Source organism: Pollachius pollachius, assembly GCF_949987615.1.
Source record: "Pollachius pollachius genome assembly, chromosome: 3".
Lineage (NCBI taxonomy): Eukaryota > Metazoa > Chordata > Actinopteri > Gadiformes > Gadidae > Pollachius > Pollachius pollachius.
The window spans coordinates 15,450,896-15,684,145 of NC_136936.1; the positions used below are offsets into that span (position 1 = coordinate 15,450,896).

A 233,250-nucleotide genomic window follows, 5' to 3' on the forward strand; every position below is an offset into this window, starting at 1 on the left:
AGACAAGTGGGGAGTGGTTTTCCATCCAATTTTGTTGGCAGAGGCTCCTTGTTTCTAAAGTTTTTTTTTAAAGTTTACTTTACGTATTATGTTTTTTCTAGCTATAAGCACATTTCTAAAAAGTAGAAAACAAACATGAACACTTGCAAATGCACACACACAGATACGATACATTAAGCTGAAATGTGATTGGGCGTCCAACCCTATGGTCGGTTGCATCATCCCTGTAGAGGGGGAAAACCAGTCATTCCTCGGAGAGACTCGCAGGAGGGAACAGTGGCTCTTCTATGTCGTCTGTAAATTGAGCCTTTCTTCCTGTGTGCGAGTGTGAAACTGGAATGCAACATATTAATGTGGACATGGGTGGGCTTTTCATTCCTACCATAGCATCCCTCTCTCTTCCTCTATCTCCCTTTCACGTTCATTACCAGTCCCTTCATCTTCCCCTTCTCCTTTTATTCTCTCCTCCTCTTCCTCCATGTCCCCCTGGCCTGCCTCACGTCGGGGGTGTGTGTCAAGGGGGCCGCCAGGGGCTGGAGGATGTCCGCTCAGAGCACGTGTTTATGCGCCACATTCCAAACCAGGATCACCCGCCACCCACCATTGAAGGAGATCCGGGTTATGTGGCTGTGGGAATTGATGTTTCCAAAAAACATTGATTAAATAGACTGAGGTTCTGTTTGTGTGTGTGTGTGTGTGTATCTCTGTGTCCATGGCTAGTCAAGGCCCAGGTGAAGGTGCACATGGAGGATCGCGTGGAAGGCACACTGGGCACAGCCGTGGAGATCCCCTGTCTCTACACCACAGACGTCGGCATCGGCGGCTTGATCATAGAGTGGTTTTATGTGAGTTTCAGATTCAAACCTTTTATCCTTTTTTTTAAAGTGGACTCAACTTAGAAAGCAGAAACCGTGTTGACATTATACATTAATTAATAAAGGAAAATATTATTAAAATAACACTTTGATCACTCTTTAAGCTTGAAAACTTAACCTAACACTAACCCTAACCCTAAACAGAAACACACTTGTTACATCAATGGTGAATTTATTTATTGTAGATTCTGTGCAACCAATCACACAAACGCATACACATGCACATACACACAGACACTAAGTAACAATAGCCTGTACAGATTGTATTTTATCAAAGTGTTAAAGTTATAATAGGGTTAGCACGGCAAACCAACAGCAAGAAAGTTACAACAGGTCAGAACAGCGAGCTAACAGCAGGAATGTTACAACAGGTCAAAAGGGCAAACTAACAGTAAGAAAGACAGCCTTTAAGAAATCAAAACAGTTTGTCACAGTGGTCCATCAGCCAAATATATCATATCAGGTCCGCCATACTTTAGTTCCATAGGACAGGGACAGGGCCTGTTCCCGTGGCTCCCCCAGCCCTGGGTCCATGTCGGGCTGCACCCCCTTTACTCACGCCCGTGTTTAACATGTCTCTCTGCTCTTCCATCCCTTCATTGGATTCTTCTGTGCACGATAACAGCTGGATCCAGCTGGCAAGCGACACAGGATCTACGTCCAGGACCCCACGATGCGCATCGAGGAAACCAACAGCCAGTTCACCGGCCGCATCAAGGTGGACGTCACGCCGTCCCAAGGGTCGGGCCAGGTCTTCCTGCGAGTCATGGAGACCCGGCCGGGGGACGAGGTGGACTTCATCTGCCTCGTCAAGAGCCTGACAGACGGCAACGACGAGGGCAAGACGCAGCTGAGGGTGTTCGGTAAGGGCCGGGTTCAACCCGCGTGTTGGATTAGGTGTTTTATAGAGAGGATGGAGAACAAACAATGTTTTTGTTGTTGTTGTTGTTTTGTGGCCACAGAGAAGCCAGCCCAACCAACCATCGAGGGAGTGGACAAAGAAATCTGGTTCGTCAACATGGAACCAGTCAAGGCAAGGTCCCCTCCCCTCCCCTCCTCTCCTCTCCTCTCCTCTCCTCTCCCCTCCTCTCCTCTCCTCTCCCGTCCTCTCCTCTCCCCTCCCCTCCCCTCCTCTCCCCTCCCCTCCTGTCCCCTCCTCTCCTCTGCCCTCCTCTCCTCTCCCCTCCTCTCCTCTCCTCTCCTCTCCTCTCCTATCCTCTCCCCTCCTCTCCTCTCCCGTCCTCTCCTCTCCCCTTCCCTCCCATCCTCTCCCCTCCCCTCCTGTCCCCTCCTCTCCTCTGCCCTCCTCTCCTCTCCCCTCCTCTCCTGTCCTTTCCTCTCCTCTCCTCTCCTCTCCTCTCCTCTCCTCTCCTCTCCTCTCCCCTCCTCTCCTCTCCTCTCCCCTCCCCTCCCCTCCTCTCCTCTCCTCTCCTCCTCTCCTCTCCTCTCCTCTCACCTCCTCTTCGCTCTCCTGTACAGATTGGAAGCTGTGAGACGAGGAATGGTTATCCCAGACCAAACATCACCTGGTATAAAGACAACACACCACTGTTCAACGTTCCTAATGGTGAGAACATATGTGCACTTCGGTGCTGCGTCACCCGTTTAGTTTCTATGTTTGGTTGCAGGCCGCTCCAATCGCGTCCAGAGGCATTTTGGTCTGTGCCCGTTGCTGAAGCCCCTTGGAGGTCCACTTATGGGGTTCTGAAGGGGACACTGAACCAGTGGCCTTCCTTTGTTTATATTCCTCTTTCCTGATCTTTGGAGCTGTTTACATATTTTTATCTTAACTCATGGTCAAGTTCAAGTTATTATTCGTCCCATGCCCATACAAGTATGCAGCGTGAGTCCCTTTCTGACCCTTTGTGTGTGTGTGTGTGTGTGTGTGTGTGTGTGTGTGTGTGTGTGTGTGTGTGTGTGTGTGTTTGTGTGTGTGTGTGTGTGTTTGTGTGTGTGTGTGTCTGCCAGAGGTGTCTGTCGTGCCCCAAGTGCTCATGGATTCCAGCGGGTTGTTTTCGGTGAGGAGCGAGCTGAGCCTGAAAGTGGTGAAGGAGGACAAAGACTCTGAGTTCTACTGTGAGGTCAACTACCGGATCGTAGGGGGATCCGGCATGTTGGAGTCTAACAGAATCAAGATCCTGGTCAGCTGTGAGTACTCTTCATGCAGATATCAGACCCTTCTTTTCCTCCTGTAAATATACCCGTTGGTCTCTTATTTAAGGGGCAGCGAAAGCAAAATTACATTTTCTTTTTGATAATGTGGAAATCAGTCTTAAATTGTCTTCAACATAATGTTATACTGAAAACAAGTATCACAAAGTTGACGTGGGTCGTAACCATGGGGATGACACGTCAAAAGAGGGAGGATTAGAACTTCTACAACTCTCTAGAACGCCCTAGAATATATATTTCAAATCTCATAGAGTTGTAATTCCATCTGAAACAAGGGGTTCCTAAACTTCTCCTACATAGACATTGATGTTGATGTTGCAGGCCCCTTATGAAGCCGTACTCTCCCCTTTGAAGTGATTCACAACAATCTCTGAGACTAAATGCATTTTAAGTCATGAATGACTTCATGACGATTGAACGTGCCTTCAATGATAACGTTTGAACCTCTCCTCTGTATCTCAGACCCCACAGATGAGGTCAACCTGTGGGTGAAGTCCCCCAAGAGGGACATCAAAGAGGGTGACACAGTGGAGTTGGAGTGTCTGGGCAACGGAAATCCTCAGCCACCCTTCACCTTCCGCTTCAGAGAGGTACCCCGTTATAGAGAGCCCTGTTATGTCATGTTTCGTTTCTGCCCCGGACCCCTGTTACGTTGATCGATTATCTGTGGTTATCGATACATTTTGATTGAAAAACAGATCAAGTTATGCAAAAGCATCTAAGAAGCATTAACCAACCATTCAATATGTATATATTGTATATATATGTAATGAACACAGTGAATGGATCCATTTATCCGTTATCCATTCACATATATACACATTGGAAACAGGTGGTCAGGATGGTCCATGAATAGATGAACACGCTCTGAAACACGTTCAAACCCCATTGTACCAATGATGCATCGGTGATCACGTGCTCATGATTCCTGTGAGCACTCATCTTCATATGATAATATCATAAGATACCTGGGAGTTGTTTTCTGTAAAATGACAACCGCACCACTGCATCACTGTCTGCAAATCTGGGTCCGTCCAATCTGCCTGTCATCCGCCTGTAAAGGCTACCTTGAATACACTTGAACACAGCAGCAATAGCGAGCAAGCGTACTCCGTGGTCACAAGCCTATCACTCGAGAGACCCCGTCTGTACTAAACGACAACAGGTCAGCACCGGGTCTGTATGCCCTCCTCCGTAGGATGTGTGTGCTTGGTTACATTGTGTTTTCTGTGTTGGTGGATTTGAAGGAGTTTATCACTATCAACAACGTGTTGGAGCTGAGGAACGTGAGCCGCCTTGACAGTGGGCTGTACGAGTGCTTCACTACGCATATAGAGACCTTTAATGAGGTGGTGGGGAACACCACGCTGTTCGTAAACTGTAAGGATCGCACTCACACCCGCATACACACACACACACACAATCACATACACATACAAACACACACACACACACACACACACACACACACACACACACACACACACAAACACACAAACACAGACTGTATACTACTGTTGACTATACTATGATACTTCTCTAGGATACAAGCGATCAAACAACAAAAACTGTCCCATGTTAATCGTGTTCTGGAGCATCTCTACCACTGGGCCAATATCTTTCTTGGTTTGTGTTTTTGTGAATGTGTGTGTTTGTGTGCGTGCGTGTGTGTGCATTTGTGTGCACGTGCGTTTGTCTGTGTATGTCCCTGTGTTTGTGTGTGTGTGTACGTGCGTGTGTGTGTGTGTTTGTGCGTGCGTAGATCTAGAGCCTGCGGTAGTGTTTCCTGAAGAAACCCTCACGCTGTCCCAGGGAGCTGATCTGAATCAGAGCTGCAACGCCCTCTCTTCCCTCAAAACACACACCGTCTGGATGAAGGTCCTTCCGCAGAAATACGTCTTTCTTCTGTATTGTTTCATGTTCTATGCCATATCAGCCATCTTTGAATAAACTGCTGCTGGGCAAAAGTCTGCCAAATATATATGAAATACTATTTACTATTCAGCAGACTCTTTTACCAGCTTTTATAAGACATGGCATTAATGAGCTGGTAGGGGGTAGGCATCTTGCTCCAGGAGGCATAAAGGTTGAGCGCAGACATTGGGGTATGAACCCAAAGCCGGTGCTTAGGAGGGAAGCATCCTCACCACCGGAATAGGAGAGACTCAAACCATGATGTTGTTCTATTTCAGCTGACCATGGCTTTATGTGTTTGTGTGTGTGTGTGTGTGTGTGTGTGTGTGTGTGTGTGTGTGTGTGTGTGTGTGTGTGTGTGTGTGTGTGTGTGTGTGTGTGTGTGTAGAACGGAGTGAAGGTGGCCACGGGCAACATACTGTCACTGAGGGACGTTGTTTACGACATGGCTGGAACCTATGAGTGCATGGTGACGGTTCCCCAGCTGGTCGGCATGGAAACCAGCGCCGCGTTTCAGCTGATCGTCGAGGGTAAGTTCCATCACGTGTGGAAGGGATTTCAAAGCTTTATTTTCACTAATGAACATCCTTCTGGTCTTAGCTCGGCTGCAATTGATTTCCATATATGGGCGCAGCCAATTTGTTTACTTATTTGTTTACGCCACATAGTGGCACTTATTATTTCATCATGAACTTAAACTCCTCCCCCGTTCGATGATCTGTCCTATCATTTGAAGATGTGGGAAGATGCATTCAACGACAGAGAAACATATTGTGAACTTGCATGATCAGGACGGTCTTACAAAGCAAATTCGGACACGTTCTTTATCATTGACGTCAAATGCAAAAACAGGCTATTAATGATTTTAACGTAGCTAAACATACGACAACATGTGAAATAGTGAACGAACGATATATCAGGCCGATATTTGCGTTTTTTATTTGCGTTTGCCGATTATATATATATATTTATTTATTTATCTTTCTGCATGATTTACAGACAGACAGTTCAATAGATGTTCCTTTTTTAAATTGAGACTTGTGACATATGTCATCATCATTGTGTCATTTTTATGATTTTTTTTTTAATTGAGGGAGCAAAAGCATCGGCTCCAAATATCGGCTCAAGAAAATCAGCAGCCCGTATCGTCATCGGCTAAGGCCCTAAAAAATCCATGTACACAAAGGTTCACCGGAGATCAGTGAGCCGCAGAGCACCAGCCTGGAGCAGGCTCTGGAGAGCACGGTGGTCCTGACCTGCAGGGCCAGGGGGAACCCCACGCCGACCATCACCTGGAGGTCCGCAGGGAGTCTGGTAGGCCTTCACCTCCCGCCCGGGGCTTCATCTCCTGAGGACCCCAGCAGTTTTCTCAATCAATACAGAAATATGCATCAGAAATTTCCTGAGAAGTTCAACCCTATGAACCCGAATTAGTCAGCCCTATCTCTAAAAAGAACGGGTCACCTTAAAGCGATGAAGTAACCGTTTCTCTGTGTTTTTTTCGAATGTCAGGTCGACTCTCATTCCAATGTGACGGAAGGTTGGGTTCTGAGCTGGGTCAACGTCAAGGTCAGCTCAGACATGAACGTGTCCTGCCACGCCTCCAATGCAAACGGCAACGTAGGGACGCTGTACTCCATCAAAGCCAGTGAGTTCCTGCACGCTCTACTTCTCCGTTCATGTGTTTATGTGTGTGTAGGTGCATTTTAGTGTTTGTGCAAATGTGTCACAAGTGTCAACGTGCGCATGTTAAGTGTCTCCGTGCTGCCTATGTATGTGTCTATGTATGTTTCTGTGTAGCCGTGTGCGAGGTGTGATTCTACCTCACACCTCTGACCCCTTTACTCTCCCGTTGCCCCACGGCCCAGCCCTATCCTGTGTCATGTGTGTCATCTTGTTGTGTATATCTGTACCGTGTTAACATGTCAGTCATGTTGTATAAGTTTGAGTGTGCAACTCCTCCCTCCCTAAGTGTTGACCCCCCCTGTGCCCCTAACTATGTCCAGTCATCCCACCCACCGCTTCACCCACCACCACCCTAGCTACAGGTAAGACCCAGAGTCCTCGCTCCACTCAACCCACAACCAGTACCACTTTATTTACCTTTTACAATAACCTTAGATTTTTTGGTCAAAGGTTCACGCTTGGCTGTGGTTGTGGGTATTTTTGTTGCTGCGTCTTTGTCTTTGTCTGTTCATGGGTCAAATAAGATGCAAAGCAGGAAAAAGAAACCACAGCAGCCAGTCCTCTCATGTATATCTTTACCATGTTCACATATGGGTGATGTTGTATAAGTTTGAGTGTGCAACCCCTCCCTCCCTAAGTGTTGACCCCCCTGTGCCCCTAACTATGTCCAGTCATCCCACCCACCGATCCGCCCGCCAGCACCCTAGCCACAGGTAAGACCTGAGTCCCAGGTCCACGCTTGGCTGGAGGCCTGGGTCTTTTGTTTTTGTGTCTTTGTCTAACTCTATTAATCGGTTGAATAAGATGCAAAACAACAGCAGGCTGGGGTTGTTATTAAGTAAAATGACTACTTTCTATTAAAAAATTATAATTTCTTTGCCTGGGATTAACATGAATCAAGTATTGAATTGGTGCAGCATCTAGGTGTTGTTTTTCACATGCTAATGGAGTCGTGTCACGGCATGAATTATATACCTTCTAGAATTACAGTTTGTGTGCACTTCCTGACATACCGACATACTGTACATCACTGACACACAAACACACACACACACACACACACACACACACACACACACACACACACACACAAACTCACACACACAAACACTTACACACGAACAAACACACACTGACACACACACACACACAACCACACACACTGACACACAATAATTGCGCACGCACACATATGCAGAGAACACCACACAGAAACATATTAGTGGAACTCAAGAAGGCAGCTGATATTCAAAATGCACTTACGGCAAGTCTCCTGACTCCCATTATGACTGCTGCTTTATGTGCTCTCTCTCTCTCTCTCTCGCTCTCTCTCTCTCTCTCTCTCTCTCTCCCCATATCTTTCCATCTCTCTCTCGCTCTCTCTCCCTCAATCCCCACATCTATCCATCTCTCTTTCCATCTTTCTCCCTCCTTCCTTCTCACTGTCTATCCATCTCTCTCTCTCTCTCTCTCTCTCTCTCTTGCTCTCTTTTTCTCTGTCCTACGTCTGATGTCAGATTCTCAGAGGAAATCTCTGTCTGCCTTGTTGTTGTGTCCTGCTAAACTCCAGTCAAATGAGATTAAATAGGCCTGCAAGGCCTTCTCTGGTCCTCCACATAACTCACTCTGCTTGTAGCTAGCAGAATAATTAGCATGTAGTGCAGATATGAATCTCTTAAATCAGAAATTGATCAGCTTTATTGAGGCTTTGGTTGAAGGCACCTGTTTGAATTAGGTCCAGCCAACCCAGGGTCGGTTGATAACTGTATGTATGGTTTTTCACAGTCCAAACAGACAGCGCAGAGAAAATCACAAGCGGTTTGTATGGGGCGCACCTAAATCTGCTCCTTCTTGCTCTTGTGAATGGCAACAGCACCTCACTACCCCTTCCTGTTTATTTTCTGTTGACTGCAGGAATCCTTTCTATCATCTGCCTCCTCCGGGCTACAGTGTTGTTGATGCACGTTGCTATGGATTGTGCATTACCTGCTTCATCAATTCATCACTGTGCATGTTGATATATTTGCGACTAGGCTGTTGGGAATGTCAGGCCTCCCTGCAGCAGAGTCTATATACCTGTGCTGTATTGCATAGGAAATGCAATGCAATGATCTATTGGTCAACGGATCACTAGATCACCGGAATGATGCTTGCTCCACACTCTTTCCATCAGCCACGCTCTCCACGCTCAGTCACACGTCTGCCTTCAAAAACCACAACATCCTGTACCTTCCTTTCAGACCGCTATGTCTTCTCCATCCTCCTTAAGCTTCCTATTTCCCCAGCTTCTTTCCCAACACAGTGAATAACCCTCCTTGGCTTTGATATGCTTTCCCTCCACCAGGGACCAGTGGTGTGATCATTGCGGTTCTCATCCTCTGCCTGCTGCTGCTGGCCGTCCTGGGCAGCGTGCTCTACTTCCTCTACAAGAAGGGAAAGATCTGCGGCCGCTCCGGCAAGCAGGACCTGTAAGTCTCACAGGGTGGAGGATACATATAGTGGTTCACGGTGATTCTTGTTAGAGTCCCACACCCACGCACACACATATGTCTTCATGGAAAAAACACTGTTTTCTTTCTCTTTTCCTAATGTGCCGAGGAGAGATATTTTCAAGAATCATATCATTTATCCATGTCTGTTGAGGATACGGTATTGAGCTGTGTATGTGTGTGTGTGTGTGTGTGTGTGTGTGTGTGTGTGTGTGTGTGTGTGTGTGTGTGTGTGTGTGTGTGTGTGTGTGTGTGCCCCTGCAGCACCAAGGAGAAGACGAGCAGGGACAACATCGTGGTGGAGATGAAGAGCGACAACACAGAGGAGGCTGTGCTGCTGGCGGTGAACGGGGACAAGAAGCCTGGCGAGCAGGTAAAGACTCCCACCCACCCACCCACCTGGTCCCCCTAAACCACCTGATCCACCTCCTACACGTTACCTATCTATGTACCGCAGCAACTTTGAATGCTGGATCCTGATTGGTCGATATGCCAAAAGCCCTGTGGAAAAATATTCGAATTTCAGCTGATGAAGTCAATAAAACACAATAATATTATAGATGAAAGTAACTAATATCTTATTATTATAGATAACTTTGTTATGAGTGGAAAAAGCCACATTGTGTTTTTTTTATGACATTATTTACATATGAACTTGGAATGTTTATTTACCGCCTTTCATGAAACGTGGGACTACACTACCCACGGCGGTCAGACAGCTACGGCTAGCACTACACTAGCCTGTACAGTCTACGGTAACCCTCCCCTAAGCACATGTTCGATTTTTTATGAAAATGATCCTGACTCCTTGTTTTTCCTGTGATTGCAATAGGGACCAAAACCTTACAGCATTATTACATTATAATTCAGTAAGCACTAAAATGCTGACTGCAACTTTGTGTTGTTTGAATGTGCAGCTGCCTGAATATAAGAAAAATCTGATTTTAGTCCATAGACTCCATACAATCTTTTGGAATATGTTGAACCAGCTCTTCATCATCACAGGGGGCAGGACTACCTAGGTCTATACCAGGGCAGCACACGATTAATGCATAGTCAAACGAGCCGGCCTTACTCTCTAACACATCCTTCCCTCTCTCTTTACAGTAACATGTATATGGAATATCTGGAGGTGCAGCAGTGAGGAAGACCACGGGGAGGGGATTTGCTGCCCCTCCCCACACTCCCAGCTTTTCTCTCCCTCCTCTACATCCCATCTTGCGCTCAGAGATCCTATCTTCATCAAGTCTAATGGAGGAGAAAAGGCTTATTTTTTTTTGGATACCAGTTAATATTCCCCGAAGAGGTGCGACAAGAACAGAGACACTAAATTGTGGAACTCCAAAAAAGCATCCCGTTGGCTCGGATACTTTTCTGAAGTGCCACTTTAGCGCTCGGGCGTAATTCTACCAAAGACAAAACAAAGCACTGCCATTACTTTCAACCAGGACAAACCCATGTCTTCACTCCTCGTTCACACCAGAGCCCAGAGGAAGATTGACTATCACCTAGCTTACCAGGAGGTCAGGGGTTAGGGTTAGGGTTCTCTTCTATAAAAAAAACGAATGCCACCTCAGGCAAATCACAAACAATAAGGAACAGGCTGAAAAACTGCTCTTTGTTGAGTGTATATATTATGGGCTTTGTATGTACATATTTCTTTATTTAAAGAAAATAACCCAATAAGAACAGTCAGAGTGTTATTATTTTAATTTTATGTTTAGTTATTTGTAGCCCCTTCGTCTTTATTGCTAAATTCTTGCGATGGATGTGTGCTGTGCTTCGAGTCTGTACACTGAATATCATGGGTTGTATAATGTGATAGCGCTTTCAGCCGCATTTATCACACCAAAGAAAAATCCCTGCAATTTGACTCTGAAAAGTGCCCTCATGGATCCTTACATTTCTTTTCCGTGTCATTCATTATTTTATTTTCCTTGTCTATCACAATCGCAAATCAATCTGCACAATGGCTAACTCTGATCCGTCTCTTAATGACACATTGAGGGGTTCCTGTGTGTTCGTTTCATGTCATGGACGGCTTCATATCTATAGCCTATTTTTACATGGTTTATCATTCTTTTTTTATATTTGTGTAGATTTGATAATGCCGAGTTTGAAGATTGTCTTTAATTGAATGTGTTTCTTATCTTTGGAGTTTTAGGCTTACCCAGTTAACATCGAACACCTTGTTTTATCATATTAGTTAGAGGAACAAATGTAACATTCACTGTCCAGTGCACTGATCTAGAGTTTGTTTTTGTTTTCTGATTGTGTTATTCAATTTTAATGTGAAACTTGTTTGGTCCTTATAGTGAAATGTTTGAAGTGAATTTAAAGCAGTAGATCGTAGTCATTTTTAAGGGTGATGTATGTATATGAGATCATTGGTCAATTTTATATTATAGTTCAATTAATTCGTTGATTGACTGAAAAATGTAATTTTCTATGCTTTGATCTGATCTTTTCAGAAGTGCATAATGATTATACCTAGTATTTTTGTTATGGTGAGAGCTGAAATTACGATGGAATGAATTTTGGCATGTGGACACGTATTTGTGACTGCTGTCACTGACTATCACTAGTAACAAGTTATCTATATGTAGGCTAGCAATATAGCCATCAGGAATAATCTGAGCAGTCAAACTCAGATTAGAAAAAGTGCCTCACATTCCACCAAAGGAATAATAACACAATTAGAACTTTCTCAAATAAATGTCATGTATTACTTAAGACTTCTTTTGTGTCCGATTTGTTAAGTAAAAAAAATGACTGTATAATCAATTCTGAACATAAATACAAATAAACACTTAATTTAAAGCAACAAGTGACTTTCCCAAAATTAAATAACATACAGCTACTTGTTGTAAACTCAGTATGCAAGACTGTGCCAAATAAGTACTACTTTACAAAGAAACTACCAGACTGACTTAAGACAGTCACACATGTCCGGTTGTTTTATTGTTCTGTATCCTGTTGTGTTATCTACTGTACTGCATTGGTGTAGTTAATAAATTCATGAGTTGAATTTTCATTCTCCATCAATCATATGCTTTCTATCATAACTCAACAGCAAAAAAAATGCTTATATTATTTTGCATATAATTTTATTCACAGCACTGTGCATACTTCCAAGGTGAGCATTTAAAAAAAACATCAGAAAGTGAATACTGTTGACAGGAAACATGGCAACGTGGACCAATAGCGCCCTCTTTTGGTGAAAGGTTTCCATCGACCTCAATTGCAAGGGCGGCTGCTGCATGAAAACCCAACATATGCACAGAAAAGCAGACGGAGGGTGTTACCCTTGAGCTCCCGCGAGTTTTTACAGCCATGTGACATGTCGCATAGGGAAGTTATGGCGCGTTCACATCGCTGGGAATTATGGGGAAAACATTTTCGCGACGTCGGAAAGTTCTCGTGAACGACACCTCATGACGCTCTTATGATTCTACTTCCGTGCGGCAACTGGGGCCAGATTTTGATAACAGAGTTGCCCAGTTGGTGGCTATGGTTTACTAGTGACGGGCATGAACATGGCGGAACATGAACGTTTTACTCAATATAAAAGAATCAACCATCATATCACATACTTTACTATTGATCTACGTTGTATTCGTCTGTTGGCATCGACTTTGCACAGTTTTAAAAGTTGTGTAGGCCTGCCGGTAAACCAGCTCTAGATAAGGGCAAATGTAGCCTTCCATGCAGTGGCATTACAATGTGCTTCTCATAAATAAAAGCAAAAGGATAGTGATAGGCTACAAGGAAATGAAAGCGTTCGAATTTAAAACTGATTTTACTAACTTCTGTTTAGTTCTGACTGATTTTTATCGGATTAAAACCCCCTGCTGTGAAGAACTTTTAGATTCCCAACGCAGTGCACATGAACGGTCGCTGTCGGGAACACGCGGAAGCGTGAGCGTCATCACTGGCGAGCCGTTTCGTTATCACCAGGACAGTGAACGGCTCTTTAGTTCTGCAGTTTGAATAAGCATCGTTTAGGGGATGGCACGCCTCTTTAAAAGGAGTTTTAGGCGCGTTCACTCTCCTGGTGATAACGAGACGGCTCGCCAGTGATGACGCTCACGCTTACGCGTGTTCCCGCAGTGACCGTTCATGTGCAATAGGAAGCAGCCGGTTGGAAATCTGAAAGTTCTTCACAGCAGGGTTTTTTAATCCGATAAAAACCAGTCAGAACTAAACAGAACTTAGTAGGATCAGTTTCATAAACAACTCTGTTATCAACATTTGGTCCGAGTTACCGAACGGAAGTAGAATCATAACAGTGTCATTAGGTGTCGTTCACGCGAACTTTCCGACTTCGCGAAAGTCGTTTTTCGTATGGGTTTTCCCCATAATTTTCAGCGATATGAACGCACCACATGTCATTTCCCAAGTGGAAAATTCCACGTGGTTATTCCAACCAACTAGGGCAGGGGTCTCAAACTCGCGGCCCGCGGGATGATATTTTGTGGCCCCCTACTTGACAAAGTTTAGTATTAGTGCGGCCCCTGCGTTGTTAAACGCATCTTTTTGCTGAGTGGCTTGACACGCTTTTTTTTATCACTTGTGATAGGGTGAACAGACAAAAGCCAAAGGACGCTAAAATGTCCCGGGTTCCACCAACCACTATGAAATGTCCCCTGTTGTCAGCGATTACATAGCCAACGTTATCTAATTATAGCCAGATCATTAACTTAGATTGGGTCAGTTGTGCGCCTTTTTTCTGTGGAATATTTGACGCGACCCAGACTCTACCTCCGGTGCGCCCCAGGTAAGTTGAGTTTGAGAACCCTGAACTAGGGCAAACATTTGATATGTTGAGGGGAGTGTCTTATATCCGCATTTATTTGAGACCATGGCCGTTTCTCAATTCACGTTATTTTCTGTACTTGCGTTCTTTTGAAACGTCATCAGTCGTAGCCCAAGTACTGTTCACATGTCCGGTTGTTTTTGTTGTACTGTATGATATTGTGTTATTGTGTGCTACTGTACTGCATTGGTGAACTTAATAAATTCATGAGTAGACTTTTCGTTCTCCAATCATATGCTTCCTATTATAACTCAACTCAACAAAATGCTTCTTGTTCTTTTTGCATATCATTTTATTAACAGCACTGTGCATACTTCCAAGGTGATATGAGCATTTAAAAAACATCAAAAAGTTAATTAAATGCCGTATACTTTTGACAACATGGCAACGTGGACCAATAGCGCCCTCTTTTGGTGAGTTTTCCATTGACCTAAATTGAAAGGGCGGCTGCTGCATAAAAACACAGCCCTTCAGCCCTAGCCCCTCAGGAGCGCTTGGTTCCCGCTTCCAATTTCGTTTTTAAATTGATTATGATCACTAAGGGTTCCTGAGGGCTGTCCGGGTTATAGTGCTGCAGTTAGCAGAGTAGCCATTAGCAGAGAAGCTGGCAGATGGTGGCCTTGATGGCTCAACAGGTGACGTGGAATGGGAATTTTACTGAAAGGGTGGACGGGACCCCGTCTACCAAGTCTGAACATATGGCACTGCTCACATCATTATGTACAGGAGTAAACAAAACCTTTGGATCAAAATAATTAGATTTCTTCGACAGGAATGCAAAAAACAACAATAAAAACAGCCACTTCTTTCATCTCAGTAACTTTATAAATTTTTTCCCCTCTTTAGAGTGACAGTATGACCGCACAAAGGTGCACTGTTTGAAAAAAAAAAAAAAAAAAAAAAGGTAGATCTATCAATGTTTTATCAGAAAATCAAAACATCGGTACAGTAATCATGATCCCAGGAGTTCTCCCTTCCCACTCATCCATCACTCATTCAGCTCTACCGCTCCTCTCGCTTCGTTTCTCAAGGCAACTATGAACAGAAGGACCACACAAAGAGGTACGTTCCAGTCAGAAGACAGAAGTACAGTTAAAAATATACATATCGTAATGAAAACCATGGCCTGATGAGACATCATTCACACTGACAACATTCTTCATATGCTGGGAGAGGTGCGGCCAATACCTCTTTTCATTCATTCATAGTACCTGTCTCCAGTCCTGCCCTGGACAATGGAAATAAGTAAAATGTGCAAGTCGCAATGTGACAAATAAACAAAAACAAAGATAAAAGATGCCCTTAAACTCAATAAAAGCATGAAGGTTGCTTGGGTAACTTCATCAACGGGATATTGTTTGCCTGGGAGCCAGCGGTTGTGCGGGGATGACTGGGAAGGTTTGAGCAAGGAGGGCCGAGAACACACGTTGACTCATCCAACGTCACCCGGAGACGGGGGTCAGGTCTCCGTTAACGCAGACGGGGTGCAAAAAGACACTTGTTTGGATATAGATAATCCCTGAGTTAGTTCTTACAGTTGGCCCGAAATACTGATTTTCCGTGTCGCCTAGAGAGGTGGGGCGGGGCCAGCAAACCCATTAGCTCACTTGAGAAGAAACTCCCACCACCGCTCTGGTCACCGTCCCTCGAGCAGAGGGATGTTTCACAGAAGACGCGCTACACCGGAACAGACATCACAAAAATAAACTTTCGGTATTTTCAGTTTCCATCTGGTTTATGATTTCTATATGCAGGTGCTAGACACAAAGCCCAAAAAAAGAAATAATAAGGCAAAAAGGAGCTACTGAAGAGTTCATCAGCTTGCGAGGACTGCAGCTTCACAAGATGTTTGTAAGTTCAAGTAGGATGTAACTACTGTAATGTAATGCTACATTACAGACTAGAGCACTAGCATCGATACTGTCACTTTAAAGAGCAGAGAGACCGTTCAACATCTATTCACAAATGTACATTTAAGGCTTAATTGTTTAGCACTAACAATCGTAGCAGCAGTGAAGCACTTCTGAATTCATTAAAATAATATAATATTTATGATTACAGTAATATATTATCAAAGTAAATCAAAGACATTGTTTGTTGGTTTCACAAATATTTAGACTGGGCCACGGTTACAGATTCTCAACACGGTCGACCAATCAGAAGTTAAAGAGATGGGAGTGTTTCAGCCAATGCCGTCAACAGAAAGTAAACCAAGCAGGTCCCAACGGCTGGCAGGTCTTCTAAGTAGATTCGCCTCTTCCATAGGAGTCAATGAAGATTTCAAAAGAAGAACAGAACACTATGTTCTACTGCACAGTGAATACACAATCATGTCAAGTCAACGTTAGTTTGAGAACAGGTATTCAGGTCGGGCAACTGACCAAATTCCTCCTCTGCCAAGTACACAGGCGCACACACACACACACAGACAAACGCGCACACACACACACACACACACACAGACAAACGCGCACACACACACACACACAGACAAACGCGCGCACACACACACACACACACACACACACACACACACACACACACACACACACACACACAAAAGACTAAGGCTGCCAGAAAACAATACAGAACCCCAAACGAACAATCCTGACGGGGGAGAAACAAAATGATGCGGGGAAAAAGCAAAACTAGAATGATTTCCTTCAGAACAATGCACCAAAGCAACATTGTGAAGTGAAGGCCATATTACACTTGGAAGTCATTCAGCAGAGCCTCTCGGCAGAACGTTGTGCCTCAGGCTGCTGCCGCTTGGACGACGGTCAGACAGCGTGCCCCGCCAACCCTCCTGCTCCCAGGTACTGTCACCTCTCTGAACAGGCACCTTTCAACCTGCACGCCCCACAGAGGATCACCTGGCCGCACCACAGCCTCGCTCACACTGTATATGCACGTATAAATTACACACGTTCAATATATATTTACTCATATATTAAATTCTCATATAGATACATACATTGTGTTTTTTAATTTTTTTGTCGTTTGTAAAATTCGTTGGTGATATCCTTCCCCCCCCCGGGGAGGATCTCAACAGGGAACGCATGGATCCGTCTTGTGACGCGCTGCACGTGTGGACACACACACACACACACACACACACACACACACACACACACACACACACACACACACACACACACACACACACACACACACACACACACACACACACACACACAGCTGCGGAGCGTGGGGGTGGGGGGCGTTTCAAGCTAGCCTCAGAGCAGGCGGCAGGGTCTGAGGGTTAGGGGCCGAGCCAGGACCCACCCTCAACCTCCCCTTCCCCAAAAGCTGAGCCAAGCGAAGGACTGGACCGGGAGTCTTCAGGAGCCTCCAGCGGTCGGGGGAGGAGGTGGGGGGGGGCGCTATGTGAGCACGTGCGCGTTGGCGGGGATGGAGACAAACTCCCGCAAGATGTTCCTGGCCATCTCCACGTTGTTCTGGGCGATCATCAGCGCCTTCTGGATGTCCTGGGAGGAGTAGCCCTGGCTGATCAGGTGTTCGATCTCACCGCTCATCACCGGGTCCTCCCCTGCCCCTCCACCTCCTGCTCCTCCTCCTCCACCTCCTGCTCCTCCTCCACCTCCTGCTGCTGCTCCTCCCCCCATGGCCCCGGCCGCGAGGGGCCCGGGGGCCCGCCGGACCGGGCTGGCTCGGCGCTCTGAGTTCAAGCGTCTAGGCAGGGGCTTGGGTGGTCTCTCAGGGGCCTCCGCTGGGTCGCTTAAGGCTAAGGAACAGAAGACCGCTGGTTAGTTCCGGTTCTCCTGTCAAACAACACACTGCTCTAATTCTGGGTTCAGGTTAATCTGTGTGTGAATGAACCAAACAAACAGTTTCCAAAATAATTAAGTAGTGTCTTATAGCTGCCCTCAGGTTGTTCATTCATCAACATGTTGTTATGAGGTCGTTTGACTCCCTGTTGTGCAGTGGCAAAAGGATTTCCCCCTGTGGGATAACCAAGGTTAGCCGTCTACAACGAAAAGGTAGAAATGAGGGCTGACACCTTCTGGTTGGATGGATGGTCGGTATGCTCTTGTCTGGTGTTACTTTCATACGGCGCTAGCTCAGAAAACACATTATTTAAGCCAATCAGATCGCTCGAGAAAAAAAAGTTACATGCACAAATTTGTCCAATGAAATCGCCTTTGTAATACAACCCGGGAAAACACATGGATACGTCTAAAAGCCCCCAACCGTCGACAGACGCATGTAGTGTGAACAAAGCGTAACTGCTCCTGAAGAGCTGGCTGTCGCCTTGTATGGTTGACACCGTCGCAGTTTGAATCAACCGATCGATTGGTAGAAGAGTAGGTTGAATATCAGCCGAGAAAGATACTTTTCTACTCAAAAAAAATAAAAAATGAGGGTAGGGTTACCCTACCCTCAGAGTGACTCAATACAAGACTGCTATTCTCCCACGGAAACAATACATCAACAAATAAATGAATAAGTAAATGAATGAATGAAGAGAAAACAGCATGAACTTACGTGTGGCTGCCCGAGCCTCGATGTCCAAGGACAGGTCGCTGAACACCAGCCTGGATGAGGAGCCCGCGGTAGAGGACGCCGAGGTGGATGAAGCGGCCCCCTTCTCCGCGGGGGGCTGTCGAGGGGTGGCCGCCGACCGGGGGATATCGTACAGCCCCTCCTCCTCCTCCACCTCCCCCGTCTCCTGGCCGTTGGCCACCGTCAGGACCTGGGCGCTCTGGCTCAGCGCCAGGGCAGGCAGCTCAGAGTAGTCTTCATGAGGGCGCGGACGAACGTGGTCAAACAGGATTAGCACCACAGACCCGCTAGCACAGAGACCATTAGGTGTTGAAACATCGATCGTGGCAGGATGGTGGTTAGAGTGTGAGCCCAACCTTTCCTTAAGCACTTAATGACTTTCCCTGAGTTGATTGGGATAAAAGCAGGTTAAGAGACTACATTAAAATTTAGGTTATTTAGCAGGCGCTTTTATCCAAAGCAACTTACAATAAGTACATTTGTCGGAAAAAAGAGAAACAATATATCACTGTCAGCACAGTAAAGATATTCATAGAAACAAGTGCCGAGCACTTGCAATTGCTAGGCTATCCTATTCCCCGTACACAACAAAAATAGCTAGGATAAGAACCTACACAATGGCAAGTACTATTTTTAAGTGACAGGATGTACAACACAAATTACTTGCCAGGATGTACAGCATGACTCACTACATAGTAAGACCATTGTATTTCAAAGTGAACACGACATTTCCCCATCAACTGGAGGGCAGTGTACCTGAGACTCTGGCCAGCTGAGGCAGGGAGGCTGTGAGCGCCTGGGCGTGGACGTCATACATGGCCGGGTACATCTGGGGTCGGTCCTGGACGTCGTCACTGAGCGCGTTCCTGGCATTCGACAGAGAACACGTCGGTCAATACACCAGTGGGTCCGATCCACCCGCACCATGGCACAACGTTGTCCCGGTAGGACGGCCTGAGACGACAGGACCTGGTAGAGGGACGGGTCTCACCGTGGGTTGAAGGAGTAGGTCGTAGGGGCGGTCTGCAGGGGGCCCGCGGGCTTCGGGGCCCTGGTCGTGGGGGGCGTTTTCGCCGCCGCAGGCAGGGCCGGAACGGCGGAGGGGAGGTGGACGGGCCGAGAGGACGGTACCATGTAGGCCGACTCCTCGTCGCTCTCGCAGGGCAGCGCTCGCGGCAGCGTCGACGGTCTGCAGGGAGTAGTACAGCGATATGTTCTCCGGACGCAAAACAGTGTTTCATTTTCAATAGAACCTTGTCAGCGTTGCCCAAGTCGATTCATAGGAATGGGGCTACACATGTAAAGTCTCCGTCATTGCCATCCATTAGCACAGCCTTCCAGACATCAATTTGTTCTGCCTACGTAAATGTTGCTCTCGGATGGCTCACGGTTCCCCATTTCTGTGACATTTGTCATGCAGAATTACCATAGCTAGCCACTGCCAGACAGATCCTCTACGACACAAGATATTCAGCGTGCCAGTGTTTCGTTCTTGCTGAATGCTTTAGTAATCATCCTTGTGATTATATGCAACAAAAAATTGAGATTGCGACAGGGTGGCAATCTCCGAAAAAACAGGCAACTTGTGCTTTATTTGGCCACGGTACAATAGATAAATCAACTGGTTTCCAAGGTCCACCAGTGGGGTATATACTAATGAGAGAAAACTGCGGGGGCATGGTGTCATTTTAGAGGAAAACAAATTTGAGAGGAAGGGAAGGCAAAGCAATGCTCAATATTCCTAGAATATGTAAATAAGATGTAATCAAAAGAATGTACTGGATAGCCCACTAAAAGTCAGAGTATCTACATTTGCTCTTTATTTCTCGTTGCTTTATTATTGATCAAGCACTGTGCCTCCTTCACACGCACCATGTTCAACAGCTGGAGGGTGAAAGTGAAACCATGAGGGAGAGGAAGAGAAAGAGGAAAGGCGGGAGACGGGGGAAGTACCTGATGGCGAGGGAGTAGATGGCGTTGGCAGAGGCCGAGGGCTTCACCTTAGAGCTGTCCCCCGCTGCATGGACAAACGCCTGAGGACACAACAGAGACCCTCGGATATCAGACACATGAAGACCATCAACCAACCAACCAAAAGCCCAAAGTGTTCAGAGCAGATTAGCTTAACGTGTGTGCATGCACGCGTGTATATGGCCTCATTCAACCAACAAACCAACCATCACAAACATAAAAACACCTTCAGTTCCTTGTCTTTTCTTACTTACATAGCCATTGAACAAGTGTTTTTTTAGTGGGTTTCCTCTGTGTAAGATATGAGCAAAACCACAGTCAAGAACACAAGTCTGTCAACATTTTGAGGCTTCAGTGAGGTATGGAGACATGTTAGAATGCTCCCCCACCCCCGAACTGAACACCCATTCTGAAGGAGAAACGGGGTGATGGTTTTGACACTCAAACTATAGCCTTACTATAACTCTGTCCCTTTAACCAAATTATATTTTGTATTTAGAGGATTCAAGTATAATGGAGTTACACCTTTTTAATTCAAGTTTAAAATAGTGTAGCGAATAGCAGATCTGCGGATGAGGAACTCTGGGTTTAGTTCCCCTGTTACCCTGCTGCTCTACACCACGCAGTGTAACACTGCCTTGTCATTTGTTGAGGGAGAAAGTAGGAGCGATTCTTCTGGAGCGGCTGATGTACCTTATAACAATACAGCAGAAGCGTTGAGAAATGAGGCCGCACAGATCTTTGAATCGAGATCACGCTTTTAATATGATTAATCATACAGCCCTACATAGAATCTAAACTTTTCAATTCTGAGACAGACCACATTTATATACGGTCCTGACTCAGATCCAGGTCATGCTTCTTGCGTATTATGACCTCCGTGTGACCGATGAGAATTCATGAAACTTTGATGCCACAGTCTGGCGTCCTGTCACCTACAATAGCGCTGGTGTGTTTTCTCTTGTATACTGCAAGTCCTGCGGTGCGATATCGCTTTGCACAACGGTCAAACCACATGAGTTAGTTATTAGTTGTAATCTCATACTATGGAGGCTGGGGTTTCTTCGGAAACATTGACACAGTGCCGTTACCGAGTTAGATGATGAGTGGATCCAAAAGCCACTGCATCAGTGCTGCATCAACTTATAAATTAAACCGTAAACGCAGTCATCTGTGGCTTCCATTCTTACTTCCTGCGGTTGACTTATTCTGTGTTTTCTTTTGCACATGAGGGTCAGGTCAGACTGACAGGTTCACACTGGAATCTGATATTGGCCTCATTGAATGAAAACCCAATGTGAACAGCCAAAACAAAAAAAATTGGATCCCAACAATTTAGCATTAAGACTTGAACGAAGCCCATGTTTGCATGTGGGTGCATGTGTGCATGCAATTTGTGTGAGTGTGTGTGTGTGCGTATGTCATACCAGCTGGTGGTCCAGGCTGAGGGTGCTGGTGTTCCTCAATGGGGTGCTGCTGGCTGCGTTGGCGTCCAGGGTGGAAGGCAAGGCCAGGGGGAGGGAGTGCCTGTTGGAGAGCTCCCGGATCCCACCCCCTCGGACCTCCCCTCCGAGACCTGAGGCCTGGCTGGAGGAGGAGGAAGAGGAGGAGGAGGAAGAGGAGGAAGTGGAGGACGAAGATGAGGAGGAGGAGGCGGACGAGGAAGAGGCGGAGGCCGGGGGCTTGGGGACCGACCGGGAGCCCCAGTCGGCAAGCGGACGGTTGGGGGGCGTCGGGGGATGCTTGTCCCGGGACGCTGGGTCCCCCGGGGTGTGGGGTAAGGGCCTCCTCCCGAGACGGCCGTCGGCGGCCGCCCCGGCGGAGTGGGGGCGGTCCGGGGGAGGCGGAGGGGGGAGGTCCCTCAGCGCTGGGGGTGGGGGGAGGGGCTTGTCCTTGTGGTGGGTCGTGGCCTGCAGGGGGGGAGGGGGGAGAAAGAGCAGCCAGACGAGTGCTTGAGTAGAACCTATTGCAGAATAATGATACGATATTGAATATGGGGAAGCGAGAAAGTGGGGTCCGTACTTTGGTGGAGACCACCGGGCTGGAGGCTCCAGAGGCGTTGGCCGGCCGGTGCTGCAGCAGGTCCAGCCTGGGGGGCACGGGGGGCAGCGAGGCCTGGGGGGTGAGGGACATGGGGGAGGGAGGACGCTCCACCTGCAAGCATAAAGACACAAACAGACACAAGCTATAAGACACACCTCATCTCTGTGAAGTGAGGCTTACAAAAACGTCACGGCCAGCTCCTAACAAATGTAATCAACTGAATTGAATGTCGTCCAAACTCCCGACGTCAGACTCGTACGCTGCTAAACAGACGGACTTTTTAGGACCTTAAAATAGAGTAGTGGTGTGTGAGTGAGAAGCGCCCAGAGGTGGTCTTCCTCTTTCAGTTCAGTTCGACCGAGCTATACGGTCACACGCCGTTGAGCCGTCCTGCACCCAACTGCTGAGCAGGCCACAGCGGAGCACCTGGGGCCTTGGCCAAGACAATTCTAGGAAGAGTACATATAAATAGCTTTCCCTTCCTTTCCATCGTATACATGTGTTATAGGGTTGAGGGGCATGCCTGTGAGAGTCACAACGCAGCATAAAAGAGATTGCAGTGCACCCATCCAAGGCTCACACCTCCAGGGAGCTGAGGAAGCCGCCTTGAAAGACAAGAGATGAAAGACTGTGTGATGATGTGTGAGAGATGTCAAGTTTGCAGCCAAGCCGGGCCGAGAGCCTGAGGCAGGGGAAGAGAAGGGGCTCTAGAGTAGGAAGACAGACAGACAGACAGACAGACAGACAGACAGACAGACAGACAGACAGACAGACAGACAGACAGACAGACAGACAGACAGACAGACAGACAGACAGACAGACAGACAGACAGACAGACAGACAGACAGACAGACAGACAGACAGACAGACAGACAGACAGACAGACAGACAGACAGACAGACAGACAGACAGACAGACAGACAGACAGACAGACAGACAGACAGACAGACAGACAGACAGACAGACAGACAGACAGACAGACAGACAGACAGACAGACAGACAGACAGACAGACAGACAGACAGACAGACAGACAGACAGACAGACAGACAGACAGACAGACAGACAGACAGACAGACAGACAGACAGACAGACAGACAGACAGACAGACAGACAGACAGACAGACAGACGAAGAGAGGAAGAGAAAGAGACAGAGTACAGGGAGAGAGTAACAGCTGCCCCGTTCCCAGAGGTAAGGCCTGCTCTGAGAGGTGTTCATCTCAGAAAGCAGACTAAGCAAGTGTTGTGGCCGTTTACCCATAGTACTCTCCTTATACCTAGAAGTCTGACTCATACTTCTACACAAACCGCCATATATACCTCTGTGATCTAGTAGACACACACACACACACACACACACACACACACACACACACACACACACACACACACACACACACACACACACACACACACACACACACTAAAGAGGAGGGTCTCCTCACCTTGGAGCAGGCCAGTTTGCTCATCATGAGGTGGGGGTCCTCGAGCCGGTCGTCGTCGTCGTCGTCGTAGCAGGGCGAGGGCGCCCCCTCAGCCCCGAACATGCCCCTGCAGCCCCCGTAGGAGATCCCGTAGCCCGCGCCGTTGTCCTTGGGGTCGAAGGGGTCCACCACGATGGGCTCCGTGCCTTTGATTTCGCAGCGGCAAAAAGGGCAGCCCGTCCCTTGGCCCTCTGACTCCTGGGGGGACAGGCAGGGGGAAACATCAGCCGTCCAAGCGGCCTAACGTAGGGCACGGCCATCCATCGAATTTCAATCTCGGTTTCAATTTTAGCAACAAACGATCACAAAACTAAAGTCATCGAGTTTTAGATTTTATTTTTTATATGAAATGTTTTATAGAACCTGCAGAACAGCTGGATACATATCTGTACATTATTTTAGATTTGAGCATTTTCTTTTGGACCATTTTGTGTATTTTTTTTAAAAAAGTGTAAAAAGTGCAAAGTGTTTTTGAGAGAGACATGCTGAATAAATACATCATGTTTTCAAACCAGAGATGGAAATTAACTTTTTTGCCCACCAGCCACTGTGGCAGGTAGATTTAAATATCCACCAGCCACTCATCTTTTTTACCAGCCACTTTTTATAAGCTATATATTTTTTTAATATATGCGGACATTTTAAACAATATAATAGTAACAATAGATAGGAAAAGTGTTTTTCATACACATCATTTTTTCCATCAGAAGTGATTTTTACTGTAAGTAGGCGCTACCAAGGAACTGAGTTGAAAATGTTACACTCTTACCGCATATGATAAACAATACACAGGTATCTGCCATGTTAAGCCATGTTTATTTCAAAGGTGTTACGATGAAAGTTTTGGGGATAATTGATCTATACAAAGTATTTTCAATAAAGAACAAATTGACATATTAACAATAAAACAACATGCATGGCTACACCATCATAAGTCAATAGGAACATTTGTTTTTTCAGTGCACTGGCCTTTTAATTTCTTCAATTCAACCAGATGTATAATGAAATCTGCCCCTATAATGCAACAGATGTATCCTCTTGGTATAGGAAGACTCATGCTCTGCCTATGCATTCAAAATTAAACATTTGAAACAGACCATGAAGAAACAAGAACAAGAAACAATGACCTTAGTGCAAGACACATTGAAAAACGTCAAAAAACATTAATCTATCTATCTATCTATCTATCTATCTATCTATCTATATATAAGAACTCGTTAGTGTATCTGTTTGTGTACATTCGCTATGCACGTTCGCTATGCAGCCCTGCTATTGTGCAACAGCAAAGTAAGGAACTTCGACTTTTTTACTGTTCAATTATTAATGTTGTTTTTGAACGAGTATTGGAATACTCGCTCGGAATATCCAACTAGAGTATTCAAAGCCTTTAAAATGGTATTCGGGACAGCCCTACGGCTTAGCACACACACTTGACATCTGTTTTGACCAGACTGACAGAAAGCAGCTGTTTGCCAAACAAGTGAGCAGAACTCTAAGGTTACCCGACATGCTAGTTTTTCGACAGCAACAAACTATTGCATTAGGCCTAATAGAAAATAAAAAAATAACTTACGTGTAGTGCCATTCGAAGTCTTGAAATGGCCTTCCCTTTTTGGAAATTGCTATCAAAATTCTATCAAGCTGGGCTGTTTTGAGGCTAACGAGCGTCCTCATCGCTGTCGTGGTTTCGGGCGCTGATTTTCCCTTGGCAATTTTCAAAACGTGAAGGTGACTTTTTGAGGACTCGTGGTCCTTCACGACTTCCAATTTTAGGTTTTGTGTCCCACTCACAAAACTATTGGACCTGTGGCCATCCGAAGCATGTTTACGACAGGGAGCACAGAACATTGTCTGGCTCGTCCCGTCAAACACCAGCCAGTCACGGTGTTTGCTTCTTTTTGGGGATGACAGCCGTACTATCATCCGCCACCTGTACCTGGCCTACAATCTCCTCAGCTGTTCTCTTTCCTCCGGTGAGGAAACGCAACATTGCTTTCTCTAGTAGTTCTTTTCTTTATATGTCAATAATTAGCCTAGCATACTATACCGAATGTTGATACCGGCATATTATCTCTATGGTTACCGGTATATTATCCCGGATGTTGATAGTCGCAGTTCAGCAAGAGGCGTAGAAGAAGAAGGGGGCCGGATGTTAACAGTAATGGTTGTGGAACTGTGCAGCGCCGTATGACGAATGTATTAAATATGCAAATTTGAACGGACCTGACTGGAAAGTATTACCCGACACAGTGGCGGGTGAAGTGACACAATTCACCCGCCACCATACAAATCCACCCGCTAATGGCGTGTGGCGCGTGTTAATTTCCATCCCTGTTTCAAACTCAAAAATAAATTAAATTAAATATATTAAAAATAAATGATTTCAATATTGACTAAAATAATCGTGGTTATGATTTTTTCCATAATCGAGCAGCCCTAGCCTAACGTCATCGCTGGACCGCCAGGACATGGACGCATGTAAATTGTGTCCTCATGAGCCGTTGTATTTCCATGCCTGTATTTACTGTGCATCTCGGTTTAATGAAACTTAGGCTGGGCGAAGCCACTTCAGGTCATTTGTTATGGAGGGAAAATGCAAATGTGCAGCAGGACAGCATTCAAGCCAGCGGTTTGCAAGGTAGTTGGCAAGCCTGTGAAAAAAATGATTTATATTCGCCGCGGTTTAACATTTGAGAGCCGGCGGGAATAAGATGAGACTATGCATTCCCAGCCCTTCTGGTCGCACTGTTGGTACGCACATGCAACGGGCATAGGTCATCTCTGACATTTTGAAGTGAGCTGCGGGGTGGGGAACGGCTCGTCAAGTGAGGGGACGATCAGCGAGGCCGAGGGAAACCCTTACCTGCCAGGCGGTGAGGCAGGAGGTGCACATGAGGTGTCCACACGGCTCTATCTTCACGTCCTTGTCGTTCTCCGCACAGATCTTACACAGCTGGAAGGTGGAACCCATCTCACAGTAGAGCTCGTATTGCTCCTGAGGGGGGGGGGGGGAGATAGGGGACACACACACAAAGGCTTTCAGTACCTCCATGCAGAGAAACACTACAATCTATTAAGACAAGATGTGGTTGCTCTAGACCAGCGTTTCTCAACTGGTGGGTCGCGACCCAAAAGTGGGTCGCAGACTCATTTTGAATGGGTCGCGGAGTGTAGGAGAAGAAATAAAATAGCTAAAAATAGTTCCAGTGATAAGGCCATCTGATAAGAGATGAGATTTTAGGTTATTTTTAGTGAGCCGGATAATTTGGATCAGCTCACCAACAAGAGCCGGCTCTTTCGGCTCCCAAACAGCTCTTCAAATGACCACTTATACCTTTTATAATTCAGCCAAATGTAGCCCGTTTTGACATATGATTCCTATGTGTCGGCCTATATATCACTTCAATTACTAAGTTCAGCACTACCTATCTCTGCGAAAGTGGCTTCTCAACTTTGGTCCAGCTCAAGTCCAAGCAGAGGAAGGTTGGACGCTGGACATGACCTGAGAGTAACTCTGTCAAACATCACCCCAGACTTTGAAACTCTTATCAGGAAAAAAGCACATCCCCAACTATCTCATAAGCTTCACTGAATGCTTGTTGAGTAAAAACAATTCGTTTACTAAGCCTACTTGAAGATTATATTTGTGTGATCAGTTATGTATTAGTATTGATTGACCAGTTTCTCATTGCTAGAGAGCTCTGTATGCGGGGATGAAAAAGGTTTTGTTTTTAAGTAAAAAAACATGATGACATTGTGTATGTGTGATAGTGTTTTAGAGAAATAAATTTGCTTGGTTTTAATAAAAATGGGTCGCGACATAATGACCATGAAAAATGTGGGTCCCAAGGCCAGATCAGTTGAGAACCACTGCTCTAGACAAAGACGTTGCTGAAGTTCGGGGTCAGACCCAGTGTGAGAAGCCTTTTTGATGAATGTGGTAACAGGATGACTCAATTAATTGCTTCCTTTTTAGAATAATGAGTCAACTAACACAGAGCCTAACAGTCAACACAGATAAGATCTTGTTCTATTAAAGTATTCAGTCAATGACGCCAACCGCTGAATCATGAATACCTGAAGATCAGAAATGATTCATTGGCAAATAAATGCAAATGTGCCATGGGCAATTTAATAATAACTTTAACATGACCTAGAAACCCTACAAATGCAGTCTTGAGTCATTTCAAAAATTAGCAGTCACGCTCCAGAGCATAATGATGAATGATTTTAATTGGCACTCTTCTGACCTGGGTGACCTTGATGTGGTCCTGAGGGGAAGGCTCGCACAACCCTGTTAGATCTGGGTTTTGGGTCCGTCCATCAGGGAACAAATAGCTACACACACACACACACACACACACACAAACAAACACAAATGTGTGGACGTGATTAAAACAACCATTAGTCTGACAACATCAGACAATGTGTTGCAATACGTCACCATATGGTGCGCACACGCAGGAATAGACAGGAATATAAACAGATCAGAGGGACATGATAGGACCATTTGATGAATGCTTTGTAGATGGAGGCCATGCAGTGTATAAATTAGCATTTGATCAGAGGTTTAGCTGGGCCAACAATAAGGTCAATCAAATGCCGGGCTCAGAGCTGGCCTCCAACTGACCAGCATTACATGGAGATCAATGCAACGCTGGTCTTTTTGACGCAAATTGAAATCGAATGCAAGGCAAAGCGCCTGCGCTCTGCTCAGGGTAATGGCACGGCCACGGTAACCAGCAACATGATACGTCTGGCTCGGTTAGCAACCGACGAGCAGTCTGCACTTAGATACCCCAGACAGAGAGCTGCCTGGTTTAAATAAACAGGACATTTCAGCAAGTGAGCGTGAGGAGTAAAGAAGAGGAAAGCGAGAAGAGGGGAAGTTGGGGGGTTGACGAAGGGAGGCGTTTACAAAAGGGAGAAGATTGCAGTGCGACGCGGTGGTCGCCGTGGTGCGGAGGCGCTGCATTAGACTCACAATCCTTCCCTGAAGCCGTCGATGAGGGCCTGGAAGAGGGGCTTGTTGTGGGGGATGGTCTGCAGGATGTTGCCGTCCGCCGTCACGTACCCGATGGCCCACTGGCCGAGCCGCGTGCAGCTCAGCCGGAAGATGTAACTGTGGGATGAAGACGCAGAGTTCCATGATGTAGACGCTGTATTATACATGACAACCGCGTCACTCACTGAATTTCCACTAAAGCATCCGACCAATTTAACCAAATATTTAAAACCCTGTAAGAGGTGCAGTTTGTATGGTTCAGTTATCGTGCATGTTCTTGATAAAGTATAAGTAGGAGAAGTTGCTGTGACACAGTGCAGGCCAGCTAAACTGGGAAAAACATCAGTGTGTGGGGGTAAATGTGAATGTCATTGAGGGGCACTGGTTTCCACGTGGGAGTATGTCGGGAAACACTAAGAAATGACATCAGCGCCTGGTGCACAATAAAGCCATTGATGCTAGGTGCCAGTACCATGCTGCCCTGGGACACACACACACACACACACACACACACACACACACACACACACACACACACACACACACACACACACACACACACACACACACACACACACACACACACACACACACACACACACACACACACACACACACACCTGGCCCATGAAAGTGGTTTCAAGACCCAACTAGTGCAGTCGGTTACGGAAATTAAATAAAACAAATGTATGTCCGGGTGAGTTGTGTGTGCACTGTTGGTTTTGTTTTCATCCAAATGATAACATTTACACACGGACGTCCGAGTCAACCAAGCAAGGGGACAGTCAGCTCGGGATCAAACTAGCTACCTTTGGGTTACAAGTCAATATTCTCTACAGGGTATGCCGCAGATTGCCGTCTGCCGGGGGGGGGGGGGGGCGCAGACGGCAAACTGCGGGCTTCTTGTATCTAGAATCTTTTACAAGATTCTAGATACAAGAAGAAATTATTTTAAGATCTCTTTTTTGGACAACGACGTAGTTAAGGTGGCAGATGTCGATTGCTTAGGCGGCCGCCTAAGATGTAAAGTGCTATGGTAACAAGGTAAGCTATGGGACACACAGAGTCACTCGCATCGACAGCACTGGTCATCGGGAGGTCATGAAATATCAGGACCAGTGTTGTGACAATACGCTAATCTGGTTTGCCATGTGGGTTATGTGTGTGTGCGCGTCTGTGTGTCATTTGAGTCTGACCTGCCGGGCTTGTGGATGAACTTCTGCAGCCGCGCTTTGACCTCGTCGTAGGTGAGGAAGGCCATGTACCCCGGGTGAGTCACCGCCAAGCTGTTCCAGTTCCGTAGCAGGGAAGACCACGGCTGTACACACACACACACACACACACACACACACACACACACACACACACACACACACACACACACACACACACACACACACACACACACACACACACACACACACACAAACACACACAATCAGAGTGGTTGAGTACTCATGGCTATGGCAGTGAAATCAGATTGTTGAGAAACTGAATCATGGATGACGGTTAAAACAACCGCCAGTAGCATTTATTATCCAACATGTGAGCAAGCTTGACTGGGTGATGTTGGTGGCAGGAGGAGGGGGTCAAACCAAGCAGAACTAAAATCACTTTCAAGGCCTCATTATTTATACAGACACTACTAGAACCATGTCATACAAAATGAGCCAATTGTAATCACCCCTCCCTCCCAAGAGGCTATTGGTTCTAATTTTGTATTTAAGTAGGTTCCTGATGCTTTCGTAATGTGTAATGCGTCTTAAAACAGCATTTAACCTTTCAGCACAAGTCAAGTGTTTCCCTGGGGATCGCTTTTTAAAAAGCACTTTCTGGGAATGCATTAGTGTCAATAATAAAAGTCCTGATTCTCAAGGCGAACGACGAAAGACTCCACCGCCGCAGACAGCGCTGCGCTCTGGTTGGGTTACAAAGAGGAAATAACACCCACAGGCTAGCCCTGTAAACCAAGTGCCGAGGCCACCCGAATCAAGTGAGAAGTTTTAAATACACACGTTAATGGGACCAGGACACGTTGATGCATGAGCCCGAGTCCTCATATATCGGTCCTGATTGACAGTCACTTCATACCGAGGATTAACGAAGGACTCAATTCAGACAGAGATGACAAAAACAGGGCATGTCTAGGACTTTGAGGAAAGATAGACCAAAATAGGGCTGTCGAGCATCATTTCATTCAGTGGGGGACGGATGTGTAAGAAACATTACTGTGGACCTATCATCTGTGTAACCTACAATAAGCCCATATTCTGACAATGGCTTCATCGTCATTATCACAGTATCATGACATTACAGTCTTCATTATGGAACAAGGAAAAAAGGGCTAATACAAAAGACATTTCACAATTACCAGTGCTATAGCCTGCAGTGGAAGAGGAGAGATGGTGGCTGATAAACATTCACCCTAATCTAGCTTTCCTCTCTATCTGTCCTATCCTCTCCCCTTCCGTTTCCCACTTCCTCTGCATGCTGATCATTATAGTGACCTTGATAGAGAATGCCTTGCTGCATATGCACACTGATAAACACTTTCCCCCTTAGCACACACACACACACACACACACACACACACACACCTCGTGTGTAACATATTCATGATATGAATATGTAAATCATCGTTAGTTATAAAATACTGAAAACTGAGCCTAACACGCTTTGCAAAATCAATATACAGGTATTGAGAAGCTATTCCGGTAATTGTGACTGTGACAAAGATGACTGGTTGTTGTCGAAAGAAATTACATTTCAAAAACCGAGCCAACTTCCTCCAAAAATTGCAAGCAAAAAAAAATAACGAAAGACTGATACTTTTACATCATCCTCCCCGCTGACAATGCAAGTCATTGAACTTCCTCTTGACGAGTTCACAGTGAGCCCACAGAAGATGAGGGTGATAAGCTGAACTTCATGACATGTAGCTCAAATTTAATCTCTCTTTCGCTCAGGTGCCTACCTGAAACAGTCTGGTGAAAATGTCAAACTCGAAGACAGAGATGTAGTCGTTGCAGGTGAGGTCTATGGTGGACTTGAGGGCCATGGCCTCCAGGCCTGAGCTGATGGGATGGAACTCGTGGAGCGACTGGCGGAACACCTTCCAGGGCACTATGGTCCTACAAAACACACACACACACACACACACACACACACACACACACACACACACACACACACACACACACACACACACACACACACACACACACACACACACACACACACACACACAGTAGTAAAGACGAAGCACAATAGACACATACTATAGAACACTATTAGAATGTTAGCTTACAGAATGATTATTGAAAACAAAATAAAACTATGAAGGTAACAAGCTACGCGTTGACATGGTTCTACACACTGCGACGCACAATGTTGTCGCTGATGATTCATTTTTGCGTTGATAAATGTGCAAAGTGAAGATTGAAGAAAAACACAGAAAAACCAAGATGTTGGTGTGCAGGATGAGGTATTGTGTCATCCAAGTCTTTGCTCTGTGTTTTTTTTATCTCTTTACCTATAACATTGTTGTTCCTTCACACCGGTCCTATCGTCTCGTGAAAACACACACAAGTCGTATCGCGTTTTGCTCCAGACCGACTCTGCGTATTTTGTCTTACTTGTCTCCGAAGGCTTGCCTCCAGAACTCAGCGGCGTCGGCCTTGGTGATGCGGAAGTTGTCGCCCTGAAACAGGCCGTTGGGGAAGATGGCCTTCAGCTCGGCCAGCATGTGGCTGAAGATCAGCGACAGTTTCGTCAGATTCCGCCTGTGGACAGGAAATGAGGTGCAGGGGGGTAGAGCGTGAGAATCACACGTCGATACTATCCTGTGGTTTTTCCTGTTGAAAACCACCATGATAACTAGTATGTGTCCATTATCTGTGCTCTACCCCATGAAGCTAAGGCCATTAACTAACCTCATTATAATCAAGGCAGTTTGGACACCATCAATTCTTGCTGTTATTAATTTACTAACGAATTTATGTGGGAAATTGGTCTTTTTAAGTTGGAGAGAAGGACCTTTTACTGGTTTTCACCCACATACGGAGTCAGACCACTTTTAAGCTGCTTCCATAAGGCAGATATTTATATGTCCACACACACACACACACACACACACACACACGATGGGGACCATTTTAGAGGTTGATAATTAGGGGTGGAAACTTTCTGTCAAGGCAGACAGAAAAGAGGATGAGGATAATTAACAACAGAGCGAGACTTGTTTTACAGGTATGTTGGCACAAACACTAACTAGTATTCGTATGGCTATGTTGAGCATCTAGCATCTGAAAAAAGAGAAAATAAAAAGGCAAGCATGTGAAAGAGGAAAGGAAGTCCAAATGGGGAGAGGAGTGTGAAGTCAACACAGAGAGAGCGAGGAGGGGAGAAGCATAGGGAATGAGTCAAGGCGAACGGGGAGGGGGATAGGAAATAGCACCGTGCCACAAAGCCGCCTCGCCATCCCAGCAGAGCACTAGGAAGTGGTATGTAAAGAAAGGCGTGATTTACGAGGCAACACAGAGGGGAATTGTACTTGGCTCAGAAGGAGGGGAGCATTGACATGCGAGAGAGAGAGCCGTGGGGGCGGCAGAGTGCATCGCAGCTACCCCCACATCGCACCACGCTAGGCTAACACCGAGCGGACGCTTATGTCCGGCTAAAACCCATCTCACGCGAATGCCGCGCTAACGCTTTCACCAAGCTAACACTAACATCTTGCTATTGCTTACACCAAGCCATCACAAGGCTAGTTCTGAACTAATGGGGAACACTTTGTAATCGATGGGGTGTGGACAGGAGAAGGCAACGTTTTTATTCTCTTATTTTCTACTTTGTGCGTCTCACTGACCTAAATATGTGGGCATTACAGGGCAGATATAAGATAATTAAGGGTCGACACGATGGCGAAATGTTGAAAGGGTTTGTACTGACAGGACTGTGAAAAGACCACTGGCAAGGTCTACATGCAGCAGACGGGTCGCCTTCCATGTGTCATTAAGTTAAAGATGGTTCATAACTCAAAAGCCACTAATCTTAAAAATGGGCGGTTAATTGAATTCATCAATATTCATGACTTAATTTCCCAATCAATTACTAGATCTCTTAACCCTGTTGCCTTGCGGGGCTTCGATCTCCAAGCGAATGCTTGTGCTCCATCAACGGTGTCATATCTGCACAGATCAATGAGCAGTAAGCCACGTGTCTGCTGCAGCATGTCCCCTCCCCACAGGGGGTCCTACTCCCATTTCCTTTGCCAGGCTGCTTTGAAGCTGCCCCCCATCCATCCACCGTCCGCCTCTGTGGCCGTCCCTCCTCAAATCTGTGCTCTACCCCCTTAACCCCCTCTGTGTGCTTGGCGCTCCACCTTCATCTGCTGGTATCCGTTATAGCCATTTACCCCGACACTCAAGGCACTGCGTTCAACCGGACCTCTGATCTGCTCCACTCTCAATGCTGACGTTTCCTCATCTAGAACAGTTCAAACCCCAGATGAGAAATAGATTAAGATCGTTTTTGGTCAGATTTGGGCACAAATTGACTGTACACAAACAATGATTATGAGAAGGAGCAACGTTTTATAAAAGAGAGCCAAAAGTAATGGATATGTGTCGCACTTTTACCAATATTTAATCTCAAAATTCTTGACACAATTTCAATTATAAACCATGCAGTCAAATGTCTTAATATGACGTGTAAGAATCAGACAGCCAAAAAGAGAGAGGCAGTGAGTGTAAGCCAATATCTTTTTGAGTATCATCATCTTTTCATGCCCCCTTTGTCTCTTTCTATTTATGCACAACTCTGCCTCTGTCTCTTCCTCCCATCCTCAGGGGCTGTTGGTTAGCACAATGTCCACTCTGTAGTTTGTGTGTCTGCTGAGTGGAAGCCAGAGCTCTGATAGCTTAGCCCTAGAACTGCTTCTGCCATTTCAGTGGCCGCTGTGCCAAGGAGGATGTGAAGTCAGTGGGCCATGGCGGTAAAAGAGCGCAGCGCTTCTTGCACACCCACAAGTGGATCATCGCAAGCCTGTAATATTCTCTCCACTCCACAACTCATGGCCATTACCATGGAACCAAACAGGCTTTTGGACAGAATATAGCATTTTTTTTGTATGTAGCTCACAATCCCTTCCCCCTTATGCGATAGCTTGACCTCCGACCCTGCAACTGACTGCTCCTTTCCCGTTTCCTGCTGGCTGTGATAAGGCAGTAGTCAGCCAGGCGGCTCTGCATCAATGCACTAGTGCACCAATGCATCAATGCACTAGTACACCAATGCAGTAATGCACTAGTGCACCAATGCACAGTGGGACGGGTCAGCCATGGAGCACAAGATGTAACAGATAGTCCAAGGCTATTAATTGCAGTCAAAAAACCCACAAGGAAAGTAAAGCAATACCAATCGACAAAATCTAGGCACTGGTTAGGGTGAAGGGGATACAACATTGCCCTGCATTTGTGTGCATGTACAAGTTTATATGGTGTATAGAGCAATTTCACCATGGGACGGAAATTTGTCCTTCCCCTTTTTTCGTGAAATGTCAGAAATGTTAGCTGCTGGAAGGGGAAATGTAACCTTATCCACTCTAGAAACCAGACAACACCAGTAACCGCACAGCAGCCTATTTTAAAGTAATCTGAAGTCCTGCATTAACCTTTGTAGTAGTGCTGTACAATTAATCGAATCGTAATCGCAATCGCGATATCAGCGTCTGTGATCATATAACCGCAGAAGGCTGAAGAAACAAGTTTGCGCTGCAGAAATGCCTTTATTTTGAAAATATATTTTTTATTATTTATTTAATTTTGTAAAATATTGTTATTTTGAAAGAAGTACTGTACATATTTTTTAGTTTTTGTATTTTTTTATGCTATTTTAAGTTTGTATGTTTGAGTAGAGAAATAAACATTTTAAAATTATCAGCAATCTGTGTGCATTTTCCTTGATAACCAAGCAAGTAGACTCATGACACCATTTGTTTATTATATCGCAAGTCGCAATATTGTTCACAATAATCGCAATATGACTTTTTCACCAAATCTTGCAGCACTACCTTGTAGTTTATTGCCAAAAGGACACAGGCATGCATATTAAAATGTAATTTCCCTCTCAAATGTGAAACTGGCACCTTTCCAGGCTTTAACAATAAAAGCTGGTTTGATAGACAAACTATCAATTCCAAAACAAAGTGCCATTGCACTACCAAACAGGCAAAAGCATGACATGGTCTAAGGTAGCCAAGATTGTCTTGTTGAGCTCAGCTCAACATTGACAATGACAGAGACACAGCACTGTTTGATGTGCTAGGACCTGTCTGACCTGTCTGGTTTTTATTATTCTCATTTCAAGAAGAGGAAGAGGGGAATTATTTTAATGTTGTAACCAAAGCGGACGTATCAAGTTGAACTCAATTTTTGTTAGGCTTATGCTTAGGGCAGGCTATCTTGCAATTTGCCAATTGTGTAGAAATATTGACCAAATGATGTCTCTGTATGGCTTGGAGATTGTGATGTCACATTACAATGACCGCCTCTATTTTACAAAGCCTGGGAGCATTGGAATGTTATTGTGGTAGTTTTGTTGTCATGGCTTAGTAATCGTCAAATTATGTCATTATGGGAAGACATTGCCGTGTTTGAAACTGTCAAAGAATTTCTCACACGAGATATAGCAAAAAACATTTTTATTAACCTAGGTTGCGATATATTGTTGGTGTGTTATGTTTTAATGTACTACAATCCTCGAGGCCTCTGAATATGGCGGCGTATGGCCAACAGAAGCTCCCATGATGCATTCTGATGTACGGTCCCTAGAGTGCTGCTGCTCGTTGGTCACGTCTTTAGTTCCTTTTGTCACATCCCTAATTCCGTGCAGAGACTGCTATTTAGATGTACGATTTTAAATGCACCATAACAGCAGCAACATGCTGTTATACATTTCACTTTCAGATTTGGTGTCAGACGTTTATTATTGTAAAACTTGAACGTAAAAATGCAGCGAGACCTCTGTATACACACCGTCCACACACACACGGCTGGTATTTTCCCCTATATACCTGGTGTATCCAAGCAACACCAATAACCGCTTGCCACACGTGCACAATTTGTCCTTAGCACCCGCTAATAATCCTTACACTAGGCGTGGATTATTAGGTTAACACCAGTCACCATAGGTGACCATGGGTAGATGGTGTTCAGATGTTTGGCAGAACTTAAAGAGTGAAATTATGTATGAGTATGATGGAAGTTCTCCATGATGACTAAGAAGGGCAGTAGTTTAACTGACTCATGAATCTTGGAAAGTTAACAAGCATCATCAACGCTTTAGAAATATACAATACCAAATTCCCTTCAATAACCTTAAACAATTAATATGGCTTTTGTCATTTACTAGATATTAGGTTGTGGTAAAAAGATTGGCGAGGGATTGATCAATGTTTTGATGATTGTGAAAGATCATTGACAGTGTTTTATTTGCAATAACAGGAGTAATATATAAAACACACCAACAGAGCATGAATATTACTTGTCAGCAAGCAGTTGAACTTGCCGTCCGAATTACCCATTAACTACATATCATAAAGATACCAAAATACAATTGTCGTTGCATGTTGGCATTAAAAATAGTGCAGGTTAACAGGTAACGGATACTTTTACGTGTTGAATTAAAACGGAATGAACCGTGTTCCTCTAACCATGTTCTAAATTGGATTTTTTTTTACACAAATGAATGCCAATGTGTGTTGGCTATCATCACACGTATAAAATAGACACCCAACTCAGAAGTATGAACTGGGTTATTCCATTTCCAGTGTAACACTTGAGACACTTGCCATTACATGTATTGTAAACCACTAAAACATCTATTCTTGCACCTCCATCAATGTCACTTCAAACCACATTAACTGCCAAGATCCTGTCAGGGGCAGTGCAAAAACCTAGACACTAGTGTGTCGTCTTTCATAAATCTCAGTGTTCAAAATACATCAGGTGAAACTAAATGACAATCCTTGCTAGGAGAGAGAAATTAGAGATTCTGACAAACAGTCCCCCCCTTAAATCATGAGAGGAGAGGAGAGGACGTGTTCTGTACACACATAGTACAGTTACGCACTGCCAACGTGACTGAACATACAAATAATGTATAAACTTATCAATGATCTGTGTGGACCCCATTTCTCGTGGGCTCGCTAATTAGCATCCTTTCTGGAAGGCTGGGGAAACCAAGTGCCTGGGTAACTGGGTTGAGTACCACTCTTGGTTAACCAGTGGGTTGAGTTAGTACACCTAGTGGTTAAACACTGGGTTGAGTACACCTCGAGGTTAACCAGTGGGTTGAGTACACATCTTGGTTAAACAATGGGTTGAGTACCCCTCTTGGTTAACCACTGAGTTGAGTTAGTACACCTAGTGGTTAAACACTGGGCTAAGTACACCTGGAGGTTAACCACTGGGTTGAGTACCCCTCGAGGTTAACCAGTGGGTTGAGTTAGTACACCTAGTGGTTAAACACTGGGTTGAGTACACCTGGAGGTTAACCACTGGGTTGAGTACCCCTCGAGGTTAACCAGTGGGTTGAGTACCCCTCGAGGTTAAACACTGGGTTGAGTACACCTGGAGGTTAACCATTGGGTTGAGTACACCTGAAGGTTAACCATTGAGTTGAGTACACCTGGAGGTTAACCAGTGGGTTGAGTACACCTCGAGGTTAAACACTGGGTTGAGTACACCTGGAGGTTAACCATTGGGTTGAGTACACCTCGAGGTTAACCAGTGGGTTGAGTACCCCTCGAAGTTAAACAGTGGGTTGAGTACAGCTCAAGGTTAACCAGTGGGTTGAGTACAACTTATGGTTAAACACTGGGTTGAGTACACCTGGAGGTTAACCAGTGGGTTGAGTTAGTACACCTCTTGGTTAAACACTGGGTTGAGTACACCTCTTGGTTAAACACTGGGTTGAGTACACCTCGTGGTTAAACACTGGGTTGAGTACACCTCGTGGTTAAACACTGGGTTGAGTACACCTCGTGGTTAACCACTGGGTTGAGTACACCTGGAGGTTAACCATTGGGTTGAGTACCCCTCGAGGTTAAACACTGGGTTGAGTACACCTCTTGGTTAAACACTGGGTTGAGTACACCTCTTGGTTAAACACTGGGTTGAGTACACCTCTTGGTTAAACACTGGGTTGAGTACACCTCGTGGTTAAACACTGGGTTGAGTACATCTTGTGGTTAACCACTGGAGTTGAGTTTAGGGATCGACGATATGGATTTTTTAGGGCCGATACCGATATTTTTTTCATCAGCCTTAGCCGATAACCGATACGCCGATACCGATTTTCTTGAGACGATATTTGGAGCCGATAATACCCTGCAAAGTCAGAGTTCTCGCGAGAGCACAATTTGAATTTGCTCAGCGAGTCACTCTGGGAACGAGCAATATACTTGTGTATATTCTGGGCCTCCCCTGGCCCAGAACATTAATCAATCAAATCGATGTATCAATATAGGCGGGCCAAAAACGTTGCTGTTTTACCGACCGATACGGCAAGAGTCTTATCTATTGGTTGGCTCCACTGGTCTGGATACGTCACCCCTTGTATTCTTCTGATATTTTCAAATGCATGCTTGGTGCGGCCCCTCGAGTTGGGCCATTTTCATTACTCGTTGCCAGACCCTACAGTTTTCTAGATGTGGGTCTGGATTTCCAGGCTAAGCCTCCCTCAATTAACATCATAAAAATGACACAATGATGATAACAAATGTTACAATATCTAAATTTTAAAAAAAATTAACTGTTTATTGAACCATCTGTAAATCATGTAATCAATAAAATAAATGGCCGACGCTGAAAAAAAAACTGGCCGATACGATACACGTAAAAAACGCAAAAATCGGCCGATAATATCGGCCGGCCGATATATCGGTCGATCACTAGTTGAGTTACACCTCTTGGTTAACAACTGGGTTGAGAACATCTCTTGATTAAAGCCCCTTTGTTTTGCATGTACGCAAGGTTATTGAAATAGAAAATTGGAAGAAAGACACTTTAGCATGCGTAAAAACAACAGCGGACAGATTTGATTTGCAAATATCAATGAAAAACTATGTTATTCTCTGCTTGCATTAGCTTGGCTGCATCAATCACAAAGGCACCAAGGCCATAGGTACAAAATGGAATTAATTTATCCATGTTAAAGATTGTTTCTGCAATATACCATCCAGCCCAAGCAGCAGGTAGACCAACAATTTTCCGTCAAAAAATGAAAGATAGTAGTCCAGGTGTTGGAAGAGCAAAGAAAGTCAAGAAGAAAACGTGAAATGGGAGCAAGGAGGTGCATCTGGGCTAGACACCTGGTATGGTGGTCAGGCACAGCAGCATTTTACTAGCATTACTGAGAGCATGGAAAACATAACGTTTAAATCCACAATCAAATACACATGACTATCAACAAAAGTTGAATATCGATTCAGTATGTGATACATACAAACTTGAGTTTAACACTTAAATGCTAACATGGATTAGCTTGATTGCCCATATACCTCTAGCTGAATGCAAATAAAAAAGAGAAGACCAGGGTGGTATAAAAAAATCTGTAGCAACATTTGGATGAGTACATGTGGACTCATTGCTATTTTTGTTCTCAAACTTGGCTAGAATTCCAACGTGGACATCTATGTCCAACAGGGGGGGAACAGATTTCCCTGTGACTAACTTGGGAAGAACCCCATTTAGAAGGTGATGGCTATGACTACTTTTGCTGGAGTTGTTTTTTTTTTTTTACAAAAGTTTATCGGTTGTGTTGCTTCAAGAGCATGGTCCAGTTTCCTCTTTTGAGAAAGAAAATCCTCCAAGTAGTTTTTTTAGAAGAAAGAATATTGTTTGGATGAATCCAATTTTCATGAAGGAGGTCCAACAGAGATCTGGTGGCATAAGCAGGTAGCATAGCAAAAAAAGCTTCTAAAAATAGATCAGAAATTGAAAAATTAATGCTATGCCAGAGCAGGTGGTGTTATTTGGCACTACTGTATTGTTTATCCTGTCCATATGTTTCATGTTCCTGTCTACATTTCTAAAGGAATCGCTGAAAATATAAAATCACAGATTAGAAATATTTACAGTAGTAACACATTCAATGTTTGATATCAAATTGAAATATGGAATGAAAAAGCTGACCCATTATTACTACATAGTAAAATGCCTTGGCTCAATCACATGCCAGGAAGAATGCATTGGTTGGGCAGGCCAATGAGCTGTATTTGAAGGCAGTGCATAACTTGCCATACTAACTACTTCTCAAACCAAAGTTTCATCACGTAACTTATGCTTGTGTGGTGTGTGGCTTCCTCATTGTCAACAGACACGCATTGTAAAAGCAAGAGGTTTTTCATTGTCACCTATAATATGAATGCAAAACCAGAAAACAATACGGCTGGCTTCCTCTTTAGCTCATATGGTGCCAGTTCCTGAGAGTAAAATGTAGGATACAACGGTAGCATAGCACAGGAAGACATATCAGGCAGTCTCTCAGTGAGGTCAAAACAATTCAGATTCAGTGGTGGATGTGGTGTACTTTTCAGTACGTATTTTTACGAGATCTGCTTCTAAAAAGGGTGCCAAAGTGAAGAGATATTCTGATATAATGTAGTGAGTGCAACACAATTTACTAGTGGTTGGGTAGATAAGTCAATCAACCAGCAACACAATTTAGTAGCGTTTGGGAGGTTGATTTGATATTTCAACCATCCACGTTCGATTTGGCCTTCTGATAGAACATAGACAGAAAATCCTCTTTGTTGCATGATAGACACAGGGGAAGGAGTTATAACATTTACATTTACATTTAGGGCATTTAGCAGACGCTTTTATCCAAAGCGACTTACAATAAGTGCATTTGTTACAATAAGTACATTTGTCATAAGAAGTGATAAGAAGTGAGAAATTATAAAAACCGGAAGTGCTTTGTGTGAATCTTGTGTTGCACCGTGTCAGATCTGACAGAGTATGGGTTGTCAGTCTTTATTGTTTACCCTCTAAAAAAAGAAATGGCATAGAATACATTGCTTCTCCCCCCCCCCCCCCCGTCGTCTACACAGTTTAGCTTACGTCAATGAACATCATGTCTCCAGGGGAATCTAGCAGAGGCTGTGAAACTCAATTTAAGTGAGTCTGTGAATAAAACGGTAGATAAGCAAGGGGATCAGAAGCGGTCACGGATGTGATTGTGGAGAAATGTGCAGGACATCACAACACAGTATATCCTCCCACGCTGCACTCCATTTTCAACACTAGGATATTTTACCGTGATGTGCATGATCTAAGGCAGATGGGGTGTAGTGTCAACCAACAACAAATAGGAGGTGAACATTAAAGAAAGGAATAGCTCTGCGCAACCAAACTCCTCTCAAATCAATTGCAATTGTTTCCCATAACACAGGCTTTGACAAAGCTAACATCTAATGTGCTAACATCTGTTGCAGTTTAAACCCCACGCTAGGCTCCCTCCAGGCTTAAAGGCATTGGTTGATTCCCAAGCATTGCCTGTGGGCTAAAATCCATTGAGCAGAGTCAGTGCCACTGCCTTCTTGCACAGACAGTAGACGTCTTTGTATGCTGCACTGTGAGCTGTGCATGTGCTCGCTTTTGCTTTTAGAACTCTTCTGACCAGGATGTATTTTCTGCTGCAACTGTGTGTTCCGCTGGTTTAATGGAATAATAATAATGAATAAATTGAATTAAATCGCACCGAAAAATGCCTCTTGTAGTCCTTTGATAATTAAACCAAGGGGAAGCTTGTGCTACAGGCTTCCTTTTATTTTCAAACCTGTTGAATTCTGCCATTGTAGATTAAAAACAAAGCCCCTCCATAGAGCAACAGACGAGGATGTGTCCCAAAAGGCGTAGATAAAACTATCGCAGTGCACCACAGTACAATGATAGTTTTTATCTCATTGACTAGACCCTATTCAATTGCTGATCCAGTAGAACAATGTAATGGGTTGAGAATACTGTGCATTAAGCATAAAAAATAGTTAGTCCTTAAAACCACAAGCATTTTGAAGTGTGTCAATTAAAATTTAAGCTAGGGGAACTGCTTTAAAAGACAAACGCTCATGCATCCCATCATAGATACAGCCTTATTAATTCATATTTCCCATAGGCGATCCATAATGTAATCTAACCTGCCAGTGAATTATAATAAGGCGTTTAAACCCACCAATGTATTTAAGGATTCCATCATCGTTCCAGTCAGTTCATTTTCCAGTGAATGTATAGTGAAAGCTAAGCTATTATGTTTTTTATTTTGTGGTTGAAATATATTGTGGTCTCTTCATATACTTACGCTTACAGTCTCTGCATCTCAAAACATGTTCATATTTCAAATGTAACAATAATGTCCACCTCCCAGTCATGTCTTACTGATGTTTATGACGGGACATCATTATCAATAATAATGCAAAATGTGCAGTTTCTAAACAGAGAACGATGCAGCACAGCTAAATCCCTGTTTCTACTGCTCACAATCAAGACTCTTTGAGGAAGCTAAAGGGAAAACATGATTGACAGGCCTAATATATCTGTTGTCCGATGAAGAAGGTCAGAATGCAAACCACAAGCCTTCTGTGTTTGTGTCTGAGTCTTGATAATTTTTTTTGTATCTTTCACGCTGTATGCTAGGCCTAACCGGACTATCCTTTACTTGGTTTAAAAGTCGCTTTTCAACAACATGCTTGGTCCTTATTCCTTCAGACCTGGAAATTAAAACTTCACTGTAGAACAGGTCCTCTGTTTTCTCGTAGGACACACTAAAGTAGGGTCCATTAAGAGTTGAGTTACCACGTTGACGTTTATTGTTCAAGGTCTTGACATAATGAGCATAACAGATGTCTTCAAGGTCTAAAATTGCATTTAACTTTGAGAAATGTTACGCAATATACAGTACGCACGTGAGTTAGCCACACATTGTCAGATTCAACTGAAACTAAATTGTAAATCCGTTATAACGCAATTTGTTTGTTTCCATAAAGAGCTAAAGCTTTGCCAAGAACGAAGCTTTTGTAAGAAAAGCAAACATCGCAAGATACCAGGAAGGAAAGCTTGACTGTAAGCCAGTGGATGGTGACAGATTAAAAAAATAACTTCAGGGGCAAGTCCTAGTAGGATGACATCTAGAGCCACAAACAGTCACAAACAACATGAAAGTGATGCAGCTGAAAGTTATGTCGACTTTCTGAACACAAACCACATTGTCGTTCCACATGAGACACGGGTAAAACCATCCTGCCTTTGAATGCAACTGACAAATTGTTTTGTACTTGCATCTGTGCAGTCATGCACATTTCCCTCACAGCACTCAAATCCTGAGAACATCTGCAGGTCCATTCTGCCAAGCTCTTTTACGACTGCTACTTCTACTACCACTACCATTGTACAACCAAGCATGCGTTTGCTCACCGGGGCTGCGAGTTCTCCTCGTACATCCGCTCCTTGCCGTCTTTAAACAGGCTGATGGTCTGCTTGGTTTTCTTGGTCAGGTTCTCCATGAAGACTCGGAAGTACTCATTGTCCCCCAGCGTCTCCATCTTGCCCTCATAGCGGGAAAGGATGGTGCGGAGGTGCTGGTAGGTGTCTGGCAGCAGGTCCAGGATATAGGGCGGGCTGTTCTTCAGAGCCAGCTTTGGGTTCTGGCACAGGCGTACCACCTGCAGGGAAGGAGAAGGGGTTCAAGAGATAGGCAGATGTATGCCAGGTATGGAATAGAGAGGTGTGAAAGGGTAGAATAAAAGAAAATGGATGTTTGATTATATTGTATGCTGGGCTTTATTTATTTAATACACAAGTTGCAATGGTAACATAGCTCTATCCAATAGGACACTTAGATATACAAGCTACTGGCTAGCTTCAGTTGTTCAAAATAACCACTGAAGGCTACCTGAAGAAGGACAACTTATGAACTCTAACCCTCTCTTGCTTAACCCTAGTCTGGCTATTGCCAGTCCAAGATCAATCGTAGATTGCACGTCGGTCTCGAGAAGCTGCTGTCATTTTCTTCAGCACAAGAGGCTTGATCAACAGGCCTAGTTCATATGACTCTGTACGCGATTGGCTGATTTCCGTCGCTTCCCTGTCGTCATTGAGTTAGACCAGCCAATAGCGCACCAAGGGGAAAAGCCAGCTTGGTGATTGGCTCCCGCAAAAATGTATCAGAAGCAGAAAGGAATGCATTGCTCTTCTCCAGACCCTTGTGCAGGGAAAACTCAAATCGCCAGCAGAATGGGCGGGGCTACCCAGTCTAGCTTAACCCTACAAGCTACAAGGCATTTCTAACCCCATACATAACCACCTCACACAGAGACAGAGAGAGAGCGAAACGGAGGGAAACCTAGTTCTGAACATCTGCCTTTAAAAAGAATAAAATCCACAACGGTGTAAAATAGGACGACTTGCATCAATCATCAACATCAGAAGGGGAACATTTCATAATAAGTGAACAAGGGTGGACCATCCTGTCAGGGAGCAAAAAAAAAACATTGACGCTTAAGCATTTTTCACACTTCTATGTAGTTTAACCAAATTCACAACAAAAAAAAATCATCCACTTCCAAACGTCCACTGTCATAGAACTGTTATACTGTAATTGAGTTTATGCAAAATTGTCACTGGACCATAACTTAAAACTCTCATATTGTGTATGAAAGAAATGTTCTCTACCAAATCGTAAATAGGGATAGGACAGAGATTAAGGAAACATGCTAGGTAGAAATTCCGGCTTCTCCAACAACAATGCTACAGTCAGTATGCTGTCCTTCTAAAATGTTTAATTAGCAACCTTCCGGTTACCAGTCAACCCACTCTACCTCCTGAGCCACATGCCGCCACTGATCAACTTGCTTTGCCCATATATAATAATTACAATCGTCTTCAAATATAATGTGCCTTTGTCTTGCGCTGGTTCAATATCCTAAACCTGGTAAACCAGAGGAGCTTCGAGTCTGATGAAGAGGTGGCGGGGGATACAACTCTCTACAATATTCTGAGTTTGGAGCAACAAGTTCTAAACACTTGGGTGTCATGTTAGATATTTTATGGCAAGAATAGAAGCGATCAGGTTGAATTTCCTACCTTAGCTTCTAAATTCCCTTTGAGGGTGGGATCGCAATACCACCTTACAGGAAAATGAAAATACTTTGCATGACCCCAATTCATAAGGCTCAAAGTAACTTGGCCACAATTCACTTTTTCATTCAGGTAATTCATTTTGTTTACACAACTAGAAGAAGCAGGAGAATGTTTGATATGTGAGGAGCTTGTTCAAAGCTCATAAACCTATAGTATTATTACAGTTCCTCCACCCCTCGGTTCTAATCCAAATTCGTACTAGCCTGGCCCTGCAAACCTAGACTCATTATAAAAAAGAACAGAAAAGTTGTTTGCAAAGGGGTAGTTAACACCAAGAGCCAAGTATACTTTAATACACTTTTAGTCTACATGCATAATTAAGTCTGTGCATAATTATGCACTTTTAACCAGAGTTTGAGTTTGTTCTCTCACATCACTCAAGGTGGCATGAATGTTGTTAAATGTTTGCCTTCAAGCTATGCTGCATTCCTATCCTGTCTGCTGCTGTTGTTCTGTGAAACATTACTCATAAAAATACATATTGTGAACAAACCACATTCCACTAGTCTTCCCATACTACAAGAGAATGACAGCGACTAGATTAGTACTAGTATCATTGAAGTTTATTCCACCATTATTGTTTTATTATTATTTCCCTCATACACCAACAAGATGCTAAAATATATAGTAAGTTAGTTGTAAAGGTGGGGTGCAGTAGGCTGAAGTTTTTAAACTTTCACAATAAAATACAGGGTTTTCAAATACTGTCACAACAGTAGGCATCTGTTCATGCATTGTTGTTTAAAGGTTTGATGATACGTCATTATTTGTTCTTGTTACTCTTCCCAACTTCCCAATTCATAATGTAACTGCAAAAAAGCCAGCGTAAAAAAAACACAGGAGATAAAATCGAATAACTAAAGATGCCTCAACAATCAAAACATTGTGCCAACAATAATACAATTGCCAATCACATCCTGAAGAAGCCATACACATCCAGTCCAAATGTATGATGGTCAGATTATAAAACCACATCTTCGTAATATTAATAATTCATTAATGAATACTCAAATGATCTGAATGAATTGCTGTACATCAATGAAATGTAGGTGGTAGAAAGCTGTGATTGAATTCTGAGATGGATCCAGTTTGTATACTGTGGCAAATAAATGGTGTCCCTTCCATTAACAGGGGATTAGGAGACTCCCATATGTTCTTGAAGGGACCATGAATCAATCTTATTACTTTTCTTATGATTTAACTAAACACTATAATTGCCAAAGATGTTTGACATTGACGACCTATTATAAATCAATACATATGTCGATGACACCTTCCCACTGAAGTCACAAGAATCAATCAATAATACCGATAGATGTTAATAGTGCAAAAATGTAAAAAAGAAAAAACTACTTTGATAGACGGTTGTCACTATAAGCTAATTCTACTAAAAGACCTCGACTGGAACTTGGAGAAACAAAATGCTGTCTTGTCCTCTTATTGTTCTGATGATGATGTGGGAATCACACAGGAAACGGGGGTCAAAGCTTCGGACTTTTCCGAAAAGTTGAAGGGTGAAACGAGAAGTCTCCGTATCACTATAAACCACCCTCAACGGTCACGTTATCGTGTGCGTGTGCGTGTGTGTGTGACACAAAGGTATGTTAAAGCCTCGTTTCTGATGGTAGACAGTGGTCATGTCAATTATGTAGGCTACTGGAGATCATTCCTTGTGAGCCACTCCAGGAACCTCACTGAATTAAGCTCAACTCGCACAGTGTGGTGCGGGTCTTTAACCAAACCTCACCTATATAGTTGACAGGATCTCGATGGTTATTATGAACAAATGTGTGCAGAAGGACCAGAGCTGTTAAGACCAAAACATAGCCCTCGTACCGAACAACAGATCATTTAGCGGCTGTGTCTCTGGCCCAATATGAAGAAACACATCATTATACGTATTTTTATTTTACTTGGCCTTTAATAGTTTGTTCCCGAATAGAAGGTCCAACGTGTATCGACTTATCAGAGATGCATGTCCTTCTACTGCCTAGCTAGCCTGCTTCCTCTTGCTGCAGCAGATTAGCTTGCAAATAGCTACTCAGCTAAGCTAACTAGCCATGTCGCTAACACCTATAGCAGCGCAAACAGCTGGCTAAGAAGACCACAAACCTTGTCCATCAGTTTCCAACATTTCTCCACCGTCTTTTTGTCCACGGCGCCCGGCTGATGGTGGGCATGGAGGTGGTGGTGGTGTGGCTGGAACGCATCCTTCATCATACCAATGAGCCCCCCACCTTTCTTCAGATTCCCTGCCATGGTCGGGCTGGGTTCGGGTCGGCCAGAGCGACAGATAGGCAGGGAAGGGGCCAGGGATACAAACGTAAGACTCCCGCAACTGCTTCGATCCGGGGGTTGGTTTGCACCCCCCGGCGAGGACAGCGCCCGAGGGTCGTGTCCGAGCAAAGGTCCGAGGGGGGAGGGGGGAGGGGAGGTGTACTCGGGTGGATTTATCCAGGCAAGGTTTCCATGATAGTCAAACTGACAGGATGGTTGCTATACAGCTGGCCAGGTTGCTGGTGGTCAACGCATATCCCTCATTCAGCCGTCCGCGGCTCTCTGCTGCAGCTGGAGCGGTGTTGCACCCTCACCCTCTCGCACTGCAGTAAAGAAGCGAGGCAATGTCCGAGAAAAGAATGTCTCTTCTTCACCAAGCAGGGGGCAATGGCCACGACTCTGTCAAGCTGCCTTAGCGTTAAAGCCCTGGACTAAAGCCAAACGTCGTCGTTGCCTTTTAGCCTCTATCAGTCTGACGGGAAGTTCAGTGTCTCCAACCAGTCACATTGTCTCTCATTCTTAGTGGGCGACTGGTCGCTGGATCTTTTTGTTGTTCCCCGAACGAATGATTTCCAACGGGTCTCAGGATATCAAGAACACACGTGGGAAAATGTATCAATAAATAGACATAGACATGAAATAGTACCTAGCGCCTGCTAATTTATATTTCCCCGTGACGTGTGTACGCAGCCCTTCCCCTTCCCTCCGATACGTCCTCTTCCGTTCACCTCGCCCTTCCTCGCTCTCCGTGTACGCATGCGCGTACGTGTTCGCGCTGAATATAGCAGCGCGCGCGGCCGATCACACACAACAGGGGCCATTGAGAAGATTCAGGCGCTCCCGCCAGCTTGCAGTGGTTCAATGGTCCCCAAAATAACAAGACTGGTTTTCAACAGTCATCCACATATCAATCAATGGTTGTTGGATACTTGTCGATGATCATTTGATTGAAACGAGTCGTGACAACTTCAGTGCTCTGAAATCTGCCCATAAATCTGGACTAAGACCGTTTAGTTTGTACTGGTTTAAGAAACACAGTGGTAAATGATTTGAAGAAGGCCAAGGCAGATTTCTTTGTTACTATTATAAATTAAGACAAAGGGTACAAACAAAATGTGGAACATAATTAACCGTCTGGCAAATAAATCGCGTAGGTCCAAATGGAAAAGGTTTGGAACATATATCAGCTTCGCTCAGGAGGTAGAGCAGGTTGCTTTGTAACCGGAAGGTTGCTAGTTTGATGGTGAGTGTCGAGGTGTCCCTGAGCAAGACACCTAATCCTAACTACTCCCGGATAGCTGGCTATCCCCTTGAATGTTTGCCTCTGCCCTCGATGTGTTAATGTGTGTTTGAACCGTTGGAAGTTGCTTTGGATAAAAGTGTCAGTGTTGACTAACAGAACATGACACATAGCTTTGTGCCAATAAAAGAGATAACCAACCCCAGTTTTACTATTACAGAAGTCCTTGAAGAGAATATCCACAAGAAAATAAGAACTTCTGAAAACTGCTAAGGCCCCACACATTAATGGATGGGCCTCTTTTGAAAAAAAAATATAGGTGCATCTCAATAAATTTGAATATTGTGGAAAATATGCTTAATTTCAATAGTTCAATTTAAAAAGTGAAACTCGTTTTATATAGATTAATTACACCCAAAGTGAAATATTTCAAGCCTTGATTTGTATTAATCTTGATGATTATGGCTTTCAGCTCATGAAAACCCCAAATTCAGTAGCTCTAAAATTATGAAAAAGTTCAATATTGCAGACTCAAGCTGTCATGCTCTAATCAGCTAATAACCTTAAAATACCGGTCTTTTAATGCTCTCTCAGTCTGGTTCAGGAGGCTTCACAATCTTTGTCATACCTTTTATAAGTTACCAAGCACGCACGCACGCACGCGCGCGCACACACACACACACACACACACACAGTATCACATTAGCTATTTGTTGAACTCGTCACTTTATTTGTTTGACACCATTTTAATTTTTTTAAATAGTGTGCATGTTTACATTGTTAACTCCATTCATACTCAAATCCCTTCACTTGATTTAAGCCATTTAACATTCTTTACATCTTAAACTATGTGAAACCTTTTTTCAACCTCACTTTTCACTACAGCACTCACCATATTTTCTGCAGGAAAAGCATTTGCTAGTTTAATTTGGCATCATTACTTTTTGTCAAATATTGATGAGGTAATGAAAGTGAAACTTAATTATAACGAGGTTATCCAGCATTAAAATGAATTGGTTGTTTCATTGCATAAATAAAATAGCATCAAACATGCATGTTTGTTGATTCAATAATACATAATTTATAGGTATATGAACATGTGTGTGTGTGTGTGCCTGCAAATGTTCACCCACCCACCGGCACACACACACACACACACACACACACACACACACACACACACACACACACACACACACACACACACACACACACACACACACACACACACACACACACACACACACACACACACACAGTCTTCAATGTCTTTCCCAGCTCAACTGACTGATGGTAAAGCCTACCTCCATGAATCTCGGGACACAGCTGAAGGGTTATAACTAATTAGCTATGACATTCTAGAATGCCCAGTAAATACCATGGAAACAGACCGGAGCACCAAGGTAAAGAGGAGGTGGTCCAGCTACAGGTAAACACTTGGCAACGACTCTGCGTTACATAGCTGTAAGTTCACGACTCCTAGGAACAGTATAAACCACTCAGTTAAATATATCACGGTTTATAATTAGGTTTTCCTAAAGGCGTGTATGTCCAGTTCAATCCTTGGAGGAATAGAGCATGTTGAAATGAGTGAAGAAAGGGGCGTTGATGGAGAAAGATGCCGCCATAGCTGCAGACCTCCAGCACAAGCTGGACAATAATGAGACATCTATATGATAAGTCCAGGCCATTGTAGAGGTAGAGCCCTTAATCACAGTTACAAAGGGTCTCAAAGGGCTTTGCATGCCATATATTTATGACACCCCCTGACTCTAGCCCATAAAAGGGCTAGAAAAAATCCCTTAATACCCAAGGATGAAACTTTGAGAAGGAACGCAAAGTCAGGGAATCCTCTTTCCAGGCATGGTTAGGAGTGCAATGGGTGTCATAATTAAGAAACATAGATTTTGAAGTACAATAGCTGGCTGGTGAGCAAACTTGTATCCGTGAGGTGGGGTGGCCAGGCGCCCGGTCACGATCACTGCAACACACTAAAACAGAGACAGCATTATGATTAGATGGAGCAGGATGGATGAGGGCCATGTGTAAGACCTCTTATCTAGTATCACCGGCAAGTTAGTTCTGGCTAACAGGTCGATTTACCTGTAATGAGAGCTGGTTGAGGAGCCAAATGAGAGAGAGTAAAGAGGTAGGTTTTAAGTTTGGATTTTAATTTATCTTCAGAGCCAGCTTCCCTGGTTACAGGTGCCAGTCTGCTCCACGGATAGTCAGCTCTCCTGGTTACAGGTGCCAGTCTGCTCCACGGATAGTCAGCGCTCCTGGTTACAGGTGCCAGTCTGCTCCACGGATAGTCAGCGCTCCTGGTTACAGGTGCCAGTCTGCTCCACGGATAGTCAGCGCTCCTGGTTACAGGTGCCAGTCTGCTCCAAAGATAAGGCGCTCAATAAGAGAACACTCTGTTACCTGCTGATTTCTTTGAAACCTTTGGAATTGATAAAAAGCTCCTGAAGTCTGGAGGAGCCTCAATAGGGAATAATAAGGCCCTTCAGGTAGGAGGAAGCTAAGATGTGCAGGATTAAGAGGTAAGTACTATCACTATTAAATCTGACCTGGCATTCATTGGAAGCCAGTGGAAGGAGGAGAGAATAGGAGTTATATGGCAAAATGATCTGGTTCCAGTAAGGAGTAACATAGATCGATGACATGTGCATTTATCTCAGCCACCATCAATGTGAAGACCAGATTGTCCTCTTTGTTATGATGGTGTGTCCAATATTGTATCACCCTTTTTTTTTAATCAATTAATATATTAAATACAGCTTCATACAATGACTGTAATGTTCTGCAGTGACCACTAGATGTAGCAAGTGACCCTCCTGCTATGATATGTTGGCATTCTATCGATCGAGCTATCTCTCTGTATGTATGTATGTATGTGTGTGTGTGTGTGTGTGTGCGTGCGTGCGTGCGTGCGTATGTTTGTATGTATGCATGTATGCATGTATGCATGCATGCACGCACGCACGCATGTTTGTTTTTACCATTAGACCCTAAAATGATTATTGCCACTGCTTGAATAAAATCCACACTTATAAACTCAAATTAACCAACAATAGATTGAAATAATAAAACCACTGATTGTAACTAAAAAAGATGACATTATGAAATAATGTATGAATCAATGCAGTCAAGACAAATGGTGCAAGAAATTTGGTTCAATCATTTCTTGCGCAGAAGATTTAATTTTTCTATTGGGAGATGGAACAAACATAAAAAAAAGAGAAAAAATATTTTATGAGCAAAGTCATTTTGGGGTCTTCTTCATGGACTGGTGGATTTTTACAGCATCATCCAGCTAATAAATCACTTACACATGGATAATTGCCTCACATTTGTACAATAAATTTGAATCTGTTGTCTCTAAATTAATGGTTTATTTTGGTTGGCATCTTGGGAATAGGTAAAATGTTTCTGAAGAAAAATTGTTTAATGTTAAATTGGTAATATAATCATGGTTCCCAAAGGGTAACTTGATATAAATTAAATGTCAAATGCACTTCTGTTTTTTAAGTGTGACATTATTATGACAATGCAGCAAAATAGGTTGAGTGTTAGCAATAGGGTTAATGTTAGAAATATGGTTAGTGTTAGTAGGGTTAGACAGGGTTAAGGACAATATACTTCTTGAATACTAACTACTAACCCTGACCCTATAAAACTAAACGATACAAACACGCACACAAACATACACACACAAAATGGTAATCAATGCTTCACTATCGATCGCGACAGGAATGAAACACCACGTGAATGAAGCCTTGTTTTATTTCTCTGAAAGACAAGCAATGTCAAGATGTTTTGGTCAATATGTTCAACAACTGTCTGTGAACAAAGGGCTGTGTACAGGCCTTGACAGCATCTCACCGTGAGGAGAATCCTAACACCAAGATTGTCGTCACCTTAAGCACGCAACAATAGTCCCCTGGCAACCAGATTCCATTAAATCTATCGGTAAGCATTCTTTGAAAAATATATCCAATCTAATAAGGTCTAGGGTAGTAACTATTGATGGTCTGTAAGACTGTAACTGTCGGTCATAGATTTGAAGCTCATTACAGACTGTTATGGGAAGCAAACAAGCAAACTCATTCAACCTTGGAAAATCAAATCACTGCAGACTGAGAGAGGCACTTTTTTGCCTTGGATATGAAATGAATATCAACTCAATAGCTTCAAAGCCACACTACGTGGGCGCCAAGGTAGAGAACATGTCCAAAAATATTCCTTGAAGAATCGTGTCGGTCTAACAGTTTTACAGAGAGTATATATGTGGATGTGTATAAAGTACATGACAAAATGCACACAAAGAAAATAAGAAAATAAATCAGTGTCGATATAATTGGATGAGCCTGCACCATTAACTTGCACATGACCATCAGCTCACATCATGGCCTCCATATATCCAACAGCTGGTACTTGATGCCAGGTAGGGATGTGCTATATTTATGCAGGAGAAAATAAACTTGCAAAACAGACATACAGCTGGTATGTGTGTGGGTGTGAGTGTGTGTGTTTGGGCGTAGGTGTGTGTGTGTGTGGGTGTAGGTGTGTTTGTGTGTGTGTGTGTGTGTGTGTGTGTCATAAATATGATGTAGCGGGACACACAGGTGGTGACGTGCCACCAGGCAGCCGTGTCTAATGCCACATTATGCTGAGGATGCATAAACAGGTGCTCAGAGAAGAAAGATTTCACCCTCGTGCGTTGAGGATATACAGTGTGCATGGTGCTCTCTTGACAGCTCTAATGAGAGAACGTTCCAGAGCCGTTAGAAGAGTTTTAAGTGGCTACTGTAAGAGCTTGGGCTGGGAGACTTCTCACATTCTCATTAACTTAAGATTTTCCACAAAGGGGAAGAAGAGCGGTATGAGCTGACGAGATTCTCTTTACCTATGAAACCAGAAGAAGAATATAAAGAATACGTTCCAAGCTAAATTTTTCTTTTTTTTAGGAGACAATAAAGTCAACAGTATTAAATAAAGGACATAAATAGCCCACTATCGGCCCACAGGTCTGCCCATGGCCGCTTCTTGTTCTGCTCTTGTCTTTAAGGTAATTGGCAATCCCCTTCCAACCATGCTTGACTTAACACCTCTGTAAATGTTTTCCGTGCTTAAAAAAAATAGATGGAGAAATTTCTCCTCCTGGGAGTTTCGGAAGTGCCACCCAGCAGTTTCTTGGCATGTCTTTTGTACAGCTGTTAATTATGTGGGAATATAGATCGCTGATTTTTGCTTGAAATAATACACTGAAACAAACCATTAAGTCATTAAAATCTGAACGGAAAGAATAAATGATAGATTGCGTACACAATGTGTGCATCTGTGTTGATTTACATCCACAAAGTACAAGGATATGAATATATGTCTGTTATAAGTAACATATAACTATGCAACATTTTGGACGGTAGAATCAATTTAATTTTGTTACTTTTCTTATGCAACCATCCACTCCTGCAGCATATCTTTCACCTATGGAAAGCTGAACATATTAAGTGCCAATCACAAATGTGTTGGGTTGAGAACCAAAATAGAGACACAGGTCAAACCTCGGTAGAAATTCCTCCCAGAGCATAGAAGTGGTGTGTACTCAATATGGAATGAGACGGCCCACTCAGAATCCCAAACAAAACCGATGAATGCATCATTTTAATGCAAAACGATTACACAGCAAACAGTATTACCATTTAAGTATGACCCGGAGCTATGGGAAGAGACCAGCACCGCATGGCAGGTTTACCATCTTCCTGACCACCCTCAGTGCCCATCAGCACCTACATTAAACTCTCTCACACACACACACACACACACACACACACCTACACACACACACGCACACATGCACACTCACACACACAAACGGATGGCTGCTGGCTCCCCCCATAGGCAGTATGCACGCTGACCTGTCAGAAATTCCAAAATTCTTGGCACTGGATTTGAATTCCTAAGGCATCCTTTGACCTTTGTTATTCTAACCACAGGTAAAATGTGGCGTCACCAGACCATGCTATCATTTATATGATGGGTATCTTTTTAGAATTTTACTGGCCCCTTAAGGCCCTCGTTCATTTCTGACCCGGCGCCATAAAAAGATATTTGGAGATGGTTTCTACCGGCGCTTTCTTCTCAATACCTCATGAAAGACTCTGAAGAAGTATACAAGTAAAACAAATGTAAAACATTTTACTTTCCTGTATTATGATTTCAAGATCTCTCTAGAAGTTAATACTTGAATCATTCCTTTAATTCTAAATAATAATGCAATAACAGTGACACTCTGTAGAAGATCAGATTGTAATCCTGTGAAAATTGGTTCTTTGCTTTGCAACAGTAAAACGTTTGCAGAGTGGCGTCCCACCACTAATCTGTGACAGGGACTGTAGCGTGACTTTCCATCAAGGTTTAACTGCCTTGACATTTCGAAACAATCAAGAAAAGTGCTTCTTATGTCCACAATTGACCAGAAGTTTAATGTTTCCCTTTTAAAAATATGAATAGTATTAAAAAGCAACATCAGGGATGGAGTGGTCTGGTTTAAGAAGACTTATTTTTGTGATAAAGTAAATAAACCAAACAAGAATAACCCATAGAACCACGGAACATAAAGGCCTTCAACATTGTATGCAGTATGAATGTATGTACAGTATGTGTGTGTATGTTTGTGTGAGCGTGTGTACACAAAGAATGCGCATAACAAAGAAAACCTTCCCCACGGTTAGGAATACTAATACTCATACTTTGACCACCCTCGAAAATAGAAATCACTCTTTGAGCTACTGCCAAGACCTCTGACATGCATCGCTGTCTTTCAGAGATGATTACAATTAAACTTTTTTTTTGTCCATAGAATAGTCCCTACTATAAAACAAGTCCATGTCTATTCGCTTCAGCGTTCTCGTTGCTGTTTTAACAAGGCTGTGAGGCCCCTTCCTGATATCCACATGGTTTTTGGCACTTTCAAAGTAAAAGTATCTAAAGAAGGACCTTGGGTTTTTTCATTATTTGTTTATTCAACGTATTCTTTTGCAGCTCCCCAGAGGCAAATACACCTTCTAAGTCTCTAGATTAAAAAGTTTTTTTGAAGAGTCTATTGAAGAGCAATAGAAGAACAATCATCAGTACGGTAACAACAGAGGAGGGGCAAGAATACAAAAAGAAAACAAAACGGCACAATGAAACATGGCTGAAAAATACTGCATAGTACAAATACCCAACAGTCTGTTTTCTGCCAAGTCGATGTAAGAGAGACGGCCAACAGACGGTCCACATGGATACACACGCTTCAGTGTCTTTTCTCTATCCGACAGGGATGAATGATACATCTTGTCGAAGGTATAAATACCCCAAGTTCGCCCCCCCACCCTCCATTCTCGACCAAAAGGAGGAGGAAAACGGCAAGAATATTCCAGGGTTCATTACCGGACGATGCCTTCATGAGCCAGATATCCCCGCAGGAAGGTCCTTGTCTGTGAAATCAATCTCAGAGACAGCTGTGTACCAGGTGATGTTTTAATCCCTGTAAAGTTGACAACTGGATGGGCGGGGGTCGGGTGTTGGGGGGGGGGGGGGGGGGGGTGAACTAGAGTCCAGGACATGTGTCGTTGTGTGGTTACGCCAGCAGCACACAGTGTTTGGTGTGGCTCATTCGGGTTCACTGCTATTGGTGGTTTTGTCCCACTCTATGCTTTCGTCGCTGTGTGTCGGGGAGGGCAGGGAGCCCGTGGCCCCCGGGGGCCTCATCCTGAGGCCCTGAAAGCGTCGGCACTCGGGACAGATGCGGATGTGGCTGCAGCCCCGGGCCACCAGCGCCGCCTCTTGGGCCAGTCTGTGGGAGAGGGGGGGCTCGGCCAGCCCGGTGCCCCCGCACAGCTTGCCGTTGCTGAGGCTGGCGGCGGCGGCGGCGGCGGCGGTCCGTGCCCGGCGCTCCTCCAGGGGGAGGGCCCGCGGCCGCAGGATGGACGCGCCCCGCCGGCGCCTCACCTGCAGGCTGTCACGACACAGGACGATGCCCTGGAGCTCCCGCAGCATCTCCTCACACATGGACTGCTGCAAACGCACACACGCACACACACACACACACACACACACACACACACACACACACACACACACAGGGAGAGAGAGGTAGATAGGTGGGGAAGAGAGAGGGAGAGAGAGGCCGGCTGAAGTGAGATGGGTGGTTTGATCAAATTGATGTCAAATAAGAGTTTTATACATGTGGGAAAAGGATAAGGAAATGAAGGGTTCATTTAGTAAATTGGATGAATACATAGATGCACTACAGAATGAAGAGTATCTTCTATACAGTAAAAATGTATGCATATAGTATTGCATTGCAGAAGTAGTATTCAAAAAATTGCTGAGTGCGTAAAAATTTACACAGACCTACAGACACAAACACACACACACACTTACACACAAATCAGGCTGACATTTGAAACATTGAAACAGACAACATAAGCCACATAATGTGGTACTTAGAACGTTTTATTGAGTAGAAATGACATTGGTCCAATAGTAAAGACAATTATATATTTTTAATAAATTGCTCCAATAACATGAGCAGCAAGAAACCCCCGGGACACCATTAAGCCATGACAACAACTATTAAAGTAAGACTTTGACATCAGCACCTTTTACTTATTCATGTACGACTGCAGCCCAGATCTTATTACTACTACTAAGACGTTTTATATGCTCCATAAACCAGAATCCAGAATTTGAAACTAGAGACCAGTTCCCACATGTAAATCGAGGAATACGCATTGGTTTTCTGCTAGTTCTCCTTTCTCTGAAGTCTGTTGAGGCTGGCCATGGGCAAAACGTTTGGCAACACTCCAGCCCCACTATATTTTCTGCCAGAACATTTACAAGCAAGTTACCGCGTGTGGGGCTGGACCCCAGTGCAGAGAGAGAGAGAGAGAAAGCAGAAGCATGTTATATAGTCCTCCCTCACCTCCGTCACGGGCGTCTGCCTCATCATCCACATAAACTCCAGCACCGCCATGAAGATGGCCACCAGCAGACCACAGACCAGCACCACGAAGATGCCACCAATGTTCTCCATGCCCAACCCTAGAAGAGAGAGAAAAGAGAGAGAACAGAGAGAGAGAGAGAACAAAGAGAGAGAGAGAGAGAGAGAGAGAGAGAGAGAGAGAGAGAGAGAGAGAGAGAGAGAGAGAGAGAGGATGTGCTGGGGTTAGCCGCCATGTTATATAAAGAAAACATACTCTTGGTTAGGAATATTGAGAGAGAGAGAGAGAGAGAGAGAGAGAGAGAGAGAGAGAGAGACATTACAGTAACCAGATATAACGCAAAGATTCATGAATGGGAGCAGTACTGGAGCAGGATAGGGTAGCGACAAGGGTGTTTCACCACCAAGCTAAAAGGCCCTGGTTTCCATGCCCCCAATGTTTGGAATCTACTAGTCCTTGAGTAAGATTCCTTACCACTGCATGCTGCTGACTGATATTGTATTTGGATTCAGTGCAAGTGGATTAAAAGCATCTGCTAATTAATCATAGTAAATCAGCAAAGGAACAAGAGGTTGGGTCTCACCTTTAGCGCGATGGTCCCCCTCCTTTGGGCACTTGCCGCCTTCCCACCATTTCCTCTTGAGGATTTCGAGACGGTTGTCTTCCTGCATCTTCAGAATGGCCAGGTCAAACTCGTCCCGGTACACTGAGCCTGGGGGGGAGAGGGAGGAGAACAGGCTTAAAGCTGCTTCCTGAAAGAAGCTGCACTTCCAAAACCACTTTGCATTTGATCCCAGAGCCTCTCTGTCAAATGATTCAACGACTGCCAATAAAGTGTCTGAAATGAATGAAAATGTGCTTCAAGAGTATTGAATCAACTATGAATTGTAATAGCCGCCCCCCCTGCTATGGATATGCAGAAGATCACGTAAAACAAAGCCCTACAAGGACAGCTATACCTGCACAACCACATCAAAACCCGCTGATAAACAATGAGCGTTTCAGTTGTTTTGTTCTTGTTTCACAATAAGTACCGACAGTGTTCTGGAAAGGTCTTCATTTGTACTGGATGCAAGTTCTTTATCCGCCACTGGGTAAATGTGAGCTAGAATCTCTGACTATTGACTCTCTCCTGCCGTCTGTCTTAAACAAATCTCTGTCTCTCTTTGTTTAACTGCGTCTCTCTTCGCCGTCAACCCCCCCCCCCCCCCCCCCCCCCCCAGAGACATGGGCTATTAGCTGTCTCCCTTCTCTTGTCTGTCACTCCGACAGTTACACAACCACCCCCCCCCACCCCAAATGGACCGTCCCGCTCCACGGACCTGGGGGCATCCCGATGCCGTAGCCCTTGGTGTCCAGCAGACCTCCTATCTGCGTCAGGTTGCAGTTCCTCTGGCGGTAGTACTCGTTCATGGTGCTCTCCAGCAGGAAGGCGTAGTTGGAGTTGAGCACGCGGGCGATGCCCTCCTCGGTGCTCTTGACGAACACGCTGGGCTGCTTGGAGTGCATGAAGTTCCACATGCGCTGGTACGTCTGGTAGCGGGAGTTCTGCGAGGGAGAGAGGTGGGAGTGGTGGGGAGAGAGAGACATGATATAGGACTTGTAAGACCGACAGATAAGGGCAGAACAAAGAGGAAATGGGAAAGGAAGCAAACTTGACGACACCGTACACCAAAGGGCCATCGGATGACTCATCCACCTCATCATGAGTTTGAGAAGCCTGTTGTTGTGTTCTGATGTATTTATTCTTCACTTCCATTCATGTTGCCTACATCATGCATATTGATTTATTCCAATGCTAATTTGTTGCATCACATTTCAAATCCCTTTGTTTAGCCTCATGTTGTCCTGAAATTTCTGTTTATTTTTCCAAGTCTTTGTTCATTGCTCAGTAGCAAATTTTAATTTAAGGTCCCCGGAACATCGACGACAACGACAACAACAACAACAACAACAACCATGAAGTGGATACGGTAACAAGTCTTGCTCTTCCAGTCTCACGCTTCGGTCACTCCCTCATTGGTTTTGTTCCGATGAACAGAGGAATTAGAACGGGTGAATGGAACAGAGTGTAATTCTCTACCAGAGCCCCGTAGTTCAACTTCATCTGTCTGAAGTGTATTGGATTGTGGTACTGAGGAGCAGACAGGAAGCTGATAAGAACTGTCGCAGTTTGAGGACGGGCTGCACGGGAAGGTGACACGGAGGATAACATCGCTGATGGGAACCGGTGTGGGTCTGTTTGACTGTTTGACTTGACTTGTATGTATGTGTATGTGTTGGTGTGTGTATGTGTGTGTGTGTGTGTGTGTGTGTGTGTGTGTGTGTGTGTGTGTGTGTGTGTGTGTGTGTTAGTTAGTGGTCCTGGTCTCTGTGTGTATGTGGATTTGTGTGTATATACTTGTGTGTTTGGGATGATTCATCAAGTCCAAGAGCACGTGACCTTGGGTATAACAACACATGTCTATGTCTGTGTTTGTGTGTGTTTGTGTGTGTGTGATGACACACGTCCATCTTCATATTTACTCCCTCTCTCTTCCACCACATGCGTGTTATCATTACAGCGCATGTTATCATCATTATCACCCAGATATACATATATACACAACGCTGGGCGCCGACCTGGAAAAAGGTCATGGTGGAGCCGCCGTGCATGGTGCCGTACTCGATGGCCGTCTGGTCGGCCAGGTCGTCCACGGACTCAATGGGCACTTCCATCCTCTGCACCGTCAGGAAGGCCGCCAGGTTGGCGGTGTACGAGGAGATGATGATCAGGGTGAAGGCCCACCTGAGGAGCGGAAGAGAGACCTTAGGTTCCCCCCTTGTGAACGGGTTAGGTGGTGTGGCCCCAAACTGCGTTTATACCACAGCATTGTGGAATGCTTGATTGAGATTGGTCGGCGACGTTCCGAGGTTTGTGGGTTATTTTGTAATAGTGGGACACCTCAGCCTTTTAACAGTTCTGAATCCACGATCTATGAATCCAACAACAGTGAAGAGTGGGTGTTTCACATGATGTTGTGCGCATTCCAGACCACGATCTTGGTATTTCTTCACCAGGATACTAACAATAACAGCTGGTTGATGGGTCTATACATTTCCCCCAGAATAATTATCATGATGGTGGCTTGGAATGTACTTTGGGACTTCTGATCTCACGATTGAAACCCTCCTATAGATCCAAATAGAACCAGGTGAGCCATACAAGCAGGGAGAATAGAAACATAAATAGGTCAAACCTGATGTACAGAACGCTGCAGGATTGTTCGATGGCAGGATGGAATGGATAGATAGCAAGATGGGTATGTGGAAACAATGCTGTATTGGAAAAGATATCAAATTATGCGTGAAGGTTTTTAGCACACACAGACGGATAAGGACACGCATAAAGCAGCAAATATGTTGAAGAAAGTAACATGAATCATATATTACATAATACATAAGTAGTACTTCAGCAATGTCAATGAGCATGGGTTGACTGTTTGAGTGGATACGTATGGATACGTTCTTTATGTATTCAGTATGCATTTGTCTCTCATGCAAGCTTCGGCAGGCGTTTGTGTTTCTGTACTCCTGTGTACTCCTTGCTTGTGCAGGGTCCAATATGACAACAACATGGCAAAAGGATTTGACAATTTTTGCACAAAACAAAATGTATATTAATACTATATTTTACGACTCTTTCCTCTTTGGACTCTGTGTGTATGTGGGTCTATATGTGTGTGTCATTCTGTGTATATGCGTCATTCTGTGTGTGTGTCTGTATGTAGGCGTGTACGTGTCAATACATTTCTCTGAACATGTTTTGTCCAGTGGGTGTTACATCCTGTATTTTTGTGTTTGTGTTGGGGTGTGTGTGAGATGTTTGTGTCGGGGTGTGTGAGTGTGTGTGTGTGTGCATGTCAACGTGCGTCCATACTGACCACACTCCGCTGACGCAGCGCGTGGACAGGGCCCGCGGCGCGATGGTGGAGCCCTGCTGCATGAAGCCGCCCACGGGGAACCAGAAGCTGTTCCCCAGGGAGTACTGGTTGATCAGCAGGTTACAGCGGCCCTTCAGACACGGGTGGGGGTTGTACCACTCATACGGCGTCAGCCTGAGCAAGGGAGCACCGCGACACGGGGGGGTAGACATGGGAGGAAGAGAGAAGCATTTTATTTTTGGGGGGATTGAGTACACTGAGAGTGTGAGGGGTAAGTTCAGAGGAAAGCAAAACTCAGTTCGGGTGAGACGGAAGTGTGACACGGATTGTGCAAAAAATGAAAGGGAGAGGAACTCGAGGGACGGAGAGAGCGAGGGAGAGCAAGAGAGAGAGAGAGAGGGAGAGGGAGAGAGAGACAGGGAGGGGAAACAAGGAGGACACAAGGAGACTCTAACTGAGCACGGAGACAGCAGAAAGTCACCTTGGCTCTCGAGGGAGGCTGCTCCTCAGTCCCAGTGTGCAATCTACATACACAGTGTGAGTGAAGGCAGACTAATTGGGACATGGAACACAACTATCAGGCATATGAGCCATTCTAGGCACATGTGGGGGAAGGCTGTACTCCTTCGAATTTACAATTATTCCATCCACTTATGTCAAAATAGTGAGCATGGGCGAATGACTTGCACCCAGCAGTGTTCAATCAGTACTGTAACCAATATAAACAAATCAACCTCTGCTGTTGGTCACAATTTTAACAACATAAAGGCTATCAAAGCGGAGGTGCGTGGTTGTTTCTGGAATTAGTTTCTGGTTACTTAAACACTTAAAAAATTGTAATACAGTATGGTGGTTACGTATGGCTTGGTTAACTGATAGAGATCTGCATTGGCTGTTCTGTTGTGTTCAGTCTGACCAGAAGGTGTCAGTATAGTGCTGGAGAGAGAGGAATATGATAAACACAGTTTGAGATGGATTAGACCAGTTTGAGAGTGGTTTCATTTTTCTTTATCTAGCCATAACTCAGAACATGGTCTTCTTTCTTACTTTTATCTTTTTGTCTTTATAATCTTTCTTACCTCACACTCTCTTTCTCTCTCGCCTTCACTTCTCAGTAAATCTATCTCCCTGTCTTTACCCCTCATTTCTTTTATTCATATTTTAGTTATTTAACCTTTGTTTTTCCAAGTACAGAACACATTTCAATTTATAATCTCTACACATCTGTTTCAATGCATGTGCGCGTGTGTGTACATGTATGTGTATGTGTGTGTTTGTGTGTGTAAGAATGCATGCGTGTGCACATGCGTGTGTCGCTGTTTCTTAGCCGCTACCTGGCAACCAAGAAGAGGACGCAGCTGACGGCGAGGTAGGCCAGCAGCATGAAGAGCCACACCCCCGGGGAGAAGGGGTCCAGGAAGGAGAAGTAGCCGGGCCTGCGACCCTGCAGCACGGAAACACACAGCAACATGCATTCACACACCGAGACATTGTGTTGTGGGGACGTCGAACACGGCATGGATGTAGAGCCTCTGCTGCAGCGAAGCCGTATATAAATGGAGAGGCACAGCTTTCGCAGGTGGGGATGGAGAGGGACTCATTATCCAGCTAGGTATCGTTTAACAGCGCCTGCCTGGGTGAAGAGGGAGGGAGGTTAATTAAAAACAGAACAGCGCTTGAACGTGCGGCCGCACGCCCCCCTAAGCTCTGATATACCGACTATATTGGTCCATATTCTTCTTTTAACACGGTGCAAATGGTCAAGAGGAGTAATTAAAATTACAGGAGAGTAAATGTGCTCAACATAATTTAGAAAATGCTCATATAAATCTAGTTTGCATGCAAATGCACGATAGACTTTGTCTGAGTGGAATATGGGGGTGTTGAAGGTTTTGGTCGTTCCATAATATAAGCTATTTTTTATATTTTTGCTTTCTTACACAATATAACCCCGCGGGAAGAGCATCACTAGTCCAAGCGTGTTCGGAGAAGGCGGTGATCAATTGAGGGACCGTATTTGCGTTCTGTACAAGGTTGCCTGTACTAACCAAGGAGAGTGGGGACAAATAACACTGTAACCTTGATGCTCAAATGTTCTGCCTTTTCTGTGGCCCACGGTTGATTTATTTCTCTAAATCAAAGACCATCGGTTGTCCACACAGAATGGAATAAGAGGAAAGAGATTAATATGTTTGTGCCGCACTGGAAGGAGAAAGCAGGGATGGGAAAGGGCAGTAATTTGTATGGTTGGATTCGTAACCCAGGTTAGTGTGGGCAAAGTGGCCTAAACAGGGTTGGCAGCCAGCAGGCCAGTGGGGACATAGGGGGAAATGCCTAATGTTTCATTATCCTGCACCAACAGCCATTATCCTCTAAATGAAACCAATTACTGATGAAATAGAACCAGGCACTAAGGAGATTGTACTGTGTGTGTATGGGCATGTGTGTGTGTTTGTCTGTGTGTGTGTTGCCATTGTTGAATATCTGTATTATTGCACTATGGTATTTGGCCTCATCAAAAAATCTATATTAGGGAAAAATATACATCACAATGTCCTACAGCATGGCCGGTAGCTTGGTAAACCAAAAGACAATTAAATGGCTGTGGCTGATAGCACACAAAGACATTTAATTTAAGTAAACAAAATGAACGTCGTTGGTTACATTTTTGGAGCAAGAGAAAGGCACGCTTTTTATCAAGATAATTCTGATGTAGCAAGGATTATATGCCAGAATGATATACTACTCTGCAATGCAGAAACAATGTCTATATTTCAAAAGAAATGTGTACAAGAAGATCAGAACAATTTTCTGCAAATGAGCAAAATGATCATGTGCAGGCCTTTTATTCTGATAAATGAAGCCACAATGGGCTTGATGTAGAGATGAAAGTCCATGAATAGCTCTGTAATAAGTTCCATATTAGCCTAAGTGAGTAAAATAGGATCTGTGGCGAAACGAGGACTGAACGACCGTCAGACCCCTTATTACCGGGATCCAAACCCGGTCTGCTTATCTGAATGCTGCTGGGATTATACGAAGGAATTATGCAAACAGATGACGATAACTATCAGAAAATCCATCTGGAGCACTGCGGACATGCAATGCATATCCAATCGTTTCAGGGGAACCAATAGGACGGTAAATGACTTGCAGTGCTCCCCGGGACAAGACAGGGTAAAGCATAGGAGCCAATGGTGTTATGTGCTGACATGTGTTGTGCCATCTACTGCCGCTGCTCTGTGCTGAACAAGCATTTTGCTAAATGGTTGGCCAAGCCTGCCCTATCCCTAAGTTGTCGCCAAGGTGCCATTACGGAACACAGCGTGCCACCATCACGCCAAACACAACAGATGGCAGAGTAGAAAAGCTGATCTGATGGGAAGAGAGACAGAAAGACAGAGAGACAGCGAGAGAGAGAAGGCGTGAGAGAGAGCGAAATAGAGATGGAGAAACTTTACATTAACAACAACTACAAATTACAGAGCAAACCTTTCATAGGTCTGTATTATATAAGTCTTGTGGAATGTAGAATTTGAAATGGTGTTATAATTCCCTTCTTCACACAGGATTCAAAAATAATATTAACCTCTTAGGTAAGCATGAGATCTCCTCAAAGTTAGAAGGTTGTACTTCTTTACTGTCACAATATATACTCTCAGTTAGCAGCTGAGTCAGGTTGAAACATTATAAGTGCATCCTTGGATTGTCACAGAGGATTACGGCTATTCACTGTCGTTTTGAAAACTGAATGCGAAGGAAGCTCACGCACCTGAGGTTAAAAGACTGACTAATATCTTAATTAGTATCTTATAATAATCTGCTAAATGTAGACTCTGCTTAAATTCATAACGGACATAAAACACATCAAACAACATCAATTTAATTCAACAGAACAAACAAGCAGAATGAAGCACTTTTGTGTACCAACACAGCTGCAGGTATTTAAGTACCTGTGTTATAAACTGCCTGCACACTGAACACAATGAATCACACACTGTCTTACCCAAGTTTTTGGAAACTCAAGGTGTTGTAAGTTAAATGAAGAAAGGGTTTAAGATGAGCCTGCCTTTGGGCCAGGAGGTTATCTCTACTTAATGCGGCATGCAGCAGATTATGTGTGCAGAGCATCCGCTGCAATAGATAACACAGCGGTCTTCCTTCAGCTTTATGCATGTCTGACATAGCAATAGTCTTACAGTCGTTCAAATATACCGGAGAATTGAACTATGTCGTGCACTCCACAATATTCCACTCAGGGCTTGCCTTGAATGAGCTTTTTCTAAATCAGTGTTAGCTCAGCTTTCGATTTGGACACAAGCAAGTGTTTCTCACACACATAAAAAAATAACCCGGGAAAGAATTGTGGTGTTATGGATTTTTGGAGGAGTGAATGGAGTGCGGGTGTAACAACACCGGGATAAACACAAACTCTCATCACATTGTGACAGTGTTTCTGTGAGTAGCCCGAAATGGATATAATGACGTGAGAAGGGTCAGGCTCAATAATGACTATAACTCTCAGACGGTGAGCCCAGATTGTAAGCGTCTACATGTGCAGGCACACACACACACACACACACACACATGCACACACACACACACACACACACACACACACACACACACGCACACACACACACACACACACACACACACACACCAAAAAATGGACTTAAGGATGGACAGGCCGTTGCGTGTCTGTATGCATGTACCTCTCTACATGTTTGTTATGGATCAGATGTTATGCATCACATTTCCCTCAGCCTGTCAGCAGATGTCTGCCTCCTGTGCGTCTTTGTCTACAGAAGGGCAGAGACGTGTCTTGGCGTGATGCTGCACAAGAGTCATGGCAGCAGGCAGATGCCCTCTAGGGAGCCTGGGGGGGGGTGAAGGAGGCGTAGGGACTAGCGGGGGACTGGTGGCTCTCTGGAGGAGATACTATAAGTAGGTGTCAGGAGAACAAGCTGAGAATGGGACATAGCCCCTTGACCTAATTTCTAAGTGAATATTGCTCAAGTACAAACGCAGAAAGAAGAAAAGTGCACATCTTTTCTTTCCATGCAATTAGTAAAGCTGGATGGAGGGTGAAGGGATCGAACGGCCGTGTCTGTGGTGGGACAATGATCAGTGTGTCAGGTTGGAAGGTCGCGTTGGCATGAATGAAAAGGCTTTGAGGGCTGAGCGCTGTGGCTGGCTGGTATATGGACACCAGCATAAGAGAATCTCACAGGTCGCTCTCCACGGTCTGTCCCATCTGCTGCTCTGTGTGTGTTTAAATGATCTTTATTGCACCAGGGCCGCTGTTTTATGGACGTGAGTCACAGTTACAAGATGCCAAAGGTGGGCTCTCTATGTGACGGACGGATGGATGGATGGAGGATCAGGGGGAAGACCAGAACCACCGTTCAGCACAGGGGTCTGCTTTATGAGGCAATCTCAACAAATGTAATGACAGCGAAACACTGGCTATAAAACGAATCCCCCGCCCCCTACCTCTTAGAGCAGTGATGGACAAACCCCCCTGCAGTGCCGGATTCAGTCAAAGACCAGCAGCATCCATGTTGTTTAGTGTGTGGATCAGAGGGCTCTGTACAGTTATCCAGTCAAGGATGCTAGGCAGTCATGCCGTTCCTTGGCATTCACACCACACCACCTAGTAATCCACCCCCCCCCCCACACACACACACACAAACACACACCCACACACTCCCCCGGGAGAGATCTCTTGCTTCAACACACTCCCGACTGACGGACAGCCTGACACACCAGGACAACCCGTCGTCTTTCCAATTCTCACCTCTCCCCGTTTGTCTTTTTCCGCCGCCTCCCTCTTCCATATCTTCTCCTCTGGTTCTTTTTCCTTGATCCCTTTTGATGTCTTCCACTTCTTTCTCGCCGTAGCCTCGACCACCCCCCCTTCGCAACCTCCAATGCTTCTTTTGTCGCTCGCTCGTACCCTAACAGAGGGTTTTCTCCCTTCTGAAGATAATCGTGTCGGAGCAGATGGGTGCACTGCGATGGCAGTTGGAGGTGTCTGAGGAGTGACTACCCAGGATTATTTTGTCTGTGTTTCATACTATCGGCGTCTCTCTGTTCATTTTGGGCGGGACTTTATATCACTGTGTGTGTTTGTGTGTGTGCGCGCGTCTCACACTGTTACAACATACAATCACGCACTTCCTAATGTGTTTGCATTTCCTCGATGTGTGCAAGTGTCTGAAAGCTGCCGGGAGAGGATTTGAGATGGGGAAGCGAAGAGATGAGAGAGCCAGAACAAGAGTCACGGGGAGACTGAGAACAAGAGTCACAGGGAGAGCACAGGATGGAGAGAAGGGAAAGGTAATGCTTGGTATGGGTTCGGTGTTCAAGTTTCCCTGGCAGCGCAGTTTTGCACAATTGCTTATGCACGTACAGGGACACGTTTGTCTTTGAGCGGATATTGTGCTGAGGTTCATGTGAGGCCAGGCAGTCAATAAGGCTGATTCTAACTCTCAGCCCTCAGGGCAGCTTCCGACGTCGACGCGGCTTCGGCGCAGCCCTCATTATCTCCTCTTCTAATTAGGAACACACACAGACACACACACACACACATGCACACAGGCACGGACACACACAGGCATGCACACAGGCACTAACCAGTGCGCACACACACAAGCACACACACACAGACACACACTTGGGCACACACCACACACACAAAGACACACACACACACGCATACGCAGACATTCATACACACAAACGCATGAACACAGCCATGCAGACAGCCATGCACACAGGCTCTAACCAATGCACACACACACACACACACACACACACACACACTCACAATCTGCTACCAACAGACTCACAGGAAAAATTGTGAATGCCGCAGCTACAATACACTGATATAAAATGGACGTAATAGATGTAAAACATTATACAATGTTTTCGCAGTGTTTTTGCATTTGGTTTGTCTAGTTCATAGACTGATTCATGGAATCCCACTGCTGTGTGCTTGGATAACACCGGCAGCCTTTGTGGGTTATTTTTTATTCGCTCACACAGAGAAAGAGTGGTACCGCAAATAGAGCCTGTTTATTCACAGCAGTGCTTCCAGGATCCTGAAGGTGAAAACACACGGCCGTATAACAGCTGTTGTAATCTCGTCACTCTGGCTTTCTGTCTCGTCCTCACACACAAACACATGCACCCACTGAAAAATCCATTGATAGACATGCACTAGCTAATCTAACAGAGCATAAAACAGCACAAAAGTCACTTCTGTCACTTCAGAAATTGGGTTCCAACATTCTTTTGACCTCTGGAGCTAAAGTTTTTGGGTGGCATGTGTTCCTCAGGATATAAACTCTGAATAGATTTTCCTTTATGTGCAATTCGATGCTCATTGTGCGTTGCAAGAGCATGTCTCACAAAAATAATAAAATGAAAAGAAAGAGTGCATGAGAAAGCAGAATTCAAGGTAAGAGATTTGGGAGGGGGGATAAGGGAGGAGTTGAGATGAGAAGAAAGAAGAAAGTAGGGAGAAGAGAGGAATAAATAGACAGCGTTTGCAGGTAGTTAATACCCAAAAGGCGGCTTAGTTTCATTGCATTCGGCCTTCTTATTGATCAGACTGAAATTTTAATTTAAAGTTTGAAATAAACAGCGGGGCCGCTTGTAGAATGAGCTGCGCCTCGGATCAATAGCTGCTGGATTAGAACTAAACAAGGCAAGTCACACGGATTCCAATGCTGAATCGGTGAGGCATGCTGAGCGACAGCCTTGACTGAGACCTGAGCAATTGCCAAATAGCAATGAAATTGTCTGAAAGGGGACAAAAAAAGAACAATGATGCTGCAATAGAGGGAAAGAACGCTTGACTTTGCGGCTCACCCTCTCCCCGTTCACGGTGTTCTAAAGCGCCCTACTTTCGGTGCTGGAGTTGTTCCCACTATTCTTAACTGCTCTATAAAAGAAACAACCAAACGTTGCTAATTTCGCTGCGTGACTGCGCACCTTCCTCGTGGGACCACAGTAAGCACATTGTGCCACGTCAACCCTCCACACCTGCCCAGCCACTTCCCTCCCCGTCGTGACAACCGCGGGGAGCCTGCCAGGAATCCTACCTCCTAACACGCCTCCTTGCTTGCCTCCTAGCTTGCGAGGGAGCCTGCCTCCTAACTCGCGAGAATCCAGCCTCCTCACTTGCGAGGTGATCCGTGAGGGCAGCGGGCCCATTTAGCTTAGCACCTACTGCTCCCTTCCATCGATCCTCCTCTCACTGTTGGCACCTGCCCCGGTCCCTTGCTACTGCCGGTGGAGCTCGCTGCCGCTGATGCTGCTCCACCTATTAGTCCCGCCTGTAGCCCTATAGAGAGAAGAGGGAGCGTTTCCCCAGGAGCGGCAGGGATAGGGAGGAGGGTGGGGAGGTCAACCATAAGTAAACGACCCCCCGGGAGTCCGGGACGCTAACTGCTTATGTTAGCCCTTGAGCTAGTACAGTTCCATGGGCGGGTCCTCCGTCGTTAAACACAGAGCGCCTCTTCCCCCCTCGGGTATATGTTAGGAGACGCTATTAATTGTAGAGATCATTGGTGAGCCACGTTTTCCTCAGAGGTTTCGCCACTGGCTGCTAGTGCTCTCTGGCGCCCCCTGCCTGTGAGCCACAGAAGGGGCGCCACAGGAGGGTCAAACCCAATCAGAAGGTCCAGTACTGTGGGCGACATGCTGTCGAAGAGAATGTCCTGGATTCATCAAAGAGAGAGATGATGTAATAAATAATAAAAATGACACAGTGGCCATCTGGTGCTGTCAAGACCAGGGATTCGATTTAAGCACGAAATGCTGAAAAAGGATAGGAAACGCATGGGGCAGTTTAAAAGATAATGGAGACTGCTGGGAAGACGAGGGGAGGAGACGAAGGAATGATGAAAGAAGAACAGGGATACCTGGAGGAAGGGGAGGGAGGGAGGGAGGGAGGGAGGAGGGAGGGAGGAGGGAGGGACACGAAGATTAAATCAAGAGGGAGGGGACGGATAGCGACTGAAAGCTAGAGATGAGAGGAGAGTTTACAGTAGGATTAAAATAAACTCTTCCCACGTAAACTCCAGGGCAAAAACGTAGACAGAATGCATCTTTTGATCTGGCCAGGCTGCCAGAGGCTCAGTTTGGGCATCAGGTAAGAGTGCCTGTGTGGTGGTTGTGTGATTATAACTCACCAGGTGGACACGGTACATGATGCTGATGCCCAGGGTCATGAAGGGCTTGGAGAAGTCGATGACCTTTTCCCGCTCCGCCGTGATGGTCAGACCGGCCACGGCAAGGTCGGCTTTCTGCAATCACATGCAGAGAAGAAGGGACCGGAAGGAAGAAGAAGGAGAGCATTGGAAGCTGAGAATATTGAGAGGACTGACATGATACTCAAATAGAGATGTAATTACATGTTCTGCTGTGTGTCTCTCACACAAATCCACTCTTTCTTAAAAAGACACCGGATATAAGTGAGGTGACATTTAAACATAACCTGATACTTTGTAGTCGATGAATATCTTATAATTGTACCTCATCACCACTCTTTCTGAAAACACTATTTGTAAGGGGAAGAGAGGGAGAGAGCGAGAGAGAGAGAGAGAGAAAGAGACAGAGAGCGAGAGAGAGAGAGAGAGAGAGAGAGACAGAGACAGAGAGAGCAAGATAGCGTGAGAGAGAGAGAGAGAGAGAGAGAGAGAAAGAGCATCCAAAAGCTAGCATTGTGCTAGGCCAAGGGCACACTGTGAAGACAAATCACTTGACAAAGCAGCTAGTCACACGCTGAAACACAAACACACACACACACACACACACACACACACACACACACACACACACACACACACACACACACACACACACACACACACACACACACACTCACGGGAACAGTCAACGTATCCCGAATACTGGATTGTTCCCCACTAATCATACAGGGCAACAAAGTGCATTTGCAAGGGATTTTCATCTCCCAGCGGAGCGACGATGGGAAGGCAACAACACATTGCTCTTTGTCCTCTGCCGGAAAACTAAGAGGATTGGAAACACACAAACACACACACAGTTACACACCCACATTTGTGTGTATTTGTGTGTGTGTGTGTGTGTGTTTTTGTGTGTGGCTGGGGTTTGGGGGGGGGTAACTGGTGCAGCAATGCAGAAGTCACAATATCTCACAATCGGTCTGTCCTAATGCTGTCAATCCATCTCCACAAACAAGGACAGGAAGAGAGAGGGAGAGAGAGAGGGGGGGGGGGGCTTGGTGGTGGGGGCAGACAGATAGAGGCAGACAGATGGAGAGGCAGACAGGCTGATAGAGAGACAGACTCAGGGAGAGTAAGACAGAGACACAAGATAGAAGGGCGTACATGGAAACAAACACAACGTTGGAATCGAATAATGGAGGAAGGAGGGTGTGGTGAATAGTTTGGCTCTCAGACGAAAGGTACCGAGTATGAATCCCTACGTCTACCTCGGGTCACGTGTACCTGTAAGCCTCCTTGAGCAAGACGCCCTGTCCCACACCTGCTCATCAATGACGTGTCTTCATTCACTTTAATACATTTGTAAATGGTGTTAATGTGTTATAAAATAGAACCAAGTCCTAGATTCTCAAGAAACAATATTCATTAAGCTCCAATGTAATGATTTTTTCTTGTCCAGTCAACTGCAAAATATGTGGCAGTTGTAGGATTTGAGTAAGACTGTAGTCCAAACGTAGGTGTAGATGTCAAACAAAGCCATTCGACAGATAAAGTGTTCCAGGTTCAATTGCTTTCATTTTCATTTTCATGTTTTGGACATATGAGTGTTATGCCAATACATTTACATTTATAACTACATTTATCCAGATAGCAGATGCTGAGCACTCTTGCTCACATTACCTTGATTCACCTAATTGATTCATAACATAGGTGGATGTCTTCAGTTACCTAATTGGATGTTTTCTGCCCACAAGCACATATAAAACACACATAATATAATACAGCCTACTGTTTTATAATCACACACTTATGAGGAACTAGCCTGGCTCCGCCTGCCTAAGTACTTCCGCTCAATTTTCATTTCCCTTCAGTACTACGTCTGGGTCTGCGGTATGTTAGTGGGTTTTCTCTGTCTAAATTTTCTGCGTACAATCAGCGATTAGAGGGAGTGGCTGAGATCAATGACGTTAAAGTCAGCTCTCGTTGACGGACATCTTCACGCACGGTGATTGGTTTGTGTACAGCCTGCGTACAACGTGATTCCCGGCCAAACGTAAGCGATTGGTTATGGCAGATCCAGAGTGGCACTGGGCAGATCCAATAGTTTTAAACTTCAACAGACACCCGCCTTCAAGTGAGTTAACGTTTGTCAATTGAGTAGGTCCAGACTCTCTGTACAAATGAAATGAAGTACGAGGGTCTGGTAGGACCAGGCTAATGAGGAACTAGGCCTCTACTGAAAATCATTATGCAACATGTGAGGACAGAGGTTTAGATGGATGGTTTACGAGTTCATATGTCCAAACACACCTTCAACATCTTTATTTTTACTTAGGTAAAAGTCAAAAGCACCTGACTGAACAAAGACAGCTATTTCTGAAGAAGGTCGTCACAGTGTTTCATTTATAAAATTGAGTTACAAGGAAGACTTGGAGGCAGCAAGGCTAAACTGGTTTGTGCTGGCATACATGTTTCTGCACACAAACTAGGTTTTCTATTTTTGTAATGTTGTGTGTGTGTATTTGTGTCTGTGTGTGTGTTTCTGTGTTTCTTTACATGTGTATTGGTTTCTGAGTGCAGACATGTGTGGGTATCTATTAATATGTTGTTGTGTGTGTATGTTGTGTATGTGTGTCTGTGTGTGTGTGTCTGTGTGTGTGTTTGTGTGTGTGTGCCTGTTTGTGTGTGTGTGTGCCTGTTTGTGTGTGTGTGTGTGTGTGTGTGTGTGTGTGTGTGTGTGTATGCGTGGGTGGTACATGTGTACGTGTATGGGGTCACTCATACGGCAATGAATCCAGAACGGGGGCTGCGCACCACTGATCTCTGGCGTTCTGCCGCATGGTGAAGGCCCTTATAGGGCAGGTGGTGTCGGAGACACAACTGTGGGATGGATGACTAAAATGAGGCATTTAGCCTTCACCCAGCCCTAGCCCCTCGAGGTGTCTCCCAGCCTCAACCAAGGACAGGTCATTATAGCAAGGCTACAGGTACAGGATCAGATATGATCACAATAATTATAATAATCATGATTACGCTCGCCTCGTTTTATAGCATGGGGGCTAGAAAAAATAACCATTGATGTGGAATATTGAAAATAAAAATAATAATCAAGATCATTAAAAGGATCATGTGAAATATGAGGTGTGTAAGCCCTTGCGTCAAAGTCCAAAGCATTCATTGTACAGCGAAATGCAGTGAGCTGACCCTGAACTCATCCTTTTTTAACAACGACTATTTACGATACACCGCAGACCCTTTGCTCCTCGTCAGGGGTGAGGTATCAATTATTCCCCAACGCTCAATTATTCCCACCGTTTACGAATTCATAAGATTTGCATTTAACACTGGCAGCTTTATGAAGCGGCCCTCAGTTCACACTCCCAGAGTCCCCCCCCTCTGTCTCTGCTTCCATCGGACCGCCGCTTCCTGAGCGTCTAACGTCTGCACCTTCGCCAGCAAATTCTCACTCTCAGAATGAACATCACACCGCCCCCCCCCCCCCCCATCCACGTCCAGCCCCGGGCTCAATCGGCCGGTCCACCTGTAGTCCCCTCCCGTTTCCCTTCCCTCCGTCTCCGTAGTGCGATACTGCGATTCGCTGAGCTCCTTCCGATGCCGCCGAGCGACCCCCGGGAAGGAGAACAAATACGTCGGCACTTTTCTCTCCTCTTCTCCGCCAAAGAGGAAGCCACTGGTCCCCTTGAAAGAGGACTCGTAATAACCATCTGAAATATTTATCCGGCGCTGGAATATTAATATTGACTACCGGACGGATTCTTCTTTTTTTTCTTGTGCCTTATACTTATAGTACAATTCAAAAGGGCAATGTAGAAAGTTCAGCTATTCAATAATGTACCACCGCAAGCCTCCCCCTCGCCACCACCGCCGGTTCACTTACTCATATAATGTGAAATCCATAGCCACTTCCCAAACCCAATACAAGCAGCACGGAATAAAACATGAGCAGGGAAAGTTTTGGCTTTCTGTCTTTTCTATTCTTTACAATATGTGACATTATCGTGAGGGTACGCCGCTGTATGCCTCCGCCGGTCCTTTGGAGATAAGGCTTCAGCGCTGGATCCCCACCGCCTCCAGGGGGGCGGGAGGAGCGAGGCCTGGACGTGGCCTTGCGTCGCCGCTGCTTTAGCATTTCCTGCATGCGTCTCGGCAATCAACCTTCAATAATATCACACAAAAACAAAAAAAAGGGGGGATCAAAGGCAGCGGGGGCTGCCCGGCCCCTCTGCCTGCCTCCACTGCTAAGTCTGGAACATCCGTTCCCGGGAACTTTCACAAATGATCAAATGCAAGCCGGCTATCCTCACCAAGGCTGCCTCCTGTGTCCTCTTTTAACATTCACTCAAACCATCTTTAGTCACTGCCTCTGTCCACGGACCGGGCATCCAGATGAGATATCATCCTTCGCAGCCACTATTCCCTCTTCATTTCCTACCCTGCTTTCCCTCACCTCTCACGCCCCCGCCTGCCCTCCCACCCACTACTGTGTCAAGCCATATTTTTAATGGCCGCTGGCAGGGACACGTGTACACGAGCACCCTGGCTCTCCTGAAGGTCAGCCCGGTCACACGGAGGCCTCTTTCTTCCACGAGAGGGTGGGGGTGAGTGGGGCTGGGGGTAGGGGGATCGGGGGGTGGGGGGAAGGGGGCAGACAGTCACCGAAAGCAGCCGCTCCTTGGGTTTAGTATCGGTAATGGCTCTGCCCTCCATTAGCCCGTACAATTAAGACAGATGACTGAGGAATATTCGCTCCATCCGTTTTTCGCCATTGGTCCCCTTGCCTCCGCAGTGCTCCATTTGATTCCTTCTTGTCCTCCTGCTAATACGTGACACGCTCTCCTTCCTCCCTGCCCTCCCCGCTTCCTCTTCTCCCTTCCCGTCCCCCTGGTTCCCTGCTTCCTGCGCGCCCACAGAGCTCTGAGATTTAGTCTCAACAAAACGTGACTAGTAGATTGTTGTTGACTAAAAAGAAAAAGAAAAAAAGAAAACGGGAAGGAAAGAGAAAACAAACAGCAAACGAGCTGTTCAATAACACAGCGCCCCGGGACTCTCTGGGAAATAACGTCGATTGGCGATGGAAAGGTTCCTCATGTGGACGACTAGGGAAACCGGCAAACAGCTTTGTTTATGTTCCCGTATATGAACAGGAGCGCACCGTACACATTATTTACCCCGTAGCCTAAAGAGATGCGGACGTGGTTATTTCAAGGAGGAAAATATCGATTTAATATAAAAACCAAAAAACAATGTTTTTCTAAGTGGCAGACAACACCACGACTTCCTCGTAGATCTGTGGCTTTTTTCTTTTCTTTATTCTTTTTTTTCCCCCTTCGACTTGACATAAAGAACGAAAGCGGCGCACTTACTCTGGAAATGAGCTCCCCCACCATGCCGGTCCAGGTGCCGTTGGCCCCGGGGACCCCGTAGTGGCCGTCCCCCACCAGCCGGATGCGGTACTTGAACTTGAGGATGTCGCCCAGCTCCTTCAGCATGTCCACGCAGAAGCCCTGGTAGCGCTCGTTGCCCTCCAGCGCCTGGTGGTTGGGCCGCAGCATCACGTACGGGTTCTCCTGAAGCAACACGAGCAGGAACACGGTTCACGCACGCATCGCGGAGGGACCTTTAAATGTTTCAACTCCAAAAACTCTTCAGGTTTACAGGCTTGCTGGCTTATATTTTATTTGAGGGAGCGCGAAAGTCATTCAAGGGGTACAATTATGGTGAATTTCTCATCGACGGGGGGCGTTTCGTTTCTGAGTTATAAAAAGCCTATGGCAGGCGGCCCTTGTATATTATTCTGCGTTTAATTCACAAAATATTTTACAGGAGGAACTGCGGACACATTCCATTTTCTAGCCATGGATCATTTTAATCTGTGTTTCAATTTATAATAACACCCGGGCTGTAACGCTATTGAAAAGCAGCCAAGCAGATTTGGAAATCACCTTCAAACAAGTACGTGCTAATCCATTATATCAAACGAAAGGGGAGGGGAGGCAAATTCTCCTGCTGTGACCTACCAAGCTGCGTATCCATGGGAAAGGGCAGACATGCAGGCAGTCACTCTGTCACTCACACACAAACACACACACACACGCTAGCATGCACGTAAGCACGCACACACACACACACACACCCAACGCAAACACTTTTATGTCTTGTTTTGTGATAAGGTGATTCACGGGGTTGGTTGTGATTTAGAGAGCATCCCTATAATGAATCTCAGAGGCCAATGTCACAGGGCTGCTTCTCAAAACAGCAGCACCGTGTCGGAGTCACAGAGACACCTCTGGTTCATCGATGCTGTCTGCCTCCCCTCTTTCATCCCTCTTTGACCTCAGCTTGTATTACTTCGGTGCCTTAACTATGACAGGGAGACGTTGCACAGTCATAAAGACTCTCAATTCCTCCCTGAAAAAAGAAAAATGGCTGTTAATACAAACAATGTGATGACGTGTATCCTCTTGCTAATTACTAATGCAAACGATGAATGCTTACAGAAACGTGAAGACCAGCATGAATTATATACAGTTTGAGGTAGCCAGGGTTTAGTCATTAATCGCTAAAAACTAGAAAATGCTGTGGGTACTGTAGTGAAAAGTGAGGCTTATAATATTTGTAATAGGTGTCCAATAGTGTCAAATAGAATTTGGAGAATAATGATTGTTAAATTTGTTTTCGAGCAATCTAGAGCAAAAAATTAAATAAAAAAATGTATATATTTGTCATATTTATTTAATAATAAATAATAAAAAATAAATATATCGAAATAAATTGACATTTTCGACCAATTTGATCGCTCCAAATAAATTAGAATTTTCGACCAAGGAGATTGCTCGAAATAATTAGAAATTTTCGACCAATGACATTGCTCAAAATAAATTGGATTTGTCAACCAATTTTCGAAATTTCAACCAATTAGAAAATGTGTGCATTGTCCGACTAATGAGATCGCTCAAAATAAATTGCATTTTTTCCGACCAATGAGATCCCTCAAAATATATATATTTTTGTTTATTATTTTTACGCCATTATTATTTATATTATTTATTTTTAATTATTAAATATTATCTTTTCGAGCCATCTCATTGGTTGAAAAAATGTTATTTTACGAGCAATCTGAAGGTTGAAAAATATTTAGTTTTTCGAGCAATCTCATTGGTCTATATATTTTTTTGCCATATCATTGGTCAAAAAAGATGATATGGCTAGCCTCTAGCCATATAAGTGGGCTCCCCATTTACAAACCCAGATATATAACTATCATATTTTATATTGATTAATCATTTCAGCGTCAGTGAAACAAGAAATTCGCTAAGCATTTAAGCTTATTGTGTTTCTTGACGTTGTAGGCTCCGCAACATCCGAAATGGTTAGCTTTTGTGATAGCCACCTTGGGCTAGAGCGGGTTGAATTCTCACACTTTAGCCTCGATGGAAGTCAATGAGTCCAACTGTTGATTCTAAAAAAAGTATAAAAGATATGATATATGTTGAGATATATTTGAAGATCGTAGTGTGGTGTTAAATATTTGAATGAAGGTTAACTGTTAAAAATGTACCAAGTTTTGAAGTCTGAAGTAGTGAAGTGTCGGACAATGGGCGAACGGTTTCGCCCTCCTCTCATTGACTTTGATTACAAAAAATATTTTAAAAGTGGAATATTTTAAATAGTTAGGAGAATACGATTTTCTCTTTCTCTCTAGCTTTCTCTCTCTTTATTGTCGATGCTCTTGTTCTTTGTTTTTTTCTATGTTCTAATATAAAACATAGAGTCATTTCCTTACATACCGCTGATGCCTGAATAAGGGGGGAATTTTACATTTTTGGTCTTAGCTCATTGACTCACATTTAGCTATTGTTTAAGAAAGACATTCATTAGCTAGTTGACATCATTTGTGAGTGATAATCGAGTTCGTTTGAAAATATGCCAAATCACCTAAATAAACCAGGTCTAAACATTCTAGTGACATCACAGGCAAGCATCGTTTGGTACCAACAGACTAACATTTCAAACTGAAATAATCCAGAATGAATTAAGTTTTTAAGTCCTTCACAACATTTTGCACTTACAGTGGCCTGAAGGTGAGTGGACCTTCACTGTTACACTGTTGTGTGGCCAGCATACCACACAGAATAAAAGTCCTCTAAAACCAGTCAACTCAAGGTTGATCATGTACAATGGCTCCTTCTTCTTCTCCTTACAGCTACTAAAGACTACAAGTGCTATAAATATATGATCCATTTCATTGCTAAACTGTGTAACTGCAAAGCACACATAAAACTTTGCCGATAGACTGGACATATTACACCAGCACAATTGCCATTTATGATACAGTCATGTGTGAAATTAATTCAAAATTAAATGTATTAATTTTAAATTAAATAATAAATCCTCATCATTTCTTTAATTTAATATTATTTTCTGTGGCAGCTAGTTAACCGTATTATGGTTTGCGTCACAGAATAATCCAAACCCAATCTCCACACTTTCTATATGCACTTATGAATATAAGAAGAATATATGAATATAGCACGAAACAGGGACCATGGACCATGACAGGGACCATGACTATCATTGCATCTTCCCCTGATTGGTCAGCCTGTCCCTCCCTTTCTTACCTTGGTTAATTGTGATGGAACTCAACATTGGCCCTTAGGGAATCACATAATACAACCCACTACGAGGTATAATACATTTCCCTGGAATGTGGAGCGGATTTATTCCTTTCTCTCACTGCAGTTGTACATTTACCACAATTCAACTGCAGTAAGAGACTCCACAGCAATGGCATTCAGTTTTCCCTGACATGCATGTAGTGTGCAGTCCAAACAGACCAGCGGAGAGAAGAGAGCGACAAACAGGGAGCTTTCTGTCTGTCTGCATAGTCACAAAGAAAACCAGGCAGATTCAGAAGACGAGCTCTTAAAGTCAGTCAGCAAGGCAGACTGATGACATAGATTGCCTTCACCATCGTATTGCCTTTATAGTGTGTACTACTCTATAAATGTCAATCTGTTCATCTGTCCATTAGCTCATTTAACCAGCCAGCCATTATACCTTCCTGGTCTGATGTGACTCGTCTGCAATGCTCATGGTTCGGCATGCGCACAACATAATATAAATGCTAATTTCATAGCTGGCAGACTGATGTAGCTCTCGAAAGCATTGCACCCCAGCCACACTGAGCTGGACTCTGTCCACTGTCATAAGTTATATAGCAGAAATGTGCCTATTAAGGTCACTTGGCATTCATCGCTGAGCTCAAGTATTTCCACTGCGTGACATCAGAGAGCAAATACTTACAAATACTAACAAAAAAAAATAACTCACTGGCTAGAAACAATTAAAGGTTATTCAATTCAGCCACGCAGACCAGCTTCCTTGTAGAACACTTAATATGCTCCCAAGTCTAATTAGCTGCTAGGCCACTTGTAGATGGATGTGTTTGAGGTGCTGAAAGTGCTCTGTGACTGTAACGAATGGCTTTATCCATTACGTGACCAAACCTCTATTAGAAAAACAGAACAAAAAATATATAGAATACAGCCCTCCACCAATGTTGATCTGGTTAAGTACAGACAAATAAAATAAGACCTCACACACAGCCATCAATCCTACCGATAGCAACCAGCAATCGATAACACAGCGACAGCCCAACATATTGCCCCCCCCCCCCCCCCATCTCTCTCTCCCACTCTCCTTTTATATATTGTTCATTGTAAAAGTCTCTAACTGTCTGTGTCCCCCATTTTTCTCCCGCTGTCCCCCCTCTACTTTTCTCTCCTTCCAGCAAGCCTTAAGGTATTCTATAAAAATGTAATATCTGAGGAAGCAGATCAATCGTGGTATTACCCAGATATTGGTTGGTGGGAGTAGGGAGAGTTACAGCGGCTAATAAAAGTGGATCGTTTTGGCCGTTAGTACGACATTCAGTCCTTGAATGTCCGAATGCATTTGCCAATAACTCCCACCTACACCTGCCCACACCACTCTTGAAACACCACTGTGTCTACATAATGGGAGAGACTGAGCGAGAGAGAGTAAAAAGAAGGATGGCATTCATGTCTACAATAACCACTTGAAATGGGGAACTTCCTTGAAGGTGAACTCACAAAGAATTTGTATCTACCTTCTTTTGCACACGAAAGCAAACCTGGAATAAAGTTAGCAACTTGGAGAAATGAAGAGAAGTAGTTATTTTTCACCCAAGTATTACCATGCGGCACTGGAAGACGAGTCTGGGACACAAGGATTTTACTAAAGAACACACACACATACACACACACACACACACACACACACACACACACACACACACACACACACACACACACACACACACACACACACACACACACACACACGCACACACACGGTGGTAAACTCGGTACGGATCCCTTTAATATTTGGCTGAAGAGAACAAACAAGAGTAGTTCAAGATGTCTTCACAGGTCTTCTTCCAGGCGTCTCTCTGTTCTCCCACTTCCTTCCGTTTTCTCAAAGCAATTGTGTTCCCCCCGAGTCGCACAACCCGTAGTAAACCAGCTGTTGACACATAAAAAACCCTTTGCCTCCCTCAGCAGTCCTTTGTAACAACCAACCGGAGAAGTCCAACAAATATTTGATGAGGTTTTTCTGTTTGTGGAGGAAAGACCAAGATGATGTCAAGACTGCTATGTCTTGTTTTACAAGGGCATTTTTTGTAAACGTATGTGTGCTCTACAGAATGGAGTAACAAGAAGTAACTGTGATAATAATAAACTCCTGTAAACAAAATCACAAACTCTTTGAGTGAGCCCTGCTAGACTGATGGCGGGAGGCGGTCAGAAAGAGGCATATTCCTGCTGAATAGAAGCCGTACTCCTGCGAGCAGAGCTTGTTGCTCATAAGGATGACAATGAGTCACAACTACGGTGCAGCAGAAAGTTTATGGGCGGTCATAAAATCTGACATATATTAAGGGTACAACACTGTGCGACACTATGCGCGGGTACGAAGTGTTTTTTTTTTACCATAATTCATGGATTTACAAAGGTCCATACATTACAGGTGACAGGCAAGTGAATCAAGGGCGTTTATCTGTCTTTGGAATTATAGCGCTTTCATTAATTTTAACCTTCAAGTGGGGCTTAGGGTGACCAGGACAGGACAAGGTTCTGGTTTACTGGTATACTACGACGGAGATTAGTATAAAATATGATAAAGAGAACAAATTTTGATGTGGCCTTGTTGCTTTGTGTCGATTTCCGCACAAACAATCGTTAAATGTTTATCGGAGTTGAAACAATGCAAGTAAGAGGCAAACCTAGGAACTCTGCATTACAGTCAATCTTAAAACTATTTATCACCAGGTTGTTAGCAACACCGTGACTCCCACTCTGGAGGGGTTACTCTGCTAACAAGCATCGGGGAAAAGATAGCGCTTGCACAGAGCAGAATAAACGTAAAAGTAGGAAACAGTAAATTGGAGGGCGCCTTTAGAATACAGCAGGGGATGTTAGCTCAGAATGATAGAAGGAACAGTGATGCAATTATAGCCTCTGCCCTGTGCCTGCGTGCATGTGTGTGCACTGCCGAGTGTAACGACCTAGCACAGTAACCTATAGGAATCAACGTCAGATTGATGTTGAGAGAAGAGAGAAAAGACCACTTCTCGTTTGAAGAATCGAGAGATTGTCTCATGCATTTAATGTGCAACATGGACGACCAAAGACTGCACACTTCTGTTTTAGAAGCCATACTGACATTTACCACATGATCCACTGCTATTATCCACAATGGAAAAAAAACGAAGTGAGCAAACACCATCCTTGTTAAGACATTACTGTTATCCAGCGTTAAGCCGGTGACCTGCAATCGCGGGGTTCCGTCTTTGAAATGCGCGCAAATATTACTTTGAGAACGAGGAAGCTGAGATAATGTTATCTAAAGAGCAGTGGGTTCCCTTTTCATTACCTAAGTGGACGAATAAAGACATTACATTCCCAAGATCCTCACCACCACAATTGCCTGGAACAATCTTCACCAGTGATTATAAGCACATAGCTCGTGGCCTTCCAGTCAAGTGATAATCAATTCTATGGTCGCTTTCTACAGGGGCTGTTTCGTAAATTGAAGTGGTGAAGAGATAGCCACGTACAGGTATAATAAAACTGCTCTCCAAAGAGCAGTACCTATCTGCTTTCCCACTCACTCTCACGGACTCTCTATCCCGGATGTACACAAGGACACACAAACACACACACACTGTATATATGCCCATAATGACCCACAAAATAATACACATTTGACACACACATACCAACACACACAGTATATATATTAAGCAGCAGGGGAAAGTGCCTGTTGAAAAAGAATAATCAGCCCAGCCGCATTGGCACAGGCTCATGGCCTCTCTTTTTTCATGCCTGCTATGTGCCATATTTATATTTTCTATATACCGTAGGCCCTAAAAAGTGAATAGAAATGAACTAACCCTCAACCGCGTTATTGTTTCTTACGCGGCTCTCCAGCACCAATGATATAAAAATCAATATGCGCTGATATTATGTCTCGCCGATTTCCCCGCACGCTTTTTCAGTTGGCAAATGATAAATCTATTAACTATCTTTACTATTGTCTATTCATCATACCGTATCCATCAGTAATAAAATGTTTTACTTTAATGACATAATTAATTTGCATCTAAAAAAACACATAAAGCTTTCTTTTATGTTACCCTCCAGGGTGACCGAGTGGGGGACGAGTGCGTTTTCGTAATCCGATTCAGTGACTGTTGTGTGAATATTTTCTCAAATTAAATATAGATTATTTATTGTATGGCAGACCACGGTTATCTATGAATGATATAAATGTACCATGAGGTTTATTATTGAACATTATAAATCTACCTTTATCCTAGTAAAGTCTTCACGGTAAATACCTTGCATGTGACGGAAACCGATGACCATAACTAAATGGATCATTTAAACTTGTTCCATTTCTCCCAAATTGCTTAAAAAGGTCAAAATACTTTTTCTCCTTTGACTAGACCCCCAGCTCTGGAGCCCACCCCTAAGGACGGGCAAAAGGTCATGACACACCACGCCAAAAAACAGCAGAGTCATTCCTCTGCTCTACCCCTGTACCAACACACACACACACACACACACACACACACACACACACACACACACACACACACACACACACACACACACGCAGACACAGACACACACACACTCTGTACCATGTGTAGTGTGCAAACATATGCATGATATGTTTGTATATGCATATTCATGAGTGTAAATGCATACATTCGTACATAAGTCAACCCTGCTACAGGTCTGAGGCCTGAGGTCTCCAGTGGTGTGTGTCCTTCCTGCAGCCTCGTGGAGCACCAGGCGGGACCGGGCCCTGATGAATGAGCCCTGAGGCCGGGGAAAATTGGCCCTCATTGCTTCGAAGGAGACCCACCCCTCCAACACACGCATGCACGCACGCACACACACACACACACGCACACACACACACACACACACACACACACACACACACAGTCCTGCCTCCTCACTTTCACCACCCCAGTCCCACCTTGCTCCACCCCGCTGCCACGAGTCTCTCTCTCTGGACCCTTACTGAGTGAAGAGAGCCGCTCCATCAGTCTCAATAAGACCGGCGGTTCATCTCTGGTACGTGGTGTGGCAACTCACTGCCCTCCCAGCCCCCACCCCCATCCCCCTCACGCCCCTCCGGGCCCCACAGCCGATAAGCCGGCCACTTTAGTACATCACGTCAGGCAATTCAGCTCTGCCTACATGCTGCTTTACATCGTATCACTTAGAAGGATCAGCCACTTGTGTGTGTGTGTGTGTGTGTGTGTGTGTGTGTGTGTGTGTGTGTGTGTGTGTGTGTGTTTGTGTGTGTGTGTGTGTTTGTGCTTCAGTGAATCCCGTAAGACAAGCAAAGTCTGCTGACAGCATCTATACACATCTTTAGGCATTGTTCAATCAGGTAGGCTTTTCCACATTAGGAGATTTGAATCTCACGCGGCTCTTATCTCTCAGCCAATGAGCGATGTCCACCGCTGTGGGGACTGACTATCAGGACTCCTCGCTGCTTTTCACATTTTGTGTGTGAGCTCAGAAGCTGTGTACCCAATTTCCACCCATGTTAAGGTTCCCTGTAAGAAACCTCTCACTCCCAACAGGGAATGGCTTCTCTGGTTTCGGATATTCAGTATAAAGCCTGGTAAAATAGATCTAAAAGCAGTGCTAATGGCAGCATTTGTTTCTTAGATGTAATCTCTTGGGTAAGACTAGCATACAGCGTCCTCGTCTCTTTGTTCGAGATAAATCAAGATGCTGATCTGTTTTGGGCTGCCCTTTCTAAACACGCTTACAAAATAATAGTAGTAAAATTCTCCGCAGTGCTGCTGTTTTTTTTTGCATTTGTGCATGCACATTTTGTGGATTGATTCCTCAATATATTTGACATTGGGCAGATATGTAGGGTCAAACTGCAGTCGGCCCTGCAGTCGGCCCTATAAGTATACCAGCACCACTACCATCACCACCACCACTACCATAAGTACTGCCTCCCATATCCTGAGGGATGTGCCATTGCACCTTGCTGAATGTCTGTGTGAATGTGTGTGTCCTTGAATTTGTGCTTATATATATTCATAGATAAAGCTTTGTTTGTACCCAAAATGAAGCAAAGAAGTTTTTGTTGTCATGAAAACATTATTATTATTTTAGTATTATTTCTCCTCAAATTAACAAATAATCGAGTCGTTGTCCGAAATAGCGAAGATGTGCCTAGCCTAGTTCTATGTGGATTTGAAGCCTGCAGCTATGAGCTAGAATAGCTCTAGCTCGACTCGACTGCGGAGATAAGTTCTGTAATCATGCAGATAACAGCACGTCACAGTCACTATAATGAGTTATTTTTGCATGATTAAGTGGATCTATGTAATCAAGTTATCTCTGCTAAAGGGGTTTAAATGAGGAACCTGGGACGTTCGGATGTCTGGAATGATTAGCTTCTATTGAGGCCACACTTCTTGTCCAATGGCAAAACTCGGTGATGGCAAAACCATTCTTCATTTGCTCATCAACCGCTCTGATTATACAAACCTCAGAGTTTGGACACAGGGCTTGACTTTCTCACCCTCCGTGTCTCTTAATGACATGGCGGTGAAAGATGCATTGTGGGACGAGAAAACACAACTCACCAATATGGTGGTTATGGTTAGGGTGGTGTTGAAGAGGGTCTCCGTCACGTTGATGGAGGGAAGCTTTCTCTCCATGGAGAGTCCATCTTCAGAGTGCCACTGGCCAATCTGCAAAGGTAGTAAGCACACACACACACACACACACACACACACATGCACACACACACACACATACATAGAGACACACACACACACACATAAGTAACTGAGTTTATGAGGATGGTCAGATTGGAATAGGGAGATCGAGACTATCTAGTGTCTTTTTTCGTAACCCCTTAATCCCAAGGACAATTAACATGACCTTCAATGAGAAAAAGAGGAATCAAAAGACAGAAAGAATGGAGAGCATGTCGATGGATAAAAACAACCCAAAAACAACAACAACACACGACAGATCACAAAGCCGATATTGGTTCAGAGACAAACGGAGGCAAAGCAGGGCCCGAGACAAAGGGACAAAGACAACCTGTCTGGAGGCGTGACTCCTTGAAGAGTTAACACAGGGCCATGTGCCTCATCAGAGGTAACAGAATTCATTCATTAAGCCAATTAACAGCCTATCACGTGGCGCCGAGACACATTTCATTCTCATTAGAGCTCCACCGGCACCTCTAACCGCCGGCATCCCATGGGCCGCCCGTCTCCGTCTCCCCCTCGTTCACGTCTCGTCTTTCCCGTATCCTTCGTTTACATCTCACCTCTACGCTGTCTTTCCTCCACTGCTGCATTATCACTGCAGCCAGACGGGCATGTGTTGACGAGCAGGGCTGTAAACACATGCCTTTTTATTCATGGCCTTTTCTTCTTCTTTTTTTTATGAGCTTTTTCCAGATAGGAATCAAGACCTCAGCCCTAGATCACTTTGTCTCTTCATTTCCGAGACAAACTGTTTTAGTTTGCTTTCTAGGAAATGTTTTCTGACAGGTTTTGGGTATTGTCTGTGTAAAGTTGGTCTTCCGTTTAGATTTAGACGATGCCATTGAAGTCATACCCACCTTCACGTTTGTATGATGCACTGTGGAACCCTTCAAAGACGTGGGTTTGATTCCTCTCTTAGGTCATTGCTGGGACATTTTGGAATATAACATTTGGTTATTATCTCTCTCTAAGGTTTTAAAGGGGCTTTGTGAATTTTTTTATTTCAGGGGGATGAGCTTATTTTGGCTTATGAATGGGTGAATCTAAAGCACTTTCAGGGACCAGAGGTCAGAGAAGTGCTAGATTAATGCAGTCCTCTTACCATTTGAACATTGAAGCATTTAAAATAGCATTTGCTTTTCATAGAAATCCCGGATGTACTGCCTTCCAACTGATCTAGAAGTATATCTCGTTTAAAGAATTTGAACTACACTCCCTGAACATAAACTACTATATTCCAATGCATGGAAACCATTTCAATTAAATAAAATGACATGTCAGGCGTGCTTTTATAAAGTAGGAATCATAAAAAAAGAATAAATTAACTGAACCGTGGTGATTTTCTAGTGCGGATGAGCCGCTCAAAAATAGACTTTAATGAATCTGTATGCTACAGACATTTTCATCCATCTATTTCCTCCAAAGGCACCTTGGGTCAGCAATATGAGCGAGGACCACAGCTGGACTCCACTTAAAGGACTTCTTGCCATGGTAGACAAAAGGACGACTCCCTGCAGGCTGACATCACACTCATCCAGAGCAATTAAGCCAATCCTCTCCCCCTTCCCACCCAGGTGACACTTGTCATTCATCTCCAGGGTTGTCATGGGGGCACCACAAGCTACATTTTTCTCTGCCCAGAACCTGTTGGCTAGGCTTCACACTTTCCCTGCTGCAATTCAAACAAATACGGGGCCACGCTGGTGCCGACTTCGGTCGGTGTTGAACGCTGTAGAAAGAACAGCCCTGAAACCTGTACTTTAGGATTTGGATGGCTACTTTGCTAAAAGTAGTGACCCAAGTATCAGGAAGCATCCTTGAGTTTGCACCAGACACGGTGCTAAGAGGGCTGATATTCAGTGATGTTGAGTACATATTTTAGAGAGACGGATTCAACAGGACTGGATTTCATTTGGAATGCCTTTTTGTAGTTTTCTGGAGAGAATTCAGAAATGCATGCACAAACACACACACACACACACACACACACACACACACACACACACACACACAAACACACACACACACACACAAGCACTCACGCATGCAGGCACACAAGCACACAGTCACACACAGACAGCACACAAAGCAAACAGAGCACTCGTATGCCCTACTGTGACTAGTATTAGTATTACTGAACAGCCTCCATGTAGTCATGGGCTTTAAGTACATTAATATCCCCAAAAACACCCACGCGTGCATGTGATGTAACGTGGCCACACAAGTTTGGGAATATGCTCGGTTAAGTCAAAGTAGAGAGCTGGCAGGCAGGAGGTGCCAAGGTGTGCTGGAAGACACGTCTCATGTGAAAATAGGGTAGGAAAAGAAAAAAAATGCCGCTCACAGAAAGTTCTACACAAAATAGTTGAGGATTTGCTATTTGTTTCAAGGTTAATCCGACAGAAGCTCGTGAGATCCAATCCGTGTCCCGGTGCCGTCTAGAGGCTGCTTGGCCCTCTTTTTCATTCACCGTGCGACAAGAGGTAAATAAAAAGATAATTGAACACCGGAAATGAAATAAATAAAGTAGAAGGGAAAAAATCAAAGAAGTCCTCGGAGAAAATGATCAAAAAGAGTTTGGCTTTCCATTTCCCCTGGTGTAATGGGAGAGACAGCACCTAAGGACACACATTAACCTATACATTACAGTCATGACTATTCCTTTAACACTTACACCACCACCATTATCACTACGACCACCACCACCACCATCGCTAGCCTACTACGACCTCCACCATCACTACCACCACTACCACCACCACCATCACTACTACCACCGCCACCACCACTACTACTATCACCACCATCACTACTATTACCACTACCACCACCTCGATCACTTCTACCAACACCACCACGATCACTACTACCACCATCATGACCACCACCACTACCATCATCTACGCTACCACCACCACCACCATCACTACTATTACCACCACCACCACCACCATCACTACTATTACCACCACCACCACCATCACTACTATTACCACCATAACCACCATCACTACTATTACCACAACCACCACCACCACCACCACTACTATTACCACCACCACCACCGTCACTACTATTACCACCACCACCACCACCATCACTACTATTACCACCACCACCACCATCACTACTATTACCACCACCACCACCATCACTACTATTACCACCACCACCACCACCATCACTACTATTACCACCACCACCACCATCACTACTATTACCACCACAACCACCGTCACTACTATTACCACCACCACCACCATCACTACTATTACCACCACCACCACCATCACTACTATTACCACCACCACCACCGTCACTACTATTACCACCACCACCACCATCACTACTATTACCACCACCACCACCGTCACTACTATTACCACCACCACCACCGTCACTACTATTACCACCACCACCACCACCATCACTACTATTACCACCACCACCACCATCACTACTATTACCACCACCACTACCATCATCTACGCTACCACCACCACCACCATCACTACTATTACCACCACCACCACCATCACTACTATTACCACCACCACCACCATCACTACTATTACCACCACCACCATCACTACTATTACCACCACCACCACCATCACTACTATTACCACCACCACCACCATCACTACTATTACCACCACCAGCACCATCACTACTATTACCACCACCACCACCATCACTACTATTACCACCACCACCACCATCACTACTATTGCCACTACTATTACCACCACCAGCAACAGCACCTCTACATTGCTACTACCAACACCACCACCATCACTATCCCACCACTACCACCACCACCATCACTACTACCACCTCAACCATCATAACCACCTCCACCACCACCACCACCAGCACCACCACCACTACTATTACCAACACCAGCACCACCACCTCCGGTTCAGTTCAGTTAAACTTTATTGTCCCAAAAGGGAAACTTGTCTTGCAGTCAAGTACACATAAAAAGCACATGATACACAAGGACACACAACATCTCTACCACCACCACCACCACCACCACCATCACTACTACTACCAGCACCACCTCCATCACCTCCATCCCAGCACTGCAGATGACCGAACAGGAACGAGAAGAAGAAAGTGCACACGGCATCATTCAGCGGACGGCCGCTATGGGAAATACAGCATGACATTGATTGGGTGATACTGTGAACCGGCCAATCGGTATTCACATCAGGGGTCCGGCGGGTGTCAAGTAGCGCTGAAGAAAAGGGAGGGGGGAGGAGAGACACTGTGTGATGCTTTCGCCTTGGGGCTGCAGTGGCAGTAGGAGGGGAGGGGTATGTGTGTGTGTGTGAGAGTGCGTGTGTGCGTGTGTGTGGGTGTGTGCATATATGTGTGTGTGTGTGTGTGTGTGTGAGTTGGGCGGGGGGTGGGGGTGAGGGGTAAAGGAATGATCCTCTGCCAGGAGGGGGTTGAAGGGGAGGGGGACCGGGCCTAAACCGGCCCTGTCATCAGGCCCCTCTGCCGTTCCGGCGGGGCCGAACATAAAGAGTGCTCTACTCTTCTCTCCATCCTGGAGAGGATGGGGCGCTCAGAAGAAGCTGCTGTAAGCATTATCATCAGGACAACAAGTGCAGAGTGAGCGAAAGATTAAGAGAGAGACACACACACACACACACACAGAGTTGTGCACGCACACGCGTGCTAGTGGGCGCGCACAGGGCCTTTGCAGCAACTGGCACGCACAACTTCTCCAAATAAAACTTTGATGGTCCCTGTAGTGATTATAATTCGGACACATTACGTGACAACATTTTTTGTCGCTCACTGACATGATGAAGTTCCCTGAGTCTTATTGGCCGCGGTACACAGCTTCTTCACTTGATGAGTGACTAATCAGAAGCAACAAATAAAATGGCCACCGGTCAGAGAAGCTCATGTGTATAAATGCAGTCCATTTACCTTTTAAGTATTTTCAAAAATTGTCATCCTAAAGGCATGGCGGCCATGCTGGCTCGTGCCACCAGTCCTGAGGTCTTATTCCTGGGGGAGATTAAAAGTTGTATACAGGCTTGGTTTAGAATGTTAATGAAGCAGGAGAGCTAATTACATTCATCACCTACCGTTGCATGCCACAGCACATCCAATCACATCTGTTGTGCACGTGTTTTGGACGCAACGTGACAACGTTTTCACGTCCACTACGAGGTGATTTACAGTCGTTCCATTAGCGCAATGATTATTTTATGTTTCGCTGCTAGAATAAAAAATAGACATCAACGCATTTGCATACACATGAAAGCAAGGAATCCGACGTCTTGAATTCTCTATTGTCTGGAGGAATGGAGCGATGCGAGGCGGCGGCGGTGGGGGGAGAAATCGGCCAACAACAGACACCGTGATGGGAAAAGGGGAGAGCAAGAGGAAATAAGCGATACACTGTTGATGCCTATTGTCAGTTATTTACTGGGGAGCTGGGCTGAGGGGGCAAAACGGAAAGGTAATCAATCCTCAGGTACCAGGAACAGGCAGCAAGAGAGAAAGAACACAGTGTACCAGCAGCAGTCAGCCTGTGTATCTGTGTGTGTGTGTGTGTGTGAGTGAGTATTTGTCGGGCTGCTACAGAATAAGTATGACATAGAGAGATTGTGCGCCTGCATGTGTGTGCATGTATGTGTGTGTGTATATATGCATGTGTTTATGTGTTTGTATATATGTGCGTGTGTGTGTGTGTGTGTGTTGATTCATATGTATGTGTGTGTGCGTATATGCGTGTGTATATGCGTGTGTATGTGTATGTGTGCATGTGTACGTGTGTGTATATGTGTGTGTGTGTGTGTGTGTGTGTGTGAGAGAGGGTTGTGAGGGGGCGGCGGCTACAAAAGAAGTGGAGCGTCGCCCCCGCTGAGAGATTACCCAGGGTTCCCTTCTGAAACCTGGAATCGCAGTCTGAGGGGGGGATTAGGCTCGCTGCTCACCGGAGCGTCGGGAGTGGCTGATTCTCCTGTCAGGAGTGGCACGTTCAATAGGGTTTGGCGGGAGGACGCCGTGGCACAGGCATCCATCATCGTGCGAGGGAGGGAATAAGTACTAATGTGGAGATAATGTCGTCGGGCACACATGCATTAAGCCCACCGCAGTAAGGTGTCATGGCGACACGGCAGCAGTGTGTGTCTATTTCTGTGTAACTTGTGGGTGTGTGTTTGTGTGAAAGACGCTTTTTTTTGTGATGATATGGCGTTTTTGCCGTAAAAGTTATTTGTGTCAGCTGAATTGGATCCGCGGCGGATTACAGGTTGATGTTCACCACTTTTGGTGTAGAACGGTAAACAATTGAAGATTGTTCACATAATAATAATAATAATAATGGATTGAATTGATATAGCGTTTTTCTAGACACTCAAAGACGCTTTACAGTGAAGGGGGGACCTCACTAACCACCACCACCACCACGTGTAGAACATCCTCTTCCCACTCACTATGAGTGACTTTTCTGAAATACGACCCTTGTAGATTCTATTCACACTTATTTCAATTACTGGTTGTGTTCTTGTATGTGTGTATATGTGTGTGTGTGTGTTTGTGTGTACGTTTGTGTGTTTGTGAGTGTGTGTGTCTGTGTGTGTGCGTTTGGGCATTTATCGAGGGTAAAGTATGTGTGTCTTCAGGTTTTCTGTGTGTTTGTATCTTTGTCTCCGTATGTGTGCAAATTAATGTTTGTTTTTCTCTGTGTGATTGAGTGTGTGTTGCCTTACGTGTGCGCATGTGTGTGTGTGTGTCCCTGTTTGTTTGCATGTGTGTGTGTGTCTCTGCGGGTGTGCATGTGTGTGTGTGTGTGTTTGCGCGCCTCCGTTTTTTGTGTTTGTCTCCGTATGCGTGCACATGTGTTTGTGTGTGTGTATGTGTGTGTGTGTGGACATGCCATGCCTTTATCCTCTCTTCAAAGCGGGGGCTGCAGAGCGACAGACCTCAACGGGCCTTGAGCAGAAGGAGTGTGGGGCGGTGTGTGAACTCATCAGCGGCCCAGATGAGGCTCCTCAGTACCGGGTCATGGGAAAAGGACGTAAAGGAGCCTTCCAGACACTCTGTGCCTCAGAGGGAGGCAGACTGCTGCTGTTCTCCGCAGCACAGAAACATTACTTTGAGATCATGCGCCGATCCTTGCTGCTCGCCTGAAGCCGTCGGGCTAGCAAGGAATAGGGAAACTCGGCTTATAAGCTTTCGCAAACCTTCTATTTCATTGTTGGCTCGTTTTGTTGTCACACACACACGCACATTCATGCCTGCACACACAAAGGGCATGCACGGACACACCCACACCCACACGGAAACACACGCAGATTAATGCATGCACACACACGGGCATGCACGGACACACACAGACACCCACACACATGTATACACACACACATTCATCCATGCACACACACGGGTATGCATGGACACACACACACACACACACACACACACACACGCATTCAATCTCAAGTTTCACCTCAAATTTACTCCAAAGCTACTCTGTAACAGTCGTTATTTGGCGCTATTTGGAATCAAGCCACGGTCCTTTTAGTCCTTTTAGCGATGAGACACGAGTGTGGGGTGGATGATAATGGTCGTGCCTCGTGGTTGGTTGAGCATCACTTCAAAGGAGCGCAGCCTGCAGCACAGCCCCCCCCCCCCTCCACCCAGGGAGAAGCCAGGGCAAACAATGTCCTCCCTGGCAGCCGGGGAGGACATTGTTTCCCCTGGCTTCTCCCTGGGTGGAGGGGGGGCCCACAGGGACCCTGTGGGCCCGTGGACAGCAGCCGCCGCAGCGCTGATTGTGTACATGTCTCAATCCTCGGCGGGGGGGGAAGAGGTCATACTGTCACTGTCGGGGGACGGGGGCCTTTCAAAGGAGAGCTCCAGCACCGCCGCATTTTTTATTTCCCATTTCTTCCTTCATTCCCTCTCTGTCCCTCTCGCTCCGTCTCACTCCCACTCACTATCTCCATGCTTTCGCTCCTCTCGCCTACGCAACCCCACTGCTTCTCATTCTCTTCCCCCTCCCCCACACCCCCCCCAGACAGAGCTTTGAAACGTTCAGAGGCCGGGGTCATCGCGGTGTCATTCAATGTGAATCCAGTAACGGATCCGACGAGAGGGACAGGTTGGAGGCTGGAAGACCGAGGGGGCGGGGGCCAAACATGGAAACAAATTCTTCAGGGGTTTTCCAAAGGAGGGTCTTTTGAATGGAGGACAGTAGATAGAGGGGTCATGATGCCGCTCAAACACTGTCCTTGGTGACTAAATCATTGTGGCAGGGACAGTGTGGAATCCGAGAAAGCATGAGCTAAAGGGAAAAAGGCAGCAGACACAAGCAGGCATGCAGACTTTACAAGCATTTGTAAAGCAAAGAGGCGCTTGGATGTACACACGCACACACATGGATTTGCATGTAAAAGCGAACACACATACATGCTCTTTTACTCTCTCTCACACACATCCATACACACACACACACACGCGTGTTCCCTCAAAACCCCCACAAACGGGCCTAAGCCAAGCTTGAAATCCGTTAAGGCTGGGGGATCTTGCAAAACAGCTCATCCATCCTGCTTTTGATCTATTCCCCGTCTCCAGCCTGCAAAGTGCAAGGCGAGAAAAACAAAAGAGGAAGCGGGACCGCTCTTTGTCTCCTGGAGACCAAAAATGAGGCGAAATGAAAGGCAGCAGGCCAGACGAAACGCAGTGTGTATGCATGTTTTCGCTTGCTTTGTCTTTGTTTGTGTGTTTGCATATGTTTGTGTGTGTGTCCCTGTGATTGTGTGTGTTTGTGTTTGATGTGTGATGTGTATGAGACAGGTGATTTAACGAATAAGAGATACATGGATGCAGTATTTTTTCTGAAGGAGGGCCATGGTCTCACCAAAGCACTTGTGAGGCCATCCATTGCACGGAAATCATGCAAAGGTAGCTTGCTAGCGCTTTGTCTGCTCTGTCCTCTTTTACCAATGAAATACAGCACACTTAATGATATTCAATCTTCATTCAGGTTTTTATCAAAATAACTTCTTATGGTACCCTTTTTCGATCTTATTTACATTTTCAGTTTACCAAAATAAATATAGGGAGAATCTAAACAGAAAGCTGGAAGTAGAATATCCCTGAGTAGCAAACAATTAATGTCCGCATTTATTGTATGATGACGGTCCATGCACTGAAAATAGCACTTAGAATCATGTAGCATCTCATCCTAGATATCTTTTTTGTATACGGGGAACGGGTTGACCTTGCAATTGTAAGTGCTTGGCAAGTGCTTTAACAACAGCGATATATTGTTGTTTCTCTTTCCTCTGACAAATGTTCTTATTAGGTGAGTGCTGCATGCAGCGCTCAACTATTGTTCTTCATAAGTTTTATTATTTCTTTCTTTCTGTCTTTCTTTCTTTATTATTCTCTACAAACTTTGGGACCTATCTCCTTCCTCAATTTTTCACCTAGAGACTCTGACTAAAAATATTCAGAATAGCTTGGAATCGCGCTCTTCTTTTCCGATTTTTAAAATATCTTATACTTTTAAGATATTCTACTTAAAATATTATCATTTTTTTAAGATGGGAGTCAATGGGAGGACGGCAGAGCCCTCCTCTGGTACTTCAACTGTTTAAGACGTCACGTAACCAGTGGTTAATTTAAGCCGGATCCTGCCGGAACAAGATCCGGCATCTCTTAATTTTGGTCTCCCTGTGTTCTAGTATTTATTTGGGCAGATCCGGTACCTCTCATGCCATCACGATGGTGGCCCTCCATCATGATGTCAGTCAGCCATCACGACGGACAATGACATCGTCCATCGACACAACCCTAGTAGGCAGTGTATTTTATTTTTGTTCCATTACCTCTAACCCCCGCACTAAATTGCCGGATCCACCCCCCCTCTGCGTTCCGGGACCTCCCACTTTAGATATTAAGCACTGCACGTAACTAAATCACTTTTCAACCGTTTATCTTCATTCACACTTGTATCTTCAATAATATCTAAACGGAATTTCGATATCATTTAAACTTTCTTCAGAATCAGTTTTAGTTTCAAACCGTCATATTCTACAGTTGATCCCATTGAAGCCGTCTGCCCATTCTGACACTTAAATTACTTAAGACATCGTAACTTGGTCAAATCTCAACCGCTTACCTTCGTTCAAACCATTTAACAAATCTACACACTTGTATCCTCAATAATATCCAAACTGAATTTCGATATCATTCAAACTTTAATCAGAATCACAGTTTTAGTTTCATACCAGCTTCGTTTTCAGTTGGTCTCATTGATTTACGTTGACGCTGGAGCGTGATGACGTTCAGCAGTGTCGCCAGATTAGGCGGTTTTTCCGGCCAGATTGGGCTAATTTTGGAGGACGTTCAGGCAGTGTTGCCAGATTGAGCGTTTTTTCCCACTATTGAGCTACTTTTAATCACGCACCGGCTAGCTATAGAGTGGCGAAGTCACGCCCTTTCCGTAGAACCCATGGGACCTATGAGATCGAAAAATATGAATGGGTTTAAATGGAGAGAAAATAATTATCTTCTGGTCCCAGTCTTTATATGCCCCGGATTACACATATGTTGTTTGTGGATTTAAATCATAATTTTTCATGTCAAGAGTTTGACCGTTTATTGTGCAATTGTTTAGTTAAAGTCACGCTCCTTGCGACTGGCGTGGACAAGACCGACAATCTCCCCATCGGCATAACTGAAACTCTCCACATGCCCCGACTTATAATGGTTTTCACCTCTTTCGATGCTTTTATCCTCCCCTTGGAAAAAAGCGGTGAAGTGGAACAGAGAGATCGCCATGTCTGTACCGGAGTTCTATGTGCGGGTGGTGACGTATATCATTCGCGTCGAGAACGGCGAAGAGCTGTAGTTCACAAAGTGGCCTCACACATAACCTAACATTATCAAACTTCTTCGCAATGTTTTTTAGTTTTCTTTGCATGAAAAATTATCATTTAAATCCACAAACAACATATGTGTAATCCAGGGCATATAAAGACTGGGACCAGAAAATAATTACTTTCTCTCCATTGAAACCCATTCATATTTTTCGATCTCATAGGTCCCATGGGCTCTACCGGAAAGGGCGTGGCTTCGCCACTCTATTCTCTTAAAGACACACACACACACACACACACACACACACACACACACACACACACACACACACACACACACACACACACACACACACACACACACACACACACACACACAGTGCAGGGCAATACATTTGACATTTCAGATTCTTCAGTTCAATTCATTTTACATTTCTGCATTTTTAGCAATGCTTTGCGCTTTTCATTCAGCGGTAACTTTATTTGTTTCCAACCATTTACTTTTTCTTAAATGGTGTGCATGGTTACATTGTTTACTCCATTTAGACTTTTGAAATTTTGTTCAAATCACTCCACTTGATTTAAGCCATTTAATTTTTCTTTATCTCTTAATCTATGTGGCTTGATTAAAAAATATTTTCAACCTTTGTACTACAGCACTTACCGCAAATTATTTTGCAGGAAATGCATTTTCTAGTTGTAAGTTGCTTTCAATAAAAGCTTCTGCTAAATGCCCTAAATGTAAATGTGAACGCATGAGGTAACATTAGCTCAAAAGATCTTTCACTACAGGGACATGGTAAGTTAAATTAGTAAAATAGTTATTAAGGAGCAGGTTGTTTCAAGGACTGGAAGTTTGAGAGTTCATTAAAATAATAAAAAGCATACAGTTGTTCATTGTGACACTTGGAGACCAAGTAAAGACCCATATATCTGCTATAAAACCTAATTTGTAGGCTAAAGATGTAATAACAACTTTACATTGTGCATAAGTGGCCATCTGGTGTACCTTTAAAACGGATAAAAATTGCAATCTCTAGCATTTGGAAATTAAATCAACAAGTGTTTTCAATTATTCACCAGCTCCCCCCCACTCACACAAACCCAAACGCTCAGGCTCATGCAAAAGAACACAAACACATAACCCCTGCCACACACACACAAACACACACACACACACACACACACACACACACACACACACACTCAGAAACAGCTGCAACTACGCACACTCAACACACACACACACCCACAATGCATATACTTTTTCTATTCCATAACGCACTCACAAAAATATATACTAATATTAATAAAGAACGATACCATGATGTCACCACTAGCACCACTACCATGGTGTCACTATTAGCACCACCACTATGATGTCATTATTACCACCACCACCACCATTCCGAGCCCACTAGCACCACCCCATGGTGTCACTACTAGCACCACCAGCATGTTGTCACTAATAGCACCACCAGCATGTTGTCACTAATAGCACCACCGCCATGATGTCACTATTAGCCCCACCACCACGGTGTCACTACTAGCCCAAACCCCATGCTGTCCCTACTAGCTCAACCACTGTGGTAAATGGTAAATGGATTGCATTTATATAACACTTTTCTAATGAGTGCCCACTCAAAGCGCTTTACAATATTGCCTAACACTCACCTAACACTCAACACTCACACATTCACACAGCGACAGCCCTCCACCACTAGTTGTGCCTCGATGATAACACCCTTCAATGGTAGAGGAGGAGAGTCAGGAGCAGGCTTTAAACTGAACAACCCCCCCCCCCCCCCTTACAGCCCCTCACACTGCAGCTGAATGAACTAATGCAATTGTGTGCACGTGCTTCCAAGGCTAGGGGTATGTGTGTGTGTTTGTGTGTGTGTGTGTGTGTGTGTGTGTGTGTGTCTGTGTGTGTGTGTGCTTGTGTGCATTTGCTTGTGTGTATATACAGTCATGTTGTGCTTGCAAGAGGCAGGCGTAGGAAAGAGGGGATGATGAAAAGAGAAGGGGAGAGAAAAGGTAGATTGCTGTAATAAACAGCAGCGTGGCTCTGACAGGAAATAAATACATCAGGAGCGAGAGGCAAAGTGAATACAGGCATCCAGCTTTTAACTGCAGGGAGCGCTGTGTAAATAACATAGCACCTCAGAGCACTTCATGCAAATTGGTGTGTGTGTGTGTGCATGTGTTTGTGTGTATGTGAATGCATGTGTATGTGTGTATGTGTTGAAGGAACTCAGAGTTCCCTCTTATTCGCAGATGGAGTTGAGGACATGAAGGTTTACACTCTGCTCTTAACACCTTGTTCCTATAAGTATCTCTAACTTTCAACTTTTTAACTAATAAAACCACAGAATGGTGGGATGGAGCACTTGTGGTTTGAATACCTAAGAGTCATGCCATAAATCCCATGTTTTATGCATATCTGGGTGATTTAACAACCTGGGGATGAGATGTGGTATGGTGTAGGATTTTATCAAGATTTAGCATTGACACACTGAAAAACAAGTTAAAAAGATGAAACTTTTTCAATCAGGGCAGAATGTGATATTATTTTGGCCCTGTTTGCAATTTTGATGTTGACTAAAAATGGACAAGGAAAAATATAAAAATGGGAAATACTGTTCACAGTTGTGGGTGGAACATTGACTCATGAACTGGAATGAGTCTTCTGAATATATGAATCATTTCATGAAGGACTTTGAAATGCCTGTGTATTCTGCAGAGAGCCGTATGGCATCTCTTGAATGACAGAAATGCATTTAAATGAAGGAACAAATCAGGACCTTGGGGAAATAAAGAGCCAGTTCAACAGGCAGCTATTTGGCTGGAGTAGTAAGATTCCATGTCTTTACAAGAAGTTGTTGTGCCTCAAATTGATCCAATCTCTGAAAAGAAAAACAATATAGCAGTCCGATATAGTAGTGTTTGGCTGCATCAATATAACTTCACCATACATATCTAGAGACACACATATTACTCATTCAATACCAAACTATTACAGCTTTCTTGCAATGAAAATATTCTCAGAAAGCAGTTTTCTGTTTAGGGAAGTCGAGCAGATCCGATGAATGGCAATGACAGAGAAATCAGGTTAGGTTCAGGTGGTGAGAAGAGTCCTCAGGGAGGAGATTATGCCGAGTCAAGTTTATACAAAGTGTCTCCGTGAGAGAGATGGAGACATCAACATGTTGCAAACCTCGACGAAAAAAACCTAGTAAAAAAAAAAAGCCTCACGAAATATGCAGATTTAGACATAATATGCTACAATATAATGTCTTTATTCCCATTGTTCACCAGACACAATGCATGGGCACTTGAACTGTCAGCGCTCTAAAGGTTAAAACATGTACAAGCTTACATAGTGAAACAGATTGCATTATCCTAATGATGCAACACTTTGAATTTGAGTCATATCTCAGACACACCTGCCTTTTGCAGCTTCCAAGAGAACAAAATAACTCACGCCTTTTAGCACTGAAGCAATTTAGTATTTTTTTTCTATTATTACTCATTATATTACTAACTATATATTGGCATATTATTTTATGCCTAAAGCGTAGTTGTTGGTGCTATGTCCTAAGGTATTCACTGTTCAGAATGAGCCTCTGTTATACTTTGTATTTGATAAATACACTTTGACATTGAATAACCATGTTCTCTCTCTCTCCGCCCCCTCCCTCTCTCTCTTCCTCTCACTCAATCTCCTTGACATTACAAATCCTACCTATCATCAGACAAACACATACACAAACAGAAATACCAAGCACAGCCATAAATACACATGCACATAAACACGCACACGCACACACATACACACACACACACACACACACACATACACACACACACTGTCCCCAAGGCCATATGCTCTAACTCTAGCAATCTTGACTCAACCTAAATGCAGTAGTCAGTCATCTTACAGATTCCCCAATGAACTGTTGAGCAGCTGGTGGAGCGTGGAAGCTAGTCAGTAGAGGCTTAAGGCCAGAGTCTAGCTGCTAGAGGCTAGAGGCTAGCCAGGCTATTGCCCAGGCCACGCAGGTATAGCTGCTGTTGCTTTGTGGGTCCACTGCTAGAAGGGTCAGAAGAGTCCCAGCTTGTGTGTGGTGCGTGAGTGTGCGCACACGATGCGTGGCTATGATTATTCAGAGGCTATTCATCCAACGAACAAAAGGCCTAGGTTAGGGAAACTGCCAGCCCATTTCTCTGGTGTCCATTGGGGAAAGATCATTCCCAGCTTTTGAGTTCAACAGAGCAGGTTCAGTTATTTTAAGGATTTATGAAGACAAGACGTGATAGTGTTAAGCATGGCGATCACTACGGGGTATCTATACTCAATAGGCTCATACAGATAGGCACGCACACACACACACACACACACACACACACACACACACACACACACACACACACACACACACACACACACACACACACACACACACACCCACCCACACACCCAGCATGAGATTTTGGCAATTAGTCTTCTTCATCTACTCATTACACAGGCTCATGAATGGACCAAATAAAAGGCCGTCAAGGATTACAAGCGATTCTCCTAAAACATGTAATGAGTCATTCCAACCAGAACTGAGAGGGCCTGCTGTCCTGCCTCTGCCTTTACCGTCAGCTGTATGAGATGTCACACTGCTCACCGAGGGAGGGGCAGCTAATACGGAGCCCGTTTCGGTTTTCTGTGTTTGATATGTACTGAATTGGTGTTGATTTGCTTGTTACGTCGTGTGTGTGGGGGGGACATTTGCTATATCAAACATATATCAACAAATATCCTCCCTCATGTTCGGTTTTCTTTTTCTTTGTTGTTTTACTTCACTCTGCTTGATCCCCCCCCCCCCCCCCCCCCCCCGCGCCCCGCTTTAGCCGACTTCTGAGGGCCGGCAGCAAGGACCACTAGCGGTAATGATGCCGCACAGACGCCTCGCTGCACCTTCATTATGGCCCGGCCTGAACCTGGCGTCATGGGGCAGCTGGTGGAGGCGGGCCGTGGCCGCCGATCCAAAGTTATTAAGTTAACTTTGTGTCAACAGGATGATGAATCATCGTCCCCCCGGAATAACCTCGAAAGCACCTTGAGTCAATAACGACACACCCTCTCCAAAGGTAAATAACACGTCCTCCCCGTGCCCTGTTGTTCTGTTGACAAACGACTAATGCTCAAATTAGCGCTAATGGTTTTGTCCTGGAGGGGGGAGGGGGACGTGAAATGCAGAGTAAATATTACCATCAGCAAAAGATATACAATAGGGAATGCGATTTGATGCCTGATGAGGGACCAGCTAAAATGGTATGGACAGATATATGTACGTACATACCTGAGTAGATACAGATAGATGGATAATGATAGACAGACAGATAGATGTATGAACACGTCATATATAAATAGATACAGATGAATGGATACAGATAGACAGACAGATATATGCATGCACAAACATAAACTGATCCAGATGGAACGATACCGACAGATAGCCAGATGGAGAGTTTGATCGTGTGTTCGTGAGACGAGGCATCATCCATACGCTGTGTACGGTGTGCTCATGCAGGGACACCCACAATGAGCCAGACTGAGTTCAACAGATCAAGAGAATGAGTGGGTAAAGACCTGGAGGCAGCAGAGCTCCCCGATAATCTGTAATTGCGCGCCTCCCAAGAAAGACTTTTAACCGTGCGCCTCTGGCTGGAAGCTGTGCGTGTGCAGTCCGGATAAGTTACCACCACCACAGCATTATCGATAACGCTTTGATACTGAGCGATAACTTTGTGATTTGCAGATGTTAATGCAATAGTAATACTATGAGTGTGTGTGCGCGTGTCTGCGTGTATGTGTGTGTGTGTACATTCCATCCCTGCCAATAAACAGGGCACCCCCAACGCCTGCCTGTCCGGAGCGGCCCGTCCCGACCAAGTGTGGGAGGTGTTGGTAAACATAAACAAACAACACCTTGTCTCGCCACCATTAGCATAACGGGCAGACCTGCTCACTGATAGCCCTGCTCGGATCCATCGCATCAGGAGTCACGCTACCGCAGCTGCCGCCGCAGGGCTGGCTCGCTGCCAGGGGACCCTGGAGTCACGTCAGAGACGGCTGTCCGAGTGTTAAGAAAAAAACAGCAAGGTTTGTCTGATGACCGTGGGGTCACCGACGTCAGGCTGGCAGATTCACAGACAAACCGGGAATGAGCGTAATTACACGCCGCTCATCTGAACAAAACCCCTGTAGAGGCGCTTTGCCGGGCGGAACAAGGGTCAAGGGAAGGTGGTCCACTCAATCGTTTTACACCGGCTGAGCCAGGGAGTCGGGTAGAGGCGAATGCAGTTGTCTAGCAGCCTGCTAGGGGGCACGCCGTGACATGAAGGCTGGGTGGCAGGACACGAGGTACATCACCGTTATACACCTGCTGCATCAGTGACGGGGAGAAGGAACTAAAAATACATCAACGGATTCAGGGGAACAGGGGGTAATTACACCTGTCAGAGGAGCGACTTGGGGTGGACAACATATACTTTGAGATAATCTAATGACAAAGAGAGCAGTCTCCCATTATTAAACTTCCCTGTTCCCAAGTGCGTGCGTTTCGTTTACGTGGCGAGACGTGAAATAATAAAGAGTTGTGGCATTTGTAGAAAGAATCATTACACGTTTCTATGAAGCCACGCTGTCGGATGCATCAAACTAATTTGGTTTTAATCGAGGAGCTTGTCCTTGGAATGCTGGAGTGGTGCAAACTGTTGCTTGGTGGGAGTTGGAAGGCTTTAAGTGCTATAGGGTGTTGGGAGGAGCAGAGCCTAGGCATGCTGTAGTGTAGACAGACAGGCGACGTCTGCAGCACATTGGCTGTTTGGTAATCACGCAGAAGCACTGGGGCGTGAGTTTGCCTCTGTGTGTGAGTATGTTTGTGCATGTATGAGTGCACAAGTTATTATGTGTGTGATTGATAGTCAGCCTTGTCCGCATGCATGCATGTATGTGTGTGTGTTTGTGTTTGATTGTCGGTGACAGTGAGTCTGCCTGCATGTATGTTTGTATGTGTGCATTCGTGCGTGCGTGCGTGCGTGTGTGCATGTCAGCGTGCGTGCGTGCGTACATGTGTGCGTGCGTGCCTGTGTTTGACCCTTGTCAGGGTGTTAACAAGTCTGTAAAGCCAACACAATAGGACCTTGGTGTCTGGGCTCAGCCTGCAAGGCCAGCTCTCCGGGACGACCAAACACGCGACACAATAGTGATACAGTTAGGGGTTGGTATCTGGCCGCAAGCACAAGCGCTCCTTCAAGTGTTACCCTGGTGAGCTGCAGCGCTTAAGGCCACAGAGTAGCCAGTTAAAAGCAGCATGCTACTGAATAGAGCCTTTCCCCAACAAAGGCTCTATGCAACATTTAGTTTCAGGCAAAGGCTGGAAAAATTATTTATATTGTTGATTGCACTTTTATTTCAAAACATTTATTTTTCTTTGTGTCGGTGGAAGAAGAGCCGCACAATTATGCAAATTATGACAGTACAACTTTGGATAACAAATTAAAAACCTTTCGTCTGTTAATAAAACTAAATTGGGATAGTATCTTTCGATCTTAAATAATCCCCATGACAAATCTTTCAATCAGTCCAAAAAGAATTAAAGAATGAATTGTGTAATAAAGTTCTTTGTTTATATCCGTTGATTAGAAGAAAATGTCCCCAAACCTTTTCACGCTGCTTGAAGTACTGAGCTCTTCCTGTGTGTAATACAAATTTGATTAAACAATAGATTTTGTACATATAATATGATAAATCATAATAAGTGTTTCTTACCTCTAGATATTATTTTTATTAAACAACTGTGAGTATGACTTTAGGTTGATTTAATCACAAATAATTATTTTCATATTTATAAAAACAAAAAGTCCTTGGCATTGTAAATGTATGTCACACAGAGTTACGCTGAATCCCTTCCTTGCAGCCAGATTACACTTTAGATGTTCACAAATGTATCGAAAAGCCCAAGAATGCCTTCACTTAAATCAGGCCAAAGCAAGCATTCATGCTCTTTTTTCCACACCGGGGCTACGCTCAGGTCCTTCAAAGGAAACCACACATCCACCTTGATGTGTGGTTACTATGCTACTATGTGCAGCTACAGTCCCGCAATGCCTGCCAATGAGCTGCTCCACTGAAGCCATCTGGGATTAAGACAACTTCAGCAGTCAGTATCGCACGGCGTAATGCAAATACAGCTCACTTTAGCTCTTGAGTTCCTTTCCCAGACAGACACTATGAAGTTTAAAGGCCTCCTTCTGAGGTGCAAACTCATGGGTCCCCTCTCCCATGGCGATGGCTTGTGAGGGAGTAAAGGGACACCATTAGCTGAGCTCCATGCTAGAAAATGCCCCTGGTCAGCCCTGGCTTCCCTACCTGAAGCCAGGTTCAAGCAAGAGCAAGAGCTGTTATTTCCAAGCACTGGACCAGCATCAATATAAGCTATACTAGCCGCACTTAAACCGCTGATCACAAAATCCTTTCAATGCCAGAGTGACTTCACTGCAAAGCCTACATTAAGGTAGCTGTGCCTCTACAGGCCCAAGTCCATCCCAGGAGATCTGAAACTCTCCTATTAGACTAACTATTGGAAATGTCTTCATAAAGGAGGAAATCCCTCGACAGAAACCCCCGCTATGAAAGTGTTCTTGGCGTGAAACTAAATCTTTCTCCCAGACCTGGAAACGGGGAACCATCCTGCATGGATGCAAGGCTGAGACAAGGAGAAGTTCCCCCTGTCATTTATTGCTTACGTATAGACTTGATTTACTTTAACTCAACCCAGTACATTTTTCTATCTTGAACATTTGGAGAGTGATGGAGTATTAATAGTTATAGCAAATTTCATTTATTTTATATTCATAAATGTATTTTAAGAACAGTGTGGTTAAAATGATTTATTCTCTCTTAAGGATGGTCAAGAAGATGCCTATGCAGAAAATTGTGTGCATTCAGCAGCTATTTCCGCTTTGAACAATGCCTAGTCGTCAAGGTGATCTGAAATGTACTGCCACAGCAGAATCAGGTGAGTTCACCTCCAGCTTTCCAAACACATTGTGGTCTCGGGAACCAGCATCGACATGGGCAGCTCGGCTCAAAACTACTTCAGTTGACTATTCAGTGAACCGCAACGAGCATAGTAGACGACGGCGCAGTAATAGCTTATGCTGCTTTGTGATTAGATGTGTTCGAATGCAAGACGTCTTGCTAGCGGTAGCGTTGGCTAATGGTTATGTTGACAGAGGAACGCCTCTCGACAAACATTGTTGATATAATGAATTCCAGTCCTAATGAGCGAGGGAACTACGGTCTGTGCGTGGCTACCAGCAGAGTGAGGGAAAATAATCTTCTTCCCCCTGTAGAAACATGGGCTGTACTTTACCTGCCTGAGGCCGTCCTTGCCATTCTGCATGATCCTCAGAGCGTAGTTGGACCGCTGGCCTTTGCTGTTGAACTCAATGTGCCCCGTCAGTCCTTCCAACTCTACCTGTCCCCCACAGACACACATAGACACAAGTGTTAAAGACTTAAAATAGTGAACCTCAAAAAGCTTTGAGGATCCAAGCGAAATAAGTGTTGCAAATGTTTGTTCATTCTTTTGGGTCTCTTTTAGATATTTTTCTCTTCAGACGTTGATATAAAGGGCAATACGGTCCAACACATTGGTCAATTTTCTGTGAAACATAAATCATTACTTACACCTAATCCTGTTACTATCAAGGACGGCGGCAGCCCAGTCACTGACAGCTATTTGTCTTTATTAAAGAGAACAAGTTTAATCCAATGACATCCCATTTGTTTCTCTTCATGTGCTCTCATTCTCTCTCTGGGTAAAATGCTGAACGATGAGCTAGAGATGGGCAGTCCAAGTATAGAACCACAAAATACTGAATACATATATTCAGCGCCATAGAACTTCACTATAGAACTTCATTATACACGCCTATTATGCTATTAAATATCTCATTAGCATTGTGCGGGCCTGACAATGGCTTTTGTTGCCTCCCTGCTAAGCTAGAGTGCCTTTCTGACAAATTTGACCAGTCATTCTGTTTTTCTTTTGGGCGATGAAAGAAATAGAGCATAATTAGGACAATTCTTGGACAATGTGGACACTAAAAGAAAAGCAGTTCAACGCATGGAAATAAACAGAAAATGGCCGAACACTGAGAGGAGAGGCACCTGCTCCTCTCCCGTCCAGCGGGGGCAGCGGTCTTACCATCCGCAGGTAGTTCATCAGGCTGGTGCCGTGCTCCCAGATCTTGGAGGTCTTGCAGGACAGCATTGTGGCTCCCACGTTCTGGCTGCGGTTCAGCTCCTGTACCGCAGCCACCACCACATGCACCGCGTCAAACAGCAACGCAGAGGAGAGCTGCAGCAGGAGGAGGAGGTGGAGGAGGTGGAGGTTGAAGAGGAAGAGGTTCAGGGGAGGGGGAGGAGAGAAGATGAGCGTGTGCATTTTGGACGCTTGCACCTTCTGTAGCTCTGCTATCTGTATCCTTTGTAACCCTGCACCCATACCCCGGGCACGCACACAAACACACACACCAGGTCCTAGCCTGTCAGCGGTCACCGAGGGGTTAACCCATCCCTGGAGTGGCCCTGAGATTATTCCATTAGATCATTAGCGAGACTCTTATCTGCTGACAGCACTGAGAAAAAACTCTGTCTCTCTCTCTGTCTCTCTCTCTGTCTCTCTCTCTCTCTCTCTCTCTCCCCCCTTTCCAGCCTTACCCCCCCAGTGGAGCTGGCAAACCCTGACCATTCCAATTACCGCCTGGCTCCCTCAGCCAGTGCCAAAAAACAGCAGGAGAGACAGTCATTCCCCTGCTCTACCCCTGTACACACACGCACGCATGCACGCACGCACACACACACACACACACACACACACACACACACACACACACACACACACACACACACACACACACACACACACACACACACACACACACACACACACACACACACACACACACACACACACATTGCAGCTCACTATGCAAATACAATTAAAATGCATGATGCCAGGCGTGGGCCAAGGCCAGAGGAGAGTGCAGCTGTGCAATGAAGCTGGAGAGTCAGAGAGGTGTTTGCTTGGTATCCATGGCGGCCTCAGACTGATTGCAGAACAGAGTCAACATATTTTGCAGAGAAGAACTACAATGTGACCACTCGATCGAAAATATACGCTGAATGTTTTATTGAATTTTGCACTTGCAGTCACATTTAGGGTGACATTTTCGAAATCATGATAAGGTGAATCACTTTCATCTCAAAGTGTAAATCGTGTTAGTCCATTTACTCAAGCACGGGGATTCATTCTTTATATCGCTACTCAGTCAACCTCCTCCACTTTGAGCATTACATATGCCTGCAGGCATTGAGTTTTTCCTTTTAAGACTGCTTGTGATTAATTAGAGATAAGTGATTATACATGTCACTGCTAATAAGACATGATGGGTCATTGATGTAACATATGTATCATACATGAAGGGTCATTGATGTAACATATGCATCATACAAATAAAAATATATATATTTTCTTGGGGGCATAATTAGAATGCATATATTGCACACATGCACATATTCAATGAAGGCAATTAAGGATGGAGGCAAATCAGCACATCTTTCTTTGATAGGAAGACAACCAGTCAAAGGGCAACAAATGCACTCACACATGCAACGGCCGCACGCTTACATTTCTTTCCCAATAGGTGATGAAACCGGTTGAGAATAGACAAATTGAAGAAGAAAATCCTGATGAGCTGTTAATTGGACTATATATCTTTTTTTCCACCAGCTCCACTAATGCATAACGGAAGACTCGATAACACAGGGCTGAGATGCAGTAACACTCGAGGGAGACTTGACGCACTGATTTAGACTAGGCCTATATGCATCATCCGTGCTTGTGATAAACGCTGATTACCATGGTAGAAATCCGTCCATGCAGCAGGAAGACAACAACCTGTTTAGATAATGAACAGGGCTGGGTTCTTGCCATGCATGTTTGATGGATGCACTTCGAAACAAAAAATGGGGTTGAATGATATACTACAAAAAGGTTGTACATGGAACACCTTGTGGTGTTCCATGTACAACAAGTGGTTGTTGTAGCCTTTTGCTTATGTTGTGTCGATGATTTTACAATAATACAATAATTATATAATGAAACCACTGCATATATATTAAAGGTCAGAGACCAGTATTCCCAGAGGGAAGCTCATACCATGAATAACCTAACAAACAGCTGATTGAACATCAATATATCAGTCCATTAGGACTTGCAGTCGCCATATAAAGGGTATTGAATTCAGAGAGACCGGGGAAACCTCCCGGGACCTGGCTCTGATGATGGCTCGACATTCCAAATACATCAGTATTTGCAGATCCATATCGGGGTGTTTAACCCTCTCAACTATTAAAGAGTGGTCATTAGGGACATACTCAGTAGGTCCATTTCATTTTGCACTCATCCATTGTTTGAGAGCTCAATTGTTTCCGGACTTTTGAGAATAAAGAGTCAGTCGTACATTTAGAGAATACATTTTAAGAGTTAGGAATCCTATTTTTATTAAAAGAAATGTTACCATATTTCCATGTGAGTACAGTTTGGTATTAAATTGTGTGTCCACTACATTAGCTCCCTCCCTCTCTTGGTTTAACACATGTGGCTGCCACCAATACGATGAAGAAAAGCTGCTAATGAACATGGGAAATGTCTAACGAATGCAACACCACTCACGGTAATATAAAAAAAACTCTGCAGCACAAGGCTGGACTCCGTTCCTACCCCATGAGCCTTGCTTCTAGACTGTGACGTGTTGAACAACGCAAACACTGACAGATTTCGCTGTCACTTTCATTGATTTTTTTGAGAACATTTGTACGAACATGTGAAACTAATGGGGTACTTATAATTAATGTGTTGATGAATCACAGCGACTATAACGCTCCTCTGTCGGCCATAGCACCCCAGGCACTCTGTGATGAAGGACCTGGCTGCTGTTTGGACAAGTCACATGACATGTGTGTCAAGGTCATGCACACATCCAATGCTCACGAATAGCAGGGTGACGGGAGACTGTCAACTGCCAGAGAGCATGTCTGTCATATGTCTGCGTGGCTTTTGTTTATTTCTGTCAACGTCTGTCAACGTTTGAAAAAAACAAAACAAAGACCACTGAGATTGACCTATATGGAAATGATCAGTATTTCAGCGCATGACTTGCGTGGCCATTGTCATTCTCTTATTGTCTTCTGCACCAGCCAACCACCACAGCGTGTTCGTCTGTCTAGAAATGAGCTCAGACAGCTCCCAATGCATTCATTCAGGGGTTCAAGACAACCAAGCCTGAGGGTGTAATCTATGGCATATCTGAAAAGATTGAGACATGCATATAAATAATAAGAGAGCAGGCCGTGAATTGAGTCCTGGATACGAGTATGCTGGTGCTGGTCTGTACGTAAATATGGCGACCTGGGAATATCCTGTGCAGTGATGTAGAAGAGAATCTCAATGTATCTCCATAGAAACGTTTTCATTGCGTGAAGACAGTGAGCCAAACCCTTCTTATGAATAAGGTTGTTTCTCCTGAGTCTACCTGAAAACCAACTACGACCCACATAGAGAAAAAAACACATTCAGTTATTAAAATGTGATAACAGACAACAGCTATATCTGGGACTGCCCAGATAGACTAAGTATATACACCTCCATATATGTCGTGGTCGTGTATATGTGAAGCCAATATTCAAGTCCCTTCAGTGGGCATTAGGTGCAAATTAATCGCACCAGTCATACCCTCTGACAAGATATATGTAGAGTGTATTAGCGGCTGAATTCCACATTTAGTGTATTTTATGAATACAAAACCAACTATTTACTCTAAGTATATACACCTCCATATACATAGTGTAAATGAAGCCAATATTCAAGTCCCTTCAGTGGGCATTAAGTGCAAAAGAATCGCACCAATCATACCCTCTAACAAGATATATGTAGAGTATAGTAGCCGCTTATCTTCACATTTAGTTTATTGTATGAATTCAAAAACCAACAATTTAGCCAAAGTGTACTAATGAGCTGTCTTTTAGACAACTCTCTTTCGGTAATAAATGCTAAATAATAGATGTCAACTCCCTAAATGTCATCTCTGTGTATTTCCAGAAGGATTTGTTTCTTAGACAAGCTAGAGTAGCCTAATAATATACCTTTCTGCAAAAGCTATTCCCGGGAAACCTTTGTTTGGACCGAATGGGCTCAACGTAAGCTCATTTACCAATTTAAGTGTGTGTGTGTTTTGCATATGTGTGTGTGTGTGTGTGTGTGTATGTGCAATTTGTGTGTGTGTGTGCGATGTGTGTATGTGTGTGTGCGATGTGTGTGTGTGCGGTGTGTGTGTGTGTGTGTGTGTGTGTGTGTACAGACCGGTGTGCCAGCGAATGGAGCGTGGTCACAGTTCTCTTGCCAAGATCTGTTGAGGCTGAGCAGGAAGTCCTGGAAGAAGGGGTGGGTTCTGTTAAAGACCGAAAATCCAACTATGTTGACCCTCTGGTCCGCCACGTCATCCAATCGCAGCAGAGAGAACTCCTGCAGGGCCAATGGCGAGAGAGAGGGGTGGGAGGGGGGAAGGGAGAAAGAAAAAATTATATTTTTTCCGGCATTCACATATTTTACACAGGTGCACGACTTTAATAAATCCCATTGACATCATGGTAGAAAGTTGCTACTTGTTAATAGAAATGTTGAAATCCAACTCCATCTGTTGCATTTTCTTTTCATGAACTGCTCCTGGGCTTGTTAATCAATGTCAACATCTGGGGAAAAAACAACAAGTTGTCCAATGTATACCGTTTGGATATGCACCCCAACACATCTCACACATAAAAACACTGACCGAGTGCTCAGCATTAGGGAAAGCAATGCCAGCGACCAATAGAAGGCAAGAGCGAGAGTGAGAGCGCACAAATGTCGCATCCATTCCTGAAGCCAAAATTTCGAAAATAAAATACTTCCCTTTCCTGCATAAAACTCCTTTTAATCCTGAAACCATTCTAAAATATTGCACTTGCCACTGAGAATCAAAACAACTGTCCTCATTGTCCGCGGAAGGTAAGAAGCGGTGTCAGGACCCCCATCCGATGCCCCCCACCACCGACCCCTCCCAGGCTGTGGCGGTGTCAGACAGCCCAGCGACAGGGACAGCCAGAGCCTGAAGGGCCTAACCATCGGTAGCCTGTGTTCCCGTCACTCAACCCAGCCAGGGGACTCCGATGGCGGGGTGAGGGTGGAACGAGGAGTCATGTCAGGGCTGCAGATGATGCCGGTGATGGCTGAGAGGGGGTAAGGGTGTGTGTGTGTGTGTGTGTGTGTGTGTGTGTGTGTGTGTGTGTGTGTGTGTGTGTGTGTGTGTGTGTGTGTGTGAGGGAGACGACAGACGCCAAATGCAAAGTGAGTTTCAGCAGTTGGTAGTTTTACTTAAGAGAAACTTAAACTTCTTGGAAAGATTGAGAAGCATATGATATTTGATAGCTTATGGATTATATAATAAATTATAATAAATAAATTGAAAAATTGTAAATAAATTATTAATATGTAGGATTTGATATGAAGGCAAGACGTTTTGCACAAAAAAAGGGGGTAACACTTTACAATAAGGAACGCAAAAACGTGGGTAGTTACTGAGAAACGAATGAGTAACGAATGATGAAAGACCAGGGCCTTAACTGGGGCCCTAACGGGGCCCTAAGTGTCAGTTACTCAGTAACTACTGAGGAGTTACTGGTAAACAGACTAGGGGATACTCTATTCGTTACTGAGTAACGAATGATGAACGACCAGGGCCCTAACTGGGGCCCTAAGTGACAGTTATTCAGTAACTAATGAGGAGTTACTGGTAACCGGCTAGGGGACTACTGTATTCATTACTGAGTAACGAATGATGAACAACTGGGGCCCTAACTGGGGCCCTAACTGGGGCCCTAACTGGGGCCCTAAGTGACAGTTATTCAGTAACTACTGAGGAGTTACTGGTAAACAGACTAGGGGACTACTGTATTAATTAATCATTCTGTGAATTAGCAAACTGACCAATTTATTATGATAGCAACTGTATTTTCCTGGGATTTCACAATTAGTTATTAAATGAACAGGGCACAGATGGGTTGATTGCCATATTTAAATAAAGATATTCACAATACAATTTTTGAATCTTTCATTCACCAGTAGTTGCGCTTTTTGAATCATTTGTTTACCATTCGTTCACAAGTAGTGAAGCTTTTTTAATCATTTGTTTATCAGTAGTGAAGCTTTTTGAATCATTCGTTCACCAGTAGTTAAGCTTTTCAAACCATAATACAGTATCCCCTTTTTAACAGTAACTCCTCAGTAGTTACTGAATAACTGTCACTTAGGACCCCAGTTAGGGCCCCAGCTGTTCATCATTCATTACTCAGTACCGAATACAGTAGTCCCCTAGTCTGTTTTCCAGTAACTCCTCAGTAGTTACTGAATGACTGTCACTTAGGGCCCCGTTAGGGCCCCAGTTAGGGCCATGGTCATTCATCATTCGTTACTCATTCGTTCCTCAGTAACTACCCACGTTTTTGCATACCTTATTGTAAAGTGTTACCAAAAAGGGTTTTAAAATGGGGAGTTAACCCAGAATCCTATTTTCTTATATTTGACTTGACGGAAAAGGGCCTTGTCTTTGCGACGTCACGAAAAGAATCCGGTTAGAGTCCGGAGCACAACGGAACGATTTATATACACAACATCGCTCATTACAATGACACACACAATTGTACAAGCTTTAAAAAAATATATATACATGGGTTGTTACTATGAAGATATGCACCCTGCTCTATTTCCCTATAAGCCCCCAAAAAAATATTTTTGCACACCGCCTGCTGTTCAAATTAAATCCAAAACTTGGTTCCCTTGCACTTGAAAAACTTTTTAAAACTTTTTATATCTATTCATCTTTAGTTATTCCTTTGGTTCTCCTGTACTCTCCGCTGTGGCGACCTCATTTCCCGCCTCACATAATAAAGTAACACCTCATCTGACCTGACGCGGCATCACAACGTATACGATTTGGCCAGCATAAAAAATACAAATATACACACTGGTAGTAAAGACGCTGGCCAGAGCGGTCCGTCCTGAACCGCTCGACGTGCGTAATTACAGCAGCAGCCTGGCGGCGTCTCGACATGCTTATGGGCCGTGTGAGTGGCTTTAAGAAAATCAAATATGACTCTTCCGCTGTGTTTCACCTGCGACGGGTAATGAAAGTCAGGGTCGTGACACTATTGATTCATACGTGGGCTGTGTTGACAATTCCAGGGTGCGCTCCTATCTCCACGCAGTCCTCGCAGGCTCAGATAAGCCAGTGGGGAGTGGCCTTGTAATTAGTAGCTAAGTGTACTTTAATACATCATTAGAGTCAGAGCCGGTGCAAACAAGCCTATCATTAAAAATGCCCCTCAAGGGTCCCGTCGTGTGAAGCCATGCAGGCGTGTGAGCGCGCACAAGCGCACGTATATCTGCATAGACACACACACACACACACACACACACACACTGCAGAACATTTGATTATTTCAACAGAGCACCATACTGTAAACCAAGGTCAACAAAATATCCTGAGGCTATGTCTGGTGAGATAAAAAATATTCATATTCATCTAATTTAGTGATCTCTCTCTCTCTCTCTCACTCTCGCTCTCTCTATATATTTCTTTCCATCTAGCCTCCACTCTCACTTAGTTCCACTTTCTCTCAATCTCTCCTACTCACTTTCTCTCTGTCTTTCTGACACACATGCATCCACATCCACACCCACACACACACACACACACACATACACAAATGATGGGCAGAAGAGGAACCAAAGTGGGAGAGATAGAGAGAGTAAGAAAGAGAGAGAGGGAGAGAGAGATGGAGAGAAAGAGAGTGAGAGACAGAGACAGAGAGAGAATGAGCTAAAAGCTAAATGGCATGGAGAAGCGGGAGGAAGAGAGGGATTGATAAGAATAGATAGAGAGAGGGTCTGGGAGTATCGATCGAGGAATGAAGAAGGCAAAAGGTTGGCTGACAAAGCTGAAGGCTTAGGGGGGTTGGGCGGGGGACTCGGTGGAATGAGGATGAGGACGGGGGATGAAGGCGGTCTGTGGAGCGGAGATGACAGGGGATGGGGGGGGGGGGGGAGGTGGGAGGGAGGGGAGGGGAGGAGGTGAGGGTGGAGGTGGGCAGGCTGACTGCTGAGGAGCCGTCCCTGTGCTCTACTGATACTGGCTGACAGCCACCGATCACTCAGCAGCCGAGACCTTGACCAGCATCCGCAGGTGGTTCACCCAGCCCCACCCACCACCTACACCCACCTGTCTCATCTGCTTCACCCCCAGAACCCTGGTCTCTCTCTCCGTCCCTCCCTCTCCAGGGATCCTCCAAGATCCCTGGTCTATCTCTCTCTCTCTCTCTCTCTCTCTCTCTCTCACACACACACACACCAAATATGTGCGGAAACACACACACACACACACACACCACACGAGTGACCGCACACACCTGTGGGCGTGTGGACATAGACACTATCTCACGAGTGCACACACACACACACACACACACACACACACACACACAGACACACACACATTCAGTTTGACGATTCGACAGCCAGACTTGTGTATGTTTGTTTCGAGGTATTCTGTTTGAGGGTGAAGTAATGAGATCTCTTGAGTCCCGTCACACACACACACACACACACACACACACACACACACACACACACACACACATACACACACCCAAACACACAGAGTCTATACAGCCTCTACATACAAACAAGCACATCAAATAATTATAAATGTGTATGCAGTGTACGCTCATGCACACAGTACAGCCACGTCTATGAGATAAAATGAAAGACGTTATCGGCGTAAGCAAGCACGTAAAAACAAGCAAATTTATCGACACACACTATGCATGTCCATGCACAAACATTAACATACAGACATTAACCAATCCATAATCCACTGGTACTGTTTCCTGTTTACAGAATTTTTTGGGTTAGATATGATCAACCACACAAGCCAGACTTTTTCCAGGTTTGTCCATAAAAGACTATTGGAGAGTATTGCCATGTATCCTTGTAGCATTACTGAAGCCATTAGCAGATTCCATATGCTGAAATGTTTCATTATCCCCGGCCAGTAACGGGGACACAAACTCAATTACAAAAGAAAACCCTCAGGCGGACACAATGGTCACCCTCCCTGCTGAACTTAACTCCATTAGTTTCTCCTCTGCACGAGGAGAATGAGATCCAGAATGAGAGAATGAAACTCTCAGCATGCTGTGGAGATAGTCATCATCGGCCACTCTGGAGGAGAAAAATCATCTTCCGCTATCTGCCAAGGCTGCATGGCGATGCAACAGACCGGTCTCCAGTAACTTATGATTGAGTAACATTTCTGTAAATTGCATATTGATTTCCATGAAGATAAAGTGTGAATTAATTACATCCTTCCATTTATACAAGAGGGGGGCAGAGACACACGTTCATGTGTAAGGCGGCTCTCAATTTGTAATGAAATCCAATTCTTGCGGCACAATGCTTATTCTCTAATAGATGGGTGTGTTCATACAGTGTTATTTTCCTATAATTTATTTCATGCTCATATCAATGGCCATGTTCATTTAAACTGCACAACAAAGTCCCCTACAGCCTCCTTATTACCAGTCTAGAGAGCAGTGGATATGAAGCAGAAAGAATAAGTAGACAGATATCATAACCTAATGTCACGCTTTTAATGTTTCCTATGAACCAGGTTTGTAATGGCAAAAATTTAATAAATGATTCAAAGCTTGGATTTCTCGCCAGCAAAGACAAATTGAATATATGAGGCTGCAATGGCTAAAGTCCATTCCTAAATTCTCTAAGCCTCCTCACATTCTTTCACACTTCACATTCTTGCACCCAACGCGGCCACACACTCTCCCCCCTACAATTTCAGTTAAGGAGCGCAGAGTGGCTCTGTGAAATAAGTTGTTTCATGTTCACACCCTGCCACTTTTATGTCATTCTCAACCACCCAATAAGTCCTAGTCCGTTTGCAGCGTCAACCGAGGAGGAGTTTAGCTTGGGGGCTAAATCCTGCGACGACTGAACGCGTGAGGCTTGATACATGATACTTTGTTTCAGCCGCTTTAATGGACACATAAATCAAAACAATATGCCGTCATCGCTGCTGCTTCTGCGGATGGAAGCAAACGAGTGATTTGGAATCTATAACTCGAAGAATTATGTCTGACCTGCATTAATAACAGCTTATATGTGCAGAACAGACCTTATGCCCAGAATAATCCTTTGGCCTCATGGAGTGGGACCATGAACGTCATCAATATTGCAGACACCAGCATATGCTCGGAATCTCAAACCGGCTGTTTCTTCCCGTAAAGCATACAATCACATCCGAGCCACAATCTATAATGTTGGAAGAAGAGGCAAGCATAAATTTAATCAAAGTAATCACTGAAAAAAGGATAGACATTTTCCAAACGGCCCAGATGCACTCCTCTGTTTTTCAGAAACAGGAAAGCGTTTCACGGCTGCTCGTTCTCGCAGGAACATTGTGATTTGTTCCTCGCTTGTCTCGGCTCTTTCAGAGAGGCTGGAGCGATGGCTGAGATAACGGCAACAGGACAGAAAGAGAGGCTGCAGATAATGGAGATGCAGGTCCATCCAAACACAGTGCTCATCATGCTGAAGCCCCTGAGTGGTTCCTATCGATCTCGGGAGTGTTTCTCATCAAAACCAAGTAAACCTCTTTGGCTGCTCCGAGACCAGACCTACTCTACTGCACCGCTATAGGGCCTTGTACATCCTTATGCATCATGGGAATTTTGGGGATCCAGTGATGAGAGATGTAGTACTGTGGAATCCTAAATCAACTTAAATATATCGTAACCTAGAAAACTTTGTTTTGCAATGTCTCGCACTAGAATTACTGTGGCTGTTTTGAACACAAAATGTCTCCACATAATAGTCAATAATTTCACGAGTCCCGGTTAAACAATTAACCTGTCGCTAAGTCACGCACCCTGTCGTTAACATGACAAACTTGGACAAACAAACCAGAAATATATGGGAAAAGCTGGCAGTATATCAAAGCAGGTTTTGGAGATGTTTTGGGCGGAAAATGAACTAGCAAAATTAGCTACATTACGCTATGGAGGAGTATATTCAAAACTTAAAAATACATACAGAAGGTGACAAACTTAAATTCAGTTGGTTTTCTGGCCTCCCACACAGTCTGATCCACATTACACACTTTTTCTTGTTCCGTTGTGGCTTGAGAAAAGGGATGAAATGTACCCCATTCTGCAGCCTCTCGGGATACCGACTGTCCGTGTTACATGTACCCAAAGAACAAACATAAATCCCCCCTTAAATTGTTATATTATGCCTCCTCCCTGTTCTTCTCAATGGAGTTGTCCGAGTTGATGTCCGAGTATAGTTGAGGGTGGAATGTCATTTGCTCATCTGCGTTCTAACGGCGGAGCTTAGCGACAGGTCAATTACCCGAATAGCACTCATACATAATAAACAACATTCCAATGCTCCTATGCTTCCGAAATGGAGAAGGACAGTATCTACTGATACTGGGTGTCAGCTGCGGATCACTCTGAAGCTGAGACCTTGACCAGCATCCGCAGCGTGACATATCGATGCACAAGCCCTACAGAAATCAGCAAGCCAGATGTTGGCATGCAAGGCACTCCCAACGCAACATACAGAGATACCTGCACACATACACATAAAAGCCTCCCGCTTCTTCAATCTCTAGGCCAACGTACGTAGAGGTAGAGAAGACCAAAGCAAACAGAAAGACAGCCTTGGAATTTCATTTTTAACAAAGGTGGTAATTAATCTGTGTTAAAGTAGGGCAGGCTAATCAGCAGAGGTATTTAAATGGGAATCAATGTTTTCAGTGGAGTGAATGAATGGTCGAGTAATGTGTTTTAATCCACGTGGATAAAGGAGTTCGATCGCCGCTTGTTTTATTTGACTTGGAGGTGTCAAGTGATTACTTTTGAATAATAACCTGTGTGTATGCGAAGGAGAAACAAACACTGTTGCTCTGCAGAAGGAAACGGGGACAATGGTCCTCCATTCTGCTGCCACTGCTGCTGCTCTTTCTTTCAGACCTGCCGTTTAATCAAACGTGTGATGCCTTACGCACAGTACACTGATTAATAACCACCTTATTAAATAACCCCTTGCGGTTTTGGAGTTCTTTAAAAGTGCTTGACACCAATGCTTTAGTGAAACTCTGCGATGGTAGTATATAATAGATTTATAAGAGATTGTTGTGGAATAGGCTTATGTGTGAAATTTATCGTGAATAATAACTACCTTTATGTATAGTGTGAGAACGTGTGGGACTTAAGGTAGAAATATATCCGACTTAATAACAGAAATGTGTTCACAAAATAGGTCAGCCATGACCGTCTCCTATCATTTCTCCAGATTGGAATCAGCAATTGGACGCCAATCATATCCACCTTAACCTGGAAGAGATGGGGTTAGGGTCAATCTTGATAATGTCAGTCAATGAGATTGCTTTATCGATGTTTAAATCAATTTTAAAAAGCGTAAGGTGGATTGTGCTATTTAATCGTAACTTCAACAATAGCTTCCCCACAGCACCTGAATATGCTGTGAATATGTTATGAAAATGAAAATGCAATAGGAGCCAACATACCAACATAGCACGCAGGAGCTATGCAAGCACACTCACACATGGATAGATTAATTACAAGCAAGCAGGAGTTATCCATCAAAGAGAAAATTAATTGCATTAAAGGTTAGAAAATTCACCCCGCAGTATTTGATTTAAAGATTTCTTTAACCGTCACAATCATCGAGTTAATTAGCAATTAAAAGAGACATATTATGGTGTTTTCCCAACAAGTTAACATCGTATTTGAGTCCCGGAAAACATGCCTTTGAAGCAGTTTACTGGAAATAGCTTTTAGGAAAAAAAAAATCACGCCTACCGCTATTCCCCTCTGTTTCAGCCCCTTCAGAATGCGCTGTTTCTGGTGCCAGTAGCTTTAATGCAAATGAGCTGCTGCCCATTGACCAATGAGCTGTCAGACTGAACCACAGCATGGAGGAGAAGGGATTGTATTCGTTTGCAGACACCTGGAGCTCTATATCTATATAATATAATATAACAATAATATTATATATGGGTATTTATATAATATTTTATCTATTATCACGGAAAAAAGCTATGTGTGCCTCGGATGATATTATGAATCATAAAGACTGCGTCTGACGTCTCTGGTACTTCCACAACAAGTAAAGACTCGTAGTGGGGATATCTCGGCCATGGTTAAAAATAATTGGGGGAAAGGAACTTTGGCCTTGACTCTCTGAAGTCCATGAACCGCTACATGGAGGAGAAAGGGATTGTACTCTAGGAGCTGAGCTGCCGGACTGCCGCCGAGCTCCCCGCGCCGGACCTGCCGGACTGCCGTCGAGCGCCTCTTTGCTGGACCTGCCAGCTTCGGCGGCAGTTCAGCTCCCGGAGTACACCGCCGGAGCTGCCGGACAATTCATACCTCCGGATCCGGACGAAATTGGCGCAGAAATTGTAGGCCTACGCGGCGGTGGCATGTGACACCCCTCACCAACCCGCAGATTCTCTCCTCAAAATGTTGCGCCATTTTTAAATGAGCAGTTACAACTCATTGCCAAAGCAGGGGAACAATAAAATGAAAAGGTCAGGTATATAGTATAATATAAGTATAAAACGTTCAATACAATATACATATATATATATATATATATATATATATACATATCAGATATTATACTACTCTCTATTTTCGCGAATGGTTGGACTTCTGACTCTATACTGCCGCCTCGATTTCCGTTGGTATTGCTCCGTTTCTCCCGGAGCACTCCGGATTCGTAAGCTCAGAGGCGACGGACCCACTGACGGACGAAACGACCTCCGGGACCGGACGAAAGGGTTCCTATCCGTATTTACTGTAGGGTGTGAATGGGCCTTTAGACGGTGGGGGGATCTCCGTGGCAGTCCGGCAGCTCAGCTCCGGGAGTACGATCCCTTTCTCCTCAATGTCTCCTCCTCCGGACTGCCGCAGAAGCTTCGGCGGCAGTCCGGCAGCTCCGGCGGGGGGAGCTCGGCGGCAGAGAAAGGGATTGTACTCTCGGAGCTGAGCGGCCGGGCTGCCGCCGAGTTCCCCCCGCCGGAGCTGCTCGTCCGCTGGTCCACAAAATCTTAGCTATGCTCTGATTGGAGGGGAGTGGGGAAGTGGGAGGTAATATTCGAGTGTGCCCCCTTCCTACGTAGGAGGGGGCGCCTAAACTGACTCGCTCTAGGCAGGGTACTTTCAGAAATGCATATCTCAAGTCATGTACAGACTTTTTTCAAAGTTTGTATGCGTATGGGAGCATCAGACCCAAATAACACCCCAAATCCCAGGAAAAGTGTTGTTTTCATAATATGTCCCCTTTAAGAAGCTAATTAATAGTGAAAAGTGTATCGTAGCACCAACCTCCATGGGAGTGGAAAACACTGTTGGGATGCAGAGAGACTGGTGCTGCTACACACATCCACTCAGTAATAGGCAGGATAAGTGCACAAATATTGTCACTTTCTAACTCCATCAAATTGCAAATAATGTATTTTTTGTTTGCGTATGGGAAGTTGTATTTCATAAGCGGCTGTTTTTATTTTTTATGGCGGGTAATGAATCAACAGAGTAAGGCAACAATAGAGGTGGAGGAAAGTTTGAGAGAAAATAACCCTTGAGGGAAGCAGTAAAGGAAAGCCCATACCAGGCAGGAAGTCAGCGAACAGAAGGGGGGAAATTACAGAGCATCGGAGGCGGCGTCGCATGGAAGTGAGGTCAAAGGTCGATGGCGAAACGGTAAAGACGGTAGCAAACAAGCGCAGGCACTGAAATGAGGAAAAGCATAACATAGCGAGAAAAATAACATAAGCCAAAAGAAGTCAGCAGGCAATTTGAAGTTCACTGACAGGCCCTATAAATCCCGGCCTAACACCCTGGGTTTGGTAGATAAAGGCTGGTAATACAATTGTCAACACTGACTCATCCAGACATGGGTCTCAGAGAGCAAGTGCCGGCAATATGTCTGACAAGCAGTAATGTATAACATCCATTACCCGACAGATAGAAACCTACGTATAAAGTCAGACTTTGGGAATGGTCTTGATCTATATGTGAACATTGGGTGAGAGTCATGAACTAGCAAAAGGACTATTTTGTATTTCGCCTCAAAATGTGAAGGGTAATTCATGGCGTGACTGCAGGTATATTTCAGACTTTTTAAAGCACGCCATTGGAATGATATTTGCACTTTTTGATAACGCGAGCAGGGAGTCATCCCACACCCTCGCTGGCAGTCTCAAAACAGAGTCGTTCTGGGAAAACCGTCTCATACGCAGCTCAAAACAGCTACGACATTCACACGGCGCCCAGGGGTCTCTGCGGCAGTCTTTTTACGAGTTGCCTTCCTGGTGTGTATGCATGAGTCATAAAATGTCAACGCGTTCAACGTAATTGGGTGGCCCGTGATTGGTGTTATTAGAGAATATGATGGGTATTAAATCCTGTAAGATACTTCTGCACAAACCATCTGCTCAAAGGAAACCCCTCAATTTAAAACTTTATAAATGATATCTCGTAGCCGTATATGTTCGACGCGTATTACGTGACACAGGTACATACAAATGTACATGCAGGTCATACAACACTTATAACCCCAGAATGAACGATTTCAGCTTTTTGCAGTTTTTACGTGAGACCATCGAACATCTCTGGCTTAAATACCCATTGGTCTATGTGAACATTTCGACATGATAATGACATCGTTTATATTCTGGCTGGATGCTACTTCTATTGTCCCTTTCCACACATGCTATTACCTTTTCTATTACTCAGTTGATTGAGCCTCATATGCTGTGTCTAAACAGGAAAATATGCACTTTACATAAGCCGTAGAGGGGAATTAATTAAATCCTAATCATTTTCACAGTGGGTGCCCTCTAAAGCAGTTTGCCTTACGAGCATTTTTTTGGACTGATGAATGTTGTGTATCACAGCAGTAATACAAAGAGCAGGGGGTAGGGTTGATTTAAAGCAATGATTTTTTGGATTTTTATTGCCACGCTAAATCTATTTATTTTAGTGTTTGCAGATATGAAACACAGACCTTAACCCTTTCAATACCAAGAGAGAGAGGGTAGTCAATAGAGATTGACATCAGACCTAATGAAGGACAACCAAGAGAGAAGGATAACAACTTAGGGAAATTAAAAGTATGAGGAGTGGAAAAGAGCTAATGTTTATAGGACATAACATGGAAAAACATGGCGGATGGGGAATCCATGTTCATTGAAATTTGCTTTCCATCAGGACCAACCTGCTGTATTTTAATAACTAACAACGAAGGGGATAGAGTAATCAGAGGCAGGGGGCATGGAGGAACCCAGCCAAACCGGGACCCCAGCAGGGCCACAACAAGTGCCCATGGGCACGGCGGTATCTGGGGAACAATAGGGATTAACCAGCGCAGAGAAAACATCCGCCATGCCGTAGGACTAAAACCCAGCACCCTTTTGTAAAACGGTCCAATCAGCTTCACCGATTATAAATCCAAATTGGCAAGTTGGAAAGTGTTTCTTTGTGTGCCGTGTGTCAGTCTGTGTGTACACCCGTGTGTTTGTGTGAACAAGCTTGTTGTTTACATGAGCTTTTTTTTTTTATTAACAAGGCTGTTAATACTTTGTGCAAACTGTCATTACTGGTTGTGACTTTGTGAATTTGTTAAAGAGAAAAAAAAAAAAATCCAATCTGGCAAACACAGCAGGGCGCAGGATAGTGTTGGTGGTCGAGTTCTAACCAGGAAGGAAGTTGATGCGAAGCGCCTGCTACCTGGTTATACTGAACAGATCAGAAAGGAGGCAGGGCAGGCAATAAGATAAGCAACAGCAATACTTTCAACGTATTATTCTACTGAAGGTGCTATAGTTAATATATGCTCAACAGTATTGACAATTATCGACCTATTGCATTAGCCAGTATCTTGTCTAAAGTACTGAGGAGAATACTGTTAAACAAAGCTAGAAATGAATGTCCTTACTACTGACAATGAGTTTGGGTTCAAAAGAAAGCATGGAACTGACCTGTGTATCTATGTTCTTAAAGTTTAAGTCCGGCGAAAATTTAACCCAGGGTCAATTATAGTGAGCAAAATTAAAAAGTGCCGATGTAGAAGCGTTCGCGGTGCCCCTAACTAATAACATGGAAGCCAAACATTGCGCCGGGCAAACTCTATACTCGATTTACAATGAAAAAAGTATCTGGAGGGCTTATTTGATGGGTATACATGCCAAAACAATGACCCTGGGTTCAATTCTTGCCGGAATTACACTTAAAGAGATTGTGTTCAAGTACACAAGCCTGAATTCATCTGTATTCCTATGTTTTATTGATGTGTCAAATGCATTTGATAGAATCAATCGTGAACAATTGTTTTTCAAATTGCTAGATAGAGGGTCCCCTAATTTATTTGTGAGAAGTTTTGTGTTTTGGTATGCCCATCAATTGTTTCAGGTTAAATTGGACAATGTTGTATCTGCTCCATTCTGCATTAGTAACGGAGTGCGGGAAGGAGGAATTTTGTCTCCTATTTTATTTAATGTATATATGGATGAATTATCAAATCGGTTAAATAGATCAGAAAGTGATAGTCCTCTTGCTGTGTTGAGGAAATTAAATACCTAGATCATGTCAAATCCGATAACTGGACGGATGACAAAGACCTCTACCGGCAGCGCTGCTAAATTTATTCTCAAGCTAACATGCTTCTAAGGAAGTTTTCTATGTGCTCTGACTCTGTGAAGTGCTCCCTGTTTAGAACCTACATCACACCATTATATACTGCTCAATTGAGGTCTAACTATAAGAAAAAGGGTATGCAGAGGCTCAAGGTAGCATACAATGATGCAATGAGATTGCTGCTTCGTGTTCCTAGGTAGTATAGTGCCAGTCAATTGTTTGTGTCCACTAGCGTGGCAACCTGTAGAGGCAGTCTTAAGACAACTGATGTTTAGTTGTATGTGTCGCCTGGACAAGTCAGAGAACCACATAATTGAAGCCCTAGTCAGCCCTCTGAAAAGCTGCTATAGATTTACTTCTAGGTTAAGACAGCATTGGTGCAATAGCCTGTATATCCTATGGGCTGATATGCAATTTCTATGTCTTTTTTTATACTATATGATGTGTTAGATGGACCTTTGTTTGCAATAAAGCTTTATATATATATATAATACCTTTCTTTATATATATAATATCCTTAATATCTTTCCATTAGAAATAATGTAAATGTTAGACATTAGTTTGCTCCATATTTATCCATGCAGTACAGTATGTTTGTGGATGTATGTGCGTGTGTGCGTGCGTGTGTGCATGTGTGCGTGTGTGAAGGCTTGAATGTGTAGGCATGTGTTGGCAGCTCTCAAGGCAAGAGAAGAGATGCACGACAATGAGTGCAGTGACAAAAAAGGATCAGGGGCATGTGAAACATGAAGAACAAAATAAACAGGGGAGGTGGAGGGGCAGAGGTGGGGCGCAGGGCAGAGGGGGGAGGGCAAGTCTTCTATTTGTTGACACAAATCATATGTCAAGCATGTCAGTGGTGTGTGGGTGTGGTTTGTGCGTGCGTGTGTGCGTAAGGGCATGCTTGGTCGATGGTGTAGACACGATGGTGGTTGTGGCCATGTGTAGGTGTCTGTGTTACTGTTTGTGCGTGCTGCGTGTGTGTTTGTGTGTGCATGTAAGGACATGCTTGGACGCTTCCATGGATGTGACGCGTCTTGTTTCTTAGTGCCAAGGAGCATCGGGTGCCTTCATGCAAACCCTGACGGCCTGCCAAGCAAGACTTCTACTAACCAAAAGCTTGCCTGTCCTACAGATGACATCAGGCCATGGCGGCGACATATGACGGAACGCGGCGCCGCCAATGTGATTTATTCGGTGACGATTGGATCACAGGCCACAAATCACACGGAGAGGGGAAGATGTGAAGGCGTGCCTATGGAAACCAGAGCCATGTGTGTGTCCGTTGTTTTCATTGCCCATTATTTGGTGTATGGCACTTCTAACTCAAGCCGTGAATCATCCGTTTTGGGGATCTGACGTCATGCATGTGTTTGAAGTACTTGAAGCCCTTGTAACTGAGAACCAAGCCTTTCAGACTAAAGATGTAGGAAAACATAAAAGACACAGATTTGTCCTGTGGGTCTCTTCTTGCGTATTTCACCCACACTTTAAACACTGTGGACTGGGTTCCCATTGAAAACACTAATTAGGTCCAGGATGTAAATGGCTGGATTTAAGAGGATGTTATGGAGGGGCCAGTAAAATAAAAGATATCGCTCGTAGCATTAGCAACCCCAAAGAAATAGGGCAATCCAAGTGTTAAACCTGATCAGTATCACTAACCACAGGGAATGCTTGTTTCATGACAATTCATTGCTTTAGCTTGTTGAAGGGCTGGAGCTTGGGACGTGTGCAGGAGGAATCCACACGGCAAGGAGCAAAAGGTATATCTGAGACATGCGTTAAGAGGGTCTGACAGGGCTGTCGCAGTGTCTATGTGACCTGCTCTTTGTTGTTCATAAAGGGATCACCGGGTTTATCTCTAGTCCCCAGAGGCTGGAAGAGACTCCACTGACGGTCAGCCACAGTCATAGATGAACATAAGCAAACATGAGCAGGCACACACTCACAAACCAACACAGGCACACACACACACACACACCGCACACACATGCAGATACAGGAGTGGCATTTAAACACCACACACACGGACACACACGCAGGCATGCACGCACGCACAAACAACCTATCTATGGAGCCATGCATTCTAAAACTTGCACACACAATCATAAACACATCTATGTGAATGTCATGCATACATTTCAATGTCAAGCAGCAAATATAAATGAATAAACAATAACCTTGCTTCTTTTCATTAACCAATTCAAGAAACACCCAATCGTTAAATGACACCAGAACACAATAAGGAACGCAATTGCCTAATCAACAGCAGCAACCCAAAGTACATTAACAGTGGCCACAACCAGGTTTTCCACACTAGGATCCCCCCCCCCCCCCCACCCCAAGAGGAGCAATGCAGTTGTCTGCAGAGAGGAGAAAGGAGGACTGCGGACAGCCATCATGAGATGATTCAGGGTAAACAGATTAGTTAGGGGAACGGTCCGACACATCGTTATTCAGAAGTGCCACTTTAGGAGATGGATGGAAGTGTCAGTGGAGTAGTGAGAGAAGGTGTAGAAAATGGTGAGGACAGAGAGATAGAGAGACAGAGAGAGAGAGAGAGACTGAGAGAGAGAGAGAGAGAGAGAGAGAGAGAGAGAGAGAGAGAGAGAGAGAGAGAGAATAAATGCTGGAGATCAGAAAAGAGATATAAGTGACACCGGGTAGAACTTAAGGTAATAGAGAATAGAGATCAGTGGCTGGGGTGTGGAAAGCGATGAGCTGTTTTTTTTACTGGATGGATGGATTGCATAAGTAAGCTTAGAAGAGAATGTGTTCAGCATAATTGAGCATTCTGTCTCTCTCGCTCTCTCTCTCTCTCTCTCTCTCTCTCTCTCTCTCTGCGCTAGAAATACCTCACTCTTTTGGAGTGGTGGATTCATTTGTGAATACATCTTTTTTTTGATTGTCATGACTGTGGTATCAAGTTTATTTAACAAAGGCCAGAGTTAGCTAGATTGCTCATTAGCATCTGTGATAATCCCTGGGTTATGGAGGTTTTTAACAAATGTCCCGGAAGGAATATTATAAACACTGATACCTTGTAGACTAATATGCTACAAACTGACAACAAAGTTTTCTGGGAGTTCAGGTTGCTTTATTTGACTGAGCAGTCTGTGTAAATACCACCAGTCACACTGGAAATTAATTACAGCTAACCACTTGTCCCCTATCAACTCATTAAACCACTTGGGCAAATTGACTCTGTGTTTGGCTGAAGGACAATTGAACAAAAACAAGTGTGTTCCTGTGGGTCTGGAACATCCATTTCATGATACCAAGTTAACATAGACACAGGTGGTGTTTTGATATATAGCTTTAAAGTAGCTGTAAACCAATAATGGGGCAAAAGTTAAGAGTGTTTGCAAAGAAAATACATATATATATGGCAATAATGATACGAACAAAGGATTCCAATACCGAGGTAGAGGAGGATACATAACGCACACACACAGAATCAATCACCATACACACAGGACACGACAAAAACAAGCATTTAGAAGATCAGTGGGCTCATAACCTTCCAGCTCACTTTTGGTTCTATAGCAGAATAATATCATGAGCGAGTGGCCTCAATGACCTTGAGGCAAAGAAAATCAGTTTTATTTTGTTGGAGGCAAAAAAAAAGGATGCTTATTTTTAATAAACATGGACAAAATATCATCCGAAGTTGCCCTTTTAATAGGATGCCTTGAACATTAATAAAACATTTAATGAAACTATCATCACACTGCCTGCGACTGTTTGTCACTGGAAGCCCTTGGGTGGGCGTATAATAAGCTGAACTGTACCCGCGCAACCTATGGACCAACAGTCCAATCCTTTATGCACACATGCATGCCCATGTGTGCGTATGTGTGTGTGTGTGTGTGTGTGTGTGTGGTGTGAGATGTGCACACATCAAAGCCATTCCACTGTGTGCAAATAGAGACAGATTTCCCGTGAGGGCGTGCAGCTAACGCGACAACAACACTTCCCCTTGCCCATGGCTGTGAACCCCATGTCAGGGGCCGCACCCCGGATCATTTTAATGACGCCAGCCCGGGCTTTGACCGACGCCATGACTGAGCGATGGACACCTTTTCTAGGTACTGCTGGTTGGAGGATGGCGTGGTGTGTGTGTGGGGTAGGCTGGGAGTGCTTAAAGGGTTGGTCATCCATCAATGGCGGGGTCCCTGTGTCGTGGCTGGCCCTGGGGGCCAAACCAAGTAATGCCAGCATATCAAATATAAGGAACGCAATCAGAAGGCTAATTAGGAGGCAAAGTGGGGGGGGGGGCGGGGGTGGATAGACTCAGGGAGAGGGACAGGGAGACAGCCTTAGCGGGAGAGAGAGAAAGAGAGTGAGGGAGAGGAACAGGGAGGTAAAGAGGGAAGAGATGCAGAGAAAAGAGTGAAAAGGAGAGAGAGAGAGAAATTGCAAGAGTCATGCTAAAAAGGAACCCAGTGCTGTACAAAGGAAGAGTATTGAAGAGACATGAGGCATGAGGCCTATGTGAACACGGCGGGGACTTCCCCCAAGAGGCTCGTAAATTACACATGATCTTCATGGGTCCATAAAATCTGAAGTATTTTCACCTTCATACATTTCAATTAGAACGCAGCGAGCAATGGTAATGTGAGGTCCAGCATGTGAAGGGAACCGTATTCCCTTAAGAAATGGACTAGATCAAAATCAAGTCGAGTTTCTTTTATTACTCGTAATAGCACCAGGTTTTGCAGGAGCTCATTTGTCCCGAGACATCAGTAAGATTGGTACAAAGGCACTTTGAGAGATTCTTTGGTTGACAGTTCCTTACCAGAGACGTGAAGATGTAGGTGTAGTAGACCGACATCATACCCAGCTCTGAGGCCTGGAGAGAGACACAGCGAGACAGACACAGAGAGAAAGAGCGTGAGAGTGAGTGAGATAGAGAGTGACATAGCGAGGGAGTCAGAGAGAGAGAGAGAGAGAGAGAGAGAGAGAATAGGAGTAGTGAATGGGAAAAACAAAAGGGTGGTTTGCACAGAGCAGAAAAAAAAGAGAGAAAGAGGGAAGAGAGGTCAGTGGTCCAGTGTAACATTAACTTTAATAGAGCAGCAGTGAGATCAAATCCACATTTTGATAAGAGCAGACCCGTTCTTATCGGAAGAGGAGTATGACTCTCAATGAAGCAATTAATTCTGCTACTGTATTAGTATTCCCCCTCATACTCAGCCATACAATTTGATTAAATCAAAGTCACTCGGAGGAGCAGTGGCGAAGGGCAGGGTGAACTTTTCATAGTTCCATTTCATTAAAGTTAGCGAAAACCTGAGACGGGAAAAAATCAGTATTGTGCTATATTGAAATAATGTGCTACATTCTAAATCCAACCCCCTTAATGTACTTAATATATCAAGCCTATAAATATAAGATGGGTTATCAACCTCATTATACATTCTTAAAATGTTATTATAAGTATGGCAAATTCTGAGTTGTTATTTGAAGTCTGCTCATTGTTCTTACAGCTAATCTTGTGCAGTACAGCTGCTGTCATGTTGGTAATTGCAAACATATTTTTTATGATTTTCCTCAAAATAAATATACATATTATTGTACTGCAGAGGCATTGCTATTTTTTTTTTTTTTTTTTACAAATTAGGGGGTTTTAAGGATTAATTACAAAAGGATAAACAAAACGGACCAAAACACTTTTAAATCAAACACATCAACTCATGTACTTAACCTTTCTAGCTTACATTGTTGGCTCACCTCTGTGTACCAGGTCACATTACTGATTAAGCAAAGCCACACAGCAGGACCAAAAAAAGATAAATGATTGACTTTATATTAAACGAAGGACATAACTTTAACTGTTTTCATCACTGGCTGCCAACAGCCAACCTCCCACACAGAGTACAAAATGATGCCAACCCCATAACTGATGAGCGAAAAACATTTTTTTTCCACAAGAAATGAGGTACCTTGATGATTATCATTACCATTTTCTGGGCTGCTGTTACTCTGCACTGGCAAAACCCTCCATACCCTGTCACTCCACAGCTCCTACCCATGTCCTTCTGTTACTGACCTGAGGTCAGAAATAATTGGCAAAGCAGTTTCAAACCCTTGATAGGTTTGATGCAGCGGATGCATGTCCTGTCCGATCATGTCATGGCTTTGGTTGGGGTCATGCGTGCTGCTTCCACACCATGGCACATGAACTGACATGTTCCTTTTAAATGATTCATTGGCTTAAAAAACAACTCTACCAGCAAAGTCATGTAAGTTACATAAAGAAACCAGATCATAAGAGGATAGTGTCCACATTTTAAGATTGTCCTAATTATCCTTATTTTGCTGGGGGGCAGGGGGGAATAATATGACCTTGATATCTGGCTCAGTTTTTTGGAAGATAAATGCATATTAATTAAATGATAGTTAGATCTTCAGTGAAGGCCTGCTCTTGGCTATAAGACAACAATGACTGTATAATGTAAGTTCAAGACTCTCTGGATGTGCGGTTTAAGAAACAAATTAAGAGAGCCGCTTTCCACAGGAATTGTTCCCTCCAATTTCAAGGCTACGGTGATAAAACCGCTACTCAAAAAGCCTGGCCTAGATCCTGAATAAGTCAGGAACTATCGGCCTGTATCGAACCTGCCCTTCCTGTCCAAGGTACAGCAAAGGATTGTAGCAAAGCAAATCGTCAATTATCTGACAAGGAACAATCTTTTCGAACCTTTCCAGTCAGGGTTCAGGAATTTCCACTCAACTAAAACTGCTGTGACAAGAGTTGTAAATGATATCCTTCTTGCTTTGGATACAAATACAAGCTCAATGCTTGTGCTGCTGGACCTGAGTGCTGCGTTCGACACCATCGACCACAGCACTCTTCTTCACCGTCTTGAGGACTATGTTGGTTTTGTGGGTACGGCTCTTGGCTGGCTTGAATCGTACCTCACGTATAGAACACAATTTGTGCTCCAAGAGAGTTCAGAATCGAAGCACTGCAAACTACGCTTTGGTGTACCACAAGGATCATCCTTGGTCCATTACTTTTTGCAATCTACATGCTTCCCTTGGGTGACGTTATCTGCAGCTTTGGAATTAGTTTCCACTGCTATGCAGATGACACCCAGCTCTTCATTCCTGTAGATTCAGGGGACTCTGCCCAGACCCAGAGGGTTGAGTCCTGTCTGGCTGCGGTGAAGAGCTGGATGTCACAGAACTTCCTACAGCTTAACACTGGGAAGACAGAGCTGATAATTATCGTCTCAAAGCGGGACCAGAGAGAATTTGAGGATGTCTCACTTTGGTTGGATGGCCTCGCCATCCAACAAAGTGCATCTGTCAAAAATCTTGGTGTCCTGTTCGACCCTCAACTGTGCTTTGACCAACATGTTAGAAGTATAACTAGAATTGCCTTTTTCCATCTGAAAAACATTGCAAAAATCAGACCAATGTTATCTGCAGCGGATGCAGAGACACTAATTCATGCATTTGTTTCATCAAGACTGGATTATTGTAATGCACTGTTCTCGGGACTACCAAACTCTACGATGAAAAGTTTACAGCTTGTCCAGAATGCTGAAGCTAGACTGCTGACCATAAGGTTTGATCACATCACACCTATTCTCGCCTCTTTGCACTGGCTACCAATAACTTTCAGATCGGATTTTAAGGTGCTACTGCTAACCTATAAAGCCTTGCATGGATTATCTCCATCCTACCTGAAGGACCTGATCATTCCTTATAGTCCTTCTCGGTCCCTCCGGTCTTCGGGAGCTGCCCTTCTTTTACTGCCGAAGGTTAAAAATAAATCGGCTGGCAGAGAGCGTTTACCTATCGAGCCCCCTTCCTATGGAATAGGCTGCCACCAGTGATCATGGAAGCTGACTCTGTGGAGCTATTCAAAGAAAAGCTCAAAACGCACCTATACAATCTTGCATTTGGAACATAGGACTGTGAAAATGACACAGAAGTTTTTGTTTGTGCTTTTGTTAATACAGTATACATTCCAACTGTGTACTTTTCCATTCTAATTCACTATTCTGTCTGTTCTAGCGTGTTGCGGTGACTGGACTGAATGCCTGGACTCTCTTCATGGTTAACCAGCCAGCACCATATCACCAATTTAATATGATGTGCATGTATTTACCTGTATGTCAATTATGGCACCCATTGCACTCCTGACCATCCCTGGAAGAAGGGAACCCCTGCTATGCGTTTCTTCTCAAGATTTCTTCCTTTTTAATTTCAAGGGAGTTTTTTCTTGCCCTTGTGGGGACCTGGATAAAGGGGGGTGTCATAAATATTTGGCCTGTTAAGACCTTTGAGACTGTAATGGTGATTAAGGGCTATACAAATAAAAAAATTAATTGAATGAATGCGAGCAATAAGCCAAGCAAAGTACAAAACGGTAAGACGAGTAAAATAGACGACAGAAAGAGAAAAAAGGAGTGCAAGAGAGAAAGAAAGAAGAGAGAAAACATCCCAAACCCCAGTGTTCTTTGTGTTTCGGTGTTGCTATGGTCACAAGGTGCCCATTGATGGCAGCTTAACTTGAGATGACAGAGCAGCCTCTTGAAAAGAGGAGCTAGAGAGTACCACGGTAAAACTGCGGATCGCGGTGGCGTGTGGCTGTTGGACAATGTAAGTCCACGCGTCCCCTGGTTCCCCTTCAAATGGCTGTCACCTTCGTTCTCTCATTCCATCCATTGTCTCCCGAAAGATAATGAAGTGTGTTTTAATTACATCAACAAGGCCATATGGCACTTGGGCAAGGCTCTGCCACTGGCTTGTTGCTACCGGTGCCTTTGTAGACCATGGAATCCTTTGTACGCAGCTAATAGAAACAATCAATGCACACCGTTGGCGTTTTGTTCATGCCATTGCCCTCCAAGGTTTTTATATTGTCTCGTAGCGTCGGAGCACATTTGGTTTTTGGGCAACATGGCAATTATCAAAAGGTCATGTTGGTATTTCACAGACGTAATTTGCATATTGTCAATCATATTGTCAGGCTGCATTTGATTGTCAACGGGGGGGGGGGAAGGGGGGGGATTTTAGTTGCAATATTTATTCATAATGTCAAAGTATAACACTTTGAATAAGAATAATAAGTCAAAGTTACATCAAACTTAAAGTGCATATGTTTCATTTTAGACCGTTTCCGTTCAGGATTTTCTTTTTTTTTTCATACTCGGGGGGGCCAGCGGGAGGGCCAACCTCTGACCAGGGGGGGCCGTGACCTCCCTGGTCAGAGGTTGTGTGTACAATACGTTTTTTTCTACAACTTTTTAAATTATTTATATATGATTGAGAAAAAAAACAAGACTTCCAAAAGTTCAATTACTGCCAATGAACTTGAGAGTAAAGTCGTATGCTCAACTTGGAGACACTGTGTTCCCAGCCACCCTAATCCACCAGAACCCCCCCCCCGCTTGGAGGCTGCAGTGGAAGGGATACGTGACCGGATTGTCTGTCAACTCTTGACAACTTTCTCTATTGAGAATGATCCCTCTTTTTTGTACCCCACCTGCACTGTAGTCCCGCTGTTGGAACCACAACGTTACCTCCACTGGGCTTTATGCCCACTGAAGGAACCACACCTTTACCTTCACTGTGTTTTTGTAGACGGTGCTATTATTATATAAATATTTAGAATAATATTTAATAATAATATTAATATTTAACTTTCCCAAGTTATTCACCGTTCTCTGATTCCCCCATCGTTTCTACCTGAGAATATCCAATGGAAGATTGAAATGATGATGGACGAAAGAGAAAAGTGTGATCATAACTCATTAACTGATGCTGTCAATGTCATCGAAATGGACTAACAACACGGACCTTCCGGTGCCCGTGGATGGCCTGGAGCCGGGGACGTGCCAGCTAACATGATGTAGCCCCAGGGGTGTTAGCGACCGCGGCGAGCGTCCCCACGTGAGAAACACAGGCCGCCTACGACTCTCCGGGGACGTCCTCAGCAGCTTGCCCACGGGCCCATCTTATTAACCGTGTGATCTGTTTACGACCATTGCTGATCCCTGGATCATCTTCCAGAGAACACCATTACGGCGTCGAGCCTCCAAGCTGCATATTAGCGCAGTATTTATTTGCATTTTGTGCGTCTGTTTCATTCCCACCCTATTCGGCTGGGTTATATAAAGACCTCATTTAGCTCCTATCTGTATGTATAGCGCTTAGCCCCAAAGTCACACAAATGATTATGGAGTAGTATGAGAGAAAAATCATTAAAAACTACATTCACGGCCCCCGGGTACCGCGGGGTAGGAGTGTCGCAGCTAGCACGCACGTGACGACGTACCCTTTCGAGGATTATGTGTGACATGGTGGCGTTGGCGTCCACGATGATGGTGGCAGTCTTGTCGTCGCGGATCTCCTTCAGCAGAGGGGTGGGGTCCTGGCTGTCGTCCAGCATGCGCACCGACAGAGTCTCCTTGGAGATAAGGAACTGACGGAGGAGCCGCTCCAGGTTCAATAAGCCTGCCGGGGGAAAGACACACGCGCACACAAAGCCATGCACGCATACATGCATCCATGAACAAGCACACACGGCCACACACACACATGCACAAACAGAGAGGGAGAGGAATACGTGAGTGATGAAGGAAGGTGGGTGCCGCATGGGTCTATTTTATTATTTATTATTTAGTTCTCTAATACATTTTTTAAAACAAAACAGAGTCAAGACTACACAGACGTTCTACTAGGACTTACAATTACTGACTCTGGTTCGGTTCCCAAGATGTTCATATTAACCCTGTACACCCTGACACAGTACACAACAATCACTTTGAGAAGTTTGCAACAACATTTCATTCCATCAACACATTTACATACCGTGTTGCATATCCTCTCAATCGTAGTGGATGTTAAATGCGTTTATAGAGCTAGGGAATTGCCCATGAACTTGTAAAAACCTGCAAAACTTTCCCACAAACTCAAACTCTTTCTTTTATTGGAGTTGAATTGCCGAGATTTAATGTTAGTAAAATGCAGTAAAATCGATATAACAGGTCAGAGGGAGCATGCAGCCTGGTGACTGGTGTGCTCGCTAGAGGGTCCCAGAGGGTTTGAGGGTCGATCCCGGAGACCCCTCTACTAGCGTGCCACCTTGGTTGGAATTGGAAGCAGTAAAGGTTGCTTGGTCGTGAACACTGAACCAATCTGAGCCTTATGGATTTTGATGAATGTAGTACTATACCACCTATCCCCAAAAAGTGCTGTACATATACTTGTAGTGATCCCTGTCTCCCAGTAGGGGAACTATATTTGGGAGAATGGTTGGCAGTCCGACTAGTAAACAGGCACGAAATAATAATTCTAGGCATTTTCTATTTTCTATTTCAATTTCTTCAACCTCAAACTTAATGTTAAACTAATCAATGATGTGCTTAGAACATTGATTTGTTATGTTTGGATTCATATTTTGATCTTTACTATGGGAAAAGGTTGTTTTGATGTTTTGATGTTTATATCCTCAGTCCACATGCACAAAAAGACTAACTAATCGAGTCATTAAATCGAAATATGTTGTGTCAACAGATTTCAATTGATGCTGCAAATATTTGTAGACTTAATTTATGCTGTATTTATAACTAATAAATGCTTGCTTGTTTGTTCAAAGAAACTTAATAAATGTGATTATTTCCGTGCTGTCATTTCTCACTCATTTCCTGTTCGGTTGTAAATAATTAGTCCGATGTCACAGAACAATTAAAGTGATTGCCCTAGATAATTGTTACCTTTTTTAAGCGTTTGAACAGCGAGGTGTGTTCTAACCATGTTTACTGTTTGTGACCCTGTGCTATAAAGAACAATACACACCTGTGAGCTAACTCGGTTTAGCCTGATTTAAGTACTGTATAGCTAAATGAATCAGAAAGCTCCCAGGAGATCTTGCTCAAGTTAATTCACATCCATATATTACCAGACCTTAAGACTGTTATTGAGCTAATTTGCCAATAAGCATGTTCATCAAATGTGCTTTCTATGGTATAGTTTGAACAAAAGCTGTGAGATTCTAAGAAAATACGACTTCACACATTGTTTCAGTTGCCTCAGTGTGAGGCTGCAGCGAACATTTGAAGAAGCTGGAGGGAGGGAGAGGCATGAGCTGAGAACAGAAACCTATAGGCACTAACAACAGGGCCCCTGAGGTTGTACCTTTCATTTCATAGTCAGAGAAATGCATCCGCGAAACTGATGAAGAGCGTTTTGCTGCCGAGAGAGCAGACTTTACAACTGAAGGAAAGAAACAGCTTTGATATACCAATCGTAACAATTGTCTTCTTGGCTAGTAATGCCTTCAGCACTGGAAACAATACAATAATGGCCCCTATTACCTTATCGCTCTGCCTACGTATTTCTATCTGCATGCCAATCTGTTTCCCTGCCTGTCTGTTTGTTCCCTGGATTTAAGACGGATCCAAACATCATGTTTTAACAATGCACAACTTCGGTAAAAATGCCTTCTCAACCCTCACCCTGACGACAATTACAGTACTGAGACCCTTGGCATCGAACCTTTCCCTCAATCACAAAGGAAACTTTGTGATAAAAGCCTCAAGCTCCCAAAGCTCCCAAAGCTCACACACACACACACACACACACAAACACACACACACACACACACACACCATTAAGGTTGCTAACCACAAAGCCCCGGTTAAACACCCAAGGGCCTTGATCTCAACAGAATTACCCAAGACCCAATTTGCAACCTTGCATCATTCAGAAAATTGAAAATGTCATGCCTCATCATTATCCTGGTTCTAAAATCCATATTTTCCAAATAAACCAGGCCCTTAACAACACCCAAGACGGTTTCTGTATGTCTTTTTCATGCTGTGCAAATAAAGATGATTTGGTCTATCCGTGCTTGTCTCTTTCATGTTGTGTCGAGCGCAGCCGGGAGACTAGCCCTATAGGTAAAGATTATTCCAATGTGGAGCAGATCAATGGAACTTTGAAACAAGTGCTGTGCATGGTTCAGCGTGAACTTGCTGACCCGGTGCCTTGATCATTCCTCTGATGTGTTTGGTTAGCTCGTCATAATTGTCGATTTGCAGCAGACGGCATGGTTGCTGCTATGTGCTTTGTTGAATAAGCCGTCTAGTTTAAGCTATGCGCCTTATGCCTTGCGTTATGCAATGATGTGTTTGTCACCAGGGACTTTACTTTTGGGAAGCACTTCATTTGCTTTATAGCGGTTGGCAATGCCTCATTAATATGTATGACTGGATTGCACAGCATAAGGAAACTTGTTTGTTCCAGACTCCACACAACAGCGGATACATTGTTTTCTAAGGACATCACACCTGAAGAATGACAGCATCTTTCGTTCCCTATGGAACACTGTGTTTCATTTTACAACAGTGTTGATAAATACTTGATTCTTGATGGTCAATAACGTTCCAAGGTTGTGTGATTTTCTAAAATAACACACAGGGACACCTGTGACTGGTAACAGTTCCGAATCGATGCGCAACGAATCCAACAATAAAAACAACGGTCAATAACAACTATTGAAAAGATTTTGCTTTAACAGCGCAAAAAGAATATGCTCAAATCCCAGTCAAAGAATAAATTAGTTTCAGCTTAGATAAAACCCCAATATTATTGATAAGTTATTCATATCTTATGAATGTTGGTAACTGTGATATAAACAGAATAAACCACTCCAGGCTATCCCGTGGAAAAGAATGTTGGTGGATGTAATCAACCGCTCAAAAGCTATTCTGTATAAAATACTAACTTGTCAAATACGGATCAACTTAGAATATTCAACACACTCCTAGAAAAGACTACATTGACAGTGTCTCCTTTACCCTTTGAGATTACGAGCGGTAGGATATGAAAACGTCAAATGAAAGTCAAGTGAAAAATCTGCAAATCCACCATTATGGCCCATTATTGTTGGTGTTCGGATATCACAAATTGCTGCCCCAAAATAGACACTACCATGTTAGAGTCCAGTGAGGAGGAGGCCCCATAAATAACAGGGAAACAGACGCTCTGGGGAGCCATTCACCAGCATAGATCTGGGCAGACAAAGTCATGCGTCTGAAAGGATTTAACCTTAATGAAAACATTTTTTTTTGTGAAGAGGTCTTTATTGCTGTTTGATCTAGCTAATCCCTTAAAATACGTTCCCGGATTCCAAAGTGCTGACATTAGCTCGGCCCATGACATAATTTATCTGCCTCAATCGGGGCTTTAACTAAGTCCAGACTTGGATGTCACATCACTCCGACGCGTCCGTGATGTCCGTGCACTGGCTGCCAAGCAAAGCAAGGAATTGATTTTAAAATCCTTTTAATTACTTTTAAAGCACTACATGGTCTGGCTCTTGCATCCCATGGATGTGGAAACCTCTCAAAAGAAGGTCAAGATCAGAGGGGACACACTCTTGGCTGTCGCTCTGCCTAAACTGAGAGCCACAGGGGACCCGGGCCTTTTCTGTGGTTGATTTTTGTTTGCTTTATTTAACACCAGACTGTTTTTTTTGCATTTTATGTTTGAACTTTTATACAATCAATGTTGCCTGCTTTTTTTTTAGAACTGTTTTTTAGACAATGATTCTAAATGTGTACTAACTATAGCTCTACAACAGCAGCAGCACCACCTGGCAGCTCTGAAATGGCTGAATCAAGCTGCCCATCCTCTTGTGTTATTTCACTATAGTGTATCAATTGCGCAACACTATCCTTTCTGGCCATCTTCTCACACATACATTCCACGTACCGGTCTCCTCAAGGTGTGCACGCTAAAGCACTGGCACAGCACTAAAGCACTGGCACAAAAGCACTGGCACAGTGCTTTAGCGCGCCCACGCACACATACACACACACACACAGCCACGCACACATACACACTATCAGGTTGAAATCTTTTTCACTTGATTCCCTCTGATTACAGCTTACTGGTAGCATTAGCAGGTGAAGTGCAGATCGTTGAGGGAACGCAAGATTGTGATTGTGCTTCAGGCTTACCAGAGAGACAGAAGCGGCAGAAGAGTTTCTGAGAGACAAGGCTAGCATACAGACGCGGATTAACACACAGGCTACCCTAGGCTGCAGCCTTGGGGCCGACGTCTGCAAGGGGCCCTGGATTGGCCAGACTATTTTCAATTTTTCTTAAAAAAATAAAAACTTGACCCCTATTGGCCCATAACAGCTCAAGTAATTCCTTTTGTCGACATGGCACTCCAACTATTTATGATTTTGCCTATAACCAATGCCTTTTCTATTTCAATATTGCCGCTAGTTCAAGATAGACTGAGATCAACGATGGGCCAAAACAGACTGAATCACCTTTTTCTGTTCTGTCAATTCAAAGCGACATTCTGCGCAAATTGGATTTTATCAGCCTCATTAAGGAGTTCCCTGTCAGAAAAACTTCTAAAGAGTAAGAATATGTAATTATGACTATGTTGCTGTGGCATCATTGCTGTTACTATGTCCTGCTACTGTGTTTATTGTATTTGTATGGCATTGTTTTATTATGTGTAATAAAACAATGCCATACAAATGAGTATTGCACAGCGGTTCAATTGTGTCTCTGTGAGGATGTTGTGACTTTGCCTCAGTAGAACAGGGTGTTGTGTACTGTGGCTAATGTTGTAGATCCCAAGCTACCAGCTTGCAGATGCAGTTTGAATGCCTTTTTCGGTCGGTAGGTCGGTTGGTCCACAGAAATACATGGTTATGGCAATTATAGTGAGTTCGCACTTGTTTCTGTATCATTGCTGTTTTGGTAGAGGCATGTGTGTATGCCAGTGTGCCCGAGCATGTGCCATGTAATATTGTAATATATATATATACGCTGAAACACATGGCAAGTCCCTTTTTTGTTTAAATTAAGTTATTTTGCATGATCAGTAAGGGGGCCTCAAACAAATAGTAGTCTAGGGTACAATGAACACCTTAATCCGCCACTGCTAGCATAGAAGAGCAGTCGCTTTCCATTTGGAAATTTGTTCACTTATTCATACAGTTGTATAATATTCATGGGGTGAGATTGTTGAGTATATTGGGTTTAAAATGTATTGTTATATTTTTGTCTGTGATAAGAAAAAGAGAGAGGTGTTCCTAACTGTTTGAAACAGTTACACATGAGAGCCAAGTATTTTTCTTGTACTTCCTGGCAGGGACACTAATCACATCATTAATGAAACGAGCCCCCCCCCCCCCCCCCCCCCCCAAGCTGCCAGAACAAGTGCAAGTACGCCAGACATATCTTTCCGTGAGATATATTTACATTTCCTCATCTAGAACAGCAAGGCCTTCGCTGAGCAGCACTTGTCTGGTGCTTACCTGTGTGCTTGGAAGAGTTACAGTCCAGCTGCTTGCAAGTACACTGGCTCCAACAAGGGACAGCAGGCTTGCTAGATTAATGTCCTGGTTCGGCCTCTGCCTTTGGGCACAGATCCACCACCTCCATCCACCTCCACCACCCCCACCCCCACCCCACCCCCGATGCCTCCACAGTCATGGCTCGAAAATATTCATGAATCGGCCACGCTCTATTAGGCTGTCACCAAACTGGGTGATTAATGAGACCAGCGTATGCCGAGGAGATACTGGCCAGCCTGCATCAGCCGACCGAGGGGTCTGTAGGCGCACAGCGAAGGGTGGGCTGGAGAGAGGGCTGGAGAAAGGGCTTGGGAGTGGGCGGGAGAGAGGCCCAAAGTGAAATTTCCGCTGATGCCACTGCTGAACACAGACTTTGTTAAAACACAAAGACACACATACACACACACACAAGCAGGCTGGCACACACAGGCATACACACACACGCACACGCAAACACACACTCACGAACGTGTTTGCGCAAACACACGCACACCAAAGCAGCACCTAAGCATTGATGTACAAGCGTACACACACACACCCATACACATGCACACAATGAACTTTCTCGGAAAAGCTGCCATTAGCAGCTCTAAAGGGGGATCATCAAAGGTGCAGGGGTGACCATCACAACAGCAGTGTCTTTCCCTGTCCTCGTCCTGTGGCTGGAATTACACTTCCAGCACGGTAACGTCCCACACCCCAGCCGCCCTCCCGAGGCCTCTTCAGCCTTCACAGGAATCTATTGGGGAGAGTTCTCTTTGTTTTGGGGTTTTCTTTCACCTGGTCTTTTTTATTTCCATTTTGATGCTGCTCTCTCCATTCATCCCCTCAGCCCTAACTTTGCTTCATTTTCTGTTTCATTTCATTTTACCCTCAGTGAGCCTCACACACAGACACCAGCCAACACAGACCCAATACGGAGCCAACCGACTGCAGCTGCACCATGCAGGTGCTCTTTTCCAGACATTTATAAACAGGATATAAACAGTATAAGCCTTAAAGGCTGAAAAAGGCTTCTTGTCATCGCAGAGCACGCGTCTTCCCCGTGGGGTGAAATGTCACCCGAATGAGTGAGTGACAGCATCCCATACTCCTGAGAGGAAAAACTAATGGTGTGTTTCATGACCCCTGTGGTTGTTTTCCAGTATTATCATTGTAGAGCTGAGCTATGCTTCTTTTTATCTATTGGCAAATATAAATGTTTCAAAATACCAGGTTTCTGCTGAGAACCCGCAAACAATCATTTGTTTTCAGAATACATCTATCAATTTCTTTATACTGCTACAGAAATGTCGTAATGGTTTCACAGATTGCCAGTTAAGTATGTATAAATTCATTAAAAAGATGGTGCTTTTACCCTCACTCTAAAGTGGCAAACAAACGCAAACACAATCCACTCTGAATAATCTAACGTACTCCATTGAGGAAGCGTTGACAATGAGTTGATCAGTGAGGAATTGGAGAGGAACTGAAAGGATAGGGATAGGTTGGTTCAGAGCACTGCATGGCCATCTGTGCCCTGCCTGACAGAAAGAGAGAGACACACACACACAGTGAGAGAGAGACACACACACACACACACACAGTGAGAGAGTGAGACAGACAGACAGAACTGATCCCAGGACTCCTTTCCTCCATCAAAGCCGTGGGCTGATGAGGAGGAAGAGGTTGGCACTCGCCACCTTGGGTCACTGTGACTTTGTCCGAAGACTCGTAATTACTCCTGACAAGGCCGCGAGAGGGTGGGAACGACCCCAGACGTAATCTCCCTCTCCATTTTGAAGAAAGAAAGAATAAAACATCAGAAGGAGGGATCTTCTTTCCTCTTTCATCCTGAAGTCGCCCGCTTTCCACAGCTAACTAGCAACAAGTATCTGTGAGTCTGATCACAAGATGGCTCCGGCGGCTGTCGCCTTTGCCACTAATTATTTTGATTCGCTTTTTTTTTCCCCACACCGTGACACACTCACCAGCAGGTGTGGTTTGAAGACGAGTGTGTGAACAAGGGACGACTGGAAAGACTGTCTAATTGAAAGTGGGTGGGGGGCAGGTGTGTAGGGATCCGTAAGTCAATGTTCTGTGTTATTCTGAATGAAGATTATCGAGGACAAGGAAGATGGAGAAATACCACCGTTCGCAGTAATAGTTTCTCAATATTTACAATACTGCACATGCTGCAAGGTGCGGCGAAGCGGCCGTGCATCGTAGCATCTGGTCGCCGCCGGTGCATGTTGTGTGTGTGTGGCCCACAGTGACAACATGGTAAGCCATGTACATCTGTTGCCAAAGCACCTGTTGCGCAAGTGTAAATGTGTGTGTGTGTGTGTGTGTGTGCTTGTGTGTGCGTGTGTGTGTGTGTGTGTGTATGTCTGTTTGCTCAAAGACGTGTTTAGATACGTGTATCATGCATTCAATAAACCATCTGCACATTACCTCAATATACATAAATACGCAACGGTGGTGAAAAGGCATGAATATTTCATTGGCCAACGATAACAAAACGTCCCTATAATCGAGCGGTGTGCGGTGTGTTGATTACAGGGCGTGATCACCACCAATAGGATCACCGGGTGCGGCGTGCGGACCAGAGTTTGCGTGGCAGACAGTACTTACAGTCAGACTGAGCACAGATCAGGCATGCGGTGGTACTGTTGAAGAAGGTGAGCAGGCCAGCCACCGCCAGGCTGATGTCGGTGTTGGTGGGCCTCAGGTCCAGGGTGGTGAACCGGGGGAACTGCACCTTCAGAATGTCCTCGGGAGCCACCTTCACGTACGGCACCTACGGCACACCAGTCGGGAGACAACACAGACACAGTCAGCCGCCGCACCGCTACTGCACATGTCGACGCGGGCGTCTCTCCTCTGAGCCGCTGGCCTGCTGTTCTTTCTGTTTCTATGGAGGGGTTGTCAGGGAGGATGCAGTGCTGAATGCTGAGACTATGCACGACGTGAATGAGGGTTTGGGTGAAGGTTAACGGGAGCGATGCTAGAGTATTGAATTCTCTTCTTTCAATTATTTCAAGGAAAGATTATAACCCCAGGGGGTCACTTGTACATATTGAAATGAAAAGACCGATACTTCTGCTTCATACAACGACAACACAAGCGAGTGCGTGGATCGATTCAATGCTGTTGTTCAATCGTTTTTGTGCAGCATGATTTCCCCTAATGACCTGCTGCAGTACAGCTTGAATTTGTTGCACTGCCTCACTCACAAAGACACACACACACACACACACACACACACACACACACACACACACACACACACACACACACACACACACATACTCATAATAGATTTTGTTTATTCAGGGGAAAAAGACTGAACTCAAAGAGCTTTTTTACAGCAATGCCCTGATCACAAAAGTCCACAAGATACAAAATACAGAATACAAATAGGAAGCAAAATACAACAATCAAAATGTAAATAAAAATAAAATGAAAGTAAGTAAAATAAATAACAAATCAATAAATAAATAACAAATAACAAATCAGGCAAAAGCTACTTAAAACAAGAGCACTGTACAATAAAAAATAATAATTATACACTCTGTTACGTACTGTTACAAATAGATTACATTTTAGACTATCCTGCAGTTTGTTCCATTTTTGCGGGGCAAAAAAACTAAAAGATATTTTCCCAAGGTCAGATCTTGTAAAGGGGGTCTCTAGGGAGATGAGACTCTGCACCCTAGTATTATGGCATATAGATTTATATTTTAACAGGGAGCTAAGGCGGGTAACGAGGGTCGGCTTAGCTCAGGAGGTAGAGCAGTTGCCTTGGAACCGATAGGTCGCTAGTTCGATCCCCAGCTCCTCCTAGCTGAATGTTGATGTGTCCCTGAGCAAGACACTTAATCCTAACTGCTCCTGACGAGCTGGCTGTCACCTTGCATGGTTGACCCTACCGTCGGTGTGTCAATGTGTATATCAACTGACGTAAGTCGCTTTGGATAAAAGCGTCTGCCAAATGCCCTAATTGTAATTGGGTAGTTTCCCAGCCAAAGCTTTGTAAATAAAGAGGAGGCAATGTCTATCCCACCTATCTGACAGGGAGGACCATCCCACATTCTGTTACAGTATGCAATGGTCTGTCCTAAAACGATTACCAGTAATAAAACTCATGGCACTGTGGAAAACTGTATCAAGTGGTTTCAGTGTTGCGGTTGGAGCATGCATAGATACAACATGGTCAAAGTCTAAAACTGACAGGATCGAGAAGAAATTACCTTATTCTATACAACACCCCTAATTTCACTTTCATCTTATTTTCTAGCTCAAGTACATGTGCTTTAAAAGATAGCATGTCGTCCAACCAGATGCCCAGATATGAAACTGGCTGACTCGCTCAATGTCTTGCACATGCATACAAACATAAATAATCACACACGAATACAAACACACACTCAAACCTATATTAATACACACTCTCCCACACACACACACACAAACATGCATACATACATAAATAAACACATACACAAAAACGTATTTTAGATAATCCAAAAATAAATTAAGATTATAAATATGCGAGTCAATTTAATAAATGAAAATCTCCCGACCCTTGGATCTGATGCCCAGACCTGCTAAATTAGCAATAAACTACAGGCTAGATCAAATAAAATAGGCGAAACATTTTCCTAGTGACCATGGGGAAATCTTGAACGGGGAGAGGAGCGGGGAAATTGGAAGAAGTGAAATATAAACATATGTCCTGAGGCGCCGGGTGGTGTGTCAGCCCAACAGACGGGCCAGAAATGAGTCACGGGAGCCAAGACGCAAGCAGCAATCGATGTTTAAACACAGTCTCTCTGGCCCCATGGAGCCAAGGATCTCCATTCCTGCAGCCCTCCTCCTTGTGGTTCTGAAAGCATCTAGAGATATCTTCGAAGTCTCTTCATAGCACTATGGATTTCACTAGAGCACGCAGCACAGCCCCGTCATGCTCTCTACCACAGACCACAGGGCTGGGCTTCTACACAGCGAGCCTCCCGGCCTTCAACCTCGCTGAGCCACTGATTCTGCAGCAGAAAAAACGACGTTGAACCAGCAGAAACCTGCTGGACCTAAAGAAAATCTCAAATGACATCCCGAGCCAGCCTCTTATTCTATCCCCCGCCCCCAGATGATGTCCAGGGTCTCCAGTCTCAATCCCCTCGTCGCCTCTGGTGGGGGGTGGTGTGAGACGGGCAGACGTAGGTATGTAGGTGTGGAAGACACGGGTGGGGGGACAACACTACAGATTGAGGCAGAGAGTGGGAGAGAGGGAGGGAGGTGGAAGAAAGCCAGAGACGTGAAATCACGCCCGCTGCAAACATGACGATTGCAGCAGGCATCTTTTCCATTTGGTCACACGACACGGGCCCCGCGTGAGGCTGGGTGCGCTGGGGCTTGAAAGGGACGCTTGGAGGACACGGTGAGGGCCCCCTGAAGGGCCGCGGGGCAGGAGAGGCTCTTCATCATGGCAGATTGCCTGTCGGTGTAACACCTACAGCCAATACATTGCCTCGCCTCTTGTCCCCACTTCCACGCGATTGGTTTTCCATCCCTGTCCGTCAGGGCGTAATGGAGTCCCAGGGCCCCTGGACGGATGGGTCTGGGGCCGCCACTGACAGCCCGGGCTGGGCATGCTATTCCCCTGCTCTCCTGGAAGCCCTGGACGTCACCTGTGTAATAGCCATGGCCAGCCACACCATGAGGAACAGCACACTGTGATGAACGCTGGCCTTCAGCCCTCCACACCTGATCTGGGGCGGCTGTGGATCAACACCATTCCTGGCTGCTGCTTTTTTATTTTTTCTCATGCTCCATGTGTTCTCCTTCTTCCTTCCATTTTCTACTGTAGCCCTGTTCAGGTTGTTTTACCGTCCTTTTCTAGAATTCTCTCTCTCTCTCTCTCTCCAAACCATCTTCCCTTAAAAAACCTGACACATTTCAATGGGCAGTATCTGATGAAGAAGGGGGTTGGCAAGCATTTTGCACACACAAATCGCACACAGACACACACACAGACACACACACACATCAGCCCCCGTAGTACAGTGTATGTTATTTAAATAAAACACAAATCTTGTCCACTGACTCATGAAGGACTATAGCACGGGAATCTATCATAAAACTAAATCTAGCATTATATTAAGTTAACAGCTGACACATTAATGTCAACTTTGAGGAATAGATCTGTGATCTATGATGTGATGTAATTGCGTAATTAGAAGGTCTCATTGTCAATGCTTCTATTGTCCCCTGAATAAATGTTTTTTTTATTGAATCACATCTCGCAGAACCTTCTTTAACAGTAGTCGGGTAACGGCAGAGGACACATTAAACAGGGGGGAACAGGGCAACTTGCCCAGAGCCAGATAAAGTGTGTCCGCGCTAGTAAAGGATATTAGGGCTGTGAAGTTTTCAGGAGGCTTTTACAGCTTGCCATTTACTGCTGCTGCCCTGTAACACCAGGAAGACGTTCTTCCCTTGTTTTAATGCTATCTGTCGGATCCACAGTCGGCCACAAGGACATCATGTATTGCATAAAAGAGCAGCCGCGGTTTAATGAAAACTCCAAGGCCCTACAAAAGGCCGGGCAGAAGATCGGGATGTAAATCCAAGACAATGGATGGCAGATATTTCATGGGACCCTAAAGGAACTTGTACTTTTTTCTGTTATTAAAAAGGCCTACAGGCTTTACATTAATTCCCTTGTCCACAAGGTATTTCTGAACAAGGGAATGTCAGAGGTATCTCCACTTCTTTAAACATATCTCTCTTTCGTCTTTGGTCTCCATTGCACAGTATAGAACATCCATGGCTGCCCGAAGGTCTCACAGGGTTAGGCTCGTGGGATCACTTATCCACAGTTCTCTTTATCAGATTCCCTGCTGTTTCAAATAATTGTATGGTAAAACCATAATTCCTAATCCAGTTTAAAACAACGTATTGGATAGATTGCATAACAAATGGAAGACATTGCAGAGCACCTTTTGAATAATGAGAGATTTTATGCACAATTAATGACATATCATGCAAAATGATAACCAAATAATTGTTGGTGACTGTGGCAATTAAATTGAATGAAATTCAATCTGCATTTGTGTGTATGTGCTTGTGTGTGTGGGTCTAGCAGTTTGACAGAAAGGCTGACAACTCTGTGGAGATCCATTTGACAAGCGTTTAATAAGGAAAGGCCATAGACTTTGCGGTTCGCAACGCACACATGCACACTTCCCAAAGATGAATGGAGAATGACAGCGCTTCATAGAGTCTGCAGCAATGTGCCAACGCTGTAACACACGCTAACAATCCTAGAACTGATCTCTAATCTATGTCTCTGTTGAAACAAATTAAATTCGACCCCTGACATCCATAGACACACACACACACACACACACTTTCCAAAGATGGAATTTTTTAAAGGCTGTCAAGCACTACTTTCAGATCATAAAACCTTATTCAATAAATATAACAAAAAAATGACTATTTGAGCAGGGTGGTCACCCTTTGCTCCAGTGACCCAGAGAAAAGTATTCTCTCCTCGTGTCCAAATCCAAAAAATATGTATGCTGCCACTGCTATCCAGCTTGACAAGTGTCCAAGTCAACCAACCAGCCGGCAGCGTGAACCGCCACATAAAGGGGACGGAAGCGGATACCTGAGAGCCCGGGAGATTGAAAGGAGACAAATGTGCAGATCTGACGCCATATGGCAAAGCCAGATGCGTGATCAGCGACCGCATCTGTTCCTATGCTCTTTGGAGCGACCGGTGCACAAAAGCCTGTTCAGCGAGAATAGCCCTGCTACCTATACAGGTATTGGACTAGTCAGCCATGTCAGACCTTCAAGAGTTTAGGAGATGATAGCCCCAACTATGTGAGTCTCTTCTGGAGCATTCTGGGAAGTAATTTACATCGACACACTACACACACACACACCTACACACACACGTCCCCCCCCGCCCCCCCCATACACACACACACACACACACACACACACTGACCTGGGCAACCAAACAGCATGCTGTACGCGCTGAAAATGGTTTTGGAAATGTCGGGCGGCTAGTGGCCAGACGGATAACGACCTAAAGAGCTGGAGAAAAAAATGTAATTGCATCGGTGGCGGTGAGTCATGCCACCGTCCTTTACCTTTGAAGAGCAGTCACCGCTAATCGCACCAAACCATCATCAAGCAAACGGGAAACCGGCCAATCAAAGAACAGCGACGACCGATTGGCGGGCTGGCCGCGGCCCATCGAGCCGCCATGAATCGCCTGCCAGAGGATGAATGTTGGCCCCGGGCCGTGCTGGAGAGCAGATGCTGCTGGAAACACAGCCCATCAGTCAGCCGGGGCCCCTGCCAAGGCCCCTGAGTAACAGAGGAGCTGCCGGCAACATGGCCGCGCCCCGCGCCAGAGCAACAGGCAACCTCAAGCCTATTATGTCCGTCTGAATCCCCCCCCGTGGTGTCACGCAGTCCGCACGTAAAATTCCAGATTCAAGGCCAGCTGTTGGCATTGGGAAGTGGAGCGGAATTGGAAAAAAATGTTTTCTGAAATCTGAAATGGATTTTTGATTTTTTTCTAAGAAAATTAAATGTATTGGCTCAGATGACAATGATTCCAGATCCACCAGGCGTCCACGGTCACCCTCCCCTCTCTCCATCAAGGGTTCATCCCCAAAGTCTCATCCCATGAAGGCCTTTCTATTTGTGGCCGTAATGGGTCTGCGGCAGCTCCCTGTGGCCCCGGGGCCCCAAACTGACCAATGATAAAGATGAAGTGGGGCAGTGGATCCCGGGGTGCCTTTTAGGAGAGTGGAACATTGACCACGAGATCCCTATCTCATCGATCAGCTAGGAGAGAGAGAGAGAGAGAGAGAGATCTATTTATTTTCTCGCCCGCCATACGAGCAAGAGGATAAATAGAAAGAGTGAAAAGAGCAGGGACAGGGAGAGCGATAGAAAGAAATACATTCCTTCCTTGAAGGAGTGTGCTGTATTAACTCAGGTTGCTTAATCTGATATAAAGGGAAGTCTTTGTGTCTCTATGAATCAGATTGCTAGTCTTTAAAATGCCTAGAAAATCAAACCTTCTGGCCACAGACCTTGTGAGGGCTTTATTCAAAATGATAAAGATAAGGAAGTGAGGCAGTGATCTGATTTGTTAAGCTGCCCACTGGACTGAAGGTGGTAGCCCACAACACCGTTAATAGCTCCGGTGTTATACCGGCTACGTGCTTCTTCGTCTTGATCAAAGATAACTCAAAATGACTACTGAAAAGCAGTTTTTATCATTATTTACCATCGCAAATTTATTAACACCCTCAGTTGACATGATGTGATAGGGGGAGGTTTGATTAGAGTCGATTTTTAATCCAACAGCATACCTAATCCAGCTCTGGGAGCTGAGCCAAAGGCTTCATTTGTCGCTCACAAGCAAAGCAAAGCCCAACTTTTATGCAACACAAACAACACTTTGCCAACAAATCTTTCGCCTGGGGCGGAAAAAAAGCGCTGATCAAAAAACAAAGGATGACGTCGCAGGGCTTCAGGTGGGAAGAGTGGAAAACACAGCACATTAATATAAACTGCGTGTGTGTGCTTGTGCCAAGCCAGCCTGTGTTTCTGTGTGTGTCACATTCTTATCTCCCTCCCCCTACAAACAAAGCTGAGTCACTTGACACTGACAAGAAGTGGAAACACGGCCAGCGATGCCATACTGAACCCATTGTGTACACAATGATGGCAATCAACCAAATTGAAACACGCCTTTTAACTCCACGCCCTCCACCTTGGACGCCATCTCGCTCGGCTTGCTCCAGCTTTTATCCTCGTGATCAAGAGGACTACTTTCTGATGAGGTAGTCAGTGGGATTTGGAATGCAGATGGCAGCAGTGATAGGGACGTCTAAACTTGGCGGATCAATAGAGAAGGGTGGGGGGGGAGAGGGTAGGGTGGGGTCAACGGGCCGCACGAGACACCGCTGTTGTTGAAATGACCGTCAGGTACAGAGAGAGAGAGTAACAAACACCTGTGTTCTAATCATCATCAGGTATACAGAAAGAGAGAAACACCTGTGTTGTTCTAATCATCAGATACAGAGAGAAAGGGGGAAATTATCTGGGTCACAGAACAAGTGCACACATACACACACATACGACGGCAGACAGGAATATTTCAAAACTGACTACATTACCGAGTTCTTCATTTTGGGAACTTTATGGCAATTTTGGAAAATATTTTGACTTTCTGATCATGATAAATCCATTGGGCTCATTGCTTACAAGAAGATTGAAATGAATACACAGATTGGGAGATTGTGATTTAAGCACGTATGAAGAAAAATAAATCCACAGCTAATACTGTAAACAAAAACGACTTGTATCGAAAACAAAACAACAACCACCTTGGCAATTTGTTTCCTCTGCGAAACACTTTACTGTTTACACAAAAACACTGTTGTTGACATTGTCAACGTCTTGCTGTAAATCTGCCAGGATTTTGGTTCAAATTACCTCCTCTCTGAGGAAGCTTTCCAAAATTGGGCGGTTGGCGAGCCATTGGCAACCATATTATTCCAACCGGGTGTTTAGCAGCTTCAATAGCTGTGTCTTTGTTTGGTCCAACACAAGTAAGAACATACAAACTGCCCTGGCTAAGTCCTTTTTCCAATTGTGCCAACAAATCTGGGTTCACATAGAATCTGGGTTCACACTCTAGTGTAAATATTCATTAATTCAATTATTTCAATAACTAAACACCTTCTTTTAAGTCAGACGGTATTGTGGCAACCTGGCCGTTGCCAATTAAGGAGATGCAGAGTACCTGAGGAATAGGTGGAGAAGCAGGGCTTAACTAACAGGGCCTGCTCCTCCACTCATTCAGCGCTCTCTCAGCCATGTGGCTCGTGCCGGGAGGGAGCCGAGTGGGAGACAGTGCAGGACTGAGCGGGAGAAGCCGGGAGCGGTAGCCACACCGACCCCACCGACGGACCGGACCCGGAGACCCCTCACGCTTTTTGCCCCGTTGTGGAAGAAACTAAGTTACTGTATGATTTCCCCTTTTTTATGTGAGCTGGGCGTAATAAACCCGTTGCACCGCAACCCTGCTGGAGCGTTTTGATTCGGGAAATCCCAGCCGCCGACGATCGGGTTTGCCACAGTATATAGAGTAGAAGCAGCATTCAATGCAGACGGGTGAGAACCCGCAGCTCAGATGCTTCGAGCAAGCAGACAAAAGGATAGAATGCAACAAAAAAGAAGAAGAGACAAATAGTATATGAAGACTTTGTTTTAAAACATAAATCAAATATTTTATGGATCAGCGTCTCATATCGGCATGCAGATAGCTCTGCCAGCCTAATTTACTTTGCATTTTGCCTCTTTCAGAATGGGAGACTTCTGCGTGGAGTGTGAATGGAATACTGACAGTCCCATTGATATTCCAGATCGCATCTCCTCTCTGGGCTCCGACACCAACATGAATAAACAAAGCTGCAGTTTTATGGATCTGTACCAAACAACTGCTTGACATAGACCGTATCAATAATTACAATTTTTGTTGATCATGCTGCTAAAAACATTTCTTTCCTTAAGATCCTTGTACCTACAGGGTGGATTAAAAGATGAATTACCGTTCTGTACTTTCTTTACTTTGGAACAGAACCCACACATCAAAAGAAAAACAAACAAACACAGATCCAGTAGGAGGCTGATACCGTGTTTGGGTGTGTGATTATAGATGTGGTGTGTGTGTGTTTGTGTACTTGCATCAGCTTTTGTGTGCATGTGTTGCTTGTGTTTGTGTATTCATGTATGATCATATGTGGAGGGGCGAGAGAGAGCAAGGCTTTCTTGTCAATTCACACAATTCCTCTCTCTCTCTCTCTTTCTCTCTCCCTCAGCTTAGAGCTTTCCCTCAGCCGCACCGGCTATGGTTGGAGCAGGTTATCAGAAACAGTTGCTGATGAGAGGGATTGGAAGGAAGGGAATGGAGGGAGCTGGAGAGGTATGACGAGGGCAGGGGAAAAAGATGGGAGGGAAAATCAAAAAGGGATTGAGCATTGGAAAAGAGGAGACATGCAGAGGAGCGGTCGGATAAGAAAGGTAAAATGGGCAGTAGTAGAGGAGCACATCAACAAATTAAGCTTGTTAAAACTTTAAAAAAAAACTAATCATATTCAAAATAATGGAATCTCATTATGATTTACATTTGTTGAATGTCGTAGGCAAACCCCCAACCATTAAACAATCCCAATCACATCAGTAAACTATTTCACAAATGGGTATTCTTTGCAACCTCTCAGTTCCTTTTGGAATTCAATGGGCCGTTTTTCAAAGGGTGCAGACAAAAATGCCTCTGGATGCAATTGGATAGTCCTATGACCAATCCGAGCCACGAGTGCCGAATTCTGCGTTGCTAAACTTACCAGCGCCAAACACATCTTTCTTATCAACCAAAGCTTTAAGTGCAGCCATCGTATTAAACCCGTCCCATATTAGATAAAGGGTTTTGTTTTGGCCCAACCCAGTCAAGGTTGGCTGGAAATCTGTCTGAATGGGAGGGGGGCCAGATCTTCTGCCAGGGCAAATAAAACATGAGCTTGCAGATTTGACGGCTAGGTCAATCCATCATAACCCAGAAGGATATAACTACAATATCAAATGTTGTTTCTTTATTCCTACTGATTTGTCAACAGCGGACGTTGTTCATCCAATTAGCAGAACTCTTCAAAATATGCTCAGTGGGTCAGTCAATACTGAACAAATGAGCATAGAGATAGATAATTGAACCAAAACCAGTTACTTTAAAGAATACCAAAGAATGGTTTGATGTTCGCAATACACAAGTCAGAATCTTTAAGGAATATTAACTAAAGATATGAAGCGAATATGTGGAAGCACAGCGATTCCATTGGTGCTTGCCAGACAATGCATAAGGACAATCCTTGACCCCAAACGTACAGAAATTCAGGACGATTAAATGGAGGCGATTCCCAGAAAAGTCCCCCATTTATGTGGGGACTTTTTTTAAAATTTTTTTTATGAGGTTCAGTATCCCAGAAAAATCACTAAAACTTTTCAAACTTGCGCAGTGTTTGGTAAACAAAGATCCAGGCTTGGTTGATTGCTACAGGCACTTTTGGAAGAAAACAGAGGCTGAACTTATTATGTTCTTTTGGGGGTAAGCATTTTCTCAAGCATGATAGCCGAAAAGCAATTGAAACTAACCTACTCACCATTTTTATGTGCTAAAAAAGAACTGTCCACATAACAAAAAAAAACATCTCATGCCGCTGAGCTACCAGACACACACTCAATAGAAAGCCGATTTGACAGCTGTACACAAACTGAACAAGAATCCTAAACACATGCTGTGAATACACAGCAGGCCGGGAGAGAGTGGATCACTGCATATCTGGGTGGACAAGCGCGTGGACATGCACTCATGCGGGTGGTTCAATAGCAGCACGGTCATGAAGACCGTGGTACAATAGCCATGCAAACGACACCACTGCACCTATAAACAAACCTTGGCCTCTAAAATCCCGATGAAAGCTTTTCAAATTTGCCCAACAAGCATTCATGAGCAATCAACTGTGTCCTGGCTTTGTCTCCTGGTTGTGTCCAGTAATTGCTTATTCCAAACCCCGGTATAGGATTTTTCTGAGTTAATTAGCTTTCAAGTAAAGCACCCTGAAGTCCTTTTCGGAAAAAAAATATCACAGAAGTCACAGATACATTTAATTGGGGAATGAGTAGAATTTTCCACACCGGTAAAACACATTTATCCAGCGCTGAAGTACAATAGTCCTTCAACAAGGGGGGAGTTCCTATAGAATTCAAAATACGCGTTTTAAATGAGTTTCCTTGTATTTTCTGCATATTTTCAGCTGGCACGTCAAATCTCATTTATATGCATGTGTGCCTGCATCTGTTTGCCCATTTCTATAAAAGTTTTGGGGAAAAAAATCTCATTACTTCATCTCTCAAGGGCTTTAGCCTTGCCAATGACCAGCACACCTTAATCCCCCATCCAGCTACACACATCCTGTCTGTCAAGCCATGCTTGAGTTCACCAGCGAGTTCAAGTCAATAACGCCAGCGGTGGAATACAGCGATCGAGCCGTGTCTGTGTTCTGCTACCTCTTGGCTGCAGGGCAACAAGGTAATGGGCATCAATTAGTAAAAACTAACCTTGTTTCCAAAATGTCAACCATAAATGATGATTCTAGGAGAGAATGAAACTGAGGAAATACATGGAATTAAATGTACATTTAAGGGCTTCATAGCAGCCGATCGTGAAAGCAAATGCTACAGGGACGTAAACAATTGAGAGATTTGTTAGCTAGCAGCCCTGATTAGAGAGATGTGTATTATTAATATGTTTATAATAGTCAAATCTAAAAGAACAAAACCAATGAAACCCATGGCAGTCAACCGATGATTGACATAGTCAAAGGTGTTGAGTGAACAAGCACCAAAGTTCTGTCTCTTCACCTAAAGCAATGACATATAACAGAATAGCAGAACACGCTCAAAGCTAGCATGCTCTGAGATCCATAAACCATGAGTTCTATGCGTCCTAGGCAGTGTTTTGGAAAAGGAAGCACGGACCGAATTATTTTTAAGTTTCAAGCCTCAATGATTCAAACAAGAACCTCTTTCCACCAACCTCAAATATCAATGCCTTTGCAAAGCGTTGGATTACTTTCCACATTGGATAGTATCAAACCACCTGTACAATGTGGTTATGCCTTTCTCTCTGTATTGGCTACTGTTTTTCTATTAGTCAGCATTATCGTGTCCAGATGGGCCCAATTTCACCTCTCTGTCCACCCCCATCACGAAGCCAGCAGACCTAGTAGAGTGATTGATTGACTGGTGGGTGATTGGGCCATCGCCTAGCATGCTCCGTCCCTAGCAAATCCCAGCCCGGTGTTTTGGGGAAACTGGTCAGGGGGATAGCCAACATCTGTGGTATGTAACGCCGGAAGAGAGATGAGGTGTGTGGCGCTGCAATGCATTATCTCACAATGTGTGCACATGCTGATTGTGGGCAGGGGGCCACATTCAGAGCCATTGCGTCAACCATTCCACGAGATGAGTATATTCTCAAGCCCCTTGGCTGTTTGCAGGAACCTGTTGGCCTGTGTGCCGAATTCACGGTCTAACGCTGTCTGTCGGATGACTCTCATGCTGGATGATAGCTGTTCTGACACTCAAAACCACTCTTGATTTTATTGAAAATCTAAACCAATGAAGAATGGTAAGTGGTTGGACCAACGAATGTATTCAGATTAAGATAGATGGGGAAGCCGTTAATCAACCTTTCATTTTCAGGCCACCATGGCTTGATGGATTTCTCCAGGGGGTGTCACTTAAATTTGGTGTCCTTGTCAATCTCCCTTCAATCCACTTAATTGTTCAAGTGTTTAAGTACAAAAAGGTTATGGTGATGAGTAAGGGAAAAAAATAACAATATAATACATTTATATTGGAATAAGTCGTTTGAAGTGCCAAGGGCAAAAGCATCACCACTTCCCGCCCCAGATAATAAAGCTGACGATGATGATGATGATGATGATGATGATGAGGATTATGATGATGATGGTGATGGTGCTTCTGACGACGACGCTGCCAAGGACACGATGATACTTTGCATAAAGTTAGACAATTGCGCGCTACTGGATTCGTTTTCCCACAGTATGATTAACTTATCCATATATATATTTGTGTATTGCTTTAATTTGTGGTTACGATGAAAGCAACGTATGTAAACACTACTGGGAATGCGCTGTGAATCGCCTAATGACGAATGAAGAATCTTTTTTCAGTGAAGCTAAACAGTGGGATTTGTTCACACAAGCGTGTCTTCATTGTTGCACCAGGGAGCAGCAGGGAGGCCCGATCTGGATACCAGCGGAACTCAGACTGATCCCTCATTAGCAAGAATAATGTGTCAGAGAACATTACCACGTCTGGCCTCATATGCTTCTATTTATGTGATATTGATGTGGCAAAATGAAATCCTAGCTGGGTATAATATAATAACTTAGCAGTCTTGGGTCTTGTAGAATCAGTTGACATGCCGTTTGATGTCTCTCCACTTCCCATCTGTGCAAAGACTAATATGCAGTACATATGTACCAATATACAAAGCATAGACCTACAGCTGTAAGAAACCTATAATGATGATGGATCTGCTCAAAATATATAACTTATAAAATTCAAATCTGACACCTGACAGAATAAACTTCATGTGAATCTTGAGTCATGCTGGCTGGTGTCCAAAGTGAACCAAACCTTGACCGAGCTTCTGCTACATCTTCAAAGTTATTCAGCCAACATTTTAGAGTTGGAATAACAAATATCAGAATTGCCATTGATCATTACTTTTGCAATCGGAATTGCAACCGCCGGTTGAATAATTGCGTCCGTGAAGCATGTCCGATCATGACTCCCCATCAGGATAACTCTAGTAGAACCACAACAATAACAACAACAATATACACCTCCACCTGCCCGCACCCAGTGATAATATGCTAATAGCCATGCCTGCTAGGCTCCCTGAAGCTGAACAGGCGCTACACTACAAGCTAACAAGAAGAGTGGAAGGGAGGACATGCTTAGCGGCTCTTTAGATCTGAACCAGGATGGAATCACATGGCCGGGTCGGGATTCGGCACTGGAGGTATTTCATCATCTCCGCTAACAAGTGGATTAACCAGGAAACCACCAATAGCCGTCAGTTCGAAATCTGCTGTGCGATCTCTGGTTGGTGATGTAGCCAGACAGACAGGGGCCTGGTTGGATTGTCAAGGCGGGGTGAAGGGAGGGGTTATAGAGGTGGACAGAGGGGTAAGAGCATTGGAGGGAGGGGTTAGAGTTAGAGGGGTATGAGGGGTAAGAGCATTGGAGGGAGGGGTTCGAGTTAGAGGGGTATGAGGGGTTAGAAGACTGGAGGGAGGGGTTAGAGATAGAGGGGTATGAGGGGTTAGAAGACTGGAGGGAGGGGTTAGAGATAGAGGGGTATGAGGGGTTAGAAGACTGGAGGGAGGGGTTAGAGATAGAGGGGTATGAGGGGTTAGAAGACTGGAGGGAGGGGTTAGAGTTAGAGGGGTATGAGGGGTTAGAAGACTGGAGGGAGGGGTTAGAGTTAGAGGGGTATGAGGGGTTAGAAGACTGGAGGGAGGGGTTAGAGTTAGAGGGGTATGAGGGGTTAGAAGACTGGAGGGAGGGGTTAGAGTTAGAGGGGTATGAGGGGTTAGAAGACTGGAGGGAGGGGTTAGAGATAGAGGGGTATGAGGGGTTAGAAGACTGGAGGGAGGGGTTAGAGATAGAGGGGTATGAGGGGTTAGAAGACTGGAGGGAGGGGTTAGAGATAGAGGGGTATGAGGGGTTAGAAGACTGGAGGGAGGGGTTAGAGATAGAGGGGTATGAGGGGTTAGAAGACTGGAGGGAGGGGTTAGAGTTAGAGGGGTATGAGGGGTTAGAAGGGTGGAGGAAGTGTTAAGAGTGAGAAGGTTAAAGGGAGGGTGTAGAGGGGTGGGGGAGGGGTAAGAGGGGTGGAGGGAGAGGTTAGAGGGTGGAGGGAGAGGTTAGAGGGTGGAGGGAGGGGTTAGAGGGTGGAGGGAGGGGTTAGAGGGTGGAGGGAGAGGTTAGAGGGTGGAGGGAGGAGTTAGAGGGTGGAGGGAGAGGTTAGAGGGTGGAGGGAGAGGTTAGAGGGTGGAGGGAGAGGTTTGAGGGTGGAGGGAGGAGTTAGAGGGTGGAGGGAGGAGTTAGAGGGTGGAGGGAGAGGTTAGAGGGTGGAGGGAGGAGTTAGAGGGTGGAGGGAGAGGTTAGAGGGTGGAGGGAGGAGTTAGATGGGTGGAGGGAGAGGTTAGAGGGTGGAGGGAGAGGTTAGAGGGTGGAGGGAGGGGTTAGAGGATGGAGGGAGAGGTTAGAGGGTGGAGGGAGAGGTTAGAGGGTGGAGGGAGAGGTTAGAGGGTGGAGGGAGAGGTTTGAGGGTGGAGGGAGGAGTTAGAGGGTGGAGGGAGAGGTTAGAGGGTGGAGGGAGAGGTTAGAGGGTGGAGGGAGTGGTTAGAGGGTGGAGGGAGAGGTTTGAGGGTGGAGGGAGAGGTTAGAGGGTGGAGGGAGAGGTTTGAGGGTGGAGGGAGGAGTTAGAGGGTGGAGGGAGGAGTTAGAAGGGTGGAGGGACGGGTTGGAGGGGTGGAAGGCAGGGTAAGAGGGGTCAAGGCGGGGTAAGAGGTGTGGAGGGCAGGGTTAAAGGGGTGGAGGGCGGGGTTGGAAGGGTGGAGGGAGGGGCTTGAGAGGGGTTTATGAGTGAACAAATAGACACTCACCTCTTTCTCACCACAGATGTTGCTGATGATAGAGTTGGAGGCAGGACTAGCAGAGGGGCCGAGGACTGCCACCACCCCTTTAAACATGATCTGACACACTGGAGGGAAAGTAGGGTAAGGGTGGGGGAAGAGGTCAAACAAGAGACAAACCGGAAGAGAGAATTAATGTTAATGATCATAGTATAATAGGTTTCTTAATAAGTCCTTTGTGTTGATATCCATCCATGACTATATTATTTTCTAGATTATAACAGACGGCAGCCATAGCGAGCACTGCTCTACTCCTGACAGCGTGTGTACATTACACATAAGTCATTTTATTGTGATGTCAGGCATTGTCATAAGCTCTCAGTTGAAAATGGCAATGTGACATTGGATATTTGAGTTTTAATCATTCAGCATTCACTTTCACACTCATGTGAAAGCAACATATTGGTTAGGTAACTGACGTAAGGACAGGTAGGCATCAGCGATCTAACCCAGTTCCCTAAGGCTGGTATAGTTGAAGCCGCTTCTCTATTCTGTAGTTGCAACATACCACTTAACACAAAGCCATTTTCTATTAGTCGGCTGTTCTGCTTTCACAGTTAATACTCTGTGGACAAATAGCTTACATTGCAAATTAGCAGATTTATGTGATTCAACGATTTATGTCTACAACTGCCTCATTGATTTACTGTCTCCGTTACCCAGAAGACTTGATAATCAGGCTGTTAATGAGTTTGTGTGTCGCCTGGCGCTTCCCTTTGCCATAACTGCGACGGTGAAGAAATTAGAGATCAGTTTCAACGGGATAGAAGACTACAACACTGTTTTATTCCACTGCTGATCATCACAGCGCGACTCATCAAGACGCATGATCTTTCATATGAATATGGATTTCATTTGACTGACATATAGAGCGAGGGAAATAAAGACGGCGACAGATGAGTCAGGTGAGAGGGAAAGAATCTCAAAAGCGGAGATGTCGTTCCTCGAGCTGCTGATAGGAACATGAATGGCTTTCCGTTTTTATTAAACCAACAAATACAATCCCCCCCTCCCCTCGCTTTTATAGATGCAAAAATTGCCTTTGGGAATAAATTAATATTTCCTCATTCATGAATACGTGTGCCCCAGGCTCTTACTTTGCAAACAGAAAAATGGAACACAATTTGTTGTTTGTTTATCCCAGGCTTTAAATAAAACCGCTACGGTCAATGTTGTCAAAGTCAGTCACAACTGTGTGTGTGTGTGTGTGTGTGTGTGTGTGTGGAGTTTTTTTTGTGTGTAAACCTGTGTATCTTTATGTGTGCAGGCAATGACATGAGCGTCAATGGACAATCTATCATGCATTTTTGCATGTGTACACATTATGCTTGTGGGATATTGAAGCAGTTCAATGCATGAACTAGCTGGGATTCCAAGTTTTGGAAGTTAATCCCCAAGCAGTGAATCGAATGATTAATATATAATCCCTTTTGTCACCTATGGGGCCTGCATGGAATGAACACACACTGTGGCTCCCTGAGCCCTCTGGACTACACACACACACACACACACACACACACACACACACACACACACACACACACACAAAGTGGCTGCATGGGCAGACATAGGCTGGATGGATTTTAATCCTGAAATGTGTTTGTGTGTATGTGAGAGCAGAAGGGGGAGTAGAGCAATTCAACAGCTTGTATTCGTTCACCTCTTGGCAGTCATTTTCAGTCTTTGACCCGTTGTTAACTTACATTGTCAAGAACTCTAATAATTTAATGAATCGTTGGAAAAGGATTGTGCACAAAAAAACCAGGCCAGCAGGTCACATTGCCTAAAGCCCATTATCAGGACTCAGCAGCATTGATCTGAGCCTGCCTACTACTTTGATTGAACAGCAATTTTTTAGGTGTAGGTGTTTGAGTGTTAGTAATATTGCCCTGAGTGATAGTGAGAATAATATATAGGAAAAATTCAACAAAAAAGACAAGGGAGCAAAAACTAATTAAGCAACACACATTGCAGAGGGTTGAAAGACAGATAAAAGAGGACTTCCAATTACATAATATAGTTTTTAGATCCCTCAGAGCAAGCTTCCCTCTCTTTATAAATTGTGGTGTGATGATATTTCATGGGGCCATGGGGACGTTTAAAAGACCAGCAGCAGTGGACTAAAAGGCTCTTTTTGGGACTGTGGTATAACCAGATTTCTTAAATATAAAGAGGTGCTATTCGATTAACGACAAGGACCTTAACATTAATAATACAAACTCCTGACAGCGAATGCACAAACGTATGTCTCCTGTTTTCTTATCACGAGTTTCATTGGAAGTAAGGCCAATATTCCAAACAGAAGTAAAAATTCAGTTATTCAATTCAAGTTTTTTGGCAGACAATTAAAAATGGTGCAAGAACAGTTCCATCTATGTGAAGAAAAGCATTTCCACCCATCTTGTTGCATTAAAGAAACCATGCAAATGAAATTGGCTTATTTCTATTGAAAAGAAGTATTCAAACAATTGCTTTATATAACCTCCAAATCAAATAAATGTGACTTTAAATATTGATCAAATAAATGTGACTGACTTTACAAATGATTTTTTGACACATTTTTCAAGGCAACCTGTCCTAACATTTCCTCCAATTAGATGAGACGACAGGTGGTTGTCCCCCCCGCCCCATCACATGGATGAACACAAGGTGATGTGTTTTGCCACCCTTGTTCAATCCAAACCAAAATGAAAGATAAAATGTTCTAGAAATCATCATGTCACAATGCAAAGGTTTATTATTAATAAGCTTGTAAAAACAATTGAACATCCTCTTTAAGAAAGAATGTGTGGCGCTATGGCTTAGTGGGAGAATGTTTTCCTAGAGGGAGACTATTGTACAAATTCTTGTGTGTGCATTTAACTCTCTCTCTTTTCTATAATCCATTACCACACACATGTACCTGTAAAATACATGTGTTGCAACAAATATGATAAGCAGCAAATAATAGCTCTAATGAATGTAATAGCGTAATTTGTTTGCCCTCCAACACATTCAGCTTCTATTGAAACATTAGTTTTTAATTTAAATGAAAAGGTATTTTGTTCAGTCCATTAAAGCCTGCAGAGGTCAGCCGGAGCCAAGACATAACAGGGTATATACAGGAATCCTGAAGCTAATTGTAATACCTTTTAAAGACTTTTTCAAGACCATCCCAATATTTTTCAATACCTCACCGCCACTTCAATATGCAACCATTTACATCAGTGACACACAAACTAAAACTGTTAAGTTTTAGTTTGTGATAAAGACTACAGACCACTGAGACCACTATGGTACAACATAATTCAAAATAGGCTGGGATAATAACTCGAAAAGTTTGTTATTGAGCAACTCATCAAACATTAAGACGAACTGGCCAGCCTTGTTGATTGTGTTGATGAGCTCCTGCTTGAAGTATGGTGTTAGGCCGAATCGTATAATGTAACCAGATTTGTCCTTACCACAAGCAAAAGTCTTGGCTATGTCTGAATCGGGAAACATGGCCCTGAAAACGTCAGCCAAGTGTTCGTTACTGTTCAGCGAGTGGTGTTTCTCCGCTGTGTGGAGACACCACAACGCCTCAGCACGCAGCGTTGCCGTGCCGCCCAGCGCCACCCTAATTTCGGCAGAGTGAGCCGAGGTCGTAGCCGTAACGTTAGGTTCCGGTGCGGCTGCCGGTGGTAGTGTGACGGCACTAGGTTGTGGTGGTGCACACAAAGCAGCAATGGAGAGCTACCGCTCTCGGCGGCTAGCAGCGGCTTTGTGGCTAGCACAACACATGTGGGACCTTAATGCCTTAATTCCCATAGACACGATGTTAATCCTCTTCTTGCACATTCTACAATATACCTCCTTGGTATTCCCCTCCACTGGCTGCAGCCATTCTTTAAAGTCCGGCTTGTCAAGCCAGGACTCCGCAAACTTGCACTTCCCCTTGACCGTTCACCAAGCATTCTCTTCCGTTTTTTCGCGCTGAGATCGTCATGTGACATAGGTGCGTTCGTAATATGCACTGGGAGCGCCAGAGCGTACTTTGTGAATTTCCGAGTGCACTCTGGCGCTCTCGGAGACAGTTTACGAACGCACCCACAATAGCGTAGTTTTTTATGTACCGGTTTATCTTTGTTTTTTAAGGGAACAAATTCATTTTTACACGTTTATGATGTTTTTAGGAACCTTTACTCGACTCTGGTGTGGTGCCTTCAGACTTTAAAATAGCAGCAGTTATTCCCATCCTGACGTCTGGACCTTGACGACCCGAACAACTATCGTCCGATCTCCAACCTTCTTTTCCTAAGTAAAATCCTGGAAAGAGCAGTGGCTTCCCAGCTCCAACATCACATGTCCCACCATGAGCTCTTTGAACCCCTCCAATCAGGCTTCAGAATTCGACACAGTACTGAGACCGCCCTCACTAAAATCACCAACGACCTTCTCACTGCCGCCGACAATGGCCTCATCTCCATTCTCATTCTCCTCGATCTCTCTGCAGCCTTTGACACAGTGTCCCATTCCATCCTCCTTAGCCATCTCGCTGAGCTCATCGGCCTCAGGGGCTCAGCTCTCTCCTGGTTTCAGTCATACCTTTCCAACTGCAAACAATATGTCACCCTGAAAGATGCCAAATCCACCCTGGCTCGTCAATCACGGCGTACCGCAGGGATCTGTGCTCGGCCCTCTCCTCTTCACCATATACACGCTCCCCCTTGGCCAAATTATTCGTCACCACGGTCTCAGTTTCCACTGTTATGCTGATGACACTCAAATATACAGCAGAACCAAACCCTCCACTCAGCTCCCGCCTGGTCCACTCATCAACTGACTGCAAGAACTAAAAACCTGGATGACCTCCAACCTCCTCAAACTGAACAGCAATAAAACTGAACTCATGGTGGTGGCCCCCCAGTCACTGCTCAGGAAGCTTGGTGATCTACTCCTGGAAGTGGATGGCTGCTCCATCACCCCATCACCCGTAGTCCGCAACCTGGGTGTCATGCTGGACCCCACCCTATCATTCCAGTCCCACATTAAGAACGTCACAAGATCTGCATTCTACCACCTGAAGAACATCGCACGACTCCGACCCTCACTCTCAGACTCAGTTACTGAAACCCTGATCCACTGCTTCATTTCTACCCGCCTGGACTACTGCAACGCCATACTCACTGGTCTCCCCTCTAAAACCCTGGACAGACTGCAATATGTGCAGAACTCAGCTGCCAAGGTCTTAACTGGCATTAAGCCATGGCAGCATATCACCCCTACCCTGATGCAGCTCCACTGGTTACCAGTCAAGTTTCGCATTAAATTCAAAATTCTATTACTCACATACAAGTCCCTTCATGCTCTGGCCCCCCGTTACCTCTCTGACCACCTCCACCCCTACATCCCCCTGCGGTCCCTCAGGTCCTCTGACAAGGACCAGCTGGCAATTCCCCGCAGGAGACTCAAGACCTTTGGGGATAGGGCCTTTTGCGTGTCCGTCCCCACTCTGTGGAACCAGCTCCCTCCCAACATCCGCTGTGCCCCTTCCGTGGAGTCTTTCAAAAAGTACACCAAAGCACACCTTTTCTCTGAGGCCTATGGCCTCTAACTCACGACCCCACCCAGCGCCTTGCGCATTTTGCAGTCTCACTCACTTGCCTACACACACACCCCCACCTCTCACTCTTGTGACGCGACCTTGAGCATCCTGAAAGGCGCTATATAAAATATTTTTTTATTATTATTATTACAAACTCTTGGACAGCGAATTCAGAAAAAATACCTTCAAAATGTAAGACTTAGTAAAGTCGTGAAAATACTTTTTTAATACTTTTGATTTATTGATTCATCACCTTTTAATACTTTCTCTGCGGATACCCTGCATAATGTAGGATCCCGACGCCGTCAATGTAGGATCGATTGTTTTGTTGTCCTCACACTACAATGTGACATCTGTCAGCAAGGTTCAATCATTTATTTGACTTTGTTCACAATAGTCGTAAAATTAACAAGCGTATCGCTGCGTTCAAAATCAAAGTCACATTTGGCCTTATTAAAATTGTAAAAAAAATACAATTAATTTGTTTTATTACTGAGCCATGTTTCTTTTTGAGGCCTTTCTTCCCCTATTAGGAACCACTCACTGAATTCACAAAAATACACACAGAACTCCTACTCCCCGTCCCCCACCCACACACACCCCCCCAAGGAACACACAAACACGAGGACCACCCCGAAACAAACATGTGCCACACAGACCCCCCCCCACAAACACATAGACCCCCATACATTCACACACTACACACTTACTTGTCTCCCCCATCTCATATTCGCTGTCCCGGAGCAGTTCGAAGATATCCACCTCCAGCTTCCCAGTGGTGGAGCGGTTGCTGTTGCGGTTGATGCTGTCTTTGGCCAGCGTGATGGCCAGACGCTCACCTCTGCTGCACTCCATCGGGTCATCGAGGATGGCGGCTGTACGGCGACACATAGAGGGATATTATTAAGTTTGTGTTTTTGTATGCATGTGTGTTACTTGGTAAAGTTGAACAAAAGAAAGTGCAACACATTCCATTGAACTGTGAACCTTTGCTTGTTATATTTGTACCCATTACACTAAATCAATAAAAGGTTATGTCATGAGCATGATGTGGTTTGGGTATTGTTTTATCAGTAAATGTGGATATGTGTGTCTGTATTTTATGGTAAAGTTGTTGTTTTTTAAAGTTGAACACATTCCATTGAACGGTGAACTTCTGCTTGTTAAAACAAAACCACGAAAAGAGAACGTCCTTAGATGGTGTGAACTCTTATGACAGGAACTTTTGCAACAGCAGTTGGTTTTTTTTATAATCATATAAGAAAATAAATGAAAACAACAAAGCCAATGAAGAACCATTATATAAAGGTTCCTTGACAAGAACGGGGTCTTCAATAAATATCATCTCGCTTTATATATGTTGTCCCGCGTTATAATGCATTAATGTACATAAGTCGAACAGCATGTGTATTGGCTTAGACTATTAATAAACTCATGGGCCAACTTTTATGACGAGAAGCACAATGCTATGGGATTTAAGGAGCGTAATTGGCGAGTAACCATGTTCAAACTAAATGGTCTGTTCACAATAAAACGGTGGGAATAATAAAGATAACTAGCACCATCTAAGCGGGATAAAGCTAATGATCCTCTGTCTGATGCCTTCGCTGTTCAGTGTGCAGTAATTATATGTAATGATGAGGAGCCAAAAGCAAACACAGAAAGGTCATGTGAGGTTTTAACAGTGGTTTAACTGGGACTGTAGAGTTGAATGCCCTTTAATGGAGTTTAATGAAATGTACAGCTAAAATAAATTCAGTTAATTATATTTTTAAGATTTAATGAAGACGAATTGATAGAGCAAAGAAATAATATTTCCCACCCATGATAGAGGACTTAAAAGATAGAGGTTTTGAATATATTGCCCTTCTTCCTAATACCATGAAGAAACAAATATAATTTACAAAAATATATATAGTTGTTATTAATCCCACTTTGGATTATGTGCCTCCCTGCCTCATAGTTTGAAGATTTCTGAAGATGTGCCATCCTTCCTCACTTCCAAACATGGGCATAAGCCTCACACATTTATCGGCTATCGAGAAATGCATTTTCAATTCTAGTCTCCGTTTTCAATCAAGAACCACACACAGAGCAACAATCACACATCCTGTTTCGCCCTCGTCGCCACGTTCAATACTGGCGCTCAGGGAGTAAATAAAAAAACACAAATAAATAACCACACGCTTCACAGCAAACGATGCTTTGATCCCTGTGGTTTAGGCACACCGCACACGTCTCTGGCGAGTGTATAATCCCAGGCGAACCCTGGTTCCCCCAGACGTTGACATTTGAAGGTGGTCAATACGTGACAGGAGCCAAACAAGCAAGGTTTAGCAGGGTCAGCGCGCCATGTTCACACTGAGAACATGGCGCACCCCATGACCCCTGGTAAACCAATCAATGAGCGGCCTTGAGTGGTTCCGTGGCAGGGTCGGGGGGTGGGGGTGGGGGAGTTGGGCTCGGGAAAGCAGGCGTGGGAGAAAGAGTGCACGAGATCATCGAGTTGCTTTCAGCAGAGGAAATGCATATATACATCGCCGCCAGGAACGAAGTGTCGAAGGGCTTACCATGCCAACGTGTTTGACTCTACTGTAAATAAAATCAAGATACCCTCGATCAAAGGGTTGCCACGCCGACTGGTTTGATTCTATCGTGAATAAAGCTGAGGTTCCCTCGATCAAAGGGCCCCAAGCGCCCATGTTTTGGCAACACAGGGGCTGAAATGTCATCTCACGTGTTATCCGCGATTGGCTGTGAAGATGTACTTGAGGCACACAAATCCCGTTTCTCAGATGTGATAACCTTGTCACTCAAAGTGACAGGCGTCAATAGCTTTCATAATCCTTTGATGCAATGCAATGCCCCTCAGCAGAATTCTCTTTCTCGATCGCTCGATGCTAGCTGTCACATTGGTCCTTTATCCGAGTGAGCCTATCATTTACACTAGAGTTAGAACATTAAAGTTTACAGCTCAATTTCACTTTCATTATCCAACAAAGGAGGCGTGCATGCGTGTGTGGGTGTGTGAGCGTGCTTGCGTGGGTGTAGGTGTGCAGTTGTGCGTGTAACAGATGGATGCCTATATTAATCAAAACCAAGCAGGAAAACTCTGAGAAAATGGAGCTATGTGTAAAACATGAGGGTAAAGCGGGCCGAGCATGGCAGGACGGTGTCGGTTATGATCATTTAGCCTTGACCAAGGTCCCTTTCAATGCAATACATAGAAACGGGCCCTCTTGCGCTGAGAGAATTAACTGGCTTCGTCTATTCCTTTAATGAGGCCTTCCTTTTCTTCAGCACAGGTATAAACCAGCAGGGTAATGAACTGGCCTCTCACCTTGTGTAGGAGGTCATTAACACCAACAGTTTAGCGCTGTCCTGGGAGGCGAGGGTAACGAGAGGGGCAGAAGTTCATGCAATACTCTCATTAAGGACGGACACACAAATATATTTCCTTTTTAAATCAGCTGCCCAGAGTTTCCAGGGATACAATGTGGTACACGGGTTATAGATGCATGCCGGGCGAGATTTGTTTGCTTAAAGTCCAGGCTGATAGTTATACCCCATATGCTTGCACCACTTATGAAAAGCTCCAGTTAGAAACAGATGGATCATTGAGCGGGCTTTAAACACGTTGAGAGATCAGCATATCAGGTGTGATAGCAGTACTTTGCACAGCACCGTCCACGTGAAATAACCAGCATCACACAAACAGCATTGTTTTTCTGACTTTCTGACTCATTGGCAGACCCTGGCATGTTCTCAGAAGGGATTACATTGTTGTTTGAGGCTGACTGAAAACACAGCAGCGCAGAGAACACGAGTGTGTGATTCTGTTGACAACAAGATTGCAAGATTAAACAAAAGGTTTCTGCTGTGTTGTCAAGCACCTCCGTAAAGTTACCGAAATAATAACTGTTTCTTTAATTCATTAATTCATTAATTCTCATACCTTTGACCTACTTGGTGGTAAAAGGATAAGTTAGGTTGTGGCTCTATCAAAGAAAGAAGGTTTGCTGGATTCTGTTAACATAACGGGCCCTATCTTGCATCCGGCGCAATTGACTTAATCACTGGCACATGTGTCGTTGCTAGTTTGCAACTGGCGCAGAGCGTTCTTTTCCCTCCTGCACTACGCGTCGGTAAATTAGGGAATGATCTTGAGCCCCAAGGGGCGGTTCGGCGAAAGGAGGAGGCATGATCTGGCGCAAACGTTCCCTGGTGCTATTTTGCAGTTTCAGAAACCACTCGCGCCACAAACCAGGAAATACCTGGTTTAAAGTCAGTGGCGCGTTGTTCAGATGCTATTTTAAGGCCGCATGCATAATGTTGCTTGTGCACCTCGCGCATACACTTTTCTCCTCTCATCTACCTAGCCACACATTCTTGGTAAATTATTTGGGTAAGAACAGCTGATACAGCGGTAATAAGTTGTACTTTAAAATCAATGCATCTGCAAACACCGTACATATTTTCTTGACACAGACATCGTGTACATGCCCATTACTTTTAGGATTGATGAGTATTTGATCATGAGAAAACATTGTTTTACCGCGAGTGAGTGTTAAAAAGAATGAATGAATGCGGACGCGCGTGTGGGTGTGTGTAAAAGAGTTAATGAATGCGGGCGCGCGTGTGTGCGTCCATCTGTTTAAACACACACAAACTAAACACGTAACATAATACAGTCCATGGTAATGTATATTAACGGGGGGACACATGCATGTTAGGAACACAAGTCGATAACGATAATGCATACAATACTGATAAGAAACGATGTTTATAATGTATTGCGTATATCATTTAATAAAACCACAGTTACCGCATATCATATGTGTGTTAAGATTTCTTTGCCGAAATTTATTTGAGGACTCTTGTGGAAGAGGAAGTTGTGGAAGAAAACCTTATTCCATGTGTGAATTAGGCATATATTATTTGGCCATAAACTGAGCCATTTGAAGTTTGAAATTCATGTGCATCTGTCTCATCGGAGACTGCAGACGCGCTGTCAAAATATTAACTTGTCAGATTCAAATGCGCTCATGGCTCTTAAAGGGGATGGTAGCTGGCCCTCTCATTGGTTTATTGCACGTTACGCCCAAACCACACCTATGGGTAATTAGGCTACTTCAGACCAACCCTTTTTAGATTTGCGCCGGGCGCAAGAGTCATTTTAGCGCCGGTAAAATAGCGACACCGCCATAGAACCGCCCACAAAGCAGCTTGCGCTTGGCGCTTCTCACTTGCGTTTCAGACCTTTAAAATAGGGCCCAACATGTTCAGAATGATGCGATAACATTTATTTGTATCATCTTTTTAAAGGTTTCTTAATCAAATTGTCTGCTGTTATATTGCCGTATACCACATACAAACACGCAAACGCGCGCACACAAACACACACACACACACACACACACACACACAACACACACACACACACACGCACACACACAAATAATAAAAAAGGTCTTTCACACAAACACAAAGGGGCCTTCAGAAGATTGTTTAATCATTTTAATTTCCATGTTAACTGACGGAACATAATAGTTTGAAAGTTGAATTGCTTTGCAATTTTTCAAAGACACTAGAGCTCCTCTTCTGAATGCTATAGTGACATTAATTAACTGAGACACTCGATGTCTTTCACAGCACTGCATCAGTAATTTCACTGATGTTTTATTGTGTAAGTTTGTGTATGTGTGTGTACGTGTGTGTGTGTGTCTGTTTGCATGCACGTGTTTGTGTCAGCCAAACTCTCCTGTGCATTTGTTTGTCAGAAAAACAACATGCTTATCATCCTCAACAGGTCTGATAGCCGTTTCATTTATTAACTTCTCAGAACTCTGCCGCCACGGGCCAATCAGAGGGCCTGTCTGACTGCATCGGCGATGGTATTTCCAGCTCCCCACCTTAATCCATCTTCAACACAGGCCTTGTGGTGTGTGCTGTCGAGGAAGGCAGAGGTGCTATCTTACATAATTAGAAAACCCCCCGCTGGCGGAAGCCCTGGTGACATGAAGCTGATTTCCTGCCGTCAAATAATATAATTATAGCCCTCTTGCTCAAATACCCACACAGAAACTTCACACACACACACACACACACACACACACCCACACACACACACACACACACACACACGCACACACACACACACACACACACACACACACACACACACACACACACACACACACACGCTCACATCATATTGTGTGGATTGTGGAGACACCAATGTGCTAAGTCTCATTAAAGTGTGACTAAATGCTGAGGCACATGAGAGTTAACCAGTCAGTTGATACTCAACCCACAAGCACAGTTATTTATTTATTTGACGTTAAGACAATAGGTCGTCCATTTCAACACCCCATTAATCTTCATCTCAGTGATTAAAAAGAGGGCCTTAATGGGTTCTCTGTGTGTGTTTGTATGTTATTGTGTGTGTGTGTGGTGTGTAGTGTTTGTATGTGCAAGTGTTTATGTGTGTAGTACACTACACACATAATGGGTGTGTGTGTGTGTGTGTGTGTGTGTGTGTGGGTGTGTGATCTATTGGGGAGGTGAGGAGACCAGAATGGCTCCGTGTTCCTCAGCCAACTGACGGCTGAAGACGAGTGAAGATGAGGGTCATTGGGATGAAATAACAACAATAGAAACCATTATGTTTCTTCAGAACACGCATGGGTGAGCGGGGTGCCAGAAGGAACCATATGTGTGACCAAGATGAAAAGGAAATAATAACAGATAGGAGAACACAAATACTGGCAAATAATATCTTCAGATGCAAAAAGCATGAATGGAGAAGACCCCACACACATATGACATGTTGAAGGACTGTGGGCAAGATAAGAAAAGGTTGTAGTAATCTGAGCTACGATGCAACGTTATTGATTTGTTAAGGGAGGAACGGATGGGGGACGGGCGTCCTTGAGTCGGTCATTGCCATTTGTCTGTACGGCGGTTTAGGACAAACGGCTGCTGGGTGACTGGCAGAGACGCGGGGTGCCACTGAGAAGGGAGACGAGTGAATCAAATAAACACAAATACACAACGTGGTGGGCTCCTGATGAAAGGAAACGCAATGCTCCCAGAAACAATACAGCGAGACAGGAAACGTGATGTGTTTACACATTTTGTTTTACTGAAGCCTCCCGCCCCCCAACCTCAGGGCATTGGATATAAAAAAAACTGAAATATGACTCGGTAAATCTTTCGAACCAGTTGCACTTAAAAAAGAAATGAATACAAATGTGATTCACGTTGCCTCTGGGGGGGGGGTCTGCGTACATGTTCCTGTACGTTACATGACTTTATGTCGATGGCACTAAAAAACTAAAAGAGAGAGAGAAAGAGAGCGAGAGAGCAAGAGAGCGAGTGAGAGAGAGAGTGAGCGAACGAGCCAGCGCGAGAGAGAGAAAGACAGACGGACAGAGATATAGATACAGTAAAGACATAGAGATAGAAAAAAGGGAGCAAGAGACAGACAGACAGTCAGACATAGAGAGAGAGAGAGAGGGAGAGAGAGGGAGGGAGGAAAAATATGCAACAGTAATCCTGTTTAATCAAGAGAGAAATAGGCCATGTATCTATGTTTACAATCCAAGCAACAAACCCAGGCTCTGAATCTAATAAGTAAGATGTAATTGTAGAGGATACCTTTATTTAAATGGGCAGGTCCCTTAGGATGATCTATAAGTGTTTTTGTAAATGTTTGTTTTTCATGCATGGTTTTCAGTTCCTGTTTTGCAGTATCATCATTTTACCTAAAACCCCAGTCACCTGAAAACAGAACAACACCTTCTGCTTGTGAGAAAAACACTCTAGCCACTTTAATGTCCCCCTTTGGTAAGTAAAAACCATAAAAAAGAACCATAGCCATGAGTGTACCACTGTTATGCAGCCTCCTACACTTTCCTCAAAAGTCTCTGTCAAGCAGCGGGCAGAGGAAGGAGACGATCCCTCACTTAGGAGTTTAGTTCTTCAAATCATCCAAGGAGTTACCCAACAAAGGTGTTCTAGGAGGAAGGGGAGAGCTGCCAGGAAAATGTGCAGGGAGCAAAAGTTGTGTTTCCAGCACATAAGAAGGCGAAGGCTCTCTGGCATGTCTCGACGTGTTTTTGGACAACTATGTCAACTTAAACAGAGCACCAAAGGTAAGTGTTTACTTGCCATTTGCTGGACACAAAGATAAAATTTGTGAGCAGAAGGAAAATAAACAAAACATTGCGTTTGACTGTTTCTTTGGGAGTACTTTTTCTTGAAGGCTCCGACACAAAGGTTGATCCGGGATTGGTGCCTGAGGCTATCCAAAGCTGGCGCCTGAAGCTATCCGAGAGCTGTGTTGTGTTGATTATAATCGATATCAATGAACTCGTATTGATTGCAGCCAAAGGTTTGTCCAAGTTGAGCCACAAGTCAGGAGCCCTGCATGAATATTGGGAGCAGTGCCGCACGCTCCATCACTCCCTGCCCACTATGGACAGCGGCGTGACCCATCATGCAAAGTGACCCCTCCACTATATTTTCCTAAGTCCGGTTTTCCACTACAAACGCTATTTTCTTTTTTTATTTCAGATTTGCCACCATGGCATCCATCCAAAGATTGAAACTTAAATGCAAATACTATTTTTTAATACACACACAAACACACACTAAACACACTGAGATGTGTGTTGCGCTTCAAGTCAATAAAAGCAAACACACAGACACACACGATAGAGGAGGGTCATGGTTGTTAGGAAAAGATAGTGGGGGGGGGGGGGGGGGGGGGGGGGGGGACAGAGAGTGTGAGACACAGTTTACTGGCCATGCCCTTGTTTAGACAGCCTATTCCTGCTGGGCAGCACTTCCTCACTGCCAGGGTCAATGTTCACAACCCTAACATGACCTTGAATTGCAGGCGCAGCTTGTTTGCCTTTATAGCAGTATCGTATCGCATATGTGCATGCTGGCAGGCAGACCAGGCAAGAGAGGGGAACATATATCTGTCAGGACGTAAGTGCAAGATATCTTTAACTCAGGTAACTCAGGTTGACTCATTTCTCAGAGAGGTAGCCGCGTTCACCACAGGGTTCGAGATACGCATAAATCATAAACTGAGTGCTGTGGTGCTCCAATGCCATTTTTCCACTGGTCTAAAACCTTACTTACCTTCAATGATTTTGTCGAAAGCAACAGCGAACAAGACACTACGGAACGGAAAGTGCTACACTGCGATGAATTCAACCAGCTACAAGGGCAGGATAGCTGTAGGCCAAGCAGTCTTATCTGTTTGGCTCTGCAAGATGCTTAAGATTAGATTATATTCATACATGACTGTTCCTGTTGCCTCTTGGCCATTACAGCCACACAAGCATCCATGCCCGGTTGTGATTTAGTGTTCCACATAAAATACTTGCCATACTACCAGGCATATGATACAATAAACTTTATTAATCCTTTCTAAACACCATCATACACACATATGACAGAGAGCAAGCAGGAGAGTATTGGAAGACATATACACAGCCCTATGAAGATGACTGTAATGGAACTCCTGTAAGGACCTCACCCATCAGATAATATTGATCGTGATCACATGTTTTCCCCACTCCCCCGAACCTCAAATCAATGGCACTAAGCTTGATTACGATTCAAATGGTTTGCCATCTCCCATATGGGGCCACTATTATGTTGTTGTTGTTTTCTGCAGCAACACAGGCCTTGTAGCCCAGTGGGTCTGCCATCTGGTATTTAACAGGATAGACTGGCCTTATGGGTCAAAGACAGTAGCAGTAGTGAAACACAACAATCAGAACAGCTGCTACGGTGAGCGCTGGCAGTTTTAAGCATAATCTCTCTTGTGTTTTGTAAGTCAAACCTTGGCTCTTTTATTTAAAAAAAAAAATGGTATCCTTCTTGGTGTAGGTGCCACTTGGGGGGGGGGGTAGAGCAGTATTAGACTCAATAAAGAAGGAAGGATTGAAGGAAGGAAGGTAGGAAGGAAGGTTGATGGAAAACTGGGCTGAATGATGAAGAGTGAGAGAGAGCGATTGTGATCTTTGATTGAGTAAGATTGAGTTCTCAAGTTGGAGAAACACTGGTCAGGGGAGAGGGAGAGAAAGATTTATAGGTAAGGAGACCGTCATAGAGACAGACAGAGAGAGTGTGAGAGAGAGAGAGAGAGAGAGAGAGAGAGAGAGAGAGAGAGAGAGAGAGAGAGAGAGAGAGAGAGAGTTAGAGAGCTATAGAGAGAGTTAGAGAGGTCTAGAAATATAGAGGGAGAGATCCAATGGCCTCTGAAGACCGGATCACAGAAGGAGATAATGAGATAAGACAACCACAAATAGTCATTAGCACAACTTATAGATAGAAGACAAGAAGGCTGGTGTTGATGATGATGTTGAATGTAGCCTCTTGCTGTGTGCGATGTTACCGCGGCAACAGACCCCGGAAATGTGAGACAGGCGCTGTGTGTGGCAGGTAAGCAGGCAGCGGGCCCTCTGGGACCTCTTAGCTCTCAGTGGGTGTCATTACCTGTCACTCAGCCATCTCCCCCCTCCACCAGCCTGGCCTGCAGTCAGAGCCACCTTATTGTAATTGTCCAGCGGACACACAAACATACACACACACACAAACATACCTACATATATGTTTTTGTGTGTTTGTGTGTGTGTGTATGTGTGTGTGTGTGAATATTTATGGGTGTGAATATTTATGTGTGTGTGTTTGTGTGTGTATATTTGTTGATGTGTGAATGTGTGTGTCTTTTTATGAATATTTATGTGTCCGTGCATGTGTGATTGTGTGTCTGTGTGTATGTGTGTTTATGCTCGTGTGTGTGTGTTGTGTGTGTCATCAGGAGGAGGTTAGAAGGGTCAGCGGTTCGACAGCAGACTGCTGGTTAACACAAACCAACCGGATGAAGTGTGTAAACAGAGTGGGAAGGTAAACAGTCTCTAGGACACCCTTTCTCTCTAGAGGTGCTCCTGTACAAAGGGACAAAGCACCATGTACAAGCACAAAGCGGCAGGGAACCATTGACTTGAAGTCAAGGCTAGTAACACCCATTGTAGTTGGACCTAGGGTACATTTAACTCATTTTATATACCATTGCTAATGGTATTCATGTGTGTTTATTACGGTTGGAAGGGGGAAACAATACTAAACTTGGTGTGGGTGGAATATTCCATGTATTTGTTGTACAGACATATGTTAGCCCGTCTGCCATGTTTGATTACCTTGGTCCTGCTCCATCTCTCATTTCCGTCCATTATTTTCCATCCAGAAACATCCCCGCACAGAACCCACTATTCCAATATTAATGAAATAGGCCATCTCATACAGCTTGCTCTGAAATTGCAGAGCAAAAACAGCTGGGACAATAACGGAATTGGCACAGAAGCGATCTGCTCTGCAAATAGGGTTTGGCTAAAAGTGGACTTCCACAAATGAACAGATTTGGTTCCTATCTGTTTACTGAGGAGAGTAAACTGTTTTAGATTCCAGACCCTCGTCACACAAAGTTCTAAGTTCCCTTCCCTGAGGGTGAGCCTCTCCTTGGCGCTGGCTCCCTCTATGCTACCCTCCATGCGAAGGTCAGAGGGAATTAAAGCAGTGCCGGAGATACCGGGGATACAGCCCCTAGCTCGAGGGCACTCCGGTAGTGTCGGTACGCAAAGCCGTCACACAACATGAATGGATGAAAGAAGGCCTCCCGGGTGGAGGTAGGGTTCACCCCGGGTGGTCCGAACACTCTACTGCACTCTACATTCACTACATGAAGGTACTGAATGTAGTGAATCTATGTCATTTTTTTCCATGACCTTTACTAAAGTACCTCCCCTGAGAGCTTCGGCTGACCAGCCTCCCTGTGTTGGGGGAAACCTATTGGTCTTGTCTCTCTGCTTAATTTCAGCCCCCGGCTGCTCCACACAAGGACATTAGTCTTAGTCTGCCCCTCTAGCATGTATTACAGACATACATACACACTCACGGTAAGAGGTGTGTTTATTCACACGCAAGCTTGTGCCTGCACACACATATAGCTAGAGATGACGCACACACATACACACTTACACACACACACACAAACAGGTGAGGACACACAGACCCGGTCTCTGATAAATGCATAGACACACATACACAGTCTCAGGTGAGAAGTACACACACATGCATATGTGTGTGTAGTCTCAACTAGGCAAGTATACACACACCCAAACACCATTACTGCCATGCATTAAAACAAAAACACACACACACACACACACACACACACACCCACACACACACACACACACACACACACACACACACCGTTACTGCTACAGACACACAAGGACACACACAGACAAACACACACTAGTTATTCAAAGATGGCCGTGTTTTTTCGGAGTACCTTGGTGTTCGTAATTACCATATGGCCGTGTCATGTATCGCTCGTCTTTGATGTAGGGGCTTGGGTAAATAGGGTGTCAGTCACCCAGGACCACGTTCATCCACTCCAGTGCATCAGGACCCCCAGGAGGACTGGGCCCATTGTGTCTCCTTTAGGGCCATGCCAGCCTAATGCCAGCCTTATCCACAGCCTGCAAAGACCATTAGTCACCTTGTTGGCTCTCTCTTGTGAACACACACGTACACACACACACACACACACACACAAACACACACACACACACACACACACACACACACACACACATGCCACACGCTCACACTGGCTCTCTTACTCTGTGTGTGTGTATCGCACAAAAGAGATAAAGGGTGTCTACATGCCCCACATACACAAACCCTTTTTTTCGTATCTCCCTGTCCTCCCTGTGCTTTCTCCATCCCTCTCAAACGCACACACACACACACACACACACACACACACACACACACACACACACAAATGAACTGAGAAACTGCCATTACTCATGCAATATTGACTCTGTATCTCCATTTCTACACGGCAGTCAGCAACAGATGCAGCTGATGTCATAGCCTCGATATATCACCATAATAGACAACTGCAAGGTTACCAATGACTGTACTATGACTGTAGCTCAAGGTCATATCATTCTGACTCTCTCTACCTCTTTCCACTATCTGTCAGAAAATATGCCTAGCACACAGCAAAAACAGAAGACTCAATAAACACTATAAGCCACACAGCAAAAAATATCTGTCATAATATGACACTTCGAAGTACCAGAACAAGAACACATAAATTGAAAATAAACTTTTAGTAGTTCTCTGTTTAAAAGGAAAAAGCTCATAAAAAGAAGAAGAAGAAAGAAGGTAACCCGTTAAAGGAACCGTTTGAGTAGATTGAAAAGATTTCTTACATTCATGCAGCCGTGGTGGTGGGGAGGAATCAACAGGAAAGCGTCTGTTTATCTCCACAGTAAACAGAAACGCAAAAGGTTAAAGAAACCCTCCAGGGTTTAGACGAGAGAGAGAGAGAGAGAGAGAGAGAGAGAGAGAGAGAGAGAGAGAGAGAGAGAGAGAGAGAGAGAGAGAGAGATCTAAAGTGTCTCCAAAGTGCCAATCACCAAAGACTGGGTACTTGAAGTGGTAACGGGGCCCCTGGGAGCCCCGCTGGAGCCCAGACACAATCAAAACGCCCATGGATGCAACACTTACACCTGTCTGTGTCTATATGTCCTTGAGCGCCTCTCTGTACTGGGTTGTCAATGTGGGTATTGTGCATGTACTTGAGCTGTCCCCTTGTGGATGTTCACTCTGTAGCCCATTGGCTCATCTAGTAGAGGTTCTTCCTGGTCTACTTTTTATTCTAGCCCTGATCACGTATCTTTTCTTTAATCCCTTTCTCTAATTGTGTGTCCTGTTTTATTGTTGCTTGTTCCAAAGCTTTGTCAACTAACTGGTGGTTTTAAGTGGGCTATAAAAATCAACATGAACACATTATGCGTTTTCCCCCTCCCCTCATCCTCCCCTGACCGGCGCCTTCCAGAGAACACCGTGTGACCCCCCGCCCCCAGACACCCCCCCACGCCCCCATCACGCAGAAGACTCAGGACTACGGCAGCTCTGTGGGGCTGTGCTCTGATTTCCTGCACCTCCCCCATGAACCGCTGTGACTAAATGTGAAAAGTGGGAAGGAAAATGGAGGGGTGTGGTATCCAGGAGCCTCATGAGGTCGAACATGCAAGATCATTTGTTATTATATTCTGTGAGGGTCTCAGGGAAATGCTGACAACGTTCATGATGAAACTGTTTCAGCAAGCAAGCAAACCGTTCTGTATAAAGAAGAGTACATCATGGATAAGCGCTGTCGGGGTGTAAACACAGTCAGGTCTTCGTTAGCTCAGAGAACACGGTCAGGCGGCGTTGGACACCAAAAGAGCTTGACCCACTCATTCCTGCAAGCTTTTAAGTCCAAGGTGAAGGTAGTGCGTTACATCACTGTTCCATCATTCTGAGATGACAGAATCGTGAGCGAGAGTCAGACGGCCGCGAGAGAGAAGGCATTTTATAAACACAAACCTGGCCTGGTGCGTCAGACAAAGCAATCGATCTGATTGGATGCAGTGATTGAACACCGGTGGAGGACCTAGTCAGCAACTACCGAAGCAGCAAGTGTTGTCAGCATGGAGGTGTCTCCTGTGTGTCTTCCTCCCACAGTGTGGTGTGCAAATGGCCCGTGGGAGCATTATTTTGCCCATACATAGTTCACTTGAATAGGTTTCCCCAGTGCTGCTTGTACCTTGTCTTAACCCTTCACGCACACCCACCCGTACAAACCCAAATTAGATGTACAAACCTCAATGAGCCAGAGAGACACAGAGACAGAGAGAGAGAGAGAGAGAGAGAGAGAGAGAGAGAGAGAGAGAGAGAGAGAGAGAGAGAGAGAGAGAGAGAGAGAGAGAGAGAGAGAGAGAGAGAGAGAGAAAGAAAACAGGTCACCCTGCACAATGACGAGGCGTTGGATTGTGTCATGTCAAGGCTTCCTCAGCTAAAGTGCCGGTGTACTCGTAGAATAGCAAGGTAAACACAATAGGGATGGCAGACCGCCAGGAACCAGGCTGGAATCCCCCCTGCCCCTCACCCCTACCGCACTCTTCAACCTGCAGCTCAGCACACCTCCACTGTGTGGGCAACATCTGTGAATGCAAACTGCAACTCTGAGTGTGTTTCCCTGTGCGTGTTGAATCATAGGGGTGGTACGGTGTCAGCCATTGTGAGAGGGATTTAGAAGAGAGAGAGGGGAGGTGGGGATGGGCGAGGGGGGTACAGGACACAGGTGAGAGGGACTGGGTTAATCCTGAGAGGCGTGAATCTGCTGTGTAATCCGAGGTGAGGGATGACACAGGAGCATACAGTAGGGAAGCAGAACCACTGACCCTCAGCAGCCTGATGAGGAGGAGACGGCGCGGGGAGCTGCTGTGTGCGTGTGCACACACCAGTGAGTGTCTGTGTGCGTGTGGGACGGCTAGCATCGAACATGCATATGAGCGGACACAGACACACACACACACACACACACACACCAACACAACGCACCTGCTGAACTGTGGATTGATTCAGCGCAGCGTGAGTTAATAAACACAGTTGAGTGCACAGTGAAAAGAACCGACCTCTCTGTACACAGTTAGTGGACAACCACAGCAGCATCGTCCTGACGCTAGGTGTGTATGCGCGTGTTTGTGTCTATGTGTATGTGTGTGCGTCTGTCTGTCCATGTGTGATGGAAACGGTCATATTTTATGCATCTGTTTAATTGTGCAATTCACCTGCGGGGCTTGCCAGAAATATTCTAAATATTCTAAATAATTATAAATAGAAAAACATTTATCCACAGCATCTAATCTGTTAATCTCATCTCACCTACACCTATAAGCCCCATTTTAGATCTCTCTTCTCTCCCTTCTCAACCTTTATTTGGAGATATCTTCTATAAATAACTCCCCCTCCCAAAGTGTTCCCCTCTCTCCCAGGAGCTTTCATGGGGATGACGGGAGGCTTTAAAAGGCTGTCTATCCTTCTCCTCTAAATCATGCACATGCACTGTGATTTGGTGCAAGAGAGAAACTAGCAAGAGAAAAACACACACTCCGGCAAAGCCAATTCAACGCACCGTTCCGACCGTGCAGTGAATGGGCCTTGCCAGGAGTGGAGACAGAATGCACAGGGTGAAGCGGTCAGCGTCCTCTCCGTAAATACGCAAAACTTTTGGTGAGATCAAATAAACAATCGCATACCTCCCCTAACTAAATTTTCTTTTCTATTTTGTAAAGGTCAAAATTTCCGCCGAAAAGCGGAATGTAAGCTCTGTGTGTGATTAGGCAGAAAAGCAGGGCGGGCATGATTTGTTTTGATCTGTCTCCATGGGTTCCTGACTAATCTTCACTAATAGAATGTTCAGCGGAAAAATGCATCGAGTATAAAACAGTTAACCTGCTAAGGACTCGTTCAGTCTCGGCTAGCCAAAATTTAATCTACTTCTTTTGAAGTGGAGCTGCCCACTGAGGAGGGCTAGCCAGAGAGCAGGGGCAGGAGCCAGGGCTAAACCACTCTCTGGCCAACAGAAGGCGAGCAAGTTAGCAGGAAGAGTAGCGACAGCACAGCCAGGTCTACCGCTGAGAGGCGAAGCAAACTGAGCGTGCACTGACGGTAATGTTATTCAGATAGAGCAGCAGGTGGGGACACGGATGTAGAGCGATAAAAAGACAAAAAACAACCGCGCGGTGAAGGGTACGCCCTTGTGCATACACAAATACACACACTCACACATACATGGATGAGTGCCGACACATACAAAAAATACACACACAGACGGTCACAAACACACACCTGAACCAGGCATCTGTGGAGCCAGAAGTATGGCCCAGGGGTTGGGATGGCAAAGGGCTTGGCACAGCTGGGCACCGAAACACAGAGGGCGGGCCAACCCCTTCACAGCGAGTCCTGATCAAAGAGCCCGTATAATGGAGGGAGGCTGGAAGCACGAGGTGTCAAAGAAAGTGTGTGCTTTGGACAGTGTATTTTTCACAAGTTTTGCGTGTGGGAGCCTTGTGTGCGCGCGAGTGCGCGCGCGTGTGTGTGTGTGTGTGTGTGTGTGTGTATGTGTGTGTGTGTGTGTGTGTGTGTGTGTGTGTGTGTGTGTGTGTGTGTGAGAGGTTTATGGTTGTGTCGGTGTGATTTTGTGTGCATGTGAGTGTGTGTATCTGTGTGTGCGTGAGTGTGTGTGTGTGTGTGTGTGTGTGTGTGTGCGTGTGTGTCTGTGTGTGTCTGCATGCCAGCAGCTCATTCAGGTGAGCAGAGGGGAGTGGAGCAGCTCTTGGTCCGTGCTCAACTGAGCCATGTGGCCACCCGACAGGCTGCTACGTTAACGCTCTGCAAGGACTTCAATAATGAAAACACCTTCTCACAGACTGAGGAATCCTGTTTATTTCTCACTTCAAAAACAAGACTTTAATATCCACACACACACACACACACTGATCTATCTCTTGTATGGGATACTATGGTACACTCTAAGCCACCTCCTTTCCTTCTCAAACCATATATATATATATATATGGTTTTGATATATATATATATATATATATATATATATATATATATATATATATATATATATATATAAATATATATGTATACATATATACATATATATATATATAGAGGTGTTAAGACGACAGTATTTGACTATGTGATTTATACTTTAGAACCAGGACACATCATTTTAGCGGTGCTAGGAAAGAAAAATAACTGTGAAGGTATGACCTTCTTTACTGCGTCCACACGCCGACCCGGGTGCACGGTGTGAATCTGTTTCTCACCTTGGTTTAATCTCACCAACCGCCGCTGTTATTTCTGTAGCAATACACAAAATCACTTACACACCGGTCCCCCGCCGTCCTGGCTCATAACCATTAGTTTCAACCCTGCCACGTGCGCTCGAGATATAGAAGCACAGAGCCCCCGCGCACGTACACTGCTGCTGCTGCTAACTGCTAATTTGTGCAGTGCGAGGTCAGTGTGTGTGTGTGTATGTTTATGTGTGCGTTTATGTGGGTGTGTTTTTATATGTGTGTGTGTTTATATTTGTGTTTAGATTTGTGTGTGTGTGTGTGTGTGTGTGTGTGTGTGTGTGTGTGCGTGTGTGTGTGTGTGTGTGTGTGTGTGTGTGTGTTTGTGTGTGTGTGTGTGTGAGAAAAAATTGTGGGCGATGGTCTGTAGCAGTAAATCACAGCAATTGTTTGTGGAACACTGGAATGTATCTGCTGCCACTTTTCCTCCTCCACCCCACTCTATCCCCCTCTCTCCCTCTTTCCCCCTTTACTCTCTCTCCCTCTCTGCCACCCTGAAAATTGAATATTTCTTTTCGACGCAAACAATTTTTGATCCAAAAGATTTCCAGATGAGTATTTATTTATTTTTCTGTGCTGGGTTTTGTAGGCAAGTATGAATACACAAACGTTATGTGTCTGTCTACGTGTGTGTGTACGCGCTGGTGTGTGACAGTAAGTGCACCATGTGCAAACATGTGATTGAATGTATTCATGCTACTAGCCTCAAGGTTCACTTGAGTGTGCATGTATGTACGTTTTGTCTTTTGTGTGATTTAATGCATAAAAGTCAATAGCCAGTCTGCTCATGTGAGTGAGTGAGTGGGTGAGTGAGTGAGTGAGTGAGTGAGTGAGTGAGTGAGTGAGTGAGTGAGTGAGTGAGTGAGTGAGTGAGTGAGTGAGTGAGTGGGTGGGTGGGTGGGTGAGTGAGTGAGTGAGTGAGTGAGTGAGTGAGTGAGTGAGTGAGTGAGTGAGTGAGTGGGTGGGTGGGTGGGTGAGTGGGTGAGTGAGTGAGTGAGTGAGTGAGTGAGTGGGTGAGTGAGTGAGTGGGTGAGTGAGTGAGTGATTTGGTGAGTGAGTGGGTGAGTGAGTGAGTGATTTGGTGAGTGAGTGAGTGAGTGAGTGAGTGAGTGAGTCAGCCTTCACCCAAATGTGGAATGACAGCATGTGGCGACCCCCTGCTTATGCATTTAGCTGTTGTGAAGGTTAAGGGTCTCCAGCTGCAATGCATGATGGGCACTGATGACAGATTTGTCAGGAGGCATGTAGGCCATGACCTTTGATCATCTTCCACAGCTATCAGCAACATCTTGTCCTCCAGCACCAATTATGGTGATGTTTTACAAGGCATAAGTGCCTTTACACATGTGCAGTTGTGTTTGTGTTAATGTGGTTTTATTCTGTTTAGTCAGTAGCCTGACGGTGATATGAATAGAACAGTAAACCCAAGTTCAGCCTTTGTTTTTAAGTGTTTGTTCTAATAACAAATAAATGATACAGCAAGAGATGATTATCCACCCAGACAACAAACAGACAGCATTTCAAACCAAAGACACAGATGTCACAGGGTGGATTTGTCATTGTAGCAAGAACAAAGAGGGCATCAATTATATTCTTATCTCTCTTAAATGATCGCGCTCTGAAATGACTTTGAGTCTGTGACTCTGTGAAGACGCTGCCCTGTCAGCTTTGTAACTACCATCGAGGTCATGGTGGTAGCGCGCTCCCCATTTTCTTCGCTGGGTGGTTCCTCAGTCAAATCATAAAGGAAATCAATAACATCCCACCTTCCACCTCCAACCCTGTCTTTTGACCTCAGCCCTTTGGCTTCTAGGTTACATGCCCGCTCATTAAACAAACCACCAGACTGGGGATTTGCTAAACAAGAGCGACGATGTCACTGTTGAAGATGGCGGCTAGCCTAGCCCCGTGCTACGCACAGCTCTGGCGTTGGGCGGTTTAGTGCATTTTCCCGCTCCGTTGTCGCCTGGCTGCAGTTTAAATGAGAGGTAAGCCAGCTTTATCCCTCATGATGTTCTCAGCATGTGGCGCACGCGGGGGGAGGGCTCTCTTACCCTCTAGCGGGCAGCTTCATATAGCCTGTAATTGTCTTGTTAATAATTCAGAAGACTGTGTGTTCATGTGTTTGTTGGTGAATAATGACATGGAGGGAGGGTTTAATATGTCAGCGTGTGCCTGTGTGGAAAAGGGGACCCAAGACCGAACATTAGTTTGAATTTGTCCTCATGTGGTCCAGTGAAAATACATCATATCGGAGTGGTTGTGTGTTGTCTGTGTGTACGTGTGTGCGCACATGTGTGTGTGTGTGTGTGTGTGTGTGTGTGTGTGTGTGTGTGTGTGTGTGTGTGTCTGTTTGTGTGTTTATGTATATACTGTACAGATAAAGACGCATGCCTGTGACTTTATCAAGTTTCCTGCATAATTCATGAGGCATAGCGACTCGGGATGAGCTGGGTGCATAGTTGCGTAGCATCACTCGTACCTGACACGGGTGCCATTAACCTAACGATTGGTCCCAGCACTCGCCCTGGTAATTAAAACCCAACAGATTCATCACAGAGTTTTGCCTCTCAAGGCAAGGCATAGGCCTGCGTCATCTTTATCCACAACATGTGCACTGTGCTGGATGGGCTTCATTAGAAATGTTTAGAAAATAATATCGATAAGTTGGCAAAACTTTTGCAGCCTAGAGAGGAGTTACACTTTTTTACAAGGCACAAGGAAGACATTTTTAATTCCAACCACCAAGTATTTCCTTTCCCTCAACACCTGAGCTCCAAATTAATTTGGACAGGATTTTCTTGTCTAGTGATTCCCTATTCTCCTCAGTGAGAGCCGGCAGAATTGGATAATCAGCCAGTCAGTTGGCCCGATCAACGACAACAACACTACAAAACAAACACGCAATTTTGCCCAGATACATCCCATGGCTCCGGTCTTATACATGCCTATGTTTCTAAGTCATTAGTGTAATGAGAGGCCCTTATGATTTAAGAGGATTAATCATGCATTCTATTCAAAGCATTCCGTAGTTAAATAAAAATTAAAAACTCTTTCAGTTAAGCTTATAATGGATACGGGCATCGTGTCTCTACGTTGACTGGTCCGTCAAATAAATAATAAAAAGTCAAGTAGCGCAAAATCTATTTCAAACCACATTAGAAAGCATCCTTTATAGTAAATAGTGTCTAAGGCAATGTTTATGGCATTATCTTCTGTGTGCTCCCACCGTACCTTCCGCCACAGCTCTGACACATTACATTCTGCCTATTTCTAATTTAGCCAACGCAGATAGATGAAAGACGGACTGGGTCTAACACTGCAAATGGGTCGGCCATTGTTGTTGGGGCAGATGAACTCACGAGTCTGCCATTTTTGTTGGGGCAGATTAACTCATGAGTCAGCCATTGTTGTTAGAGCAGATGAACTCATGAGTCAGACATTGTTGTAAGGGCAGCCTGAAATCATGATTCAGCACATTGTTGGACAACTGTGCTTGCGTTTGTCGCAAATATGTATGTGTGTAGACCTGTCACGTTGATCACATAATTGAATAGTTATGTCAATATATCCATGATATATGGACTTGACCTCGATAATTGTAGCTGAACTTGATATTTCCCATTGTGTTTACATGCCTGAGGGTAAACATAAAGGTCCTTTTTACAATGGACGAGGGTTTTTGTGTGTATTTTTTCCCAAATCAATAAAATAATAAATCATAGAGCTGAATTTGACTGTACACATTCAAAGCTATTCCTATTATGCGAACATGTGACATAAATTTAAAAGTCAACAAAGTCGATTTTAGACGGCTTTAGCCTGCGAATACATTTCTTTAACCAACCTTAATCAGGTATCTTTGTCATAGTTACCGTGCACATTTCTCAACAGATATTCCTCCAGTTGCCTCCATAGTGGTTAATTATCTTCATAGACCTAATATATAATAATTATTGCTATCTGTTATATGCTTTGATTATTATTATTTGTATATATTATTATTATTATTATTATTATTATTATTATTATTATTATTATTATTATTATTATTATTATTATTATTATTCTTATTATTATTATTATTATTATTATTATTATTATTATTATTATTATTATTACGAAACACACACCCATCAAACATGATATAGAAGGCTGAGGGTAAAATGTCCTATTTACTAGTGGGATCTTGGAAATTGCCCCACATGTGTCCTAGCTTCCAAGTTTTTTCTGTTTTTATAGCTTTCAAGTGCTTTTTATTTGTTATGTACCTGATGTAAATAATGTGATGTGCTGCTTCTGACCTCTAGTTTGCTCTCAGTGTCGGAGGAGGAGCTCAGGCCGCTCCTACACACACACACAGAGCATACAGCCACAGGTGAACCTGTTACTCCAGCCCAATAGGGTTCAATCGATTGAATAAGCCCACCAACATTTTTCTTTTTTTTAATAGCAGTTAAAAGTCCTCTGAGATGTTCTCCAGCTGTGTGTGGAAAGTTAGCAGGAGAGGCTGGGAAGGGCTCAGGTTCAATGGAGCAGCTCTTTGGCTACCGTCTCCATCTCCAGTGAGTTGGCATTGTCTGCGCTAACCTAAGAAATGCAATAATAATGACATTGAGTGGTCCCTGATACAACTATGTTTTGAGTGTGTGTGAGTTTGACTGTATTTCATAGAAAAAGCTTTATAAATAAAGCAATGGTTATAATCAACATTTCTGTATCTTAAATGTATTCCATATTACATATGCATTACTATGAATGATGCACTGTATCAGAATCAGAATCAGAATCTCTTTATTGTCATTGCACAAAGTGCAACGAAAATGGGGTAGAGGCTCTCAAAATAAGTGCTTTTTAAAAAAAAAGATTAAATACACAACAAAAGGCACTTAATATAATAATCATGATATGCCGTGCAAACTAACTAACCGAGAATCAGCCACAAATTTACAACTCTAGCCAATTACCGAAAGTGACCCAACAACTGTGACTCAGTGCAAGGGGGGTGGGCTTCTGTAGAGTACGAGGCATGTACAAGGTGAGCAGGAGGACATCCACCAAAAAACAAAATAATAAAACAGTTGTTGTCCTGCTGCTCATCTCTGCAGGAAGCAGAAGAGGATATGGCGGGCTCCATGACAGCTACAGCCAAGATATGCTGGTACACAAGATGTATGCTCACTATGGGGGAGAGAAGAAATTGGGATTCTTTGCTTCCGCAGTACTTGTATCTTCATGTTGACTCAAACATTGAGAGACCTCGTTTAACCACCCAAAAAATATTTAATTGCACAAAAGAAAGATTTTAACAGAAATGCAATATTCACAGAATCACTTTACATTTTCTATGTTTGTAACATCGTTACGTGAGGTCCCTGCATATTCCCGTCCCTTATGCCCAACTAAAAGTGTTCTCTGCCAAAGGACCACTTCCTCAATGAGCAGCTTTGGCTTCTGTGCAGGCTTAATAGAGTAAAAAAAAAAGACAAAAACATAGGGATTATACGCCATTCATTGCTTTATGTTCAATTATTGAAACTCCCTCAGTTTTATCTTTAAAGGTCCCTGCTGCATACTTAAAATATTTTAAATTAATTTAAAAGTTTCTTTTTTTCCCCCACAAAATATCAAATAAAGTACTGAAAATGTCTCAAAGGGGGAATCTATCCAAGTATTAAAAAAAGTTGCAAATTGAACGACCTGATGACCTGACATCCCCACTCGCCCTCCCTCCACATCTCCAACCTTGCCTTTGAAGTAAGCCGCCATGACATCACAAATGAACATGCACATCACCAGCTCAGATATCTGAAGAAACTGAGAAGGACAAACTGGCAGTTTGGAGGAGTTCATGCTCATCAGTAGGTAAATCTGGAAAAAGGTGTTCAGTTAACAAGTTCTGTCCAAGAGAAAAAAAAGAAAGATGTTGTGAAATGAAGCCTCAAAGAGGCGTTTTCTTAGAAAAACACGGTGAAGTGTAGGCGCTCTTTACGAGCGAAGGGCAGCCCATCTTCTTCGACATTAAGCAGCATATCAGACTTGGATCTCCAGCAGCATCGCAGTGTTTTTAATGAACACAACTTGGTTGGCACAGGGAGAGCTTTGCAGTAAATCCTTTTTAACTAGCAATTCAATTAATGCCTGATATTTTTCTCTTGCAGTGTTGTATTTAATAACCAGAAGATAATTTGACAATATTCACTATTTCTTTTACATTGAAAATGTTGCTGAAAGAGACCTTATTTCAGCTTTCATCCCTTTCAAGCAGAGGGAAATAACAACCAGCATATAGGGTGTGTGTTTCTGAATAAATAGAAGGCTAGTTAAAATGTATCCTGAGTAACACCACAAAAACAATTATATAGCTTTTAAGATAAGCAAAATAAAGAGGATGGCGTTTCCAGCATACATGTCATTCAATTATTCTTTTAAAGTATGCATTTGTTTAGTATTTTCAATTCGGTTATTATCCGCCAACATATTGCCACGAAATGGAAGGTGGAAGCTTTTTCCGCATATCTGCATACAACTCAACTCTTTTTGCTTTTCACTGAGTTCATTCTACCTGGATAAACACATGACCCGGACTGGGTTCAGTCTAGAACAAGGCTGCTGTAGCTTTAGCCAGACAAGCCATTCTGAAAGAGAACATCCGGTGGAAACGCCCAGATGATACTCGCTGTGAGGCGATTTACTATTCCAAACATAGGATGTGGCCGGCAGGGGAGGCTGTTCTGGGCCCTTATGTATTCCAAGAGAAGGCCAGACAGTGACATTCCGCCAGCCAGGCAGGACTCTGGGGGTTGCAGTGTTAAATACCAACTCCTGGAGCGCAAATGGCACCATTGTTGTGGCACTGTTTATGTGTGTGTGTGTGTGTGTGTGTGTGTGTGTCTTTGGTGGGCATGCCTGTTCTTGCAGCAAAGACTTGTTTGTGTCCAACCATGTGTTTGTGTAGGTGTTTGTGTGTGTGGCGCATGTGCACGTATTGCGCGCGTGTATTTTTGTGTGTATGCTTGATCACTTGAACAGAAGGAAGTGGGCATGTACCAAGAAAGTGTGTAACATGCACATCCACACCAAATAAAAAAGCAACTTGGATGGCAGAAGGTGCGCAGGAGAGATTCAAGGAGGAAGTTTGACCACTTAATTATCCAGCGGCAGCAAAACATTGGCTTGATGTGACGGGACGCCAACGCAGGTCCACAGCAAGTGCACCTAAACACCTAACTGAGTTTGAAAGGCCGCGTCAATTTGGTTGGGAATTGAAAAAAATCATAATAGCTGGTTTAAGAAGAAAAATACCGTGTTCACCTGGTTCGCTCGCTGACCATCTATTTAACACATTCCCTCAATTATTCATGTATTTCAGTTTTTTGACACCCAAATCCAAATCAACTTATGTTCCTCCAAGCTAAAAAGGTGTTTGAGCATCAGGTAAAACATCTCAACAACAACACCAGCATGGGTCTGCATTCCCCCTAAAACACTACACTTCCATTACACAATCAAATCCTGTTCAGCAATCTCCATATTTATTCCCCACCAATATCATACTTAACAAACAATGACTCTGATACAATCTGTAAACAAGGCGCTCTCTGAACGCATGTCATGGCATGAATGTAATCCCTTCCGAACCACTGTGTTTCGCCCCAAAGAGCAATACGAAATGCTGCGCAATATGCACTTTCTCCACCGGAGCAAAATCTATACATAAATGACGAGCTGGACAGTGGAGCTTGCACAATGATGGAGGAGCCAGGAACAGTTTGTCAGGGAGCTGCTGACTGCGGGGGAAAGAGAACAACATGGATCCCGTTGACTACACTGTGAGAGAGGCTGATGAAGGCTTTAGCCCTGCCTAAACGAGGCTGCCTGGCCCGCTGCCTGGCCTAGGCTATATAGCTGTCAGTCTCCTTTTACTATAAGTGCAGACTGCAATATGGTGATGGAAATCACCTTGATAAGACAATGTACATGCTTTTTTTTAATGTGCGAGTGTGCCTGTGTGCCTGTGTGCATGCGTGCGTGCATGTTTATTAAATGATATATGTTCATCGATACCACATTTATAGCTCCATTTCCACGTCAGACCTATATATTTAGCTGACTCATTTGATATATGATTTTGCTGAATAATGAATCCAAATCATTTGAGTGTACATAAAATCGTTCCCCCTTGTCTTCACAGCTCTTGCAATGACCTTAGAAGCACAGGAGTGAGTACAAGATACGGCTTCACCCACGACACACACACAGACGCACACACTAACGCACAAGTAAGTAGCGTTTGTGTAGACGTAGTGTTGCAAGGTTATCATGCTCAGCCAAGCTCCATCTCGCACGCACGCATGCACGCACGCACGCACGCACGCACGCACGCACGCACACACACATGCACACACACACACACACACACACACACACAATCTTACCTATTCTGAAGGAGAGCGGGCCACCAGAGGCGCTTCTCCCCCACATGGCTAAGAAGAGCAGAGGCGCCCAGGTTGGGAGCATTTTCTATGACTCTTCATGGGTCCTGCCCCGGGGTGCCCCTATCACAGCCACCTGCGGGAGAAGACCACCACAATCTGGTTTAGACATCAGCCACAAGAGACCGCACACCGATAGAACAAAGTAAAAACAAAAACAGAGTGTGTGCACATCCAAACACACACACACACACACACACACACACACACACACACACACAACATTCAGTGTGTGACATCCTTGTGTCGCTCTTCAGTTTGTTACTTAAAGGGATGGAATTGCAAGTGAAGTCAGTCCATCTAATCTAGTGGAATGAAACTCGGTTAGCATTGGCAAGAGCTGCTGACTTAATGAAATGTCTCTTAGTCTGGCACCATCCGCTTGGGATGACTGTGAACAACATTAACATTATTCCATCCGTGTCTGTTTGAATTAGTCAGCAGTGGGTTCAAGTAGGGTACATTACAGAGGGAATCTAAACAGCTTGGTTGTTTGGTAGTTGTTATTGCAGTACAGGGGGTGATACCTCTTTGGGTAGTTGTGAGTGTTGATTCCATTTGCGGAAGAGCACAGGGAGATATAAACTCAATAGGAATTTGCTTCTGATTTTGAGGTCAGATTTCAAAGGACTATCAAGACCTTGGTTTTATCATTCAACTATTCCTAGCCTGTCCCTGAAGACAAAACCGTCTCAACTCAAAAAGAAGCAGAGACAGTTTCAATATGAAGTCCTTTGAAATTGGTGGCAGCAAACTATTACTACACCGGCTGCACAGCCGAGATCTGAACTTATAGCTATAGTATCAACTGTATTTCCATCTCAGCCAATATTCACCTGTTTATCTTTTTGTTCTCGGGGAGTTGACAGCTCACAGTACTGTGATGATCAAAAGGACAGCGCTTGCTTGAAACAGAGTGCTGAGGTATTACTAAAGAGCACCCAGGGGTGCAGAGGAATCGGACTGTCAACCCATCAGAACCATTCAGCAGGAATTCGTGCAGAGAAAAAAAAAAACAGCCCCCCAGGATGCTCAACAGATACACAGGAGAGGCAGGCATCAAAAGAGAAGCCTGTTTCGCCAACTAATTGAATCCTGAGAATGCCTCGCGGCCCGTATCATTATACACACTGGGAATTACTCTCCTCGATAGCGTCCATTAGCCTGGCACCGGGACAGCTCACATTTCAGCCAACGCCAAATACCTCCAGAGCCGATTTGAATAAGGCAACAAGGAGGGATCACAGGACGCTACAGGCTTCTCGCACCGCGCCACATGCTTGTGTAGTGAACGCTTTCAATTCATCTGGCATTGTTAAGCGTTAGTAATGCAATAGGTAATGCTTGATGTATACAGATACAGTTCCTCATAAATACCACTAAGGGTTGGGCGCGCTGGGGCTCACCGAGTTGAGCACGTTCTGACGGCTGCGAACCGTGTTGGAATCCAGCCCAGGGTCATTTCAGTGTCTCTCTTCCCCTCCTTCCTGTCTAACTCTCACGCTTTCCTTCAAAAAATAAAAGCAATGCCTCGACAAAATAAAATCTTTCAAAATAGACTGCTCAGTGTTCAAAGCGTGGCAGTATTTCAGGGCCAGTATATTAACCGACAGTCAAATGTCTACTTTTATGGAGAGAGGAATGTCCATCAGAGCAAGGTGCACTACCAATGCCATTGTCCAACGCAAACAAGAGCAGCGCCTGAGATATAAGTTTCAGGACTTGAGGACATACTAACCAGAACATCTGCCTTGACTGTGATCTGAGTGCTATCGTGATCTGAAACGTTCATGTTTATTAAGTCAAACCTGATAGTTCTTGATTGTGCTATTGCTGTTGCAGTTTGTTGAAAATGTAAGAACCATCCACGCAGCTGTGAGGGTTAGGGGCTAGAAGTTCAAAATGTGAGTTGATTACCTCAGGTGTCAAGCTCTGAATAGTCTCAAGTTGATTATAGTTCACCTTTTGTACTAAGAACCGCATACAAAGTCCTTTAGAAACTTGCGCAGACGGTTATTAAAGGTTTATATTACAAGCAACTCATTCAATCTTCTTTACCCTTTTACGAGTACAATGGAGACTCAATATGCAAAAATCTTGACCCTGCAATTGTTTTGAATGTACTCTCATTCTACAGGCCCCAGACTATCAGAACAGCAGACCTTTACACATCACATCCCCGACATTCTGCATTCACACCTACTATGAATAATAAACAGGCCTGGCATAATTACATGACATTACTATCCTATTTTCATGGATATTTAGTTCCTTCATTCACTGCAGATGAAAGGATTAAACCCCAGTCCTGAGTCATTAAATTAATGGAATGGCATTCACAGATTTCACATTCATGTATGATGTAGTCTTCATGAGCTACCTAATGAGATTTATATTGTGTGGATATATATATATAAATGGACTATCAATTAGAGAAGCACCATAGGATCCACATGTGCACACACACACACACACACACACACACACACACACACACACTAAGAGGACCGTCGTTGCCAACACGTCATTAAAAAGAAACACGTGTCGCATGCGTGCCGCAACCAGTGATTCACTCCTAGACGGGCTCAGCCCAGCAGCCTAACGACAAAAAAAGAACGGCAAAAACAAAAAGAGCGTGCAGAGATGAGCTGGAATGAGAGTTAAATATGGTGGTTGGTGGCCTAACGACCGGCAGGCTGGCGCTCCCACGGTCCAATATTGGGCATTAAACACCCTGCCTCGTCGTCAGCCAGAAGGACTCACTGCGTCCTATTTAATGAAACATGCCTCGTGTCAGTCCCGACGCTACTTAAACGTTTACACAAGCCGTTAAGTAGAACAGATGTGTGCTTCGCCTCTCAGAAGTCAATAGCTGTACTTATACTAAAATGCAAAAATCATATTCTCTTTTGGGAATAGATAAGGCAACAGAAACAAAACAGGCATCTGAAGCAGGATTGGGCTCTTTATATCTCCCCAGGCTTTACTACACACACTTACCACCACGATTCTGTTCAATCCCGTGGGGAGGCTGATGGTGCCATCAACAAATGGCACTTTAGAACCCCAGTCCTCCCTAAACCCCAAAAGAATGCTCCTTCTTGTCTTCATATTGCAGACCCAACTTTTCCACCCTGTGCTAAGGAGTGACAGTATTTCTGGGCAAACTTTCAGAATTTTTTTGGCGTTTGTTTTGTTTTTTTGACAACAACAAAATACAGAATAAATCAGACAGAGAGAAATAAATATTGGTTGCCACAGACAGACAGAGCTTGTGGCTATATAGTTCACACAATCCCAGTGACTGGCCGACTGTCGGCAGCTCGGAGCCAACAGAGCTTCTGGTCCAGTAAGTCGTGTTGTCACACGTTCCAAAGAAAGAGACCGTTCTTCGTGAACGACCATAATAAGGCGCCTGTTCGAGCGGTCAGATAAGGTGTGTCGAAGATTAAAAGTTTGACAGGATAAGACAAGCTGACAGTCACCAGACGTTTGACTCGCCCGGTCAAAGCAACAGTTTACACATCGCAAATACCCAAAGTGTCAGTCACACGTCAAGTGTTTCTCATTTAATAGCAAATGGCCCATTGAAACTGTCAGTGGAACGGAGGCCGTGACAGATGCAGAGTCAGCCGCACATGCACATTTGCATATATTCATGGGCTCCTCTGAGAAATAAAAAGATAAAAAAGACGTTTGTGAAATAAGTGATGTATGAACAATGTGTGCAGCTCTGAGGCAGTCGATGGCAACATATATTCATTAGGCATGCGCAATGTATACTCCCCTGCTTCAATATTTGCAGCCGTCTAGGTTCAAAGAGAATGCACACAGTGTGCCTGAAACGTATCCAGATGAAAGAAAACAGCACACTTGAGAAACAAGATCATAGAGGTATTTACATAAGGGGTTTTGAAACAATCTTCAACCGAGCATTGGTGAAGAGTCACAAATTCTCAATTCATGTATATTTTCTAAAAAGAATCTGACGCATCAAAGTGCCTCAAACTCTTGGGGATAGTAAAATCTTTAAATAATGGTTTGTAGGTCAAAGCTTTTCCTCATGTGGTGGTAGTACGCACGGAGAGAAAGCCCCATCTAATAACACTGGCCCACAACGTAGAGTCCCCTGACAAGTAGAAAACCATGGGCAATGTCGAGGCTGCAGCGGATGCACAAGCTGAATGAAAGATGAACTCAAGTGATGCAAGCGCCTTTGAAGATACAGTGGCAGGACTGAGGCCAGGGTCAAGTTTGAGGTGAGCTTGAGCCACTCGTATTGAAGGGCCACAAGACATAATCTACTTGGATATTTGGTGGAAGGTTGAACAGTTTAGGTCCCATGATAACATATTTTATTTGAAACCATAGCTCAAGTAAGAGCATGAATTATTGCGTGTATCATTAACATTCGGTCAATTGAAGATGGCTGTCGTGATGCCGTCTCCATAGAAGGGGTGTACCGGTGAGTACCATAGCCTTAGGCTAGACATCCATCCACTATGTCTTATTATTTTCAGTCAAGTACACTTCTACTCAGAGGTTTTCAACTGCGTTGTCTTTCGGGCTCACGGTCACTATAAAAGGATGACTAGATCATTGTCTAGTCAGATCTGCAGACGGATGATTTTAAGTTATTAATATTGTTAAGTATTCTCTAATAAATTATACAGCCTGCTCATTAGGGACGGTTCACATAGGGCTGATGTCATGTCAGATCATTCCTTATGTTCCTGTGGATTAATGTGGAGGCACAGGTGCCAAACTAATAGCCCAGAGGACGATAATGCTGATGAGGAGGGGAGGACGAAGACGTAGAGAGAGAGAGAGAGAGAGAGAGAGAGAGAGAGAGAGAGAGAGAGAGAGAGAGAGAGAGACGGGGAGAGAGAGACGGGGAGAGAGAAAGTGAAGAGAAAAGACATTGCAGGACACAGAAAGGAATCGGAACCCAGGCGACGGAAGGATGAAAGGATGAAGTGAGATGAAAAGGACAGCTGGCAAAGGATCAAACGTGGCACCATCAAGAACACCTCCCCATCGTCTCTTCATGCGCTTCAACCACTCAGCCCGCAAAGCAGTGAGCCATGCGGCAGGTATGACCCAGCTCACTCCTCTGCATGGAGGGGGGCTGCATGGACACACCCACGACAAAATTCTTGTTTGGACACGTGTGTACCGCAGTCTTTTTACCCCTTTATTCATTATTGATTATAGATCTTTACACCTGACAGGGTTATGGATCAGTGTTTCCATGGAGAACAAGTGTAATTGCTTTAATGTGGATGAGATAGTTGGACTGCAGAGAGGTAAAGAGAGAGAGCGAGCTGAAGAGAGAAAGAGAAAGAGAGAGAGAGAGAGAGAGAGAGAGAGAGAGAGAGAGAGAGAGAGAGAGAGAAAGAGAGAGCGAATACAAGTTATTTGATTTCATTAGTTAATATTGCAACAAATCAATTCATTCTCAGTGTTTGTCCAAACATGGGGTCAATGTAATGGACTCAAAGCTGGAAATCAATGGAAAGAAATGGATCATTAAACACCCGCAACAAACACACACTGTAGCCAGATGGGCAGTGTACATAAACTCTGTGATCCCATGAGGGATTATGCTAGAAGGTTAATGCTACTGTGCATCTTAACAGCTACCAGTATAGTGCAAAAAATAGCTGCCAACATTTCTGCGAACAATGAAATAACATGATAAAACTGCAGACATTAAAGTTGGGTACAAAGGATTCAATGAAGTGTCAATTAACACTCAAGAAAAGTCCCTATAGGTGTTGCAGATCCGTGTTATATTGCATTACATTATCATTAGGAGCATTTAGCAGACACTCTTATCCAAAGCGACTTGCAGTAAGCACATTTGTCAGAAGAAAGATGTTTACGCAAGGAAGAAAATTAAATACTATCTACATCTGGGAGTAATACCATTGGGTAAGTCGATTGAATAAACACCACATTATTAGATTGTCTTTAGATTGAGTAGAGCTTTCATTCACATGTTTTCCTAAGTCCTACCACAATATATGCCAAGGTATTCTTGAAGGTATGCAATGACAAAAAAGACATTAACATATATAAAAAACTCTAATTACTAACCCCTCTAGGTTGAAAGGTCGCTGCATTGCCTCTGCGCATTGAAAAGTTAGATTTGTCCGTAAAAAAATTAAGCACATGTCAAATAAATCTTGCAAACTGTGTGTTCCCATTGGGGTAAAGGTGTGTTATGTTTTATATTTTCTCATTATGGAAAAGGTTTTTTTTCCACAGATAACTGGGAGCAAAATGCGAGAGAAGCAAGGGATGCATTTTATAATAAGCCCAGAGAACATATTCACAATCAGTTATAATGAATTCAGACATTCACACACACAATTGTGACTGATTGGTTCACTGTTTTGAACTTCCACTGGCCATCTTGGGGGAATTCTCCGGCAAGGCTGACAAAATGTCCCGCAGAGAGGCACAAATCAGCCATTTCATGAAGCGGAAAGGGGAAAGAATGAAAGGATGAGCACGAGAAACGAAAAAGGGCAGGACCAAATCAGGTTTGAAAAATAGGATGACGACCGCTGAACAAGCTCACCTGATAAGAAGCTTTGACGGTACAGGGCTATGACACAAGTGTTCTGCCATCAGAGCCGCTTGTCAATGTGTAGCTGAGGCTTATGCATGTGTCTGTGTGTAAAAGCCAGAAGACAGGAGGCTTGTTGTCTTTCAAATTACTATTCAGTTTACATTTAATGTCTAAGTGGAACCAGCATTACGCTCAACGTTCGATGGATATTTCAAATGTAAGGATTAAAAAAGGCACTCACAATGTTTTTCCTGAGCCACTGTATGAATGGCTACAGTGAAGCCCAGGTGAATACTAACGTTAAACATGCAATGAATGTGAACTAAAAGGTCATTGGAATATCTAGTATCACTTGTTTACCAATTGCTAACTGGGTTGTGCTTGGTTCTCTCTTCTCCCAATGTGCAACAACTGGCCAAGTCACTTCCAAACACACTGGCCGGCTTGTCTGTATAGTGTACCCTCAGGTGCTGTACTTAAGTAAATAAATGACATACTCTCTGGCCGCCACCTTCCCATGGCCTGCACACCCAAACTCAATGGACAACTTTTGATATATTCTCTGCTGAAAATGCAACAATTTAGGATATTTTGGGCCATAAAATGTGCTTTGATAACATTCCTAGCAACATCGGTGGATTTTCTTTTCGTAAACTTCAGTCAGTAAATGTATATTATGTTTAGTTTGTTAGTAAATGCAACATTTCCTATCGTTGCCATGACAATTCGTATGGAGGCTGCTATCCCTGAAACTATGCAGCTTTCATATTGTTTGAATCAAGGTCTCTGCGTTGTGTAGTCGTCTGAGCTGTTCTTTAGTAGGTCCAGTTTGTAAAATGGGGGTGGCCAATAGCGGTGACGCCTCAGATAGCAACCAACTGAATTCCGCCCCCCTCACCCTTCCTTTTCCAGCGACTACGGTGGCCTGTACTGGCCTCTATTTTGTAGGTGCCAGTAGGTACTTCCAAAATGATGTAATTGTTTACGACAGCATCGAGTAGCCAAGTGTCAAGTGATGAGATTCTTTGATAGATTCATGAATTTTATTTCGCTATTTAGTCTGTAAAACTGTAAAACTCTGGGTCATAGCTTAAGTAAGAGTAATTTGACATCGAACACGATTGTACGTTAAGTTTTTCTCTCCGATTATTCCATTTGCATAAAGGGACATTCCTTAAAATCCCAGCAAAGTCATTTTTTAATGATGTTTTAATTGGTTTAACCAATGACACTGGCATCTCTGTCATAGTTACCATGGACCCTGTACATGTTGGAGGATATGTAGGGGGTCTATATTCATTGATCATTAATCTTGATAGCAGTACCTGCACTTCTGTAGGTTATCAAAGGTTGCTTAAGATAACATGACGGTGTGCAGTTATATCGCTACATTTGCCGGGAAAACTACCTCAAACTCGAACGTGTCCAAAACATGGTTGTATTAAAGAATGCACACCCACTTATCATAATCCCCCTTATCCGGAAACTGCCATTCGCAACAGTATTTTAGTGTATGTTCAGAGGTTGATGTCCGTGCCAGAGAGAGGTTAAGCTTCTAGGACACTTAAATATAACGCCACAGTATGTGTTGATGTGTAGCATCGTCTGTGCAGCGGTTGATGATCACTTCAGAGAGAGGTTAAGCTTCTAGGACACTTAAATATAACGCCACAGTATGTGTTGATGTGTAGCAACGTCTGTGCAGCGGTTGATGATCACTTCAGAGAGAGGTTAAGCTTCTAGGACACTTATAGTATAACACCACGGCGCGTGTCAGTGAAGATGTGTGGAGCTCATGGCCTTCCGTTGATGTTGATGTCTGTGTCCGAGAGAGGGTTAAGCTTCTAGGACACTTATAGTATAACACTACGGTGTGTGTGTGTGTGTGTGTGTGTGTGTGTGTGTGTGTGTGTGTGTGTGTGTGTGTGTGTGCGTGTGTGTGTGTGTGTGCGTGTGTGTGTGTGTGTGTGTGTGTGTGTGTGTGTGTGTGTGTGTGTGTGTGTGTGTGTGTGTGTGTGTATGTGTGTGTATGTGTGAGTGTGGATGTGTGGAATTCTTCAAGTTAGCAGATGATTTTGTGGTCCGCAACAGGATCCCCTTCCCCCCATCCAAGAAGGATAACCTTCTTGGATACATAATATAACAACACATCTCATACACAGTTGTAGAAAATAGAAAGATATTCACAATTCTCTTACTACTCAAAAATCGTAGTCCAAAACGCATTTGGACTCCATGAAAGATATAAAGGGCTCAAAGTAAGGTAACGAAAACACAACAATTCTTATTTTCCCGGAATAATACACTAAATAACACATACTTTCTGACTGAGTCTGTTAAACTAAACACCACAAACTGAAGATTGAAGATTTCGAACACAAACTTCCAATTTATCAGTTGAATGTTATCAAAGCGCATTTCAAGGCCTTTCTTAAATTGTTGCATTCTTTACTGAAAACATAAAGAACGTCATCCATTTTATTTTGGCAGACATACAGTAAACGCTTGTATGGATCATTTTTGGTCATATTGACAAACGTCCTATTCAGTCGTTTAGGTTTAGGGGGCCAGGCAGCAGATGTGGATGATGGTGAGGTCAGCGAGGTCAGTGGCTTTATAGTACACAAATTCCCTGTAAAGTGTACCCCATGCAGCCCTATCTGCTTCTTCTAATATCCTGCCTCCCTGTTATTAAATATATAGATCAATGAAATATGCATACGCTATAATCACAAACATAAATCCACAATAGCGCAGTCATTGCGGCTGCTGAATGCGTGTGGAGGTGGAAATACGGTCGTGTACACAACCTGCCTCTTGATGAATAGAAACTAATGGAGATAATTGAGTGAGACTTTTAATGGAAGTGCGGACAACATATTGTTCGCAGAAGGAGCTGCTCACTGTATACGGTCAAGTGCACTGGAAATATATTCAATGTTTTGTTATCTGTAATGGGTTCAAGCCGTGACTGTGATATGGGTCAGCTGTTGGCCGTTTAATTACATAAAAGGCCTTACTCTGGCCACTGAGACACCACAGCTAATCACACTGTGCCAACATCTGACTCGTTAATGACATGATCTAAGGCCACCAAGGCTCCTGACAGTTCACATATCCCACAGAGAAGTGATTTACATCTGCAGGGGGAGCAGGCACGGGGACGCCAGACTGAAACTTTTTGAATTGTTTTGCTTTGTTATCAAAAAACTACACTCTCGTCCAATTAAGAGCCCTAAGATAGTCTTTTAATTTGACTAATTAATTAATTTTAAGCTGGGCTGCACAACCAATTGAGTGTGTCAAATATGTCGCTGTGCTAGGTAGAAGCACTGTGTGGACCCATGATGAATACGAAGCGTTTGCTACTGCCAACTTCTGTCCATTGCGCGCGCACACACACACACACACACACACACACACACACACACACACACACACACACACACACACACACACACACACATTCCAAAACTATGACACATTAAAGCTTGATGACACACAGGAACGTACAGGCCTGCGGCAATGTTAATCCAGGAATTGACCAGCAATAAAGACCGAGCCAATCAATAGGCTGCCTGCCGTTTAGGGACCAATAAACGGAGGGGAAAATGTAGCGGGTGAGGCGAGTTAATACACATTGTCCTTAATGCGATATATCTGTGGTGTCGGGGACAACGTAACAAAAGCAAAAGCAAAAACCAGCACCATCCATCCATCATTGAAGCCTGGCTGAAAAACAATCACAGTTTGAACTTGCTTTAGTGGCAGCTACCGGGCCGCAAGAGAGGAATGGCCGGTACCTGCAGGGGGCTGAGCCACGTCAAAAACAGCTAACAGCACTGCGGTATAGCAGCCGATGAAAGCCATCCATCATTTCCATCATTAAAGTACATATCAATAGGAAACCATGGGCAGGTTGGCTCTCTCGCTACACATACAGGTTAAGTTTGGCTGAAGGTTACGTCGGATTGAGGAAAAGACATTGATAAAAGATAGCACAAGCCGTAGCAGAACCCGCCCTCGCCTAGCATATGGAAATTGTCAAACACGGTTTCTCTTCACATGAAGGACTTTAACACATAGCACGGCACAAGGGTATATCTAATATATTATTCAACATGGAAAGTCAACTTAATATTCCTCTTCAATTCAATCCATATTCTCAAATTAGATAAGGCATGAGAGAAATATTCAACCTGATTAAAGCTTATGTGCCAAGAGTACACTTGTATTCAATTTAAATAACGACTGTTAAAATGGTTAGTATGTTGTTCCACAACAATGCCAGCCCTAATCTTATCTCAACCCAGCTTCACTTTAATCGAATGAAGGAAATTCAAGATAATAAAGTCAAGGAAGCCATTGGGATAGTTATGTTTAGATTATATTTTTAGATAACTTGAGCATCAAGTGCGACGAAGACTACTTAGAGAAAAATGAAAAAGAAAGGAAGGAAATGAAATAAAAATACAACAAAAGTAGATGACAGCTTGTCCCAAAAGCCTCGGAAATGTCCATGTTCACTTTCATTGGTTTTCTGTAATTGCGGACATTCTTCGCCTTGTCTTGCTTTTTTGTGCACTAGTATGAACTGGGAGGAGATGTTGGAACAGGAGGATGGGGATTTCAGTAGTAAAGCGGGGGTGGCATAGTATTTTCCCTGATCTCTCTGTGTAATCCAGGTAGTATTCCCCTGTCCTGCCTGATAAGAGTCCTGCGGTTTGATCTGCAGTAATGCCGCTGGCTTTCCCCGGGGGGAGGCCCTGTCAAGGAGGATGCAGATATGTGCCAAAACAACAAAAAAAGTAAGAGTGCCAGCCAATGGTTTACTTTACTGAGTTAGGACTCTCTAATTTCCACCTCCATCTCACACGTTCTTGAATCCTGTCCACCAAAGACAGCGCCAGTGGAAGCATGAGTCTGCTTGGGACCACAATAGAAGTCGCTCATTATAAATGTACCCTGAAGCTAATGTATAAGTGTATTTTTGTATTAGTTACACTTACTCATTATAACATATAAATGAATGCTTTGGGAATAAAAACGGAATAAGAAATTATTCGTAATTCATAAAAGGTTTGTCAGAGTTATTATGATTGTCTCCTGTCGTCTCTCTCGATTTCTCTCCCACTTTCCTTATCAGAATGCATAACAACTTACATATTGAAATATAAAACGTGGATCAACGTAACACATACCGAAGAAAACGCCTGTTTAATTGTATTCTTTAGCACATCATTACAATAAATAGCCAGCGAGAAGATTAATATGCTGTTTAATGAAGTATGGCTCTGCAAAGGTCTGCATATTTCATGGCAGTATTCAAATCGCTGGGCCATCACATATATAATAATACCCTGTCTTTTCCAACTCTCATGTGTAATGCTGTAATAACTTGACATTCATAATCATTTTCTCTTTCAGGAAACAGTGTGATACATGGCTGCATTAGTGTATTGTCATTAGAAAGCGATCGGTGGTTAAAGCGCTGTATTTCACATGTTGGATTCGGTGATAGTACTGATAGAAGGAAACACTGGTAAATGGAAGAAGCTGCTGCTCGATGTATGGAAACACAGGAACATGGAAAGAGCAGCGAAGTAGTGGAAATGTGATCACATTGAAATAATAATATTCAGCCAATTCTGAACTATTTGAATGACAAAAGGCATAGCAATTAAATTACAACAAAGTGTTACAAAAATAGAACAAGCAACTTTTTCTATGACTCTTCAATGCACTATCCTGACCATGGCATTTCTTAGCAAGTCCGTACCAATGTCGCAGAATGTATAATTTCTGTTAGTAAAGGTAAGGTAAACTGACATTATTTTCTGCTAGCTTATCAAAGTGTATACATTTATCAACTGAATTTTGATGAGCAAAGTTTAGCAAATATAATTATCTGTATGTCTCTATAAAGAAAACGTGTCGGGATATAAACCTCAACGTAATAATTGTCTAAAGAAAACGACGACCAAAATTGAATTGAAAAATAAACTTGAAGAACTTCAACATAGAAATCCAAAATCCAACTGGAATACTAAGTTGTAATGACCAGCTTGTTTAAAATGAATAAAAAATGACGTTCGACAGTAATTGGTCATCGCCGTTTCTTTCTGATACATTATAAATGGATGCGAGTTTTGGAGTCAAGAGAAATTTAAGTTAGGGAGCAAGAATAATAAACAATAATAAACACTTGTCTTGCATCATTCTGGTATTGCCAGCGAGCATGTAAAAAAATAAAGCTTTTCATCTTTGTTGCACTACCTTGCAACACTAAACACTTGTGAAACATTAAACCATAGACTCTCAAGACATTACATTCACAGCTCAGGATAGGCATTATAATATGAAAAGTGAAGGACAATCAGCGATATAAAGGCTACCTTCATGAAAATATAGATAACAGAGATCATTGGAAGATTGCGCTGTACAAAATGTTATTCTTTGTGATAAATATGTCATACCATATGAAGGGTGTGCCATATTTATGAATACATAAACCTCTGAAATATAGATCTCGTAACAAATGTCTCATAACTGGAATTCAGTGATCTCAGTTGACATACCGTTACTCCTGATGGGCTTTTGTTTGTTTCTGGGGTTTAGAAGGAGGTTAACATGTCAGTGCGAGGTTCAGAGTACTAGTCCACAGAGAAGGGTCGAAAAAGAAGATATAAAGAAGGCTTCCTCACAAGCTGAAGGGATGACATTGCCTGGAACTTGAACATACATATCTATCTCCGCCTTGTTTTGGATGGAAAACACAAAAAGACATGTGGATGTGAACAAGTGAGTTCCCTGTGCAGCCCCGAAGCAAATTGTTTACAAAATATCCTCTACAAGCAGAAGTGGAAAAAGCCCTACAGTATATATACACAGGGCCTGGAGGTTAAAATAATCATCATGATGGAAAATAATAACAATAAGGCCAACACAACATATGGTCGTTCCTTTGTTGAAAAACAAATGATGAAGCAGGTGTAGCTCGACAACATATGTGCTCACTCAAGTGATATCTTCTCCAGAGTAAAAAAGTGAAATGCCGATTAACATGTCCCTGGAATACAAGCAATCGTATATTGGATGTAATTGGTCCGGGAAGATCCTTACGCAACATTGTCTTTAATTGCGTGTGGCAGCAGTGAATCACCCTTCTGTGCCCCTCTTGGCTCAGTCAAGATAATTGTGTTTGTGCTTTCAGTAGGCTTCAGGACAAGAAGTGTATTCCTGTATTTCTCCATGTAAACGCACACTTCCTAACAAGCATTCGGCTTGAGACCCATAATGCCAAACTATGTCTGGAGACATGCGACACATACCTTATTTGTGTTACTAGGCAACAAGTACAACAAACTTTACGTGTTTTGAGCATTCAAAGCGTTTTCATAAATTATATGATTGCCACCATGGCAATGGACATTCCATGGTCACAAGACTATTGTTACTTAAGTGATACATTGTGCCTTGTATACATTATCGTTCATATTGTTACACTTAATTAAAACATTCTCTCTCCACTAATGTAAAAAATACATGCTTTAAGATTCTGTCCAGCTCCTCTTTACGGTTCAACGTTTTCATTTTTATTTGGGTGTACGATTTAAATCACCATAGGTGAGCGACGAGTGCTGTACAGAAACAACATGAGGATCACCATGAAACAAGCAGCCTTATTTCATTTCAGTTCTTCGAAGAATAAAGACCACTTTTTCACTCATCATTTGCTCATTATTGGGTGATGAGCCGCTGAGAGTTTTATGGATGAGCATGCGTTTCCTTTGAGGAAACGCATGCAGGACAAACTAAGACCCCCAACAAGGCTTTGGCCTCCAGAGATCGGCTTCATCACTCTCAACAGAAAGTAGGTGAAAATAAGTGCATGCATAAAACATAAAAGCTAAGGGAGGTGTAATCAATTTTAGGAATATAAAACTGAATAACAGTATAATATCAAGTTGGACTAGTAATAAGACCACGGCCAGTATCAGAAGACACCGAATTCTTAAGGAGCCAACACGTTGAGCAGCACTGATGACCAGGCAGAAGGACTGTTGAGTAGCCACTCTTGAATTTTTTTTAGAATGAATAAAAAAAGAAATGTTCAATCTATACAAAATTAGAAAATAATGACCCAAATGACCAGAAAACAAAAGGTGTGCACAAAAATAAGAGTGTTATTTCAACAATGTTCAGTTCAAAACTGAACATTGTTGCAGGTGCACCTGATAATAAATGTTCATGAGAATGTAGTGTGAATGTGCGAGTGTGAACATGTGTATCTCCTTGTCAGTGTCTTTTCTTCAAAGGTTTTGGCTCGCAATCTGACACAATCAGGATCACGTCCTGGTCCTCGAATCTTCCCGTCCTCTCAAAAAACCTGACCAATAAACAAGGTCATATCAATTATACTTTCATTCGCAGATGCATCATTAAAGGTTTAAATGTCAAAATGCTACATATTGCATTAAACCTCACACATATCTTCCATCTTAAAAAATCTCAAATCTTCAGTTTCAGTTGTACAACATTAAACATTCAAAGACATCAAAGTTCAAATATATACCAAATATACCAAACATTTAAGAACTCACATGTGTTACTATTCATATGAACAGTGTTTCAATAATACTCACGGTAAGTAACCATTAACATTCAAAATATATCATATCCATATGAAAACCAGGATAACATAACATGCAATTAGAATAACAGTAAATACACTAAGTTGCTTTCAGAGGTATCAAAGAAGTGTGCTTTATTATTCCTCAAACACTATAGGCCAGGGGTCTCAAACTCGCGGCCCGCGGGCCTCATTTTGTGGCCCCCTACTTGACATCAAAGTTTAGTATTAGTGCGGCCCCTGCGTTGTTGTCAAATGCACCTTTTTGGTGAGTGGCTTGCCACGCTTTTTTATCACTTCTGATAGGGTGACCAGACAAAAGCCAAAGGATGCTAAAATGTCCCGGTTTCAACCAACCACTATGAAATGTCCCCTGTTGTCAGCGATTACATAGCCAACGTTATCTAATTATAGCCCGATCATTAACTTAGATCGGGTCAGTTGTGCTCCTTTTTTCTGTGGAATATTTGATGCGGCCCAGCCTGACCCAGACTCTACCTCCGGTGGCCCCCAGGTAAGTTGAGTTTGAGACCCCTGCTATAGGCCAACTAGTGTGAGGGAAACTGCACCAAAAATGACCCTCCTAGTTACTTTAAACTCACAATGAAATGAAATAAATTCCTTCAATAACTTGCATTTTCAAAATAAAATGTAACTTCACTCTCATCTCATCTCATTCCAGTAGGTTCTTTTAGCAGGTAGCTGCCCTCCTCCTTGCTGCCGAGATCCAAGAGAGCCGGAAAACAATGCGCCCGCACAAAACTCCGAGCTGACAAACTGAACGTGGCCTGCGTAGCCTCCGATTGGCTGTTGAGAGCCAGGCACCCCCCTTGTGGGGGCATGTGAACTGAGTGATGCATTCAAATAGAATAGGACATTCAAAACCTCGCCAATGCAAACAAACAAAAATAAAAACAAACACTCTCTTCTAATTGTGTGTTTTTTTCCCTCTGGGCTAGAGGCAATAGGGAGAAACCAGCCAGAGTTGGCTCCATTTTGGAAGCATCCTAACAAACCAATTCCGCCCCTTCCTTTAGGCCTCCCTCCAAAGCTACTCCCCCAAAATATGTGACTAGCTCGCTAGCCTTACCCCTATTCCTGCCTAGCCTTGTTGAAGACTCTGGTCAAAGGCAATGAGTTCCCAGGCAGAGCTGGCAGGTTCTCAGGCAGGTATGTAGAATGACAGGTAGGCCATCCAATTACTGCATTGGGGCCAAATGAAATGATTGGACAGGGTTGTTAGAGGCTTGCGACAACCACAGATAGCAGATTACATTTTTTGCCAGGACATTTGATTAATTGGTTGCCATCTGGATGTAAAGATATTTTCAACAAATCTAAATTCTAAAACAAATTGCTTAGCCCAGCTTTAAAGCCTTTGTAGAAAAAATAAACATTTGGGAAGTCAATAAAAAAGTTTTAACCCTAAAAATATATCTAACAAATAATAATCACAATTTCCCCAGGATTTGATCTGTAACTGTACAATAAAGGACAACTCTCTTCGATGACATTCACGAACAAGAATAATAAAATGCCACAAGCCAGAACTTGATTACAGATGCTGGGATATCGAATTCCCCTTGTGTCAGGGTTATTTCTACTCTGAATATATTTAACTTTTACTCATAAGTTCATAGACCATCATTTGTATAATATCATGAGGGCTACAGAGCACAATACTCTTTAAACACTACTGTGTGTGTGTCTTCTGATTAATGACCATAGCGGTGTCTATGAGAAATAGTATAACTTTAATTGTTGCCGCATTATTGTAGAGAATACTGGCACCCATTGATGAACCGAATTTGCTTTGAGGAGCTGTTGTTCTTAGTTAGCGACGTTCACGTCTGCAATTCACGTTGGAAAAGGAAACACCCTGCCCACCAACCATGCTCAACAACCAGTACCATGAGGCGGTCGCTTAAAATGCTTGAGATCACAATGAAATGTGTAGGCACGGTCATTTTGTTCTATTATATTACCATGGGTACATACCACACAGTTCATCCACAATCCGCATGTATAGTAACTCCTAGAGACCCACGGAACCGCGGTATTGCTCGCAAACAGCCCTTCCCTGCAGCCAAATTTTAAAAGGTTGTGAAATGACCGTTATGAAAATGATGATTGTCAGTAACGTTATGCCAAAGTGGATGAAGACAGCGGGAAAAGGGATAAACTACGACGTGGATTCAATGGTAATGCAGCTGAACCGCCACAGAGTTTTCATTCCCATCCTGGTGGGCATATGTCCACCATCGGGATCATTTTCCTGCATATGTCACCTACGGGCCATGTATAAAAAAAACACATTTACTCTGCCGTCGTACACCAAGTACCACCTTTCTGCAAAATGGTCCCTGCGTTTATGCTGTTCCATCAACCCGGTACGAGCTGGGAAGCGTGAGTGCAGGGCGCAGCCGACCGGTACATACCCAAGAGTTCCCCAACTCGACATACATCAGGCTTTTACCACACGCAGCCAACCTTGTCTTGTGACACACACACGCAAACACACACACACACACACACACACACACACACACACACACACACACACACACACACACACACACACACACACACACACACACACACACACACGCATGAGCACACATACACGGCGGTACAGACAGACACACAAACACACAGACACACACACAAGCATGCAAGCATGAGCCCACCAAACATGTTGTCACAGACAGACAGACACACACTTACAAATAGACGCTGCTTTCCTCTCAACTCTTCCACATTAACAGCTCATATCTTGGTCGTCAGAAGCCCCTTTGATTCAACTGCATGCCTTGGCTCCCCCTCCGGCCCCCATCCTCCACCCCTCACTGGGTCTGTAACAAACAGACTGGCTTAGCAGACGGACAGCAGGCAGCACAGACCGCTGGGTCCCCTTCACACAGAAGGAGGATTAAATGTAGTTGACATTGTAGATTAGATTCACTAAAGGAATCAGCTGAACTCAAACATTTGTCCTCAAACGCATATAGTTGGAAATACCCTTAACGTCCTAACGTCTAGGCCTAACCTAATGCTGGGTTTTTAATTCAGCTTCACCCGTGTGTCTGTGGGAGCGCGTGTGCGTGTATAACCTATACATCGTTATTTACGTCTGTGACTGATATTAAGTTTGATTTGGCCTAGAAGAACAAATTTTATAATGCATTTGGTATCCATGCCCAGCCACTAAAGAGCCACAGTGAAGATGATATTTCATGCTACTACAGTAGACTAACTCGGGTGGCCAGCTTGGAAGAAATAATAATATGATATGTCAATATGAAACAAACCGTCTGCTTAATATTACTCTGAGTTTGATTATCAAAACATATTGCAGGGGTTATCAAATGTTCAGTATTGCAATGTCACCTCAGTAATGAACAAATGACTTACAAATAACCCAAACTGCCTGTCAAACGTTGAGGAGAAGGAATGTTTGTTTGCCTTGTCAGCCTGCCTTATACTAAATGCCATACTGGCAGAAAACCTCCCACCTAGTGAGATTACTCAGTACTCCTAACCAATAAAAAAAATGTTGGAGAACTTTTGGATTTGGTTCATTAATACAAAACATGCAAATAATGTAATTTGCATGTTTTGTATTTTATGTCATGGCCGTGCCCTGTTGAATTCACCATTTGCTTCTACTAATTTGCAGCACTACTTTTATTTTGTATTTTCCATTTTGGCAACATTCATTAAATTTCCTGCACATGTACCAATGAACTTCTCATCCTGCACATACCTATTTTGGGTTATGCGATTTGTATTGAAAGAATGTTAATAAAAGTGAAGTTTCTTTCAATTATTCATCATCATTGTCTAATATTTTAATACTTTTTGGTTCCAGGCTCAAATGATAAATCACTTTCCCCTGCCTTTTTCAGTTTCTATCAACACTAATACAATCAAAGAGTTTTCAAGATCCGAGAAGAACTCACATTCGATTACCTGTTATCAGTGTATTATTAACATTATTAACTTAAAGTCCAACTGAAACTCCAAACCTTTTTTATATCTATATTTAAATGGCCATGAATCATATTACAGAATTCCACTCAAATCAATAGCAACAATTTGGCAAATTGAAGAGTTGCCTATGAAAGTTGCCTTTCAGTTATTTTGCGTTGCTGTCCCTGCTGATGGATGAGATGTCAATGGGAAAGGCAACGGGAGGGCAGAAGCAAATCTGTTCTTACATAAAAACCTGCTAGAATCGCATCCCTCTTCACATAAATGTTGCTATAAAATGGAGGAGAGAAATTAGAGCTGTTGATAGCCCTGTCCCAAAAAGCAGGTGTATTAAAGAAAATTCAGAGGCTGGCTGTATCAAGGCGCGTTTTAAGGGATGTTGTTTTGCACGCAATTGCTTTTTCATTTATTTCCTTGATGCAAAAAGCTTTTAAAGTGTGGGGTTTTCATAAAAAAAGGAAGTCCCCTTGTGTGCTCTCCTGATAAAAACAAGCCAACGTGTGAGGAAGAGAGGCGGGTGCATGGTGGTTGATGCTATGCCATTAAAGTCATTAGAAGTGGAACTCTTTTGTCAAAGGATACAGTGACAGCCAGACGGGGTCTCTAGACTGTTGATATAGTACCTACTCATTGTGAACTAGTGTGTCGGCATAATCCAAACAAGATGAATCATTTGCATGGAGAGTACACAGCAAGTTGCTATAAGAACGAAAAAGTTGTGCAATAATTCAAATTTTACTATTCAGTAGGTGAGCTGTTTATGCACTCTGTACTGAAATATCCCAAAAATAAACAAAGGGGTTGTAAAAATGTAAACAATTGAAAATGCTTAACAAGCATTATTCTCATGTAGTCATCAATTGAATTCAAGAGCTGTTTTTCCATTCAGTTTTTTTGTACAGTGAATGACAAAGCAATATAATCTCCACACCATCAGAGCTGAATAGTTAGGACAATAGTATTATATGTTGCTCAATTATGTCAAAGAACCTACTTGCCAATGCAAGCCTTCAATGTATTAACCAGAAAAGATATTCAGAATGGCCCAAATGCAGTCAATTTCACAAAAAGATACCTTGTTTAAGTGTGATTCTGAGTGTCATCGATAGATTCGGTGTATCACACAACTCTAAGTACATACAAGACGATCAAAAAATGAATGAATCCAAAACAATTGTTGCCACTAAAATAATGTGGTGCATATTGTATATTTCTTCTTGCCGATCCAATTGAAGCATTAATAATAGCAGTTTGTGTGTGTATGTTGTGTGTGTGTGTGTGTGTGTGTGTGTGTGTGTGTGTGTGTGTGTGTGTGTGTGTGTGTGTGTGTGTGTGTGTGTGTGTGTGTGTGTGTGTGTGTGTGTGTGTGTGTGTTTGTGTGCTCTACAGCCAAACCTCTAGGTCAATTAGCACCTCCATTCTGTCGCACAGCAATCTGATCCAGCCACCAGACAGATGGCAGTCCTCCGTATTGAGGTATTGTGTGACTAGGAGACACACACACACACACACACACACACACACACACACACACACACACACACACACACACACACACACAAAGACAGAAACGGAAACACCACACACCACAACACACTCGCCTTCATGCAACTGCAATGCTCTGCCAAGAGTCCAGCACTGATTAGAGACAAGATGTAAGGAGACGGAAATGTGCAGGAAAATAGGATTCAGGCACTGCCTTCGACATCTCTGTCACACCCTGTCACACTGAGGTTGTCAGGGTGGCAGTAGAGGGACAACGCCTCCGGTAATATGTACACTGTCCAGCTACTGTCCGTGTGTCTGTCTCTCGATCCGGCCATCCTGTATATCCATCTATCCAGCTATGAATCTATCAATGTAATTATTTTTTGTCTGACGAATAATATTCATATCCATATCGATCAATCTCTCTATGTGTCAACCTATATAAAGTGTGTGTCTATGCCCAATCTAAGGATTCAGTGGTGTTGTGAATGACACGATATGAGGAAGGCCAATCTGCCCGTTATGGGCGCGATGTAATCTCTCATCTCACCTCCACGGAGATCAAGCAGGCCTTTCCGAGCAAAAGCTGTCCTGCTTAGCCATGCGACAGGGATGACCCTGTGATGTAATAATAAATGATCCATCAACCTCTGCATCCAACTCGCCCCCCATGGATTAAAATGAGGAATGAAGCAATGTTGTTATCCAGCGTCAGGAACTCTATACTCCAAGTTAACAGCACAGATCCACTAAACATAGTGATGCGCATTGAGATATCCAAATTATAACTAAATACTGCAGTGCATACTATGGGCATTAACAAATTGGAATTCAGAAGAGGAAAAAACAAACTAATAACAATAATATACAATAATAGCAATAATAACTCACTGCTGTGAGGAAGCCTACACTAGGCTTTGAAAGCTGTGAGCTAGAGTTGACTATTCCAACTGCTAAACGCTTTTTCAATGAGTACAGATCTTCCATGTGATGTGTTTATTGCTGGGACTTTGGGACCCTGAGGAGAAGCGAGATATAGAAATAAATCAATATATATGTGTGTGTGTGTGTGTGTGTGTGTGTGTGTGTGTGTGTGTGTGTGTGTGTGTGTGTGTGTGTGTGTATCTTTGGGTGTATGTGTTCGTCCATGGTCTATTCACATGTGCACTGCTAACTCACACAGACACACACACACACACACACACACACACACACACACGCACATATAGTTTGCGAGCTCCAACGTGGGCCCCCTGCGCTGTCTTTGATCTGTCCCTTGGTAAGAGATTTCCAACAACCAGGCCCCAGCCTCCTAGCTAGCGCAGGCACGGCGGAGCCAAGCTGCGGAGAAGCCACCCACACACCGCGGCTCTCTGCCTCCTCCTCAACCTCCGCCCAGCTCGGGGCCTCAACCACAACTCATCTGAGGACCCACATCCTCCCATTGTTACTAGGGCCCGCTTCCTCCGTGTAAAACGGGGGCCCGAATACGGCTGATCCAACACCGGGATCTTCGGCGCCGTGGTCAAGGTTAAGAAAAGAAGAGGGCTGCTTATGCAATGAGATTTGAGAGAGAAACATAGATGTGTCTGTGTAGCTAGAGAGAGCAAAAGGTGTGTGTGTGTGTGTGTGTGTTTGTGTGTGTGTGTGTGTGTTTGTGTGTATGTGTGTGTGTGTGTGTTTGTGTGTGTGTGTGTGCCTAGAGAGAGCAAAGCACAGGTGTGTTTGTGTGCGGCGAGAGAGAGAGAGAGAGAGAGAGAGAGAGAGAGAGAGGGCAGAACCGCATACGGCAAACACTATTATAGGAGACATCGATACCACAAGGTTACCGGGGAGATCGTCACCCAGAACTTGTAGGGTTATCCTTACACCAAGGGAAAGTGAGGTAATGCAACTTTAATATGAAGCCATAGCTGAAGATCATCAATGTGCTTTAGGGCATCTTGATGTAGCTACGACGTGGACCCCCGAGGAATATCAAAGATCAGCCTCTGTGAGGGAACAGGATGTAAAAGGCGTGGATGAAACCTTTCTACGATGACCATTTCTATCAAACGGATGCAGAACGTACTCAAAATGTTTAATACATACGTATTTTATCATGGCCAAATGTATGCAGTATTTTGACTAATAAATAATTTTATTAATTTATAAGTCAAAACACTGCATACATACTGCAGACGTGAGTCAAAAACTAATTAGAGGAGAGAAGAGAGAGAGAGAGAGAGAGAGAGAGAGAGAGAGAGAGAGAGAGAGAGAGAGAGAGAGAGAGAGAGAGAGAGAGAGAGAGAGATTCTATTTTAAGAGACGGGACTCAGAAACTAAGGCCCATGTTCCTAATTTGCACTGGCTGATTAAAAATAAGTTGGATTCTAATTTAATCAAACTTTCATTAAACTAAAAGTCAGATTCTTACCAGAACTAATGTCTCTGTTTTTTCATATAACTTGGATCAAGACCAATGTATTGCTCTGATCTGATTAACCCAATGCCATTATCGATTTGAGATTTCATCTGCCTAATCACTGAATGTTTTCGTACAGCTTTTCACTTTGGATGATGCCGGGACTATTTGACCAATCGAAACCTAGCTTATATGGAAATATTTAAAGATCAAGTATGTCCCATTTAGCGGTGAGGTTCGGGGTTGCAAACAACTGAATCCCCCCACCCCCCTCACCCCTCCACTATAATGTTCCTCATCTACGACAGACTCTAGGGTCAAGTGGTGAGGTTCTTGGATCAATTCATGAATTGTATTTCGTTTTTTAAACTGTAAAACTGTAGGTCACAGCTAACGAGTCCTTTAACATTGAACACGATATTTTCCGACCTAAGTGAACTAACAAATTATGGAGCCCGAATGGGATTGTACACATGCACCACAATAGACATTTAGCGAAAGAAAAGGGAGTTTAATTTAATTGCACCAGGGTCCATTTTTTTTTACGGCTTTTTTACCCTGCGAATAAATCACTTCTAATCACTTTCCCACACAAATACAACTCTTAGTCCAAAACACTCTTAAAAACGCTGTTTGTCAGTTCTTGGCTACTATAGAAGAGGACTCGCTCCCCATGTAGATATACAGACCAACTTATAATATAAACGTACAATATACATACAAACATTTAGTCAAGGAAAACACACTGATTTTTGTAAGTTTTTTTTTACTTACTTATTAGACAGTAATTACACATACTTATGAATGTTGTATTCCATTTCTGCCAAGTCCGTTTCAATAGACGCCACTAGTTTCCACACACCGTACATTCAGTTACTTCCCAGTGGGCACCGATTGCACGGTGTGTAAAAGTTGGTTTATTTTTACCTTCTGGGTTTTTTGGGAGAGTTATCCGCATCCAGGCCTTAGGGTTAGGAGGTGCCATCCACTGGGGTCTGTAAAGTAACTGTGATAAAGGGGCTGTACCAATAAACTTGACATGACTTGACAGTGATTGCTCTGGCTGACTGCACTGAGAGGCAGCAAGGTGCACAGTACTTCCACCATCACTCTGCATCCCTGGAAAAGACACCTCACTGACACTGATTAGTTAGTGCGTGCGCATGCATGTCATTGCATGTCTGGCGTGCCCATGTGTGTGTGTGTGTGCGTTTGTGTGCGTGCGTACCTGTGTGCGTGCAGACATGTGCATGTGTGTGTACCTGCGTACGTACGCGTGTGAGCCTGGGTTTTACTATTCCAAACATCCCCTTTTGAGTCTATTTTTATCCCTGTTTCAGTCGAGCTTTGTCTTCCTTGATCCGTGTTGGGAGTTTAGCTTTTTTGTGGAACCTCTGAGGCGGCTTTGCACTAAATCTGAGTATCGAGACAGTGGCTGAAATCAACAGCGAGCTCGGGCCTCCTCCTCCTTCATCGGACCTCAAGCAGCAGACGGATTAAAAGAGTCATGGCACCATGACACCATGGCCCCCTCACACATGTTCATTTGACTAACGGAGACCATTTCTCCAGGGACATCGGTGGAGGCTGGAGTGCTGGCAGGACACCCTCTCTGGGAGTGCTCGTGATAAAACAAGAGGATAGGCGGAGGAGAGGGAATACACGTACGCCGGCACCTTATCTTCGGGGCCCTGGGTTACTTTCATTGCAAAATAAGCCTGCATGCGCTGCATCGGGGCTCCTGCTGATAAGACTGTACGGCCATTGACAGTACCAACCTGTGGCAATTAAAGGCCTGTTATTCACAGGAAGCAGACACGCCTAGTCAGAGTCGAGCCAAGAGAGCCGGAGCGACAGTAATGACACAGCAGCGGCAAGGGCCAAATTGGTAGCTCGGGAGCCTCTTCCACCAAGCGGGCACTGTGTGTACATTTGCATGGTTTGAATATTGATCCTTCGGTCTGTATGAGTATGTTATTGCCTCCTCAAATGTGTACGACACTCAGGACACAGAATGAATGAAAGCAACAATTCTGTCCAGTAATGAAGTCAGTCAGTCAACATTTCTGGCTGGTTGTTAAATGCTTATAAACCTGACACCGTAGTGACGTACAGCATATTCGGGATGTGTCATGTCTTGCATACCAAAGAAATATGAATTATTCACAATAACACTGATGCCATGATTCAGCATGCAAAAGCTGCATAATGGCATCTTTGGGAATGACCACTACTGATGAGAATGACTATGACAATTATTTGATTAGTATAATTAGTGGTAGTCATTATAGCAGTAGTACTGTAACATATATTTAATAAACTCTGTACATTATGTTCCATAGATTATTGAGTCCAATTAAGGTTTAGTGTAATTATAACCCTCTAATTACAGCTTTTAAGAGCTTCAAAGACTAGAGAGAGAGAGCTAATAGTTTGACAGCATCTTCTAATGGGAATAGGTACTTGTACATGTTGTGAATGTTCTCTGTTTGTCCTCTCCATTTAGTTGTTCCTGGAAGAGGTAAATACTCTCTCTCTCACACACACACACACACACACACACACACACACACACACACACACACACACACACACACACACACACACACACACACACACACACACACACACACACACAACCACACACACACGCACACAAAAAAACAAGAATCAAAACATACAAACAAGAAAAAACACACTGCACCACGTAAAGTCACTGGAAATGCTATATGTGAGTTGATAATTCCTCTGGAACATTCTTCATGTATGTCCAGAAATATGCCACATGACCATTAATGGGCAAATAGCAATCAGGTGCAGTAAAAGAATAAAATTAGACAATTTTTTTTATCTTTATTATGGCTCATCTGAACGAGTTATATCAATTTTACACAACAGATTTGTCCCTTAATTGAAAATTCAGCTTAAATATAGAATAAAAATTGATATCTAAATATCAAAATAGCACTTTCTCATATTTTATTTTTTTCATCATATTTCAAGGTTAGCAACAGCAGTAGGCATTCCATAATTAATTCTATACGGCGTCATTCATATGTGAGCTGGTTGTGGTGAGGTCGTCTATCACCTTGGGATAATTATCACCTTTGCCTTCTTCAGAAGATGCAAATTTCGGTTTCACATCGTTGCAACATGGAGTGCTCTGTAAATGTTCATGTTGCAACAAGTATGGTAGCCTGTATTCCCCATTAAAAGGGGAATCTGCAGGTTCAAGTTCACAGTGTTGTGGGTTTACCACTTCAAACCCCTTGCATAAACAGACTGTACATATTGTGCGCTTGCAAAATGGATCCAGAAATGATGTGTAAACCACCACGGGCAAATCCTCCGTTCTTCTGAAGAGCAAATGCTTTGCCTCCCTCGTCTCCCACAACCACAGCACTGCATTCCCATTCCCTTCCCAGCCTTTACCCCATGGGAGAGCAGTTGAACGCTGATCTGAGCGATACAATATGTGGGATACCGAGATGCGCACTATTCAAAGGTAGTCCCTACATCAAGCGATGTATTACCACATGATGTGGGTGTAGTGATTTTATGCATCTACTCCTCTGTGTGTGCAGAAATATCCCTTTGCCGCATGTTTTAGCTACTTCTTTTGTTGCAATGCATCATGAGAGAGCCCTAGCTCACCAAACAGTATTTCCTGACTGGGTAGCTGACGGATAGTGATTGCAAAAGGAAGCTTAAGGTTGTAAACCATCCCAGAGCTGGCATTATTTTGGAAGGCGCGGTAATCAGTCCCAAGCAGCAAGGGAGGAGGAGTGGAGGAGGTGACGTGGTACGGATGGGGTGGTGCAAGATGCACCGCTAACCATAGGAGAGAAAGAGAAACACCTCTGTACTGGGATCTTGAATGGAAAGAGACAGGAAGAAGTCTCTTGTATATTTTCAATCCAAATACAAAGGATGAATAACGTTCAGGGGATGATTTCAAGAGAATCGGTTGTGCTTCAAAACACACAGGCAGGCATTGTTATCAATGTGAACGGTTTACGCAGCCAAGTAACTAGTGCAACTTCATCCCCTTCTCTTTTGCCTCTTATACATCCCTTTGTCCTAGTGAAGGGTCTTTATCTTCACAGGGGGTGGGGGGTTGGAGGTGGGTGGAAGAGGGGGGTTAGGCCAAGCCCCCAGGAACAGTGCCTACTTCCGCAATCCACCAGTGCTCAGCGGCCAAGCCTGGTATTGCAGCTGTCTAAGCGGGCTGTGGACGGGTCCCTCGATTCAAGGGGCCCAGAAGTAGATATCTCAATACAAGTGGGGAACAGGAATGTGTCTCCGCAAAAAGCGTTTTAGCCGTTTTATTTATTCATTTTTTGCAGAAGGAGGGGTGGGCAGCTGAAAGGAGTCGGCTCCGTTAACTTCTCCTGTCTTAGGTTTTTCCTTTTACTTAACATGAATGACATTGATGGTTTTTAGGCACTGTGTTGACTTTCTATCACTTAAAGTCCCCAAGGGATGTGCAGACAGACCTCTCGCTTATGATGCTACAATGCTAACAATGCTAGACAACGAGAATATTTCTGCATCCGGCACGTCATGCACTGGGGCGTGGCTGGCTCCCATGATGCGGAAGCAAATCTCTCCTTGATGTTGCCCTGCGCCATTGAGCAGTTTTCATAGGAATGAATGGGCGCCATTTTTTAATCGCTATCCTTTCTTTAATAGGGCCATGGGTTAGGCAGAGGAACATGGCAACATCCTTTAACAATGACGAAACATTATGGAATCGTGCCAAACTCAACATCAGCCTCCACTGTCACCAAGAAAGTCTCAAGAGCTTTGTTGTCCAGTCTGGACCCTTTTAATCATCAGACCTATTACGACCCACCAACAGCTAAAGCTGCTACAACCTGCGTGCGCACACATCACATACAGTTCATTTTCAGCCCTGGTCGTCAGCTCGGTTGCTCATTTGCTTTAATGACTAATGCTGAGGACCTTTAATTTCCCGGTTAATTTCATAGATGGTTCATCCCTTGTGCCTTGGACTTCTAGCATTAAGATGAAGTCTACGAAAGTCTACTCTGCCTTTAGAAGTGCAGTTGCTGCCTGGCTAAAGGTTATTTGCGCATCCCAAGAACCTTTGATGAACGTATGCTCACATGTTTATAATTAAAATCCCTCCTTTACATCAGGATCATGGCCAGGAACTTTCATTCCAAAGGGACTGATGTTTTCTCGCAAATGTGGTTGCAACATAGCCCACAGCCTATGGACTGTGTGTATGAGCAGAGCATTCAACTAACGGTTGCTATTGGTGACGAAATGCAATGTCACTCTCAATTATGATTCAACCCATTCGATCATTGCTTCTGGAGATCTGCATCTCCACTGAAAGCCCGAACATATGGAACGAGTCTCATCTATGTTAAAAAGTTGATTATTGTGATTCATTATTTGATTGAATTTACATCCATCCCCATGCAAATTCTGTTTAATTTGTCATTATCATAGTTAGAAAGTTTCAGGAAAACTGCACCAAAATTTCAAAGGCATTGCTGTAAGTGACCAAGGTCCAATAGATTATCAAAAATACAATTATGACAAAATGATCGTTAGATTCCATGATACAAGATCCGATGGCCAGTATGTGTACTGATGCATAGGTGAAGTGATTTAAAAAATAAGAGTATCTAAGCATTTTATTATATTTCGTATAGCAAAACGTAATATAAATTGAAGGCCAATATAAAACAAACACACAATGGCAAAAACGGTTAAATCAATAGCTCCGAACATATTATAGCACTCTTACGGAAATTAGATATTGAATTGACATAAAGCCGACGGCCTCAACAAAATCATCATAAACACAATGTCCAGACGACACTAAACCCTACGATGACCATTGAAAAGTGCTGACCAGAAAGAACAAAAACATCCACCAAGAGCTTTGGCTGTAAACTACGAATACAATGAAGGTTACTGTTGAAATGTGTGCACACGCATGCACGCGGACGCACACACACACACACACACACACAGACACCTCAATGTTCTTCCAGTCAGGCCGGAAAAGTACGTTCTGAAAACTTCCTATCTGAAATGCAGAGCTGCCAACTCTTGCGCATTAAGCTTGAGACACAAGTTACCAAATTACCCTCTTCATATTTCTCAGTGTGTAATGACGTGCTCATTGTGTATTGACATGCTATTTCCCCGCTCACTTACATCAAGCTTTCAGATTATTTTGGACAGACTCCGTAAGTGCCCTACATCAAGACAAATGCGAAAAACAAGTTGACAGGTGTTGCGTATTAGCTTACTAAAACTTTTACTAGCACTATAGTCCATGTTGTTTGATGTATTCTAAGTAGGTAATGTGAGGTATCCTGCCTGACTGGCCTATGGATGATTACCGCAGCGAATACATTCAGTGTTTATCCATTGATGAAAAGATCAGCTCAATGAGGTGACCAAACATCCCCTGCTTCAATCAGAACAGCAGTTTGCTCTGCTGTAGGCGACATGAAACGACGCAGGGCTGACTTTGAAAAAAAATTGTTGTTTTTTTCTTCAGGTACGGAAATGAATTCATGAATGTCTTCAGAATTCAGGATTTAGGAGATTCAAGAGGGTTTATTGTCATATGCACAACAATTACAACAGTAGTCGCTGTCGATAAATTTCTTGAGTCTCAGGCTCCTTCAACAATGCAATATAAAAAGAAAAAGTGTAATATTATTTATTTTGGACATGAAATAATTAGAATAAAATAAAATATAATAACAACAGCTGTAATCGATCGGCATGGGGATGAGGCCTGGGCAGGCTCAGAGGAAAAACCGGCGCCCGACTTCCATCTAATCTCATTCAAAGGTTTGCTGAAAGTTGGCAGCGGTGGATGTGTTCATTATCCTGCACCTCGGTGCAGCGGCGCTAAAACACAGGCAACGCAGAGTGACAAAAACAGCATTGGCTGCCGAACGGCATCATAAAGCTAGAGAGCCGGAGCATAAATAATGCAGCGGTCATATTTCCTGGGCATCATCTAAATGTATAACAGTCACGGCATAGAGCTCACAGTGGCTTGTGTTGCTGGGAGCCCGGCGGTCTCCCATCCCCCTCACTATGGGGAGAGACTCATCTCAGTAGGAGAAATGGATGACTGTGCCGTCCCACTGACTACATAAATTAGGTGCAGCCGAGCTGTAAAGCAGTTCTGTCAGACAGTAAGAGTGCAGAGACTAGGTTTTCCCATAGACACACGCACACGCATGCACACACACCAAGCCTCCATTAGGAGCATGTAGGACTGGACAGCAGCGACGGGAGCAGACGTTCCCCCCCCTTAAGTGACCCTGCAGGAGGCAGATGTTTATTTGGTTATTTTCTGCCCAGTAAATCGAGGGGCGCATTACTGTACTAAAGTCTGGGGATAAAGTTCCAAAACCTCCCAGATGGACTTCTCCACCCTATCCGCACGGAGCTTAAAACCACTGAGTTGATCGATAAGAGCAAGCTCAATCCCGGCTGATGTCTTCTGATCAAATTAGTGACGTCATAGGGCCGTGCGTGTGTGTGTGTGTGTATGTGTGCACGTTTGCCTATGCACATGCACCAATGGACTTTGTGAATTAGCGCAGACAGAGCAAAATGGTTTAGAGCCACTGATTGATTGTGACAGGGATCCTTTGTGCAGAGCCCAAAAAGCTAAATGAATGGTTAAAGGCTTGAGTCATATGACTGCATAGATTTTCAGAAAACGATGTGGTCATACATTGTGTAGCATAATGACTTTTTACGTAGATTGCCTTGTGCATGTCATGTATAACGTGTTTCCAAAGTGTCTGTGTATGTGTGTGTGTGTGTGTGTGTGCGTGCATGCTGTTTTCACCAAGTCTTTTTGAAGTATGAAAAAAAAATGAAGGAAGCACGACACTTGATACTTGTGTAGAGCTCGGAAAGGCTATTACATAATATAATCAAATAGGCCTATGTCTTTATTGCTTTCTGACAAAGGTTTGAACAAAAGGCAAAACATTTAAAAGGTCAGACTAGGATAGCTCCGATGATCGATTTTATTTTGGCATTACCTTCCTGTCTGATGTGAGCACATTACTTATTGATTATCACCATTTAGAGAAAGAGCCCTTCAGTGTTTCCACACCAGCTCAACAGAAAATTAATAGGAATACGCAGTGAGTCCATGCATAAAAGAGTGGTCCATAAGCCCCGATTTACATGCAGTGCCAGAAACCCACATTATATTGTACTGTTTGGTAACCTGCCATTTTATGACCTGGAGGTTTGATTTGAAGGTAAATATGCCTGTCTGACCTGCACTTCATCAGCGTCATACCACATCTTATCATTCCAGGGTCGCTCCAATTTATGCACCATTGTTAATGGTAAGATGGGATAAGATATATTTACATTTTTACCTTCCTCATAACCAACCTATGCATTTCATAGTCTAACAGACGTCAGAATATAGATGTCTAATAGACGTTGAAAATAGACTACTAAGAGACCATTAAATATAAACGTTTAATGATTGACAGAGAAAATAGAGGTATAATTGACATGGTCATAAAAACTTGAAAAATACATGTAATTGCTGTTGAAAAGATGATGCCTTAAAGACATCTGAAAGATGTGTATCACTTTTTCTTTCCTTGTTGTACACCACAACAGCAAAGATATATATGTGTCGAGAAGACTATGCACACATAATTAGGATCAGGACACTTAATGTAGAGGGTAGAAAACCTGTGAAATCAAGCTCTATCGCATTGCAGTTGGTTTCCTTCATTACTCTGGCTTGGTTGGGTTCCTAAAGTACCATCTGTAGCATGAAAGGGCTTTGCTCAGCAGCTCCTCTGTGTCTCCAAACTATTGAGCAGAGTACACAGAGGCACTGCCACAGCCGCCCAGCCTGATCACCTGCAACCACCTCCACTGGCCCTCTCCCAGTGCTGAGCCCCATGAGATAGTAGACAACCCCTGACACACACACACACACACACACACACACAACCCCTGCATCATGGCACCATCGGTAAACCAAGCCCCGAAACCGCCAACCAACAACTCTGTGCTGCCAATTGTGTGCATAAGGCTTTTATTTTGTATCTCCATGAGATTAATTAGCTCCTGCAAGGTGGTGGTGGTCACACACATTACCAATGCGAGTCCATTGTGAGCACTATTTAAAGTGCTCACATGCACTGACTGACTGTGAGTGTATGTATGTGCGTGTGTCTCTGAGTCTATGTCTCTCTCCGTCTATCTCTGTCTGTGTATTCTTGTATGCATGTGTGTGTGTGCGTGTGTTTCTCTGTCTGTCTGTGTATTCGTGTATGCACGTGTGTGCATTTGAATGTGCATGTGTGTGTGTGCATGTGTGTATTTGTACGATAAACCACGGCATTTTCCTGCGGGGGACCAACAGCGCGAAGCGATGGGCCGACCGTTACGCATCGCAGAGTGAACGGCAGATAGCCGTGCCTCGGTGAGTCTTGATGCAGGGCTGGATGTGTTTGGTGTGATGGGGATCCCGGGGTGCCTATAAACAGGCAGAGCAGGGGGAAGGCGGAGGAAGCGCGACCGAGAGGTGTGCTGAACCTGTGGCACAGCGTTGCCGCTGAGAGCCAGAATGGGAAGGCGGCGGAGCACCGGAATGGCTGCTGTGCTCCAACCTGTCTCTCTTTATTCTCTCTCACACGCTTTCCCTCACATTACCGCCTCTCTTCCTGGGAGGCCACACACACACACACATACACACACACAAACATATATATATATATATATATATATAAAAGTTTAACATGTACACATATATATATATATACACATATATACAAAAATATACATACTGAATATACATAAACACACATACACACACACACATATATTTGTACATATATTTGTATATATATTCTCTATGCATTAATGTGCAGGGCAAAGGTCTGTAACGGATGTCAAAGCGCCTCTGATGGAGCTGAGAATAGGGCAGTCAATCAATCCATAAATAGAACCAGGATTGGACGTGCAGAATCAATTACTCAATCACACTAATCAATTACCGGCTTCCTGCTGTGACGTGACGACACCACCAACACCACCACTCTACCTCGTCCAGTTGAAATAGACGGGGGCCGGGTTTCTGTGAGTGCTCCAGCTCTCCAGGTGGTGCTGGCGGTGCTTGAGGTAAGGGAACTATTTACGAGGGCTTTCAAGTAATGGACGGAAATTAAGGTCTTATCGGTGGCGAGGTTGAGGCCGTGTCAGGCGGGGTGCCAAATCATCAAGACTGGTGACGCTCGGGCGCCTCACACACTGAAGAGAGCGCATAAAATATAAATGCCTTCAAGTATTTGCACACGGCCCATTACATTCGGAAGATTGATGTGCATAAGGAAGTTAAACCCACGCCCAGTCAGAGGTGGAAATATGTTGACGCGGACAACGTATTGGCAAACTGTTTGTATCCGGATGTTAAGGTCAACAGATACACGTTCAGTGTCTCAGGTGTAAAGCTCCAACATAGTTGACAGATTTGACAAAGGAAAAAATGTGTGAGTGAGAGCCAAGATAGAGGGTAGTGTGCAAAGAGTTAAAAATTAGTCAAATAGATGTTCCCTTCCATTCACAGTAGCAATGTGCAGCTCAAGGATACGATTCCGCTGTTGGGGAGTAAAATAAAGAACCTTGAAGGAAAGCTGCTTTCAAAACATACCATCTGCCGCTCACAACATTCAAACACCTCTCATACATTATGATGGAGAATAACCGGAGCAATATTCAGCTTTGGCAATTGACTTCCTTTTCAGAACTTGTGCGAGTGAATGGTCTGTACTTGTCATGCTGAGATAGTGACAATCCGAGGGGCTGCATTCAGCCGTCGGGGAACAATGTGTGCCACCCCACCCCTTGCATGTTCAGACGAATACAGAACTTTGTAGAAATGTTGCAGATACAAACAAATTATGCATTCATTTTTAATGATGCAAGGTCCAATTAAAATAACTTTGGCAGATTTAAAATAGCGCTACTTATAAAGCTGTTAAATAAACAAAGTATTTATTACTGTGCTTAACCGCTTGAGTCACATGAACTCCAACAAAAAGGGTGCCATATGATCAAGAAGCAGGTGAACAAGCAACATTTAGTTAAATGTTGCATGTCAAATGTGTATGAATCACTCAGGGGGGATAGGGCCGGGTGGCTAGGACGCATGAACAATTACGATGTCGCAGATGTTGAGATGAACATAGTTATTCATTACGGCACACTCATTTGGAAAACGTCTCCTGGCTCAATGTTATAAAACATCAGAAAGACATAGTTTGGACTTTACCATACATCTTCTGCATGCAACTAAATCACTTGAACAGGGCTGACAAACAGCTGAATTGCCAGTTTTTTTAATAATGCTTTAAAATTGGCTGTTAATTATCTAATAATTAACGAGAAAGATAATTTACCATCTCAAAAGAATCCATCAAAGATCTGCAGGGCAATAAACCCCAGTGCATGGCTCCAGGCCCTCATAGCTCTGTCTCTCTGGGCGTACCTTTCAGTACAGGCACAGTTCAGTACAGGGTGAGGAATGCTCCCTGTGGATCTCTTCTGGAAACAATCCTCAATCATTCATAGCTCAATCGATAATGTGGGTAGTATCACCCCTAAATAAAAGAGAAATCAGATTTATAGATGAAATACTATCCAAAAAACTAAAAGTTGTTCCCATGGCATCTTCTGGATGTTTATTGGTTATGAAATGTTCAGATTTGTTCTAAGAATATACTGCACGCCCTTTAAAAATGTCAAATTAGGCAAGCGGTTAGATAATCATGAGGATTTTTTACCAACAGGTATTTGGCAAAGGAGCATCAGCCTTTACCTCTCTCTCAATTTGCCCATTGTGAGATGTCCCCCCCCCCCCCCCCCCCCTCTAGCAACAAGAACAAACTCTGGAGCCAATCAATGGAACACCCCTAAATAGCTTGCTGGCTCCCCGCTCTGGTAATAACATCCACGAATAGGCCTTTCAATTAACCTTTCAACCATCATCCAGCTTTTCTTTCTTTACCTCTCAAATGGCTCCTCATTGATTTTTTATGTGGAAAATATTAAGACGTGTTCACTCTATAAGTGTTTTGGTGTGTTGGATTTCATGGCGAATCACAATTACCATTGCATAATGGGTAATTGTTGCATCTTGGGTTGCATCTTTTGCCATGAAAATGACAAATGCAGCTAATATTGAAAAATGTCCAAGGTTATCCACCTGGAACGATCAGGAGCCTCTGATGATATATCATTATGACTAAGTTATGAAGTGTAATTTTAACCTGCAGCACACATAATTCAGTATGAAAATGGAGATTGAGATGAAGATGACAAGCTTTCCCGTGATAGGATCACTTCATTGGTTATTTATTGGACGCTTGTTGTGATTTGTCGCGGCACCTCCTCGCACGTCATAAAACGAAGAGACATTACCTCATCACTACAATCCCTCCTCCGTTCGGAGGGTAATCGTTTCCATGGAGTTTTCAGTTTGACGTGTCATTAGGCTGAGGCGCTCATGCTAAAGACATCTTCACAATGCGGACACCCCGTAAAGAGACACACTCGCCTCATTAAAGGGGCCCGTTGTCACCTTGTGTTGACGCAGGCACGCATGTGTGTGTGTGTGTGTGTGTGTGTGTGTGTGTGTGTGTGTGTGTGTGTGTGTGTGTGTGTGTGTGTGTGTGTGTGTGTGTGTGTGTGTGTGTGTGTGTGTGTGTGTGTTGACGTGTTTGTTGACGTTCGCAGATAAGACTAATCTCTTTAAGACTAGCGCTGACGTCTGCTAGGCAGGCAGGGATGTTATGGTTGGCCGCTGGTGTGAGATCTATTGATGACAGAGTGTCATCTTGCTCGTCACCTAATGGAGGTTGGCTTGATGAGGGAAACGTCGTCAGACGTGGAGGAACAAACACCGCTTCCCCCGCACCGCAGTGGCAGGGGCAAGGATGTGTGCATGGTTATGCTGTGTTTGCGTGTGTTTTTCGTCAACCTTACTCTAGCAACGCCATTCACAGTACATTGGAGTTACATTGTACAGTGATCTTTCCAAAAACAGATGCTTGCAGACGTTTATAATAGAAAGAAAAGTTAAAAAGGTATATATAAAGGGCATTTTTTCATCAATCGGACAGCAACAAAGGACTTTAATAGAACCCAAAAAACATAAAAGATAGTATCAATTTAAACTACAAATATTCACCAAAAATCAATGTTGTACTGAGAAAGTTTGTGCTTTTGAATTCCACAATCAATTAAATCCCTATGCACCGCCAAAATGTAGGGAGGAAATACATTTTTTGTTGGGTGTAGTGTTTTCGACGGAATACAAAGCAACCACTTATAAATAAACACAAATAAAAAAAATAAAAACACATTTCTAAAAGATACTTGCTAGCCATGGATATTTTCAGAGCTGGAGTTATCCCTCATTTTGGTTCATATCAGAATACTGGCAGCCACCATTTATTGTCGGGTCATTTGTTACCCGGGTGCTATAAGCCAGATATAAATGCTTTGCAGTCTATGCGTCTAAGTGACATATGTGTACATTTCTCACTGTTGGCTGTGGGGCGAGCCACATAGCCAGACTTGACAGAGGTTATAGTACGCCCCTTTGTAGCATGCATGGTGTGGTTTTTCAAGGGCTCCTGGATTGTATTTCCTCATTAAGGTTAAAAAGGATTTTAAGAAAGTCCCGCGAGATTTGCAGGGTATGTTTGACTGAGTAAGAGGATGAGCTTTACAAATCCGTCAATAGTGGGAAAAGTAAAAGGACTATTGTTATTCACCATCAACCTTAAGAAGACTCTGTGGGATTGTGTGTGGATGACGGCTGGTTTAAGCAGCCTCACCTGGCCCAGTCGGATCGGACTCTGGGGCTGGGTGAGGCTGCAGACCTGTTGCACATCGAGTAATCAATGTCATCAACATGGAGCACCAGGCCATGTATCATCATCTACAAATTTCTACAACAAACCTGTTTACAACACCAGCGCCCTGCACCCTGGTCTGGAGCAGCCCAGTCAAAGTCACCTAGGTGGTGGGTAGCGATGACATCGTTAGAGCATCCCTTCACGGATACTCATTTTGTGATGGCACAGTTACCTTTGCAGTCCCTGTAGTCTCTGCAGTTATAAACTAATATATTTATTAGTACTTAAGTTAGTCGTTTGATCATTTATTTATTTTAAAGTACTTTAGGTGGTGGTTGGGCATAACGGGGGAACATTAACACTTACTGCTTGCAGTTGATTTAGGCTGATAGCATAGCCGGTCATGCAGAACTTACAAACAGGCTCATACGTGACCAAAACATGAGGCTGTTTAAAGCTATAGCCTTAAAACAAGAATCACCATATCATTAAAATAGGGCTACCCATCATGCAAATTAACATTTTAAGGAGGTGATGAAGTATACATTGGCCATCACAAGAGGGCTATTGCCAATAATGTAAATATATATTGTACATAGATACAAATTGGCAAGTTTGAAAGAGAGGCAAGAAAGTAAATACATAATTATGCCAACTAACCGCTGCAGTTGGCAAATTTGTGTAAGTGGATGCACTTAAATTAGCTTCGCTAACAAATAGTCAGGCCGGGTGTCCGATTCAGAAATGATGCACACTCTCGAGGCAATAATTGTTTCACCAACAAAATATACAAACCGTAAACACAGACTATTTACATATTAATATATAAAAAAAAGATTCTATATCCCTGCCAAATGCAAGCTTCTCAAAAATATTCATATTATGTTGGATTACTTGACTGCCCACTTTCTGGGACTGAATCAGCAGTGCATCGACATTGTGAAGTGTTGTGAAGTGTAGCACCTACAGGAGCACAGTCCAACAGAATAAGAAGAAATCTATCTTGTGTTAGGAAGGTCACCAGTAAACAGTGTGAACCCTGGTATCAAACAAAGTAAGCCCAACATAACCCCATTGATCTAAAAAGCCCAGACACAATTACAATGATTCTCTTGTTTCTTGCCTGCTACCTACAGATCATAACTGCTTCCATTCTCTCGCAGACTCTGCACAGAACAGAAGGCTAAATGAATTGTTGGCTTGCCCTGGCCACGTTCGTCCCCAGACATTTTAATTAGCTAGCCTTTAATTCAGCCTGACCCTCTTTCAACTTTGATCAGCCGGTGAGAGCACTGATAAGGAGCTGTCACTCACGCTGGCCACTGTGATTCGGAGTAAATTGACTCCTCGCTGCTGGCAGGCAGAGAGTCTCTCTCTCTCTTCAGCCTCACCCCACCTCTCTCTCTCTCTCTCTCTCTCTCTCTCTCTCTCTCTCCTCTCTTCATCCTCACCCCACCTCTCTCTCTCTCTCTCTCTCTCTCTCTCTTTATCTCTCTCTCTCTTATGAGAGAGAGGCCTGTTCACGGCCCAGCGGCGGCTAAAAGCACAATGAGGAGGGAAATGCAGCAAGTGAGTGAAGCCGTGGCCGCGCCGCCACCGCAATCCGCTCCATTCACCACGGCGACAGTGGTGGAATGTCAGCGGTGCCTGGATATACCACGGACCACCCCCCCTTCACCCAACCTCCCTGGAGTTTTGTGATAAGTAGCAGACTATCAAAAGTCCTACAATTTCTTTCAGTCCTGAAGTGACCCCTCGGGAGGGTTTCGGGGGGGAGAGGAGGGGGAGGTACGAGGAAGAGGGGGGAGGGAGCGGGGGGAGACTGAGGGAGGAGGGTGAGGGAGAGGGGTGAGGGAGGAGGGTGAGGGAGAGGGGTGAGGGAGGAGGGTGAGGGAGAGGGGTGAGGGAGGAGGGTGAGGGAGAGGGGTGAGGGGGGTTGTTTGACATTAGCAGGTGAAGGCTTCAGCCGCGTTCCGCTTCCAATTGATTCAATTTGGCCGGCAGGTCTAGATTAGACAGGCAGAGAGGTCTAGATTATAAACGCATGTCTGTCAATTATGTTTCGCCTCGTCTATTCACAAGGGTCCTTGTCCTCATTCGACAAACACCCTGGGTTATTTTGACATGAAGTCTACATTTTAATCTTGATATCATTGGAAATGATAGATCATTTGACCACTACTCTCAAGGGTATTATTAAATAAGAAAGGTAAACGGCCAATTGAACCTGCTTTGCAGGACGACAAGGATTCGCGACCATTAGGGTAAAAGGTTATGTAATAGTCCAAATATCCTCAACATTATCCAGCTCATGTCAATTATTAATCACGCTTTCACCTAAACCAGCAGAACCAGCAGCCACTGTGCAACAATCCCAGATTCCCTGGAGCAGAACGGTGCCGCCGTCCACCACTGCCATCAGCCCACCAGGCATTAACACTGTTCACGGTGGCCTCCGCCGTCCCCTCGCCATCAACACAGCCACTGAAGCAAATGGCTCTGATCTGTCAACGGTTCCGCCGAGTGACAGTTAGCAACTGGCAGCCCGGCGCATTCGAAATGGCCCTAAAAAGGCATCCACCAAAAAATCGGAACCAATATCACCCTTCACTTCACACCGGCTCAGCCAGCTGTCGTCTCTGGCCCCTCCTGACCACCACTACTCCCCCTGTTCCGGCACTTCTGTATTACCGGGAGCGTTGCCATGGCGCCGCTAAATACAGCCAGCTAACGAAGACCCCCCCCCCCATTTCTTACAGTTTGAAGTGTTTCATCCTCTACTTCCAACCGTGTTAAGGGCTAACCCCGATGTCATTTCATTTTCTTCATATCTAATTCTCTCTCTCTCTCTCTCTCTCTCTCTCATCCTCACCCCACCTCTCTCTCTCTCTCTCTCTCTTTATCTCTCTCTCTCTTATGAGAGAGAGGCCTGTTCACGGCCCCAGCGGCGGCTAAAGGCACAATGAGAAGGGAAATGCAGCAAGTGAGTGAAGCCGTGGCCGCGTCGCCACCGCAATCCGCTCCATTCACCACGGCGACAGTGGTGGGAATGTCAGCGGGGCCTGGATATACCACGGACCACCCCCCCTTCACCCCGTTCTCCCTGGAGTTTTGTGATAAGTAGCAGACTATCAAAAGTCCTACAATTTCTTTCAGTCCTGAAGTGACCCCTCGGGGGGGTTTCGGGGGGGAGGGGAGGGGGAGGTACGAGGGAGAGGGGGGAGGGAGTGGGGGGAGACTGAGGGAGGAGGGTGAGGGAGAGGGGTGAGGGAGGAGGGTGAGGGAGAGGGGTGAGGGAGAGGGGTGAGGGAGGAGGGTGAGGGAGAGGGGTGAGGGAGAGGGGTGAGGGAGGAGGGGTGAGGGAGAGGGGTGAGGTAGGAGGGTGAGGGAGGAGGGTGAGGGAGGAGGGTTGAGGGAGGAGGGTGAGGGAGAGGGGTGAGGGAGGAGGGTGAGGGAGAGGGGTGAGGGAGGAGGGTGAGGGAGAGGGGTGAGGGAGGAGGGTGAGGGAGAGGGGTGAGGTAGGAGGGTGAGGGAGAGGGCTGAGGTAGGGGAGGACGAGGGAGAGGGGTGAGGTAGGAGGGTGAGGGAGGAGGGGTGAGGGAGAGGGGTGAGGTAGGAGGGTGAGGGAGAGGGG

The 233,250-nt window shown here is 44.2% G+C and overlaps 3 protein-coding genes across 4 annotated transcripts in view; 1 reads left to right on the plus strand and 2 right to left on the minus strand.

The window, feature by feature from the left end:
- mcamb (melanoma cell adhesion molecule b) overlaps positions 1 to 12,133 on the plus strand; it is a 31,323-nt gene extending 19,190 nt beyond the window's left edge. The window contains exons 2-18 of the mRNA XM_079731644.1: positions 721 to 845; positions 1,501 to 1,738; positions 1,838 to 1,908; positions 2,355 to 2,442; positions 2,844 to 3,023; positions 3,510 to 3,637; positions 4,295 to 4,427; positions 4,810 to 4,925; positions 5,350 to 5,491; positions 6,148 to 6,275; positions 6,474 to 6,609; positions 6,968 to 7,009; positions 7,319 to 7,360; positions 8,433 to 8,465; positions 8,992 to 9,115; positions 9,401 to 9,509; positions 10,244 to 12,133. Of these exons, the coding sequence (XP_079587770.1) occupies positions 721 to 845; positions 1,501 to 1,738; positions 1,838 to 1,908; positions 2,355 to 2,442; positions 2,844 to 3,023; positions 3,510 to 3,637; positions 4,295 to 4,427; positions 4,810 to 4,925; positions 5,350 to 5,491; positions 6,148 to 6,275; positions 6,474 to 6,609; positions 6,968 to 7,009; positions 7,319 to 7,360; positions 8,433 to 8,465; positions 8,992 to 9,115; positions 9,401 to 9,509; positions 10,244 to 10,246 (1,838 nt within the window). The 3' untranslated portion in view covers positions 10,247 to 12,133. The remainder of the gene's footprint in view (positions 1 to 720; positions 846 to 1,500; positions 1,739 to 1,837; positions 1,909 to 2,354; positions 2,443 to 2,843; positions 3,024 to 3,509; positions 3,638 to 4,294; positions 4,428 to 4,809; positions 4,926 to 5,349; positions 5,492 to 6,147; positions 6,276 to 6,473; positions 6,610 to 6,967; positions 7,010 to 7,318; positions 7,361 to 8,432; positions 8,466 to 8,991; positions 9,116 to 9,400; positions 9,510 to 10,243) is intronic.
- A 2,129-nt stretch (positions 12,134 to 14,262) lies between these two features.
- On the minus strand, positions 14,263 to 49,140 carry cbl (Cbl proto-oncogene, E3 ubiquitin protein ligase). Its single transcript, XM_079733212.1, has 16 exons — positions 48,293 to 49,140; positions 44,456 to 44,703; positions 32,615 to 32,761; positions 31,954 to 32,110; positions 30,176 to 30,297; positions 28,959 to 29,096; positions 28,225 to 28,312; positions 26,838 to 26,969; positions 23,936 to 24,172; positions 22,470 to 22,601; positions 21,875 to 22,357; positions 20,430 to 20,509; positions 19,468 to 19,665; positions 19,233 to 19,342; positions 18,459 to 18,710; positions 14,263 to 17,697 (listed from the first exon to the last, which is right to left on the minus strand). The coding sequence occupies exons 1-16, from the start codon at positions 48,437 to 48,439 to the stop codon at positions 17,336 to 17,338; spliced, it is 3,033 nt and encodes a 1,010-aa protein (XP_079589338.1). The 5' UTR covers positions 48,440 to 49,140; the 3' UTR covers positions 14,263 to 17,335.
- An 8,216-nt stretch (positions 49,141 to 57,356) lies between these two features.
- On the minus strand, positions 57,357 to 192,631 carry grik4 (glutamate receptor, ionotropic, kainate 4; the record flags this gene model as incomplete). Of its 2 annotated transcripts, none has more annotated exons than XM_079731830.1 (19): positions 57,357 to 57,758; positions 58,672 to 58,790; positions 59,274 to 59,402; positions 60,013 to 60,238; positions 61,313 to 61,478; positions 62,614 to 62,787; positions 63,948 to 64,057; positions 71,817 to 71,930; positions 77,216 to 77,419; positions 87,067 to 87,174; positions 107,498 to 107,602; positions 108,335 to 108,487; positions 112,553 to 112,714; positions 130,826 to 130,879; positions 136,322 to 136,500; positions 144,987 to 145,152; positions 160,712 to 160,809; positions 167,018 to 167,182; positions 192,550 to 192,631. In XM_079731830.1, 19 exons carry the CDS (start codon positions 192,629 to 192,631, stop codon positions 57,357 to 57,359), a joined length of 2,916 nt encoding a protein of 971 aa, XP_079587956.1. The 2 variants fall into 2 exon arrangements, with proteins under 2 accessions (XP_079587956.1, XP_079587955.1); XM_079731829.1 differs by having other exon boundaries at positions 57,357 to 57,761.
- Between the last annotated feature and the right edge of the window lie 40,619 nt (positions 192,632 to 233,250).

Excerpts from the sequence above, each read along its gene's own strand:
- cbl (XM_079733212.1), bottom strand. The coding sequence starts at position 48,439 with ATGGCAGGGAATCTGAAGAAAGGTGGGGGGCTCATTGGTATGATGAAG. Across the intron at positions 32,762-44,455 it reads GAGGAGAACTCGCAGCCCCG|GCGGAATCTGACGAAACTGT; the intron begins GTGAGCAAACGC and ends TCCTGTCCACAG. Across the intron at positions 19,666-20,429 it reads ATCTACTCCCTCGCCATCAG|ACCGTCGACGCTGCCGCGAG; the intron begins GTACTTCCCCCG and ends TACTCCCTGCAG.